This window comes from Balaenoptera ricei, chromosome 11, assembly GCF_028023285.1.
Source record: "Balaenoptera ricei isolate mBalRic1 chromosome 11, mBalRic1.hap2, whole genome shotgun sequence".
Taxonomy (NCBI): Eukaryota; Metazoa; Chordata; class Mammalia; order Artiodactyla; family Balaenopteridae; genus Balaenoptera; species Balaenoptera ricei.
The window spans coordinates 14,611,750-14,900,107 of NC_082649.1; the positions used below are offsets into that span (position 1 = coordinate 14,611,750).

The following is a 288,358-nucleotide window of genomic DNA, read 5'->3' on the forward strand; positions in this document are numbered from 1 at the left end:
GATTTCTCTAGTTGCAGCGAGCGGGGGCTACTCTTCGTTGTGGTGCGTGGGCTTCTCATTGCTGTGGCTTCTCTTGTTGCGGAGCATGGGTTCTAGGCGTGCGGACTTCAGTAGTCGTGGCACGTGGGCTCAGTAGTTGTGGCTCGCGGGCTCTAGAGCACAGGCTCAGTAGTTGTGGCACACGGGTTTAGTTGCTCCACGGCATGTGGGATCTTCCTGGACCAGGGCTCAAACCCGTGTTGCCTGCGTTGGCAGGCAGATTCTTAACCACTGTGCCACCAGGGAAGTCCCGGGAGTTTGGTTCTTAAGACGGGAGATATTACTGTATGTTTATGTGATGATGGGAATGACTCAGTAGGGAGGGGGAAATTGGCAATGAAAGAGAAGGAGGGGACAATAGCTGGAGCTGACCTAAAGTTGGTATGTCAAGTTGGGCTCTGTAAGCAGATGCTGAAACAGAATTTGGGGTGTCAGATATTGATTAGGAATCAGTACCTGTGAAAGGAAGGGGGAGAAAACAAGAGTGGGCAGAGGAAGATGTCAAACTGTAAAGCAGAACTGGCCAAGCCTCAGCCAACCCCATGGGGAGTTCTGGAGTGAGTACAGCTCTTCAGAGTGTCCTGCGTGGCTGGGCTTTTATACCACCCCCCCCTTGCCCAGTCACTGCATGCAAGCTGCCCCAGGAAGGGCATGACCTGGGATGAAGTTGACCACAGATGGGGCAGCCACTGAAGAAGCTGACCATAGAGGCTCTCTGCTGACTGCAGGCTCTGCAGCTGGGCAACAGGTCCTTCCTTGAAGGGGGATCTATGTGACACAACTTCATGTCTACATGGGAGATGAGAGGCAATGGAACCTAGTACACAAGTGGAGGAGCTGTCCTTAGGACAATTTCTACCTAGTAGCAGAAGGGAAGACAGAAGATACAGCTATAGACAGTGGGTGGGGTTGGCAGATTTGTGGGAACTTCAGAAGTTCTTATTCCTTTGAACTTCTCAGTGAAATCAGGAGCAAAATCATTGACTGTCAGTGTGGGAGAGGACAGTTGGAGGTTTCAGGAGAGAGGAATGTGTGCTAGTCATATAGGAGAATGGGAGACGAGTGGACAAGAGAATGTAGTAGAGTTGCCAGGCAGCGGCAAGGAGGACCAATTGAGGTTAGTGGCCATGAAGTCAAAGTGAGAACAGTCAGGATTATTGTTTTTCTGCAGCCATATTCAGCTACTAGGATTAAGTATAAAGGTGGCAAATAATTGGATTTAACCAGGTTGGCCTTTTTTCAGACAAGTATGAAGAGAGGAGAGAAGGGTGAGTTGAAGATATGGGTGGGACAATGAACCTAATGATGGAGCATAGAATAGGAGTTGAGTAGGGAGGAAAGTAACAATGTGAGAGGGATGAGACATAGTGAAAATAGGGCAAGATTAAGAAGTAACGTCTTAGACTTCCCTGGTGTCACAGTGGTTAAGAATCCACCTGCCAAGGCAGGGGATGTGGGTTTGAGCCCTGGTCCGGGAAGATCCCACATGCCCCGGAGCAACTAAGCCCGTGCGCCACAACTACTGAGCCTGCACTCTAGAGTCTGTGAGCCACAACTACTGAGCCCTCGTGCCACAACTACTGAAGCCTGTGTGCATAGAGCCTGTGCTCTGCAACAAGAGAAGCCACCGCAATGAGAAGCCCGTGCACCGCAACGAAGAGTAGCCCTTGCCTGCCACAACTAGAGAAAGCCTGCGCACAGCAGCAAAGACCCAACGCAGCCAAAAATAAAAAATAAAAATAAATAAATAAATTTATAACAACAACAAAAAAAGAAGTAAGGTCTTTGTTTCTTTTGTTGCATTTATCACTACCTGAAAATTTTAGTTGCTTATTGTCTGTCTTCCCCACTAAAATGTAAACTCCTTGTAGCTGCAGGGACTTTGTCTTGTTCATCAAAGTATTCTTGGCACCTAAAGCAGGGCCTGACGCATAAGTAAGTGGTCAATAGGGATTTGCCAAATGCATGCAAACCAAAATAAACTCTTATTATGAAGATTCAGAGCATTTTTTGTTTATTGCCTTGCGATGGTATATTAGCATGAGACAGGTTCTTTCGGCAAAAGTTTAATTAACAGCAGTTAAACAATTTTGTTTAACAGAAGTTTATTTCTCACTCTATAAAACTCTTGGTCAGTTCAGGCAGCTCTGCAGGGCTTCGTTTCCTGTGATTTACTCATTGCCCTAGGCTCCTTTTGGTCTTGTGATCCACCATCACGATATGAGCCCTTAGTGTTCACAGTGTTAGGGGAATAGAGCAAGACAAGAACTCAGACCTGCTCTTCTAGGGTTCTGCTCATTGGCTAGTGGCCAGATGGGTCATGCTACCCCACCTCACTGCAAAGAATCTAGGCAACATGGGGGCACATATAGAACAGTTGGTGAGCTTTGCTGTCTCTGCATAGAGGGGATGATAATTACAACCAAATAAGGTACAGTTGGGATCAACAGGGGACCGTGCTTAAAAATATTTGTTGGTTTAATTTTGGAAATGTTAAAACCCTGATTCTTAAATTTGTTTCATTTCTGCCTTAAGAAGTTTTTACATCCACTGCACACAGATATCTTATCTTTCTTACACACATATCTATCTTTCCCAGACTGCAAGCTTCATGGGCAGGGACCACATCCATGCTTATTATTCTCTCCCAGTCCTTGGCACAGTGCCTAACACAAATACTTCTAAAATATGTGTTTAATTGAAATGCATCCCCTTTTGGTTCTAAGACAGTGGCATGAGTCTGTTGTCTGGATGCCATTTAAAGACCTTCCAGCAATATCAGCTCCGTAAATTAACATGGTTTCAATAAGCTGATGACCAGATTCTCTTTTAAACCCGGTCATAAATATAAATATAGTGACACATTTGGTTCTTCTAAAAACAAGATATCATACTCTATTCTGGTAGAGTTAGCCAAAGTATTATACACAGGTTAGTAATTTGAGATTAGGTTTGAAAATATGTGAATGCATTGATATCCAGTTGGTTGATAAATGGGATATTCTAGCTCAGACAATGGCCAGAGAAGACTATTCAAAGTAAGCAGTAGGAGAAGGTGAGGGATATGGTGGTAAGACAATAAAAGTTGGAGAACAAAGGATAAGTGGTTACCAAATTTTCGCCCTAGAATCTAATTTTGCTCTAAATTTAGCAAATATCATTTGTAACACATTTTGTTAATATATCCTTATCAACTGTTTCATGGAATGAGGCCAAAAAAATAGAGACGATAGAGCTTTGGTATTACTTCCCTTGTTTTCTGTAAAATAAAATCATCTCTGTTGAAAGGGGCCTTTCTACTTATGGACTAACATTGTTTAGATTATATTAAATGCCATCACTGTTGGTAGAATCATAACATCAGAGGCAGAAAAGTGTTTTCCACTACAGGTTGGCTAGAAATCCTCAACATTGTCACAAGATTGTCAAAACGGAGTATTATCTTAGAAAATTGACGTGAAACTCTAAAATATTCCTATGGGGGATTCCCTGGTGGTCCAGTGGTTAGGACTATGTTCTCTCACTGCTGAGAGCCTGGGTTCAATCCCTGGTTGGGGAACTAAGATCCCACAAGCCAAATGGCCAAAAATAAATAAATAAAAATAAATAAATAAATAAATAATTCCTATTTTGAATCTATAGACTTTTATAAATAAAATATTTCTTTTTTAAACTTATTCTTCATTTAAAGGAACTAGAGAAGGTTTGGGTGGGTATCTTCCCCATAGGCAGCTTGGGTTTAAAAAATTAAATTTAGAATAAACAGATGTTTGCAAGTTAGGAAAAGAAAAAGGTTTTTCAAAGATGGTTCTGGGCTTCCCTGGTGGCGCAGTGGTTAAGAATCCACCTGCCAGTGCAGGCGACACGGGTTCGAACGCTGGTCCGGAAGATGCCACGTGCTGCGGAGCAGCTGGGCACGTGCACCACAACTGCTAAGCCTGCGCTCTAGAGCCCGTGAGCCACAACTACTGAGCCCGTGAGCCACAACTACTGAAGCCCGAGAGCCTAGAACCCATGCTCCGCAATAAGAGAAGCCACCACAATAAGAAGCCCGCGCACCACAACGAAGAGCAGGCCCCGCTCGATGCAACTAGAGAAAGCCCGCGCTCAGCAACAAAGACCCAACACAGCCAAAAATAAATAAATAAAATAAATAAATTTTTTAAAAAAGATGATGCTGCCTCCTAATAATATTTTTTGGAAAAATACATTTGTTTGTCTCCCATCCACATCTCGATCTAATGCAGTGAGTCTCAAGTGGGGGAGGGGGCATTATGCCCCCAGGGGACATTTGGCAATGTCTGGAGACATTTTTGGTCGTCCCAAGTAGGGAGAGGTGCTACTGGCATCTAGTGGGTAGAGGCTTGTGATGCTGCTTAAACATCCTTTAACGCACAAGACAGCCTACACAGCAAAGAATTATTTGGTTCAAAACATCAGTGGTGCTCAGATTAAGAAACCTTAATCTCATGCAATGTACAGTACTTTCTTTTCCTAGCACTCCACTAAAACTGGTCTCATAAAGACCAGTAATGATCTCCAAATAGGCAATTGAAAGGCTTCTTTTGAATACTCCTATACTTTTACTTCATTTCTATGAAGCATTAGATACTGTTTAGCATTCCCTTCTTTCAAAACCTTTTTCTCTTGACTTGCATGACATTGCTTTCTCTAGGGTCTCCTCCTTTGCTGGCTATCTTGCATCTGTTATCCTCTTAAATGTTGGTGTTCTTCAGGGATCCCCATAGGCCCTTGCTTCTTTCCTTACACGTGATTTTCTTGGGTGATCTCGTCCACACCCCTGGTATCAATGACCTCTAGATGAATAAAGTCCAAATCAGTATATTTAACAACTTACTTTCTCTTCGAGCATCATACTCTTATAATTGCCTATCAGATTTCCTCACTTAATATCCTATTAATATCTGAAATTCAACATATTAAGGCTAAACCCATTCTCTAACAAATCTCTCCTCTTTTTATTTTTATTAGTTAACTGATTTATTTATTTTTGGCCATGCCGCGTGGCTTGCAGGATCTTAGTTTCCTGACCAGGGATTGAACCCGGGCCATGGCAGTGAAAGCACCAAGTCCTAACCACTGGACTGCCAGGATATTCCCTTTTATTTATTTATTTATTTATTTATTTATTTATTTATTTATTTATTTATTTATTGGTGAAGTAGAAAAGAATAGCTTTATTGCTTTGCCAGGCAAAGGGGGCCACAGCAGGCTAATGCCCTCCAAACTGTGTGTCCCGACCAGGAAGGGGTAGTGAGGAGTTTTATAGTAACGGTTCAAGGAGGAGGGCAGGATCAGCTTGTGGACATTCTTCTGATTGGTTGGTGGTGAGGCAGTTGGGAGTCAGCATCATCAACCTGGTTCCAACCAGCCTGGGGTCTGTCTACGTGCTTGTGGGCAGCACACAGGTAACTTCTCCCACCTGTGGGGCTTTTGGTATCTGTCAAAGTTCAGGGGGAGATGCGAAGGTGCTGCAGAGGGGTTAAAGGCACAGCACTGCAGAGGCTTCCTGCCACATGGCCACACGGAACTTTAGAAATTGCTCCTCTGGGAGATCCGAGGTGTGCGCAGGCGGTCAAGTTCAACTCTCAGACGTGCCCGCTGGGTCCTGCCTCAGGCCTTGGCTCAGTGTTCTGTGTGAAGCACCCCTCTAAGCACCGTCTCCACTGAGAAGTGCTGCCACGACCACTGACAGCCTGGGCAGCTGGTGTCAGGACTTAAACTCAGGTTCTTTATGTCGTTTTGCAGGCATGTTTTTACATCATGATCCTGACACCTTGTCCTCCTTGACTGGGCATCTGACCAAGTAAGGCCAGTTAGTCTCCTCCCTGGGAATTAGGAATTGAGAGAGAGAATGAAGATAAAAGAGAATCAAGAGAAGGGAAGCAAAGTCAGGTTTGTATTCAATTCCCATTTCAGATTGCTGACTGTATCCATATGTTTGGCTTCCAGGTGACAGCCCTGTTACCTCTTAAACACTTCCCCTCCCCCCCACCCCCAAGTTATCTTGACTGCATTTCTATTACCTGCAACCATAGAGTCCTGATTCATACATCGACTGTATGAATTCAAGGGTTAGCCCCTTGCCTTGGTCTTCTCTGTAGATCCAGCACTTGCGCCAGTAACAGAGTAGATTGTACTATATAGATACAAAATAGATACTGGATACAAAAATATCTGTGAATCAATTAATGAAGAAAGGAGGAAAGGGAGAAAGAAAAGAAGGAAAAAGAGAAGTTAAGAGAGAGCTAAAAAGAAAAGAAGAGGGACTTCCCTGGTGGTGCAGTGGTTAAAAATCCGCCTGCCTATGCAGGGGATACAGGTTCCAGCCCTGGTCTGGGAAGATCCCACATGCCATGGAGCAACTAAGCCTGTCCGCCACAATTACTGAGCCTGCGCTCTAGGGCCCGTGAGCCACAACTACTGAGCCCGCGCACCACAACTTGCGAGCCTGCGTGCCTAGAGCCCGTGCTCTGCAACGAGAAGCCACCGCAATAAGAAGCCCGTGCACCGCAACGAAGACCAAAATAAATAAATAAATAAATAAATAAATAAATTTAAAACAAAAAACTTAAAAAGATTAAAAGAGGAGAGGAGAAATAGAAAAGGAAAAATATGAAGGAAAATTGAGGATAGTAGAACTGAAATAAGAGAGAGAGAGAGAGAGAGAGAGAGAATGCAGCAAATGATCTCAAAACAATAACAAGCAAATCTAGGGGTAAAATGTTTGGCTGTCCTCCTCTGGCTCTGGTCAGCCAGCTTTCCCCCTGGATTTTACCTCTGCCCCTGTGCTCTCAGAGTAGACGAGAAGGTCTAGCAGGGAGCCCTGGTACCTCCAAACACCTTAACGCTAGCACTTAAGCTTTCCTTTAGATCTTCTGATTACAGCCCACCATGCTTACACCATAAGGTGATTCAGCTCCCGGGGCAGCCACAGGTGTCTAAGACCTAAACTAATCTAGAGAGCGTGGCCTAGTACAAGTAGCATGAACTTTGATTTCCAACAGATGGATTGAAATCGAGGCAGGTCATAAGATGATTAGATGGCAGGAGTGAAAGATAATAGGAATAAAACAACTCTCTCAGAAGCAGAGGTGAGCTCCTTCTTTATTGGGGTAGGAGCATACTGGTTTGCTGTCACAAAGCAGGAAATTTGGAATATGTATATATCAGTGATTCCTGTGCTTCCAATTTTCCTTTAATTTATTCCACTACTCAGTTACAAATCAACACTCTTTTTATCCTTGAACTGTATGAGCTAGAGTTATGTATAAACAAAATATCTTGTAAAAAAACCCAACAAAACCCAACCCCCCAAACATACCATTCTCTCTCTATCTCTAATTTCTATTTACCTCTATTGTTTCTCACCACTGACTCTCCTCCCTCCCCACGTCCCTTCAGGAAAAGTTCCTCTCTCCAAGGACTTGTGGTGGGGCGGATTTCACAAAGGCATGAGGATCTACATGCTGATATTCATTGACCGTGTCTCCCTTCTAAAGCTCTTCTCTCCATTCCCTCTCATCCCTACCCCCCATCCTCATTTTTTTCCTGTCTGTAGGCAGTAGTCTTTCTCAAGCAAAAATCTGATCTCGTCATTACCTTGCCTTAACGTTTCAATGCCTCCCCACTGTCTGTGGAATAAAGCGCAATTTTATTTTTATTTTTGTATTATTTTTTTATAAGATGAAGCCATTATTTTGTTTTGTTTTGTTTTTTTGGCCATGCCATGCGGCTTGCAGGATCTTAGTTCCCCAACCAGAGATTAAACCCGGGCCCCCTGCAGTGGGAGCGCGGAGTTCTAACCACTGGACCGCCAGGGAATTCCCTAAGGTGCAACTTTAAAACAGGGCCTAGAAGACTCTACATGATCTGGCCTCTGCTTACCTCTCTAGCCTGTCTCTCCATTCTTCCTCCCAAACACTCCCACTCCCACTCTTTGGAAACAATCTTCCAGCCACAATCAATGAGCTTCTTTAAATTCTCTGAATTACCATGCTTTTCTTACCTTCCGGTTTTTCCCTGCATGCTTACCCCCTCCTCCAACTCTTTCTCCTCCTCCTCTGGGCTTCATGTGTACTGCCCTCTGTGAGTGCCATCCTCTATCAGAGCATCTACTTTCAAAAGCCTGTTTACTTGCCTATCCCCTATTCAGCTTGCTGAGGTTAGGGATGTTACCTTTCTGGTTACCTCTTCTATCCCTAGCCCTGAGCAGTGTCTCGAACTAGTAAGCATTCAATAAATATTGGCTGAACGACTAAGAAGGCCAGAGCCTTTGTGCTAACCTCCCCCTCCCGCTCTTCCTCTGTCACCTAAGGGGGTCCTTTCATTTGCAATAACTTGTTTAATGAGTTTATCTTGCAACACTAGCCTCCTGCCCAATAGAGAACCGTGACAATTCTAGTAAGCACCAATTTTTTTTTTTTTTTGTCCAGCCCTTAGATTAAAAAGTTATCTGATAAGTTTAGGAAAGATAGTGGATTAACATGGAGTTAAAACGTATTTTAACGTATTTAAAACCTATTTGCATTTCCCAGCACTCTGTTATAAACTGGTTGCTTCTCAATTCCTAGTACCCTTAAATTATAACATGACTATGAATAATGTTACACTCTAACCTACTCTGTAAACATATATTGATAAGTAAATGAATGAACAAATGAATGATAAATGAATGAACAAAGTATATTGATAAGTAAATGAATGAACAAACATATATTGATAAGTAAGTTGCCATTTAACAACTCACCTTCCACATTCCCAGTAGGGATATGCCACTCCCAGTTCCTGCCTGTTAGTGATACAGCGCTGTTTTCACATATCGCTTCCCATCGCTCTCATCTTTTATATTATTCAGCATGCTCTGCCTTTTGCTAGCTCCTTTGCCGTTAGAACTCTCTTTGAATACATCCACCTGCTCCTCCCCAGAACTTTGGCTTCAAAACTGCAGCTCTCCTAACCCGGAACGGAGGCACGCTCAGTACTCCAAGCCAGGTGAAATTAACTGCCCTTGCCCTGACTTGGGGCCCTGACAGGTGGCAGGTATCGACAACGCTAGCAAAAGAGACTTGTCCTGTCTTCTACAGCTGAACATATCCTTCCCGGGGCCAATCGAAAGTCCTTGCCACCTAAGGGTAACTAGTGGGGACGTCTACATTTTTAAAACAATAAAATGGAAGGAGCAATTTTGGAAAAATTAGAATGACTGGCAGGAGATTCTCAGAGCACAATCTACATGAATATCAACTGTCGAGTGATGCTGTGATTAAAACAAATGAGGATGGAGGCAGGGGATGAATGGAAGAGGTGTCTGCCTTGAACCTCAGTGGGCAGGTCAAAGATTTTAAAAGGGTTTTTCTGAAATTGCCCAGCCCCAGAGTTTCCAGGACCCCGTTCGCTGCCAGCTTCCTAAAGAGAGCGCGTTTCTCGGGGTGCGTGCGTGCGCGCGCTGGGGGAGGGAAGGCGCGGGAGAGGGGCCACCGCTCTCCGGAATAAACAGCAGGGGGAGAAGGGGAGCGCGCGAAGGGCGGCGGGAGGGGATGAGGCAGCAGCGGGGGCGAGGGCCGGGGGAGGGGCCGCAGACGCGCGCAGGGGCTGGTAGCCAGGAGACCCGAATGCCTCCGATACCTGAAGCCGCTGCCTGGAGAGGCTGACAGCTGACGCCAGCGGGCGCACGCGCTCGCCGGAACCCTGCCCCTCGCGGTCTCCCTGCCGCGGGCTCCGACCTCGCGCGCACGGTAAGGAGCGGCGCGGGGTGCTGCCCTCGCCCCGGCGCGGCAGGCCCGCGGTGCCAGCTGCCGGCTCGGCCTCCCCAGGCTGTCACCTCCTGCTCCCTCCCTCGCCCCCTCCCCGGGCCCCTCGGCGCCCGGCCGAGCCCCGGGCGGGCGGCCCTCAGGGACTCCGACGCTCGCGGACCCCCGCCTCCTCTCCGCCCTCACCCCTCACTTTTCCCCCTTCCCCCCGGCAGCTCCGAAACCCCGCAGCCCCGGCCCCGGGCGAGAGGGCGAAGGAGGAGGCAGGAGGTCGTCCAGCGTGTCCAGGTGTGTGGCGCAAACACCGGCGCACCGTTTTCCCCCTCGAGTCTGCAATAATTTCCAAGCTGGGAAATCACAACTCCTCTCCTTCCAAAACATACCTCTTTCGCCTTTTGTTACTATCCTAACTTTGGGAGGATATTAAACCGTGGTCAAGGTAGGTGTCTTATCTTTTGTATCTGCACCAAACAGTGATGGAGGTTCTTTGGTTTTGGTTTTTGGTTTTTGTTTTCCTGAAAATTAAATACTGTGATAAGTTTACAAGGTTTTCTGGGTGACTGCGGTGCGAGAACTTGGTCACAGCTTAAAGCAATAGCTCCTACGCGGGCGCTGAGATCCTGATTAAGAAATTGGGATGTGTGTGCGTGTGCGCGCAGGCTTCTGTGAATTTAAAAAGCACTCCAGGTGATTGCGATGCGCTCTCTCCTCATAATTACTTGAAAATATCTGTAAGGTCCTTATGAGGAGAGGGGGCACCCAACTGCTGGTAAACATCCCCTGAAAATAGTAGCGTGAGTAGGGAATTAAAACGGAGTGAAAGCTGGTTCTCTTCAAGTTGGTGAATTTGGTGCAGTGTCATTGGTTTTAAGATGGCAATTTTGGGACGGGAGGGTTAACGTTCTTTTGAAACTCAGATACAGGATGGAGAGAAATACCCCACTTCTAACCGCCCTTGTTAAAGAGTTAGTTTTTAAACATAAGCTTTTAAGATCTAAGAATTCCTTCACAAGGACTCTGGCAGTTAGAAAGGACGGGGGCCTATTCTCCTGGGAATCAGAAAAGCTTCCTTCACTGTGCTTGCATTGGCTGACTTTCTGTCAGTGACCACTGGCATTTTTACATGTTGGTTATTTTAAGGCTAAAGACCCTAATGGACTATATCTCTAGGAACCCAAAGAGGAATTATATAAGTTGATTTAGTTCCTGTTTACATTCCTAATTATTTGAACCAAGCTCTTCTACCCTGAATTGGTTAAGAGTGTAAATTATATTGCATTTGAGTTTGCACCAGTACTGTTTCTCCATCCTGAACTTTGTCATAGATGTACATCTGCTGCTTTTCATGTATATCTATACCTGAACCGTTCTAAGCACCTAACAAACTCTGAGTGTAACTACCAGGGAAAATAAAGATTTTTGTTTATCTGTCTTTTGGAAATTTGAGGTGAAGGACTAATTTTTTAAACATACCATGAAGTAGGTATGATAGTAAATCATACAACATTTTATGAAATGAGATGCTTGTTATGAAATAGGGATAATATTTGATATTTGCTTTCAAGGATATTAAGGACAAGTAGGAGACTGTCTATAAAGCATTTTGAACTTTTAGAGTCACTGTCTAGGTATTGAGCCAATGGGATTGTTTTCCTGGCAAACTTTTTCACCTTTCTAAAATTAACTTTCCTCTAGGAAAAATAGTGCAGATACACACGATTCAGCCAACCAAGTCCAGAAACTACTGTGTTTGAATTTTAAAAGTAACCTTAATTCATTCTTATACATCTAGTGTTTGCAGCTTATGACACAAAATAGGCAGAAATATTCACTAATTGCTGACATCTTCAAAGCATTGGCTTAATGAGGGGAGTTATGAACAGAGTACAACATTATGTTATACATTTTGTTGGCTTAGGGAAAACTATTATTTTCCTAAGGTTTTTGTGTATATATGTGTACACTGGGTCTGGGACTTACATAATTATGTACATATATGTAACACATGTTTTTAATAGAAATGAAAACCTGCAATATTTTTCTTTGTGACAGGACACTGTAAGCATTAGGTTTTGATTACTTCTTCATGGAAATTTTAATATGACAGAACTAAAAACTTCAAGGAAATAATTCCACCAAGAGCTATTTGGAACTGAAGGCCTTTTTAAATGAAAGATGTTTGAAGCCCGTAGTCTGTGTGCTTAGCATCGCCGAGCGATTCTTTGTGAGCGAGTTAAGGGTGGTAGATCCAACTCTGGCAGCCTCAGTGGATGATTAGACCCTGCCACTCTTCTCCAGACCTTTAATTTGGTCTGTAACTTGATGCTTCACTGACCCCACACTCCCCCTGCCGCGCTAGGTCACAGAGGAATTGCTGGCACTCTGGATTGAATTTTTTCCACTCCCATCAATTAGGACATTTGCATTGGTTGCAGAATTCAGTTACATTTTTAGCTCAGTATTCTAAGAAATACCTTTAGCCACAAAGAGAGTAGGCATAGGGCAGCCTAGATCACAAATTGCCTTACTTAATGGTGCTGTGTTAATTTCCCAATGATTCACCTATGTAGAAAGAATCGAGTCATACAGTATTAAAGTTGGAAGGCACTTTACAAGTCATCTAGATTCTAATGACTTTTTTCTACAGATGAATGTTGATGCAATCGTAGCCATAATCCAAACTTTGAGAAGAGACATTACATTTCATATTCTTTTCATAGACATGAAATTTTATATTCTTTCCAGTTCTTGTAGTAATGAGGACTTTGCTCATTTGAAATGAATTTCTATACGAGTTCAGTGATGTGGGAATGGCAGTAAAGTAAGTTGCAAACCTCTGATTTCCAATGAAATTCAAAGTGTGATCTTAAGGGCAATGTAAGTCATTTACAAAGGTGGTGAACTACTATAAACTAGCATCCTGTGTTTTTCATTATTTTGGATGGGGACTATTTCAACCAACTGACAGAAGAGGAGTACCCTAAGAAAGATGAGGGTAAAGAGAGAAGAGGAAGGTGGTGGGATGTGTGAAGAGCATGACTTACTGAATCAGCAAATCATTCAGAAATGGTTTGCCTTCAGACCCCTCCCCAGAGATTTTAATCTGAAATAATGGAGACAATCACTGGAGTTTCTAGCCCTCAAAATCCTACTTAGATGAGGCTTGGTTTTTGGAAGTTCCACTTCTTGATGTTTCTGCCTTTCAAGACCTATCTTAAAGATCTATCTTCCCAAGTTCCTAGGGTTGAGGATTTACAAAAGAATTTATCCTGATATATAGGCACTAAAAGGATTGGATCCAATCTTAAGAGACCATATAGAATCTAGGGGAGTACTCTTGCTAGTGCGGCAGCTCACCACCATTTATATTTTTAGGTACTTTACATACATTAAAAAGTATCTTCATAGTCCTAACAGATAGACATTATGGTCCCCTTTATATAGATCTGTGATTCAGAGAAGTTGAGCATCTTGACTACACACACATACCCCTTTCAACACCCCACACTTCTTCCCTAGAGTCAAGCTGTTGATTGAATCTGTAGATGATAGTATGCTAATTTTGGGATATCTGGCAAATTTCCTAATTCTGCAAAGACCTTATAAAGTCTTCATATGTTTCTGTATTTCAGTGTAGCTGTGTTCAATGTGTGGAGCTCAACATTCTTACATAGATTTAAAGACTAAAGACAATTACTACATTTAAACTCTGTGTTCCAAAGTAGAATTAATCCTCAACAATCAAGATGAGTTTTTTAAAAAAAATTATTTATTTTTTATTTTTGGCTGCTTTGGGTCTTCGTTGCTGCGCGTGGGCTTTCTCTAGTTGCGGCGAGCTGGGGCTACTCTTTGTTGCAGTGCACGGGCTTCTCATTGCTGTGCTTCTCTTGTTGCAGAGCACGGGCTCTAGGCGCGTGGGCTTCAGTAGCTGTGGCACATGGGCTCTAGAGCACAGGCTCAGTAGTTGTGGCACACTGGCTTAGTTGCTCCACGGAATGTGGGATCTTCCTGGACCAGGGCTTGAACCTGTGTCCCCTGCGTTGGCAGGTGGATTCTTAACCACTGAGCCACCAGGGAAGCCCAAGATGCCTTTAAAAATATATTTTCTTTATAATTTCATGACATTTTGGTGATTTACATGTATAATATGACTAATTGCTGCACCCTCCATTGCTCCCTACAAGTGATTCTCTATTATGGTACCACTTCCTTCAAGGCTTTTTAGAAATTCTGTTTTCTAGTGTCATCCTGCCAGAGCAGTTATAAATTAAAATGTGTATTACTTAATTAAATTTACTTTCTTTTATGTCTCCTATATATTACAGTAGGATGTTATATTTGTTTGGTTTTGAAAATATGTATGTAATTAGACTATATTTTCTATGAATTTCATTTCAAGACAGTGAAGGAGTAACTTACAGAATATTTGTTATAAAAATGAGCTTTAGTTTGAGAAGGTTGAGAGTCATTGCCCTATAAGGAATATTTCTACTGAATCCGACACAAATAGAACTATTTAGCAGTAAAAGTTTTACCATTAGTTTCATAAATTTATGTTTTAATCAACTTCCTTTGGCTTTTTTTATTTTCTTTTTAATAAATTTATTTATTTCTTTATTTATTTTTGGCTGTGTTGGGTCTTCGTTCCTGTGCGAGGGCTTTCTCTAGTTGTGGCAAGCGGGGGCCACCCTTCATCGCGGTGCGCGGGCCTCTCACTGTCGTGGCCTCTCGCGTTGCGGAGCACAGGTTCCAGACACGCAGGCTCAGTAATTGTGGCTCACGGGCTTAGTTGCTCCGCGGCGTGTGGGATTCTCCCAGACCAGGGCTCGAACCTGTGTCCCCTGCATTGGCAGGCAGATTCTCAACCACTGCACCACCAGGGAAGCCCTGTTATCCTATCTGATCAACATTAAACCTTACGTAAAGAGGTGAAGAGTTGTCTCCTTAAAGTTTAACCTTGAAGCTTCTACCCCAGGAGAGAGTCTTTGCACCTGTGGAATGCGTCCTTCCTTCGCCGTTTCTTCCATATCCTCAAAGGCAGATGTTATTCTCTGCATTAGTTGGTTCGTAGAAAATCTTTTTTGTAAACAGTTTAAAAGGTTCCGCTGCTAGGTCTAGTACAAACAGCAACTGTCTTGGCCATAATGTTCATATAACCCAGCTTCTGGGTCTCCAAATTGTGACTGTTTTTGCCAGCAACTCAGGCAGCATTTGCCCTGGTCCTCACCTCTGCCCCCTCTTGGAAAGTGCAGAAGTGCCTCAGGAAATTTCGCTTTAAATCTTCAAGCAAGTTCTTGTAACTTCATACCTCTTTCCTATAGTATTTAATTAGTCCAGACATTTTTCCTTTTTAAAATAATACTCTCCTTTAGCATATTTTAGTGCCTTATCACTATTGAAATGTTTTTTGGGAAACCATGTGAGCAGAAAGAGGTAAGAGTGTTTAGAGTATCACATGTAAATTTGTATACAAATACATTTAAGTTTATAAGTAGGCTTATAGAAAAGGTTAAGGAGCATGTCAGACTGTTGGCTAATTTTACGTCTTGGTTTTGGAAAATACAGAAGAGTATAAGGATGACTGTCAGAACCACCTCTAATCCTACCATCCAGAGATAAGCACATCTAACATTTTGGCATCATTTTTCCAGTTTTATTGATAAAAGTATCTACGTGAACATATATGTGTATGAATGTTGTTACAGACTTTAGATTTTTTTCTATGCATTCTTATTATTTACTTAAAAAATTTAACAATAGGTCATAAGAATTGCCCATGCTATTCAACAGTTTTCTCTAGCTATCTGGACTGTATTTTATTTGCTCACTTTGCTTCTGATAGATTAAAAGGTATAGATCATATTTTAAAAATCCAACTATAGCTGCTTTTAAGGTTTTTGTTTGTTTTTTTAAAGTATATATATATATATATATATATATATATATATATATATATATATATATATATATATATGAGCTTGTCTTCCCTAATCAGTGCCAGGGAGAAATGGTATTAATAAACTTTCTTTTGTAAGATGAGAAATTTAACACATTTACTACCTTTCTTTCTCCAGCTCTGCCATTTCCTAGTTTTTTTGTTGATATCATCTAGGGTTATTAAAATCAAATTTATTATCATTAATAAATGCTGAAATCATTTATTTTCTATTTAAGGACTTTGGACATTTTCTTTAAGGTTTGTGCCCATATTGACCAAGTTTATTTAGACTTAACTCTGTTTAAGTTGTTCTACTGCTTATGCCAGCTTAATAGAATTACAGTTCCTCCATCCTTAAGTTAATAGCATGACAAATTTAAGTATATATTCGAGTAATTTTTTAGGCGGTCATATATAGCTGAGAAGTTTTTAAGAAATTGTTTTCAGGAATCCTTGTATAGACGGGAATACTTTTCTGTTTTTCTTGCTTTATATGAAATTCTTGGGTCACAGTCTACCTCAGTGCTCTCTAGATGTTGCTCTATTGAATTCTAGTGGTTAGGATTGCAGAAGAGAAGTCTGAGGTCTGCCTGATTGCTGTTCTTTTGTAGATAATCTGTTTTTCTGTCTTGACGCTTAAAGCATCATTTTTAAAAAAATTGAAGTATAGTTAATTTTCAATGTTGTGTTAGTTTCAAGTGTACAGCAAAGTGATTCAGTTATATATATCCTTTTTCAGATTCTTTTCCATTATAAAAGCATTGTGTTTTTTTTCCTCTGATACTATAAAAATTTTTACCATATCATATCATGGTGCTAATCTGTTATATTAATTTTTCTTGGTACTCTTTGAGTAGTTTTTGATTTGAAGACTAAAATTTCTTTTCATCTCGGAATTCAGTTTTTTCCTGATTATTTCTTTTTGTAATTACGTATACATTTATGTATTCATCTCCTGTATCTCATTTTTTATTTAATACATTTAATCTTTTGCCTTTTCTCTGAATATGGGCAGAATTTCTCAAGCTTAATCTAATCAATCTACTTTGATTAGATTTTCAGTCATTTCCAATCTGTTACTCACCACCTCCATTGCAACTTTTATTGGGTCATGATATTTTTGGTATCCAAGTTGTCTTACCTAATCTCAGATTCTTTCTGCTTTATGACTACCTGCTTTGGTTTCATAGCTATGATGTCCTTTTTCTTCTTACTGAGTCCACTAAAGAGAAAATCTATGAAAGTTTCTACTGTGCAGCCACTTTCTTTCAGTAGACACCATTTATGGTAATTCCTTAGAAGACTCATCTTTTGAAATAGTCTTTTCATATACCTAGTCCTTTTTCCCTGATTGCTCTACCTTGGAGAAATAATGCCTAATTAGTCTAGAATCAGGGGTAAGGTAGGTCCTGTACCTATGGTGTGAATCCCTGGCTGACTCCACAGTCAGAGAAAGGAGAAGGAGAAAGTTGGAATGTACTGTGATTTACTTTACCACCTCAGAGAGAAGGGAGACGGCAAGGGGCAGATGGCATTATAGAAGGGAACTTTGGCTCTTTACAAAATTTTCTTGATTCTACAATGCCCAAACTTGATTAAAATAGAAACCTTTGTCTGTTTTCACTTTTATACATTATCTTATTTTATCCTCAAAATAGTTGTCTTATTAGAGTCAGAGGACTATGGCCTTTGGATTCGGAAGATTGTGGTTTAAACACATTCCTTAATATTATACTAATAATGGAACTTTGGCAAATTAGTTTTCTTAGCCTCATTTCCCTCATCTGGAAAAGGTGATAGTCACGTCCTAGAGTGGTACAGATAACACAAGGTAATTATAGAGGAGTTGTCAGGTGGTGGTAGAAGGCATGGATGAGATGAACCTAGAGTGTGCAGCAAAAAGAACCTTCAACAGTGAAACTCTGAGAACATAGGAAACAAGTCAACAAGAGGAGCCTGAGAAGGAGTAGCCAGAGCAGAGTGAAATCAGAGAATCGAAGGGAATTTAGAAATTTAAGATGAAAAGAACTCTCATTAGCATCATGAGGACAAAGAAGTTACCATTGGGTTTGGCAATTGGGTCGGTGTGACCTCAGCCAGGGGCAGTTTCAGTGGCGAGATGCAGGTAGAAGGAAGGCTGCAGTGGAATGATGAATGAGCATCAGGAAGACAGGAAAGTGCAGACAGCAAATAGAAAAATGTTTCTCCCTTAAGAGAAAGGGGCAAGATAGGGAAAGATAGAGAGAGGTCAGTAGCCACGTAGATACTCAAGATTGGAGAATTGGATTTGGATTTGAAGGAATAGAAAAATCTCCCCCCCACCCCAAATTTTAGGGACTGAATGTTTGCCAAGTTTAAATGTTTTTCAAGTAAGGACATTAAAAATACCACCATCTAATCTTATTTCAGAAAAGAAAATATTAACATTAAAAAGCTGAATAAATTTAGCATTATGAGAAAGTCAGTATCTCAGATAGTGAAGTTTTTCTTTTCCTGTCCAAGATTTCCTTTTCCCCCTGGGTTCAGGGTTCTTTCTCTCCTTCTCCTTTATGGAACTGGCCTCGCCAATTGTCTTTTTTCTCAAATATTTTCGATCTCTTCTTGTTTGACTCTTTTTCATTAACATATAAGCATACTCCACTCTCCTCTCTTAAAAAAACATAGGTCCTCATTAACTCTTACTGAAATGAAACAGTGGCAGAGGGAATGGGTGGAGAGGCTGGGTAGGAGGGATGCTTTATATGTAGCAGTAATAAAACTTGGTGACTGATTGGATCTTGCAGGTGAGAGAAAGGGAGGGATCTAAGATAACTCCCAGGTGACTCTGCTACATGGTGTCATAGAGGAGAAGCAGGACTGGGAGAATAGAAGATCGCGGGTTCAGTCCAGCGTGCAGGAGGCTATATAGGTTGGGAGCTCTGACTGTGTGTTTGACTCTTGCTACTCTGTGCTTCTGACTAGGTCCCCACCTCACCCCATCACCCTGCCTCAGCCATTGTCATTTCATCCTTCATGGTTAAACCTCAGTTTATAGAATTATTTAACTCTTGAGAGTTCAAACTCTGCTTGTAGGAGTTTGTGAGCCAACAGAATACGTGTATTTCCTATTGGAAAAAAAATAGAAATGGACCACTTGATAGAAATATGAGTACACACGGAACAGGATGTTAAAACGGAACTTTTTAGTTTTCAGTTTTAGCTGTGGCTTAAGACAATAGAGGCCACATTCCAAAGTAAGACCACGATGCAGACTTGGAAAAGGAAGCACAGGAGAACCAGTTTAAACTGTTCATGGTTAGCTTATTGGCCACTCCCAGGTGATAAAACAAGTTGGAGAGGCCAAGAAAAGAATGATTAGAAGATGATTTTCAGAGAGTTGGTGGTGAATTCGAGTCCCAGATCCTGGCCACCAACAAAGGGGTGTGAGGTATCTGCCCCTCAACTCATGTCTAGAGAAAGGTGTTTTATGCAGATCATTTGGAATGTTTAATGTGTATCCCTGAAGATGGGGAGGTGTAGAGATTCAGGCCTGAGAAATCTACAGGACAAGAGACTGGCTGGCTAGCTCCTCTGATGATGGAGTGAAAGAGATGTAGCTGCAATGTTCCGTAGTTTGGTAGAGCACAGAGTGCATGGGTTGTTCCCGATAGAACAAGGATAGATCACCAGGATGGAGAGTGAGCTAGCAGGGGATCACCTCAGGTCATGTCTAAGAGGGCCACCTGGACCCCAGCAGAGTAAACTGAGGAGGGAGCCCTAAGTAACCATCTGCAAAAAAGGATCCGTAGGTTAGAGATCCCCAGTGTTGGGGGTGGAGTTGAGATTTCCCACCTCTCTACCTTCCATTATCTTCATCACCATCCCACCCCTGGCTCAAAAGAAAAAGTAAGCTATTAAAGTGTCCATCAGTAAATGAATGGATAAAGAATTTGTGGTATGTATATATGTGTGTATATATACATATATATGTATATATACACACATATACACACACACTATATATGCATGTACACACACACACACAATGGAATATTAGCCATAAAAAAGAATGAAATAATGCCATTTGCAGCAACATGGATGGACTTAGGGATTATCATTCTAAGTGAAGTAAGTCAGACAGAGAAGGACAAGTATATGATATCACTGATATGTGGAAGCTAAAAAATAGTACAAGTGAACTTATTTACAAAACAGAAACGGACTCACAGACATAGAAAATAAACTTATGGTTACCAAAGGGGAAAGGCAGTGGAGACGGATAAATTAGGAGTATGGGATTAACAGATACATACTACTGTATGTAAAATAAATAAGCAACAAAGATTTATTGTATAGCACAGGGAACTATATTCAATATCATGTAATAGCCTACAATGGAAAAGAATAAAAAAATATATATATATATCTGAATCACTTTGCTCTACACCTGAAACTAAAACAATATTGTAAATCAACTATATTTCAATTTTAAAAAAGTAACCTTTAAACACCCACCACGCTCACAGATCACCAGCATTAGATCTAATGATCTAAGTAGTCTGTATTAGTCAAGGAAGAATGTTCCTGCTGCCTCTTTTTCCCTCTACCTCATCTCCACTTTTGTATCAGAAAGTGGGGGCAACCTAAATTAGCAATCTGGCTGGAGAGAGAAGAATCTTTGTTCACCTTTCCCAGAACGTGTGGGAAAGTGTTCACTAGGCCATACCCAGCTGCAGGAGGGAGCCATTTAACTTTGCATGAAGTTGGAAGAGTTTGAGTGCTATATTAAATTAGACACATTAATTACAGAACTGTGATTGATTTTTTGGACTTAGAGTGAATTGAAAAGTCTTCATTATTTGAGTGATTGCAAAAGACATGACAACTGTCCTGAATTTCATACAAGGACAAGGGAAAGACCAGCCCCACATAATAAACTTACAGACGCAATGGAAGAAATAGTCATTTTCTGATTATATCCCATGGGTCCTGCTTGTTCATTGTAAGGGTCACACATACAAAACCAGGTATAGTTTTTCAATAATACATAATTGGCAAGAGGGTAGAAGGGAAGGGCAGAGATGGTTATTATAGGAATCAAATTTATTCACAGAAATGTCACAATAACTATTTTTGTTTCTTAAAATGATGCTAGGAGAATTTTAATTAATCAATTAAGATATACATTTGGTAATTTTAAGATGAAGTTTGCAATCTGTTCCACAGCTGGGGAAATGATCTGAGATAGTGCTTTTGTGTTATAAGCACATAAGACATTTTCCCCCTTCTGTTTCCAGAGAATCATAGAAGCAATAAACAGCTAAGATTAATTGTTCACTGTTTGTATTCTGCCATTGATCAATTTAAAAAAAGTATGCATTCCTGTGAAACAATAAAGCTGATACCCATAAGCCAATAAACTCTAGAATAAACAAGCATGCTAATGGATGTCTCTTTTCAGCTCTGGGGAATTTTAAAAGGGCTTTAAACTATTAGCTTTCATATTATCTTTGCAGCGTTTGTAATGTTATTCAATCAATCAAAGTCTTTTATGGTAAAGGAGTGACAAGGAGACAATCTAAATAATGTTTTTATTAATGTGTTCCTAGAAGTTGAAAAGACAACTTGAAAAATACATGTGAGCCACACACAGAGTATTTACATTGACAACAAGTGTCGTTTATTCCATAGAAGTGGAATTTTGGATCCAGAAGTAGGATATTAGATTGACCTGCAAAGATGGAAGAAAGGTGATGACTTGGCCTGGGGGGGTGAGTCAGTCTTCAGTGGCTCTAGAGGAAATCCTGCCGTACCCTTAAGATCCTGAGCCCAATTCCGTGCTGTTCTAGTATTTGATGTGCAATTCCCTTAGCGCAGTGGTTAAGAGCAAAGGTGCTAAATGTGGTGTGACCTGGGACATATCTTCAAATATTGCGTTTTCCCTGTAGTAGGCAAAAACTCTAAGATGTCTCCCAAGATTCCGCCCCCTGGTGTACACCTCTGTAAATCCTTTCCCCTTGAGTGTGGCTATATTAAAATGGTCTACATTTTTTTCATTAAAGATATTTTCAGTTCTAGATCTCTGTGTGGTTCCTCTTGAAATCTTGATTTGTACTGCTTTCCTTCGGAGCACATGGAGTTTTTCTAGTTCTTCCACCCTCCTGATTTTATGTAAGGTGCTTAATTCCAGCCTCACTTGGTAGGTAAACTCTACACTTGAAGGTAAATATCCTATTCTCATATTCCTACTAGGTCTTCGATTCCTAAAAACTATTGTGAGTTTTGAGTTTCATTTTTGTTTCTGGGAGACTTCCCTTTCTTGCTTTCTGCCCAGCTATGCATTTAAAAGAATTTGTTATACTTATCCAGAGCTTATATGTGTTAGCAAAGAAGGGTATGGGATGGGATGGCAAGGGGTGGGGATGGAGTGCGCTTCCCACATCAGCTCAGCATGCCTTATTGACTAGAAGTCCTTAACTTCACTTTGTGATCTACCCTCCCAATTCCATTTTACTTTTTATTGGAATTATATTGAATCTATAAATTAAGTTGGAGAATATTTATAATACTGAGTCCTCCCATCTATGAATCTGGTATATATCCCACCCTTCATTTGAAACTTCTCTTTAATGTCCTACTGAAACTGTGCAATTAAAAATAGGTACTGTGTACTTATTGTTAAATTTAGTTCTAGGTTTTATACTTTATTCCTAGGTATTATTCCTGGCTTGTTGAATAACCATGAGGAAATTATCTAATCATTATAGTGTTAATTTGGTTGAACTAATTACTATTTTACTCAAAATGCATAAAGTAGAGCTTTATGAAACATGAGTAAAAATAGAAACTAACAGAGTAGTAAACAAAATTACTATGTATGCTTTTTTTCTTTGTTGTTTAATATTATGTATGATTTTTTTTTTACTTGATGCATGACAGAATCAGGATTTGAAATTATTAGCTGATAGAAGGAAATTGTGGAACCTAGGTCTGTGGCTAGACTGGGGAGCTCAGATTTAGGCAACAGACATTGAGTGAGCTGCATGATCTTCATCGCTAGGATATGGTAAAAGTCAACTCAGAACAGAAATGTTATGTTCCCAAAGAGGCCTTGTAGAGGTGTCCGTGGAAACTCTGTGATCACACCCTCTGTTGGCAGCGTAATAACTGTCTACCCTGGTTTCATGTACCCACAGTTTTGAAGGATTTTGCAAAATTTATCATTTCTTTTAATTAAAAAATAGATGTCTGGCACCATATGTCAGGTGAGATAAGAATCTAAGGGGGCATCCCCAAATCAACCAAGCCTAAATGGGCAAATCTTATAACATGTTAGGAATTTCTGGGCTACAATATTCTCTGTTATCTTTAGTTATTCTGGTATGCTTAGCTAGCACCCTATATTAAAATTGTTTCATTTTAGAGACTTCCCTGGTGGTCCAGGGGTTAGGACTATGCACTTCTACTGCAGGGGGCACGGGTTTGATCCCTGGTTGGGGAACTAAGATCCCGCATGCTGTGTGGTGCAGCCAAAAGAAAAAAATTTGCTCATTTTAGAAAATTGTACCTTTGTTATTTATTTTCATTATTTTTTCATATTATTGGAAAAATAAAAATATAAAGTCTGTCTATGCATATTTAACTATGATTCCACCAGAACTATTCTGAGAATATATTAGGAAGGTTGTGGGAAATAAAAATGCTTCATTATGTGATTTACTAAAGTGAAATACATATATGAAAACAAATGGGATAGGCATTACTGTAGTTGGAACTCGTATATGATACTATGATTACAAATCAATTTATTCCTCAGGTATGTATACCTTCTTCACATGTAGCTGGTTGGTTTTGTTTTTACCATCTCCCTTATAATATGGGAATGAAGAAAGAAAATGAGAGTGTAAGCAAGTCAAATTTGTTGTGTCTGAGAAACCTGGTGAAAGGCTGTTAAGAGTTGCCATCTAATAGCCTTCTTTTATATTTGTGTAATATTAAATGCATATTAAATAACTTTGTCATACATTATCTCATTTGGATCTCACACAAGCCTGCGAAGTAGATGGTGAAGATATTAACATTCATACTTTACAGAGCGAAGACCCAAAGATAAAGTGACTTGCCCAAGGCCTTCTACTTAGAAAATTGGAGGATTTGACCTGAAAATAGAAATGACTAAGGTGAGGTGTGTGGTTTAGGAAATAGTAATAAATAAACTGAAGTTTGGGATGATTAGGTATAATGTTTCGTCTATCTGTCATATATCTTTCTATCACTGGCATGAATAATTAAGACTACAGTTTTCTCTTTAAACCAAAATGTCTTACTAGTTTTATAGTGAGAAAAGGCTTATCTTTAGAGAAGTGAGGAGACAGAAGCAGAAGGGAGTATGACGGGTTTGGAAGTAACATTTACCCAGCACCTGTTATATGTTAAGCTCTGCGTGAGGCACTGTGCACAAGTGAGAGAGGAATTCTTATTCCCACCAGATACATGGCAAAACTGAGGCTCAAAAAGGTTTAAGTTCAGTAACTAGTGCAGGTTTACTTACCCAGCTACTAATGAAGAAGCAAGAATTTGAACTTGGGCCAAAGCCCATTCCTTTCCTCTATGCAAGACTGTCTGTGAAATGCAAATCTAATAGTAAACAACAACAACTTTTCGACAACTTTTTCAACAACTGAACTGTAAGATGGAAACCAGGTGCCTCTCTTCTTTCACTGCAATCCCACCATGTAATTAACAAATCATTATTGCTTGCAGAACCTTATTGATTCAACTCTGTAGAGCTCTTTTCCGATTGGCTCCATTGATTAACGTAGCGCTTAGAGCTGGAAAGGACTTCAGAGATTTAGAATTTACAAACTGAAGATATAGATCAGAATCCTTTTGTGGAACATTTTCAAAATGTACATGCCACCTTCTGAATAAGTATGTCTGAGGTGTGGATGGGTGTGTGTGTGTTTGGAAAAGTTTCCCAGGTAATCTGATGTACTTTTCTGGTGAAGAATCATTTCTCTTGTCTAACCCCTTAATTGTGTAGATGAAAGAGTTTCCTTGGAAGAAAGAAAAATACTTCTAATTTAAGATTGCCTTGGTTAACATAGGCAGTTAGAAAATGTAAGCCTTAATGAGTCTGTTTCTTCAGTTCTGAGCTCATATTTCACTACCATCAACTTGCAATTTAGTTTCTGACTTAATGACTGGGGGCTTTAGGTAGACCTTTATTTTCAAAACAAATCTCTGTTTTTCTGTAATGTAGATGAATGAACAATGCTCTGTACTGTGTTTTGGGTTCAGAAATTGGGAGAAGCTCTTTAATGATAATAATTCAAGTTAGTTGCAAACAGCTGCAGCAGAGAGAGAGCAGACAGAGCTGCTGGGTCCAGTGCTGGAAGCCACACTGAAGTTTGTATAGTGTCAACGGGACCAAGACTTAGTTCTAGGCAGGAAAATAATTTTTTAACCCACTAAGTTGATTTTACATGCATATATATCTGAACTGATTAACAGCATGTATAGTTCAGGACTTGACTTCACCTCCCACTCTGGTCGTCTTTAATGACTTTGAAACATGATTTCCCAAATCCTGAGGTTTATGCAAATATAAAAATTTCCTTTTTTTATATGGGTAAAGCAGGCTCCTGGAGACAACTGGAAAGCAAGAGGGTCTTTTCCTTACTTTGGATAGTTGGGAAAAATCCCATGGAGGAACCTGTTATTTGTGGAAGAGAATAGTCCGCAGTTAATTTTAAGCTTAGGTGAGAGCCTCCACCTTAGTTGATCAAAAGCTAACTGGGGCTCTCTTTTCATTCATTAGACCCCAAATTCAGCTTCTGTAACAACACCGATCAAGATGTTTAGTAACATAGGATCCAAATAAAGTATTTTGGGTTCAAGTGACTTGCTTTATATTCTACCTTTTATTAAAACAGCTTCACTTTTTTCTTTCATTTTTTAAAAACATTTTATTGACGTATAGTTGATTTACAATGTTGTGTTTAATTTCTGCTGTATAGCAAAGTGACTCAGTTATACATATATATTCTTTTTCATATTCTTTTCCATTATGTTTTGTCACAGGATATTGAATATAATTCTCTGTGCTATGCAGTAGGACCTTGTTGTTTATCCATCCTATATATAATAGTTTGCAAAAACAGATTCAGTTTTTAAAGGGAGTCCCATGTCTAATTTCACATTTTCCTTTCTCAAAGAGGAGCTTCTACTGCTCTTTCCATATTATGTAAAATTAATTTTTTTCCTGTTAAGATTATTCTTAATGATTAGGAGTAAATATGAGTGTCCATATCTGCTCAACTGGTTGAAGAGAATGACCTTAATTCAGGTAAAATGTCACGAACTGATCCCTGTAGGGAAAAAGTATAATGCTACATATTGCCTTGCAGAACTTAGAATTCTTTCATCACTATAAGAAAAGGGACAAATATAAGCAGAGAGAAACAGATAACAAAAAGATTGTGCATGTAAGCATAGTAAAGTGTAGTCAGGTGCAGAATGAACAGAAAACTTTTGCTTTGGTTAGGGAAACTACTGCTAGATATAGTATACCGTTCTTCGGAGCAAGCGCTATGCAAGCTACATGCCATAATTCCTTGAACAGAGTGAGATTTTCTACTTCTGTGATGACTTGGAAAAAGCAAAACAAAACTAAAAAACACCCAAACCCAACAGCCAAGTATTCACCATTTTTGTATGAAAGTAAGGCTTCTATATTTGAATATTACATTTTTAAGAGAACATATCTTGATTTTCGCATGGCCAATGCAACCAGTGAAATGTCCTCTTGTTTATTTTTATAAACTCAGTAAGTTAGGATTGTAGGCTTTATAAAGCTAGATGGAACCTTAGAAATCATCCTTTGTCAATTGTTATTTTACAAATGAGGAAAGTGATGTAGCTTGCCAGGGTCATTAATTATCTGGCAGTTGAACAAAGGCTGGTGCTGAAGGTTCTTGATTCTTAGTGACATTCTTCTTAGCTACTTTCTGCGTATGATGGAAAAAATAACTAGATACGTAATAAACTCGTGTATTCAATCAGAGAAGGTCAATATCCAGTTATTCATGTTTCAAAAATATAGCGTGTGGTAGTAACGCTGTTCTCTAAATATTTCTGTTTTCCTGCCTTCAATATTGCATTTTCTGACCCCCATGTGGTTGGATGGGATCATGTGACCAGTTTGACCAATGATTTGCTAGCAGGATTCTGTGTCACTTCTGAGGGAGAGTGTTTAATCCACGGTATGAGACCCGCTGGGAATCTAGCTGCTCCATTGGCCTGAATAAGAATGATGTGCAGCGCCCCCTGCTGAGCCAGAACGGACATTTAGCGTGAGTGAGAAAACCCTTTTTGTTTTTTCTTTGTTTTTTTTTAACATTTTTATTGGAGTATAATTGCTTTACAATGGTGTGTTAGTTTCTGCTTTATAACAAAGTGAATCAGTTATACATATACATATATCCCCATATCTCTTCCCTCTTGCGTCTCCCTCCCTCCCACCCTCCTTATCCCACCCTTCTAGCTGGTCACAAAGCACCGAGCTGATCTCCCTGTGCTATGCGACTGCTTCCCACACCTATCTGTTTTACATTTGGTACTGTATATATGTCCATATATACACTACCACTCTCTCACTTTGTCCCAGCTTACTCGTCCCCCTCCCCCGTGTCAAGTCCATTCTCTAGTAGGTCTGTGTCTTTATTCCCGTCTTGCCCCTAGGTTCTTCATGACCTTTTTTTTAGATTCCATATGTATGTTAGCATACAGTATTTGTTTTTCTCTTCTGACTTACTTCACTCTGTATGACAGACTCTAGGTCCATCCACCTCACTACAAATAACTCAATTTCGTTGCTTTTTATGGCTGAGTAATATTCCATTGTGTATGTGTGCCACATCTTCTTTATCCATTTATCTGTGTATGGACACTTAGGTTGCTTCCATGTCCTGGCTATTGTAAATAGAGCTGCAATGAACATTGTAGTACATGACTCTTTTTGAATTATGGTTTTCTCAGGGTATATGCCCAGTAGTGGGATTGCTGGGTCATATGGTAGGTCTATTTTTAGTTTTCTAAGGAACCTCCATACTGTTCTCCATAGTGGCTGTATCAATTTACATTCTCACCAACAGTGCAAGAGGGTTCCCTTTTCTCCATACCCTCTCCAGCATTTATTGTTTGTAGATTTTTTGATGATGGCCATTCTGACCAGTGTGAGATGATATCTCATTGTAGTTTTGATTTGCATTTCTCTAATGATTAATGATGTTGAGCATTCTTTCATGTGTTTGCTGGCAATCTGTATATCTTCTTTGGAGAAATGTCTATTTAGGTCTTCTGCCCATTTTTGGATTGGGTTGTTTCTTTTTTTGATATTGAGCTGCATGAGCTGCTTGTAAATTTTGGAGATTAATCCTTTGTCAGTTGCTTCATTGCAAATGTTTTCTCCCATTCTGAGGGTTGTCTTTTCGTCTTGTTTATGGTTTCCTTTGCTGTGCAAAAGCTTTTAAGTTTCATTAGGTCCCATTTGTTTATTTGTGTTTTTATTTCCGTTTCTCTAGGAGGTGGGTCAAAAAGGATCTTGCTGTGATTTATGTCATACAGTGTTCTGCCTATGTTTTCCTCTAAGAGTTTGATAGTGTCTGGCCTTACATTTAGGTCTTTAATCCATTTTGAGTTTATTTTTGTGTATGGTGTTAGGGAGTGTTCTAATTTCATTCTTTTACATGTAGCTGTCCAGTTTTCCCAGCACCACTTATTGAAGAGGCTGTCTTTGCTCCATTGTATATTCTTGCCTCCTTTGTCAAAGATAAGGTGACCATATGTGTGTGGGTTTATATCTGGGCTTCCTATCCTGTTCCATTGATCTATATTTCTGTTTTTGTGCCAGTACCAGACTGTCTTGATTACTGTAGCTTTGTAGTATAGTCTGAAGTCAGGGAGCCTGATTCCTCCAGCTCTGTTTTTCTTTCTCAAGATTGCTTTGGCTAATCGGGGTCTTTTGTGTTTCCATATAAATTGTGAAATTTTTTTGTTCTAGTTCTGTGAAAAATGCCAGTGGTAGTTTGATAGGGATTGCATTGAATCTGTAGATTGCTTTGGGTAGTATAGTTATTTTCACAATGTTGATTCTTCCAATCCAAGAACATGGTATATCTCTCCATCTATTTGTATCATCTTTAATTTCTTTCATCAGTGTCTTATAATTTTATGCACACAGGTCTTTTGTCTCCTTAGGTAGGTTTATTCCTAGGTTTTTATTCTTTTTGTTGCAATGGTAAATGGGAGTGTTTTCTTAATTTCACTTTCAGATTTTTCATCATTAGTGTATAGGAATGCAAGAGATTTCTGTGCATTAATTTTGTATCCTGCTACTTTACCAAATTCATTGATTAGCTCTAGTAGTTTTCTGGTGGCATCTTTACGATTCTCTATGTATAGTATCATGTCATCTGCAAACAGTGACAGTTTTACTTCTTCTTTTCCAATTTGGATTCCTTTTATTTCTTTTTCTTCTCTGATTGCTGTGGCTAAAACTTCCAAAACTATGTTGAATAATAGTGGTGAGAGTGGGCAACCTTGTCTTGTTCCTGATCTTAGTGGAAATGGTTTCAGTTTTTCAGCATTGAGGACTATGTTGGCTGTGGGTTTGTCATATATGGCCTTTATTATGTTGAGGAAAGTTCCCTCTATACCTACTTTCTGGAGGGTTTTTATCATAAATGGGTGTTGAATTTTGTTGAAATCTTTCTCTGCATCTATTGAGATGATCATATGGTTTTTCTCCTTCAATTTGTTAATATGGTGTATCACATTGATTGATTTGCATATATTGAAGAATCCTTGCATTCCTGGGATAAACCCCACTTGGTCATGGTGTTTGATCCTTTTAATGTGCTGTTGGATTCTGTCTGCTAGTATTTTGTTGAGGATTTTTGCATCTATGTTCATCAGTGATATTGGTCTGTAGTTTTCTTTTTTTGTGACATCCTTGTCTGGTTTTGGTATCAGGGTGATGGTGGCCTCGTAGAATGAGTTTGGGAGTTTTCCTCCCTCTGCTATATTTAGGAAGAGTTTGAGAAGGATAGGTGTTAGCTCTTCTCTAAATGTTTGATAGAATTCACCTGTGAAGCCATTTGGTCCTGGCTTTTGTTTGTTGGAAGATTTTTAATCACAGTTTCAATTTCAGTGCTTGTGATTGGTCTGTTCATATTTTCTATTTCTTCCTGTTTCAGTCTCAGAAGGTTGTGCATTTCTAAGAATTTGTCCATTTCTTCCAAGTTGTCCATTTTATTGGCATAGAGTTGCTTGTAGTAATCTCTCATGATCCTTTGTATTTCTTCAGTGCCAGTTGTTACTTCTGCTTTTTCATTTCTAATTCTATTGATTTGAGTCTTCTCCCTTTTTCTCTTGATGAGTCTGGCTAATGGTTTATCAATTTTGTTTATCTTCTCAAAGAACCAGCTTTTAGTTTTATTGATCTTTGCTATTGTTTCCTTCATTTGTTTTTCATTTATTTCTGATCTGATCTTTATGATTTCTTTCCTTCTGCTAACTTTGGGATTTTTTTGTTCTTCTTTCTCTAATTGCTTTAAGTGTAAGGTTAGGTTGTTTATTTCAGATGTTTCTTGTTTCTTAAGGTAGGATTATATTGCTATAAACTTCCCTCTTGGAACTGCTTTTGCTGCATCCCATAGGTTTTGGGTCATTGTGTTTTCATTGTCATTTGTTTCTACGTGTTTTTTGATTTCCTCTTTGATTTCTTCAGTGATCTCTTGGTTAGTAAGTAGTGTATTGTTTAGCCTCCATGTCTTTGTATTTTTTACAGATTCTTTCCTGTAATTGATATCTAGTCTCACAGCGTTGTGGTCAGAAAAGATACTTGATACGATTTCATTTTTCTTAAACTTACCAAGGCTTGATTTGTGACCCAAGATATGATCTATCCTGGGGAATGTTCCATGAGCACTTGAGAAGAAAGTGTATTCTGTTGTTTTTGGATGGAATGTCCTATAAATATCAATTAAGTCCATCTTGTTTAATGTATCATTTAAACCCTTTTTGTTTTAAGTCATTAAGATTTAGGGCTTACTTTAATCTCAGGTTATAAACTTGCTAAGGGGTGTTTTCTTTCAAGGAAGAAAATGCTTCTAATTTAAGCTATAGCATTAAAGGGAAATGAAGAATTTAGGCAACACATTTGACAATTTAGGCCAAAAAGAATGATATGTTTTTTTTTTTTTTCTTTTTTTTCGTTTTAAGGGTATTTTTTTTTTTTTTTTTGGTGGGGGCAGGGAATGTTTCTGTATCATTATCTTGATTCTCCCCTTTGGTTATTTATTATCACCTATGGTAGCGAACTATGCCTGGAGTGACTGCTGCAACCAATCTCAAAATTTTTTGAACTATTATTATTTTAATTCACAACTAAGACTCAGTAAATTAAAGTAAGAGTCAAGGAATCTGGGTCCTAGTTTTCATATTGCTGCTGCATGACTTTCATCCTGTCTGGGTTTTAGGATGCACATCTATAAATAGGTGTTGAAACAAATCATCTTGAATATTTTTCTAGCACTGTTGATCTGTAATTCCAGGAAATCAGAGTAACATGTCGCTAGCTATTTTGGGTTAGGGATCTTAAGCACAATTTTAAAATATAAAAACCAGGTCTAAGAATATCTTGGTTTAACAATTCAAGTTATAAAGAATGCTTAAATCATCCCAAACTGTGTCCCAAAACATGATATACTATTTTCAGAGTGCTCTCCATGTTTTTAAAAGTATATATTTTCCAGGTTTTTCTAATATGTAAGTCTATTTCCCATATATTTAAGAGCATTCTTCTTCTTTGGCATTCAGAAAAAGTTTCCCAAGGATGTAGTGGAACTGTTTGTCTATTTTGTTTAACTTCCTTTTTTTATCTCTACATTTTTAAAAAAGAGATGTGGATGCCAAGATCTTTAACTTTTTCAAGAGATTTGTCAACTTTATCTAAATTTACTTCTGCTGAGTTCTAAGACCCTGGGAAAGTAGTGGCAGGCTCCCTTTTTGATGGAAGTGCAACAGCGGCTGCACTTAAAATTCAGCTATCAAATCTTCAGAACGTTTTGTTTGTAGTCAGTTTGGATGGAAGGATCAAGTGACAAAGCTTTAGGATCAATTGCCATGTGCCTTAATGGTGGAAGTGGTGTCACAGGTTTCTTGCTCTGGCTATTGACTGACTTTTCTCAGAGCCAGAAGTAAGCTGGCTACAGAACCATCAAGCCATAGCCCCTGGCCAGGAGGGGCAAATCTAAGTTATATTAATGTCAATCCTCATGGATTGGTAAAGGGACAAAGTGATCTATGAAAGCCAGTTCAGTTGTTTGCTTTTATGTAGACAATGTAATGGATTGTTCATTTTGTACTTTTTTTTTTGTGTTGCAGTTTCATATAGTTGGTATTGGAGCATGACATTCTTTTACCTTAGGGAGCTATTAATGATGGAGAAAGTTACTCATAATGATTGTCATTCTTGTTGTTTGTAAAATACACTTCTAAGAGTCAGAAACTGCCTGAAAATATAAGCCTACTGAATTGCACTGATTTAATGGCAAATAAAATGCTCTTTATGTAATAAAACTCAATTTTTAGGAAAGCAGAGTGTGACATTTGGACAACTGTTACTTATTTTGTATTCCTAAAACATTATTTTCATTTTCTGCTTTCTTCTGAATCTTAAATATAAACACAGTTTTGGTGCATTTACCTAAAGAAAGAAAAATAACTAAACATGGATGCAAACATTACTCAGTCACAAGAATTTTTATTGAGCTTAAAGTCCCATGTACAAAAGCACCATTCAGTGCTTTAAAGAGCTTGAAAAGAGTGATCTTAACGTACAATCTTATCATCTTCAACTTGTCATCTTACCTGGTCTTAAACGTTGGCTACTTACAATGGAGTGCAGTGTTAGAAAAAGTGATTCAGTGCCTCCAGATTTCACTTAATTCTGAGGAATGCATAAGCCCCCAAGGCCAAGGTAATGCACTGTAGGCTTTCTGTATATTTGTGAACCACAGTCGTGGGGTCTCTTGATAGGTATGAGAGGTATGTGGAGTGAGGTATTTACTAACTCCTTTATGCCCCAGCACTCAACTGAGCTAAGCCAGAGTCCACATGTCACAACTTGGGTGGCTTAATTGGTAAGGACTGTAAACTGGATGGAATGCAGTAACACAGAGGATGTCCTGAATGTGTTCAGATTTGATGGTGTGAGAGAGAGGTGAATTTTGTATGATTATTTTCAGTGGAACACTTGCTATTTTAGACATTCTATCTTAGCCTTCTAAAAACAAGCAGTGCCGTTTGCTTGATTTGTTATCATAACCATTTCTCCAAGTCCAATGGATGATATTAAGCAAACCCTAATAAATACGTTACTCTGGGCTTTCAGTTAATAGACCCATAAGATTTCTCTTAGCTCAGCAAGTATTCACAGAGGGGATGAGCTATATTCTTAGGGTACTTAGCGTTTGAGGTAAGTGCAGATTTTTTTCATTCACACTTGAGAGGTTTTACAACACACTCAAATAACTGTACCTACGTACCCTAAGGGGACGTTGACAATAGTAGGTTTGATATTAGGGGAAAAAAAGTTTGAGCTCATCAAAGGAAAAGCAAATTAAAGAGTAGGCAAGCAATAATTCTTGCATAAATGTTCTGTTAACGGATCTCTGTTGGGCTGTGAGGGCAAGAGTGAGCCGTTTCTCCTGGGCGAGTGTTAGATGCCCAGTTTGCATCAGCTGCTGTTGCTAAGTGTCAGTTATGCAGGGCCTCGACCCCTTTCCACTTTCAGAACAAGAATAGAACTAATTGAAGCATGAGGATGCAATGCATTCCAAAATATATTTACTCCAAAGCAGTCATCTCTTCCACATCCTGCAAAGCAACCAAGAAGGACTTTTTTTTGTCACTTAGAGTTTGACATTGGATTTGAAACTCTAAGGCTCAAATATGCCGAAAAAATATAATACAAATAATCCAGTTTGTATATAGTTCAAATCTCTTCATAATGATCTCTATGAAACCATTCACGTTCTTTCACTATGTTGGAATTGTGCTATGTTAACTTTTACCTAAGACAACCAGTTTTAGAGAGGGTCTTCTGACAGTGGTTATTTGCCATGTCGATTGGGTCTGCATCCACATGCACCTTTAGGCCAAATCATAAACTTGGTAAAGTTTTCATCTTTCTTCTTCATTTTCTTTGTCCATTAAGTTTTCTCTCCTGCTCAGAAGCCCTCACCCTCATTCCAATAAAATCCCAGTATTGGACAAAATCCCTCCCTAACCACAGTAAAAGAAATCTGATCTTTAGAAGGTATATACAACTAAAACACAAAGGTATTATTAATCAAAAATAATGAGCAGAAATAGGAAACCTCTAACTTTAATGCCCTTGGACTAGCTTCATCTAACAAGAGGGATGTCTTCATAGTTCGAGACCCAGAAGACCTGGGTCCAAGCCTGGCTTAGTCCTGCTCTCAGCTCCATCATTCTCAGCTTCAATTTATATCTCGTACTTGGGGGCTGCAGTGATTCTGCAAGGTGGTGTGGGTAGAAGTGTTTGTAAAACATGAAGCACTATGCAAGCCTTCTTTTTTTAAAAAATTGCTTTAAAACCATGCAAGGAACTCTAAGTAGGAAGTCAGAAGTCCTAACCTTTGGGACTTGGAAAAGTCTTCTAACCATGCCAGGTCTGTTTCCTCATCATGAAAACCTGGAGGTTGAACCAGAATATAAAGTCCTTTTCAACCCCAGACATTTTACAGTTCCATGAAATAAAACACTGACACCTAGTACCGGGAACACAGAAGGTGGCATGAGTTTGAACCAAGAGGTGAATTAGAGGAGTAAAGGAGATGGCAATTATGGGGGAATTGTCCTTAGTCCTCCCAGAGGTCTACACAAGCTGCAGAGCGAGGGGTAGATGGGGTCTGTGTGGCAGGAGCCCTAGGAAGTGGGGGCATGAGTTTGGAAGGGTTCGCAGGTTTGGGGTGAAGATTGCAGTGTGTCTGAGAGCTGAGTGATTAGGATGATTAGACATTTGGGGGCAATGTTGCCAGGTGGGTTGGATCTAAGGCTGCAGAGATTTTGGTAGCGGCAAGTGCAGGGGTGAAAGAGGCAAGATATTCCTATTACAACACCACCACCGCCAACTTCTGAACCTGTTTCCCCTCTCCAATCCCCTGGGCAGTGAGAATGATCAACTCAGATTACTTCTCTTCCCTGCTTAAGATCCTTTAATGGCTTTCATTGTATTGAGATTAAAATATGAATTCCTTAAGTGGGCTTTCAGGTGCCTGAAGGAATCCACCTCCCTTCCACTCTGCCTCTTTCTTTCTGAATTCCAGCCATGCTGGCTAGTTTGAAGTCACCAAGGTTTTCCTGCACCAGGGCATTATCGTGTGCTGTTCCCCACCATTCTTCGGAAGGTTAGCTTTGATTCTTTGGGAGCTGAGCTGGAGTATTCAGACAGGCTTTCTCTGACCTCTCTACGCATAGTAATCTCTGCCCCTTTCTAAGCCCTATATTTGTTTTTTCAACAAACACAGCTATAATCTATAGTCATTATGCTCTTGAACGGTGTCTGACTAAAGAATTCTTTTGTCAAATGATTGAATGAATGAGAAGCTCACATTCTTTTCTTGCCTTTTCTTTCTTCTCTTCCTATAGCTTTATTTATTTTGTCTTTCCCTCATAGTTTGAAAGTCTTTATAGCTTTTATAAATTTTTTGATTATAAAAGTAGTTTATATCCATGTCAAAAAAAATTCAATAATGCTTAAGTATGTAAGGAAGAAAATAAAAGTCACTGAAATTCCATCACCCAGAGAAAATCAGAACTAACGTTTTGTTGTATATACTTAAAATCTACTTCTAGGGACTTCCTTGGTGATGCAGTGGTTAAGAATCCGCCTGCCAATGCAGGGGACACGGGTTCGAGCCCTGGTCCGGGAAGATCCCACATGCCGCAGAGCAGCTAAGCCCGTGTGCCACAACTACTGAGCCTGCACTATAGAGCCCGCGAGCCATAACTACTGAGCCCGCGTGCCACAACTACAGAAGCCTGCGCGCTTAGAGCCCGTGCTCCGCAACAAGAGAAGCCACCGCAATGAGAAGCGCGCGCTCCGCAGTGAAGAGTAGCCCCCGATCAACGCAACTAGAGAAAAGCCCACGCACAGCAACGAAGACCCAATGCAGCCAAAAATAAATAAAATAAATAAATTTTTTAAAAAGAGGTAAATTTATTTATTTATGTCTTCCTTGTGGTGTGCAGGCTTCTCCTGTTGCAGAGCACGGAATCTAGGCACGTGGGTTTCAGTAGTTGTGGCTCGCGGGCTCTAGAGCGCAGGCTCAGTAGTTGTGGCGTATGGGCTTAGTTGCTCCGCAGCATGTGGGATCTTCCCGGACCAGGGTTCGAACCCATGTCCCCTGCATGGCAGGTGGATTCTTAACCACTGTGCCACCAGGCAAGTCCAAAAAAAATCTACTTCTTAATTTTGGAAAGCAGTTGAGATCAATATTTTTCTTTTCAAAATTTAAAACCAAGTTGCTTTCCTCTTAAAAGTCCTTCAATTAGTTGGGTCTGTGCATCCTTCCCAGGAGCCTTTTCTCCCGTTGACATTGGTACTGTTCTTTTCTGCCTAGGAGTTAGGCTGATCCTGCCTTTTTCAGGCGTAATCAGGTGGCATTTATCTTTGGTTAAAAAAAAGTAACTGTTATTCTTGTCTTTAGCTTCCAGCATTGCAGACTGGGCATTTAAATGCCTTGGATTGTGTATCTGGAGAAGCTAACAGCTGCATGTGCTATTTCCAATACTTTTTAAGATCCACCCAGGATATGACCATAGGAATGTCGTTTTTTTTGGAGTTGGGGGGGGTATAGATGTAAAATTGGTGAGTGATAAGCAGAGGTGAAAACTAGGTGAGAAATTCTTCAACAGATTGTAGGCTTGCCATCGGATATCTGGAGAAAACTGCATTCCTTTGAGCAGCTCTCAGAATGCTCATCTGCCTGAACTTGTGTCAGCCACAGATGGGGAGTGCTTTGGAGACTCAAGGAACATCAGTACGTTTCCAAAACAAACAGAGCAAACAAATTCCACTCTCTCCTGCCATGTATATATGGCAAAACCAGCGCTCTATGCGCTATGCAATACTGCTGTTCTCTTCACATTCATGTATACCTAGCACTGTTGCAACATATATATGTTGGAGAAAGCACTGTTGCATAGTCTGTAAATTATTAGCCAACCAACCAACCAAGAAAGAAAAACAAGTGAGAAACCTTGATTTTTCTCTTTAAAAAGGAGAACATTTGGATCAATTAGGGGACCATGGGCAAGTCCTTCCCTTCTTTGAAGTATTGGAATACACAGTTGAATTGTGTTTCTAGTTCTTTATATTCACCTCCAGCTCAATCCATAAACGACTCATTGACATTGTTTTGGGATCTGATTGGACTGAGAAATCCCCGTTATATTTTAGTAGGGCCAATTTCATGGATTTTCTCAAAATATTTTGCAAGCCAAAACCAAATAGAAGTTTAAATTGAATCTTTATTTCTGTCCTTTTCCGTATAACATTAAATTGTGTGATATTCTAGGAAGTTTTTGTTTGGGAAAGGATGTTTAAAGTTAGAACTATTTTTCTTGGCTATAATTACTTAAAAAAACTATCACTGCTAGGTTTTGACTATTTGTGTTGGTGAGGGGAGGGGGCAGGCAGTTAGCATTTGCATAGTTACTTGATGTAAGAATGTATCTTGCCCTTGGAAGTGGGTGGCAGGTACTGTGGGTGGCCGGCTCACTTCCTTTGTCACTTCATTGGTTTCAGACTTCCAACTGTGAATTAACACCAACCCCCAGAAGCTCTTCATCCGTGGCCGATGGGAGTTAGGGTGTACTTACTCCAGCTCCTTCACCCCTTGGGTGGGATGGTTCTAAGGCCTATTTGTCTCAGAGTTTCCTGGTGGAGTTAAGTCCCAGGTATGGCTTAGCCTTCGTTAGCTCTCCTTCCTTTCTTGCTGCTCCCCTACCAGTAATTCCTATACCTCCTTAGTAAACTATTTGCAATCAAATCTTTGTCTCAAATCAAATCAAATCAAATCCCCGCTTTGGGAGGGTACCTAATCTAAAGCAAACCTCTTACCTTCAGGCAACATTTTCATCTATATTATCCCACGTAGATAAAACACTCCTGGCTTAATCCACTTAACAGGTACTTTATATATTTTCATTATCTGGTAGCACATATTGTTAATTGTTTAACATTAAAGACATAACTAAATAATGTCTTTGTTGTTATTTTCCTTTTTAAAGGGAAAGCTTTTGAACATCTAAAACATGATTGAAATAATGAAAATACAGAAAAAGCATCAGAAAACTAAGTACCTAGGTTAAGCACCATCATATTTTAAGAGTTCCCAGTCTCAATAGTGACACTTTAAGACAGAACAGAATACATACCGAGTGCTACATTTAGTGACTAAATTTATTATACTTTTATTGTTGCTTTTCGTAGCATCTTCTATATTATAGGATAGCCAGGGACTTATAAATAATTTATAATTTTTTTTGTGAAGGTAAGGTTTGAGGTCAAATACCACTTAAGTCACATTAACATAAGAGCTCTACATTATGGTCTGCCCCTTAAGTGTCTAGGGTACCACTGAATGAAAAATAAAAGATTTTGCAGAATTGGAGATTAAACATGCAAAAGTCACCTGCTCCTTGAAAGATAGGGGGTAAGTATAACTTGGGGCAGTTAATTGCTTGGCTTTGCAGCTATAGTTTGGCCTCCTAAATGTGCCAGCTATCATGGAAGTGCACAGCCTTGGCCACGTGGGTAGTGGAGTCAGAGGTCATGATGGAACCAGATTCAAGATCACTAACTGTAAGATTCAGTCTGTGTTGGGTCAGAAGTGCATCTGCAACGTAGGGAGAGAGGCAGCAGAATGTGGTGACTGGGGAGTGCAGGCCAAGGGGTGGGGGGGACAGCCTGGGTGCAGATCCTGACTCTGCCACTTAACTGTCCCCAGTAAAATAAAGATAATTCCAACCCTTCGAGGTGTTTGTAAAGATTAGATTGATAAAGTGATTCAGGCGCAGTGCCTGATAAATAGTAAGCTCTTGGAAAATGGTAGCTGCTATTAGGGTGGTTTATTGTCCAAACCAGTACACTTTCAAAAATGAAAAAGGGTACTAAGATGAGACATATTATATAATATATATAAATGCATTTTAATAATTATATATTGACTGCAAAATTAGTTTTATTATATGGATAGGCCCACAGAATAGTTCTATTTAAAAACGTTTGAAAATGAAATTCTTTCCAAAAAATAAAAATAAATAGCCATGTACATTAAAGCAAAATTTAAAAAACTTTATAATGTTTTATTCGAACAATAAAAGTAAGTGGAGTGATGATTTTTGATACATATTCACATACTTAATCAGTTTTTTGGTCATAGCTGACTCTAATACCACATCACTGGCATTTTTTGAAGAAGACTTTTTTTTCTAATATGGACATATTCTTTTGTTTGGTTTTTTTTTAAATTGAAATATGGTTGATTTACGATGCTGTGTTGTTTTCAGGTGTATAGCAAAGTGATTCAGTTATACATATATATATATGTCTCTCTCTGTATATAGCTATTCTTTTTCAGTTTCTTTTCCGTTATAGGTTATTACAGTATACTGAATATACAGTGCTATACAGTGATCTACTGTGCTATACAGTAGATCCTTATTGTTTTTCTATTTTATATATTGTAGTGTGTATCTGTTAATCCCAAACTCTTGATTTATCCCTCTCTCCTCCCCCTTTCCCCTTTGATAACTGTAAGTTTGTTTTCTGTAAGTTTGTTTTTTATGTCTGTGAGTCTCTTTCTGCTTTGTAAATAAGTTCATTTGTATCATTTTTTTTAGATTCCATATGTAAATGATATCATACAGTATTTGCTTTTCTATGTCTCATTTCACTAAGTATGATACCCTCCAGGTCCATTTGCATTGTTGCAAATGGCAAAATTTCATTGATCTTTTTATGGCTGAGTAATATTCCATTGTATATATATACCACATCTTCTTTATCCATTCATCTGTTGATGGACACTTAGGTTGTTTGCATATATTGGCTACTGTAAATAATGCTTCTATAAACATTGGGGTGCGTGTACCTTTTTGAATTGTTTTTTTTTTTTTTGTTTTCTTTGAATATATGCTCAGAAGTGGGATTGCTGGATCATATGGTAGTTGTATTTTTAGTTTTTTGAGGAACCTCCGTGCTGTTCTCCATAGTGGCTGCACCAATTTACATTCCCACCAGCAGCGTACCAGGGTTCCCTTTTCTCCACATCCTTGCCAGTGTTTGTTCTTTGTGATCTTTTTGATAATGGCCGTTCTGACAAGTGTGAGGTGGTATGTCATTGTGGTTTTGATTTGCATTTATCTGATGATTATTGATGTTGAGCATCTTTTCATGTGCCTGTTAGCCATCTGGATGTCTTCTTTGGAAAAATGTCTATTCAGGTCTTCTGCCCATTTTTAAATAGGTTGCTTGTTTTTTTGGTATTGAGTTGTATGAGCTGTTTATATAGTTTGTATATTAACCTCTTAAAGGTCATATCCTTTGCAAATATCTTCCCCCATTCAGTAGGCTGTCTGTTCGTTTTGTTGATGATTTCCTTTGCTGTGCAAAAGCTTTTAATTAGGTCCCATTTGTTTCCTTTTTGCAAGTTTGTTTTTCAATAATTGTAATTCTCCAAAAGCTTAAAAATCTGAAGGTTTTTGGTGCTCCTTGAATTCTTAATTAAAATTTCTAACTGATATTGAACAAAATGCACCCCAAATCTAGAGGACTCGTTTACAAAAATGTTCAGTATCTTAGTCAGGACACAGATTAATTTATTAAGTAGTTTCAACTGATGATGGGCAGCAAAGAGAAAAGTCTGGTACTGCCATGCTGATGTGTGTGTGTGTGTGTGTTTTTAATTCCACATCAGCTTCATCGCAGTTTTGTAATTTAATTACTTGACATATTCAAAATTTGTAAAATTTGATGAGTTAGAGCTTCCATTTCAGTTAGTAAAATAACGCAACTTCTTTGGATGAAATTATTACTTATATATACACTCTAACCAATTCCAATTATTTTTCTGTTCCATATCTTAATTAAGATATCTAACTTAAAATTTAGTAAAATATTGTTTTTACCACGGACACCATGGTCCACCAAAATTATATTATCAAAATATAATATGTTTTGATTCAAAACCAAATACTTTACTTTTAATGTTGAACTTTTAAACTAAATCTGCAGGAAGATTCCCAGTAACTTCAGATGTTTCCTCTTAAACAGACTAAATTTCCAAAAGCTTTGATTCCATGAAGTGGATTAAAAAAATTAAACCCTTATTGGAATTAGTTGATCTAAGTGAAGCCTTGATAACACTGAGATAAAATTAGCAAAATTGAATTGTTTATGAAATTCTTCTGCTTTCACTACCAACACATTGTAGCTTTTGCTTTACTTTTTGTGCATGAACACAAAAACTTGAAATAAAAAATTGGCAAAGTCAATTTCGAAGAGCATTGACTGGATCTAAATGTTATGTAAGCACCTTCTACAGCTGCATGTGATAAACCGAACTATAAGTACAAGGTTCTCAAAACAGCTACTAATTTTTGACTTCTATGATAATATAATGCTTCTTCAGCCAGTTGGTGTTTTTGGGTTTTCACTCGGTTATTGATATCACTTTCCTCATGGTTCCCCGTGACTCTAGGAGGTGGCAAATAATGACATTTTTTGCAGTTTTACGCTCATCGTTCACGTACTTGAGAATTGAAAATTCAGCACTTTTAGTATGTTGCTAAACATAAACTTCCGTTTTTTGAGCTCATTGCTGTTGAAGGGCCTATTATGAAATAAAAAGGCAAAGCCAAACAGTAACATAATTAATAGTTGTAGATATACATCATACATCATACAAGAAACGACCAATTCCAAGTGTCCAGATTGGTCTCTACATGCTCAAAGGCAGCACACTTGACCTCTTTTCCCTGCAAGTATTTCACCTTCCCCCTCCCCATAATTTCCCACCTTTCCCATTGACCCTACTAGCTGTGCCTTGGCAGTTTTGTGAGCCCGACCGTGGGTCTGGCACACCTAGCTGGTAAATCCAAAGGGTACAGCACAGCAGTTATCAGAGAGTTCTCTCACCACCACCAGAGGCTGGAGGGTTTAGCTCTCCCTGGCAGCTCCTGTTTGAGTACATTTTCTTCTGTGAGCAGATGCCCTGCTGTCCTGAAAGGGAGGTGTTAGTTCCAAGTGTTTGGAAAGGGCTGGGGAAATTGGGTCATTGCTGGTCATCTTGGAGATTTAACCACTGTCGTTAGAGCGACAGCTCTGTTCACTGCTTGTCTTAGCTTGAGCTGCTATAACAAAGTACAGTAAACTGGGTGGCTTAAACAACAGAAATTTATTTCTCACAGTTGTGGAGGCTGGCAAGTCCATCAGGGTGCCAGCAGATTCAGTGTCCGGTGAAGGCCTGCTTCTTGGTTTGCAGATGGTCATCTTCTCGTTAGGTCCTCAGTGTTTGCAGTGAGAGAGACACACACACAGAGATCCCTTCCTTTTCTTATAAGACCACTACTTCCATTGTAAGGGCCCCACCCTCGTGACTCCATCTAAACCTAATTACCTCACACTGGGAATTGGGGCTTCAACCTGTGACTTTTGTGGGTGCACACCATTCAGCTCTTGGCACTGCTCATGTGCCTCATGCACTACTACTGGACAAGACAATAGAAGGAGCATGGAAACACAAAGTGGAGGGCTACTAAATCAATCCCAGCTTATTTTAATGAGGCTATTCATAATAATTCTATTACGATTACTAATAGTAATTCATTAAAGTGAAAATACCCAGGCAAATGTTAAGCTAAACAGGATGGCAGGACAACTGGCCAAATGCAGGACTGTCTAAGGCAAAAAGTCCTAGCCATTATCACTAGGAAGGATGGCACCTTATCTTAAAAGAAGTCTTTAACACTAGGAACACTAGAACACTAGAGGGCGCTTTAGACTGTAATTAAGTAACACTAGAGGGCGCTTTAGACTGTAATTAAGAATCTTGCTTTATTTACGCAAGGATACATTGTACCAGATTGATGTTACAAACTTCAGTAGTGAATGGTTTATAAAAATTTAGGTAAGTCCATATAAGTTGATTTTACTATTCCAAGAACATGATCAAATTCAACACAAATGTTTTGGAGTGTGTGTGTCCCCATGCTGGAGGTTATGATAATCCTATTTATTTTATTATTTGTTAATTGAAGTATAGTTGATTTACAATGATAATCCTATTTTTGTTTTATTTCAGAATGTCTTTTTTTTCTTAAATCTTCAGGAGTGCCTTAAGGTTAGATAAAGATTAGGCTGCAATCTGTCCTCATTAGTTGGGGTTTTGTTTTTTCTTGAAGGAGGGGCAGGGCAAGGGAGGGCTGTACAGCCAATTAAAACAACTATAACATTGTCCTTCTCTAGAGATAACCCTGATGATACTGTTTTACATACGTGTGGCACCCATTATTCTTATGATATGTGTTAAGTATGGGTGGATTATTAGGCAAGGACTCCAGTCTTCAGGACAGCTGTACAAACAGTGGGGAAAAACATTGTTTGACTATTCGTCTGGTCTTGGAACCCCTGGTTCTGTCCCTGTCTCTGTGACTTTGGGAGATCTTAGGCTCTTTCTGGGCCTGTTTCTTAGTAAAGTGGTGGGGTCAACCTAAATGACTCAGTCTTTTTCAAGTCTAAAATTCTCTTATCCTGACTTTTACACCTAATGTCGATTAGTCTTAAATTGACATTCGCATATAGGTGCCCTGTCTAGAAGTTACCTTCAGTTCAAATCATAAAGTCTATGACACTGTGAAAACTTGATTCAGGAGAATGTGGGGAGGTAGTGGCTCCCTGTTTTGGGGCCCTGATCAAGTTCTTTATAATGGCTTATTTTAACATTAGAAACAGATAGCTCTTTGTCACCTGGTAGAAAATACTCATACAAGCACTGCTCCCCAACCTCAAACTTCCCTTGAAGTAAAAATGATGGTCAAATGCTTATATTCATTGACTTTGCTGCTAGGATTCAGGCTAGATAAACAGTGAGAGGCCAAAAATCACTTGAGATTTTCATTTAAGTCTAATTCGTCTATTTCTGATGCTATGAAAACACCAGAGATGACCCTTTGCCAGGTAGATGTAAGCCCCCTCTGCCCTCAGATAATTGAGGCCAGACTGTTTAGGGATCTGAATATTGTTGCTACATTGTTTTTTTAACTTCCGAGGAATTCTCAGACATTCCTGACTGAGTTCTACTTCTAAAATAAACAAGCTGAATGGTGTACCCTTTACATGGAAAAATGAAATGTTAGCGACATTCATCTCTATTGGAAGAAAAATAATTTGGTCGGTGGAGTTGTAAAACTCCTGTCTTATATAGAGATAAAAAAGTGACTTTTAACACATTTCTCAATTGGTAGCATTTTCAGTAGTCTTCTTCTGCATGTCTCTCTGTGGGTCTGTGTCTGTGTGTGCATCTGTGTGCTTGAGTTTGCGTGCCTTGTGTCTGCAGGTGTCTCTGTGCGCTCATGCTTCAAGTAGACAGTCACTTACAATTAGTAACTCCCGCACGATAACTTGTTTTAGATCTTGAAAGTTTCTTCACACTTCGTAGTTTCACCATCTGTGAAACTGATCTGTGGTGGTGAAATCAAAATGAAGGAGATCCCAAAGGAAACTTCCATCTCTTGGCAATTTCTTCATGACTCATAACATCTGAACTGAGCTTTGGGAGCAGAGGCAGAGTAGCGGAGGGAAGGACACCGAGGCTGAACTGGGGCAGGTGGGCAGGTAGACCACCCCAGAAGGCTGCAGAGGTCAGTGTCAGGAAGATGCTTCCCATCCATTCATGAACCCTGTACTGAGTACTTAGTTTGTTGCCAGGTGTGTGGTTGGTGAAATGAATGTGGAAGTGTCTTCCTTCAAGCATTTTAAGGACCAGTTGGTGAAACAAACATAGAAATAAACCCTGATAAAATCACAAATGCTAAGAGGAGAGCCATGTGAGCTCCAGGGGTTCAGGCTATGGGGAGATGACCTCACTAATATGCTAGTGTCCCGTGTCTTTCAAGGAAAGACACGGGTTCCAGGTGGACAGCAGGCTTTCCAAGGTGTGAATGGAGGGACCATGAACCCCAGTCCCTTGTGCAGTGTGGTCCAGGGGAGGATGTGAGTTGGGGGATGGCAGAAGTGCCTTCAAGAGGTGGAGCTCTCAGTTCTTTCAACACATCATAAAGTCTTTGATGGGCATGCCGGCTTGAGTTCAAGATGGTGCTTTCTAAACCCATTTTTTCTATTCCTTAGAGAACCTTCTTTTGCTTAAGGAGTGCAACCATTTCCTCAGGCATTTATCCAAAAACTCATTTTATTACTTGTCCTTAAAAATAACACTGGGGCAAGAGACAAATCAAATGGATAACAATATTTCTACTGTCATTTTTAACAAGATCGTTTTTGAGCTTATCAGTCAAGACTCTCTTAGTTGCAAGTGACTGAAACTCCACTCAAACTAGCAGACGCAAAAGGAATTTGTGGGCTCACATAATTGGGAAGTCTGAGGGGTAGGGGAGGAATTACTGGATCAGAGATTCAAATATGGCCATGGAACTCTCCACCTCCCTCAGCTCTATTCACCTCTGCTTACAGTTTTGTATCCTACAGTTTAAAAAAAAAAAAAAAAATCTTTCTTGAGACTTTTAGTGAGGTGGAGAACTTTGGTTGGATTAGCATGTGCCAGATGGCTGGCTGGTATTTTGACCACTATAGTACAAGTGATGAAAAAACTGTAGAGAAAATAATAAAATGTAAAGTCATCTTCTTGCACCCCATTCCTCTACGTTTGTAGGACAAAAGTGTCAAACACTGGGAATAAAAAATGTCCCATGTTGGCAATGAGCAAGGGAAATTGAGGGTGATAAACTGATTCAGATAAAACGAGAACAGCAACTTACTCTGAATGCTAATATGTGCTAGGTATTTTTCCTAAACCTTTTGTGTGTAGCACATTCAAATTTTATCACAACCCTATGAGATGGGCGTGACTGTTATCCCCACTTTATGGATGAGGAAACTGAGGTGCACTGGGAGTTGGGGGGGACTGCCCAGGGTCACACACTAGTGCCTGGAAGTTTGTCTTCAGACATGTGCTCTAAACTATTAAGTTAAACACAGTTGCATGGCATAATAATTAGTGATTAAAGTCTAATGAATGAAGACACGAAGATATGAAACACATGGTAAAGAAGGGAAGAGGGAAAATACCACTTCACATTTTTTTTTTCCCCCATATTTTATTCAGTGAATCTCACCCCAGCTCCCAAGGGTCTAGTGGAGTCCCTCAGGGTTGGGAAAGGATTTGCCTGCGTCACGTCAAGGCTTGCCTGAAAATAGTGGATTCAGATTCAAGGCTACCCACTAATTCAACCCTTGGGAGTTTGGCTCAGGGATGGAATAAAGGGAGCATGGGAGCAAGAATGGGGTCCACTTCTGGAAAGAACAGGCAAAATTCGAGGAGGAGACGCTGCTTGAACTCCCTTGGCAGCTCTGACCTGACTCAGGAGAAAGTCGAGTCCCTCTGTGACCCTCCACGGGCTGCCCCAGGAGCCAGGCCTCGTTGGGTGGACAGATGTGTCCACCCCTCGTGGAACCAGAGCGGATGGACAGACGCTGAACTTCAGAACTAAAACTGGCTTCAGTGAGCAGTGGGGGAGGTGGGAGTGGGGGAGGTATGTGTGAGGTTGTCTCCCTTTGCAAAATTTTTTGTTTTATAATTTAAAAAGTGTGGTTAAATATGCATAACATAAAATCGACTGTTTTTACATGTACAATTCAGTGGCATTAAGTACATTCCCCACAGTGTGTAACCATCACCGCTCCCTATTTCTAAAACTTTTTCATTTTCCCAAATAGAAACTCCCCATTCCCCTCTCCCCGCTGCCAGCCCCTGGTCACCTCTATTCTACTTTCAGTCTCTGTGAATTTGCCTATTTCAGGTTCCTCATATCAGTGGAATTATACGATATTTGTGCCTTTGTGTCTGGCTTCTTTCATTTAGCATAATGTGCTGAAGGCTCATCCATGTAGCCTGTGTCAGAACTTTATTTCTGTGTTAAAATTGGAAGACGGGAGAGGAGATGGCATGAGGGGGTCTGGGCTTGTCCTCTTCTGGTGGCCGGGGGAGAAAGCAGAACAGGGGTGCCGTCCTCCTGCCCTTGAAGAAGTTCCAAGTTGTCGCTTGGCTGTTCCTTGCCACGTCCCACGACCAGTGAGTGGTGTGATTCATCACCCCTCACCCCAACCTATCCCCCAATTCCTTCTCTCTCAAATACAGGAACTAGGAGATTGGCTTGATTTCACAGTGAGAGAGTCGGGGGGGCGGTGGTGTTGAGGTAGGGAAAAGACCTGTTACTTATTCACTCTTGAATGTGAATTTGTGTCACCAGATCATTCTCCAGCACCCTCAGCAGAAGTAAGCAAATAAGAATGATGGAGTTGGAGTGGAGGGTAGGGTAAGGCTTTTGTTCTGGAGCACAGGTACGGCAGCCTTATTCAGACACCACCAAAGCCCCAGGCATGTGGGGAGATGGAAGGAGAGAAGAGGAAGCTGGGATTGTGAGGAGGGGGCCGGAGGAGCCAGCCCTGCCCTGGTGTGTCCTCACCAACACCAGACAGGACACTGCCCTTGCCCACCCAGCAGCTGTCACTTAAAGCATCTAAGGTGGCTAGCCCCCCTGGAGTCTTGCAAGGGTGTGGGGAGAGCTGGATTTTGCAGCCTCCTTCCTCCCTCCTTTGCAGATTCTCTGGTGATAGAGACATGGAAGAAGTTTCCAAGGCTGACTCTGGGTCAAGCAGTGCAAAAGAGAAGCTCTTTGTGGAGACAGTTTCTGTTCTGTTCATCTGTCCTCACACGTTCACTTCCAGGTCTGAGCTCCCCTGGCCGTGACTCTGAAGAGCCTTCCACGTAGGTTTCCATGCTCGCTGCCACTCTCGAAGCAGGAGGGACCTCCTTCCACCTCACTGCTGTTCTCTCTTGACTTTTTCCCATTGGATGGGTTGGTGGAAAGGCAGCCAGACTTGGCTGTAGTACGCATGGGGTGGGGAGACAGGAAGGAGGTTTCTGGGTCTGTGTTGCTGACCTAATTCTACATTCTGTTTTCATTGAATGAGTTGATTATTTTTATATCACTTACAGGTAAAGTGAATGACCTGCACTCCTTTCAGTTTTTCCATGTCCAGACTTCCTGTTCCTGACCACATTTTACATGCGCTTGAAAATTCCCTTCTTACGCTCTTTCTTGTCCTTTTAAGTCCATGGGAACAATATTGCCTGCTTATTATTGGAACAGCAGCTTTGCTGCTGGCGTTATAAAACCCTGGTCTTACACGTAAATTGTATGAGGAATAAGTTAATATTTATTGTCAAGACTTTAAAGGAGCTGTGTTCATCATGTCGCATTTTAATATTTAAGGTACCAATAGAATCTTTTCACTTGAATCACCTTCCTTGAAGTGATTAAATCTGCATCACTTGATCTGGCTTTCCTTCACCAACTCTGAAAACTGGTTCCTTGTTAAACAAGTTAGTTATTTGTTCCCTAAAGTTATACTCACTGTGTACTTTTTGTGTTTGACTTTGCTTTTTATGTTTCAATTTCAATGAAAAACATTAAAAAAAAAAACACTTGAAGAATATATGTTCACTTTGTATTTTGAAACTGTGATACTCCTGTTATTTTGATGTTAGGTTGAGCATTGGAGAGACTTTCTAAGTTTAAGTTCAAACTCACCAGCATCATGGCTTTCTTATTTCTAAAACTTGCTCAGTTACGCCTCATTTCTGCTGGTATGACATAATAAAAAAGACTCTTTTGTCTTGTGTAACTTTGATTTTTGTATGTCCTCCCTGCTTTTCAGTAAACTTTGAGATTCTTTTCAGTCCTAAAAATTAAGTGGGAATAGTAATTCCATTAAGTATGGTTTTTTAAAATGTTTAATAAGCAAGACGTCATTGCTTAAAAATTAATTTAAAAAATCGGGACATTAAAAAAATTATTATGGCAGCATTAATTCCCTCCAGTTACATATATTGTGAGTGTGATCGGTTTATTTATGTGTGTGAGACCTATGTTAAAGGTAAATAAATACATTTAGTACCCCTTTAAAGAACAAGTCCCCCTCCTGCATAAAAAAGATACATTTATTTTACAAGAAGTGATAAACCGTATATTTTGTAAGAAATAGAATTTCAAAATTATTTAATATCAGGTATTTTTTGCATATTAAATATGCAGTGTAGTATTTGTGTTTCCTTTTCCTGTTACAAAAGAAAATAATGACTTTAGTGGGGAAAGCAGAAAAAAAGCTTTTGGGTCTCTGTCCTTCACTCTGACTGTATTCCTTTATTGTAGATATATTAACTGAGTAGACTGCTCTAATTACATAGCTCATTTTTGTAGCAGGCTCAACTAATTCAGTTTAAAATCAGATTAAAACAAAACTTTCTTCTTCTTGTGTGTCCAAACCCATAGTTTAGACTGTTCTGAACTTTTAAAAGAATGTTTGGCCAGTGTTTTCCTCCAACCACAATTTATTATAATTTCCTTAAAAAGCAAGAAAATTGTGCCACATTCAAAGATCCTAGCAGTTGTTTAGGGGCTGTTTCTGTTGATGGGGAGAAATTAAGTGGACCACCATGTACTATAAATAATAGCGAGAATGAGGGCTGGGAAACCAGGGGTGAGTCTTAATCAACTCAGAGGAAGAGCTGGCAAAGTTGAATTCTCCATCTTTGACCTTAGCGTTTCAGTGGGTCTTTGGTTTTATATGGACTTTCTCAAGTTCCTTCTTGAGTCATTTCAGCTGTAGAGTTTCTCTTCCTTTTACTACTTCGAGAATTGGGGCTTTGGAAGCAGGGACTCCCCTAGCCACAAAAACTCCACGATAGCTCAGTGTCCTGCAAAGCAAACATCTTCCCACTTCCCCGTGTAACTTCTACATTTGCTTTGTGATTTGTTCAATTCGGAAAGGACGGCCTCTGGCTTAAGCAACTGTGAGAAGGAGACTGTTAGCTCTAGTTCATAGCATAGCAGGAGGAGAACATAGCTATGTCAACTTGGAGATCTTTACTAAATAGAGAAACAAGGGACTGGTTTAAATATGTAGAGAAGTTATAAAGAGGAAATTTGGAATGGTGATTAAGACCAGAACCATTGGCCTTAGATAAACCTGGTTCAAAATTTGCCTTAGCCATTGACTAGCCAGGTGACCTTGGTCTTTCTAAAGGATTTTCATCTGTAAAGACAAGAATATATAACGTTTAGAGGATATTGTAGGGCTAACATATCTATTGTGACATCTAGCACAAAGTAAGTTCTGTAAATGGGTCATTTGTTCATAAATATTGTCATGTGTGTACAGAGAAAAACAGACATTACAAATTTTTTTGCAGCTGTCTAGTTGAAATAAGAAGGATAGATATTGTTTTCAGTGTTAAGGGTACTCATGGATAAGATAATTTGACATGACGTTCACTGGTACTGATACACCGGAGGGAATTTCCCTGTCTCTTGCCTGTGAACTACTGCTGTCCTTTAAGTTCAGCTCTATCACCTTCCGATCCTCCAGATGGAGATCCCTCTTTCCTCTGTTTCCTTTGTACCAGGGCCACTATTTATTGTTACCTTTATCTCAGAGTTTCTGTACTCTCCCCTTTTGGACTGTGAACGTTTTGAAACAGGGATTCTTTTATTTATATTTAATCCCACCCGCCTCCCGAAACACTGTGTAGCACAGGACCTGGCACAGAGGTAACTATTATTTGGGTTGAAATGGATTGAATTTAATTAAATCAAATGCCTGTATAGAAAATAGGGCCATTCAAAATATTTGGGGCTCACAAGACTGCTGGCTAAGTCTGCTAAGTGTCTCATTTTTACAGCCTTGTTTTGGGTTCCAGGCCCCCGGTCTTGGTTTAACACCAAGACTGCACACCAAACTTGATGCCACTTAGGACTGCAGTTGTCACTGCGGACAGACAACGTGATGTGATGCAGCTGTCAGCAGATGTCAGGTTTCTAGAGGCTTGACAAGTGGATCGGCTCTTCTTTGGGATAGGAATAGCCATGTAGTTCAGTCTATTGGAATTAAGAAAAGATTGCCCATGTGACAACTGGGAATAAGGGCTCAGGTACAAGCTGAGGAATTGTGCTCAGAGGTCATGGTTTTCCTGGTGAGACTGCTGGAAGGGGTTTAATACTTGTTTTTAACCTGCACATAGGGGTGTCTCTTTATTTGTAGCCTCTGTGGAGGCCCAGGTTTACTCTTGTCCTTCAGTATCCTTGTCAAGAAAATGGGAATAAGTTATTCCACTTATGGTGGCAGTCAAAAATAACACTGAGAGTTATATCTTTAAATTTGAAAAATACCTATGTTTGAGCCATTTGGATGTATAACCTTTTTTATTTAATTGCCACATCTGTTATTTAGATCGTAGTTTACGTATAGATTCCTTTGTGATATTGTACTTTGGTATTCTTGAGAGGCATCAATACAATTTAAATAGATGTTCTTCTACCTGCTATAATTCTTCACTCTCTATTCAGTGAGTCTACATTTCTTATCTTATTCAGGAATTGACTTAAAATGCCTTTTTTTTCCCCTGACCATGACCCAGCAAGTATGGGAAAGTAGGAGTGGCCTGCCATGAGGGGACACAATGAGGGGTGTGTTTTCTGTGTATAATTGTAAAACAGTAATGAAACTAATAGTTGGTCTGCTTTTTAATATCACCGTGTGAGACCAATCCTAAACAAATGTTAGTGATAAAATACTCTTCCCTGAAAAAACTCTTTCATTGGCCTAAGTTCTAAACAATTTCTGTGTTTATTGTTGTTTTAATAACACATTCGTAAGCTATGAACTTAGCACATTTGTGTTACTTACTCTTTAATACACATTGTTTCTATGTGGAAGTTAATTTTGAGAAGACCTACTTAAACACTGAACTACATACTTTAAAAAAAAAATAATATTATCTTGCATGGTTTCTGAGGGTCAGTATCCAGGAGTGTCTTAGGTTCATGGTTCTGGCTCAGCACCTTTCATGAGGATGCAATGAAGATTTTCGCTGCGCCTGCATCATTTGAATGCTTACTTGGGAGTAAGATCTGCTTCCAGCTCGGTCTTCAGTTCCTCACTGGCTGTTGGTCGGAGGTCTCAGTTCCTCACCGGTTGGGCCTCTCCAACAGGGCTGTTCATTGTGGCATCTGGCTTCTCCCTATGTGAGCCATCCATACACATTCACTTTGACAGTAAGTTCCTAAAAGTTGGTCAGAGGTCTCAGTTCCTCACCAGTTGGGCCTCTCCAACAGGGCTGTTCATTGTGGCATCTGGCTTCTCCCTATGTGAGCCATCCATACACATTCACTTTGACAGTAAGTTCCTAAAAGTTCAGAACTGTTTGAGCTCACCTCAGGTGTAGTTCAAGTCTCTGGTCCCTCTGGTGCCACATATGTCTGTGCTGAAATCATAGATTTGAAGTCAACAGTGGTAACTACAATGATGGCACAGAGGAAGAAATCTACTTCAATTCTGTCACTCTTTGTGACCATTTGGAGATTCTATTTGTGTTTAAAATTTGAAACAGTGCAAATCACAAGGGGTACAATTTTTATTTGTAAGTGTGAATTTTAACTTACACATGACATATTTTATTGAATTTGAATAGCAATTTTTAAATTAAAATTTATTTTAAAAAATTCTTGTTTTAAAACTAAAGAAGGAACAAAAAGATACAATATCTCATCAATATGATTTAGTAGTTTACCAAAATTGTACCTTTTTCAGACATTTCATTTTTATTGAAATTTGCTTATTCTGTTATTGTAATATTATTCATTATATATAAGGTAAATTCATGTTCATTAATCATGTATAAAGATAGACTAATATGTAGTAAGTTTTTCCCTGTTTATTCTAAAAAAATATATTAAAGTCATTAAAGGGTATTTGATTCATCTTTTCCCCCTTTTTTGAATGGCAATTTCTTTTCTTTTTTATTCTTTATTTTTTATTGGCATGATTACATATACATATTGAGTTCAATAAAATAAAAGTGTCCCTGCCTATGCCCCTCTTCTGGCCACTGTTTCCTTTTATAATTCTAACTAATAAGATAATTTTGTTGTGTAGAGAAGGGTGGTATTAGATTTACTGCAGGTTGAATTTGCTAGGTATGATGTTGCTTCTGGGATAATTTTGCACATAGTTTTTCACCATCTCTGATAACTTTCCTTGTACGCCATTCTTAGTCAAAAATAGCATATCCTGCTTTTCTATCATGATATAGCCCTGAAAAAACTGTATGTAATCGGAATCTGTGGAAAACAGACATTTAAAACATATTCTTTGGAACATACAAGTCATCCATTTTCTTTTCAGCAGTCTTACACCCCACTTGCCTTTTTACTCTTAAAAGAGAAGTTAGGAAACACCCGTAAAGGAATATTCTGTGTTCTGAGCAGAGAAGATTAGATGCTTTTCCCACCCACCCTTCTCCTTGCCCTACTTAAGGGAGGCATAGCTTCTTGTAGCCCCGAAGCAACTTTGTTCCATCCTCGCAGGTCCTCCTTGGTCCTAAAAACTCTATTTCTACAACTCTGAAGTCACAGGCCAACTTCCTACCCACCTAGAACCAGAACAGCAAAAAGCTCCGTGCCAAAGACAGTCCATGAACTATTCAGGCCAAAGATGACATTTCTGGTTTCCGTGATATAGCCTGGGGATGTGGTAGATGGAAACCATATCTGGGAACAGGCGTGTAACATGTGCTTGATAATATTGGCTCAATGAATGAGCTCTACAGAATCAATGTTAATCAACCAGGAATTCCTGAATATTCCTTAACTCTTCCTAAGGAATAGCATCATCAAGTTCTTTGAGTCTCTTCCTATCCACAGGCTTCTGTATATTCATTTGTGAGTTTTCCCAAATGTGTTTTTAGAAGAGCTCTTTTAATAGAATGGTTTGGGTAGAACTTATTTGTAACTTATTCTATTAGTTCAAAATATGAAAAATACATATGATGGGGTGGGGGTGGCTTGCTATCTGGATATCACTGTCATACTGTCAGAGCCCAGCCAGCCCCCCAATCCTTTCATTTTCCCTTTGTTGGGCACAGGTGAACCCTCCCTATTCTTTGACATCTTCCCACAGAGTCTACTTTCTATTAGATGACAGTAATTGTTAATCAGAGATGCTCATCTGAGTGAATATATTAGCTACAGAGTGTGTCATTGTCTCAGATAAAACAGCCATTTCCTGAAAATGTTTAAGGAGAACGAACAATGGTCCCAGTTTCAGGCTAGAAGGGGAAAAGTCACACTGTGTCTCTGGAGAAGGAATTCTGGCTTCAGTGTTAGAAAGATCAGGGTATAAATTTTGGCTCCTTGACCTCTTAGCTTGGTGATCTTGGGCAAATGACTGACCTCTCTGATTCTCATCTCAAAAATGAGGGTGATATTTCCAATTGGCAGGGTTGTTGTTTGAATTAGGTGGGCTAACAGATGGTAGAATGCTTAGCACATGGTAAGCTGTTAATTAGCAGGTGCAATTGTGATATTTAGGGCCATCTTAGGCTTCTCTGAAGCCTCATCCTATATGTGAGCGTCTGCCTGGGTAGCTGATATAAAGCTCTGGTTTTCCTTAGCATTATTAGGAAAACTCTTTTAATAGTAAATGGTATCCAAACACTTGGGAATTATGAGTCTGGATGTTAGTTTTATTATTTGCTTCGTGTAGGTTGTTTTATTATTCTTAAATCATCTCCCTTTGAATTTATTGGTGTCTTTTCCAGCATATGTGATGCTGATCACTGAATAATTTGAAAGTTAAAAGGATGGTGGGGCTTCCCTGGTGGCGCAGTGGTTGAGAGTTTGCCTGCCAATGCAGGAGACACGGGTTCGAGCCCTGGTCTGGGAGGATCCCACATGCCGCGGAGCAACTAGGTCCGTGAGCCACAATTACTGAGCCTGCGCGTCTGGAGCCTGTGCTCTGCAACAAGAGAGGCCGCGATAATGAGAGGCCCGCGCGCCGCGATGAAGAGTGGCCCCCACTTGCCGCAACTAGAGAAAGCCCTCGCACAGAAATTAAGACCCAACACAGCCATAAATAAATAAATAAAAATAAAACCCAAAAAAAGTTAAAAAAAAAAAAAGATGGTGAATTCAGGTGGAGGCAAGAGCTTCTCTCCAAAAGAAGGTCAAAGTTTGCCACTTAAAGATGAGGGTTGTTTTACGTATAGTCACAATAAAGGTAAGAAAATATTTTTCGGGGTGGGTCTCATATATATATTTACAGATACAGGGTCTTTGGACTGCCCCAAGAGAGGCACATAATTATAACTTGTATCTGTGCTAAAATGATGAGCCTCAGAATTTTCAGCCTGAAAGGGAGAAAAAGGCTGTTACTCTCCCTTACATGAAAACCCCTACTGAAATATGAAGGAGCTTTAGAAGCCTCTGATAAAAGATCCTGAGAAGGCGATCTGGTCTGTTTATTTAGCTCATTAATCCAGTGGATTTAATTCCTTTGGGCTAGGGAGGAAAATGATTTTTTCCTTAAAAAAGTAATTTCCATATTACATGAAACACACTCTGGTGTCTGTTTTTAATGAATGAATATGAGAGCTGGGAAAGCCATTTAATTTGCCGATGTGTCAGTTTCTTTCTCTATAAAATGAGGGAGTTCGACTGGGTGCTCAGGCCTCTTCTGTTCTCACAGGCTCTGATTTGTAATGCAAATTATAAGGATTGAATGACTGTTGAACATCTCTCCGTCATTCCCTACCCTTTAAATGAAGGTTGACTGGCCCCTAGAAGATTGTATACTTTTAATAGTCCAAGGAAAGAAGTCATTTAAACTTACATAAATGAGAAAAAAAGGCAGCAAGAGAATTTTGACTCTGCACTGTTTTGTTTTTCTTTTCTTATCAACCAGCAAGTCATTGCTGCTTCTTTGAAGTTAAATAAATGCTTGTTTCCACTGAATTTTCTGGGCGGCTTGTCAGGATTGTTGGGCTTTGCTCTTTTAGAACATGTGATGTTAAAAACTTTTTCCCTCCTCTGGAAATTCTTAATATGTGCCCACTGGCAGTCATACCACATTATTTTCTATAGATTTTGTTACAAATTTGCTTCATAAAGCTTAAAAATGAAAAGCTCAAGGAAACTGGCATTAATTTAAGTGACATTTTAAGTCCATGCTTTCTATTAAATTTGATTTTCTCTTCTGTTCTTTAAATTTCACTTAACTTTTACTATTTTGGTGATAACTTTGAAAGAAACATCTGTTATGTTACTCCTTCTTAGACTTCACATTTAGTTAGAATATGTATTACGTTTTACCAAGTGCTTCACTCATAAACTCATTTGCTCCTCAAACCAATGTAAGTCACATAACAAGTTTATACAGTTAAGCAACTGTTATAATTATCAACCTTTTATAGATTAGGGAACTTAGGGAGGTTAAATATCTTGCTGGCCACATTGGCATGGATATCTATAGTCTGATGTCAACCTCCATGCTTTTTCCACTTCACCAGCTCAGTTCAAATCAGCAAGACTGCTGTAACACACGTTCAAAACGTTTTCAGAAGAACCCCAGAGAATGAATTTGTAAAGGTAGACTTTACTTACTGTGACACTTGGGACTAATGGATTTTCTTTCTTTCTTAAAATATACTATGTTGGTCACTCCTCATTCTTTCCTAAAGCTGGCCCTGTAAAATAGATACATTTTTCAATTTAAAAGTTTCAAAATGTTCACCTTAGGAGGATTCCATAGGCCACACTCAATTCATTTCATTCAACAATTAAATGAGGTTCCACTCTTCTAGGGGCTGAGGAAGCAGCAATGACTTGAAGAGGTAAAAATTCCAGCCCTCATGGAGCTGACATTCTAAGGGCCTGGGGTAGGGAGAAAGACAACAACAAATAAGTAAAAACATAGGTGTCATCGGATGGGTATATGTGATATGGAGAAAAATAAAGGGATTGCAGTTTTTAAAAGAGTGTGATTGAGGCCTCGTAGAATGATTTTGGGAGTGTTCCTCTCTCTGCTATATTTTGGAAGAGTTTGAGAAAGATAGGTGTTAGCTCTTCTCTAAATGTTTGATAGAATTTGCCTGTGAAGCCATCTGGTCCTGGGCTTTTGTTTGTTGGAAGGTTTTTAATCACAGTCTCAATTTCAGTGCTTGTGATTGGTCTGTTTATATTTTCTATTTCTTCCTGGTTCAGTCTTGGAAGGTTGTGCTTTTCTAAGAATTTGTCCATTTCTTCCAGGTTGTCCATTTTATTGACATATAGTTGCTTGTAGTAATCTCTCATGATCCTTTGTATTTCTTCAGTGTCAGTTGTTACTTCTTTTTCATTTCTAATTCTATTGATTTGAGTCTTCTCCCTTTTTTTCTTGATGAGTCTGGCTACTGGTTTATCAATTTTGTTTATCTTCTCAAAGAACCAGCTTTTAGTTTTATTGATCTTTGCTATTGTTTCCTTCATTTTTTTTTAAATGTTGTGTTTCTTTAGGAGTTTTTGTTTAAATTCCTCTACTTTTTAAAAAAAAATTATTTATTTATTATTTATGGGTGTGTTGGGTCTTTGTTTCTGTGTGAGGGCTTTCTCTAGTTGCGGCGAGTGGGGGGCACTCTTCATCGCGGTGCGCCGGCCTCTCACTATCGCCGCCTCTCTTGTTGGGGAGCACAGTCTCCAGATGCTCAGGCTCAGTAATTGTGGCTCACAGGCCTAGGTGCTCCACGGCATATGGGATCTTCCCAGACCGGGGCTGGAACCCGTGTCCCCTGCATTGGCAGGCAGATTCTCAACCACTGCACCACCAGGGAAGCCCTTTCATTTGTTTTTCATTTATTTCTGATCTGATCTTTATGATTTCTTTCCTTCTGCTAACTTTGGGTTTTTTTTGTTCTTCTTTCTATAATTGCTTTAGGTATAAGGTTAGGTTGTTTACTTGAGATGTTTCTTGTTTCTTAAGGTAGGATTGTATTGCTATAAACTTCCCTCTTAGAAATGCTTTTGCTGCATCCCATAGGTCTTGGGTCATCATGTTTTCATTGTCATTTGTTTCTAGGTATTTTTTGATTTCCTCTTTGATTTCTTCAGTGATCTCTTGGTTATTAAGTAGTGTATTGTTTAGCCTCCAAATCAGAAAAGAAGAAGTAAAGCTGTCACTGTTTGCAGATGACATGATACTATACATAGAGAATCCTAAAGACGCTACCAGAAAACTGCTAGAGGTAATCAATGAATTTGGTAAAGTAGCAGGATACAAAATTAATGCACAGAAATCTCTTGCATTCCTATACACTAATGATGAGAAATCTGAAAGAGAAATTAAGGAAACACTCCCATTTACCATTGCAACAAAAAGAATAAAATACCTAGGAATAAACCTACCTATGGAGACAAAAGACCTGTATGCAGAAAACTATAAGACACTGATGAAAGAAATTAAAGATGATACAAACAGATGGAGAGATATACCATGTTCTTGGATTGGAAGAATCAACAATGTGAAAATGACTCTATTACCCAAAGCAATCTACAGATTCAATGCAATCCCTATCAAACTACCATTGGCATTTTTCACAGAACTAGAACAAAAAATTTCACAGTTTGTGTGGAAACAGAAGACCCCAATTAGCCAAAGCAATCTTGAGAAAGAAAAACAGAGCTGGAGGAATCAGGCTCCCTGACTTCAGACTATACTACAAAGCTACAGTAATCAAGACAGTCTGGTACTGGCACAAAAACAGAAATATAGATCAATGGAACAGGATAGAAAGCCCAGAGATAAACCCACACACATATGGTCACCTTATTTTTGATAAAGGAGGCAAGAATATACAATGGAGAAAAGACAGCCTCTTCAGTAAGTGGTGCTGGGAAAACTGGACAGCTACATGTAAAAGAATGAAATTAGAATACTCCCTAACACCATACACAAAAATAAACTCAAAATGGATTAAAGACCTAAGTGTAAGGCCAGACACTATCAAACTCTTAGAGGAAAACATAGGCGGAACACTCTATGACATCAATCACAGCAAGATCCTTTTTGACCCACCTCCTAGAGTAATGGAAATAAAAACAAAAATCAACAAATGGGACCTAATGAAACTTAAAAGCTTTTGCACAGCAAAGGAAACCATAAACAAGATGAAAAGACAACCCTCAGAATGGGAGAAAATATTTGCAAATGAATCAACAGACAAAGGATTAATCTCCAAAATACATAAACAGCTCATGCGGCTCAATATTAAAGAAACAAACAACCCAATCCAAAAATGGGCAGAAGACCTAAATAGACATTTCTCCAAAGAAGACATACAGATTGCCAACAGACACATGAAAAGATGCTCAGTATCACTGATCATTGAAGAAATGCAAATCAAAACTACAATGAGGTATCACCTCATACCGGTCAGAATGGCCATCAGCAAAAAATCTACAAACAGTAAATGCTGGTGAGGGTATGGAAAAGAGGGAACCCTCTTGCACTGTTGGTGGGAATGTAAATTGATACAGCCACTATGGGGAACAGTATGGCGCTTTCTTAAAAAAGTAAAAATAGAACTACCATACGACCCAGCAATCCCACTACTGGGCCTATACCCTGAGAAAACCATAATTCAAAAAGAGTCATGGGGGGGCTTCCCTGGTGGCGCAGTGGTTGAGAATCTGCCTGCTAATGCAGGGGACATGGGTTTGCGCCCTGGTCTGGGAAGATCCCACACGTCGCGGAGCAACTAGGCCCGTGAGCCACAACTACTGAGCCTGTGCGTCTGGAGCCTGTGCTCCGCAACAAGAGAGGCCACGATAGTGAGAGGCCCGCGCACCGCGATGAAGAGTGGCCCCCGCTTGCCGCAACTAGAGAAAGCCCTAGCACAGAAACGAAGACCCAACATAGCAATCAATCAATAAAAAAAAAAATCTAAGAAAAAAAAAAAAAAGAGTCATGTACCACAATGTTCATTGCAGCCCTATTTACAATAGACAGGACATGGAAGCAACCTAAGTGTCCATTGACAGATGAATGGATAAGAAATATGTGGCACATATATACAATGGAATATTACTCAGCCATAAAAAGAAATGAAATTGAGTTATTTGTAGTGAGGTGGATGGACCTAGAGTCTGTCATACAGAGTGAAGTAAGTCAGAAAGAGAAAAACAAATACTGTATGCTAACACATATATATGGAATCTAAAAAAAAAATGGTTATGAAGAACTTAGGGGCAGGATGGGAATAAAGATGCAGACCTACTAGAGAATGGACTTGAGGACACGGGGAGGGGGAAGGGTAAGCTGGGATGAAGTGAGAGAGTGGCATGGACTTACATATACTACCAAATGTAAAACAGAGAGCTAGTGGGAAGCAGCCACATAGCACAGGGAGATCAGTTCGGTGCTTTGTGAACACCTAGAGGGGTAGGATAAGGAGAGTGGGAGGGAGGGAGTTGCAAGAGGGAAGAGATATGGGGATATATGTATATGTATAGCTGATTCACTTTGTTATAAAGCTGAAACTAACACACCATTGTAAAGCAATTATACTCCAATAAAGATTTTTTTTAAAAAAAGTGTGATTGAGAAGATGACATTTAAGCATGGACCTGAAGGAGGCAGGTGAGGGTGGAGCCTCTGGATAAATGGGAGAGGAAGGCTCCTGGTGGGGGAAACAGCAAGTGCAAAAGCCCTGAGGTGGACACGCTCCTTCACAATCAGCGAAACCCTTACAATTGGAGCAAAAGAACTAATACAGTGATTATGTTAGGAACTTCAGCATGTAGTAAACAGGCACCTGGATGGGCCTTTGCATGAGTATAAGATTTTATGATGCTTTTAGTGTTAAATGGTGAGAATGATACCTGCCCCCCAACTCTTTACATAAAGGGAAGCATCATTACTGAGTTTGTGAACTCATATAGCAATTTCAGCCTTCAAAAAATCTTTTTGGAGTATAATATTTTTCTGAATAGGGAATACATTCCTAAAGCATAAAATTCCAAGGATACATAAGGGTGTGTAAGTTAAAACTATCCCTTCTGTATCCCAGACACCCAGCTCTTCTCCTGGGAGGCAGGATTATTACCACTTTTTTCTGTGCCTAGAGACAATCTAAGCCCATAGATAACAACCACAGCAGAGATTGCGGGTACCAGCTTTGGAGCCAGACTACATGCATTTTGGTCCTGGTGTTGGTACTCGCTACCTCTTTTGACGTGGGCCCACAGCTAAAAGTCCAGATGCCTCCGTTCCCTCATCTGTAGAATGGAGAGAACAGTCATAGGGTTGTTGTGAGAATTAAATGAGATTATATATTTATATAACATATAAATATAGGAAATATTATATACATATAAAGAATTTAGCACAGTTTCTACCAAAGAGTAAATACTCAGTAAATGTTAGTTATCATCAGATATTCTTATAGGAAGCTTTTAAAGCTTCCACCATTATACAGATGTGGAAAATGAGTCTTAGAAAGGTGAAGAAATTTCCTAGGAAACTGGGCTAGTAGGTGAAGGCATAGTGATGCTCAGTCAGAATTCTAATACCACACTCCAGGGTTTCCCAGATGAGGGTCAATGAGATGGCTCTCTTATGGGTCTTCCTTTCAACCAAATAAGGTGTTAAATGCCAGATGAACGTCGATGTAGAAAGACATGTAGGTGTTTGCCTGAGAGCCTAATTATATCCATTTCTTTAATTTTTTTGTGGTTTTAGCCAAGGATATTTCACAAATGCATAATGTTTTGGTTTTTTACTTTGAGCAACTTCCATTTTTCCAACCAATGTTTATTCAGCATGTGTTATGTTCCGTGCAGTGTATTAGGTACAGTGAGTGAAAAAACTAGACAAAGTCCCTGCCCTGTGATGGTTACAGCTAAGTGGGCGACATTGACAAGGGGATATGTAAAATACAAGGTCATTTGCTCTTGTAGGGATTTGTCCAGTTTGGGCAAAGGTTGATTTCCTTAAGCCAATAGGTGTTTCCCAAAAAACTTTTTTTTTTTTGGAGAATTCATCCAGTTTGCTGTTCATGGATGTACATCAAATAATTCCTAGAAGCAATAGGCTTGTTTTTTATTTGTTATGCCTAGAACGTACTAAATATTCGGTGAGGTTGCTTGCTTTGAAGGTTCAGTGAGTTGCAAGCAAGTATTGCATTGTTTACCAATGGGGAAGGCACTACCAGTGTAGCACATAAGGGAGATGATGACTTTATAATGTACAAAGGGAAAACAATAAGTATGGATTTGAAACAGAACGTATTAAACATGGGACATGGAAGTGCTGTCTGCCTTGAAACAATGTTCAATTCTAAACACTGTCAGCTATTTTTTCTTGGATGGAGGAAGTAAAAAAGTCTTGAATCATGAATTCTGGTTTGCCTGATTTATATGATCTACTCAGCCCTACATGCCCAGGAGGAATAAAACACATAGTGGAAGGTTTGAAAAACAATAAACTCTTCAACCAACCTTTTTTTCTTTTTTCTTTCTCCCTCCTCCCCCTCCTCCCCCTTCCCCCTTTTTTGGGGTAATGCTTGTTTTGCAAATTTGTTAATAAATCATGGTAGGAGCTCAATAAAAAAGGAATGAAGTATAGAATGATTTTAAATATTTACTTATTATTATTTATTGCCTTCAGTGAAAAATGATTGCATATGTTTCCTTTTGATCGCTGGCCCTTCTTTTAGGCTTGTTACACTTTGCTTCCTTTTCTATTCTCCTCACTCCTGTGGTTCTGTTGGTTTCACATACCTAACTCACCTGCTTTTCGTCTTGAATGGGAACACAACTCTCATGGAAATCTTAACATTTACTTCCCTGCTTCAGTTAAGAGCGAGGTTGACCTGCGGAACTTTGCCTACCTTTCAGTTCCAGTTAATGCCTTTGGGCCCAGAGTGGTCCACAGCCCACATGAAAAGACCAAACAGCTCATATTCTAGGATCAGAGCTATTACTCTTGAATGATTATCCTGAAATCAAGTTTTTTTTTCTTTAGCCAGCCAGCCTCGACCTCCCCTTTCCAACTGCTCTGGAACTCATCCGTGTATCTAATCCCTGCTTTCTTTTAGACCCTTTCTGGTCAGCTGTTCAGTGGAAAGTTCCAGTTCTGCTAGGGCTTCCACGTGTGCTCTGTGACCTAGCAAATAGCATCGACCTCCAGAACCCTGGAGGCCCTGTGGATTTCTTTGTGGCTCTTCTTTTTTTTTTTTTAGATTTTTTTTTTTTTTGATGTGGACCATTTTTAAAGTCTTTATTGAATTTGTTACAATATTGCTTCTGTTTTATGTTTTGGTTTTTTGGCCAGGAGGCATGTGGGATCTTATATCTCCCACCAGGGATTGAACCTGCACCCCCTGCATTGGAAGGCGAAGTCCCAACCACTGGACCACCAGGGAAGCCCCTTGTGGCTCTTCTTAGACAGCTGTGTTACTCGGGATTGGCAGGGTGTGGCGTCCCTAAACAGAGGTAGGAGAAAGGTGGCCACTCATCGCTGTTTTCCATAAAGACACAGTCTCTCTTGGCCTCTTGCCAAAGGCTTTTGAAATGCCTTGGAGTTCAGGGCATTGGGTTTGCAGCCCCTTTCTCCCTCCTGTACCACTGCTCAGGAAGAAACCAGAAGCAGGACAAAAGGTATTGCTCTTGTGTTGCCCTGCAGGAATTGGAAACATCACTTTATCTTTCAAGGCAGCTTGTGTAATGTCATCCGCCAAAGTGGGTGGACCTCCGCCATTTGTCCCAACTTGTTAAGATTCACTGTGAGAAGCAGTACATCTGAGTGAAGGGCCGTCTCTTCCCGAGACCTCAGGAAGCCCTATCCTATCTTGGAATCAGAGATCTCCACAGCTCTACCTTGTTGAAGAATGCTTCCAGAGCCAGTCCCAGTGCCTCCCTACTCAGCCCCCTCTTGCCTCAACTTACTAAACCCACAACTGGCTAATTCTCCAGTATCTTGCCTGCCAAGTCTACTTGGAAGTTCTCTTTGGCTGCTTTCTTTGTTTTTTTGCATAATGCTCTACAACTGTTAACTCTTCCCATCGCTGAGTAAGGCAGGAGATTGTGTCCATGACAATAGGCATATCTGACTCTTGGATTAGATGAAATAATAAGGCTTCTAGCCCAGTACTTGGAACACGGGGTAGGGATTCCAGAATCCTTTCTGTGTTCTTTTTCTGGTAGCAAGCGATGCATAGGCAGGCTCTTCAGCTTTTGTTTGGTGAGCCCTGTTACAGTGTGGATGTTGGGTCCCCCACGTTTGGGTTCAAATTTATCCTCTACCTGTGACTTTGGCTAACAGGCAGTTTGTTTAACCTCTCTGCCAAAGTTTCCTTATCAGTAGAGTTAGCACTAAGAAGAGTTCCTATTCCTAATGGTGTTGTGAAAATTAAATTAGTTAATATATTAGGTGCTGATAAGACCATGTACATAGTGCTAAGTGAGTGGGAGAAATAATTTGTTATATTAGTAATAGAAGTGAGGCTGTGGCAGTCACTGCCACATAAAGCAGTGGCTTTCATCACCATGTAGCATAAAGTAAGGTGAGTTCCCTTTCTCTACTTGGGAAAACCCAGGTTAGATTGGAGTTGAGTGCATGGAATAGGGGTTCCAAAACTGAGGTCAAAACGTCCGTTGGAGCAGTCTTGCTGGGGATGGGAGTTTCTGACTCAGCTGAGCAAGATAGGCACATTTCTCAAACCCTATTGTTAAGAATCACCCGGGGCACTTGTGTGACATGTAGAATCTAGAGCTGTGCCCTAGACAGACCTAGTGGATTAGAATCTTCAGGGAGCGTCTTGGAATCTGATGTGTAACAACCCAGGCAAATAGTACCACCTGGAAACACCAAACAATCACATGGGAGGCTTGAAAGAACACTGATGCCTGGGTCTCATGCACTGGACATTCTGATTTGGTTGTTTTGGGGTCTTGGTGGACAGTGTACAGGCAATGAGGACTTTTTTTTTTTTTTTTAAGCTTATCACAGAAATCTAATGTGAGCCAGAGTTGAAAGCCACTGTAATAGAGAGTGAAAATCAGACTTAAGTCAGTATTTCTCAGAATCAATTGGGGTGTGTGTTAAAAATATAGATTTAAAAGCTCCAGCCTGCTGAATCTGACTCTCTGGTACTAGGGAGTGAGCTGGGCTGAGGGTGGGGTAGGGAGAGTGAGACCCTGGAAACAGTCTTTCCCGATGATTCTTCTGCATGCTAGAGTTTGAGAACTACCCACCACATGGCATTTTCCCTTAGTAGGCATGAATGGAAACAGCTGAATGAATGAAATGGAATCACAATTTCCTTTCTTGCTAAACCAATCTCTTAGAAACATGCTTCTTCGTGTACTGTTTGTAAATTCATTACTTACTCTCCATTGATTGGTACAGGGTTTCTAGAGAGTTGTCTCATTTTTAATATGCTTTGACTTGACCTGGCAGAACTTTATGGGAGTTATTTTTGGGTTTTTGCACGGTCACAGGAACATAACAGGTCAGATGATGAAACCAGGGAAAAGTGCTGTAGAGCAGTCACCTGGCTGAGCAGGTTGTAGTTCAACGTGGGTGCCTGTGTTCCCAAGGCTATTAAACCAAAGGTCTGAAAGAGCTGGAGCTGACAAAAAGGAGAAAGTGGAAGTTTGCAAGATTAGAAGTTTTATGTAGCTGTTCTAAAGACAGAAACCCTGTCACTTCTCTCAGATGGCAACCTTGCATGTAGGCTGGAGTCCTGTGTACTTTTGCTCAGCACTGCATCCCCAGGACTTAACATGTGTGGTACTCAACCGGGGCTCCATAAATAGTTTAGAAATGAGAATCCTTCCTACTGTGGCAACAGTGTTAAGTGCAGTGTTTCGCCTTTTCCATTAAGACTAAGGGAAACAACAGTTTCTTTAGAGAGCTAATCTAGGAAGTTTATATGCACTAGGTCAGTACAGAGATTGATCGGGTCCCCTTGGAGGGAATGGCTCCTCAGTCTGCAAAACCAGCTCATAAACTAATTGAAAGTGTCTTATTTGCATATATAAAGAATCTGTTCCTCCCACTGGAGGTGGGAGGAGATTAAGTGTGGAAGCGTAGGTAAGAAGAATCTCTGGAACTGCGTATTGGCAGTACCTATATGAGCCCCGTCCAGAGGAAAGAGTGAACTGCCAAGGGTAATGCAACCACCGAGTGATAGTAGTGGGTTTCTCTCTCTTCTGGAGATGGATACGTCAGGCATCCAAAGCCTGATGGCATTAACAGTTAAGTGGTTGACCTCTCTCGTGATCTAACTGATACTCAGCTCATCAGTAAACTTGACACTTGGCTTTCTCATGTAGCTTGTTCAGACCCTTGCTATTCAAAGTGTGGTCCATAGACCAGCAGCATTGGCATCACCTGGGAGCTTGTTAGAAATGCAGACTCTCATGCCCCACCCCACCAAGCCCAGTGTGCTGGGTTTGCCTGACGGCGTGGCATTCTCTTTCTCTGTATCATGCCCGCGGATGTTTAGTTAGTATGAGTCAGCATCCATGGGATTGATTAACTTCAAGATACCAGCAAGTAGTTGCTGAGCCTGTCAGGCTGAGGGCCGACCCTGGGCAGAGATGAATTCACCAAGGCAGTGTCACTGAATGGGTGGCCAGTTGGCCCTCTTCAGGTGTCCTCCCTCTGTGTCGTGCGCTGCCTTTTAATTTCAGCACTGACGCCTGCTACGTGTTGCCTTCAGTAACTGTATGGGGCTCATTTCCTTTCTGGCACGTACACTACGGTGAACTTGCCTCCTTTTCAGCTGCGGGAACAGACTTCCTGCAGCTGCTCTGCGGCCACCTACGACTTCAGCAGTTTCTGAGGGTCTTTGCAGTGGTGAAGAAGGGAGCCTTACTTGTTGAAATTCTATAGGGCACATTTGTCTATAGATTATTATTATCATGTTTTAAATTAACCAACATTCATACTTTATCCAGACTTCCTTAATGTCTACCTGATGCCCTTTTTCTGTCCCAGGATCTCATCTAAGTTACCATATTACATTTAATCATCGTCTCTTCTTAGGCTCCTCTTGGCTAACTTTCTCAGACTTTCCTTGTTTTTGGTCACCTTGACAGTTTTGAGGAGTACCGTGAGGTATTTTTAGACTCTCCCTCAATTGGGATTTAGGATTTGTCTGATGCTTTTCTTAGTGATTAGACTGGGATTATGGGTTTTCAGGAGGAACGACCACAGAAATAAAGTGTCATTCTTAACATATCAAAGGTATCTACTATCAACATGACTTGTCGCTGTTGATGTTGGCCTTGATCACCTGACTGAGGTGGTGTTGGCAGGTTTATGCACTTTAAAGGTATTCTTTCTCCCTCTTTCCCTACAGTACACTTCAGAAGGAAGTCTCTGTGTCATTCACACTTAAGAATCGGGGAGTTACGTGCCACTTCCTTGAGGGTGGAGTATTTACATCAATTATTTGGAGTTCTGTATGAGATATTGGTCAGTTCTCCAGTATTTATTTATATCAGTATGGACTCATGAATGCCTATTTTATGCTTTGTATTTATAATCCAATAGTACTTTCCTTTGTTGCTCAAATTATAGATTTTTTTATGTCCATTAGAAACGTAGGATTGTTGCCGTTGACTGGGTCTAGGCCTACCTGCAGGCAAAGGAGATAACTGCTTACCTGGAATGATTTCAGTGGGGCTTACCACCGGTCCTAAAGTTGGTGCTGTTTGAAATACTTTGTTACTCCTTGTATTAGTTTGCTAGAGCTGCCGTGACAAAGTACCACAGTCTGGGTGGCTTAAACAATAAAAATTTATTATCTCACAGTCCTGGAGGCTAGGAGTCCAGCATCAAGGTGTTGGCAAGGTTGATTTCTTTTGAGGCCTCTCTCCTTGGCTTGTCAATGGCCATGTTCTCCCTGTGCTGTTACCTGGTTTTCCCTCTGTCTGTGTCCTAATCGCCTCTTCTTATAAGGACACCGGTATCATTGGAGTAGGACCTACCCTAATGACCTCATTTTAACTTAATTACCTCTTTAAAGACTCTATCTTCAAATCACATTCTGAGGTACCAGGGGTTAGGACTTCAACATGTGAATTTTGGGAGGACACACTTGAGCTCATAACACTTCCTGAGCGAGTCTTGGATACACATTTTCACCAGGTATTAACTAGAAGGGACACTCATTGGTTATGTTTTTAGTTTATTTTATTAACACTACCATTGTTGCCATGAGGCAATAGTGTATACCTCCTCTAAGATGGTCTGAGACATCAACAGTTGGGGGCAGGGGAATTGGAATTGGCTGCTTTGCAGAGGGAATGCTATGATTAGAACCCTAAACTGTGGGTACCTAAATGGGTATGAAAGGAGAGAGAGGATTTGCATGGCAAGCTGCGTAAGGGGGGTGGTGGGACACTAAAATAGGAAGTTGGTAGTAATGTACTTTCTGTGCAAGATGGCCCTGACCATTATTGGTTTAGCTGTTTGATCGCGCGCAGAGTCTATAAGAATGGCCTCAGGGTCAAATATATGCAAGCAAGTTGGGTGACTTATATTGCAGTGGTGACTGCCTCTTCGTATGCATGCCACTCAGTGTGATGTCGAAGAATCTCTGTCTCTATTCGTAGCTTAGGGTTATGCTGAAAAAGACCTGGCTTCGTGCACACTTTGCCCAGAAGGGGTATGAATATTGTGTATTGAGTGCATATCCCTAAATTCTAAGTCTAGTCTTTGAAGCTGAGTCCACCGTGACGTTATAGACAACTGATCCTGCTACTGCATGTGGTTTGGTGTCTTTGGCGTGTTCAACTGTAGCAGAAGATAATGGTGTCAAACTTTAGAACTTCATGTTTCTAAGGCCAGTAATAATTCAGCACACCATACAACAATGAGGTGTTTTTTTTTTTTTTTATAAATTTATTTATTTTTGGCTGCGTTGGGTCTTTGTTGCTGCGCACGGGCTTTCTCTAGTTGCGGCGAGCGGGGACTACTCTTCGTTGCGTTGCGTGGGCTTCTCATTGCGGTGGCTTCTCTTGTTGCGGAGCATGGGCTCTAGGTGCGTGGACTTCAGCAGTTGTGGCACATGGGCTCTAGAGCCCAGGCTCAGTAGTTGTGGTGCATGGGCTTAGTTGCTTCACGGCACGTGGGATCTTCCTGGACCAGGGCTTGAACCCATGTCTCCTGCATTGGCAGGTGAATTCTTAACCACTGCGCCACCAGGGAAGTCCCAACAATGAGGTTGATTCAAGCAAAAAAGAGCAAGATGGAATTGAGAGAGCCTGAGTTATGTTGCTTATGTTATGATTTCTTTATCTGTGGCAGAGACTACTATAATAGTTGCCTTCCCGAATTCCATTTTCAGCTTCTCCTTTAGGCATAGAACTTTATCTCAGTTAAGGAGTGGACTTCCCAGCCTCCACTGCAGCCAAGTGTGTCCACATAATTATGGTTCAGCCAATCAGATGTAAGTGTTTGGGAAATTTCAGAAAGGCTATTGAAAAGGAGGGGCACACATTCTTTTCCTTTCTCCTTTCCTCCTTCTTATAGACCTGAATATGATGGCTGGAGTTCCAGCAGCCATCTTGGACCATGAAGGGATGTTAAAATCAGAAACCCAACACAGGATTGTAGAACAGAAAGTTAGAATGAACTCAGGCCCTGGATGACTCAAAGAGCTGCAATACATGCACTATTATGTGCAGACTTTCAAAAAATAATTTTTAATATGAAAGAGAAAAAGAAAACTTCTATCTTGATATATTTTTTTTTTTTTCTGTTATATGCAGCCAAACCTAATTCTTACTTAATGAACCTTGGGTACACATTGAGCTCATCTGGGGAATCTATTTAAAAATACTGTGCCTGGGCCCCACCCCAGAGATTCTGATTTCATTGGTTTGGCAAAGGAGCCAGGCAAGTGTCCGTAAAAAGCACACTTAGGTGATTCTAGTGTGTGACCTGAGTTGAGAACCATGGTCTAATCTTATGCACTGTCTCCTCCAAATAACTATTCTGTTTAAGAATTGTGGTTTCTGATATCACTGGGGTACTTATTCTATTTCTGTAGCTGTATTAGAGAAGGGAACAGTACTAGGGATATCCTAAATGAGAACTAATTTGAAATAATTTGTGATTTAGCTATTGAAAACAATTTTGGGGATTTGAATGATAATGCGGATATCAACATATCCTAAGAACTCAGAAAGCATCAAAATAATGACAATATTCATGAAGGCTGCACAAGATGGCTTTATTTCTGAGGAAACAGCAAAACTCTAGCCTTCCATGCTTCTTTTCCCTCTACCAAATTCAACCATACTTCTGAGGATTACAAAGAGTTTGGCAACAGGGTACTGGGAGGTAAATACGTCTTTAAAGCTAACCTGTAACTGAGCTACGCTGAGGGAGAACACGGAGAGCTTTACGTTTTTATTTTCCATTAACATAGTAACGTTGGGTATCTGAGGAGGATTGATGGTGCATAAAAACCCAATGTAATTTCTGAGGCTATCAATCATACCTATTTAACAATGCTTTCCCCCTTCTGTATGATATTCTTTTAGTTCTAGTCCTTTTTTTTCCCCAAAGTGTTAGACTGCTAACCCCTAATTTTATTTTAGAACGTATACTGTAAAGATGGTGTTTTATTGATCAATGTCTAATATTTATGACTTTGTGTTTGTCAATAGCAGGATCAGTTTTTGTCATATGTGGGTAAGAGAAATTTCAGATATGATGTCAAAACTCCCCTTTCTCCAGTTTCTTCTGAGTTATTTGCTATAAAATTTTCAGTGGGAATTCAAGAGTGAGAAGTAAATAACCAAGGAGTATATAGTCAATTCGCGAATGATCAAGAAAGTTAACGTACTGTGTTTCATTCTTTTAAAAGCAGTTTCCATCTAAGCATCTTAGCATTTTAGAAATAATGAGTATTCATGGACACAGATGTATTATTACATTAGAAATAGTATGTTAGAAATATACTAACAGACAGAAGTGCCTTCGTGGGAGCAGTGGGACTCAGGATGAGTCTTGCCCATCTGTGTGTCAGCTAACAGACATACAGACCTTGGTTGCAGCTGTGGACCCTGTGGACCCTGCAGTGGTCCAAGAACCAGGTCCAGTCCCCCTCAGCCATGGTCTAGGAGCCATGGGAAACACTGGAAGACACTGTCTTAGACAATCACGCAAGGATGAGAGCCTTTGTGGAAGTCCAGGTTCCTAGAGGAGAACTTCTAGCACACTGTTGAAACAGAAACATGTGCATTTGGACACAGTGGAGAGGGTAAGAGGAATGATGTGACTTTACCCGCGCAAACCCTCCCGCAGGGTGGCACAACTTAGGGCCAGGAGAAGACTTCTCAGCCCACAATTTTTTTCTCTCTCTCTTTTTTTTGTTTGGGCTGTGCCATGCGGCTTGTGGGATCTTAGTTCCCCTGACCAGGGATAGATCCCAGGCCCTGGCAGTGGGAGCACCGAGTCCTAACCACTGGACCGTCAGGGAAGTCCTCCACAATTTCTCTTGTAAGGGGAAAAATGAGGGCAGGTGAGTGAGCATCTGGTTTCCTCCACTGTGTGGGTGCTGCCAAAGAGGCTCGCTCTTCTATCTCCCCATCTAGAGTTCTGCACCACGAGCTGCATGACTTGGACATGGAAAGAGGCTGGCCATTTCTTTATCCTTTGCTATTGCTTTCTCTATTATTTCTTTCTCCTCTCTTCATTAGTGTTCCTAAGGGGTTAGTTTCTAAGCTCTCTTTACCTCCAACTTGAGTTACTCAGTGGTTATGTCATTCACATTCATGGCTTCAATAATTGTAAATAAGCAGGCTGCTCCTAAATCAGTATTTTACTTCTCTCCAACCCCCTGCTACCACCAGCATCATTTCTCACCTGGACTACTGAAACATATTCTTACCTAGAAGCACCTGCATTGAATTTTGCTTCCGTTCAGTCTATTTCTACACTGCAGCCAGGGTGATTTTTTTTTTTTTAATAGATTTATTTATTTATTTATTTATTTTTGGCTGTGTTGGGTCTTCGTTTCTGTGCGAGGGCTTTCTCCAGTTGCGGTGAGCGGGGGGCCGCTCTTCATCGCGGTGCGCGGGCCTTGCACTGTCGCATTCTCTCCCATTGTGGAGCACAGGCTCCAGATGCGCAGGCTCAGTAGTTGTGGCTCATGGGCCCAGCCGCTCCGCTGCATGTGGGATCTTCCCGGACCAGGAGTCGAACCCGTGTCCCCTGCATTGGCAGGCAGATTCTTAACCACTGCGCCACCAGGGAAGCCCCAGGTTGATATTTAAAACAAAGATCTGCTAATGTCAAGTTGCTTAAAAAGCCTTCCCATGGTCTTCTAGTTTAGCTCTTAAGCTTGCAAATTGCTTCCCCATCGTCTGGTCTACCTCTTCATCCTAAATTCAAAGTACTCTTCTTCAACCTCTCTGTAATCCAGCCCTACTGAATTCTGTAAATCCCTCAAATGCACCATGCTTTTCTGCCGCCTGCTCTTTGAACATGCAGTTTTCTCTACTTTGAAATTCCTCTTTTCCTATTTATTTCCTGACTCCTGTTCTTCCAGGTCTCAGCTTAAATGTCACCTCCATAGGGAGTGGGCCAGTAGTCCTCAACCCTTGGTTCTACATTAGAATCAGCTGGGGATGTTTTAAAATAGCAGTGATTCAATTTATTGATAACGGCGCTGGGATGGGCTATGAATCAGAATCACCTGGAGGGCTTTTGTTACAATCACCAGGTGACACTGCTGCTGCTGCTATGGGGACCATACTTGGAAACGATTGTTCTAGATTAAGCTAAGTTTGGGCTCCAGCTGAGTGCTTCCATAGCACCTGTGCATCTCCTAGCATAACACTCCTCGCACTTTATTATCATCACTGAAAAATAACTAAAAAATTATTATCCTTTCTTTGTGAGGTCAGACACTCTGGCTTTCTTGTTTACCTTTGTATCCCTAGGGTCTAGCACTGTGCCTAGCACATAATAAGGATTTATCTAAAACTCACTGAATGAATGAATGAATACAAGGCTACGTTTGAGTAAGAAGGCTGTATCTAGATTATTTATGAGTCAGTTAAGGCAGTAATAATACGGAGATAAGACTAGGGTTTGCCCTATGTATCGAACTTTACCTTGTTTCAAGTTTGTTTGGTTTTGGTTAACTACACATTCAAAATGTAATTGAGGGCAGTATATGTGCCTTGAAATGTCACTATAATTCTTGTCATCTCTACCACTACCTTCAACATCTGTAAGAAGCAACAAGTGAATATATTTTGGCTGATTGTGGTACATGACAATTCCATGAAAATCTGACGCTTACTTGTGGGATGTACATGTGTGAGCTCACATGTTTCTGTGTATGGGGGTGTATATTTTAGAAATGTCTTTGAGTAGAAGAGAATCGAAGAAGACCAGAAGTTGTGCAATGTATGGAGCTCCATTGCCAAAAAATGTAATTCTTTAGAATTGACCAAGCAGAGACTTCCTTCAGCCCTGATAAGGTTGTTGTAGATTGAATTTTGGAGGATGTTCTGAAGTGGATCAAAATTCTTTTATTGCCTGCACACTATCTTGAGTTTTTTATTTCTTGAGTGAAAAATGAGGACAAGTCGTAATTTATATTTACAAAATAGTGTAAGTTTATTTATCATTTATTGAATATTTACTATATGAATCATAATCCTAGAAATGAAAGACACGCTTTCTGTGCTCATTCACAGTTTAGTGTGACAGACATGCAAGTAAATGCTTAAAATATAGTAGGGTAAGTGCTATAGAAGAGTATGTACAGACTACCTGGGGAATATCCAAGTACCCCTCCCGGACAAGTGAGGATCTGTTGCATTGCATAGTAAGGATATTAACCTGGGTGTGTGGGGTGCTTAATGCAGGTTATCTCTTATATGTGAGACGATAGAATATGGCTACTGTACAGCTTCAGCCAAATGCAGAGATTATTTGTCCCTAAATCCAAATTCCAAATTCCTGATAGAGAAAATCTGATTGGCTCTACTTTAGAGAGACATCCATTCTGGGTCCAATCAGCTTTAGCTGAAGGAGACAGAATTACATCGTCCAAACATGGCTGCCATGGGATTTGGAGGCACCATCCTTTACTGGTAGGAGTGTCTGACTCTTGTCTTTTCTCACTCATCTAGTTTGACTACAGCTGATTCTGGCTACTCTACTTGTTACATGGAGATGTCTAAGAGTTCCCCTCCAGGTTCGACCCATGACTGTAGCTCTTTGAAGAGAAAACAGGACTAGGATAGGCTTGGCTAGTATGTTGTTATGTCAGTGATCATCCCGTCTTGAGGTACACCATTGTTGTCCCCTCAATCTTATTCTTCATAGCTCAGTTGGTTCTACACAGACACTCATGGACACACACACAGACACACACTTAGACATAGGAGTATGTTTACAGTTTCTGCTCAGAAGAAACCACTTGCCTCCTTGGAACTCAGCTTTTGTTTTAAGTTGCAATGGTAACAATTCTACTGACTCTTTGCCAATACAAAGCGAATAAAACCCTCCCCCAACCTGTTGTCGTTACTGTCTTTTTTTTTCTTAACATTTTTATTGGAGTATAATTGCTTTACAATGGTGTGTTAGCTTCTGCTTTATAACAAAGTGAATCAGCTGTACATATACATATATCCCCATATCTCCTCCCTCTTACTTTACTGTCTCTTTATGATAGTGTTGAGAGTCCTTTCCCCAGTGGTCACTGCTTATCAAGAAGTGAGTCCAGTTTCTCTCATTGAGCTCAGTGAGAAGAACAAATTCACCTGGGGCTCTTAGGAACCAGTGGTGGTCACCAACTCCTTTCTCATTTGAAGCAGCTTCTAAGGAAGGAGGTCAAGTCTTAGCACCCAGTTATACACGTGTATACTTTCTATATATTCTTCTGCAGCTGTAAAGAGAAACTCAAGGGGAAATATTTATTGTTACATTTTTTGTAGGTGGCCCAAACTTATGAATATTAAGTGTTCCAAAAGTTTATTTGTGGGTCAGTGGTTTAAAACTTGGAACTCATTTCACTATGGAAACAATATTACACTTGATAGTTTAGGTTCCTAGCCAAATTGTAAATGATCATTTGATGTACAACACAGCTGAAATGGTTTCCTGGCCCTTAAAATGAGCGTCTGGACTCTTCTATGTCAAGAGCCCTGAATTCACTAGCTTTCTTAATACTAACTCCCCTGTATTTCTCTACAGTTTGATAATCTCTGGACCTCCCTTTTTTTTGTCACTCTAAAGAAGGTAGGGAGAAACCATGGAGGTGTGCAGATGGATGATAGGTGTGGGCTCCAAGTGCTGAAGGATGCAGGGGTACTAGATGGCACAAAAGGAAGGGTAGGGTGGAGAGTAGTGAGTTTGATGTCCTTAGTGACTCTCATAGGAAAGATAGGGAAGTCTTGTGGGGGGAAGAGTAGAAGGGGGAGAATAACTGGCTGCCACATTTGATAAATAGGTACTGTCATTAGTTAGTCAATGCCTGCGTGTAAATATTTTTTCTTGTATGCAGTTGAGTCGTTCTTTGCCTTCGATCAGCCTGTAGTAAATTAATAATGAATTTTACAGTGTTCCCCATTGGTTTAGCTGAATTCCTGAACTCCCCTCCCTGGGCTGAGGCAACATGACTGGATAGAAGTCCAGCCAGATAACGGAAGGTGTGCCCTGGCCTCTAATTGCACGGCCGTGTTAGGTAATCACTGTGTGCCTTCGTGGGGCTCCTGCATATGTGGCTTTAGCAGATGATTTCATCCCCTTTTTTGACTTGGACCCAGACAACTTTACATTCTCAGCAAAACAGATGGACAAGGGTGAAACAGGATCTTGTACTAAAATAGTCTTTGAGTCATACTCTGACTGCTCACTCTTCCAGGAAACTTGCCCCTTCCTTCTTGCAGAAGGCTACTGCTGAGACGTAATGCACTCAAGAGTTGCAAAACTCTCAATGTATGTTTTCTGTTTTTCTTCTTGGTCGAGATTGGGCTTTTGCTAAGATAGGAGTATTGTCTAATTTGTTTTGGTACAACACCTGGCTTTTTGCCCTAAGTAGAGGTTTAAAAATAGGAATAAACGTTTTACATCAACCTTCTATTTTTGTCCTCCTTCCAGAAAAGATCCTGATATGAGAACAAGGGGAGCTTGATTTCACCTATAAGTTTATTTTGGGAAGCAAGTGATGCTGTAGCAGAAGATCACGTGACTTGGTTATTAGGTTCTAGTCCCTGTTGTGCAAGTAACTGCCTCTTTAACCCCAGGAGGGTCAGTTCATTTTTCAGTGCTCAGTTTCCTCATCTGTAAAAGGGCAATGATACAACTTCAACTGAGAGGCGGCTGTGTGTATTCAGTGAGAGGATGTTTGTGAAAGCACTCAGATGAAGTCACATTGCTATAGTAACCTAGGTTTTGATTAGTTTTTAGAGATTAGAACTATCCTTCCTCTCTAACAAAATAGTTTATATTATATCGTAACAATTAATTTGCTTAAAGGTTTATTTGTTTTAAACCTAGGGTATTGTGCTCAATGCCTTTTACTCAGTCCTTGCAGAAAAGAGGTAATAATGTTCACTCCTTTGTCATTTCATCTTCCATTTGATTTTTTAAATTTATTTATTTATTTATACATACTGTAGTATAATTGACATAGAGCATTATATTGGTTTCAGGTGTACAACATAATGATTTTTTAAAAAATTTTTATTGGAGTATAGTTGACCATTTGATTTTCTTGAATGCAGTATAAAATAAACATAGCATAATTCAGGGCATGATGCGGATCAGTGCCTCTGCTTATTTGGGGCATTGATTGTTACCATGCTTTCTGATAAGAGACATAAGCTGACGTGATGGCAAAGGAACATCTGGAGCAATCTGTACTGTTCAACTAAAACAATCAGCATGAACGGGGCAGGCGGCCACCCGAGTTTACCACATTCTTTTGGGGATGATGTTACCTGATTTCTGCTTCCTTATTTCTAATTTTGATAGCTGTAGGTAAGTACTGCAACATCTATGTTGTCCAAGGTAGGTCCTTGACAAGCCCCCCCCTCCCCATGACGCCAATCCCAACAGAATGGTCTAGGAGCCTTGCACCCAAGTTTCTACCATTTGTCTTGATTTGTTCTCATCCTTACATAGGAAGGTGAGTGACTCTCTCCTGTTTAGCCCGTTTCTCAGTTTGCTATGTTAATATCTCACATGACTGAACGATTTATCTTTATTCACTAATGCCTATAAGAGCAGTCATAAAATACCCTTTTTTTGACATATATACACTACTGTGTATAAAATAGATAACTAGAGACTTCCCTGGTGGCACAGTGGTTAAGAATCCACCTGCCAATGCAGGGGACATGGGTTCGATTGCTGTTCTGGGAAGGTCCCACATGCTGTAGAGCAGCTAAGCCCGTGCGCCACAACTACTGAGCCTGCGCTCTAGAGCCCATGAACCACAACTACTGAGCCCGCATACCACAACTAGTGAAGCCTGCACGCCTAGAACCTCTGCTCCACAACAAGAGAAGCCACTGCAGTGAGAAGCCTGCACACTGCAACGAAGAGTAGCCCCCGCTCACTGCAACTGGAGAAAGACCGTGCACAGCAACGAAGACCTAAGGCAGCCAAAAATAAAATTAATTAATTAATTTAAAAAAAAACAGATAACTAATGACAACCTACTGTATAGCACAGGGAACTCAGTGCTCTGTAGTGACCTAAATGGGAAGGAAATCTAAAAAAGAGGGGATATATGTATACACATAGCTGACTCACTTTGCTGTACAGCAGAAACTAACACAACATTGTAAATCAACTATACTCCAATAAAAAAAAATAACCTTAGGAGGAGCTTCAAGATGGCGGAAGAGTAAGACGTGGAGATCACCTTCCTCCCCACAAATACATCCGAAATACATCTACATGTGGAACAACTCCTACAGGACACCTACTGAACGCTGGCAGAAGACCTCAGACCTCCCAAAAGGCAAGAAACTCCCCACGTACCTGGGTAGGGCAAAAAAAAAAAAGAAAAAACAGAGACAAAAGAATAGGGACGGGACCTGCACCAGTGGGAGGGAGCTGTGAAGGAGGAAAGGTTTCCACACACTAGGAGCCCCTTCGCGGGTGGAGACTGCAGGTGGCGGAGGGGGGGAGCTTCGGAGCCACGGAGGAGAGAGCAGCAACAGGGGTGCGGAGGGCAAAGCGGAGAGATTCCCGCGTGGAGGAGTGGCGCCGAGCAGCACTCACCAGCCCGAGAGGCTTGTCTGCTCACCCGCCGGGGCGGGCGGGGCTGGGAGCTGAGGCTCGGGCTTCGGTCGGATCCCAGGGAGAGGACTGGGGTTGGCGGCGTGAACACAGCCTGAAGGGGCTAGTGCACCACAGCTAGCCGGGAGGGAGTCCGGGAAAAGTCTGTAGCTGCCGAAGAGGCAAGAGACTTTTTCTTCCCTCTTTGTTTCCTGGTGCGCGAGGAGAGGGGATTCAGAGCGCCGCCTAAACAAGCTCCAGAGACGGGCGCGAGCTGTGGCTATCAGCGCGGACCCCAGAGACGGGCATGAGATGCTAAGGCTGCTGCTGCCGCCACCAAGAAGCCTGTGTGCGAGCACAGGTCACTCTCCACACCGCCCTTCCCGGGAGCCTGTGCAGCCCGCCACTGCCAGGCTCCCGCGATCCAGGGACAACTTCCCTGGGAGAACGCACGGCGCGCCTCAGGCTGCTGCAACGTCACGCCAGCCTCTGCCGCCGCAGGCTCGCCCCGCATCCGTACCCCTCCCTCCCCCCAGCCTGAGTGAACCAGTGCCCCCGAATCAGCTGCTTCTTTAACCCCGTCCTGTGTGCGCGAAGAACAGATGCCCTCAGGCGACCTACACAAAGAGGCGGGGCCAAATCCAAAGGTGAACCCCAGGAGCTGTGCGAACAAAGAAGAGAAAGGGAAATCTCCCCCAGCAGCCTCAGGAGCAGCAGATTAAAGCTCCACAAACAACTTGATGTAACTGCATCTGTGGAATACCTGAAGAGACAAGGAACCATCCCAAATTGAGGTGGACTTTGGGAACAATGATAAATATATTTTTTCCCCTCTTTCTCTTTTTGTGAGTGTGTATGCATATGCTTCTGTGTGTGATTTTGTCTGTATAGCTTTGCTTTTACCATTTGTCCTAGGGTTCTGTCTGTCTGTTTGTTTGTTTTTTTTTTTAATATAGTTTTTAGCACTTGTTATCATTGGTGGATTTGTTTTTTGGTTTGGTTGCTCTCTTCTTTCTTTCTTTCTTTTTCTTTTACTGAAAAAAAATTTTTTAATAATTATTTTTTATTTTAATAACTTTTACTTTATTTTACTTTAATTTTATTTTATCTTCTTCTTTCTTTCTTTCTTTTTTTTCTCCCTTTTATTCTGAGGCGTGTGGATGACAGGCTCTTGGTGCTCCAGCCAGGCGTCAGGGCTGTGCCTCTGAGGTGGGAGAGCCAAGTTCAGGACACTGGTCCACAAGAGACCTTCCAGCTCCACATAATATCAAACGGCGAAAATCTCCCAGAGATCTCCATCTCAACGCCAAGATCCAGCTCCACTACACGACCAGCAAGCTACAGTGCTGGACACCCTATGCCAAACAACTAGCAAGACAGAAACACAACCCCATCCATTAGCAGAGAAGCTGCCTAAAATCATAATAAGGCCATAGACACCCCAAAATACACCACCAGATGTGGACCTGCCCACCAGAAAGACAAGATCCAACCTCATCCACCAGAATACAGTCACAAGTCCCCTCCACCAGGAAGCCTACACAACCCACTGAACCAACCTTAGCCACTGGGGACAGACACCAAAAACAATGGGAACTACGAACGTGCAGCCTGAGAAAAAGAGACCCCAAACACAATAAGTTAAGCAACAGGAGAAGACAGAGAAACACACAGCAGATGAAGGAGCAAGGCAAAAACCCACCAGACCTAACAAATGAAGAGGAAATAGGCAGTCTACCTGAAAAAGAATTCAGAATAATGATAGTAAAGATGATCCAAAATCTTGGAAATACAATGGAGAAAATACAAGAAACGTTTAACAAGGACCTAGAAGAACTAAAGAGCAAACAAACAGTGATGAACAACACAACAAATGAAATTAAAATTCTTTACAAGAGGTCAATAGCAGAATAACTGAGGCAGAAGAATGGATAAGTGACCTGGAAGATAAAATAGTGGAAATAACTACTGCAGAGCAGAATAAAGAAAAAAGAATGAAAAGAATTGAGGACAGTCTCAGAGACCTCTGGGACATTAAACGCACCAACATTCGAATTATAGGCGTCCCAGAAGAAGAAGAGAAAAAGAAAGGGACTGAGAAAATATTTGAAGAGATTTTAGTTGAAAACTTCCCTAATATGGGAAAGGAAATAGTTAAGTCCAGGAAGCACAGAGAGTCCCATAGAGGTTAAATCCAAGGAGAAACACACCAAGACACATATTAATCAAACTATCAAAAATTAAATACACAGAACAAATATTAAAAGCAGCAAGGGAAAAACAACAAATACCACACAAGGGAATCCCCATAAGGTTAACAGCTGATCTTTCAGCAGAAACTCTGCAAGCCAGAAGGGAGTGGCAGGACATATTTAAAGTGATGAAGGAGAAAAACTCACAACCAAGATTATTCTACCCAGTAAGGATCTCATTCAGATTTGACAGAAAAATTAAAAACTTTACAGACAAGCAAAAGCTAAAAGAATTCAGCACCACCAAACCAGCTTTACAACAAATGCTAAAAGAACTTCTCTAGGCAGGAAACACAAGAGAAGGAAAAGACCTACAAAACAATTAAGAAAGTGGTAACAGGGATATACATATTGATAATTACCTTAAATGTAAATGGATGAAATGCTGCAACCAAAAGACATAGACTGGCTGAATGGATACAAAAACAAGACCCATATATATGCTGTCTACAAGAGACACACTTCAGACCTAGGGACACATACAGACTGAAAGTGAGGGGATGGAAAAAGATATTCCATGCAAATGGAAATGAAAAGAAAGCTGGAGTAGCAACTCTCATATCAGACAAAATAGACTTTAAAATAAAGACTATTACAAGAGACAAAGAAAGACTCTACATGATGATCAAGGGATCAATCCAAGAAGAAGATATAACAATTGTAAATATTTATGCACCCAACATAGGAGCACCTCAATACATAAGGCAGATACTAACAGCCATAAAAGGGGAAATTGACAGTAACACAATCATAGTAGGGGACTTTAACACCCCACCTTCACCAATGGACAGATCATCCAAAATGAAAATAAATAAGGAAACACAAGCTTTAAATGATACATTAAACAAGATGGATTTAATTGATATTTATAGGACATTCCATCCAAAAACAGCAGAATACACATTCTTCCCAAGTGCTCATGGAACATTCCCCAGGATAGATCATATCTTGGGTCACAAATCAAGCCTTGGTAAATTTAAGAAAATTGAAATCGTATCAAGTATCTTTTCCGACCACAACGCTATGAGACTAGATATCAATTACCAGAAAAAAATCTGTAAAAATTACAACCACATGGAGGCTAAACAATACAGTACTTAATAACCAAGAGATCACTGAAGAAATCAAAGAGGAAATCAAAAAATACCTAGAAACAAATGACAATGAAAGCACAATGACCCAAAACCTATGGGATGCAGGAAAAGCAGTTCTAAGAGGGAAGTTTATAACAATACAATCCTACCTTAAGAAACAAGAAACATCTGAAATAAACAACATAACCTTACACCTTAAGCAATTATGGAAAGAAGAACAAAAAAAACCCAGAGTTAGCAGAAGGAAAGAAATCATAAAGATCAGATCAGAAATAAATGAAAGAGAAATGAAGGAAATGATAGCAAAGATCAGTAAAACTAAAATCTGGTTCTTTGAGAAGATAAACAAAATTGATAAACCATTAACCAGACTCATCAAGAAAAAAAGGGAGAAGACTCAAATCAATAGAATTAGAAATGAAAAAGGAGAAGTAACAACTGACACTGAAGAAATACAAAGGATCATGAGAGATTACTGCAAGCAACTCTATGCCAATAAAATGGACAACTGGGAAGAAATGGACAAATTCTTAGAAATGCACAACCTTCCAAGACTGAAACAGGAAGAAATAGAAAATATGAACAGACCAATCACAAGCACTGAAATTGAAACTGTGATTAAAAATCTTCCAACAAACAAAAGCCCAGGACCAGATGGCTTCACAGGCAAATTCTATCAAACATTTAGAGAAGAGCTAACACCTATCCTTCTCAAACTCTTCCCAAATATAGCAGAGGGAGAAACACTCCCAAACTCATTCTATGAGGCCACCATCACCCTGATACCAAAACCAGACAAAGATGTCACAAGGGAAGAAAACTACAGGCCAATATCACTGATGAACATAGATGCAAAAATCCTCAACAAAATGCTAGCAAACAGAATCCAGGAGCACATTAAAAGGATCATACACCATGATCAAGTGGGGTTTATCCCAGGAATGCAAGGATTCTTCAATATAGGTAAATCAATCAATGTGATACACCATATTAACAAATTGAAGGATAAAAACCATATGATCATCTTAATAGATGCAGAGAAAGCTTTTGACAAAATTCAACACCCATTTATGATAAAAAACCCTCCAGAAAGTAGGCATAGAGGGAACGTACCTCAACATAATAAAGGCCATATATGGCAAACCCACAGCCAACATCATCCTCAGTGGTGAAAAACTGAAACCATTTCCACTAAGATCAGGAACAAGACAAGGTTGCCCACTCTCACCACTATTATTCAACATAGTTTTGGAAGTGTTAGCCACAGCAATCAGAGAAGAAAAAGAAATAAAAGGAATGCAAATCAGAAAAGAAGAAGTAAAGCTGTCACTGTTTGCAGATGACATGATACTATACATAGATAATCCTAAAGATGCTACCAGAAAATTACTAGAGCTAATCAATGAATTTGGTAAAGTAGCAGGGTACAAAATTAATGCACAGAAATCTCTTGCATTCCTATACACTAATGATGAAAAATCTGAAAGTGAAATTAAGAAAACACTCCCATTTACCATTGCAACAAAAAGAATAAAATATCTAGGGTTAAACCAACCTAAGGAGACAAAGACCTGTATGCAGAAAATTATAAGACACTGATAAAAGAAATTAAAGATGATACAAGCAGATGGAGAGATATACCATATTCTTGGATTGGAAGAATCAACATTGTGAAAATGACTATACTACCCAAAGCAATCTACAGATTCAATGCAATCCCTATCAAACTACCACTGCCATTTTTCACAGAACTAGAACAAAAAATTTCACAATTTGTATGGAAACACAAAAGACCCCAAATAGCCAAAGCAATCTTGAGAAAGAAAAACGGAGCTTGAGGAATCAGGCTCCCTGACTTCAGACTATACTAGAAAGCTACAGTAATCAAGACAGTCTGGTGGCACAGAAACAGAAATATAGATCAGTGGAACAGGATCAAAAGCCAAGAGATAAACCCATGCACATATGGTCACCTTATCTGTGATAAAGGAGGCAAGAATATACAGTGGAGAAAAGACAGCCTCTTCAATAAGTGGTGCTGGGAAAACTGGACAGCTACATGTAAAAGAATGAAATTAGAACACTCCCTAACACCATACACATAAATAAACTCAAAATGGATTAAAGACCTAAATGAAGGCCAGACACTATAAAACTCTTAGAGGAAAACATAGACAGAACACTCTATGACATAAATCACAGCAAGATCCTTTTTGACCCACTTCCTAGAGAAATGGAAATAAAAACAAAAATCAACAAATGAGACCTAATGAAACTTAAAAGCTTTTGCACAGCAAAGGAAATCATAAACAAGACGAAAAGACAACCCTCAGAATGGGAGAAAATATTTACAAATGAAGCAACTGACAAAGGATTAATCTCCAAACTTTACAAGCAGCTCAGGCAGCTCAATATCAAAAAAAAACCCTATCCAAAAATGGGCAGAAGACCTAAATAGACATTTCTCCAAAGAAGATATACAGATTGCCAACAAACACATGAAAGCATGCTCACCATGATTAATCATTAGAGAAATGCAAATCAAAACTACAATTCGATATCATCTCACACCGTTCAGAAAGGCCATCATCAAAAAGTGTACAAACAATCTGCTGGAGAGGGTGTGGAGAAAAGGGAACCCTCTTGCACTGTTGGTGGAATGTAAATTGATACAGCCACTGTGGAGAACAGTATGGAGGTTCCTTAAAAACTAAAAATAGACCTATCATATGACCTTGCAATCCCAGTACTGGGCCTATACCCTGAGAAAACCATAATTCAAAGAGTCATGTACCACAATGTTCATTGCAGCTCTATTTACAATAGCCAGGACATGGAAGCAACCTAAGTGTCCATCAACAGATGAATGGATAAAGAAGATGTGGCACATATATACAATGGAATATTACTCAGCCATATAAATAAACGAAATTGAGTTATTTGTAGTTAGGTGGATTGACCTAGAGTCTGTCATACAGAGTGAAGTAAGTCAGAAAGAGCAAAACAAATACTGTATACTGACACATATATATGGAATCTAAAAAATAAATAACCTTTTTGTCTTTAGATAAAAGTTGAAAGTTTTAACATATCACTGATAAGCCTCTTTGGGTTTAAGAAAGCCCTGGATATTAACAACATTTAGGAATAAAGTTAGGATTGACTTTCTCTGATTTTCTTTTGCTTTTATAACAGGTTGAACAAAGTTTTATGAGTCATTTTAGTTTTTTTTTTATAATCAAATGCCTTGTCTAGCTATTTTTTTCTGCCATTAACAAAGCTTATCTGTTATCCATCTGTATACCATTACTCATGCAATTTCTTTTTCCCAGTCTCTTACACTTCTACCCATCCAACTCTTCCTGTCCTACAGGGTGGGGCTCACAAAACTGCCTTCCTGGATCCCGTGGCACTGCTCTGACTCGTATAGGTGTTGTCTTTTCCTACACCGCTTGAAGTCTGATGTTTTATTTATTTTTATAGTCCCAGTACTTAATAAAGAACCTGGTCCATAATAGGAGCTTAATGAATGTTTACTGAAGAAAGTAATGTGTGCTCTAATAGGGTGAGAGCATTGTACTAACCGAGGAAGACCAGAGGAGGCCATCTAACTGGATGTGGGAGGAGTTAGGTAGAGGGAGGTGGTCCCAGAAAAGATACACCGTGAGTGACATTTTGAGAAATGAGGAGCTCTTCATTCGGTGAAAAAGTGGGGAAGAATGGCCTGGGCTAATGAAGGACCAGAGGAACTTCTGAGTGGGAAATTCAGAGTGCCTGAAAATAGATTAGTATGGCTGGAATTTAGATGCAAAATGAAAAGGGCAGAAGATGAATCTAAAAGGGTAGGCAGGTTATATGTTACTTTGAATTTTGTGCCAATTAAAATTATTTAGGGTATTAGCCAGAGTTACCTCTGTAATGTGCTGGGTCAATTGGATAATACCAGATGGGATTAGGTCTCCTGAGGTCATTTGATTAGATGACTTATTATTTAATTAATTTTTTTGTAACAGTTATTTCAAAGGAAATGGATGGGCATATCGGTCCGTGTTTGAAACAAAAGTTTGCTGAAATCACAAACTGAAATCTTAGAAGTTTTAAGGGGTTCTTCTCAACTTAGAGGTAAAAATATTGGAGTCTTAATTTAATTCTAAATGGACTATATCATGAGAGAAATTTATAGCCGAATTTATGTTTTATTTATTTATTTTTATATTTATTTTTGGCTGTGTTGGGTCTTAGTGCGAGGACTTTCTCTAGTTGCGGCAAGCGGGGGCCACTCTTCATCGCAGTGCGCCGGCCTCTCACTATCGCGGCCTCTCTTGTTGCGGAGCACAGGCTCCAGACGCGCAGGCTCAGTAGTTGTGGCTCACGGGCTTAGTTGCTCCGCGGCATGTAGGATCTTCCCAGACCAGGGCTCGAACCCGTGTCCCCTGCATTGGCAGGCAGATTCTCAACGACTGCGCCACCAGGGAAGCCCTGAATTTATGTTTTAATGAGCCTTTCCTATATATCCATTACTAACCATTTAAAAATGCATGCACATAAATGTAGATTATTTTCTGTAATCATGACTTTTGTGTAGATTAAAAGAGATAATGTATGCAAAATGCTTAGTACCAAGTACCTTGCCTGGCACACAGTAGATACTCAAGAATATAATCTATTTATTCCTCAAACACACCAGGCCTGGGGGAGTTTCCACTTTACCTTTATGAACTTTCAGGAAAAACTTGAAAAAAAAATTCCTTGCCTCCAAGTATATCTATGCTAAAATATCTGCTAATTCTTTTGTAAGAGTTTGGAATTTCCTTGGTGTTTTTAAACAAGATTTCCTCTCTTAAATGTGCTCATTGTCTGCATCTTAGATCACCAAGGCTGATCTGATTTGAGTACAGAGTCTTCAAAGTTTTGGTGGGACTAAATATTTTAGCAGTTACTTGCATTTAAAATAGTACTAGCCCCTTTCAACTCCAGGTTTCAGTGAATCATGCTGAGGCACTCTTGACATGCAAGACAAATGTGTTTCTCTTGGATTTGTAGATGGACAGCAGGTTTGCCTGAAGCTTATTCAATGTCTACTAATGCTGTGGAAGAATTGAGATGCCAGGTTGGAAAATGAAAACTTGAACCAGGTGTTTGCTGGGCACCATTCAGGAGTATTGCATGTCTTTGGTTTGTTTTGATTAAATTCCCAGGTGAAACAATCATCTGCTGTTAAAAATAATTAATTGCCTTGTTTTCTACTTAGAGATGTAATGGTTCCAGATTTGCAAGTGAGAATTCTTTTTGCAACATGAGCCGTTGTTACTTCTGGGAGTTAGCCTTTAGGTGAGCAGGGCAGGTTACCTGGTCACATCACCTTTCAAGGAGTATTTCTTTGGAGATGTGCAATTTTCCAAACACCAATGACTAGAAATAGAATTATTAACCTACTTGGCAAAAACAAAGCAAAACTATAACAAATATAAAAAGTAGAGTTTTTTTTGGATCATGTTCCCTCAACATAATCCAATTAAATTAGAAATTAATAGTAAAAATATGACCCCCTCAAAACCACTTGGAAACTAAGAAACTCTCCCAGGTAAACCTTTGATAAAAGAATGAAAAAGAAAGCAATAAAAAATTGGAAATACCCAAATCTTTAGGGCATAGCATATACCCTAAACTTTACTCAAAGGAGAACTTATAAAGGAAAACTTATAAAGGAACCGATAAAGTTTTAAAAGTTGGAATTAATGGAATGGAGAAAAAATAGATAAAACGGCTAAAGACAAAAAACTGGAAAAAGCAAAATCATACAACATTAGGAACGAGGAAACAGACACGATCACGGAAGCAGGAGAGTTGGAAAAATTATAAGAATTATACGTGAAGACTATGTGCAAAACTCTGTAGAAACAAGTTTGAAAATATTGAAGAAATGGACTATTTTATAAGTAAAACATAAATGACCAATGTTGACTCATGTAGAAAATTCAAACAGATCAATTACTATAGAAGTCCCAGTTTGTGCCAGTTGTTGTGTCCCATTTGGCATTGGTTCTGGACTTTATTTTTAAGGAAGTATTATTATCTTAAAATGAACTAAAATAAGATGAGATAGTAAGCCTCCACCTTATAACATCAGGTTTTACTGTATGGTCTCCTCTAATAGCATGTGAGATGTATCTGTTGAAAAGAGTGCTTTTACTTTAGCACATGCTTAAATGTGAAAGATGGTAGTATAACCCTGTTTTTACCCCCAATTCTGTCCAAGTGCAAGTTAACTTATACCTCCCTTTGAAGAACAGCATGCAAAGCACTTACTGAGAAAATGAAATGCATTCTAACACTGGTGGCTGAGAACAACTAACTCATTCCAGTCTTCATGGTGGTGGGAGAAGTTCTTGATGTTGCTAACCCTCTCAGCTACTTGGTAGACCAGTTATGCCACGCTCCCCACTGTGACCTGTGAAAAGCAGGAAGCTGCCACGCTGACCACTGGTGAGGTCAGTGGGAAGTGTAGAAAGTCTGACTGCTCCTGGTACAGCAGTTTTGTCATTTTTGTAGGGTACAAATCGATAGCTATTTATTTTATTGTTTAAAACTTTAAAATTTATTTTGGGATAATCCCCTTTGGCAGAAAATGAGCTAAAGAAGTACAAAGTTTAATGAAAAATTAAGTACTGAATTTCTGTTTCTTAACAACGATGGTGATGAATGTATAATTCACACATCTACTGGAGCAGCATCCATATCTACTTCGAAAATTTGTAATTATTTTAAGAATACTTTGCCCAACCATCGTAAAGCAATTATACTCTAATAAAGATGTTAAAAAAAAAAAACAATACTTTGCCCAGAGACCATGATTTAACACATGCAGTCACAGAAGGTGTCTCATTATATTTCATTCTGTGAAGCATGGCTTTTCATTTAGATCAAATGACTCTTCTAAAACTATTCCACCCATTTTCAATGTTAAGTTTTCTTATGCATGTAGAAAAGTGAAGTAATAGCTGTTAATCTGTTGGCCCCATTAGCAAAAGAGGAATTTTCACAGATTATGTAAGATTTATATAAATATTATCAGATTCTTCAAATAGAAATTCAGTTAAACTTTTTACCTGAATGGTTTAATTATTTTCATATAATTCATGGAATCAAAGTAAAGCTTTAGAACAGTTATTCTACTGAAATTTAAGTATTCAATATTATTGTGAATTCTATTGTAAATTTGTTTTAAAACTATCATCAAAAATAAAATTACTTTTAAAACAGCTTTATTGAGGTAGACTTTATATACCAAAATTTCACCCATTTTAAGTTTGCAATTGGAAGACTTTTAGCAAATTTATACAGTTGTACAACCATCACTACCATCCAGCTTTAGAACACTTCTGTCACCCCAAAACTGCAAAGGGTGCTCCCTTTGCAGCCAATCCACACTTTAACATTCAGCCCCAGGCAGCCTCTGAAAATGATTTATTTTTTAAAATACAAATAAGGATTTTGGTGGCACACAATGTCAGAATACATACAGTGGAATTACTAAAATAAGAAATCCACGGAGAGAAATTTACACAAATAACTGCACATATAACTCAATATTTCTTTCAAGCAAACTGCAATAGAAATAGAAATCATTGCCAAATTTTACAAATATTTTTCTACATTCACTAAGTAGTTGAACTACAACATTTTTGTGGTGAAGCTGATGTTGAATATAAAAAAATCCTTCAGTGTACAGTATGTGTTTTCTCTTTTTTGCCGTCCACTGTCAATCAGATTTTAGAAATGTTTTGTGTCTTTGAAGAACTACTTCAAAATAGCTTTGGCCTTGGAATCAGCAAATCGATTATTGGAAGAGAATAGGTTCAGGAACAGATCATTCAAAATATGGAAAACTGAATATTTGATACATGTTGCAGCCCAATTCAGTGGGAAAATCCTGGTTACCTAATAAATTGTTCTGCTTATAGGTAATTCTCTATCTGGTTAAAATATAACAGTAATCATCATATACTATTTAAAGATAATTCCTTGATTGATTAAAGACATTAAAAAACCCCAAAATCTCACAAGAATCTGGGGAAGCCCACATGTACAATCTAAACCTTGGGAGACCTCTTTAATCAAGACTGGAAACGCCAGAAGCTCTATGAGAAAAGGAAGGTATATCAGAATATATACCATCCAAAACCATTTCCTGGAAATAGTAACATAAAATAAATCAATAGAAATCAGCTATGTCTGGAAAAAAGTATTTTAAAAGTATATTGCAGGGCTTCCCTGGTGGCGCAGTGGTTGAGAGTCTGCCTGCTAATGCAGGGGACACGGGTTCGGGCCCTGGTCTGGGAAGATCCCACGTGCCGCGGAGCGGCTGGGCCCGTGAGCCACAATAGCTGAGCTTGCGCGTCTGGAGCCTGTGCTCCGCAACTAGAGAGGCCGCGATAGTGAGAGGCCCGTGCACCGCGATGAAGAGTGGCCCCTGCTTGCCACAACTGGAGAAGGCCCTCGCACAGAAACGAGGACCCAACACAGCCATAAATAAATAAATTAAAAAAAAAAAAAAAAAAACTATATTGCAGGCAAAGTGTTAATGTCTATAATTTACAAAGAGCGCTTGTAAATAGGAAAAATATGAACTACCCTAAAGCAAAATGAAGACTATGAATAGACAATTCACAGAGCTAAGATAAATTGTGTGTGTGTGTGTGTGTATGTGTGTGTGTGTGTTTAGCAAACATCAGTGTGATGGAATGAGCACAGAGGAAACGTTTAGAAGACACCATAGGCTGTTAACTTTGGTACATGATGTGAGTAGAAAGTGGGAAAAACTGCTCTCACAGACTACTCAGGGAGATAGACACATCAATAATTTGAGTGCTGTGTAAGTTCCATGGTTGGGGAATAAAGGGACCTGAGTTAGAGGAGGAAGGAAAGACTCATGATCTGAATAGAGACACTCTGGGCAGAAGATTATTTTCTATATTACTGGCCTTATGAGATCATTAACTATTTGAAACTAGTAACAGTGACTTTCATGAGATAAGTATAGTTTTGTGGGTCAGGAATATATTAAAATGATTGTGGGACTCGTGGAAAAAGGCACTTTGTAACACCGTGGAGCATGATTGCAATTATTGCTTATTTAAACTGATCTTTGTATATTTAATCTGAGTATGATTCCTCTCCAGAAGCCAAGGGGAATGAGAAGGATCCACTAAAGGAACACTGATTTGTAAGAAGGCTCTCTGAGATTTCATTTTGTTTGGGATGCAGGCATTGTTGCACAGAGTCTGGTTTTTGCTGCAATTGATAATATCTACAAAAGTCCCTGAGGTGCTCTGTGAGGGCTGGACTGTGGCATGTGCTGTGAGGGCACTATACTGAAACAACAGCCGACCCTCCGATGACCCTCTGAGGAGGTTATGGAGGACTTTAGGTGGAGCGTGGTAGATATGGAAGGGAAATCGACTTTCCCAGGAGGGGATTTTTTTTTTTTTTTCTCTCCTGGGATTCAGAATAGGATGCCTGCCTTTCAAGGTATGTGCATTTCTTCAACCAGCATTCACGGAGCCCTCGCTTCCATGCCCTTAACTTTGGTTTCTTTGATCTGTTGCAGATGATAGAATTTGTTAGCTCTCTTTGGCTCCTGGTTTCACTGGGGACTTTATGATTCACTGTTTTTCAGGAAGAGGGAGGAGATGAAGGAAAGGGAGAAGGCAGGAAAAGAAGGGAATCAGCCAACTACATCATAGAGAAGACTTAACTTTTTAAGGTGCCTTTCAAAATAAAGTCCCACTGGAAAACTCAGCATTTATAATATTCCCATGTATGGGTAATTTGATCCTTGTAGATTGGAATCTTAATTCCAAGAATGAAGTTCCTCATGATTTAAGGCAAGAAATAGTTGGACTTTTATTTCCGCTGAGTCCTTTTATCTATAGGATATGGGTACACAGCACTGAGTCCTTCATTTTCTACAAACCAATTGGTACATTGGCTGGGCTGATGATTTATGGGAACATTGGGGAATTTTTTCATTGATTTTCTGATATGCAAGAATTTGGAGGAGATGGTAATTTTAATAGAAGGATTAACGTAAACTTTGCAAACATAAGGATTCTCAAGATGATTTCATCTGACTTTCTAGTGGAGAATTTAAATTCACGGCTAACACAGTCATTTTTTTCTAGAGTTAGGTGATGAACGAGAGTGCTGAATTCCATTTTCTCATTGGTCCATAACCCCAGCTTGCTAGTGGTGTTATATGTAGGATGTTAGGAGTCTTGTTGTTCAGCCCTCCACCTCGGCTCATGATGGGCTCTTGTGTGGAATGATGGCAATGGCAGTTTGAGATTATTCTGGTCAGGTTTTTCTTTTAAAAAAATTTTTTTAATTTAATTTTTATTTTATATTGGGGTATAGTTGATTTACAATGTTGTGTTAGTTTCAGGTGTACAGCAAAGTGTTTCAGTTATACATATATCCATTCATTTTCAGATTCTTTTCCCATATAGGTTCTTACAGAATATTGAGTAGAGTTCCCTGTGCTATTACAGTAGGTCCTTGTTGATTATCTATCTTATATACAGTAGTGTGTATATGTTAATCCCAACCTCCTAATTTATCCCCTCTCCCCCACCTTTCCCTTTTGGTAACCAGAAGTTTGTTTTTGAAGTCTGTGAGTCTGTTTCTATTTTGTAAATAAGTTCACTTACATCATCTTTTTTAGATTCCACCACGTATAAATGATATTTGTATTTCTCTGTCTGACTTACTTAGTATGCTAATCTCTAGGTCCATCCATGTTGCTGCAAATGGCATTATTTCATTCTTTTTTATATTCCATTCTATATATGTACCACATCTTCTTTATCCATTCACCTATCAATGGACATTTAGGTTGCTTCCATGTCCTGGCTATTGTAAATAGTGCTGCAGTGAACACTGGGGTGCATGTATCTTTTTGAATTATAGTTTTCTCTGGGTATATGCCCAGTAGTGGGATTGCTGGATCATATGGTAGTTCTACTTTTAGTTTTTTAAGGAACCTCCATACTGTTCTCCGTAGTGGTTGTACTAATTTACATTCCCACCAACAGTGTAGAAGGGTTCCTTTTTCTCCACACCCTCTCCAGCATTTATTGTTTGTAGACTTTTTGATGATGACCATTCTGGTCAGGTTTTTCTTATTGGGTCCCAGCTGGTTTTGACTTGCTCTGTGAGACGTTGAGATGCTCTTGTATGCATGAAATAAACCAAAATGATATGTTTCCAGCTTTTTGAAAACTTTTGTTATCAAGTCAGATGTAGCTGGGTGATCATTTCTGGGTCATATTTTGACTTTCCATGTAGTTTGACTGTCATGCCGCCCTGAACGAATCTCTGGCATAGTTTCTTTTATATTATTTTGTGATGTTCTTAGTCTTATTTTTGTATTGTGTCTTAGTCTTAGTTCTATACTGAATACCCTCAATAAATGTTGAATGTATGTATAAGATGAGTCCCATTAGATCCAACAGAAAAACGTGAATGAAATGGTAGCTCTTTGGAAATGAGAAATGACCAAATTGTCACTGGCAGAATACCATGACCTTTGCCTTAAATCTTTTCCCGTGGAGAGAGAACTGCACCTACTGCAGAAGCTGGTTTCCCAATACTTATGTTCTTTCACCTGATTTCTTGAAACTCAACAAATCATTAAAAAAAATTTTTTTAATGTTTTATCGCAGGATGTAATTAAGATGTCAAGTCTAAGATGTGTGTTACTAACATATACTAAGGTAGATGAGAAGAGTAATTTCAGTGGCATCAGAATGAATCTTGATATTTCTTTATATTAATTAATGAGAGTAATTTTCCAAAAAGAAATTCCATTGTTGATTTCCTTCTTATGTAGGACTACAGTGTATGTTGTATATATATATATAATCTGTTACATGTTACATATTATATAATATGGCATATATTACATAAGTATCTTACATATACATATCTAGTAACCTAGTAATTATATTTCTATATTTGCTTTTTGGCTATATAAGTATGCATTAGATTCATCTTGATCTTGCTTTTACATGACTTTAGGTATGTTACAAGTTAATACAATTCCTATGGTTTGGATTATTTACCATTAATGCCAAGATTTTGTTTGCCTTTTCTTTAGGAAGGTCTGTGATTCAGATTAGGAAATTCTCTATTGTGATGAAGTCAACATGACTGCAATCTCTGGTGAACAATTTGTTATATTATGTCTATCATTGCTCAGAAAGATAAAAAAATATTTTTGTAGATTGAGGTGACTGGATTTTACTTCTCAGTCTGAGATATCAAATGTTACATCTACTTTTGTAGTCTGAGAGAAGCAGTTCCTTCTTAGGCTTATATGAGGGCTCCTCTTTTACCTACATTTTAAATAAATACTGGTGTTCCTTTGGGTTCTCTTTTCTGATCCCTTTCTTTTCTTTTTTTCTCTCCTTTTCCCTTCCTTCTAAGGTGAACAACGCTGATTGAGTTTCTTTTATGTATCAGGCCAGGGCCATGCTGTACAGCTGAGCAGGTTGTGTACTGCACAATTCTAGGAGGTGACATTCACTTCCCTACCTTCACAACTCATATAGTGCCATCAGACACTGTGCTAGCTACTTTACAAACGTCTCATTGAGCCTCACAACAACCTATGAGATGAATATCATCATTCCTATTTTATGCATGAACAAACTGAGTTTTGGGTATGTGAAATAACTTGTTTAAGGTTACGTAATAATTGGTGGGTGATAGAGTGTGTATGGGTCGAAAGCCCCTTTGTCCCTCTACAGCTTGCTACCTTTTGTGGGTGACCTCAGCTCTTGGTAATCTCATCCGTGGTCACCACCTAAATGGCGGTAATTCCTAAAAGACCCTCCACTCCAGATCTCTCTCTGTTGACAGCCTACTAGACAAGTCTTCTATATGTCCCAGAGACACCTCAGATTCTGCAGGATTTAATGGAATCATTTTGCTTATGCTGCTCCTCCTTTATTCTCACTCTCAATTAGTGGTACCAGCAGCCTGGGCTCTTCTTTCTCCCTCATTCCCTACATCCAATCAGGTATCAGGTCCCATTAATTCTGTTTCTGAGATCTCTCTCCATTTGTTCATTTCCTTTTCATGCCAGTTGCCACTATGTTAGTTCAAGCCCTCATTCTTTAATTCTGAATGCATCTGCTCTGTCTGAATTATGAAAAGTGTCACCTAAAGTCTGACATCTCTAGGCATTTGCAGTGGCTCTTGCCTCTGACTGGTTCACCTTTTTCCACCTTCCCCGCTTGGCTCCTCGAAGTATCAGCTTTAAGTCACTTTCTCAGGGAAGCCTTCCTTGATTCTTTTTACCAACCCCTTTCCTTTAGTTAAATTCTTCTCTGTGCTCCCAAAGCACATCATGTTTCAGTCTATTGTATCACATACATACGCACCATAGTATCCTGATAATTGATTTGCTTGTCTGACTCCTTCCCTGGACTGAGAGCTCTTTGAGGACAGGGGCCGTGTCCAACTTATGTCTGTCTTCCTAACATCAAGTAGCTTGTCTGGGAGGAGATCAATACATGCTTGAGAGGATGATGCACGCTGTGGATTCGTTAGGCAGATCTGAAAGAGTTTTGATTACCATAGCTTTGTAATATAGTTTGAAATCAGGAAGTGTGATTCCTCCAGCTTTGTTCTTTGCAAGATTGCTTTGGCTATCTGGGGTCTTTTGTGGTTCCATACAAATTTTGGGATTGTTTGTCCTATTTCTGTGAAAAATGCCATTGAAATTTTGATAGGATTGCATTGAATTTGTAGATTGCTTTGGGTAGGGTGGACATCTTTACAATATTAATTCTTCCAGTCCATGCGCATGGAATGTCTTTCTACTTATTTCTGTCTTCAATTTCTTTCATCAGTGTCTTATGGTTTCAGTATACAGATCTTTCACCTCCTTGGTTAAATTTTTTCTTACATATTTTATTCCAGATCTGAAAGAGTTGTTCACGTAATACTATAGTGTTCTACATGTTTATTTAGTCCTATTAAAATTTGCATGCAGATTTTATAAACTTGAAAATAATCAGTGCTGATATTATTTAATTATACAATATGTTTTTCTTCCTATCTGCCATTTGCAGCAACAGGCAGCATGATTATTGCTTAACCCATGTTTTCATTCATATTAGCAGTAGCTTCTTCCCTTATCCTGTTGACAAGAGATTATAACTTCATTGCATGGTAATTGAAAAAGTGGACTCTGTTGAACTTTGGTTTAAGGCACCAAAGTTTTGTATTGACACTAATGAATAAAGTAACCTCTTAGAACGTGCTTTGTTTATCTTTCCTGATTCCTGTCCATCCACAATGGTCACTACACCAAGAAAATATCTTGAGATTGTTTATCCCAGAACCTAAGCTACTGTTAAATTTGAAGTTAGACATCCGTGGGGTGGTTTTCATTAATAAATACCTTTCTCATCTAACACAGCTTTAGGTGTCGTTCCAGCTCTGCCCCTGTCTGGTTCAAGCCGACCACTTAAATCTCCCTGGACATAAGTTTCCTCATCTTTAAAGTTAGGTGTCTGGACTAAACTAGCTAGAAGGACTTGTCGAGCTCAAATATCCTTCAGTTCTATTATTTTGGGTCCCCACTGTATGTTCTCTTACCATCTTATCTCCCTTGTCCTCCTTCCCTTCCTCCCCCACTAGTGGACTGGTCCTCCTGCCCGTCCTACCATCATACACAGAGATACACTGTGTGCTTCGGCACTTGGCTTTGACCTCGAGGTTTTCTTCAACATGGAGAGCCAAGAAGCAGTTTGCTTGTGTCCTTTGGCACTGTGCCTACTGCTGATACTTCACTGGCATGCTCAGATTCCTTCCACAAAGGGCTGCGAGTCCCTTCCTTTTAGGAAGCACGTTCCTGACTGTGGTTGCAAAAGTAGAGTGAGGGTGCAGAGTGAGCACAGAAAGATTCCCGATCGGAAGAGCCACGTTTCTAAATGGGAATGTTCAACAGAGTTGGGGCTGTGATTGTGACCTTTGGGGGGTGTAGGGCGTGAGTAGGTATGTAATGTGTTATAAACATCACACAGACTAAGTGTCTGAGGTTTTGGAGTGAGGAAGGCGCATCCTACTACCCCACAGTTTCTGAATTACTTTGTTACATTTTCTTTAGCTGGAGTACAACCCATTAGGTTACTGAGCAGTTCCCCACATACTTTGTCGACAAAGCACTTCCAGCAAAATCATTGTTTCATAAAAGTGTGCCTGTATTATATGAGGTAAACTGAGACTGTCCTGATTTGATTTGCCTGCGATCTAATTTTATCATTAGACGCAAAAGGACAAATCAAGTACATGGTGTTTTCGATAAGACGTGCATGGGAAGTGTTTCTACAGAAACAGTTTTCTGGCAAGGTGGGAAGGCAGGTCTGGGTTGTTAGAAATAGAAGCAAGAGACTTAAAGAGCTGGGAAGGAGGGAGGCAGGCGTCCTGGGAGGACGCGTGCAGAGAAGCGGCAAGTTCTGAGAGCCAGTAGGTGAAGTGCCCCTGTCTGGGCAGAAGGAAGGACACTAGGGGCTGCCGCTGGCCACCCTGCTCGGCGTTTCTGCAGCAGCCGTCCAAGAAGGACAAGAGAGAGGTCCTGCTAAGTGGAGCGAGTGCAGGAGGGCGGGACTGCTCGGGCGCGCTGGCAGCCGGGTTCAGACAGGGTTAAGACCATCACCTGCAGTTGAAGAGCGACCCAGATGGGAAGTAGGAAGTGCCGCGCCTGAGCTTCCTGTATAAATAAACGCGCGGCTCCCGGGGCCGCTGCTGGCGTGCGGCGCCCCACGCTCTGCAACGTTCCCGGGCATCGCAGCTGTGCCCCGAGGCAGGAGGCGGTTACAGGTACTCCTCCTCCTCCGGCCCAGTAGGTCTGGGAGCCCGAGCCCCGGTGCAGTCCTGCAGAGCACGAAGCTGTCAGCGGCAGAGCTCGGCGGCGGCAGAGGGAGAGAATGGACCAACTCCTCCTCCCCGGGGTGCGAGCAGCCCAGGCAGGCGGTGAGCGCGAGGGAGTCTGCTGAGAAGCCCGGCGGCCGGGAGGAACGTAGCTCTCCTGCCAGGTGGGTTTAGCGAGCTTTTTAAACGCTGCAGGCATTGCAAGACAGCAGTGGGGTTGGACTAAGAAAAGAAGAAAGGACGGGAGACTAACTCTGATACCACGGTTTTTAGCTTTATTTTCTGCCTCCAGTGCTTAAAACGTACAGAACTGAATTCGTTCTGAATGCCTGAAACACCTGTTAACCTTAAAAAATAGACATCTTTGTAAAGGTAAAAAGAAACGAGTTTAATTTCTAATAAAACAGTCTCTGCAGAATGTATTGCAAAATTCCGGATTAGATCAAACCTCGCAGTGTCTTCAGCGGAGACCAAACTTGGCATAATCTCAGATGTTTGCCTTCTGCCATTTGGAAATGCACAGCAATACGTTGACATACCTAGATATGGATAAGATGTTTTATTATCTGTGGGATCTTGGTCGTATATTATGCTGTTTATTTTGTCGTGTAACTGCTGATAGAACAGGGTGAAACTCTGATCTTATACTGCTGTTCTCAAGTTTTAAGTTAAAATGAAACCGATTCCTGTATCAGCAGACTAAAGGTATCTTTAGCTTACCCCTTCCAGGGTACCTTTTGTTTTTCTTACTAGTTTCAGGGATTCTGCTGGAAGTCTACTCCTGAAGCATATACTTCTCACATTTGGATTTCTCAGAAATGATTTCCCCCTTCTGGAAAAATGTTCTCTGTCTTCACGCTTGCACTACAGCCTCGCTTGCTTATTTCTGTCTGCAGCACATATCTTTTCAAAACATTAGCTGGGGCTCACAATAGGACTAGCAGTGTTCTTCTGAATTGGCATTTCTGGAGGTTTATTTGAACGTTGCCAGGTATGAATTAAAGAACAATGTATCTAACGTTTCTGAAGCAGCCGATTGCGGGTGTCTAGTCCCAGAAGCAAAATAAATGAACTTTGAAATGACTCAGTTTTTAGGGTGTGGGTAAGAGGCAAAAGGAACCCAACCAGTCTTCAATGAGTTGCTGGCTAATTAAAGTTTCTGGCTGCTGTAGCTTTCACTGAGATGAGCCTCTTGGTCGCCAGTCCCTTTCACGTCTCCTTCCTCTGTCCTCCCTTTTCGACCCTAGTCCTTTTCATGGGTAACAGTCCCTTCAGTATTTCTGAAGCTATCTTGAAGAGGAGAGAGAGGGAGAAAAAGAAAGACATCTATAGCAGATCCACAAGGCCACGTGGAGAGAATTGTATTAGGAAGTCCAAGGCCACATTTTCATAAAACTCCTGCCTTCCCTTTTGCACACCTGTGACTGGGATTTTATTCTTTGTGCTGCGCGTAAAGTTAGGAAAGTGGGAAAGAAAATAAATTGGAACTGTCTTGATGAGTAAACAAATTCAAGGTATAGAAAATGTAAAAAGATGTCAAGTAGCCGAATTGAATTGCTTGGCTTTTTATTTAAAACAGAGAGAAAAAAAACCCCTCAACCAACCGCCACCCCCTCCCTGCCCCGCCCCCAAACCAATCACCCTAGATAACTTACTCCTTCAGTACTGAGCTGGACGTGAGTTCTGAGTGTGGTCAAACACTGTCCATTTACCCAGAGTTTTACAAATATTTACAGTCATCTATGCCAAATATCTTTGTGCTGAGCCCCAAAGAACATTCTCAGCATTCAAAAGCCCCATTCTCATGAATGGTTTCAGTTCATTGGCAATTTAAAGGCATCCAGGCTTCCAAACTAGGTCAGTTTAAGACGTGTCTTTTTTTAAACATAATAATTAGTTTTTGGGTCTCCCAGATTATGATCCAGGTTTTCAGAGCCAAACCCTACAGCAGAGAGGAAAGTATGCTCTATCAGAAAGAGAAAAGCTCATTTTATTTAAATGGTAAGACCATTTAGCTTTCTGGAAACTATCTTTCTCTTGAATAATACAAATATTTTAATCTGAGAAATTTATATTTAAGTTTTCCTTTTTGAAAAGTTGTTTCAATATTTTAGATGTTTAGGAACATTTTTAAGGACCTCAGAATCATTGCTCTGTACTGTTTCTGCTGGTCCTGGCTTCTGTGTTTCCCCTGGCCTTGACTTATGATATTACTTTCCTGTTGAGTGAGGTTCTTAGTGTTTGAAATCTCTAGTTTGAGGTAGAGGTCAGGAATCATGTTGAACCCAGATGTTGGTGGAGGAACAAAGTCCAGACAGTTTGGGGACTAAACCTACTTTGTGCAACTGATTATTTCCGAGATGGGAATTGGGCCAAGCTGAGCTTTGGGGAGCAGGTATCTGCAGCCACTGCTCTTGAGTACTTAGACTTTTTTTCAGGGATGCCTGCCTTAATTTATTGAAATGCCTTAGCTATAACAGATTATCAATATTTTCAGCTTTTGAATTGCTGGAAACGAATCCAGATGAGAATCAGGCCCTGAATATTTCTTCTCCTCCATGTACATTAGAGAAGTTATCTACTGTGGTATTGAGAGATTAGAGGCTGAGGATATAAAGATGTATAAGATGTAGACTCTGTCCTGAAAGTATTTGAATAAGCTTGGAAGTGAAAGTGACTTTGGACTAGAATAGTAATGTTTAATTCATGTTGTTTTACCTGAGAATGAAAAATACTTTGATGTTTGTCCTTTCAATTATGTTTTTGTTTTTTGGGCTTTTTTTTTTTTGATAATGTTTCCCTGATGTCACCTGAGTGTTAAGTAATTTAAAGAGGCATAAGAGCATCTAAGTTAATTTATTTAATTATTTTAATTTTAAATTTGTTTTTTCACCTTTAGGCATATGTGGGAGGTCTTGCACTAACATTTTATTTTTATTAACATTGGCATTTGCTATTTACTTGGTGGATGAATAGTCCTAAACCCAATGTGTTATACCGTAATAGTTCTTAAAAAATGGAAAACTGTACATTAAAGAGCGTGAAAGTGATCAATGCTTTCGCAACATGAAATGAGAAACTTCTCATCTGTGATTGGCTCCCTTCCTTGAATTGAAAACAAAACAATATAAGTGAAATACACTTCTCTTATTCATAGCTGGGGATACTTCTGATCACATGGCTTGTGGTATCTATTAAAGAACATGCTTTGAAAGCTATGTCTCAGTGGTTTCTAATTCTTCTGCAGTCATGAGTTTGAGTCTCAGACCTTAAGTCAACTGGTTCTTTGTCTTTCTTGGGAAGATAGAGCAAGACCATCTCATTTCTCTTTTTTGTTGGACTTGTGGCTGAAGCTATAAACCCACAAATTGTCCTGTGTATGATTATATGAACCTGTCTGTTGACAACCTCCTCAACCAGTTTACGCTTTATAAGTGGGGACTATGTTTAATCACCTTTACATCCATAGCACCTAACGTATGGAATTCAATTCTTTGGGGGTTGACCTTATTTTCTGCGTTTTGCATTTTTCTGTATTTGATTCGTTGAGAAACTCATTTGGCAAAGATGTACAAAAATACACACCCTGCACCTTGCTTAGTGTGGAATGGAGGAGTTCTTTTCCCAAACCGGTTTTAAATTTGTGTCTATAAAATGTCTGTATACAACTTTTAACTTTCACAGGAGAGGGTAATATTTACACATACTTTTATTCATTTGGAGAAAACGTTTTGGTTTAGATATTCGTTCTTTAGCCACTGTAGTTTCTTGGTAGTGTCATGACCCAGGAAATCAGCCTGTCTCTTGCTCTATGGGGCTTTCTGAAATAACACTTCTCCTTGATCTGTTAATTACATCATTGTCTGACCTGCCTGTAAGTGGCGTTCCTTCCTGCCTCTGAGCTTTGTTGTTATGCCAGGCAGGGGGAAGGCAATTATTCAGCAGGGCTGTATGAATAATTGTGAGAGGCAAGGGACCCACTGATTAAATAAGAGGTGGGCAGGGCACAGCGGTGGTGTTGAGCAGGGACCTACAATGATGAATGTAAAATTACAATGCCCAAAATATCATTGAGCTGTTATTCTCATATTCACTCCTACCTTCTTTGATAAGTTTTTATTGTTAGGAAAGCTGGGAATGGTTTTCCGCCTCCTGGGCCTTAACTCACAGTGGTAATGAGAATACAGAAAGAAGGCAAGAAAAAAGAAATGAGCTTTTTAGAAGAAGGATAGGCGTTTTGTAAATGTTAAAACTTGACATCCCAGATGCCCTGTACTCTGTAAGGTTTAGAGTTAGCTTATCACAATATCATGTACTTTGTTGGTCATGATCTCATATATCTTTCCATATATTTCTCCTATGTACTTTGTAGGAAAAAATATAAAAATTAGATCTGATTGTTCTCATCTTAAAAAAATGGTAACTGAGGTGATGGAAGTGTTAACTAACCTTATTATGGTAATCATTTCACAAAATATATCTATATCAAATCATTACATTGTATACATTAAACTTACACAATTTTTTGTATTAATTATATCTCAATAAAGCTAGAAAAAATAGATCTTATTAAAATAATGGGCTTTATTCATTACATAATTTCAAATAGCAAAGAGACTGCCTAGAAAACAGTTTTTGGTAATGTTTAAGATTCCCCTCCTAAGGGAGTGTCTGTCCTTTTCACCCACAAAAAAATTAGTAGCGATATATTTGCATATCAGTTCCATTTTTAGAAGAAACCAGGTCTTCAAGTTACAGAGATATAATCTTATTGACATCCTGGAACCTGTTGAGATGAAGATGTTAAAACTAAAAGAATTTTAGACTGAATATTTTTTCATCTCTTGATTTCCCCTGAATGAAGCTGTGAAACAGTGGGGAAGAAAACCAAAGTTCCCTTTCCTATCACAGTGATAAACAGTGTTTTGCAGCAATGCTACCACCTCACAAAGCCTGAGTAGGTGAATATTTACCTCCATTATTGCTAAGAATTAAGCATTTCTTGGGTTTGTTTTTGCAGTCAGCCCTTCATATTGGTGGGTCCTGCATCGTGGTTGGTGAAACCTGCGGATGCAGAAGCCGCGGGTGCGGAGGGCCAACTGTATTAGGCCATTTTATAAAAGGAATTTGAGCATCTGAGGATTTCGGTATCTGCCAGGGGTTCTGAAACCAATCCCCCATGGATATTTAGGGACGACTGTACTAGAAAATAGTGTCTAATATATTTTATTGTTTTCAAATAATGATGAAGTATCTTATGTGTGATGCCATGCATCTACTCATTCTTTTACAAAGCAATTAAATAGACATAAAATATACTTGAGTCATTCCATGTCTGTGATTACTAGTGAGGCTGCCTGTGTTTCCATTTGTTCTTGCCCTCTCAAGGCATGGATTAGAACTGTTTTTCTGATATTACTGGTTGTGCACTGGTTCATCTTGTCCCTGAATGGCCAGATGAATGGCCAGAGAGTGGGTCAAAGATGTAATAAGGGAGTAGAACCACAACACTGGCCAGTATGGAGGTCTGCATAAGCCCTTGCCTCACTTACCACCAATGTCCATAGCCCTTGGTACTCTACCAGCCAGCTGGTCTACCTTCCATTCCAAACTGTATTAGGGTAGAACTTCAGCAAGTGGCTAATGGCTGATGATGGTCAGCACTTTATTAGGTTCAGTCAGTACCATTTGAGTCACTAATAGCTTTTGTCAAGAACATGAACCAGCAGTGAAATAAATCATTGCATTGGGTAGAAATGCCAAGGTCAACAAAATATTAATTTTTGGATTGTGTTGAGCTGGTTGCCTGACATGTCAGTCTTAGTTGATATTGGGAGGGCTTTCCTAACAAGGCAGAGATGGGACCTTTGGATTACTGTTTCTTTCTGCTCTGCTAGAGTATCTCTGCTCTGCTTCCTGAGAATCTCTCTCCATTATACAGGCAGCACTTCAGCCCTACCTTCCCCACCACCTACCCTTCCTGAAAACGCTTCCCTTTGTTAGCTCCCTGTCACTGTGAAGCATTCATACCTTTTATGAATACTTTGCAGGGATGACTCAGTGTCTTGCATGGGCATGTAAACATTTTGAGAACATTCATGTGTCTCCTCTTCTGTTTTGTCCCTTGTTCTTGAGTAACTCTTAGACTTTCATATCATGGCCTGGAATTAAGACCCCTCACCACAGATCAACTGGATTTTTACATAAATTAATATTTCTATTACATAAGTAACATCCAGCTGTTTCATTGTATTAACTTTCTTTTTCTCTTAGTCCCTTTAATTGTGCTTTACCAATTTATCTAAATCTTAAAGTTTTTACAGATGGTGTAAAAATTCCTAAATAACTAGACAAGTATCCTAGTAAAACATTATCCTCTCCAATCACGTTATCTTTGTGCAGTGGAATAACAGCTATGATTTTGGGTAGTGAAACGGATATAAACTACATTAGTTAAAAATACTTTGAAAAAAAAAAAAAAATACTTTGAATGTTGGCTCTCTCACCCACTGCGTTTTTGGAGCAGATTGTTTTTTCAGGCCGCCAGCAGAATATGAAAATTCCTTGTACATCCTGAGCTTTCCAGCACCGTTTCTGAAGTATTCCTTTCTTTGGCAATTCTAATGAAAACACAAGAGGGAAAAAGTGTCCTGTTCTTTCCTATCAGAAGGTGATTGCTTCTCATATAATGAATACTTTGTAGGGTAAGAGACACTCAGAGAGTAGGCAGAACTGCTGATTCCCCTTTCCTGGTAATTTAGTGTAAGAGCAGATGTTTTAGAGTGGCTTTCCTTCCTTGCATGCCCCAGCCAATCTGTCCTCTTATGTGGTTACTTATAGTTAAGCAAGTGAGACTTCTATAATCTGGGTGAAGCCTGCCATCACCACTCCACCCTCAACCCTGCCACCAACTTTAGAACATTTGAACTTGAAGTCAGCTTGTCACGTTTTTCTTCTTTCCAACATGGCTGTTACATTCTCTACCGAAATTCTTTTCTCATTGGGTTCTTGACATCCAAAAAGAGGCTCAGTCGCACTTGTAATAACTGTAAAAGTAATTATAATTGTTACCATTTTAACTCAAGCAGGAGGATGGAATATTCAAGTCACTTTCTTATTTTAGGTAAAATGTGAAGTATGAGGCAAAACAAGTTGAGCAAGCCAGTAAGAATGAGTTACTGGCTTTCTGGAAGGAAGACTTTTCTGGAAACCTGGAGGGGAGTGTGTGTATTGTCAGTGTACCTACGAGGATGTTGGTTCCGTGAGCAGGTCAGGAGGAACTGCGAGTGTGTGGTTGGTCTTCTGGCCAGCCCTCTATGCTTCATTACATTTAGTTTAGTAGTTTGGGCCGGGGGATAGTTCTGCCAGTGGTGGTTTCATGTTGTAGAGAGGAGTGAATTTTTTTTTTTTAATTAATTTATTATTTATTTATTTATGGCTGTGTTGGGTCTCTGTTGCTGCACGCGAGCTTTCTCTAGTTGCGGCGAGTGGGGGCTGCTCTTCATTGTGGTGTGCGAGCTTCTCATTGTGGTGGCTTCTCTTGTTGCAGAGCACGGGCTCTAGGCGCGCGGGCTTCAGTAGTTGTGGCTTGTGGGCTCTAGAGTGCGGGCTCAGTAGTTGTAGCTCATGGGCTTAGTTGCCCCGTGGCATGTGGGATCTTCCTGGATCAGGGCTTGAACCCATGTCCCCTGCATTGGCAGGTGGGTTCTTAACCACTGCGCCACCAGGGAAGCCCGAGACCAGTGAATCTTAATAAGACATAAATGAAGAAACACTAGGACACCTTTGAGCCATTCACAAACATCTCAAGTGTGGGGGAGATTCATTTAGAAGAATTCGGGATTCCCCTGACTACTGCTTGAAGAGCTCAATTTCTAATGAATCAATGGTGAACAGATTTCTTGTTTGATACTCTTTTTCTATGAAGTGCTACTGTGTGTCATTTATTTCTAAAACATTCATTACTGATTTTGCCGAGTGAAAACCAAAGGGCTGGTTTTCGAACTGTGCGTGGTGAAGCCTTCAGCTTCCATGATGGTGCCTGGGAGGCTGCTGAAGGAAAGGTCAAGGGTACCTGGACGGGGTCTCCCAGTGTTGTTTCAACTGGCTCTAGTCTACCTTATCTCTTTTATCCAATGGCAGGGTGCTTAAGATTTTGTTTTTATAAAATTCCACTGCTTTAAAAATATTCAAAAGCCATCACTTTGGGGAACTAGGGTTCTGGTAGACAGAAAGATAAATCACTTCTTTTTGAAGAATTATTTTGGATTGTTCACCTCTCAAAGAGATGAAATATGTGACTTCTTTCCTCTGTCTCAGTCACAAGTTCTGCCTTGATTGGAATGCTTGGAATTTTTTTTTAAACAAAATTGGTCTCTGCTTTGTAAAAAGTTTGTATGTTCTAAGAATATATTTATATATATAATATATATAGTTTACATTTATATGTATAAATTTTAAGCCACTTTATTGAGGTATGATTGACAGACCAAGAAGTGTACATATTTAATGTATAGAATTTGACGAGTTGAGAAGTAAGTATACACCTATGGAATAGCTTGGTGCCTGTGGTTAACAATACTGTATTGTATACTTAAAAATTTGCCAAGGGTAGATCTTTTTTTTTTTTTAATTTTATTTATTTTTGACTGTGTTGGGTCTTCGTTGTGCGTGGGCTTTCACTAGTTGGCGTCAAGTGGGGACTGCTCTTCGTCCCGGTGCACAGGCTTCTCACTAAGGTGGCTTCTCTTGTTGTGGAGCACGGGCTCTAGGCCCGCGGGCTTCAGTAGTTGCGGCTCGTGGGCTCTAGAGCGCAGGCTCAGTAGTTGTGGCGCACGGGGCCTTAGTTGCTCCGAGGCACGTGGGATCTTCCTGGACCAGGGTTCGAACCTGTGTCCCCTGCATTGGCAGGCGGATTCTTAACCGCTGCACCACCGGGGAAGTCCCGCCAAGGGTAGATCTTATGTTACGTGCTCTTAATCACGCACACACAAAACAATGATAAATAAAGGGGGCAGGAGGAAACTTTTGGAGGTGATAGATATTTTTATATTTTTACAACTTTGATTTCATAGCCTATAGGCATGTAACTCACAAACTGAGTAAAACCTTATGTATATGGCAAGGGACAAGATTACGTTTCAGATGGCCTTGATTCACACAACTTCTCCCCCTGCCTTCAAAAGAATACTATTTCAAAAAGATAACCTTTTAAGAAGTATCCCATTATGTCTTTGTTTTTCAAGTACATCGGCCTGTTAAATGTCCCCTTCTAAAAAACAGATTGAGACTGTGAGAAAAAAATGACTTTCTTGAAGAACACCTTGCTCTCTTGCCTAGGCTGGGACAACAGGATTTATCTATTCTCGACAGCTTCCTCCAAATGGGCTGTTAGTGTAATTGACATTTGTGGTGTGGGATGTTTCTGGCCTGTGTCATTTCCCATCTTCCCTACACAGGAAGCATTTACTGGCTACATTTCTTCTTCTTGTGTGACTCGGGATTTCTCTTTTTGAGGGGGAAAATAACTCAGAATATGTTGTATGAGCAGTGTTGGGAAAATAGAGATGAAAAGACAGGTGAAAAGACATTTTCGATAAGGTGATGTGTGTTATCAACGGGGGAGTCTTGGAGAAGAAAACAGGCGATAGTTGTGTTAAGTATAAACTGGGAATAGGGGAGAAGTAAAATCATTCACTTTTACCCCTAATTGACCCTAAAGGGATTTTTTTTCTTTAAACTTTAAAATCCTGGATTTGATGTGCAGGTTGATTTGAATTTAATTTGCTCTTGGATGATAGATCGTCAATAGTTAATTGAATAAGAACACTGTGTCTTGAACCATATTGGTCTTTTCCCGAGAAATATCTATCATATTGGAAGCCAGTCATTGGTTAGCTTCCTATTTAATTTATTTTTGATCAAGTCTTTTACTACTACTTAAGGAGTAGGTGATAAACCGTAAACACTTCAGGTCACTAGAGTTAGAAACTGTTTACTCTTTCTGATGTGACACTAAGAAAGTTAGTGCAGTTAGATCTCATAGATTTTTTTCTTTCTAATCTAATCTGTTTTTTTCTCCCGTATTTTAGTACTTTTGTACTAATATATGGAGACTTAAGTCGCTGTGGGGCTGTATAACCAATTATGAATATGTAAAATAATTTCTTTTGCCCAAAAATTGGGAGGAAGAGAGTCTGGTTCTTCTGGGGGAAGAGGATACAATTATTTCTATGGCCAAATTTATTAGAATTGGCCATACTCTGTTAAAATAGTAAGAACTTAAGGATTTTGCTTTTATTTCATCAGAACATGAAATTTCTTGATGTGATATAAACTATGGATATGTAGGGAAATTATTTTCACAATTATCTTACCTCTTTTAAAGATATTCTGAATAAAAACAATCTAGTGGAAGGGCTTCACTTATAATTTTTATTTTTCGGTGTAGAAATATCCTTTCCTATAGTCATGCTATGTGTAGAGACAAATTTTATTCTTCAGTGATCTTATGATAGCCATAGTCATGGAATTCACCTCTCTCTCTTTCTCTCTTTCCCTTCCTCTTCCTATATCTCTCTCTCCCTGCTACATCCCTCCACATAGTATCCATTTGTGAGGCAGTTCTTGTGTAATGGACCAGGCACTGGACTTGGCCTCAGAAGATGGAGGTTTGAGTTTAGCTGTGCCGTGTATAAGCTCTGAGAACTTTGGCAGATTACTTAACTTCTCAGGACCTCAATTCATCTATAAAATGAAGGAAATAATCATTGTGGTTGCAAAACATTAAATGAAATAATGCATGTGAAGGAACACAATTAAAATTGATACCTTATTGAAATTTTTTTTTAATTAATTTATTTATTTTTAATTGTGTTGGGTCTTCATTGCTGTGTGCAGACTTTCTCTAGTTGTGGCGAGCGGGGGCTACTCTTCATTGCGGTGTGCGGGCTTCTCATTGACGTGGCTTCTCTTGTTGTGGAGCACAGACACTAGGTGTGCGGTCTTCAGTAGCTGTGGCGTGCGGGCTCAGTAGCTGTGGCACACGGGTCAGTAGTTGTGGCTTGTGGGCTCTAGAGTGCAGACTCAGTAGTAGTGGCGCATGGGCTTAGTTGCTCTGCGGCACGTGGGATCTTCCCAGACCAGGGCTCAAACCCGTGTCCCCTGCATTGGCAGGTGGATTCTTAATCACTGAGCCACGAGGGAAGCCCTGAAATTTTTTTTATTGGAGTAAAATATACATAACAAAATTTATCATTTCAACCATTTTAACTGTAATTCAGTGGTATTAAGTACGTTCACAATGTTGTCCAACCATCACACTATCCATTTCTAGAACTTTTTCATCGTGCCAGAAACTCTGTATTCATTAGGTGATAACTCTCCATTTGCCCTTCCTCCAGCTCTTGGTAATCACCTTTCTACTTTCTGTCTTTGTGAATTTGACTGTTCTAGGTACCTCATATAAATGGAATCATACAATATTTGCCCTTTTGTGTCTGGCTTATTTCACTTAGCATAATGTCTTCAAGGTTCATCCGTGTTGTAGCATGTGTCAGAATTTCATTCCTTCGTAAGGCTGAATAGTATTCCATTGTACATTTATATCACATTTTGTTTATCCATTCATCCGTTGATGGACGTTTGGATTGTTCCCACCTTTTGACTGTTGTGAATGATGCTACTATGAACATTGGTGTGCAAGTATCTGTTTGAGTCCCTGCTTTGAATTCTTTTGGGTGTACACCCAGAAGTGAAATTTCTGGATCATATGGTAATTCTATGTTTAACTTTTTGAGTGACATTATCTTTTTAAGTATTTTTTGAATCTGTCGAATTGGTCATAGCAATGCGATTCCTAAATGGTGTGTTTGTTCATAGTAGTCTTTTAATTTCCATAGTTGACTTGATATGAGTCAGGACAATGAGGTCACCTTACATTTCAGGACTCTAGGAATAGGTTGCCAAGGTGATAAGCTCTCTAATCCATGGTTCCAGAAATGCATTTGCTGTACACTTAGATCATTGAGGGTGAGGATTTGCCCTGCTGGTGCCCAGATGTGTTGGTTAAACAATAGCTGTATCAATGGATATAATATTTTCTGCTTTGGGCCTTTCTGTAGGGATTGAGGAGACTGAAGAACGCTGAAGACAGGCTGATGGGCTCAGTTGGTAGGCTCCACTATCTCACCATGACCACTGCCGAAAATCCCACACCTGGAGACCTAGCTCTGGCCCCCCTCGTCACTTGCAAACTCTGCCTGTGTGAACAGTCTCTGGACAAGATGACCACGCTCCAGGAATGCCGGTGCATCTTTTGCACAGCTGTAAGTTTACCCTGATGCTTTCATCATGAGAAAATACAAAGGGAAGAATTGTAAAAATACAGGATATACTTCTGTGACTTACCGAGAAGCCAAAGTTTGCTATAATATGATTCTGCTTGGGAGAGCAATTCCACATTTGGATATGATTCCAAATACGATCTTGAATAGTAAACCCGATATTTACTGGGGTTTAGGCAAAGTGTAATACGTATATGAAGTTTAATTATTGGTTGAATAAGCAGCATCTTTCTGTTCTTAAAGCTCTAGCTAAGGAACAAAATAGACATTTTAAACATGCCTTAGTTAACTACCATCTCTAAGAAGCTCATCAAGTGTTTTGAATGATGGAGAAATCAGGTAGCAATTTGTTGAATTTTCCTTCATGTACTTGCTCATCTCCTACAAAGCACATGGTATAAAACTGTTTTACTTTGTCGAATTTCCTTTTTAAATTTTTTTTCCTATTTTCACAATATGCCGAATGCTGCTTATTCCTCATAACAAATATAACCCTATAGATCTTCAGATGTGGGCTTGTCTCTTTTAGTTTGGCACTTGGTATCAAGGCCTGTGACCTTGATTGCATGTATCCCTGAAGGTTGGTTGGTTAAAGAATAAAGATAGGAAATGGACTCATGGGTTCATGGGGACTCCTAGAAGCGTGAACCAGGTGGTCTTGTTCAAATTTTCATTTATTAAAGCATTTTTTGAGCTCCTACTCTGTGCTAGGTACTTGATGTTGGGAATATAAAGATAAGTAAAATACTCCCCACAGAAAAGATGGACACATTGCAGGAACTATACAAGAGTTTGGTGAAATCAGGGATGGCTAGACGTAATATACCATAGGAGTGCCTCACCCACTTTAGGAGTGGGAGGGGCATTCCTGGTGGCAGTGCTCTCTGACCTGAGGCCTTAAACAAGAGATTGTAAACTGATGCCTGTGGGCCACATCGGGCCTCAACACATTTTTGTTTGCATCCCCAATTGAGAAATTTCAAATAACAAATTGGTAAATTTTTCATGAAAAAATGAAAAAGTAGTAAGATATAGCTACTCTGGGCCTGTATCCATAGGCCCAGAAATAAATGATCTTTCCTCTATTTATGGTACCTACCTCTCTCCTGTGTGTTTGAATTAGCTACACTTTTAAACTAAGGATGGATTAAGAGTCAGCTAGGAAGAGTGCTGGGCATTTCAGCATGGTAGAGGGGAGGGCCTTATGCCTAAATTACAGTAGTCACTGTTTATCTTTGCTTTGGTAGGCCTTGTATGGGCAGACTGTTAATATTTATTATACAATAAGTATAATAATCACCAGCCAAATGTGGGTTTAATACCCCTGACTTGTGAAGGAAATTGACCAGTTTAGATACAGTGATCAGTGCTTAAATCAACGGGAGTAAGGAGAAAGAAATCATTTAGGAAATACTGGAATAATTTATAAAAAGACATTTTACTAAGCATACTTTTTTAAAAAAAACAGTTAAGGTGAAATAAATTTTACTCCATCTCTTTTTTTCTAAGTTAATTTAACTAACATGACACATTTTCTAGCTAGTTTATATCAATTTTCTTAAATTCTTTTGGATTGAGGATTAGGGTAGAGAGAAGGGTGGGAATAATTTTTAGGTAAAAAGGAAAGTGACTAAAATCCTTTCCTTATGTTTTCAACTGTAGGATCCAAAGATGGCAAAGAATAGTATCATTTATCCCTTTATTCAACAGATATCTAGTGAGCAGCATTTGTGTGTCCCAGGAATTGTTCTAGGCACTGCGATTTATCAGTTAAAGAAACAAAACCCAGCATAGATCCTTGCTCTTAGGAACTTATATGCTATCAAAGGAGTTACATAATAAATAATTAACATACTAAATAGGTAAGTTACATACTAGTGGGTAATAGGGGCTTAGAAAAAAAGCAGAGCAGGAGGTTAGGAGTGTGGGGACCAGGATGTTACACTGATAGTTGGGTGGACAGAAGGAGGCTTCAGTAAGTGATGTTTATGCTGGTTCTTTCTCATCTTGTCAGCGTGTGTTACTTGGCAGGAAGTAAGGAAATGGCCTTGTCATCACGGGGCAGCTTCAGTTTCCTTTGGTCTTACTTTGTTTCTGAATGCTGTGCTTCAAAACTGTTTTCTTTGACTTTCTCACATCGCTTTCGGACCTTTGCTAATCCTTGAAACAAATGAGTCAGAAGCAACATTTGGTTAAAGCCAGAGTGGAAATTTTTGTCTGAGGGTTAATGATGTTTCAAAGCAGGATATGGAATTCACTTTTTGCAATGAGATCTCAAAGAGCAGAATTCAAATTTGTGCGTCAACGTTGGATAAAGAATACACAAACAAGCAAAGACTGTGTTTCATAGTCACAGATTGCTGCCACTGCCATATTACTGTTTCCATAGATCTTAGTTTCCAGTTAAAGACAGCACAACTGCTTCTTAGTTCTCCTTCAACAGTGTGGGGGTAGGAGTTAATACAATTAGATTATTCTTTTTTTTTTTTTAATTTCCTCTTTTTTTTTTAACATCTTTATTGGGGTATAATTGCTTTACAATGGTGTGTTAGTTTCTGCTTTATAACAAAGTAACTCAGTTATACATATACATATGTTCCCATATCTCTTCCCTCTTGCATCTCCCTCCCTCCCACCCTCCCTATCTCACCCCTCTAGGTGGTCACAAAGCACAGAGCTGATCTCCCTGTGCTATGCGGTTGCTTCCCACTAGCTATCTATTTTACATTTGGTAATGTATATATGTCCATGCCACTCTCTCACTTTGTCCCAGCTTACCCTTCCCCCTCCCCATATCCTCAAGTCCATTCTCTAGTAGATCTGCAATTAGATTATTCTGTCATTTAGATTCATACTTCCTCATTGTTGGGGAGTACTCAAAAGCAGAAAGACAAATGGCTTGGTATTTTTGGTATCCCTCCAACTTGGGAACTTTTCATTGCTGTAAACATTAACCTTCCCTGGCTTCCCAATACCCCATTTTCTATGATCTGCCAAAATAGTAAGCTGTATGTGTTTGATTACATTAGTGTCTATAAATTTGCAGTTGATACCAGACTCACCTGAAATACTATTCTAACGTTTCTGTTAGAGCTCTTATTTCTTCTTTTTAAAAACCAGTTTAAAAATGTATCTGAGGGTTACTGATGTTAAAAACCAGTTAAAAATACCAGTTAAAAATGTGTCTGATCCCCCCAGATTTTGATTTGCGTTCGAATTAAAGATATTAAATGTGTTTTGTGTTTTCAAGGCTGAAAAGAAACCTGTGACATTTTTTAATAGGCTATATACTACTAATTCCCAATTTTAAGTATGATTGGATGACATCTTCCAATTATTGGCTGGGAAAGCCTTCTTGTGCATGCCATATATTTAAAATGGTTTTGCTAAGATAGTTCCCTCTTCCCCCTCCCATGAGGAGAATGTCCAAATGTAATGGTTCTCCTGCTAGAAATGGTGCTATACTTGTATATTTTCATCAGTTCAATAAAGCTCTTTATACATTCTGTCCTTGTCCTGTTTTCCCTAAGAAACAGTGTGATCAGTGTGCTTGGAGAGTACAGGATGGACAGTGTCTGACTGGACCACTGGCTGTTGGCCAGCTCAGACCTGGCGCTTAAGCAGGTGTTCCCTAACCCAAGGGTGTTCCATGACCCTCCAGCTCTGTTTCCAAGTCAAATTAGCTTAGAAACGTGTATGTTTTCTAGTCCTCTCTTGGAGGCATGTAAAGCATAATTGCATTTTAGAGACTCTGTGAAATCTTGTGGTTAGAAAGAAAGCAAAGGGACCCTGTTGACCTCCTCCTGATGAAGCATTTCCGTTTGACCAATGCCACCTTTTTTCTTGAGTGGAATACCTATTAATTTCCCCACAACCAGTGCATGGAAGAAAGCCGCTTTGACTTACCCCATGGATGTAATTCTTGATTTAAATGACATCCAGAGAAAGGAAGGGGACAGATGTTGCTTCAAATAATCCATCGATGTATCTAGTTTCTTGTTAAAAGAAGCTTTACTGGGCTTCCCTGGTAGCGCAGTGGTTGAGAATCTGCCTGCCAATGCAGGGGACACGGGTTCGAGCCCTGGTCTGGGAGGATCCCACATGCCGTGGAGCAACTAGGCCCGTGAGCCACAACTACTGAGCCTGCGCGTCTGGAGCCTGTGCTCCGCAACAAGAGAGGCCGCGATAGTGAGAGGCCCGCGCACTGCGATGAAGAGTGGCCCCTGCTTGCCACAACTAGAGAAAGCCCTCGCACAGAAACGAAGACCCAACACAGCCATAAATAATAATAAAAAAAAAAAAAAAGAAGAAGAAGCTTTACCATGTTCTATTTGAGAAGATGGTTTCTGTTAGACTGTTTGCTCAGATTTAACATAGAGAAGAAAGTATAGTATGAAGCAAAGGAAGCTAAATATACGGACAGAAATGGGTGGAGCTCTCACTAGCATGACTTAAGTCATGAATCATTAGGTGCATCACGGAGCCAAAGAAGTTGATATTGTGGGGTTACAGAGAGAGGTGTTGTAAAATTACTTGTTGTACTTGAAAGTTAAATATCTCAGGGACATTAGTCTACTAATTAATAATATGGAAAAAGTCTCTCTCTCTCTCCCCACCCTCCCCCATGGATTTAAATAATGCAAATATGAAAATTCAAATTCCCCCTTTCTAGCTTTTGCAACACACTCTTTAAGATAATACCACACAATTATAATTCAAGGGAAAGAAAAAAATTTCACAAAAATCCATTATCAAAGGAGGGAAAATTTGTGGGTTTCTCCCTTGTGAGCGATATTTGCCTCTCTGATTTATTTTGGAAGCTATTTCTGTCAGCCACGAATTAAAGAATAATGAAAACACAGTTGTTGCTTGTTTTCATAACCTAGATAATTTCACCTAAAAAGAGTTAGTATGTTGGCATGGCCTATTTACCATTCAGATTAAAGACAGGATGTGCTGAGCAAAAAGAAAATAAAGTCCAGCCATATTCTTGCCTTTTTTCCATTACGTTTTGTTGGCTCTAAGTAGTTAGAACTCCTTTTACTATTCATTTCTCTGAGCCAAATGGATTTTCCAGTGTTTGAAAAAGTGAGAGGAAATATAAAGCTTTTTAGACCAAGCCCTTCTTTTCCTTGGGGCCTGTTGGGTGACCTTTAAGCAAGGCCCACATATAGCCTGGGAGACATTTACAGTGTGGGAAGATTTTCAGTGGGTGTGCGTGCATACGTCGTGTATGTTTCTGAGTACATCCAAACATACATGTGCACCCACATGGATTGGTAACTTTCAGATGAAGCAAAGAACCTGCAGTGGTTCTTTCCTGGATTCTAACCGATATCTACATAAGGAGGAAGGAATGTCATTTTTCTATTCCCACCTCCATTCTTCCCTTCCAGTGTCGCACTCATAGTGGTTAAAAGTGCAGATGCAGAGCTAGGAAGACCCAGGCTCGTTTTCAGGCTTTGCTGTTTACTGGTGTATAACTTTAGGCAAGTTCTTTGGCTTCTGTGAAACTTAGTTTCTCACCTGTAGGATGAAGGGGGGGTAGTGGATAGTAGTATCTATCTTAGAGTGTTGTAGGAAGCATCAAATGAGAATCCCCGTACAGCAACTAGCACAGTCCCAAACCCCTAGTAAGTTAACATTATTATTCCCTCTTTCCTAAGTTCTGTCAGTATGCTGGGCTGTTCTGTTTTTCAAAAATGTTTTAGAGGAAGGAAGTCCTGTAAAGACTTGACTTGCTTCTTCATTAGCCTTTTATAAAAATGTGGTTATACAATCCAAAAATGGAAAGAAGACCTACATAGACATTTCTCCAAAGAAGATATACAGATTGCCAACAAACACATGAAAGGATGCTCAACATCACTAATCATTAGAGAAATGCACATCAAAACTACAGTGAGGTATCACCTCACACCGGTCAGAATGGCCATCATCAAAAAATCTACAAACAATACATGCTGGAGAGGGTGTGGTGAAAAGGGAACCCTCTTGCACTGCTGGTGGGAATGTAGATTGATACAGCCACTATGGAGAACAGTATAGAGGTTCCTTAAAAAACTAAAAATAGAACTACCGTACGACCCAGCAATCCCACTACTGGGCATATACCCTGAGAAAACCATAATTCAAAAAGAGTCATGGACCACAATGTTCATTGCAGCTCTATTTACAATAGCCAGGACATGGAAGCAACCTAAGTGTCCATTGACAGATGAATGGATAAAGAAGATGCGGCACATATATACAGTGGAATATTAGTCCGCCATAAAAAGAAATGAAACTGAGTTATTTGTAGTGAGGTGGAAAGACCTAGAGACTGTCATACAGAGCGAAGTAAGTCAGAAAGAGAAAAACAAATACCGTATGCTAACACATATTTATGGAATCTAAAAAAAAAAATAAAATGGTTCTGAAGAACCTAGGGGCAGGACGGGAATAAATATGCAGACGTAGAGAATGGAATTGACATGGGGAGGGGGAAGGGTAAGCTGGGACAAAGTGAGAGAGTGGCATGGACATATATACACTACCAAATGTAAAATAGATAGCTAGTGGGAAGCAGCCGCATAGCACAGGGAGATCAGCTTGGTGCTTTGTGACCACCTAGAGGGGTGGGATAGGGAGGGTGGGACGGAGACACAAGAGGGAGGAGATATGGGGATATATGTATACATATCGCTGATTCACTTTGTAATACAGCAGAAACTAACACAACATTGTAAAGCAATTATACTCCAATAAAGATGTTAAAAAAAAAAAAAAGGTGGTTATATGGGTGATTTCAACTCACTAGTATTCTGAGACACCCACAGATTAGCAGTTAGGGTTGAGAAAGAGAAATTTCTCTGATGGATTTGTCCAAAGAGTGGCTAATGGCTGTGTGTTTCAACTGAAGACCTAGCAGTAGGACTTACAGGAAAAACCAAAAACCAACACAACTTGGAAAGTCAATAGATGAGCACATTTCTGGTGGATGTAAAAGATTCAGATGGAAGTGTCTCAAGCTAACGTTTAAGAGCTGCTGACCCCCAATAAGAATATAGTAATATAATTACTTACTGGCTTGATATGTTTAATCTAGTATCATTTTAAGTATCTTTTACTGAGAACTCTGTGGAACTGCAGGAAATAATGAGGCATCTTACTCCAGCAATGTTATGGAAAAATTTTCCGTCCCCTCTTCTGGTCATGTGACCTGCCAGCCTTTCCTGAAGTTTTAAAATCTCCAGCTCCCTGGATTCCCATGTCTTCTAGTAGTACTAAATAGACAGAAGTAAATTCTGCCAGTTCAGAGCCCTCTCTTGCTCTGTTGGTTTCTGGTACTAAAATATACTGGCTTGCAAGGTTGGTTTTATGCTTTCCTTTAACTTTATCTTGGATGATCAATGGTGAGTTGGTAAATTTATCTTTGTCTTTGTTTATTTGTAAATGACCCCAATATTCTTGCTACTTATGCTTGATTGGAGTTTTAATGATAAAACTATGATGACTTGTATATTTGGCAGTCAAGCCACTGGTTTAAAAACACAAATTTTGATACTCTATTTTTCCACTGACAACTGAGTGGCTGCAGGTCAGATAGCATCTGAGAAATAAGAGCAAACTGTAGTAGCGTGAGAAATGGGTTAGAGATGACTTAAGGAGGAGCTGGCTTCCTGGACCTATGATCTCATCCATTGCCTAATGCTTACCACTTACTTATTCAAGGAAAGTGGTAAAATGTGGTCAAAGGAAAGAGCAGCAGAGAGAACCATGCTCTTAAGGCCCTAATGATGGTGTCATGGCATCATAGTCCTAGAATTGGAAGGGACCTTAGATCTAATGCCCCTGCCTTCCTAGTGAAAGAAGTTCCTTTCCTGGATGCCAGAATGGCTTGACATTTAAGAGAATAGATTTCAAATCTGGTTGTCTAGGCTTCATTTATTCAGCAGAGATTTATTGTGCCATGCACAGTTCTGATGGTGAAGGTACAGTCATAAATAATCAGATCAAGGTCTGGTTTTCAAATAGGTCACAGGTTAGTGCAAGACACAGACACTAACAAGTAAATACAGAAGTCAGATGATGATATGAGCTCTGAAGAAAAACAAAGCAGGCGGAAGGGGATAGGGAAAGCTAAAGGAGAGGGGGTTTCTATTTTGCTTTAGATGGTCAGGGAAGTATCACTGACAAGGTGTTATAGTTAGCCCTCTGTATCTGCGGATGCAGAACTGAGGAATGTGGAAGGCCGACTGTACTATGCTGTATTATATAAGGGACTCGAGCATCAGTGGATTTTGTTATCTGGCGGGGGTGCTGGAACCAACCAACCCGCCCACCCCATGGATACAGAGGGTTGACTGTATTTAAGCAGAGACCTGAAGAACATGGGGGACAAACTGTATAGATGCCTGGGAGAAGAGAGTTTTAGGTAGAGAGAAGCAAAGGTCCTAAGCTGGAAGTGTGCTTGATATGTTCAGATACAGCAAGGAGGCCAGTGTGCGTGTGCATGCATGTGTATGTGTGTGCGTGTGTGTGTGTGTGTGTGTGTGTGTGTGTGTGTGTATGTAGGGAGATCAGACATGAGGTCAGAGAGATAGTGGTGTTTGTGGGTAGGACCTTGCAGGCTATGGTAAGAATTTCGACATTAGGTTGATGTGAGAACAGAAACCTTTGGAGGGTTTTAACCCACAGTGTAACATGATGTAATTTTTTTTCCCCTTTTTATTTTAGTTTTTATGGTTTTTTTTTGGCTCTAATGTTGTTTTAAATGGATCACTGTATTAATAAGTGTTCTCCAGAGAAACAACCAATAAAAATATGTATGTATGTGTGTATACACATGCTCTTACATATATGTATATATATGCATATGTATGTATGTGTATATATGTAAGATCATATATATATATATATACATACATATATATATACACATACATATCTTTTATTGGTTCTGTTTATTATTAGGATTCTGTTTTCTCTTAGATTTATTATAAGGAATTGGCTCATGCAGTTATGGAGGTGAAGTCTCGTGACCCACTGTCTGTAAGCTAGAGACTCATCAGAACCAGTGGTGTGGTTCCACTCTGAGTCTGAAGGCCTGAGAATGAGGGGAGCCAGTGATGTAAGTTCCAGTCTGAGGGCAGGAGAAGACCAATGTTCCAGCTCATACAGTCAACCAGAGAGAGTGAATTCTCCCTTCCTCCAGCTTTTTGTTCTATTCAGGCCCTCAACTGATTAGATGAGGCCCATCTACATGGTGGGTTGAGGGGCAGGTGGATCTGCTCTACTCAGTCTATCAACTTGGATGCTAATCTCATCTGGAAACACCCTCACAGACACACCTAGAAATAATGTTTAACCAAATACCCAGGTATCCCATGGCCTAGTCAAGTTAACACATAAAATTAACCATCACAGTCACCCTGCCAGCTGTGTAGAGGATGTACTACAGGGGCAGGGGTGAAAGCATGGAGACTAGTTAGAAGGTAAATTTGATAATCCAGGCCAGAAATGATAGTGGCTTGGACCAGCAGGTGGTAGCCATTTATGTCTTTGGATAGTCTGAGTCTTCATTTTCTTTTATATAATTTAGGGATAATAATAAATCATTCTTTAAGGTTAGAGAGAAGATCTAGATAAAGCATGTAGTACAGTGCCTGGAATACAGCTAGCATGTGTAGCTCTACTGGTTTTGGTGTGATCATCTAGATTTTGCTTGAAAGCATCCAGGATTGGGACATAACATAACACTAGCTATTCAGTTATTGGAAATTCTAATTCTAAATTATCTTTTTCTTCTGCATTGATTTGAAACCTGTTTCTATATAAATTCTGCTTATTAGTATGAGTTCTATTCTCTAGAATAAAATTGGTTGAAATCAAATTTTTATTCTACTCACTAGCCCTATATTATTTGAATGAAGGTTATCTTTCTGTTAGAGGGCAAGGACAAGGTTACTCATTAAAAATTCACCCACAGGGCTCTGTCCAATGTGGGAATGTTGATAAATTTGTTCCCCCTTCCCGTGGTTCGGTTGACACAATTCTTTTGGAACAAGCTTCATTTGCACAACATTCTTGACTTTGATCATTGGTTGAACAAGTACTTCAGGCTTTTCTACTTTCTTTTAGAAAAGCATATGGTACCAGGGTAGCAGGGTGGTTCTAGAAAATGGACCAAGATTTAATTTCTTTTTCACAAAGAAGGTTATAAACAGATAGTATGTTGGTAATCTGCACTTATATGTCTTTTTTTTAAAAGCATACCTTGCCAGTGCTTAATTCTTTGAACCACATAGCAGAATGTGATAGGCTGGCCAAACATGCAAATCATGACCAGAGAGTGGGCAAAAGTGGGTGTCCAATGAGAGAACTTTCCCTTCCATCCACTGAGTCACCAAAGTTTATTCTTTTGAAGTATCACCTTTATTCCAATTTCCTCTAAGTCTATTCCCATCTAAGTCCTGATTCTTCTCTTCCATTTGGTACTACTGTGTACCAGCCACTGTGCTAATTGTCTGCATAAGGTATAATCAGTCCAGCTCTCATGTGGGAAGCAGATCCACTGATAGAGGAAGTACAGTGTGCTGTGGGTTCATATGGGAACCCACTTAAACTAGACTTGAGGAGGTCAGGGAAGGTCTCCTGAGGGGATAAGGCCAAACGATGAATAGGAGATTGATTGATGGACGTGCTACAGGGAGGAGGGGCAGTCATGTGTGAGGCACGGAACCAAGGAGGAGAGGTCTACTGAGGAACCCCACTGAAAGACATCCCTGGAACATGTTGTTGGAAGTATGGGTGTTCTTGGGCAGGAGGCTGGAAAGGCAAGCAGGGTCTTGTATGCCATGTTAAAGAGCATTATGGAGGCCCTGGAAGGCTTTGTTTGGGTGTGGGGTGGGGAGGATGGCTTTGGCATATGGTTGAGAATGGTCTGAAAGTGCACAAAACTGGAGTAGGATGAAGGAGGGGGGGTGGGTAGAGCTCAGAGAACACCCTGGTCAACATATGCTATATTTATCATGGTAGACTGTACTTTTGAGGTATGGAGTATTTAAATTATTTTCATGTCCCCAATTTCTCCTCCTTCCTATCCATTTGGATACTACTGTCAGATTTCTTTAAATGTTGCTATCATAATGCCACTGCCATTATTAGGGATTCACGTGATCCTATTTGAATCATATTCCTTAGTGCTAACATTCAAGTTCCTCTAGGAACCATTGCACAGTGTTTACCCAAATCACCTTCTGCTACTTCTTGTGTGTGAGGTATCTCATACCTCCAGGTCTTTACTTCTTCCTAGAATTGTCCTCTTTTCTTTCTTTTTTATTCCCCCTGCTCAATTTCTAATGATGTCTCATTGCTTGGTCAGGGCATACCTCTGCTCATTATTCAACAAATACTTATTTTGACAAGCAGAACACTAGATTGGGGAGGATTTGTTGATGAAAAGCTCAAACATGGTTCTTACCCTGGTAACATTTGAGTTATGTTACCTGAGTGTAAAATGATCATCTTCTCTCTGAAAGCATTTAGCATTTAAAATCTGATTTAAAAGATTTCATACAAATATCTATATTGTCTTGTACTCTAGCTGTTTGGCATAGATCCATTTTATTTTTCCACCTAGACTTGAAGTTCACTGAGGGCAGAAAGCCAGGAAGGTAATTAGGTATCATTAATGATCATTGTTGTTGTCATAATAATAGCAGCAAGCACTTATCCAACTTAGTGCAAGGCATCATTCTAAGTACTTTAGCTTATTTCGTCCATATCATGACCCAAATCAGTCATTAAAAAATATCTCTATTTTTGAAGATCATGAAGTAGATATACAGTAGTTGCCTGTTTACTAGTATAACAGTTTTTTGGATTTGTGTGCTCATGTTTTGAGGCCCAATCAGCCATCCCAAGCAAATCATTCACCTAATTGCCAGTTTCCAAAAGTACTGGGACAGGCAGGGGCAACTATGCCAGGACCAGATGGCTACTCCAGTTAACTTCAAGTACTTCTTCAAAGTTTGCAGTAATTTCAGTGTGACATGTGGAAGATTTTTGTTCCTCTTTTATCTCTTTGTAGAAATAGGAAGCCAACAGGCAAATGAAGGCCCCCAACAGAAGAGTGAGAAGAAAAAGCTACTTTGCTGAATTCTCTCTTCCCTTCAGTTGTCAACTCAGAATGGCTTTCAGTCTTAGACCTCAGCTAAATGCAAAGGTTTTGGTGACCAGTTTCATATATGCTGATGGGGGTAGAGAATTTAATTAGAAATATAGTGAAATCTCAGTTATTTATTGTCTTCTATTCCATTTTTCCTTGTTCTCTCCTTTTTAAATTAAAAATTAATTTTTAATCTTAAATGTGACATGTGCTGGTTTTAAAACAAAGTTAAAAACCTTTCAAAGTATTGATTATATGAACAGTTCACCTGTACCCCCTTCTAGACTCTTTTTCTGTGTTAATATATAGAAACACATGGATGGATACATATTCATACACATCACGTAATAGAGAAATGGGATCTGTAACTTGAGTTTTACAAATTGAACCTAGTGTTTTGTGGACATGTTTCTATATAATAATATACAGACCTACCTTCCTTTTTAAGTGCTACATAATGTTCTATGGTATGGCCGTATCAAAATTTATTGAACTAGGTCCCTCCTAATGATGGGCCAGTTTTTGCTATTATAAATAAACATTTTTGTACTTACATAAATATGAAAATATATCTGAGATAAATTTCTAGAAGTGGAATTGCCTAATTAAAAGGTGTGTACATTTTAAATCATCACGTGTTGCCATGTTGCCTTTCCAAACTGTTGTGTCAGTTTACATTCCCACCAATGGTGTAGAAAAAAACCCCTTCTTTGACACTCTGGGTATTCTCCAAATTTTCACCTTGTCTAATCTGATATGTGAAAAGAACATACTATCTCATTGTTTAATCCATGCTTCCTCTTTTAAAGGAGGAAGTTAATTGCAGCAAAACAAACTCATTTCATGAATCTATCTTTAAAAAATATGTGGCTCATCCAGTGCCAGTACAGTTTCAGCTGATTTTATACCTTGGTATTCACAGTGCTGTCAAATTAGAAAAATGGGCCCTGTCTGGAAAAGTATACACATAGGAGACATGAATGAATGAAAAAATAATGCTCATAGCGGTGGGCCTAAGGTGGTGGGAGATGCGTTATCACACACACACAAAAACTCTATGTTCAGCGACAAGATGTTACTAAGTAGGAAAAGAAACTTAAAAATTTAGACAAGTGGCAGCCGAAAAGGTTATGAGTTAACTAGAAAATTCAATTAACTCTAAAACACCATTTTCTGAACATTTAAGTTAATCAAAGTTTGGTTAGGATATGGATTTCAGATATGCATGGAACCTCTTGGAATCAGGCTGGACACAGTCAGTGCCCCGTTTCTATGGAAGTAAATAGCTCTGTGTTAACCGAAAGCCTCAGTGGTTTTGAATCATTTCCCACCCCCAGTAAGGGGGTCCTTTTGGTTTGCCTCTTCTGGAAAGTGGTTGTGAGTTATTAGCCAAGTGAATGTAGGGTTTTAATTCAATCTTTTTGACCCTCTCTTTATTTACCTTAAAAAAAAAGAAATCAAGGAAGGACAAGCAAAAGCATTTGAGTACCTACTATGTAATATTTATATTGTAAGAGAATTATTTTTTCCCCCATTTACTCTTACCCTGCAGTTTTACAGATCAAGAAACCAGTGCAGAGTTAAGTTGCTTGCCCAAGATCCATACTCTTAATTCCTGAATCATAGGGTAGTTTGGATGAAATAAGAACAATCTCTGTGAAAATACATAATGTACTGCCTAGCACGTCGTAGTATGTGCTCCCTAAATTTCATTTGTTAGCATGAACAATGGATGAGGCCCATATTAGGTTTTTGTAATCCTAAAAGTTTCTAAAGCTGGACAATGGCCTTTCTAATGCAAAATTGACAACTGGTTTTTATGTACATAAAAGGTGAGTCAGTACAAAGAAGATGTAAGTAGCAAATGATTTTAAAAAATCCAAGGAATTCCGGAGATCAGAGAGTATATGTATAATCTGAATACACTGGTGGCCATAGCCCCAGGTTGAAGGGATTGAGGGGTGTGCTATGAACTTTCAACTGTGTGACCTCAGTCAAGTTATTTGAGGAAAACAAGGGCTGAGAGATTAAGAGGTCTGTTTTACACACCTGGAAGCTTCCAGTACACTTAGTGTATATTTAGATGTTGAAACTGAAGTCAGGGTTCAAACCCAGCCTTCCTAATTCAAAAATGAGTGTTCTTTCACCCCCTCATGCATCATGCTTGTGGAGTTACTGGCGTTCCCTAGAGGACGTCAGTCTTCTAATTGTTTCCAAGTGCTTCCTGTGTGCTGAGGGTAATTAATGAATGAGGGACTCGAAAGCAAAGAGATCTTTACTGCAACTGGAAAAAAATATTTTATAGCTGTAAAAATTTCCTGGGTATGGTCTGAAATGCAGATCATTTTAATATGGAATGGTGTCTAGTTTTTGAATAATTCTGTGGTTTATGGGGTCAATAACTTCAGAAGGAACAAAAGTAGTGTTTTCAAGTTATAAAGATTCCAGTATTTTCTCCTGCTTTCGTTCTAATGACACAGAAATCATGGTGAGGTAGGGGGGAAGTAAGCAAAGGCTGTGTCTCCATTAGACCTTGGTTTAAATCTCAATTCCTATATTTACCAGTCATAGGAACTTAGGGTAAGTTACCAAACTGCTTTGTGTGAGGTGGGAATAATTCCGTCTCAGAGTTGCTATGAAGATTAAACGAGATAATTTTAAGACGCGTACCATAGCTATCATAGGAGCTCGACAAATGTTCTTATTCCCATCACCTCCTCCTTTCTCCTGCCTCTCATGTAATGAGTATTTTAGTTCTAGGCCAGTGGTCCTCAAACCAGCAGCATCAGGAGCAGCTGTGAACCTGTTAGAATTATAACTTCTTGAGCCCCACCCTAGACTTACTGAATTAGAAACTCTGGGGATGGGGTCCTGTGATCTGTGTTTCAGTTCCTCCTCCAGGGGTTTCCGATGCACTGGTCCAGAGTATTTGCAGAGCACTCTGTGACTGAAGTACATATGAGTTGCTCACTATCATGTGCTTTGAAGAACCTAGGGGCAGGACAGGAATAAAGACGCAGACACATAGAATGGACTTGAGGACACGGGGAGGGGGAAGGGTAAGCTGAGACGAAGTGAGAGAGTGGCATGGACATATCTACACTACCAAATGTAAAATAGATAGCTAGTGGGAAGCAGCCGCATAGCACAGGGAGATCAGCTCCGTGCTTTGTGACCACCTAGAGGGGTGGGATAGGGAGGGTGGGAGGGAGATGCAAGAGGGAGGAGATATGGGGATATATGTATATGTATAGCTGATTCACTTTGTTATAAAGCAGAAACTAACACACCATTGTAAAGCAGTTATACTCCAGTAAAGATGTTAAAAAAAAAATCCTTTAAAAAAAAAACAAAAAAAAAAAGAAATTTAAAAAAAACACAAATTTATTTATTTATTTATTTTTGGCTGTGTTGGGTCTTTAGTTGTGGCACACGGGCTTAGTTGCTCCGTGGCATGTGGGATCTTCCTGGCCCAGGGCTCGAACTCTTGTCCCCTGCATTGGCAGGTGGATTCTTAAACACTGCACCACCAGGGAAGCCCAAGACAAAAGAATTTTAACAATGAATATCTATATTCCCACCACCTCATAGATTCTAACATTAACTTTTTACTGTTCTTGCTTCGTCACACATCTGTTGTCCATCCCTTTAATTTATCCTTCTGTGCTTTGTATTGTGTAGTTTTGTTTTGTTTTGTTTTGTTTTGCTTTTTGGCCACACTGTGCAGCATGAGGGATCTTAGTTCCCTGACCAGGGATCGAACCCGTGCCCCCCGCAGTGGAAGCGCAGAGTCCTAACCACTGGACCGCCAGGGAATTTCCTATATGGTATAGTTTTAATACTCACTGTGAATTCTCTTGTAGAATGCAAGTACTGCATTCTCCAGTTGTTTGCTTAGATTGGTTGAATGGTTGTATTTTATGCAGATAACTTGCTTAGTCTTACGTCATGGCTAAAAGAGTTTCTTGACCCTTTATTATTTTGGGATTTGTTCCTTTCTGTGTTGCTGAGACCTTGTGTGCATTCTGAGAGAGTCAGAAGGGCTGCTTGAGAGTTCAAATAGGGACTCTTTAGGGACACAGGAGGAGGAGGAGGAAAGTGATAAATGAGTTCAGTGGAATCTACTGATGTTTAATCTGGGATGTGCTTATTCTCACTGCCTGTCCTGGGCCTGTTGGCTGGGACACTGGGGCCAGCTGAGGGCTGGCAGTTCTGAGGTCTAATGTTTCTTTGGAGGAAATGGAAGGATGTAAACTTGGCAAGCCTTCTTGTTGTTTTTTTTTTCTCCTGGAACCATTGGTTGCTTTTCTGGGTGTACTGTGTCGTTAAGATAGCACGGAGGGATCTGGCACAGAGGGATCCCTTTGGAACTAGTATCAGAATTGGGGCCTGCCTCTGTTAAGAAAGGCAGCACAGGTGAGACAAAAGGGAAAACCTCAGAATGGTCAACTGAAGAGTTATTGAATTACTCATGTTGGAAGCAGGTCTTTGCTCTCCTAGTGCCTGCTCCCTGCTCTGATTGAAATGTTCTTCCAGGTTAGCAGATTTAATTGGCTTCGTTGTGAGGACTGACGGGACTGCAGCATTTCCAGTGGGTTTATCTTCAGAGCTATTACTTTCTGCAAGTTTCTTAACTTAAATGTTTCATGATCACTTGAGATCAGGATAGAAGCTTTTGATCATTCTTGCTTGGTGGGAACTGGAGGTACTTTTAACTGGGGCCCAGATTTAATCTACCATATTGAATGACTGTTCTCAAACTTACGGGGTGGATCTGAGTACCCTTTTCCAGAAAAAGTAACAACACTATTTTAGGGTAAAGTGTTTCAAGATACTTTAAATTTTTATATATATTTAAAATTTGCATATATAATTTCCCCTTTAGACTTCCTTTACTATTTCTTCTGGAACTAGTTGATGCACGTATTCCCTATGAAGATGAATTTTCCAAAATGATATAAAGGCAGTGATGATGGACATATTTTCCTTCATTAGACCTGAGGGCATGGATGGTATTGAACCTAGTGGTTCTGACTTGGTTGCACGTTGGAATCACTTTGAGAGCTTAAAAATACTGATGCCAGTTCAGCAAGGTTTCAGAATACAAAATACAAAAACCAATTGTATTTCTATGCACTAGCAAAGAATAATATGATAATGGCATTAAGACAACAATTCTATTTATAATAATATCAAAAGGAATAAAATACTTGGGAATAAATTTAAAAAAAGAAGTACAAAGCTTATACTCTGAAAACTACAAAACATTGTTGAAAGAAAGTCAAGAAGACTAAATACCCCATTTCATGGATTAGAAGACTTACTATTATTAAAAATGACAGTATTCCCCAAAACGGATCTACAGATTCAACACAATTCCTATCAAAATCCCAACCATCTTCTTTGCAGACATTGACGAGCTGATCTTAAATTCATATGGAAATTTGATGGACCTAGAATAGCCAAAACAATTTTTAAAAAGAAGCACAAAGTTGGAGAACTCACTTCCTACTTTCAAACTTACTACAGTGCAATAGTAATCAAAACTGTGCGATACCATCAAAAGGATAGACAGATAGATGAATAGAATAGAATTGAGAGTTCAGAAGTAAATTCTCATGTTGTCACTTGGTTTTCATCAAGGGTGCCAAGGCAATTCAAAGGGGACAGAATAGTTTTTCAACAAATGGTGCTTAGACAACTGGATATCCATTTGCAAAAGAATGAAGTTGGACTGCTTCCTCACATCATCGACAAACGTTAACTCAAAAATGGATTATAGACCTAACTATAAGAGCTAAAGCCAAAAAAATCTTAGAAGAAAATATAGGAAATAGAAAAAATTTAATGACCTTGGGTTAGGCAAAGCGTGAACAAAAGGAAAAAAATTAGACTCTATCAAAACTAAATACCTTTATACTTCAGTGGATGCCATCAAGAAAGTAAAAAGATAACCTACAGAATGGGAGAAAGTATTTGCAAATCATGTCTGATAAGGGGCATATGTAGAATAAAGAATTCTTAAAACTCAATAATAAAAACACAATTAAAAATGGGCAAAGGATCTGAATAGACATTTCGCCAAAGAAGGTATACAGATTATCAATAAGCACATGAAAAAGTGCTCAAAATCATTCATTAGCCATCAGAGAAATGCAAATCAAAACCACAGTGAGATACCACTTTACACACATTAGGATAGCTAGAATAAAAAAGACAGTAACAAGTTCTGGTGAGGATTTGAAGAAAATTGGAACCCTCATTCTGCTGGTGGGAATGTAAAATGACACAGTTGCTTTGGAAGATAGCCTAGCAGTTCTTCAAAAGACAAACACAGAGTTATCGTATACCACATCCACTCCTAAGTATATACCTAAAAGAAATGAAAACATGTATATACTATTGAAAGAAGCCAGTCACAAAGGACCACATATTGTATGATTCAGTTTATGTGAAATATCCAGAATAGGCAAATCCATAGGGACAGAAAGTAGACTGGTGGTTGCCTAAACCTGGGGTGGGAGGATTTGGGGGGAAATGGGGAGTGACTACTAGTTGGCATGGGGTTTCTTTTGGGATTATGAAATGTTCTAAAATCGATGTGTGATAGTTGTACAACTCTGCAATTATGTTAAAAGCCATTGAATAAAAGCAATAAAACATATATACATATATAAAATACATATATGTATATATATGTATAATATACACATGTACATATATCAGTACATATACATGCATATATAACATACTGATGCCTGGTCCTTCCCTCTGAAATTTCTGAGTTGATCGGTCTGTGGTGTGGCCTGGGCGTTGGACTTTTGGAAAGCTCCCCAGGTGATTCTATAAAGCACCCAATGTAGAGAGTCTTTGTTACTAGACCTTGTTCCTCAAGAGTGTATTCTGTGTGCCAGCAGCATCAGTAAGACCTGGGAGCTTATGAGGAGGGCAGAATCTCAGACCCCACCCCAGATCTACTGAATCAGAATCTGCATTTTTAATAGGATCCTTGAGTGATTCAAATGGACATTAACGTTTAAGAAACATTTTCAGTAACGTATTTGAATAGTAAGGCTGGTGAGTGTTATCTTTGAAATTCACTACCTTCCTGTTGAAACACCCTTCTTCCTTCTGCCCAGGGCTTCTCCTTAAGGCTACTCTTTGGGGTTCCTGTACCCTGTTCCAGTGTGTGTGTATGTGGGGGCCTTCCCCACGCACTACCAACCAATTCTCGGATACCAGCAGAGTCTGGAGATGGTGTTAGATTCCGAAGGTTAAGGGTTCAGTTGTGCAAGACTCTCCCGACCCCGACAGCACACACACCTGCCCAATTCAGACACCAGTCATAAGCCCAGATTGTTACTTGGGCTTCTGACCACTGGCTCAGTTATAGATTCCTACGACTCCCTCCATAGACTTCGGACGCCAGTCTCAAGCCCAGGTTGTTAACTGTTCTGCTGACTGATTGGCTGTAAATCAGAGGTTCCCACGATCTCCTCCTTGAATTTGATTAATTTGCTAGAGAAGCTCATAGAACTCAGAGAAACATTTTACTTACTAGATTACTGGCTTATTATAAAAAAGTATAACTCAGGAATAGCCAGATGGAAGAGATACATAGGGCAAAGTATGGGAAAGGGCATGGAGCTTCCAAGCCCTACCCAGCTCACCACTCTCCCCAAATCTCCACGTATTTACCAACCAGGAAACTTTCTGAACCCCATTATTTTGGGTTTTTATGGAGGCTTCATTACATAGGCACAACTGATTAAATCATTGACCATTGGTGATCAATTAAACTTCCAGCCCTTTTCCCCTTCTTGGAAGTTGAGGGTTGAGAGTTGAAAGTTCTAATCCTTTAGTCATAGCATTGGTTCCCCTGGCAACCAGCCCCCCATCCTTAGGTGACCTGGGGGCATTCCAAAAGTCATTTCATTACTCTCCAAAGTATACAAACAGCTCATGAAGCTCAATATCAAAAAAACAAACAACCCAATCAAAAAATGGGCGGAAGACCTAAATAGACATTTCTCCCAAGAAGACATACAGATGGCCAAGAAACACATGAAAAGATGCACAACATCACTAATTATTAGAGAAATGCAAATGAAAACTACAATGAGGTATCACCTCACACTGGTCAGAATGGCCATCATCAAAAAAATCTACAAACAATAAATGCTGGAGAGGGTGTGGAGAAAAGGGAACCTTCATGAATTATTGGTGGGGATGTAAATGGATACAGCCACTATGGAAAACAGTATGGAGGTTCCTTAAAAAACTAAAAATAGAACTACCATATGACCTGACAATCCCACTACTGGGCATATATCCAGAGAAAACCATAATTCAAGAAGACATATGCACCCCAGTGTTCATTGTAGCACTATTTACAATAGCCAGGACATGGAAGTAAGCTAAATGTCCATCAACAGAGGAATGGATAAAGAAGATGTGGTACATCTATACAATGGAATATTACTCAGCCATAAAAGGGAATGAAACTGGGTCATTTGTAGAGACATGGATGGACCTAGAGACTGTCATACAGAGTGAAGTAAATCAGAAAGAGAAAAACAAATATCATATATTAACGCATATCGGTTAATATCTGAAAAAATTTGTATAGTTGATCTTATTTACAAAGGAGAAATAGAGACACAGACTTAGAGAACAAACGTGTGGATACCAGACTTCCCTGAGATAGTGGCGCAGTGGTTAAGAATCCGCCTGCCAATGCAGGGGACACGGGTTTGAGCCCTGGTCCGGGAAGATCCCACATGCTGCGGAACAACTAAGCCCGTGTGCCACAACTACTGAGCCTCTGCTCTAGAGCCCATGAGCCACAACTACTGAGCCCGTGTGCCGCAACTACTGAAGCCCGTGTGCCTAGAGCCCGTGCTCCACAACAAGAGAAGCCACTGCAATGAGAAGCCTGTGCACCACAACAAAGAGTAGCCCCCGCTCGCCGCAACTAGAGAAAGCCCGCACGCAGCAACAAAGACCCAACACAGCCAAAACTCAATGAATAAAATAAATAAATAAGTAAATAATAAAAATAAATTTCTATTAAAATAAACAAACAAACAAAACGTATGGATACCAAGGGGGAAGGTGGGGTGAATGAATTGAGAGATTAGGATTGACATATATACACTGTTGATACTATGTATAAAATAGGTAACTAACGAGAACCTACAGTATAGCACAGGGAACTCTACACAGTGCTCTCTGGTGACCTAAATGAGAAGGAAATCCAAAAAAGAGGGGATATATGTATACGTATAGCTGATTCACTTTGCTGTACATTATAAACTAACACAATATTGTAAAGAAACTATACTCCAATAAAAAAAAGTAAAAAAAAAAAAAAAGTCATTTCATTAACATAACAAAAGACACAATTCTCTTACCACTTAGGAAATTCCAAGGGTTTTAGAAGCTCTGTGCTAGAAAAAGGATGACGACCAAGTATGTTTTTCTGAATATAAATCACAATATCACAGCTGCCCTTCCCAATGGGGGTCTCATAGTTTCCAGTGTTTCTTGTCTATAAAAACATATTTGTCTTATATCCTTTTCTTTGGGGTTCTGTGCTCTGCAGAGCCCTGAATGAAGTGAGAGTGAGCCATCTGGGGGAAGAGCATCCCAGGGAGAGGAAATGCAAATATCAAGAAAGGCCTTAGGACAGGAACAAGTTGGGCACGTTGGAGAAATAGAAGGCTCGTGTTCCCAGAATAAGGGAGGAATGCGGTAGGAATGAGGTCGGGGCAGTAGCTTGGAGTTGGAACGTGTAGGACCTTGTGAGGCATGGTAGCGAGTTTAAGAGGCAATCTAAGTGAGGTGCACATTCATTGGAGGGTTTGGGGCAGGAAAATAATATATGATTTTTATTTTAAAAATGTATAAAGAGCACTCTGGCTGCCCTATAGAGTAGAAGCCAAGAGACCCCTGAGAAAGCTCTTGCAGGGGTCTTTGAAAGAGTGATGGTGACTTGAATTGCAGTGGGTGTGGTAGGAGGTGGTTAGATTTGGGACCTGTTTTGGTTGTGGAGTTTGAGGAAGAGAGGAATCAGGGATGTTTTTGTTTTTGTTCCGCAAGTAGGTAATTGGTTCCAGTTACTGGGATAGGAAGCCTGGGGATGTGGGGAAACATGTGTGTTGATATAATGGGGCAAGCAGATTCCAAAGCTCTGCTAAGTCAAGTTTGAGGCTGTAATAAGACAACCAGGTGAAGATGTGTAGTAGGCATTTATCGGATATAGGGGTAAGAGAGAAAGAGGTGTCATAGGTGATTCCTAGGTTTCTGGGTTGTACAACAGCGTGGATGGAAATGCCATTCCTAGAGATAGAAGACACAGGACAAGGATTGGATTTGGGGGAGGGGATCATGAATTCAGCTTTGCATTTGAGTGTGAGGTCCCTATGAGCCATTCAGGGCCCAGTATGCTAAGTACCCGGTTTGATGTGCAGCTTTGGAACACATGTGGAGAGACCTGGCCTGGAAGGGTAAATTTGGGATTCATTGATTTATTGGTTGAGATTCGACCAGGAGAATGGAAATCACTCCTGGTCTTTCAAAACAGGAAGTTTCATTCAGGTGATTGGTTATAAAGGTGATGGAGGACTGAGAACCCAAATAGGGCAGTGAAGCACCTAGATATTAGCAACAACAGAAAGCAGCACTCCCCTGGAAGCTAGGGGACAAGAGGAAGAAAAGGTATTACTAGAATAGGAGTTAGGGTATCTGGTGAGAGCTAGAGCCATTGTGGGAGGTAGAGCCATGGAGAAGGGTCCTGTCCAGGAGGAGCAGGAGATGCAGCCACTGTCGGAGGTCAGTACAGAAAGCAAAGGGGTGGAGGTGGAAATGCCCAGGCTCCTTCCCTCCTTCCACCCTCTGGTTTTTCAGTAATGCCTCCCATTGGCCAAGTCTCCCTGGTACCCGGGAAATACATTCTCTGCGTTATGGAGCAGAGCAGGAAGTGGGGAATGGACCTGAGAACAAATAGGCCGTGGACCAAATAAATAACTAGTTATATCTAGTTAATGAGGTGACCAAAAAGAAAGTGTGAAAAGAAAAGAGTTTTGATCCCATCCTGAAATTCCAGCATTTAAAAATTGAGTAGAGGAAGTAAAAGGGATTGAGGAGGAATGGCCAGAGAGGAAGAATGAAACTCAGAGAAGTGTGGAATTCTGAAGGCAAGGGAGGAGAAAGTTCCAAGAAAGTAGGGGTGGTTCATTGGGTCTTAGACCGCCGAGAGGTCAGGAAGAAAGAAAATGTGTATGGATGTAGTGACATGGAGGTGGCTGCTGGCTTTGGCACCCACTTCAGTGAAACTGTAGGGGAGGAATGGGGATGGGGCTGGTGAAGGAGGTGAGGGCAGACAGCTCTTTCACACACTTGACTGAAGAGAGGAGTGAAGAAGGCAGTGTACAGCCAGCAAGAGGAGTAAGGGAGGGCTATTTTTCTTTGCTGCTTTATTATTGTTTTTCTTTAAGTAGGATATTTTTAGGCATGTTTAACTGCTGGAGAAGAACCCAATACATGGGGAAATATTCAAGACATAGGAAAGAAAATAGATGATCAATAGGGTAAATTTCCTGAAAGTCAGCAGGGTATGGGAACTAGAAAACAGTGGAGTTGGCCCTGGAAGGTGGTATCGGCTCATATGTGTCAAAGGAGAAGAGAAGAGAGGAATGCTGCAGGTGGGGTGGGTTTATGTTTCAGTGATTGGGGCAGAAGGAGTTTTTGCCGCAAAGCTGGTAGGTGGTAGATTCATGCTTCCAGCTCCCACAGATGTCTGAGTGTCTACCATGTACCAGCTCCTGTGATGGGTGTTTCCAGAGGATATGAAGAGGAGTAAGACAGGATCCAGACCTTGAAGGGTGCCTGGGCTACTGGAGAGTCATGCAAGTTCACAGTCTCCTGCAATGTAGGATGATAATCGCTGCATGATTTCCATGTACAACGTGCTTCAATTGTTAACATCTAGAGTTACCTAAGGTGTTGATGGGAATATTGGCAAGTAGGGAGGAAAATCCGAGTCTTCTGGAGAATTGGAGGAGAGGAGGTGGTTGTATAGTTTATAAAATTCTCTTTGGAGGGCTTGATATTCTAATACATCCTCAAGGGAAAATGCCATACTACCAGCCCCACTGCCGTTGAGAATCACACTGTTCTCCTCCTTTTGATGGATTTGTAGGGATTCCTTTTGAAGGGGAAAATAATTTGAACCCCAATATTGAGATAGGCTAAAATAAAAATAATTTTAAACTCAAACTGATAAAACATAATACAAGGGATAAGCACATTAAACTTCTATCTCAAACAACAAGAACATCAGAATAAATGCATAAGCTGAATATTAACTAAAATTATAGACCAACAAAATTTAAGTTAACATTAATGTGATGGGCGATGTTTAGTTTCCACTAAACGACTTTTAACAGTTAAGCTCTCAGTTTGGTGTGTTCCAGTGAACAAGTGGTAATTCAGTGATCTTGCCACTTTTCTGTGTTGAAATCACTAAAAATCTTGATTTTTACAGCTTTCACTTGGCCCAGATACTTCCATTGTTTTTTCATCAGCCTGTGACAGTGAAAGCATTCCTGCTTGGCAAAACAGGCCTGCCCCACCAGCACAAGTGTGAGCGTTGACATTGAGTGGAAATGGGTGTTCTCTGCTTTTATTAATACCATTAAATAAACATAAAATGGGGGCTTCCCTGGTGGCGCAGTGGTTGGGAGTCTGCCTGCCAGTGCAGCGGACGCGGGTTCGAGCCCTGGTTTGGGAGGATCCCACATGCCGCGGAGCGGCTGGGCCCGTGAGCCACAACTACTGAGCCTGCGCGTCTGGAGCCTGTGCTCCGCAACAAGAGAGGCCACGATAGTGAGAGGCCCGCGCACCGCGATGAAGAGTGGCCCCTGCTCTCTGCAACTAGAGAAAGCCCTCACACAGAAATGAAGACCCAACACAGCCATAAGTGAATAAATAAATAAATAAAAAAAAAAAAAAAAAAAAAAAAAAATAAATAAACATAAAATGGAGGGGGAAACCTAGCCATGGAGAACTTGGGAGCTCCCAAGAATGCACCTTTGCACCCAGTTTGAAAAGTACTGTGCTAGCTGGTCATCAAGGTGCTGTGAGAGCAGACAGTCTGGGCATTGCATCAGACTGGGATCCAAGGCAAGGAAGGCTTTCTTGAATAAGAGAAGCTTAAGGATGAGAAATGTAAAACTAAGGTCTCTTTTTAACATTAGTTATGGTTTATTGTTTGATTTGGGGCTTCTTTGTAGTCATCTGGTACCAGGTTTTCCTATCAGTCCTCTGATGTCCTGTGTAGTTGGCAAAGGGGTATGAAGGTGATCCCCGTCACTAGGAATATCGTATTTGTGAAAAGTTAAGGTTTCTGAAAGGGGTTTTGTGAGAAAAAAGTTTTAGGATCATGCTATACCAGGAAACAACTTACTGCTTAGCTATGGGTTGTTGATTTATTTGAATTTTTTTGAACCCATTATATGTTTCCAAGCCAGGATACTTTGGGTGTGTTAAAAGGCTTTTTGAATTGGAAGAGATACCATCTTGAGTTGTACTAATAATTTAGCTCAACGGCATCCAACAAAGAAGGCATTATTCTTGGATCATGTACACACATCATAGTCTGAACTGGAGTAAACAGAATATTGGCTTCAATAAGAGATGTTATTTAGAACACACTTGAGACATTGTGATGTAATTGTGTACCAAGGCCGAGAAGTGTTAGTCTGCATTTTATTAAATATCCATTTTAGTGTACAGCATTGTACTAGCAATGATAAAAAGCAAAACAGACACTTACTCAAGGCCTGTCTAGATTTTGGCCTCAAGTACTTCCCCCTCATCACCTTCTTTCCCACCCATGGCTGAGCTAGGGATGAGAAACCCTAGGTCAATAGGTCCACCAACTCAGCTTCAAGCCATGTGGGCTGCCAGTTTTTATCTGACCTCAGAACCCCAGCACCGGCACCTAGAAGCGTCCACGATCCTGGGACTCAATTTAAACTTTCAGTTAATGGCACTCATTACCTCTCTTCTCCCAACAATGCCTATTGTCCTCTTACCTCCCCTCCCCACCCTCTTGGGGTCACGTCTCTTTTGGGGCTTTCATTTCTGTGTGCCTGCCTGAAGTTCAGAGACTTCTATTTCATCCTCTTCTTCTCTAAATTTGCATGCCTCTTTCACTTTTCAGAGTATTTTCATGTATTTATCCTCATGGAGGACTCTCCATTTCCCTGAGAGTAGGCTAGGCAGGTGGTATTGTCCCATCTTATAATTGTGAGTGCTGCAGCGAGAGAGGTTAATGACTTGCCCAAGATGCAGAGGAGACTTTTAGAGCTTGTACTTCAATCTTGATCATTAGAATCCAGTTCCATCAACTGTTCATTGTGATGCTTTTTTTTTCTTAGAAAAAACCTTTAAGAAAGCTATAATCTAGTAACAGAGAATGAGCAATTGTGTAGTAAATATACTGGTGTGTGTGTGTGTGTGTGTGTGTGTGTAATTCTTGTGGTGGATACATAGGAGCTTTGTCTGAATGTTGTAGCCCTTTTTGCCTTGTCCACCTAATAGATGAGAATACCTAATGAAGAATGCCCTTTGGTCAACTGGAAGATAACATCCCTGAAAGGGGCCTAGAAGAAACCCCTTTCTGGGAAGACTCCACTGTACATAATTCATAGGCTCTCAGGGTTGGAAGAGACACGTCATCTGGTTCACCAAGTGTTTGATGGTTAAATCCTTGGTTAGATCCCATCTGAATCCTTGAGGGCTGTGGAATGATTCTGAGGAACAATCATTATTATACATGACCCTTAATGACCTAAAGATGTTTCTATGTTCTGTCAAACTAAATGGAATATTGGCGATTTAAAAGAAAAAATTGTTTCATTATTTTTTGGGTCATCGGGGCAGGAATAAAGACGCAGGAAGGGGAAGCTGGGATGAAGTGAGAGACTAGCATTGACATATATACACTACCAAATGTAAAATGGATGGCTAGTGGGAAGCTGCTGCATAGCACAGGGAGATCAGCTCGGTGCTTTGTGATGACCTAGAGGGGTGGGATAGGGAGGGTGGGAGGGAGGGGTTATGGGGATATATGTATACATATAGCTGATTCTCTTTGTTGTACAGCAGAAATTAACACAACATTGTAAACCATTTATACTCCAATAAAGATGTGAAAAAAAAAGTTTTCTGAAAAGTTCAATTTTTGAAACATTTCCCTTAGAATTTGTTAGCTGTTATGAAAACTGCATAGTTAGACATTTGTTTAATGCTGTTGTTTAATGGAATGTGATTTTTTTAAATGTGACTAAATGACGGTAGTTTTCTTTTTTCTCTTTCTGTGTTTCTCTTTCTTTATTTACAAGCTAGATGCCATTTCTCCCAGAATTGTTAACCATTGTACGTAGGTTTAGTTTGTGTAATGTGCACAGGGGTTCGTGTGAATGCTTATGGTTCTTTTGTGCTTTAGCCAGAGGTACTAAAGAAGAGAGGGAGGGTTTGAGATTAAATTTTTGTGAAAGCTAATAGAAGACATATAATGAACCTAAGTTACTTGAAAATTCAGTAAGAGGCGGTAACATGGGCTGGTTGTTTTCCCTCTTTGCCTTTGAATAGAAATGCATGCCCGTAGTGAGGGAGTGTCAAGTGCCTGTGCTGTAGCATCACTTAGCAACGTGCACTTACAAATCTCTATTTTGAACCAGTGTTTTTCAGAATTTAAAAAAAAAAAAAAAGGTCATATACTTAGACCCTGTAGTCAGTGTATGCACCTCTAACTTCTCTCCTAAAAGCACAGGTCAGATAATATTGTGGTCAGGAGAGTCTTTGTGGGAAGCTTCAAAATTCACTGGGTTTATGTATCCTGGTTGCAGTGTATCTAAGAGCATTACATTAGCAAATAGGACATACATTATAAACTCTTGGGAAAGCTTAGATTTCAGCTTTACAAATTTGCAGTATAAGTTGAGATGAATTTTTTTGCCTATAAAGACTCACATAGTCTCTTTAGTTCCTATTTAACTCTAAGCCTTTTCTATAGATGCAAATAAATAGTTCTACAGAGAGGCTTGAATAGAGGTGTGTGTGATGTTCTCTTATAAATATCTGCTCTGTTTATGGAGCTTCTCTACCACAAGTGGTTTAACGGGTTTCCTGAAGGGAGTGGAGAAAGAATAATCTTAGAAGGCTAAAGGATTAACATTTCTCCACAAAGTTTTTGGAAGTCTGAGACCAGGTGAAATGCAGTAGAAATATGACTAAATATTCTGCATTTTGCACACTTCCGAAGGGCTTCCATGTACAAAATTTTAGCTTTGTGTTTGTGCATATGAGTGTTTTAAACCCTGTGAAGTAGCCGTAACAGGTATTATTGTCCCCATTTTAAAAATTAAGGGAGGCAAGTCGGGGTCATGGTTTAGGTAATGTTCCCATTGTCACCTGATAGGGTGGCACTGAGGCTAGAGCCCAGATATTGGGATTTGACACTCATTATACTGTTCACTTTGTTCTTCTCAGATATCTTCCCTTTGAGCCTAGAGACCATACATTTTCACTCTTTCTGCATCAGTTTCAAGTGGCAGCTGGGAGAGATCAAGGCAGGAACGCTGGAATCTGTGTGGCAGTTGGAAGGCCGAGAGGTCCTCAGGGGCAGAGCTGGCTGGACAAGGCTTCACATCATTTACTCATTTATTTGTCCCTTAGTGTGACACTATTTTTCTTGAGCCACTTTTGCAGTTCCTCTCGAGTTTTGCCTGTACATTGAAGTTCTTCCCCACATTTCCTTGCTACTGCTTTCTTATCATTCTTCCTTGTACTGGAGACCTTGTCTGGCGTAGTAACTCCTAGAGCAAGTGATTGTTCACTCTTCTCTTGAGCAAAAAAGTGAAAGTTAAAATATATCTATACGTGGTCAATTGTAGGGGCAGAGTGACTTAAGAGGGCTCTGTTCTCAGATATTGTTTATTCTCCAATTCACACTAAATCATCTTTTATTCCCCAATTCACACTAAATCATCTTTCATTCCCCAATTCACACTAAATCATCCTTCATTCCCCAATTCACACTAAATCATCCTTCATTCCCCAGTTCACACTAAATCATCCTTCATTCCCCAGTTCACACTAAATCATCCTTCATTCGCCAATTCACACTAAATCATCCTTCATTCCCCAATTCACACTAAATCATCCTTCATTCCCCAATTCACACTAAATCATCCTTCATTCCCCAATTCACACTAAATCATCCTTCATTCCCCAATTCACACTAAATCATCCTTCATTCCCCAGTTCACACTAAATCATCCTTCATTCCCCAATTCACACTAAATCATCCTTCATTCCCCAATTCACACTAAATCATCCTTCATTCCCCAATTCACACTAAATCATTTTTTATTCCCCAATTCACACTAAATCATCTTTTATTCCCCAATTCACACTAAATCATCTTTTATTCCCCAATTCATACTAAATCTTAAGCATTTTCCCATGTCTTTAAACATCATTTGAAAATATTTTTCTTGATTCTTCAGCATTCTATTGCATGAATTTTGTATAATTTATTGACGCATTTTTCTATTTTGGATATTTAGGTTATTTTCTAGTTTTTTCTGTGATAAAAAACTGACTCCTTGGAAAAGGGAATTTTTAAGTACTTACAGAGTTAAAAATATGGTCTAAATGGTTTGCCTTAGTCATTAATTCATTAGTACATTGTAACAGTAACTTCAATCAGATAAATACATGATTGTTTTTCTGAAATAATACAATTGTGATAGTTTTATTTTCAGACAGGGAAAATGCATAAAGATGGTCAATGAAAGGAAAAGATTTCACAATTATGTCATTAGGATTTATTTACTAGTTAAGCTTTTATAAAAGGTGTGACAGCAGTATTTTTAATGTAGCAGGTTGATACATAAATGTATAGAGTTGTAAAAATTGGAACCAAATTATGGCTAATCATTACTTTGTAAGAGTCATTAATTTATTGACGCTTATGTATTTTGGGGGGTGTCCTCCTCAAACATTTGAGCTTGACTTTTTTTCATCATGCATATAGAAAAGAGCTCACCAATTATAAGCAAATTAGTAGAAATTGAGGAGCCAGGTTTTGAATTTCTTAAGAGTTTGAACTCCCGGAACTATGCCTTTTAATTCCCTGTGGGCCTGTGGGGATGGGTTGGAAGGAAGAAGGGAGGGGTCAGAGGTCTTCATAATGCTCTCAGTTCCTTTTCAATCTGACTCACTTCTCCACCCAGTGCCCAAGATCCACATGCAACAGGCAATGAGTAGACCAAGTTTGTCTACGGTGTTCTACTTCTTCTCTCTGGATTTCTTATCTCCTATCTAATTTTTTCTCTCCCCGGGTTCTCCTCAAACTTCCTCATCATAGCATCTACCAAGGCCTATAGTTCTGGGAAGGTCTCATTCTCCCAAATTGTCTTTGACACTTCTTCTTCCAGGTGTATTTGCTATTGAGAGTATTCATAGGTGAGCCAGTGCCTTAATCTTATTTTGATACTGATGGGCAAGCTCAGCACGAGGGTCACAGAGTTCTACTTCCCTGCAAATTTTGAGGGAGAGGACCACTGGGTAAAAAATGGAACCGGGAAGTCATGTAACTTAAAAAAAAAAAAAAAGTACAAAGAAGGCTTTTGCCATTAGTGCGAAAGAACATTTCTCCTTTTCCCAATCTATGGTGGATAAAATGTGTGAGCATACAGGCATTGACTTGTTGCCTCGGATAAACTCAGTATTCTTAGGATGAAGTCATACATAATTAATTACCTGTCTCTGCATTCTTTCCAGAGTGATGGCTCTTAGTATTCACACTCATGATAACTTATGTTTCCTGAGTACAAGAGCCCCAGGTCTGCCAATTAAGGAAGAAGAGGCAGTGGCGGTTATATAACCTTGGTGCTTCTGTAATGTGGTGGGTAATTATCTGTCTTTTTTCTTCTGAACTCCTAGTGTCTGAAACAGTACATGCAGCTGGCAATCCGAGAAGGATGTGGGTCTCCCATCACTTGCCCAGACATGGTGTGCCTAAACCACGGGACCCTACAGGAAGCTGAGGTATGGATGACTGCACTGATTTTTCCCTCTTTCCTGTTGACATGATTTCCTAGGATCTTGACTCTTTATGTACTTCTCTGCCAGGGAGTCTAGAAACAAAATACAGAGGTTAACTTTTTAAAAGAGTACTTTATTGCTACATACCTTGGATTCTTTATAGAAACTGTTAAAGCTGTTATTTACTTTGGTTCTATTTCTAAATGCCCTCTGAGTGTTGAAGAAGCTCTAGAATAGGCTAAGGTGCTAGAAATTTACCAAATGTGAGGTTTGGAGGCTGAATAGTCAGTGGCCTTATCTGAATAGTCAGATAAACAGGTGACAGATTAGCCACAGTTACAGATAATATAAATTATTGTGATTCTGCAAAGGTAGCCTGAGTTGAACCATTTCCAAAGAGCAGAGAAAGGCCTTTCATTCAATATTTATCAGGCATAGAAATGTCTTTTTTGAGTGAGTTCTTCTCCCACTGTATTAAGACTGTGATGTATCTCTTTCCTTTGTTTTTTCAATCCCTGATTAGTAGCTTGCCCTTAAATCTGCTTTTAACCTTCAGGCCCTGCTCACTTTAAATCTTGTCTGTGTTCATGTAGTTGCTTTCTTAGCCAGTATACCATCTAATCCTTTCAACAAACTTATAAAACTGAAGCCCAGAGTGTCTAAGTAATTTGCCCAAGAGTGCATATCTAAAAAGCAGAAGAGCTAGAATTCCAATCCAGTTCTTTCTGACAAATTACATGGCTTTAAGAGTAGAACTAGGTAGATAAATAGAATGCATGATAAAGGACTTGACAATTGAAAGCCCAATAGAGTGCATATATGTGTGTAGATATATAGGTGTGTGGATATGTATGTTTGTGTATATGTGCCTGTGTGTGTATGAATATGTGTATGTAAACATGATACATACACACACATATGCTTTGTATACAAATATATATGCTTTACATATATATCCTTTGCTTTGTAAGCAAAGCAGCTAGAAAGATGTTATAGACCATTTTTAACCAATCTGCATCTGGGCGCCCTGTGTTTAGCTTATGAAATATCGGGTAAGTGGTACAATTGAGCTTGAAGTGTTTTGGGGGGAAGAATAAAAGGAATACATAATGGTTTAGAAGTTGTTCATTTTAGGAAAATCATGAAATAAATTGAATTTTTAAAATAAAAAGGCAATATTGAATATGTACATCCTGTGGTGAGAAATGTTTACTTTTGTGTGAGTAATGGGTAGAGGAAATTAAAATGGGGAAAAATTAGGTTATCTACCAAGAACACTATTGATCTGTGCAACTTGGAAGTGGTTTTTAAAATGAGACCTAGATTTGCAGGAACATCTTTCTATACATAAGCCTTCCAGGGAGTATGCTTCCTTTTTTTACTGAGTGTACAATGTGCCAGGCCCTGTTCCGGGCCAGGACAGAGAGGTGAATAAGACAGTCCCAGTGCTGTCCTCCTGGAGCTTCTGATCTAGCAGGGAGACATTAAACTGATAAAGAGCCAGATAATTATAAGAGCAAAAAGTGTGAGATGGAACAGCCAGCAAGAGCCATGTCTGCCATGGAATCTTATTTAATTCATGTATGCAAAATCTATTAAACATAAATGAAGTGACGTTTCTAAACAAGCCTTTGAAATTAATCCCAGTCTCTCTTCTAGATAAGCCTACAGGTGTCTATTTACATCTAACTAAAATTAAAATTAGAAATTCATTCCTTTGTTTGCACTGATCGCATTTTAAGTACTCAGTAGCTACATGTGGCTAGTGGCTAGCAGGTTAGACAGCACAGAACAGAACATTTCCATCTTTGCAGAAAGCTCATTACATAGTGGCGTTCTAGACTTTGAATGAATGGTAACCATTAGCCATTGACACTTTGGATATCAAATGTTAGGGCTAATGTTGTACAAATGAATGAAGACAGGCCATGGTTTGTCTGAGAGATCTCTAGAACAGAGTCTAACTTTTCTGGTTTTCTTAGTATAGACATTCCCTGGTCATCTTCCCCCATAGTTCTCTTCTTCTTAATCCTTTCTTTTCCCTCTGTTCACATGCTCATTCACACTTCCCTAGTGCTGATTCCATTTACCCAGCTTTACTCTAAAAACAATTTTACTTTTAGGCTGCATTAAAAGCAAATAAACCCATAATGGCTCTTAAAAATGACAAAAGGATATTTGAAAAACAGAACGAAAACATACTCCAAACTAAACTATGGTACTTCTTACATTCTCCAAAGTCTGTTTCCCATTAGGTAAGTAAGAGACACTCCAGGACATTAAAGGACCATTTCTGTACTCATAGGTCTGGCTAAGAGCCTGACTGAAGATGGGCGTGAATTACAGTAATCAAATGTTCTTAATTAACTTGCCCTATTTTTTTTTTCAGAGTAAAAAAATGTGGTGGTGGTGATTGTCTCTCATTTTTGAACTGAGAAATGAGTAGGTTATAATGGAGCTATTGGTGGCTTTGACAGCTACCAATGGGGCTTATCCACATTGTGCTTGACTGGATTCTGTCTCTATGACTGCTTCTTCCATCATTTAAAAAAGTGTTTATTTTTATAGGTAACACATAAATATACTTTGCTTGTTAAGAATAATTCTGGTTAAGGCTGAGGTTCCCTTTGTGCTGCAGCTATTTATAGTACAATATACGGTTCTTCACCGTTCATTGTCTTACAAAATGCATGTAAGTATAAAATTTTTCATCTTCAGAGGACACCAGGAATTTAAGCTCTTTCCTCTGAATGCTTTCCTATGTAGGTCTAGCTCACAAAGTTGACTGTGCTTCATATGTGTGTCTCCTGCAAGCTGTAATGCTTCCAAATTGGCTCAGTTGTGGCTCTGCCCCTTCACTTCTATTTATCAGGGGTAGCTTCATCAGCTTCATTCAACCCAAATACTGTTTACGTTAAGAAACAGCAGAAAAGGCAGCTTCCCTTCAATGTCATGGAAGCTGGCGGGAGTCACTGACTGGAGGACTTGTGTCCTAGAGGCGCAATTACTGGGACCCGGGGAAAAGGAAAACCTTTCTTGCATCATCTGGTACTTTCAGCTGTTGCTCAGCAGCGTTTCGAATGCACTTGATCCAGGAATCTTGTCCAACATGGAATTATGAAAGGCAGGACACAGATGGTTGGGTCTGATAGCATTTCTTCAGGCAAGGCCTTTGCTTGAAGTTAGTAGCCCTGTTAAAAAGGTGATGACTCATTTAAGCAGTTTCCTTACTGTGGGAAAGTAACATACCACCACAGGGAGAACCTGACCCATTTGTCTGGGCCATGTCAAATTTGAGTGGCGAGGGACTTCCCTGGTGGTGCAGTGGTTAAGAATCCGCCTGCCAGTGCAGGCGACATGGGTTCAATCCCTGGCCCGGCAAGATCCCACATGCCGCAGAGCAACTAAGCCTGTGCGCCACAACTACTGAGCCTGCACTCTAGAGCCCGAGAGCTACAACTACTGAGCCCACGCGCCACAACTACTGAAGCCCGCGCACCCTAGAGCCCGTGCGCTGCAACGAAGAGTAGCTCCCACTCACTGCAACTAGAGAAAACCCGCACGCAGCAACGAAAACCCAACGCAGCCAAAAATAAATTTTAAAAATACATATTTTAAAAAAAAATTTTAAGTGGAGCACATACCTACCATTACACGGCCTGAGAAGTTGAACTTCTACCCCTTGCCAGCTGGCAGTGGATGGCAGGGAACAGCTTCTCACCCACCAATCCTCCTTCCAAGTCCTGGGGCACTGACACGACCTGCCTTTACTGCTGGTGCCACAGCGCGCACCCAGAGGATGAATGGGTGCAGCTGTTCTTGTCAAGAACGGCTCCAGAATTGCTATAGGAAGGGATTTAGGGTGGGGCACTGTGGAAGGACTGGGATGGGGGGATGGAGGAGTGGAGTGCCAAGAAATCTGAAGTTATATTTGCAAAATAAACACAGTTTTTACTCATATCACGTGTTTGTTTAGGGTGGCTTACGTAAAGGCCGCTGGAATTATAAGAGATCCAGTTGTTCCCCCCAAATCACCCTTTAGCACTGTCTCCACTTGCCATCTTTTCATTTAACTCCTTTTTCTCCCCATTATCTGAGTATGAAGCTGGGGCAGAGGAAAAATGAGGATGCCCAGGCAAGTGGCCATATCGATGTTCCTGTAGTTTAAGGACCTGAATGGGAAGGGACTGAGCATGTCTATAAACAACCTTTGGCTGTGATCCCTGTTGGCTGGAGAAGAATAAAACTTTGGGGTGGCACAGGATAAAGGAATCTGCCATGCTGGAGTTAATAGACGTTTTTGAGATTCCAAGCTGAATTTTGTCTTAGAACATATTTAAAACATATTTAAAACGTTGTTTGAGGGCCTGCACGCAGCAGCGAGGACCCAATGCAGCCAAAAATAAATTAATTAATTAATTTTAAAAAAAAAGGTATGGCTATATAAATTTTTTTAAAACTGCATATAAGTGGAGAGTAATGTTTCTAAGCTTGTCCTTTAAGTGAAGGCAAATATAAGAAGACTCAGCAGCGGTGGGATGAATGTGTCACGTGGATGTGCACATGGGCATATCCTTTTTACTCATTGATGGGCTGAGGGAGAGAGGCGGGGGATGATGTGGGAAGATGTACTGAGGCCTCTGCAGAACAGGTGGAAAAAGAAGAGCAAAAGCAGCCCTTTCTGAAAGATTCCTGGCCCTGGAATTCCAGGTCTCCTCCATCTTTTGCTTCCCCAATGAGCCCTACCTTCCGGCTCTCAGACAATGATGCCCTCTTGTTTTTTCAGCTAGGATTTGATAGCTAGTGTGAGCTTGGTTTATTACAGTCAGATGAATGGGTGGATGGGCCAGTTCTTATTTTCTGGGTTGTGATAGGAAACATTCTTAGTTTCTGTGTTAGTGTGATAGGGCACTTATCCATAAGGCCAGTACTATTTCTCTTACCAGTATTTTTGCAAGTCGCAGCCCTTCAAAAATTGCCAAAACCTTGACGTGCTGTAATGATCAATTTCTGTGGTCAACTTCATCTCCAGATCTACTGATCTTTTGTATTCTATGTTCAGCCTGTTCCTTTAATTTTTAAGAGCAACCATAGCAGAAGTATGACTTAAAGGGTCAGACCTAAGTAAAGTCCAGCCTATTTTTTCCCTCTTCTGTCCTGGCTTTCCAGACCTTGATGGGTAGTACGTACATGAAAGCCAATCCCTAGCTTTTGTGTTTTAACCATTTTATTTTTCTAACTAAAAGACAGCATATATTGTATTTATCAATATAATGAGAACACACTGTACTCTTAGCATTAATGCTTCTCTGGCAAGCAGGCTTCCCTGTCTGCTCTTTCTTTTCCTTTGGTTTTTGTAGGGTTAGTGTCAATGTAGGTGGTGAAGTCTGCTCAAATATTATGGTCATAGTTAGTAATGGTCCACAAGGGTGTGCCTTTTTGTTTCTTCTCATTTGTGGATTTTAGCTATATCCAATTAACTGTTATATATAATAGTTCCAGCACCCCACATATACATATATTCTGAATTCCCTGCCTATGCTCTGCTATAGGCGGAGGGGGGTGAAAAAGTGAAGACTTTCATCAGAGTAGGAACTGGGTATTGAATAAATACCCCCAGGTTCATTTTTAACAACAACAACAAAAAAGACAGTGATTGCAGGTAATTAGTAGCCTTTTGTTGTTATTATTCTGATATTATTGTTTTTGTTCTATTAAAATGAAACTGAATTTGCCTTCTCTTTGAATGAAAAATTTTTTTATTTTTGGAAAGTTTCAGTAGTGATGAGGAGAAAACGTGGTCTTTGGATAGGAGGAGAGGAAAATTTTTGTTTAACAGGTAGATTAGTACAAATTTCGAAGGAGAAATAACGAAAAATCACTTTAAATCAAGTTCAGGATTTTTTAGTAGTTGATTTGAGGGGGGGGTGTTCTCTCAGTAGTTGAGAAAATACTTAGAAATTTTTGTTTCTGTTGTTTGAATATGAGTCTGGTTAGTAATGCATTAGAACTCACTGAATAAAATAAGTCTTGTTAGTCTATATCGACCTAAATAAATAAATGAATAAACAAATACATGAGGGATAAGGGACAACTCTTACTTATAATAGAATTCTAATTAGTAAATGCGGAAATGAATGATGGAAATAGAAAATCATTATTAAGCAAATAACAGTGATAATTATTATAGGCAAGAATTATTGATAGATAAACAAAAATTAGTGGGAAAACATATGATGAAAAACAGTGTATTTGCAGAATCTCAAAATATCTCACTACAAGATACTTGCTGGTTACAAAGGGTAGAGAAATCTGGCAGATATCACCTCAATCAAGTTAAAAAGTTAACATCGACAGTAATGAGACAGGTTGTCCTCATGTATCTCCTGATGACGCAACATCACTTCTGTGATATTCTTGCTAAAAATGCACAACCTCAACCTAATCATGAGAAGGCATCAGACAAACCCACATTGGAGAACATTGTACAAAATAAGTGGCCTGGACTCTTCAAACATGTCAAGGTCATAAGAGCCAAAAACAGACTGAGGAACTTCCATAGACTGGAGAAGGCTAAGGAGACATGGCAACTAAATGCAAGGTGGTATCCTGAATTGGATCTTGGACTGAAAAAAAAAAAAAAAAAGACATTAGTGGGACAATTTGTGAAGTTTGAATATGGCCTACAGATTAATTATTTTGTATCAATGTAAATTTTATTATTTTAATAATTAACTATGGTTATGTAAGGTGTTCCCATTAGAAGAAGTTGGGGGAATGGCATTTAGGAACTTTATACAATTTTTTGCAACTTTTTGTAAGTCTAAAATTATTTCAAAATAGAAAGGTTTAAAAGGAATGTCTTGGTGTGGTTTTGAATGATTTGGAATTTGTTTGTTGGCAGGAAGAGGATAATTGAATACATAAGACACCTCATTATATATAATCTCTTTTATTATTCTCTAGGATTTTCAGTTTTGCAATCAATCTTAGTGTCCTTTTGATTTGTTTCTTTTTTCTAAGCAGTAGCCCCTTAACCTGTGGCCTGATTGAACCTCCAGTAATCATCCTAACACATTTATTTCAATTTTATAATTGTAAAGACCTTGAGCAATAGTGACTTAGCTCTAAATAGCAACTGAACCAGGAATTTAATACTCTGGATCAGCTTTTTTTTTTTTTTTTTTAAACTGGGTTCAGCTTTCTCTCATCTAAAGTCAAAGTATGTAAAAATATTTCAGAAAATTACCTCTAATGTATGAAATCTAAAAAATGATAAGATCAAGGAATAGATCTTTTTCTAAACTTATGTGTACATATTCCCTCCTGAGTAACTTGAGTTTCTTGAAGGCAGCTTTGGTATCTCCTTCCTCTTTTGTATCCCAAGCTTCCAGCCAATGCTTTGCCCGTAATAGACTCTCAATGAGTATATGGAAAAGAAGTCCAGGAGGTAGGGGCTGGAGAATAGACTGGTGTGTTTTGTGTTAACTTTATTCCAAAAGGATCAAACAGAGTGAGAAGTGATGGAACTAACTTTTTGTGATCACACATTTCAATAGAAAAATTGCTATACCATATTAAGACCTAATTCCATACAAACCTTTGAGCTATAAAATAATAAATAGGAGATACAAGGTAGAGTAAGAGACAAAAAAGTTAGAGACCTCTGACTTCCCTGTTGGCAGTAATGTGTCCTCAGATGAAATTTATCTTTCTAATTTAAAATTAACTTTCATCACTATCATTGTTGACTTTTTACTGCATTCATTTCTGTCATTTTTCTCATTAGAATTTCATCTGTGTCTAAAATATCTCCTGTTTGCTTTGTCTTCCATCAACTCTGTTGGACTTAGCTGTTATATAAATTGCTTGTCATTGAAAAAAATCATAGTTTTTAGGGGTTGCCTTTCAGGGGTTTGAAGAGGTCTTCATCAGTCCAGAAACTATTTTAGGTGGTGGCAGTTAGAGTACAAGACTGTCCCATAGAATCAAAGACCTCAAGTAGCTTCTTTTGGGGGGGGTGGCGTGTTGTTAAAAATAGATTTCTAGAATATCACTGAGGTCTCTCGGGCCCAGATGACATCATTCCCCAAGTACTTTTGGCCCAAAAGTTAATGTAATATTAGATTATTTGTCCTCCACCTGCAGTGAATCAGTGACTAAGTCAAGAATTATACTCTGATTCTTAATGCCTCCGATCTCTTCACGAGCCTGTACCTTCTGTCTCCAACTCTGCATTTTATTGAGATAACTTTGTCTTTCAGGAAAGATGTCCAGATAGTATTATAACAGATGAAACAAAACTGGCTTTCAGTATGAGAAAAGCCTAACCATACTTTTAAAAAAATTATGGTAAAATACACATCATGTAAAATTAACCATCATTTTTTTTTCCAGTGATTGCTAAGGAGCTTTTATTTAAGGTGCCAGATGAAAATGCAACATTTTCCCCCCAACTGGAAAAAATGTTATAATTAAATTTACGTTTTAGGAGATTTTACTTGGCACATAGAAGACTGAACTTGCCCGTTTTGTGGTTCTTCATGCATTTTAGCTAACTTAGTTTAATTCATTTGCAAAATAAACAAGTTGAATTTTTTTGTGAGGAGGAGAATTAGGTTTTCATTCCCTTTTAAAATATATTTGTTAAATACCATTTTAGATGCCTCATTTTTAAGGGTTTTCTCAAAGCAGACTTCCTTCCATTAGTTGCAAGAACTTTCATCTAGATATATTTTATGCCAAAAATATGTCATGTTTTACAGCTGGAATTGCCAAGGCTAAGACTGTGTCCTTTATCAACTTGCTGAATGTCTGAAAACCTAATCTAAAGCCCTTTGATTTTCTCAATTATAGGTCTTTTAAGCAATGTCAATATATTTATATGTTGACGTCAGTGGAATTATTTTTAGAATGCCAGTTTAAGAGCAGTTAGCTTTTCCTGCATCTGCCTTTGAAATGCAATTTAAAAATTATTAATTTGAAATGTCATTTAGTTAGATGTGAATCAGTGTTTTTTCCTAGTGGCATCTGCAATGGAAGTGGGAGTCTAGCCACAAGAAATATGTCAGGCATTTCTTTTCTACCAGGGCATGGATGGCAATGAATGATCACCAAAGGCCCCGTGAGGTGATTTTGGTCAGAAGAAATGATTTTTCTGTTGCTTAGAAAGTACTCTTTCCTAGGTGATTAATGAAGTTCTCATTATTCCTGAGACAGTATCTACCTGATCTTAGTCTTAGCTTTTCTTAGCTTAGTCTTAGTTCTTAGATTAGAACTATAATCTTTTTTTGTTGTTAGTCACCCCAGCCACTCCCTGCACTTGAATCTTCAGGCTTTGTTTAAAGAATGATGCCCAGTAGAACTATAATCTTTTAAAAATGTCTTAAAAGAGAAGAGGAGCATCATTTGTATATGTGCACAGATAATTTGGGAAGTCCAAAAATTTGGTTGTCTGATCTTGTTAGATGCTGATAAAAGAACAGGAGGTGGTCACTGAGTTCTGTAACTGATGCCTTGAGCAGTGAATCCTAGCCATAGCAGAGGACTGGGGATGATTTGGGAATTGCTGCTTCTGTTACTGCATGAACAGTATAAGGAAAAAGAAGTTTGTGGGCAGCTGGTATAGAGAGGATACAGTAAGCCAAACAAGAAAAAGGGATCATAAAAAGACTGGTAACTCAGGGCTCTGTGATGACTGAAATCTCATCTTTTAAATGTCTCTGGTTTCAGATTGCCTGTTTGGTATCTGTGGATCAGTTTCAGCTTTATCAGCGGTTAAAATCTGAACGAGGTATGTACACACTCTTCTTTTTATCCTGATGGTGAATGTGGTTTTACATGTGTCCTCTTTACACTAACCTGTGTGGAAGATTAAGGCAGCTGTGAGCTGTCAGAAAAGCCACCAGGGTACTCAGAAAAAGACAAACGGTAATTGCAACATAAAATTTCAACTTTCTCAGCCACAGCCAGGAAAAAAAACAAAAGCAGACTGGCAGGAAACAGAACTTTCCTTATGTTGGTTGTTTTGTATTTTTAATTGGGCTCACGTGAGAGAAGTTCTGCAAAAGTTGGGTAGTTTCACAATAACAGTACGACAAAGAAAGTGACCCTCAAAATGGGTTTTACCACCAATTTCCCTGCTCTTGAAGATCACTTCAAAACATTCATCCACCCAAACATTTTCACTGCTTATTGTAGTAGTCACCGTTTGTTCTTGTTCAATCACAGTGACGGCTGAGTAATCATTCTAATGCTATTTCCAATGTATTGGACTAATTTTCTTTCTGACTTTAGACTTGGGGTAATTTATATAGCTTTTCTATTTGTACTGCCTTTTTATCTGTAGGAATTATTTTTTGGTGTACTTTTCCATATCTGAGAAGTAGAAGAAAATTGTTTCCCCTGGAACTCATAGGCCTCGTTTAGTATATAAAATAAACTCTAATCTAGCATGAATGTACAGTTTTCTGATTGCTAGCTTTTTAATCTGGATTAATAAAGTCTAGAGGTAAGAGGGTAGGGGAAGAAATGAACTTTTTTTTTAATGTGCCAGTAAATTTGGTAAACAATTTATCTCATTTAGTTTTTGCAATTACCCTGACAGATAATTCTTACATGAAAAAAGAAAGAAGAGCATGTGGCGCATAAAGGGGGTAAGAATAGGAATATTTGCAGGAGAATCACAGGATGGCATTCACTACCTTTGACCAAAGTTTGGTTCAGTCTCATAGGCTTATTTTTTTTCAGCAAGCCAAAAGCAGATTCATCTCTCATGGGTATATCATTTAACTAAATTTATAAGACTGATATATGGAATTTATTTAAAAATTCTTGGACTACATTACTCGAATTACATTTTTGCCCTATAGGAAGATGCAAAAAGGATGTTGTCGAACATAGAATCAGAACCAGAAAAGTCAAATGAATTTTAGGTTTAATGGATGAAGACATAGCCTGATACACCATCTACACTGTCCTGTGTAGATTCTGAGCTAACTAGAGGAATTAATGATGGGTAGTTTATATTGGCCCTCCCTAATCCATCCACATGGGCTGATTAGGTTGAGCATCATAACATCAGATGCTGATGAAGGGTATCAAACATCTGCCCTGCCATTTTCCCACTTTATCATCCCTATATCCTCCATTATAAAAATAAATTACTGCTGGAACATAGGCATTAACCCCGTGGATGGGTGTGGCTGGTAGCAGTGCCATGATTTGAGGGATCTTACCTGGAGAAAGTCAAAGGAGTTAGGCTGGATTTTCAGACTTCTTAAATAGTGAGACCTGTCAATCTCACCAGTCCCACTCAGTAACCAGGGCTCAGCCCATTTATAGGGTTCCCTTGCCCCAGATGCATCTCTCCTCCAGACCATCGACCTCCTCCCCACCCACCCATTGCCCCATCTTGTCAGTAGCAGGCCTTATTCCTCATTGTTTACAAACATTTTGTTAAATAAAATGTCTTTTGCAATTAATTAGATTCTAATAGTACCAGGAATTAAAACTTTCTGTGAGTTGGTTCTCACTGATGAATATAAATTTTTAGTATATTCTAAAAATAGTGGCTAAGAGCCTGTGTGGGAATGCAGGCTCCACCCCTTACTAGCTGTGTGACCTTAATTTCTGTACCTCAATTTTTCACCTGTAAAATGTGGATATTAATAGTCCCTATACCACGGGGTTCAGATGAGGATTAAATGAATTAATACATGTAAAACACTTCCTTGAGTACTTCCTGTGTCTCAGTGTTCAAAATATTAAGTTGTTGGTAATAAAAATGCTAATAAAGTATATTCAATGTTCTGCTTCTATTCCCTTTTTTCTAAGATGAGATAATCATAACATTCTCTAGGAGATATCCTCATATTGAAATAGATGTTATGATTGTCTTGTTGTCAATGGGATTAGAACACTTGAAATTAATTGGCCACATCCATTTTTTTTTTGGTATTGTACATTCTGTGAGTTTGGAAAAATTTATGATGATATGTATCTACCAATACAGTATCATACAGAGTAGTTTCACTGCCCTGAAAATCCTCTGTGCTCTGCCTGTTTGTCCCTTCCTCCCCTTTAACCCCTGACAACCACTGATCTTTTTACTGTCTTCATAATTTTGCCCTTTCCAGAATGTTATATAATTGCAATCAAACACTATGTAGCCGTCTCAGATTGGCTTCTTTGGCTTAGTAATATGCAGGTAAGTGCCATATCCATCTTTACAATAGGAATAGCCTTGTCATATGCAAGATGCACATGGAAGATTATTGGCCAGGACTCTTACTCTGCCCCGGATAGTGCTTGGATAGATGCTACCACACTTTGCCTTGTGACTTGGACTTTTCGAGGTTCTTGTTTTCAACCCTACTTCTGACTGGCTTATTTCTTCATTAGATGTGATAATATATTCAGTCTGGTTACAAGTTAAGCAGGTTTTGGAGTCAGTCTTTTTTATAGGTGGTCTTCCATATCTCTGATGCATTATAGATCAAATAGTTTTACTCATACATGGAATTTATTTTTTCTCGCAAGTTCTAGGCAGATGCCCCATACAGATCCCATGAATTGACAACTGATTTTATTATTCATATTTTATAGATGAAGAGACTGAAAATTGGAGAGATTGAGACTTGCCTAGGACCACATAGGTGTGTCCAAGCTTCCTCATCTATAAAATTTTTTGAATTCTGTAATTTTTTATTTTTTATTGTAAAATAAATACAACATAAAATTTACCACTTCACCATCTTAGGTGTACAATTCAGTGGCATTAAGAACATTCACAATGTTGTGCAGCCATCACCACCATACACTTGCTAAACTTTTATCACCCCAAGCAGAAACCCTGTAACAATTAAACAATAATTTTCCATTCCCCTCTTCTCCCAGTCCCTGATAACCTCTAATCTACTTTCTGTTCTGTGAATTTGCACAGTCTAGACATTTCATATAAGTGGAATCATACAGTATTTTCCTTTTGTGTCTGGCTTATTTCACTTAGTATAATGTTTTGAAGGTTCATCCACGTTGTAGCATGTATCAGAACTTCTTTTTATGGCTAAATAATATTCCATTGTGTACATATACCACATTTTGTTTATCCATTCATCTGTTGATGGACACTTGGCTTGTTTCCACCTTTTGGTTATTGCGAATAATGCTACAATGAACATCGGGGTACAATCCCTGCTTTCAATTCTTTTGGGTATGTAGCTAGCAGTGGAATTACTGGGTCATACGGCAATTCTATGTTTAGTTTTTGAGGAACTGCCAAACTGTAAAACTCTGTAATTTAATTAGACATTTATACTATTGTAAAGGATGGAAGTATTTTTTAATTTTTTATTTAAAAAAATTTTTTGGCTGCATTGGGTCTTTGTTGCTGCATGTGGGCTTTCTCTAGTTGCGGCGAGTGGAGGCTACTCTTTGTTGTGGTGTGCAGGCTTCTCATTGTGGTGGCTTCTCTTGTTGCAGAGCACGGGCTCTAGGCGCGCAGACTTCAGTAGTTGCAGCACGCGGGCTCTAGGCACGGCACGTGGGCCCTAGAGCGCACAGGCATCAGTAGTTGCGGCGCGTGGGCTCAGTCGCTGTGGCTCGCGGGCTCTAGAGCGCAGGCTCAGTAGTTGTGGCACATGGGCTTTGTTGCCCTGTGGCATGTGGGATCTTCCTGGACCAGGGCTCGAACCCGTGTCCCCTGCATTGGCAGGCGGATTCTTAACCACTGCACCACCAGGGTAGTCCCGTATGGGAATATTTTAAATTTGGAAGTTTGTTAAATCTGATGACGATTTGGTTCAACTTCCTCATTTTATAAAAAAGGAAACTGAGACCCAGAGATGTTTTGATCTTAGGTGATTTTGGAAGGCAATTTGTACTCATGTAATTCTTCCTCAGCATCCATTATAAATAATTATTATTAGAAAATAGACATTCCAAGTAAGAATAAGTTTAATAACATTCCAAGTAAGAATAATTCTTAATTCCAAGTAAGAATTAAGTAAATGCAGTTTACTTGATAGGGATAATCTTTATCTAAATTGTATACCTCCGTTTTACATAATAGACTTCATATTCACCTCTAACTCAACACTTAGCAGCTAGGTGACTTTGAGGTCTATGTCATGAAAATATTTTATGTGGAACTCTTTAAGAGGGGATCTTGAGATGTATTAAATACTAATATTATGAATGGGTTAAATGACTAACTGGTGGAAACTAAAACTCAGACTGGACTGGACTCAGATAGAATTGGAGAGATTGTTTTTACTCTGAAAAAAATGTAGAATCAGATTAGTGGCAGCTCTATATCTTAGTAAGAAACATTATCATTAGTTTTGTCCAATTCTTATTGCCTACCAAGTTCTTTTTTAGTTTTTAGTTTGTCATCCAGTGTTTTAATTTTCTTCTACATTATGTTACATATATGATTAGCTTGTCTTCTGTGTCTTTGTTTTCATCTGCATCTTTGTGGGGAAAATCTTTTGAACAGAAATGGCCCCAAATCACCATTCTGTATACACAAAGCAGAGAAGTGTCACTTGGCATTGATTGGTTATTCTGTGAATCCACTTTTCATCCATCTGCAATTTTTCCATTGGCTACTGCTGTGTTTGTGGGTTTTCTGTGTCTGTCTTCCAATATTAACAAAGAAAAGGGAATACTGAGTTTGGCATGTGTTAGTGATTATTGCTTTACTTTCTTCTGGTTCTCAAAGCACATGTCTGATTATTAAGGCTAGAATTTTGTTTGTCTCTTGTTTCCAGAACCTACTTTTTCAAATTAGTTTTTTGGAAAGCTGGGTTAAGATTATGCATCTCTAGTCCTTAAGAGTTTTTTCTAATTTTCGTGATCCTTTTTACTTACTGTAACTGCAAGTTGCTTCAGTTCCTTGGTAGGTGAATGTGTCTGTTCTTGGATATTTGTATAATTACCAAGTGGTTAGAGACTCTTACAAATGGTTTAAGTGCCATTATTGTTCTTCTTCATAAAAAAAGTGAATACAATAGGAATTTATTTTCCTGTTATCATCCGTTAATCCTACTGTATTCACTCATGTATTCAATATGTACTTATTTATGTACTGAGTATCTGTGTGTGCCAGGTGCATTTCCAGATGTGGCTTCAAGCTATGGTTCCATTTTTCTTTGAAAGCTCTTTTGTTCTCAGCATTTTTCACAAAAGCCTCCTTTCTTTTTTTTTTTTAATTAATTAATTAATTTATTTATTTTTGGCTGTGTTGGGTCTTCGCTGCTGTGCGCAGGCAAGGGGGGCTACTCTTCATTGCGGTGCGTGGGCTTCTCACTGCAGTGGCTTCTCTTGTTGTGGAGCACGAGCTCTAGGTGCGCAGGCTCCGTAGTTGTGGCGCACGGGCTTAGTTGCTCCGTGGCATGTGGGATCTTCCCGGACCAGCGATCGAACCCATGTCCCCTGCATTGGCAGGCAGATTCTTAACCACTGCGCCACCAGGGAAGTCCCTACAAAAGCCTCCTTTCATTTTGAGCCTTAACATTTATGAGACGGCTCTTCAAATTTCATCTTGCTCTTGCATTTGCCCTTGGTGAAATGCTCCCACTCCATCATTTCTATCTAATTATTACGGTCTTATCTCACCAGAGCTCCCTGTGTAGCTATTTGGTTTCTTTTAGTGTTTTTACTTTTTAAGACAGAGTGATACTAAATGACTTTATCATCAGTTCAGTTTTATTTTTTAACACCTCCCATCTCTCATTAGTCACCTTCCTTTTCATAGTTTCTGATCACAAGCTCATTCTTATCATCTGTGTGTGTGTGTTTTCTTTTTAAGCCTGATTTTCTGGTGTTTTGTGATAAATGTATGACTAAGTCTAGGGTTTCCTTCCCAAGCTATTCTGTGCTTTCAGATGGTAACACTTTCTCCTTGGCTTCACACTTCTTCAACTTTACCATCCCGTTCTTTTTTGTTGATCAGTTTTAAACCTAACACAGCACCCTCTAGATGTTACAGCTCTCCTCTGAAAAACTGAAGTGTCTGCAAGAAAAGACATTTATTAGCAGGTTGGGTGAGATTTCTAAAGGGACCTGAATAAGAGGCACAGTGTTCATAAGTGTTTTCCTCTTCCTCTCTGCAAGTCCATTTCCTCATCTATAAAATGGGGATAGTAATGGAATGATGGTCCCAGAGCTGCTGTAGAGAATAAATGAGTTAATATTGTGTATGTCACAGTGTGCATTCAATAAATTATTACTGCCATTATTGTTATTCTTCTTGTTGTTATTCATCACTACCACCCCCAAATCTTGTCCCCAGTTTTCTAAACTAAACTAAGAAAGAATCTTCCAGAATCCAGATCATGTCTTGGAGTGAGTGCACAACAATATCACTCTGATTTCTTTTCCTCTTAATTCAAATCTTTTTCAGTGTGTTTCCTTCCTTATTGTCCTAGCTTCTAGAGAGTTGTATAGAAACTTGATAATCAAGGCAAATTCCTTACCCCACCTATCATATCAGTTTCCTTCATACAGTATATTCTTACTCAAAGCATCAATCCACCTTCTCTGAACACCTCCAAGGAGATTGTGACTTGCTGAGATGGAGCATTCAAAGTTGCTGCTTCAAAGGGAAAAGATTCCCATGGTGATGGGGGGATTAAAATCTATTTAATAACATGATTATGTTTTTACATAAATAATGGTATTCTAGGAGTAAGAAGGCCTGATCCCGTCACGTACTCACTAATCATGTGTTATGCAGACTCCTAACTTCTGTTGGTCTCAGTATAACAGTGTTAGACGAGATAACCTCAAAAGTTGTTTCCGGGCTTCCCTGGTGGCGCAGTGGTTGAGAATCTGCCTGCCAATGCAGGGGACACGGGTTCGAGCCCTGGTCTGGGAAGATCCCACATGCCGCGGAGCAACTAGGCCCGTGAGCCACAACTACTGAGCCTGCGCGTCTGGAGCCTGTGCTCCGCAACAAGAGAGGCAGCGATAGTGAGAGGCCCGCGCACCGCGATGAAGAGTGGCCCCCGCTTGCCGCAACTAGAGAAAGCCCTCGCACAGAAACGAAGACCCAACACAGCCATAAATAAATAAGTAAATAAATAAATAAAATTAAAAAAAAAAAAAAGTTGTTTCCAAGTTTGAAATGCTGTGGTTCTCATCAACTATCTTGAGAGCAACCCCTCTGCTGATGGCCACCTCTGTTTGGGTATATTTACTGTAGCAGATGTTAATTCCAATCAGTTTAGTTTAATTGCATTTTAACTATCTGCAGAAGACCTTTGTTCTTTGAGATAGTAGAAAGCAAATTAATTTTGGCATAATTAAAAATGCAGTGGGTCGTAAAAGTTAAAACAGTTTGATTTAACTCAGCTGATAATTAAATTAGCTTGAGTGCATGGCATTTCCCACAATAATAAACATGCCTTCAATGTCTTTTTTGGTATAGCCTCACAATGGTAGAAGATGGCAGAAAAACAACTTGTGTTAGCTGAGAAAATATCTAGCTGAATAAAAAGTAAGCTTCACATATCTAGTTCCAGGTGGGAAAACCAAGGGTCTGGAGTTTAGTTTTTTAAAGCTGAAAACAGTTATTGGGGTCAGATGTGGTTTGTAGGTTTCATGACAATTTTATTTTCTTGGAATGTGTCTATGTCCTAATAATTGTCAGAGTATAGAAGTAGAAAATAGTTTTAAATAGCATTTCCTGCCTTATGTAATTTACATGAAGAAGCAGAATCTGAAGATCAAATAGTCATGGGGCTTTACTTCAGTAATCAATTCTAATTTTCATAAGTAGATTCCAGTTCAAGTCTGTGACTTCATCTATCTCTGATGTAAGTATGTTACAATTAATCACTTCTCAATCATGTCCATATTAAAGTGTTGAGGGTACTGTTCTCTTTTTCTAGGTTTCTGAGCTTTGCCCCATCTCAAAGCTGCAGAAAGCTTTCATTACTGCTGATAGAGAAGAAATTATTTGAATATGCATCAGTTCATTTTTTTTTTTCATCTTTGGAATAGAAATTGGAAGGAGGAAGAAACTGAACCTTAAATGTTTTGGATAATGTGCGTTTTGTTTATCTACATAATAACTGTGTTTCCTGAGCCCAAAGCCAGGAGGTAGAATTGAATTCACAGTAATAGTAGTAAAAAGTGTTTTAGAAAGTCCTCCATTCACCCCAGGGGCTCTCCTGCGCTTCAAACTCCTCTCAGATAATTGGTGTGGAGGAGAAGACAGCTCTTGCTCATGTGATAGCGATTTGTCTACCACCTGGTATCCATTAATCTGTTCCTTTTTGGCTTGGCTTCTGGGAAGTCCTGTTAGCTGCCGAGGCTGCCAGTTTCTGATGGCTCTTCAGCTTTTTTCACCTTTTTACCACTCTGGCTTCTAGGCCCCGCTTGTGGTATACTCTGTTACCTGAGGTATATGAAGCAAAATGGTGCTCTTAATGGCACATTGGAATGTTAATAATTTTAAAAAAGCAAGACAATTCTTTTAGCTTCTTTGGACTTTTACTTGTAGCTGCTTTTCTGGGAGCCAGGCTGAAGGATAATGTGAAGGACAGATGCCATATTGTATTCAGATCCCTTTTCAGTGTAACCCTGGCCAGACTTGTATGTCTAAATCCCTGTTCTGTTGTGAGGAGCTCTTCTCCAAGAGACTCCAAGATGCCCTATACAAATATCTCTCTGAAGAGTTGTGTCTGTTCTCTGAAAATGTCTAGACGCAGGGCTGAACAATATAGAACCTTGCCATAGATGCTTTTGTTATCTTTTATTACCATAGGGAATTAATCTACAGATACTATTTCTTACACTTCTGTTATGTTGCTTCACTCATTTATTCAATGAATGCTATGTTCTAGGTACGTGTCTAGGTCAGTAGTTGTCAACTGGATGACTACATCCAACTGCATCTCTACCAGGAAATCTTGACAGTTTCACCTTCAAACTATGCCCCGCATTTTTAGTACTTCCACTTCTAACATATATCATCTTGGATTAGATGTATCATCTTGGATTAGATAACTACAATAGCGTCTTACTAGATCTCTGTGCTGCCACTTTGTTCTGCTACCACATATTTTTCCTACAGTAGCCAGAATAATCTTCTGAAAGTGGAAGTCATATCACAGCACTCCCCTGATCAAAATGGCCTTCTCCTCCAATGGCTTCTCATCACGTTTAGGCCTTATCATCATAATCTGCGATCAGACCCTTGATGACTATCCCCAGATTATTTCCTGTGACTCTCCCCTCTGCTTACTTAGCTCCTTGTAAGACTGGACTGCCTTATTACATGTGTAAGTCCCTTCTTTTGCATTATTTGGATAAAAGTTGGAAATCTTTCAGACCAAAAACCATGTGTAGGTTGGCTGCTTATTCACGGTTCTCACTTATAGACTTAAATGTGATTTTTTAAAATGCACAGCTATAAAAAACCCTCAAAAACAGAAGTGATGTTTGCTCGGTATCATCTGGTTCTTACAAATGTAACAGTCCCAAAGGCTTATCTTTCCCAATTCTAACCAAATTAATACTGTAGTCACCCAGTTGAAAGAGTAGAAAGTGTGCATTTGAGCTGAGTGGTCTCTGTCATGAATCAAAAACAGAGAAGGCAGAGAGAAAAACAAATTAAGTATTCTTCGTGTCTTCAGGCCCAGAGACACCAATGTACCTTTTCTTTTCATTCAGAAATGTCCATCATGAATTTCTGCAGCGTGTGGCTATTTGACTAAGGGAGAAATCTCTGCAGTCCCGTCTGTACATCCAGTAAGAGAAATTGAGTCACTACTCCTTTGAATACTCATTCCCTAACTCCTTGCTAACTTACTTCTCTCCTTACTTTAACATAGAAATATAAACTGAGAGGACTTTAATGAATCTGGCTAGATTGCCCCCACCCCATCCCCTACCCTCCTACCCACCAGAATAGTCATTTACTCTGCCTTTAATGGTTTATCAAGAAGGCAATAATAACACACCTTTTTTGGCAAGTATCTTTTACATAAGCAGAGCAGTATTTAAAAGTTGTAGGACAAGCTCAAGTACCTGTGTAAAAAAAAAAAATCTGTGCCCCAAAACAAATGTTCCATAAACAAAAGATATTGTATTGCTACTGTGGGTACCTCCTGTATGGACAGACATTTCTCCAGGCTTTAATCATGTGATTCTAACTAGCAGGGCTTTCTTTTTATTGAAATTATTTAAAAGGGAGGCTGATGGGAGAAGGGGGCCCTGTTTGAGAGAAGTCATTGGTTTAAATTAGTAGATATCTGGTCTTCGTTTTCTCCCCAAGACCCCTGCATTTATAAAGGGAAATTTTTTGATCCGCTGGGAAGGAGGGGAATATACTGAATGCATCCCATCTGATGGTGCTGATTGGCCTAGTGAGGGGGCTTGGAAGCCTGCTAGGGAGACCCAGAAACACCTCCTTGTGACGTGCTGTGTTTCTAAGTGGAACCTAAGCCTGTCCTCTAGGGTAGCTCTCCCTGGAGTTGAAGATCCCAGACAGATATGCAAGAAGCAGTTAATGAATAGTAAACTAGAATATATAACCAAATACTAAGTACTCTTTAGAAGGAGATGTAGACATTTGTGAATGTGACTTTCGGGATAAATACCTGTCTGTATATAGGATGTTCAGGAAGTGGGAAAAGTTGATCAGCAAATCTGGTTGAAAGAACCATCCCTTCTATTATAGTTTTGACTTCTTTTTGTGCTGTGTGAGTTCTGTCCTTCACGTTCCCACACGGTGCTCCATACTTGTCTGTGCTGGAGTTGGTTTTATATATTTATGTGTTCATTCTCAGTTTGGCTTGCTTTCAGTGATGTATTGTAAACAGATCTTAGGGGGGTGGGGAAGGCTTTGATTTATAGTGCTTACCAATTTCTGTGGTGTAAATACTTCCACTGTGGCTGATTTCCAGCAGCCAATGTGATGTTGCTGAACATGGCGTTGGAAAGAGATGCAGTGGGTTCTTGTGAACTGGCAAGAACCCACTTCTGGAGGTGACTGCCAGTATCCTTGCTCAGTGTTTCCTTTAAGTGCAGAATCTTTATTCTAATATCTGGAAGGAGACTCTTCTTTCACTTTTACACCTTGTAAACTCTGGCTGCCTACAGAATTGCTATTCCAGGGATTTCTTTTTTTTAAATCTCTGTTTCTGTGATGCTTTAGCTCTTTCTAACTTAATCTCGTTGTGTTTCATCTCAGCATGTGTCACCTGCTTTGTATTGTGATTAGGAGGGACTAGTTTTACCTTCTGATTTTAGAGCTGATTAAAAGGGGAAACTTTAATTGTGGATGCTTGGACAAAAAAGCATAAAAAACATTCTGTATATAAGAATGTTTCTATATTTTAAAAACTTTCTTACTTCCGTCCCCTAAGATCTGTTCACAGATATTTGTTAATAGTTTTATTTTTGTTATCTTGTGAGATATTTTGTCAGTTATTACATAGCGTATTATTATTACTTTTTACATTGTATTTAAACATCTCTTTCCCTTTTCATACTGTGAGATTTCTCAGGAGCAAAGCCTCTATACACAGGGTGTCCAGTAAGTAGTTGAAATTGATCATTTGTTGAATGAACAATGAATAATAGACATTTGTCTAATTTTCAGTCTTAATCATGACAAGGGGTCAGACCTGAGGAAGAAATTTGGAATAGTCCAAATTAAAATGAGAGTTGAGGCTTAGTCATGGCGTGAGCTCTATAAATAAGTAAAATCTAGGACTAAGTCTTAGATACCATCCGTCGTTGGAGCAAAGGAAGCAGTATTGATGATAAAGGGGAAAGGAAGATTGTGGGAAGAAAACAGAGAGGCCAGTGCCTTAGATAGAGTTACAAGAAGAGTATCAGATAAAAGATGGATTGAGAAACATTTGTTAGATGTGACTAGAGGGATGTCAGTTGTACCTTTCAGAGAGCAGTTTATTTAATGTGTTGGGAGTAAAATCTTTGTTTTAAAGACTTAAGGGGGATATGAGGGGATAAGAATGGGAATCAGAGAATGTGGATCACTCACCCAAGGATTAAGATGAGATAGGAAGTGAATGAATGTTAGGTATAGAGAGGAAGTAGGATTCTAGAAGGGGTAATTATTATTCATTTTAATGTTAGAAACATTTTTCATCATTGCCCTTATAAGTGACACTTCATAAAAGAGGTTTAGTTTTGAAAGTGCTATATGTAAAAGTCCATGTTTTGCCAAGTCGACATCTTTTCAGATGTAGAGAGCCCTGATTGAGGTGGATGGAGATCTGTGGTCTAATATAGATCATCACATACTTTCAACACCAGGACTGATATTAGTGTGATTTTAGTGTGCACATCTATTGATGAGAGTCCCAGAAGAGAATTTTGGTGCAAGGCAATTCAAGATGGTATTATTACTGTATGTATTATAAATCAGTTATTTGCAGAGCAGTCTGTCTATGCTTTTGAAAAACCCAGGAATTACTACTTTTAATCAATAGGTAACATCCCATCACTGTGTCAGGTATATTGGAGCACACAAATAGAATAAGAAATAGCTCTTGCCTACAGTCTGAAGAGAGAAAGGCCATCTTTACGAAAGGAATAGAGAACAGCAGTGAACAAGATGCATGTTCTGTGACTCCAAAAATTAAGACAAGCACGTGAAAGTAGGTCCTTTAGGAATGGATAGGCTACGACTTGGTAGAGAAGAGAGGGGGTTTTTAGGGGGAAGGAAAAGCACAGAATGAGAACTGTATATTTGGAAAAGAAGGTGAAACAAAGGGGAAATTTGAATATATTTCAGTGTTATAAAAAGTAAATCATTTTCCAGGGGACAGCTTAGTTCCAAAATTATTTTATTAGTCTGTTGTTCATATGCCAGATTGCAAGTAGCCTTTCAGTCAGCTTTGAACAGCTGTGTTCAAAGGCAGAAAGACCAAAGGACGATTCCTCCCCCTGTATCAGGGAGGAGATCTTGTCCCAGCAGGCCCTTGGTGGACCTCCCCTGACCTCCCGTTGGCAGGACTCGTGTCACATACCCAAGTCTTAGCTGCAGGGAAGGGGGAGAAAGCAAGTCTCTGGAATATTCCACCTCTACAGAGATAGATAAGAGTTCTCAGCAAGGAGGGTTGACAGGGGTAAGGATAGATATTGAGTAGAGAACACTAGAATTGGCTGGAGTAGCCAATTTCATTTCTGAATAGAGTCACATCCACCTCCTAGACTCCACTTTTGGTGTTTGTTAAGCTCTATAGGTTATTCCTACAGAACAAGACTTCTAATGAAAGAAATGAGTAGAAGCCTGTAATGTCTCGCTTCTGCCTCTCCTTCCACACTCCTTTTCATTGTCACTTATGTACTGTCATAGTGGGGAAAACTACAGACGATCTCTGTTTTCTGTGTCTCCGACTCTTCCCTAGCATTTGCATTGGACTGTGTGTCATAGCTGCACTGCATACGAAGGCCCTTTTGTTAATAGGAGTTCATCAGAATCTTTCATTGCTCCCCTATTTATTGTTTCTGTTTCTATTGTGCCACCCAGATACCTGAAATAATAAGGGGGTAGAAACAAGTCAGAACATCCACCAAATAATTTTAATTGATTAGAGATATGAAGACAGGTTGCATACTTGAATCTTTTTAAGGTGATCAGTAGGGATGCTATAAATTTTATAATATCTCTTAATTTTCCTTTCCTTTCCCTCCTTTATCATCAAACTATTAAAAGACCTGTGATTTAGAATGGCAAGTAGATATTTAAGGTGGGAATCCTTAGTGCTAAGTTACATGCCAGACTTCATTTCTTTGGGCTTAGTATTTGCAAAGCAGTTTAAAGAGTTTGGAGAAAACATAAATGGTGTGGAAATCAAAGGTCAAGATCTTGGAGCATACGTGTGTCAGTGTTCCCTTAACTTTTTAATCATCCTGTCCCAAAATTTTGGGTATCTTAGAGGGGTTCACCTCTCGGAGTCTGAGGACCTGTGAATCATAAGCTTCCCTTTTCTGATTATATTTGGCCCATCATTCTCTAATTCCTGCCCCCCAGAATTATTAGATAAGAAAATATGTTTAAGGATGCTCTTTTTGAATGAAAACTTATAATAAGCATAGGTCCAATTGTTGCATTTTCTAGATGAAACATTATTGGAGACAGTGTTTCCTGGAAGATTTCAGACTTTTTTCCCCCCCGATACTGAATTTGTAAAATTATTACCTTTAAAATTAAGCTCATACTTAATACTTTCATTTTGTTTTTGCACCACTCTTTGGGTTTTTTTTTTTGCTTTCGGCATGGAAATTTCCAAGAATCGCAAGCCTTAAGAGATTTGAAACTAGAATCTCATCAGTTCAAAATTTGCAAAATACGTTGGTTCAGAGAAAAAAGGGCTACTCTACCTCTTAAATAACATCATTTTCCACATGATATTTTCCACTAAAGGTTATGTTATATGGCAAGAATATGGAGTCTGTTATTGACTCAAAAATGGAAAACTGAACAAGATTTGTAAACACTCGCATAGAAAGACAGTTGCACACCTCCCAAACCATATCTTCTTTTCTGCATGCCACGTGGATCTAGCCAGTGTGGTGTATGATGATCATTTTATGGCCTGTGAAGGTCCCTACCTTTTGTTTTTAGAGCATGTGGGTCTTTTACAAATCGTCCCTCACTAGCACATTGGCAGGGCAACAGAATATCCAAATTGACAGCTAATCTGACTTCTTGGCTGAGCCACACCAGACACTGTTTGGTCCTAAAACTATTTGATTCTTCTTCTTTAATTTCTCTCTAAACAACAGAAGAAACCTCACTACCTATTTCTCAGTGCCTGAAAGGACAAAATCTTTTGTGGACATTTTCTCTTTTGTTTTGGTTGGTTCTTCATGTCCAATTTTTCTCCAAGATGGTATCCAAAATAATTGTAGAAGGGACTTGAGCTTTTTGCCTGTTTCGAATGCTGAAAGGTGAGAAATATTCCAAAACAGTTGTGCATTTTGATTAGTAAGAAGCCTCCTTATCTGTTCATAAGGGCAGTGGTGGCCTATTCCATGAGTACGTACTTTGGGAAGTGTGTCAGGGCTGGGTGACCTTGTAGGTCTGGATCCACTGTGAAGACCAATAGTAGAAATCATCGCCATTGGTTGTACTAAGCTTCCATAAGTGTCGGCCTATAAAAGAGAATAAATGTAGGAGAGAAAGCAAAGCCTCAAGCTTGAATGAAAGATAGATAGACCACCACATTTTCTTTCTTTACGCTTTAGAAGTTCACCTGGACCCCTACAGAACGTGGTGTCCTGTCGCAGACTGTCAGACAGTATGCCCCATCGCATCAAGTGAGCCAGGACAGCCCGTGCTCGTGGAGTGCCCTTCTTGCCACCTGAAGTTCTGCTCGTGCTGTAAGGATGTTTGGCATGCAGAGGTCTCCTGCAGAGACAGTCAGCCTAGCGTCCTGCCAACAGAGCACGGGTAAGAAAGGAAACTTCGTCTTGGGATTTTTCACTAGTGTTCTTAGAGATATGTTGCTTGGAGAAGGAGTTATATTGTGATGAAATTTCAAGGTAAGTTATTTCCCTGCAGAGCTTTCCTGAGAAGTGTCTCAGAATTGGTAAGTTATTAACAAAGAATAACCAAATAAGCATGTCTAAAGGGATTTTAGTTATTTACTGCCAGAGAATCTTCCAGATACGGCTGAAGTTAGAGTCTATATGAGTTTTGATTTCTTTTTAGGTAGGAGGCATGTGGTCCCTTGGTTCTCCATAGGAAGTCATGACTTTTGTCCACAGCCGTTTGCTTAGGTACCGTGACCACCTACAATTGATACACCTCATTCTTCCTGCTTGCGAAGAGGTGCAGAAATGATTTTCTTCCCTGACTCAACTGCCAGCTTGTGAGGTGTGCCAATCATATCAAAAGGAACACAGAAGTAGAAACAACAGCCGTTCAGTGTAGTACGGTGCTAAAATTCGTGTGTACTAGAGAAAGAGAGCTTATCTTTCAATACGTTGTGCTCTGAAAAAACAGTGCTGAGGTTGAGGTTTTGTTATGATGAGAAGCAATGCACTCTGTCCCTTCTAGGACGGAGGGTTTTTATGGCAGCAGCAGGGCCCAGAGTGAGAGACCATTGTGTTTGATCCCTTGCTTTGCTTGAGGCTGTGGCTGTTTTGCATCAGCAAGATCAGAAATACCAGTGTTACCGTCCAATTGGCTTGATCACCCAGCACCCTCGGAGTGTGGAGGGCCATTCTCCAGGAGCAGAAACGCTACCTGGCTGTGATGCTGTGCTTGAACTGCAGACCAAACACATCAAGAGGAGAAAAAGAGCTAACACACGTGGCAGGCATGTGCCCGCTTAGCCAGTACCTGCTACATTTTCACTGCCACGCAGCAAGGTCCCCGGGGAATCACAGGACAATGTAAAGATCCTAGAGGAGAGATGGATTGAGTTCTGACATTGTCACTTGGTATCTGTGACTTCATGCAAGTCATTCAGCCTCTATGAGTCTATTTCTCTATTTGAAAAAAAAAAAAAAAAAAAGGAGGAATGAAAATGGTGGCTGTCCCCCTGCTGTGTAGGGTGATTATGAGCACCAAATCCAGTCATAGGTTTGAGCACACTTTGTGAAACTGACGTTTCCATGTGCTCGGTGGTGGTTTTGATGAACAGTAGCTAAAATGCCACCCAGTACTCTGGCTCACGCAGGCCTCCCTCCACCTCAGTTTGTTCTACTGATTTTCTATGCCCCTTGAGCCTGTGAGCCTTGCTGGCCTATTCATCTATTTGGAGCAGGTCTTTTCAATGATATTGGGCATTTATTGGAAAGAATTGATGATTGACTCCCTTCAATCCCCTCCGTTTGTTTATTTGCACAGATCATTAGATAGATGATCTCTACCCCTCCCCACCCCCACCCCACCCCCCACCCCGTTCGATCCTGAGCTGTTTTTTCCACTGTGTGGCAGACTTCTTGTACTTTTTATTCAGACAGGGTGTGCTCAGAGAATGAAAGACTAATTTGGCAAAACAATGAATTCAGTCAGCTGTGGAAAATACAATTATGTAATTCACTCAAAGCCAAAGATAAATAAATTAAGGTTCTTCTTTGTTTTGACTTATCTGAACAACAAATAAGCGGCATCTCTCCTACTGTTACCCGCACCCTTCCCCTGGGATGGGGAATCAAGCACTGATAGAAAAGAGTTCACTCCCTACCCAATAGGAGCCCTGGGAATTCAGTTGATGACCATAAAGTTGAGTCTAGAAGAGCATATTTAGCTAATTAATTAATTATATTCAGCCCACTTTTCCCATAGCTCTGGTTAGTGCACACCTTGCGGTCCTTGCTTTTTAAAAAATCAGGCAGCGTCCTCCATCCCTCCCCTATAATTTCTCATTCATTTTGTTTCTAGGACCCTCTTCATGACGGAGGCAGAAGCCCCCATTAAGCAATGCCCAGTGTGCCGGGTTTATATTGAACGCAACGAAGGCTGTGCTCAGATGATGTGTAAGAACTGCAAGCACACGTTTTGCTGGTACTGCCTCCAGAACTTGGACGTAAGTTCCACCTGGAAGAGTCTCCCCGTGTGGTCCTTCTCCATCCTGTATCTGTGCGACAGCCAGTATCTGATGGGCTTTCCTTTTAAAATATTGAGCCTGTTCTTGTTCGCCAAAGAAATTTATGTTTCTTAATGAGACATCCTGAGCCTGCTACTTGAGATACGTCTCTTTGATTACCTTAGGTGTGTCACCTTAACTTTAAAGGCAAGCTTTTGTTTTAGGGACATTTCCTTCTTTGGGGGCATTGTCTCATTTTATTATGTAAAGGACTATTAGTGTAGTAGTTTTATATTGCTTTTGTAACCAACTATCACAAACTTGTGGCTTAAAGCAACACAAATTTATTATCATTAGTTCTGTCCATTGGAAGTCTGATATGGATCTCACTGGATGAAAATCAAGGTGTCCTCAGGACTGCATTCTTTCTGGTGGCTCTAGGAGAGGATGCATTTCTTTGCCTATTTTAGCTTCTAGAGGCTGCCTGCATTCCTTGGCTTATGGCTCCTTTTTCCACCTTCAAAGGCAGCATCATCACATCTCGCTGACCCTTCTTCCGTGGTCTTAACTTCCAGAGTGATTCCCTCCAACAAGCTGGGAAAACTTCTCTGCCTTTAAGGATCCATGTGATTAGGTTGGGCCCATCTGGATAATGCAGGATAATCTCCCCCATCTCAGGGTCATTAATCACACTTGCAAAATCCCTTCTGCCATGTAAGGTAACATATTCACAAGTTATGGGGAATAGGCCATTGGCATCTTTAGAGGAGCAGTTATTCTGCCTACCACGATTAGATTGTTTTTTTTCTTTTTGAATTTAAGGAAAAAAGCCATTTAAATCAATGGTATCTCTTAATTACTATCTCATTCATTGGCGTGATAGTGGGATCGTTACTGCTTTCTCAGAGTTCCCTTCCCACATAAAGGGGTCTCATCTAATTCTTTTCCCCCGCCATTCATGAAGTGTGTCTTCTCAAATTTAGGTGCAGCTCCATTCAGTCCAGTGCTGAGGCTAATGGTAACCTCACAGTTAAAAGGTGATGTGAAGGATTGGTGAGAGTTTTTTCAATTCTAGTGTTTTACAGTTTGGGGTGGCATAAGTTGTTTATAGATATTCCCTATTTTGGCAATTTGGACCTATAAGATATGTTCATATCAGTGTAAGCCCTCAGTCATGGTTGGATGGGTGGCCGTTCTTTTCTCAGCTTTTCATTTTAATTGCTTAGTTTGCTTTAATTTCGTGGGCCATTTGTGTGGTGCTTTAGTATTATGCACACTCAGTGAGTGAGTGCAGTTAACATGGCATGCTGGCCACCACATGCCTGATGTTTAACTGAAAATTAGATAAGTTGTTTAGGCTGACATCTGTGAGTAAGAATCTTAATCAGCTTGATGTCAGGATTTCAGGAAGAGGTATGCACTGGGGAGGAGAGAGTTGACATTTCAGACTCTAGAAGCCTAGCAGGTCAGGTTGAAAGACATGTTTTCATTCTTTAAAAAAAATCCTATTTATGATAACCCCTTGAATTACAATTATGTTTGATATTTGAGACCTCTCCTAATTCCGAATGAATGATGCTCTGGATGAGGGTATGACTCATGATTGTACACCCCTCATGCTTTATAAATGAAAGAAATCTTTTTTGATTTCCTTCAGGTTTAACCAAAACAGTAATTGGATTCATATCCACTAGGAGGCTGAACCCATGAGGTTCTCTTTAGGAGGCAAGAGAGTAAGGGAATAAACATGTGTGCCAGATCCTTTGGCTGAAATATGTTTTGGGTATGTTGTTGCAAAGAACACAGTGTTCTGTCACGTGTGCTGTTCTGGTACACGAGTAAAATGCTACAGATGTGAAATTGCTAGATACACAGCATCTTCTTCTGGTCATTGTGTTTTGAGGTTTCATTTTTCTCAGTTTTAGCCAGGGGGCATTGGCTTGTGGATAATGATGTTTTCCTGTAGACAAGTGTTCCACGTCAGATGGTGGTGTTGATCTTTGTTTATAGGAAAGTTTTAGAGCATGGGTCTAGGAGAAGGGTGATTATCCAAAAGCCAAGCCTGAGACAGACACCAAAAAGAGTGATTTTGAGTTTTGCTGTGGGGAGTTGGGTTTGTTTCTGCCTTGATTCTCATCTCTGCTGTTTCAGAGGATGAGATAGTCTTCATCCTCTGCTTTGGGAACCTCAGAGACTTGTCCCCTTCATTTATATCTTCTCTCTCCTGTGACTTCAACTTCCATTCTCTGCTCTCTAACCTACCCATACATTCAACCGTATCCCATTTAAAAACGAGTAACACTTTTCTCAAGCCTACATCTTTCCCTTACTGCCATTCTATTCCTCTCCTTCCTTTAGAAGCCAAGACTCAAAAAAGCATAATTGCCTCTAGCCGTTGACACCGCAGTCATTGCAGTGACTCAGATTGCCGCCTAGACACACCCTGACTGTATTCTTCCAAGACTGTGAGAGATTCCTTTTGGGTAAAATCCAATGGATACTTCATTCCTCATCTTACCTGGATTCTCCGCTGCCTTTGACATCTCAACCACCTCCGTTCCAGTGACACCATCTCCTCTGATTTCCCTTCTTTGTTTCTGGCCACTGCTCAGTTTCCTTTCCAGGTTTTTCCTTGGCCCTCTCTTAAATGTTTGTGTTCAATAACCTCTTCACTTCTCAGTCTACGCCCTCTGGGTAATCTCATCTACTTCTGTGGTTTCTTCAACCCAAGGACATTGCTTCCCAAGTCTTTTTCCCCAAATCCAGATCTACGTAATCAGCTGTCTTTTGAACAGTACTGCTTAAATGTCTCAAGTATCTCTCAAGTTCAACACGTCCAAACTGTGGTCATCATCTTCCCAACAAAATACATCTCTATGTTGTCACTTCCCTCAGTAAAGTCTTCTACCCAGTGCTTCTCCCTCATCTGTGATTTCTTCTCCCTGTTTCCCCGTCTAGTTAGTTACCTTCTTAATTCTTCATGGCTGTATTTACCTCTTCTCCATCTCAGCCACTGGCATTTTATCTCAGCTGGTTGACTACGAAGCCTTTTAGCTGCCTCATTCGTGGTCCTCTCATTCCATACTGCACCTCTGCTAGAGCTACCTTTCAAAGATAATTGGTCTGGTCGTTCATCTTGTTTAGAATCAATGGAGTCTCAAGGACTATCATCTGTTTTCACTCGATGATTTGTAAAATTACTAAGATACTGTCTAAGGATTGTCAGCTTGGAGTTCCTACAGGCCGTCGTTAATATCACCAGAAAGAGCCTTTGCTTCCAGTGAGGTGATCTGATGGGGTTAGTATCCGTTTCTCAACTCAAAAGTGCATGTTTACCGAAACCTGTCTTTGCTTTTCAGAATGACATTTTCCTCAGACATTATGACAAAGGGCCGTGTCGGAATAAGCTCGGCCACTCGAGAGCCTCAGTGATGTGGAACCGAACACAGGTACCCTGACCTTAAAAGGAGCGTGAGAGAAGCCAGACTTAGGAGGGGTTAAAAAGCCCACCTACTCATCCTCCCCACTCCATTCCCTACTTACCCAGCCCAGCCTGAGAGGTTCTGGGGAACTTCTGGTGCCTGAAGTTAATTCATGAGCACAGTCTCCTAGAGGAGAGGTGGAGGGGCAGGGCGACAGAACAGCCAAGTAATTAACAGTGACCAGCAGAACGAAGACAAAGGCTCGTTCTTCCTGAAAAAATGGAGAGAATGACCTTCCCAAAGCCCTTTGAGGCATATTTGCTATGAAAGGCAGGGCTCTAAAATCCCATGAGCCGGACTTCCCTGGTGGCACACATTGTCCGCCTGCCAATGCAGGGGACACGGGTTCGAACCCTGGTCCAGGAAGATCCCACATGCCGCGGAGCAACTAAGCCCGCGTGCCACAACTACTGAGCCTGTGCTCTAGAGCCCGCAAGCCACAACTACTGAAGCCCGCGCGCCTAGAGCCTGTGCTCTGCAACAAGAGAAGCCACCGCGGTGAGAAGCCCACGCACTGCAAAGAAGAGTAGCCTCCGCTTGACACAACTAGAGAAAGCCCGCGTGCAACAATGAAGACCAAATGCAGCCAAAAATAAATAAAATAAATAAATTTATTAAAATAAAATAAAATCCCATGAGCCCCTGCTGGGGCTTAGATCCCTCTGTACATATCATTGTGTGTTTATGTGGCAGGTTCAGAGGGAGTCCTGGTTTATTTTTAATAGTGTTTTATTTATTTATTTATTTAAGGCTGTGTTCCTTTTGAGGGAGTCAGTGTTCATAGCCTAGTAACCATTATTAACATCCCTCTAAGACTGTTGAAGAAACAGGTAGAGAGGGAGCCAACACCAACAATTCATGATCCCACTGGGCTTGCGCCAGAGCCTGAGTTAGCATTTGCTTTGTCCTTCTCACCTTCACTTTAGTCCTTGGTATCTCCCTGATTTATATCCAGTTCAGACCATTGCTGGGCACTGGCTAGAAGGCCCCATAATTGTAACTGCTTTATGTGCCTGAGATGGTGTCTTAGTTCAAGCTGCTATAACAAAATACCCTAGACTGGGCGGCTCAAACCACAAATTTATTTCTCACGGTTCTGAAGATTGGAAGTCTGAGATCAGGGTGCCAGTGTGGTTGGGTTCTGGTGAGGACCCTCTTCATGGTTTACAGATGGCCATCTTCTCACTGTGTCCTCACATGGCAGAGAATGGAGAGAGAAGAAGTAAGCTCTCTGCTGTCTCTTTTTATAAGGGCACTAATCCCATCATGAGGACACCACCCTCATGTCCTAATTACCTACCAAAGGCCCCCATTTCCAAACATCATCATATTGGGGATTAGGGTTTCAACCTATGAATTTGCAGGGGGGGGGACACAAACAGTCCACAGCTGATGGTAGAGTGTACACATAGGAAGATTGAACTGCTGAAATAGTCTTTTCTTCTACATTTCCAGGTGGTCGGGATTCTTGTGGGGTTGGGCATCATTGCCTTGGTGACTTCACCCTTGCTGCTCCTGGCTTCCCCATGTATAATCTGTTGCGTCTGCAAGTCCTGTCGGGGCAAGAAGAAAAAGCATGACCCATCCACAACCTAAAGATCTCCGTTCGTATCCATGTGCCACAGATGTCTGGGTTATACGAGACAGCACAGTGATAAAGCCCCACTTAGTGAACTCACCTCCCCTTCCTTGCCAAACTTTGGAAGTGCCTCTGTGTCCAGACTTTGAACTTGCCTGCCCACCTTTGGCATCCAAAAAGGCCAAGCGCTGGTGCGTGTGTTCCTGTGTGAAGAGAACCAAGTTCAGCAGTCCAGGCCATTGTCTGTGGAGCGTGTTGGGAAGCTTTGGGGTTGATGGGGAGGAACTAACACATCATCATGCTATCGTCTGAAGGATCCTGCTGGACCGTTCAACTTCCAGCCACATTCAAGGAGCCTGAATGAACACTTGGTGTAATAAATGTGCTGCCAGTTATGACAACACACATGCTAACTGAGAAGCCAGAGTCTGTTGTGTTGATTTGACCATCATGAGAAGCATGAGGAAAACCTCCTGTAGGAGGGGAAGAATCAGGCTGTTTAAGGGGAAATTCTTGTAAGAATTGTAATTCTTGTAAGAATTATAAGAGAGCTGCCTATCTTAGGAGCTGGTATGGCGGTTCTGCCTCTGCCAGTTACAGGGTGTGCTGATTCCCCAGGAACTTGGTGGAAACACAATAGGTTTCTCCTGTGTGGTCTCAGTGTCAAGCAGGAGAAACTGCTATGCAGAGGGAGTTGTCCCTTCCCAGGAAAAGGGCTGCAGCAGGTAAAACAATCTGGTCTAATTTAGTATCTCTCCCCTGGATGATAAACTTTTCTTACAGCTGGTAGCTGTGGTCTACAGGATTGTTTTATATGAAGTATGGGTAAAGTGGCAGAGATTCAAAATCATCATCATAGGTATCAGGGACCTTTCTTGAGCTCTCTGTTCATGCACCCAACAGATTTAGAATTGGACCTGCAAGTACACACCGAGAGTGAATATTAAAGTCCATAGGTATATCTAGAATCTGTATAACTTGCTGCCTACCTTGAGTTTCTATTCATTGGGCATGAATGGATTTACCCAGTAGTACACACAAAATAAATGTTTACTTAAAAGCTATTCTTCTGGGACTAATATGGTTTATTATAAATCAACCTAAATATTTTTTGCATATTATATATGTAAATTTTGGTTACAAGTTCATAAGTTACCTGAAGGTTTTGACTCATAAATATAACTCTTTTAAAATAGTACAATGTGCCATCCCAGTTTGTAAAAATGCTAATTGATAATCAAGTTGTTTATGTATTTTCAAACACAATTCAGAGCAGCTCTCTTCCCAGCAGCAAAGTTTTGCTCTTTCAGCATCTGTTAGGGCAATCAGAGTACTTTTTGTATGTACAGGGCACTGATAAAACAACAAAAATATCTGAGAAACAAAATATAAATGCTTTATATATCTTAAATAGTTTGGGTTTGTATCACCTCATTGTGGCTTATTTTTCCCATTATACTATTAGTCAGATTTTGAATAAATGAGTTTTGAAAAGACAGTAACTTTTACTATAGTTGCCATTAGCAAAGTAACCTGGTGCTTCGTGAGAACCATATTAAATGTTAGTGGACTGCTCTCCTTGAAGCTAGGGGTACCACATCAGGACCTATCAGGACCTATTTTCTGAGGTAACTGGGTAACTAGACTATTAAAATTGCTGCTATCCTGGACCTGTTATTAAAGAACGATGCTTTGCTTATGTAATGGATTGTATTCTAAGTGGGCATGTGTATATTTAAGAAACTAATTCACATGTACATATTGATATCTGATATATGTATAGTACATCTATTGGTTGTGTACATTTTAATTTACTGTTTGTATAGAACATAGATGAGAACTCTGGGAAAACTTTTGAATGGCCACCAACCCCAAAATATTTTAAATTATTCATTAGAAATTTCTCAATATTAAGTGTCTTTATTTTCCTTTGAAACTCTAAACACTTCAGGAAAAAAAATCAATCTCTTCTTCTAGCACTGTATTTCATATTAGTACAAATATAAATGGATATATATTTGAGTAACTTGCTTTTTCTTACACTGCCTTATTATAGTACAGGGCATTTATAACTGCTCAGGGGATCACAGGAACTCAACTGAAATTGAATTTTTGTACCAAGAATGTCAGTCATGGCAATGTACTCCCCCATATTAATAGTCTTCAAGCTGGGTTCCACAAAGAATCTTTAAACAGGGGCTGATTTCAAGTAACCTAAAATTCTATGTTATCTGAGGCAGAGCTCCTGAATTTGGAGTAAAAGTGGAAGAAAGCATCTATGCTATTTCCTTGACAAATTGAAGGACTATGTCTTCTCATAGAGATACTATAAAAGAATTAGCTTACTTTTTTGTGGGGAGTGGGAAGTGTTTGTCAAATAGATTTAAAATAACTGGATTTAGAGGGACTTCCCTGGTGGTCCAGTGGTTAAGACTACGTGTTTCCACTGCAAGGGACACGGGTTTGATCCCTAGTCAGGGAACTAAGATCCCGCAAGCCATGCAGTACAGCCAAAAAATATATATAACATAAAATAATTTTAAAAAAGAACTGAAGTAGAGAATAGCTGAAAATAACTGGATTTAAGTTTTTAAATGTTGAAAAGTGCCTGAAAACTGGTGACTTCTTCCTTAAAGCTCTCAACGATTTGGCCTGTGTGAGATTGTCGGAATCAACAGGAGCAGGTTGGTTGGTTAAAACCCACATATATTTCCAGTGCATCAAAGGGTGAGATGCAAGCCAGTCTAGAGATTGTGTTTATAATGGGGAAAGCTGGCAACTTTGATAACAGAGACTGATGTTTTCATTTTGTATAACTGGCCAGAGAAAGGGTTTACCCTTGTCACCTTCCTCTCTTTGTCAGCTCTGTCCTTCCCTAGTGATTCTCTGTCCGTCCTAGGAAGAAATATGGGTCTATGTAATTATCTTTGGATGTTGTGGCAGAAGATCGTTTTGTTTGAAGTAGTGTAGTCCATTTGAAATAGAAATTAAATAAATCCTTCGCCACATTGTAATCTGGATGGGATAACTCACCATCCAGAAAAGCTATTGGATGTAATTCCATAACGTTTAGCTGTTGCCCCTTCTAGGGATTTTTCCCATTGTTATTAGGCAGGGAGGTGAAGAGGAAAACCACATGGAAACAAGTTTTAGAATCTTAGGCATCCTATTTGTTCATGCCATGGATGTTTGTTCCTGACTTGAAATCTCTAGTTTGAAAGAGGCCTTTGAAAAACCAACAATTCACAGTGTGGATTTTCTTGTCGCTGGCATCACAAAAATCTCACCTATTCAGGTTTGAAAATCTACATGTTTATTTGAATGTAAATCACCATTTCTTAGAACCCCAATTGTCTCTTAAAAACTATACAGAATCTAGATATGTATTACTTTAGCCTTCCCTACGCAGTGCTTCTAAAAGACTTTCTGTTCATGAATGGATGCCTTTATGTGTATAGAATTTGTGTATATGTGTAGCTTTAAAGATAGTTTCAGAATGCCTTCGATGAATGACATTTTATAAAGCTGTTACTGTTGATATCTATAGGCTGTTACATCTCATGTTGATTCATGATCCAGAAAGTTTTGTTATGTATTTAAGAAATTGCTGTAGTATTATATTTTTCCAAGTATTTGAGAGGAAAATAGCTGTTTTCGTCTCTCTGGCCCCAATAAATGTGGAGCAGGAAATCAAGTGTGTTATTTTTTGTTATGCTGCATGTTTTTAGACACGTTCAATTTTATCATCCAGGAGCCAACCAAGTCATTATTAAATCTTAGGTTCGGAACTGATAAAAAAGTAACCTAATCTGCAATACCATATACGGAAGTAACTCTTGCTACCTTGTTTCTTAGAAGAAATAGGAGGAAGTGTGATGCCTTCACTTGTTGCAGACTTTCTGTTGTGTGTGTGATACTTCACACTGCCCATGCACAGGCATTGATCATTGTCCAGAAAAATAACCAATAATTTAGGTCTGTGGTCATCCTAGGAAAAAATGCTGCCAGGCATTAGAGCTATCAGTTCTGTAAAATACGTGTTGAGCTCCGTGCGCTCTAAGGTCAGTTTTCACCTCCCAAAAGTGTGTTAGAGGAATGTGTTTCCTTGTTATGATTTTTAAAGAAAGGATTTACAGGTAGAGGGTTAACTTCAGGTCATTTCCATTTGATTAGTATTCAAGGCAGGACTCGCCTGAAGTTGAGTGCCAGAAGTTGGTTAACAACTAGGACTTGTGTCTCTGCAAAACTGGAAACTCACATTCCTATACTGGTGTTGATGCCTTTTTGCTGAATGTTATTTGCTTCTAATATGATACCTGAGCACAAAGGTTTACAATTGACTTATAATTCAAATTTCATTTTCTAAGCATTCAGTTTGGAGGAAATCAATAAGATCATTTAAAAACATTTTTGGGTTATCATTTCTTAATTTGCTTAATCGTCTCCTAGAATGTCAACATTATTTCATTTTTAAAGTGTGCTTATTATTTGCTGAACTTGAATTTGCATTTCCAAAGAATTATTGAATGAACCATTTTATACAGCAGTGATTTTAATTAATCCCCTAACCAACAAACTCATTGCAATGTAAATTATGAATCTAGTGAGTTTGGAGGGAATTATAATTAGGTTTTCCTGTAATTCAATTATTTTCATTTGTTAGATAATAAATCTAGGTTTTTTTTAGACCCTAAAGATAGTATCCAGCTCTACATTATGAGAAAGAAATGAATTTCTTTGAATAATTTAATAGTAACTATAGTATGTTTTATTTATATATTTTTGTGTATGCTTTTTAAAGAACTTTTGAGAACAATATTATGAAATAAGTGGGGCAGATATTGGATCTACTTCATAGAGAAAGCAATAGTTTTGTGTACATGTCCTGCCAGGGGTCATACTATTTATAAGTGACAGATAGAAAAAGAATGCCACAGGAGTTCCCTGGTGACCTAGTGGTTAGGATTGTGGGCTTTTTACTGCTGTGGCTCGGGTTTAATCCCTGGTCAGGCAACTGAGATCCTACAAGCAGCGTGGCCAAAAAAAAAACACCAGCTAGTAATTCTGAGCTTGCCTTTACTCTCAGGTCTGTGAGTCCCAAGAAAATGTCCTCCTCTTCCAATTGCCTGCATCAATGAAGGTATGTATAAGAGAATGTGTTATTTCAAATAATCATTTAGAGTCTGTGTTTTGGTGTGTCTGACAACATGCCTAGGGCAAAGGGCCACCCCCTGAGATCGACCCCAGTCACTCCTTGGGGTTCATCTAGAGAAGGGCAGGAGACAGGAGACGGTGATTCCTTAGAGAAGTAATGCAGGGGTGTGTATCTGATTTGCTAATATTGGAACTAGAATTATAGCTGCGTCCATGTACTTACTCCAAAAGCCAAAGTGTTTACCTCTTCCCCACAAATACGAGGTCCATTGTCATCAGTTCCTTTTAATGTTTACAATCAAGACTCAATGTGATTAACTCAGATCCAAATTCTTCCCTATTAACATTACTAACTTGTACTCTAAAGTGTATTTGTGGCCTAGAATTAAATAAATCAGTCGATTGGCAGTTTCAAAAGCAAGAAAAGAGGCTCTAAATAATGAAATTAATGAATTTCTGATCTGTATAAAGACGTGCTTTGAATTCCATTTTCTGCATAAACTTTGTCTTTCAGTTTTATGAGCTTTCCTTTTTCTGTGTGTTAAAACTAGGATTCAGGCTTTTGATGAGAAGCAGATTAAATCTAATGTTAGCCATTGTATCCTGTGGTTCCTTACTGACCTGTCATGATTTGAGGGGGTATATTTTCTTTTGGGGGGAGTGGATGGGTGGTTGACATTAATGCTATTGAACATATTTAGATAAAACAAACATGAAGATTTTCTCGAGGTGAGTTGTGAGACATCTAATTATTCATCAGCCTGGACTGATTTTTTTTGAAGTCAAGCCAGTTTGCTTCACTAAAAGCAAACAAGTCCAGAAATCCACACACTGCCCTGCATGGTGTGTCCCAGATTCCAGCCTGGCCCTAGGACTTTGGCACCACAAGGGCACGTGAGCAAAGTTGGGAGAGTGTTGGTAAATCTGTGTCACCCCAGGCACAGAACCAGCAGGCGACGTCCTCTGTTCTCCCTGCCTTCTGCTAATCCAGGTGGTGTGGGGTTGGGGGGACAGACAGCCAGCTTGTAATAAATGGCTTCAGTTCCAGGCCTGGCTTTGCTTGTGACTGCTGGTGTGGTTTGGGGCCAGCCATTTATCACATGGTGTCATTTTGTCCATTTTAACTCAGGCTTAGGAGGATAGGATGAGATCATGAATGTCAAAGTGCTTCTAAGTGTTCTTTGTTAGGAGGGGAGAGGAGGGGGAGCCATTGTACTGTGTGTGCTGTGGCTGTGAGTGTGGGTGATGAGTTTGTAGTCAGACACTCTTTCCAAAGGAGAAAAGAGAACTAACGGGGGGGGGGTCCCCAAAATATATTTCAAGCTTGTGAATGTGTGTGAGGTAGGAATGACCTCCTCAGTAAATATGTTGACTTTTTAGATTTAAAATATTCCTTCATGTCACTTTTTCACAAATATTTCACAAGCAGTAGCTAATTTTATGCTCCATTAAAATGGAGGATATGTGGAGAAAGAAATGCGTTCATAAAAGCACAAAAAGTTTTTCTTGGGGGAGGTTTATGGTAAAAACTTGCATTTACAAGATTTCTTATGGTGTGCAAAGTACTTTGAATCACATTTCCATTGGCTCTTCATACTATTCTGTGAAGTAGCTATTAATATGCCCTTCCCCCGATTTACAGATGGGAGCTGAGACTCAGGGGCTAGGTGACATGGCACAAGTTCATAAAGCGGGTTGGTGGCAAAGCTAGAATTTGAACCCACATCTTGCATGAGCCAGCTAAGGGCCTCTTAGCATTATTTTAATTTTTAAAATAGTGGCTTAAAGCAACACATTCATTAATCTCAGTTTCTGTACATCGGAAGTTTGGCATGATGTAGTTGGGTTCTCAGCTCAGGCTCTCACTGGGCTGAAGATCAAGGTGTTGGCCCAAGTGTATTTTAATTTGGGGCTCAGGGTTCTCTTCCAGGCTCACTGGTTGTTGGCAGAATTCAGTTTGTTCTCATGCCTTCTGTGTGGTGCCCTCCATCTTCAAGCCACATCGAGTCCTTCTTATAATTCAGATTTCTTTGACATCCTCTACGGCTGCATCTTTCTGACTTCCACAATTTTAAATTATAAAGTGGCCAATGGGAACATGTTTGTCATTTTCAATAGGAAATTTAACTTTTTGCCGTTCTGTTTCCCTGCCCCTTGAAGCCAAGCAGTTTGCAGACGTGATAGTATCAACTAGAAGAAATCACAAACTCAGGGAAGAGTTGAAAGCAATATCTAGCTTTCTACAAGGGAACTGCTGATCTGAATTTTCAGTTAAGCCTAGCATGGCCAAGGTTTTAACAGTAACCCTGCTTCTGGCTGGCGTCCTTGAGAGGTCTGCTTGGTCTTTACGTGAGACAGATTTTTCCACATGGACTTAGAAGAAAACCTGATCTCATCTTTCTGAAAAACCTTCAGAAGATTCAGGATTGGACTGAATCTTGTGTTGGATTCAGGAAGGACAACTCCTTTCAAGAGTTGACTTAAAGTACAGGATGGTGTTTCCACCCAGGTCAGACCAATAAAGCACTGGATTTCAGTTAACCAGTTGCTGCATGTTGTTGAAGGACCTGCCCTGAAAGTCAAGGTCATCACCTCTTCCATTTTCCTGCCCCAATGCAGGAATACAGACCCTGACTAGACACTTTAGATGTTTTAAAGTAGAATGGCCATTTTTCTGACTAGAAATGGAAGACTAGAGGGAGGTGTGAGACCTCTACTAGTTCCTTTTGGCTTTGGACATTTTACAATTTATCTTGGCCTCAGTTTCCTCATCTTGAAAATTGGAAGTGATTATTTTCTAGGTCCACTTCAAATCTAACCTTTTGTGTAAGATGGAAAAGATTACTAGCACCCATTGTGAGCCTCATATACATGAGAATAGTACACAAAAGGGAAATTCTCCTTATTAGACAAGGAACTGGTAATTACTGGAAGAAGCTTCCAGGCACAAAATTATAGATAATTCCAGAAGCATGTGAAATACACTACAAGTTTATTTAAAATAAGAAAATTCAAAGAACGATGGTTGAACTTTGGTTTGTTTACAGCTCTTGATGGCTGAAAAGACAGCAAAAGTTGTTTGGGGAATTTTCAGGGATGTGTTTCCTCTAGTACTTATATTAAAAACATCAGAACCTCAGTATCCTTATTTTAAACACACAATGGACTATTTATTCTGAGTGCATCAGTCTGAGGAGTCTTTTTAACATTCAGTTGCTTGGTATTGATTAATTTATCTCTATGTTTCCTGTACACATGGCATGTTCTGTGAATTGAATTAAATTTACGGCACATATGTACATGTGTTAATGGATGTGTTATAGGATAGTATATATGATAGTATATTTACCTATCTATATATCTAGTGTGTGTGTGTGTGTGTGTGTGTGCGTGTAGTAGACAGATAGGTGGATGGATGGGCACATCTACTTAGGAACAAAGAAATTTTTATTCAGACTTAATAAATTTTATTTTCAAAAGTAGAACACAAAACTACTTCTGGATTTCAAAAACAGTAAACTAAAAATCAAAAGCTAAATCAATATTCAAAAAATGCTTTAAAATTTTGACTTTTAAACATTTGAGATTTAATTTTAAGAATGGTCACACTAAAACTCATTTCTAATATTTAAATCTGATGTCACAAATATATCATAACCAAGCAAGTAAAATAAAGACTTAAACAAATCTTCAGGTTTAATTTCTATTACCCATTTTAATGAAAACAAAAATGTGTGTTGATTGCATCTTAAAATAAAAATGGGGAAATAAAGGGAAATGATTGTATTCTTTCCTTACTGCTCATTTATAATCTACAGGGTATTTCTCGAATGTTTCCACATAAACATCCTCAACTGATATAAGAACACGAACTCACCCTTGGAAGGAAGAGAATGACCTGAAAGCATTGCCCAAAGTGAACTGCTGAGGACTAGAAACTTTTTGACATCTCCTGTTTTATTTTTTAATTTTGTCTTTAACATTCATCTAAAATTATAATCTGGTCCTTATTATTTTGATTTCATTTTAAAGATAACATTGTAAATTACCTAAGTAAAATTCACTTCTTAAAGATGCTTCACCTTTGCCTTGTTTCCTCCAGGACATGGCCCATCTGTAGCTGAACACACTGAAGAAGGCAAGTCTATTAAGTTACCATTCTCATTATGAAGCATGTATTCAGTGCCGTCTTTGTACAAACACATGTGTGGCAATTAGTTGCCTAAAGTGACTTAGTCTGGTTTAGGAGAAAGAACACATCGGGCTATAGAAAGATGAATAACCATATCAGGTCATGCCTGATAGATGCCAGGTAAGTGGCTGAGGTATGTGTTAGGAGCATGTGGAGGAGGATAGATATTGCTGAAACTTTTTGGTTAGAGCTTTACAGATACAGTACTGGATCAGGGCTTTGAAAGGTTGTTAGGATTGTGATTGCAAAGAAGGAGACAAGGGCATTACGGAGAGGGGGCATGATGAGAACAAGGTGGCTTGAGGATTGATAACTAGCCTAATTAAGCTGAAACAAAGCACTTGTAGAACAGAGGAAAGCCAGAAAATGACGAGGAAAAAGGGACTCTTGGGTGCCAGGCTCAGGAGTTGGTGGGTTCTTATCACATTGGGGAGCTGAGTAACAGTTCTGAGCTTGAAGGGTGATATGTGCAAAGGTACACTTTAGCAGGTTAATCTAACAGCACTGTGCTGGTTGAATTCCAAGGGGGAAAGCTGGAAGTAGCATGATTAGTTAGGGGGACCCTGCACTAGTCTAGAGGTATCATTTAATGAAGACCTGGTTCAGAGAAAGGAAAAAAAAACAAATGAGAAAAATGTTTATGCACACACATATATGGCAGTTTGTTTTATATATATATATACATATATATATATATATATATGTTTATATATATATATAAATATAACGGTAGCATTTTGGTGGTTATATCACCTACAAAATAAGTACTTTTAAAAAGTATTACACTATCATTTTCTTAGTTGAACATTATTACTACATTGAATCTTAAAGCCTCCGTACAATTGCTATCAGTTTTTACCTAGAGCCAGTTTAGAAAAGGTTATATTAATGTGAGGCTTACTCATAGGATTTTCCCTTAAATCGTTTTTGAAACAAAACGGAGAATAAATAAAATTACTCATAGGGCATGATGAGAGAGCCAGACCGAATGTAGAAAAATTGTATGGGGGATATGTTTCTACTTGGTTTTATAACTTTAGGTAATTCATTAGAAAGTAGAGAGCACAGGAGAGTTTCTTACATTAATGAATTCATTAGGGTTTAAGAAATGCTTTCAACCAAACTACCTTCTCCTTTTTTAGGGAAAGCTGGAAACACAAAGTACACAACCAGCTTGACAAAGACCGGAAATGGAGCTGAGTTCTGAAAGTCCTTTGAGGAAGTTAATTGACCATGTTGTTTTCATTTACTTGGAAAGGAATTCCCTTTGAAAGTGCAGTGAGGTGTGTCTTTCCCCTTTCTTAGCTGCCACTCTGTCTGATAATAAGATAAACTGATGTAATCTTATGTTATATACTTTAGTATTTATTGTATGTGAAGGACTAAAGCTTGTAGCAATATCACTTAGCTCAGTGATTCTATTTTACAAAGGATGATTAACCCATTCTCATTAGAATATTCTTTTGCCCTTTGCCCATGGAAATCTTTTGCTCTCTGTACATCGAACACAGTAGCTGTTGGAGCTCTGCTTACTACAGCTGAACACAGACGCCAGGGAGGAGAGGGGAAGAACACTGAAATCTGGCCAGTTTGGTGGTTTGTTCATCAATACCCATTATTTCAGGAGGAAAAAAAGGAACAGCTGCGTATAATGATCAGAGACCAACATGGCCATCCCTATAACAAATAGCAGGAGAGCTCAGCCTCCGCCACCCACCCCCACCCCCACCCCCACCCCCATCGTTCTTTTTTTTTTTTTTTATAAATTTATTTATTTATTTTTGGCTGCATTGGGTCTTCGTTGCTGTGCGTGGGCTTTCTCTAGTTGCAGCTAGCGGGGTCTACTCTTCGCTGCGGTGCACAGGCTTCTCATTGCGGTGGCTTCTCTTGTTGTGGAGCACAGGCTCTAGGCGCCCAGGCTTCAGTAGTTGTGGCACGTGGGCTCAGTAGTTGTGGCTCGCGGGCTCTAGAGCGCAGGCTCAGCAGTCCCCCCATAGTTCTTGCATGCTGATCAACTGATGCTCGGGAAGGAAAAGTAAAACTTGGAGGTATGCTTGGACAGTTTTCCTAATTTCTTCCATAGACATTGGTATATGTAAATCAATTGTTAATAGTTTTGTTGTATTGAGAGGGTGAAGAATTGAGTGATATAGAGACATCTTTTATAATTAAAAACAATCTCTGATTCTCAGAATGATGCTTTTATCTGGTTTCCTCTCAGTTGTTTCTTTTTGTTTGTTTGTTTTTGTTTTTTGGGGGTTTTTTTGTTTGTTTGCTTTTTCTTAATAGCCAGATATTTGTCTGTTTTCTTAGTTTTTTCAAACAGCTATTGGATTTATTAATTTTATTTTGCTTTCTAATTCATCAATTTATTTTAAATATTTATTATATTTTCTCTACTTAATTTTTTAATTTTATTTACTTCTTGTGTTAAATGCTTCACTTATTTTCGTTCTTTCTTGTTTAGCTATAAAAGCATTTAAAGGTATGATTTTTCCTTTCAATACAACTTTGATAGCATCCAAAATATTTTAATAAATGCCACTTAAGAACTATTTCTTTGGGGACTTCCCTGGTGGTCCAGTGGTTAAGACTCTGCGCTTCCAATGCAGGGGGTGCAGGTCCAATCCGTGATTGGGGAACTAAGATCCCACATGCCTCATGGCGCAGCCAAAAACAAAAGCAAAAAAACCTATTTCTTTGTTTACTATAGTCTTGTGGGTCTTGTGGACACAAACCTCACTGGCTCTCAGAGCTAGGTATTTTGGGGGTCATCCTTCAGGTGGAAGTCCTAGTTCTAAAAGTTGAGGTGCTAGATGTTTGGTCCAAACTCTGATTCCTCAGAGAGAAGCTGAGAGTTGTGCATTCCTCCTCAATTGTATGTCACTATGCCAGGGGTGGGGTTTACGGTGAGAATATATCTCAGCCTTTCCTACCCATTTCCGTGTGGGTGTTTTCTTGTTTGCCTGGTGCACAGGAGTTGATCAGCTCATTTCTAGATTTCTTTCAGAGGGAATTGCTCTGTGTGTAGTTGTACATTTGCTGTGTCTGTGAAAGGAAGTAGGTTCAGGAACCTCCTATGTCATCATCTTCTTCTTCTGAAGGGTACAAAGTTTGATATATAAATATCAAATCTTGCTTATTAATGCTGTTATACAATTCTGTTTTATCTTTGTTTGCTATTAGTCTACTTTATCTACATGCGAGGAAGGTATTCGTTTCCCTCTCCCCCATGCTCTCATTTTTATCAATTCCCTTGTATTTCTGGTGGCTTTTGCTTATGTGTTTTTAAAACTATTTTATTTAAGTCAAAATAAGATTCATATTTTAATACATGTTAGCATATATTATTAACATAAAATTTAAAAATACAATAGCGTAATAACAACAGAGCCTCTGACCTCTTTCCATCTTTAGTCCACTCCCCAGGCAACCTTTAATCAGTTTGGTTCTGTGTTCATCTAGTGGTGCCTCTATAAGTCTAAATAGTATGTATACACCACAAATTCTTGTTTGGGAAGTTCCTTTTAATATAACCACAATATGAATTGATTTCTTGCTACTAGTTATGAGGATTTAGCTCACTTACACAAACTCCCTCCTATCCTTCCTACCTCCTCCCAATATTGTTACATCATTACTTTTAATTCCTTTCTTGGTTACCTTTACAAGCTTAAGAATTAAAACCTCCATGTCCTTTCCCATCCACTAGACTGTATCTTGACTCCCTACTTTGTAAAAAAGGCTGTTAACATCCTTAATCCTTCCTTCCTCCTTTTCTCCTCACCCTCTCCCACTTTTAATTTGTAAAATCTATCAGTGGTACTTTTAATGTTTTTAGTAAAAACAAAGGAGAAAGGATAGTATAGCGGGAAGAACTCTGCCTCTAAAGGCAGAGTATCTGGAGGTTTGACCCACACGTTACTATCTGCATGACCTTGGGCAAGTGATACAACCTCACTATGCCTTACTTTTTCTACCTAAAAGATAGGAATAGAGGCTGATTCTAAGTTCAGTATCTGATACATAGTAAATTCTCATTAAATATTTGTTGTCACTGTTATTTTTATTATTATCAATACATTTCAAGACATATTTATTTTTTATTTTGTCTTTTATGTTTACACTTTCAAGAGATTGTTTCTAAAAATTGAAACCTAGTAAATATTTTCATTTTTATAAATACTTATTTTCTTTATAGAGTCAAGCTGTGTGGTATGATTATATTTCCTTAATAAAAGAACCACTTAAAGGAGAATGCTCAAATGGATTGTTCTTTCCTATACTTCACTAATTGTTAAAAATGCTACATTTTCCATACCTTTTTTGCATAGTTTTTGTTTATCCTGGAGTTTCTGATTGCCTTTTCTTTCTCTAATTGATAAAAGAAACATGTATCTATCATTAGATCATTATCACTTTTAAGAGTCATTAAGAGTCATTTAAATCATTCTGTATTTTACTTGAGACTTATTCTGTTCTTTGTTACAGAATCCATCAAGGTACTATTCTAACTGGTTAATTCATTCATTTAAGAGTCATTCATTTAAATCATTCATTTAAGAGTCATTTAAATCATTCTGTATTTTACTTGAGACTTATTCTGTTCTTTGTTACAGAATCCATCAAGGTACTGTTCTAACTGGTTAATTTCCTTTCTATTGGTACATGACTTTGTTATATAACTTTCTGCTTTTCCCTGAGTATATTTTGTATGTTTTTTATTGCACTTGTGAACTTTATCGTATATTCAGGTACTTCCTCTTCTCAAATCCTGTCTATTCTATGGTGTGTACTCTTCCCTCAGTGACTTCCCTCCCAGATCACCACTTCTTCCTGCCTCAACTTATACTTTTAGGCCAGCTCCATAGCTGTCATGCTGAGACATCTTTTCTTATTCCTGGTTCTGATCTACTATTTCCGGGGTCTCTTGTCTTCTTTTTCTTGGTTAATCCCCTTGTTTTGCTGGAGTAAATCTTCAACTAAAATGTGTGGGAGGCAAACTTTCTTCGTCCTTCCTTGTCTGAAATTTTTTTAGTCTTCCCTCACAATAGAGAGTTTGGCTGAGTATTGAATTTTAGATTGTAAATGCTTTTCCCTCAGAATTCTAAAGATATTAATTCCATATCTTAATCTGTAGGGGATTTATCTTTCGCTGTTCTTAACTTTCACAGTAATGTTTAGAGTTATGAGTCCTTTTCCTTCCTCCTTCTTAGTTGGTAAATCTTTTCAATGTGAAGACATGTTTTCTTCTTAAGCCCTAGGAAATTTCCTTCTGTTATTTCTTTGCCTCCATTTTCTCTTATTAAACTCCTATTATATATTAAATCCTCTGTTTTAATCCTGCATGTTTTACCTTTCCTCTCATGTTTTCCATCTTTTTGTTCTCCTTTATGGGAGACTTCCTTTCAACTGTTCTATTCAACTGTTCTATTTTATTGTGTATCTTAGCAATCATACTTTTAATCTCCAGTAATTGTTCTATTTTATTGTGTATCTTAGCAATCATATTTTTAATCTCCAGTAATTATTTTTTATGTTCATATTCTCCTTTTGCAGAACATCCTGTTATAGGTGTAATATCTATTCTAATCTCTCTAAGGATACTAGTCAGAACTGTACTTTTAAACAAGTTTACCATAGTTTACTTCTTTTGTGCTGCAGACTTCTCTCAAATGTTTGATGTTTCTTAGTAGTCTGTTCATATTTAGATGAGTGAATTAAATGATCAGATATTCCTATGAGTTCTCACAGTGGATGATATTAGATAGGCAGTAATTTTTGATTGGTGAGCTGGAGATCCTTGTAGGAATGGGCAATTGGCTATGACTGTCATAAATTAGAAGTAATGACAGACCTATAGTGGTAAACTATCATTTGGCAAATGGTTTTGTTCTTCTGTTTAATAGATTTAATACAGTAATCTTTAATCTAGGAAGTATAGAGCCCAAGAGGGTTCCTGGGAGGTCCTCAGGAAGTCTGTCAGTACTGAAATTGTGTGTAAAATTGTGTTGCATATATATTTTTCTGGAAAGAGGTTTCCATAATTTTTAGGAGGCTATGACACTAAAAAGATTAACAATATTCAATGGGAGCATTTATCATTTAAATTCTGGTGGATAGGTATTTCTGCATAATGCTGGAATTAGAAAAAAGCATTCTTTTTGTTGGTTTTTAGTAAAAGGAGAAATTTTGTTTTCTCCTACAAATAATGGATTTGAGTGTTTTTAGGTATAGTTGACATTTCTGAGCTTGAGACTGGGGCATATTTCTTACTGAAAAGCCTAAGTCACTCATTACATGGAAGCCCAGAAGAGAATATTAATTTCCAACGTACGTGGTGGCAGGATGAACATAAGCTGGTCTCTCCTTCTGACCACCCAAGTGGCCAGCTACTCTGAATACTTTTTCTTGTACCTTCATGTTTTGGGTCCAAACTAGCTAAATCAGGGTCTTCTAGAGGTTTTCTCTAAATAAGCTAGTGAGCATTTACCTGTCCCTAAACAAAACCCACAGATCTGCCTACCTAATTTTGGCAATCAAAGCCCCGTGGCCACTAGCAAGTTTGCCTCTACTTTGATCTGTGATGTGTATGACACACACAGATGTGTATATTCTTTGGCTACTCTAAAGCAGACTGCCAATTAGATCCAAACCTGTCAGCCTTGGAGTGGGTACTAGTGACCAAGTTTCCATTAGTGGTTACTACTGATTGATGCCTGCAGCATTCTGTTCATTTAGAAATAGAAACCTATTCTCATGTTTAATCTTGGGGTTGGGAGAGGAGGTAATGGTGGGGTTAGGGCGAGAAAATCCCAGAACACAATTAAATCTCTTTATATCTCTCAACTTTTAACTTCTGTTTTTCCTTTAACACAGGAAAGACTCAAAATAGTAGGAGGTTGTGATTCTGTTGTTCAAATTAGGGTACGCTTTTTATTTTCTGAGGTATAGAAGTTTGAAAGGAAGAAGAAAGAAAGCCACATTTATTGGAAAACAGCTCTGTGCCTGCAACTGTGTTAGATACTTTCATGTGTGACCACACACGTGTTCTCTAACAGTTCTACGAGTTAGTGTCTGCATACTGTTGAGGCAATCACGGTTCAGAGAAGAGGAATATATTCTTCTATATTGCATACATTATAAGTGCCAAAACAAATTCATACAGGTATTTGTTGGATTCAGTAGTCTGCTATTTCTATTCCACTGTATAACAATGTTAGTGATTATGTGGTTAATCCCTCTAGCATCTGAAAAGAGCTTGGAAAAAGCCTCTATTGCATAATGAAAAGGGGGATATTTAGGCTAGAAGCTTACCTGTGGGTCACCATAGACCAATACAGAAAAAATTAAACCAGGGGCCTAATTTCTAGATTTCAGCTTTTGCATTCATACTCAGAAATGGACTGGGGTTTACTTTTCTTTTCTAGTCTTGGGCTAGTTCCTTGAAATCAAATCATTGTTCTGAGAAGTAAACTACACCAGGGGAAAGGATGGAGGAGAAACAAACCAACCTCTCTTCTTTGTTAATGAGTCATATTTTCTACACTTGGTTTTTCATTGACACCAGCTGGGGTGGTTTTTGCCCATCTCTCAAGGAGGATCCTAATGATGATTCACGGGGTCTGCATCTCATTTGCGGTACCAATTAATTCTGGAAACTCAAAATGCATTCAACTGAATGTATGTTTAAAAACATTTTTTTCTTTCTCCCCCATGCTTTTTTTGGGAGGAGTGTAATTTGATATTTGGGACTGTGTTACACAAAAGTTGGTGGAGTATACTTCACTATGGCTCTTCAGAAAAGGGAGGTTTATTGTAACCAGAGTTTTAGCAGTGGTGAATAGCCTGGAGCAGAGGTTGGCAAACTTTTTCTGTCAAGAGCCAGATAGTAAATATTTTAGGCTTTGCAGGTCTATGTTCTCTGTGGCAACTTCTCGACTCTGCTGTTGCAGTGTGAAAGTAGCCACAGACATTATGTAAACACATAGGTGCAGCTGTGTTCCAATAAAACTTTATTTACAAAAACAGCAAGTGGGGCCAGATTTAGCCTGTGAGCTGGAGTTTGCCAAACCCTAGCCTAGAGGATGTCTCAGGTTTTTCTACGTATATAAATACCTACTGCCAAGCAAATAGTAAGTACCCACTAAAAGATTTTTTTGTCTTTTTTTTTTAATGACTAAATGTATATACAAAGGAACAGAAGAACTCTTTCACTATGGTCTGAATTCATGTATTGAAATTCATATGTTGGAAACCTAACGCCCAAGGTGAAGGTATTTGGAGGTGGGGCCTTTGGAAAGTGATTAGGTCATGAGGGTGGAGCCCTCATGAATGGGATTAGTGCCCTTATAAAAGGGACCTCAGAGAGTTAGCCTGATTCCCCCCCCCCCCCACACTACCATGTGAAGTCACAGCTAGAAGTTGGCAGTCTGCAACATGGAAGAGAGCTTTCACCAGAACCCTACCATGTTGGTACCCTGATCTAGGACCTCCAGCCTGAGGAATGTTGAGAAATAAATTTCTGTTGTTTTTAAGTCACCCAATCTATGGTATTTTGTTATAGCAGCCAGAACAGACTAAAACATCTTCCAAGGCTTCATTAGTATCAACTGTGTTATAAAATAAGGAAGGAGTTGGTAGGAATAGACTCAATTTATAGATAGAAGAATAAAGCATAAGAAATTAGGGCCCCTAGAAGTTGTGGACAAATTTTTATTTAGAATTCAAGCTTTTTTTTTTTTTGGCCGCACCATGCAGCATGCTGGATCTTAGTTCCCAGACCAGGGATCAAACCCCTGCCCCCTGCATTGGGAGCGTGGAGTCTTAACTGAACCACCAGGGAAGTCCAGAATTCAAGCTTCTTGACTCTATTCAATGCTGCATTTGCTGAACTCCCTTGGTTTCATATTATTTTATCATTTATTCTAAGGAAAGCTGCTTCTTTCAAAGATAATACTCTTCATTTCTGCTGTATCAGATAAGGTTCTCTGCATTGTAATAGATGGAACAGCCTTCAAACAGGCTTAAACAATACAGGGAATTTACTGGCTGATGAACTTGAAAAGTCCAGATATGAAGTAGGCTCCAGACAGGCTTTACTCAGTCACTCAAAGTTACCAAGGACCCAGTTCCTCTTTGCCTCTGTTCTGCCTGCCACCTGGTCATCTTTACTCTTAGATTCCACCCTGTGGGATATCCCTTAAGGTTTTCTTGTTTGGGGATGGTGGAGTGGGCAAAATGAACTTCTCAAACTTCTGCTAACCTTGACCGATTAAGGAAACAACATAGATAAGAATGGACTAACATGTGTCCTGGTTTGGTCATGGGGAGCAGAATGAAATTAGGTAAGTTAATGGAATATTTGGCGGTCTTGAGCACTGGGAACAAACCAGAGAGTAGATGCATTCTAAGGAAAAGAGCACCTTTGGAGGTATGTAAGAGCCTAGCAGGGATGCTGAGCCCAAAGCCATTTAGAGTCACTGGAGTCTAGGGAGAAGTTGGGATATAAGGGTGGATGAACAAGTAAGGAAGAACCAAATCCTGAAGCCACCTGAAGCAGTCAGCTTTTATCTCCAAGACAAATGGGCATTACTGAAGAATTTTGAGCAAGGGAGTGATGGAATTGGACTTGAACGTTAGAAAAATTATTCTGACAGCTTTGTGGAAGGAGGTTCAGGGAGAGGCAGGAAGAAAAGCAACGAACTTAATACAACCAGCTGCATAGAGCTTAGCAACAACAGGATGGAGAAGAGAGGAAGAGGAAGAGAGCCATTTAGATAGAGTTAACCCACTAGATATGGGGAAAAGTGAAGCAGCCAGAATGACTTCTGGGCTTCTATTTCAGTAGCTGGGCCCAAGGTGGTGCCATAAACCATGATGGATATGAATAAACATATCCCTGTGCCTTGGTTTTTGAGGACGTGTATGTGGGGGTCTGGGCTGTATTGTGTATTTTTCCAGATATATTAAACCTAATAGAGGTGACAATCCCCAGATATTATCCTAGCTGCGCAAGCCAGGGTGGGATCTCTGCAAAGGTCTATAACTAGTTTAAAGCCTTGGTTCCTACCTCCTTTGAGAAGTGCAGAGTGCTGGCCAGATTGAAACCGGATGTAGCCACAGAGCCCCTGGGCTACTGAGCCTCTTCAAATAAGCACTGGGTGAAATCATTGTGGAGGGAAACTGGCCTTTCTGTCTAATCTCCTCAGGCTGCTCTTGTTAGTGGAACGAACTAATCGTCAAAGCCACCTGGCCCTGAAAGGAAAACAATGCCTTTCTTTTGCTTTTGTAAAGAGCCTGGCAGGAGGATTCACCATATGCAAATGCCTTAGGCATCCTGGTGGGGAGGGATGGGAGGGGGGCAGTCCTGAGCCCTGTGTCCATCTGTGACTCAGCCAGGCCTCACAAAGAGCATTCTCCAAACCTGCAAGGGAAGAAAGCGAGTTGAAAGGAGGCTTGTCATTGTTCTGGCCATGGGAACATATGTCAGAAACATTGTTCCAGCCGCTGCAAAAAGGTTCCCAGCATTGCTTCCCGGGCAACATCATGCATTACATTGGTGACAGTAGCAGCTGCAAGGCCAGCCTGTGAGTGACCAGAGGAAGGGTAGATGCACGGAGAGAGCCGAGTGGGCAGTCATGATTTTGCAGGACACCCTCTCCTTCTTCAGGGTCTCAGCTTAGCCTGCCTCCAAAGACCTGAATGTTAGGAATGTGGCTGGGAGGCAAATTGAACGTGTGATTTAATCAAGTTTGGTTCTTTCGCTAGAAAATGCTTTGAGATTATGGTAAAAAGGACCCTAAATTGAAATGCAGTGTCATTCTCATTAGCAATCCAGGAAGCCTTTGAAAGCTCCAGTGTGAGGGAGCTGATTTTCAGGTAAAGCCAGTCTCTCAAGCATAGTTGAGGAGGTGGTGAATGGGCAAATGGGCAGATGTGGCAGACAGAGCCGTGAAGTACAGCTATGAATGTTACAGAAGGAAGTTTTTTTGGTTTTGTCTCTAGCTTCCTTTCTTCTCTGGCCCTTCTGTTTCTTTCCTGTCTTAAAATGTTCTCTCCTGATATTACGGAGAAGAAAGAAGTCCCCGGGACTTGGTTTTAGGCACAAATGAGCAACTGAAGCGGTACAGAGAACTGTGGTCAAGCCAGTTCAACAACCTGCGATGAATGTGCATGATGGGTCAGGCACTGTGTTATGAATGGAGCTCAGGGGAGGGGTGATAACAGTTGAGACACAGTCCACGTTCTGAAGGTGCTCAGTGTCTATGGGGGAGGATGGGCATCTTTTCAAGTCATTGTAACACACATCCCAATGTAGTAAGGGATCTGGGGAAGGTATAAACAAACTAGCAAAGCGATGCAAAGACAAGTAGAAGTATTCTGACAAGAGACCTGGGGAAGGTTTCAGGAAAGAACTGACATGGGGAGAGAGAGCCAGGGAAAGACAGCGACGGTGAGAACAGACAGTATTCTTGCTGAGGAGCAACTAGAAGGTTCTGAGAAGAAATACAGCTGGGAAAACTCTGTTGGGATGGGTGACACAGCAGGAGGCCACCTATGATTAACTTGCTTCCCTCAAGGTATTGGAATTTGGGACAGTTAATCTTTCATAGTTAGGAAAAGTTAACATCTCACTGAGTGTTGGAAAGAGGCTAAATCGGGTTGGATTCTCACGGGGGGTTTCCATAGGAACAGATGAGGCCTCTGACCTTTCAGAGTGAAATGGCTAAGCCAGAAAAGGAGAAGAGTAGAGTTTTTCCTGGTCTGTTCTTCCCTAGTTAATATTTATTGAGAGTCCTTCCTGGGTGCTGTGGAAACCACCTGATTACAAGGAATGTGGAGTCAGTTGGAGGAGATACAGAAGTCGTTTTTATTGCTTAGAATATGAAACTGATGTTTTTCAGAGCCCCTGAAGGCACTGAAACCATTCATCTAACAAAACATTTCTCTTAGACCTTTACTCTGTGCAAGCCAAGACAAATAACAGTCCTTCTGGAGGTCTTGTTTCACATATTCTTTGAGACATGTGTTTCCGAACACTTTGAGTGAATTATGTGTTCGCCTCATTTTGAGTCAGTGACTGCTTCTGGAGATGACTCAGTTGGATTGTTTGGTAGCACTTTTCAGGATCAACAGAGCCCCGCCTAAGAAAAGTGGGAAAATGCAGAGGCCATCCCTACAGCACTACAGAAGGGGTGGTGTGGAGTGGGAAGTGTGGACAGGGCAGGAAGTCACATTTATTGAATATCTTTGTAGGTACTTTGCTAGGTACTTTGTAGGCAATATATTTATTACTTTTTGAGACTCTTGAAGGAAATAGCAGGTATCCCTATAGAATGATGAAGAAAGACTCTGAGAGGTGAAGTAACTTGCCTAAGGCCTATCTACTGGGCAATGATGCAGCCACGATTCATAGGCCAGAATCGAGGGCTTACACCACCCTACCCCGGCTGCTCCCAGGGCAAGTGCTCCTCTATCAGAAAACAAACAATACTGTTCTTTTATTGGGCTAATACCAGGAAAAAAGAGAGCGCAAACAGTACTACTCCACCAGCAACCTTGCTACAGCTAGGGCAAAACTTTCAAACATTTTTTTGTTCAGCACTGTAGTAAGAAATATATTTGACAAGAAGATCTAGTGCAGTTTTACATATAAAATTTCAAAAGTTTTATGAAGCAATTCTTACTTTCTGACTGTGAGGTGCTCTGTTTTCTGTTGAAGTAATCTGTTCTATTCGTTTAGTTAAAAAAAAAAAATGCTGATCCTGAATCTCCAATTTGGGGGTGGCCTGCTTAGTGAAAGCACTCATTGGGGGTAACAAATTGGAGATTTGTTTGTAACATTGGACAAAGGAATTTTGGCAAGTCTTTCCTCTTTTGCATACACCCCTCTGGCTAAAAATACAATGTTACCCTTTTATGATTTATTTTTCCCCTAAAGGCTGTCTGGTTCTATTGTTCATAAAAGAAATAGGTAAACCATTTACCTATCTCCAAGAACCTTTCACTCATGTGTAGGGTTCCACGGCAGAGTAGATTCTGCTTCTTCTACCTTCCTAGGGACAAAGGGCTCCAGTCAGCCCTCAATCAAGAGGGAGTTTTGAATGTGAGGAAGCTGATTATGTCTGCTTTTAAATTATTTGCCTTGTCCAGGTCATGTATAGAGGTCTTCTCTCATGACTCCTATCTGTGAGTAAATAGAACTTTTAAAGCCTCACGCTTTTACTTTAATCATGGAAATATTGCTGGATTTGGTTGAGAGGATTGGAGAGAGATAGGTGGTATTTAATGAGGTGGATTTTACAATTCCATTCACCCTGACAGGAGAGGCTCTGATATGAGGATCATGTTTGCCAGGTTTGTGGGGAGAAACCTGTAGGAATCAATCTTTTTGAAGGCACTTTGTATGCTATGAAGTGCCAGGCAAATATGAGCAATTATTGCTATTAGGTGCGATGCTGAGTAAGAGCAAAGCTCTGTATCTTGTCTGTAAACGATGGCAGGTCTTTTCTTTTTTTGTTGTTATAAATTTGTTTATTTATTTAATTAATTTATTTCTGGCTGCGTTGGGTCTTCGTTGCTGCACGCGGGCTTTCTCTACTTGTGGTAAGCGGGAGCTACTCTTTGTTGCGGTGTGTGGGCTTCTCATTGCTTTGGCTTCTCTTGTTGAGGAGCATAGGCTCCAGGCACGTGGGCTTCAGTAGTTGTGGCGTGTGGGCTCAGTAGTTGTGGCTTGCGGGCTCTAGAGCACAGGCTCAGTAGTTGTGGCGCACAGGCTTAGTTGTTCTGCGGCATGTGGGATCTTCCCAGACCAGGGCTTGAACCCATGTCCCCTGCATTGGCAGGTGGATTCTTAACCACTGCGCCACCAGGGAAGCCCTGGCAGGGCTTTTCTTGACACAGGTGAGACCTGTAGCAAATTTTTGCTCTTTGCCTGACCACAAAAATTGTTACTCTTTATTTGACCAATAAATCCAAGATATACTGATTCCCTATTACATACTAAGTATTGTGCTGGACTTTGTGGAGGCTGAAACCAAATGAGATGTGGTCTCTGCACTTTAGGTGCTTATAATTGATCTTCAGGGAGAAGAGACATTTAAGGCACAAAACAAAAACATGAAAAGTCCATGATGGTGTGTAACTCAGTGCTGAATGGAATGCTACAGAAAAGCCAAATGGTCAGATTCGTCAGAGGAATCCAGATCTGCCTCATGGTCTGTGAAGGAAACTCCACGTTGGAAATTAGACAGAGGAATGAGGAGGCAGCAGAGGTCTGTTTATCTGGAAAACTCTACTCAGTAACCTGCAACCCTTGGGATTTATTTGACCTGATTTGTGGTGTTGATTAAACTCAGGCTTCAAGACATCCCATGCACTATGTCATGCACCAAAGCCTTGGTAAAGAATTTAATTGAAGGACTGTGACTTCTGGGTCTTGGTGTATTTGTCAGCTTGGGCTTCCATAAAAAAATACCACAGACTGGGGGGGGGGTCAAACAATAGAAATGTATTTCTCATAGTTCTGGAGGCTGGGAAGTCCAAGACCAAGGTCCTGGCAAAGTAAGTTTCATTCTGTGGCCTCTTCTCTTGGCTTGTAGGCTGCTGTCACTCACATGACCTCTTTGAGAGAGTGCTGATCTCTTTTCCCTTTCTTATAAGGACATTAATCCCATCATGGGAGCCCCATCCTCGTGCCCTCATCTAAACCTAAGTATCTCCCAAATACCCCACCTCCAAATAACATCACATTGGGAGTTATGGCTTCAACATATAAATTTGCGGGGCGGGGAACACAAACATTCTGTCCACAACACTCTGTATGCTCAAATTCTGAGACGAAAGGGAGAAAGGGAAAAGCACAACAGAACTTCGGCCTCCTCTGCCACCTTTGAGCTTTGTTATAGCAAGAATGCATCCTAAATATTCTACTATCAGTAATGTGGTCACTTCTTTAAGGCCTCACTGATTTCAACATTTTTGTCATATCTGAAGTTGAGGCATGTTGGAAGGCTGCCAGAATGCCATGCACCAAATTATGTGTTGAGTATTAGGGCCTCTTGAATGCATGCACTTGAGAAGTGTATACTCTATTAGGCAAATCATACAACTTACCCATCAGCTTCCATAATTAATCTGACATATAAATAGTAGAGAGGCCACTGCTTGGTTCCTTCCCAATTGACTACCTATTCCTGACTTAGGAATAGCCAAAAGTTATGAGTACTTTTTTCCCCCTTTGGTTCTTCCATTATTTCCAATGCCATCTTCCTATTTGAGTCTTCTCTTCTGCTGCTTCTTCCTTGCTCAGAAAGACATAAAGTAGCCATGAATTGTTTGTCTCCTTATTTTTCTGGCTATGGACCAAGAGGAGCCATGCCTGGTACATTCATTTAAGATAAGCAGGGGTGGGATGTAGTTAAATGTTTATAAAGAAAATTTTAAGGAAAACAGAGTGTAGGGGGTTAGTGCCCTCTGAGCCAGTATTAGAAGAGGCCCCTGATGTGCTGGGCAAGGCAACACTTGGGTTGTGAGGAAAGAATCCCACAGCCTCCATAATGACCCACGGCCACTGAGCTTCTGAGGTTTTCCTTTCAAGCAAAGCAGACTCCTAGGCAAGTAGGGTGACCCTAATTTTCAACATTAATTTTTCTTATCAACATTCAGTTTCTTAATATGCTTTGCCAAGGTAACCCAGGGAGGCATGTCCATCCTTTTTGATGACCCAACCTAAGTCACATCACTCAGGATATCACAGAGGATATCTGTATAATTATATGGAGTCAAAGAAACTTGTGGATGGAGGAACTTTAGGGATTCTTGGTCTGGTTCTTGATCTCAAGTAAGGAAAGCAAGGCCCCCTGGGATGGTGTCTTATGTCAGTCAGCAAAAGAGCTGACACTATATCTAGGCCTCCTGACTCCCACTCAATTCACTGTCATTTTTCACTGTGCCCAGCTTGGAAAGTTTATACTTTTGTGTGTGCGTGTGTGTGTGTGTGTGTGTTTGAGATAAACTTCATTGGAGGATGGCCTAGTATTTTATCAAAATGCTGGAAATTTTATGTTTATGGTTTAATAGGTAAGGTTGGCACTTATTTACCTTTTTTCACATTTTTAGCAGAGCAAGTAGCAGATCTAGAGGTGATAAAGTTTAGAAAATATGCTGGGATAAAATCTCTTAAGTCAACAAAACTAAGGCCATGTTTTGTTCAGGGCTCTGTGTTTTGTTATTAATTCATCCTGGGGTCAGACTGAATCATTGCCTTTTTCTAGGCGGTTTTCATGGGCAGTTGTCAGAAGAGAGGCTCTGTTTTCAGGCATTGCGATATATATTGGGTAGGGTGGGGGTGGGTAGATGGATGTGGTATCAGGGAGAAAGAGAGAAGAAGATGGCAGTGTAGCCAGAAAGGAAACGGCACTTGTGTCAGGAAACATACTTCTTTTCCATCATGATTTTGTTATTGAAATATAGTTCATTTCACATCTTAAGTCTTCTTCTACTGTCACGGAGAATAAAGATTAATTGAAGGTACACTTTATGACAGCTTGTTTGTTCACAAAACATCCCACAGCAGGAAACCAGGAGACAAGTTGCCTCAACTCTACAACTAAGAATCCAAGAGCATCCAAAAGACCCCAGTTCCTTTATGTCGTGAAGAGGTGAATTAGATGACTTTTTTAGTTCTCTTGTAGTTCCCCAATTCTAGGTCATCCCTCATGGCAAGATACCCCATTTCTGAAATCGTCCTGATTTGGTTATGTACTCTGCCAAACAGTGCAATAGATACTACTACATACAGTCCAGAATTGCCAGGTTTGCTAGTTAATACCCTGAAGGTCATGAGTAGGAGGCTGCCTTCCTCCGTTACCAAAAACCGATGAGGAAGATTTTGTAATTTGGAGATAGATGGGATGTCTGGAAGGCATCTTGGCCAAAGAATTCCATCATACCCTATCTTGAAGGCTTGTGATAAAAGTACCCAGCTCAGTGTCTGGCACTGCACAGCTTCCCTGGGAGTGTAGATCCCCTCCTGGTAAATATTTTTGATTGCTTGAGGAAAGATCTTAGGTTGCCTTAAATGAAATTGGCCTTGGGACATTCTCTGATGGTTCAGCGCTCAAGCACTTCACCTTTGGCCCACCAATTAGCCTTTTCTGGCTGCTCCTTGAAATTGCCTAATTCTCTCAAGATGTCTCCACATGTTTTAGAGTTGTCTCTTCCCTATGGACTCTCCAAAACTTGCCTGTCATGTCCCTTGTTTCCTAAGGTTCTAACCAGTCTTCCACATGACAGCCAATGATTGCCTGCCACATATATATATATATATACACACACACACATATACACATATATATACATATACATACATATATACACATATATATACCCATATATACGTATATATATGCATATACATACACACATACATACGCATATACATATATATACATATACACACATACATATATATGCATATATATACCCATATATATGTGTATATATATATATATGCATATATATATACACACACACACCTATAAATTACATATATAAATATATACATAAGAAAGTGGTGAGGGAAGGGATCACAGTCTACAAACTCAGTCTGTGACAAATCAAAGAAAAACAGTAACTTCAAAGCTTCTACCAGGTGTTAAAGGTAATGAATTTTTTTTTTTTAAAGATTTTTAAAAATAATTAATTAATTAATTAATTTTTTATTTACTTATTTTTTGGCTGTGTTAGGTCTTCGTTTCTGTGCGAGGGCTTTCTCTAGTTGCGGCGAGCGGGGGCCACTCTTCATGGCAGTGCGCGGGCCTCTCACTGTCGCTGCCTCTCCCGTTGCAGAGCACAGGCTCCAGACGCGCAGGCTCAGTAATTGTGGCTCACGGGCTTAGTTGCTCCGCGGCATGTGGGATCTTCCCAAACCAGGGGTCGAACCCGTGTGCCCTGCATTGGCAGGCAGATTCTTAACCACTGCGCCGCCAGGGAAGCCCTGTAATGAATTTTTTGTTTAGGAAAATACTGGATAGGGCTTCCCTCGTGGCGCAGTGGTTGGGAGTCCGCCTGCCAATGCGGGAGACCTGGGTTTGAACCCTGATCCGGGAGGATCCCGCATGCCGCGGAGCGGCTAGGCCCGTGTGCCACAACTACTGAGCCTGCGCTCTAGAGCCCGCGAGCCACAACTACTGAGGCCCGTGCGCCTGGAGCCCGTGCTCTGCAGCAAGAAAGGCTACCGCAATGGGAGGCCCGTGCACCGCGGCGAGGAGTGGCCCCTGCTCGCTGCAACTAGAGAAGAGACCACGCGCAGTGGCGAAGACCCAATGCAGCCAAGAATAAATAAATAAAATAAATAAATTAAAAAAAAATACTGGATGGATCATTTCGGTTAAAATTTAAAAAAAATTAAGTGAATGTGAGCTTGCTTGGGTGGTAGCTTGGTAGAAAAATGGTGAGAACCCCTGGGACTGAGAGAAGACAAAGGATGATAGAAAAGTCTGGTTGAATATGGTAACATAATAAATTGTTGTTGGCTAAGGGAAAAAATCCAGCCAGCAGGAATCCCCTGTGACAGGATGGAGAAACTTCAAGGACTGTAATGCCTAATACCCGGTGATAAGTTTTTCTTTAGGATTGGTAGTGTTCTTCTATTAAACCTAAGCTTTTAGTAAAGGCTTGTTCCATGAAGTAGTAGCGATACAGTTGCTTTGGGTGTTGAAAGGAGGTAGGAAGGTGGTGGCCAAAGGTGAGGGGATAGAACGAGGAAAAAGGTCAGCATTTTCAGAAAGCAAGATGGTAAGTAGGACTGAGAAACCAGCAACAGCAGGAATTTGGAGTGATATGAACCAAGAGAACATGGTTCCTAGATTCCTGAAAAATATCAGGGAGGTGATTGGATTTCTCAGCCTATGTTAGATGGTAGCTCGAGTCATTTTATTTGAGTATTGATGAAAAGGGTGACTCTGAATAGCCGGTAAACCTGGGGACATTTGGATTATAGACCTGGGACATGTACATGCACAAAATGTACAAAATGATCTGGCGTTGGTTGCCATTGTGTACTCCTGTGCCAACTAAGTTTGTGGTTGCATATTAACTTCCAACAAGGAGCTTTAAAAACTTGCTTTGCTCTGTCCATCCCCAGATAGTCTACTTCAAATGCTCAGTGTTGTGAAGCCCAGGCACTGATATTTTTAAAAAGATCCTTAGTTGATTCCTAATATGCAGGTAGGGTTAAGAGTAATAGATCAAATGGCTCTTTTAGGATAGGTAGTATCCAAATAATTTTTGCTCACTTCTACTCCAATTTTAATTCTAGAGATAAAAAGTGATCTGCAGGGGGTATTATCAGCAACAATAATTCTTAAAATGGGTTTATATCAATAAAACATGGAATTTTATATCTCAAACTGCACCATATTTAATTGTACAGTTACTAAGCAATATCTGTTTGGTGCAGGATGACATGGATGTCATTCAACCTGGATTCTAGTTATGACTCAAACCAACATACTGTATTTGAAGTTTAATCTTCTTATCTGTGAAATACGGCTCCTAATAACATCTGTCCAATCTACCTCATGAGTTAGGAATGAAACAATACCGTAATAGGTGTAAAAGTTTTTGATAAAGGTAGAAAGTTTAACAGAAGTATGGTGTATTGTTATTTTTCTTTTCCTTTGTAGTCCCATTTAGTCACACACTTGAAGGATTACGCGTCAATTTCGGATCAGTGGGAGGCGGAACCCGCAGGGGCGGAACCCTCGGGGGCGGAACCGGGAGACGGTACGGTCATTTTATGTAAGGGACTTGTGCGTCCACGGTCATTTTATGTAAGGGACTTGTGCGTCCACGAGTTCGTATTCGTGTGTGTCCTGGAACCAGTCCCCAGAGGATACCGAGAGCCGACGCTGTATGTATATATGTGAATATATACACAGAAATGTATATAAATATATGTATACCGGTGTACATGGGTACATATATGTCTATCCGGTGCCTATACGGGCCTTTGGAAGCAAGGTTATGCCAAGGCAGCGGCAGGCCATAAAGAAAGAAACCGCTAAAGCGCAGCTGTTGTCCCAGGGCAGCAGCGACCACAACCTCACCTTTGTGCTGACAAGGCTTCTGGATATGATCTTAATTGAATAAGCTTCGGGCCTGCTTCTTTTTCTGCCTTTGGATGCCTGTGTGGAAGTTATCTCTAGGTATGCAGTATAACAGGGGAGGGTAGTGTGGGCACTGGGGTTCCCTAGAGAGCTGGGGCCACTTGCCCAGCTGTCAGATGAAAGCATTTCACATGGATGTGGAAGAGTTTTTTTTTTTTTTTTCTTTAATATTTTGGAGATTGATTTTACTTTTTTTTTTTTTTAATTTTTATTTATTTTTGGCTGTGTTGGGTCTTAATTTCTGTGCGAGGGCTTTCTCTAATTGTGGCAAGTGGGGGCCACTCTTCATCGCGGTGCGCGGGCCTCTCACTGTCGCGGCCTCTCCTGTTGCGGAGCACAGGCTCCAGATGGCGCAGGCTCAGTAGTTGTGGCTCACGGGCCTAGTTGCTTCGCGGCATGTGGGATCTTCCCAGATCAGGGCTTGAACCCGTGTCCCTTGCATTAGCAGGTATCTCAACCACTGCGCCACCAGGGAAGCCCCTGGAAAAGAGTTTTAAGAGGAGCCACTGACAGGACTGCACTCTCAGAAATGGGTGGCCCTTCTCAATAACTCTTTCCAATTCTCCTATTCCCCTTTACCACCTCCTCCTCCATGGTGAAGCACTCAGGGCTGAAAGGTGTTCAGGTGTTTCCTTCCTGGTTTAGGGCAGAGAATCTCTTCCCAGGTCTTGGGCTCTCCCCAGCCGGGAAGGAGTGCCAGCTCTTACAAAGGCTTTACTGTGTGGTGTGAGGAGGGGCTGGCCCAGGACGGGCAAGGCAGCTCTGTTGTGTGCCAAAGAGGAAGCCCTAGTAGGGATGGTCTAATGGGAGGAATGGATGTTGGTGGGTGTATGGTTAAATCATAGTAGGGGATTTCAGTGAAAAACCCAAAAATTATGTGGTGGTTCCCCTTCTTTCACAACAGCCTAGAATGCTCTTTTGCGTGAGCTGTCCTCAGGGAGGATTAAGAAATCTGGAATCAAGAACATGGTTTTACTGCCCCAATTTTTTGCTTTCTAGAGCTCTTCTTTCTTCCCCTATCTCATGGGTTTTCAAGGTTGAATCTGGATGTGGAAATGGTACTCTGGGTCCTGTTCTGCTCAGGGTGGGATTTGTCTTAAGTATTTAAGGTCCCCTTAAATCAGGGGCTATCTCGGGGCCTGACATAGTACAGTACTTCTATCTTCCATCTCCTTCCCCCAACCCCAGTGAAAGTGAGGGCACCAGTGCTGGCTGTAGATATGATTTGCCTTTGGTCCCCATGGGAGGTCTGTGGGCCTGGAGGTGTAGGTGTGGGGCCTTAGGGCATTTCCATGGCAGTGTCATTCTGGTCTTCAGGTTCTTCTTCCGTAGTTTTCAGAACAGTCCTTGGGTTGCTGGGAACCAGGGGTCTGTATTTGGGTCTGAATCCTGCTGCCAGTTAGTCCTGTGACCTCAGGTAATTTACTGCGTCTCATTTGCCTCCCGTTACCTGTTGGATGGGAACACTTTGTCAATTATAAATTAGTGTAAAGAGCTATAATTCTGGTACTTACATGGTGGCTAGCTTGATTTTTGTTAAGCATGTATGTATAGGGATGGAGGAGAACGTCATAATTGAGTTTAGGGTCAGAAAGAAAGATCCTCTAAACTTAAAAGCGTGGTTGCTGAGGGGCATAGAGGAAAGGAAAGCACAGTAGGTGCATTTCAGAGTGTGGTCAGTTGCATAGACCAGAAAGAAAAAGTTGGGGTGGGGGAGCAGAAGGAGAAAAAGCTGGCTGGGCCTTCTGTTAAAAGCTATGAGAGATGACTTTTTTGGTGCAAAGAGATAACAAAATCTCTCCACAGTGCCTCACATTCAACCATTAGAGATTTATTCCTTTGGATGAAACACTGTCTTTTTGGTTACCATTCTCATTTAAAATATAGATGTTTCTAGGGGTAACATGTTAATCTATATGTACCTTTTTCTGTTCATTTCCCAACCTGACAGGGGCAGCCTGGGTAAAAGTGATGGTACAGGATTAACTGTGAAGGATAAGTTAAATCAGGCTATGGATGAAGAGGAAAACTTTAGAGACTTCTTTTCACTTACTTCACCATTTTGCTTAGAACTCAGTTTCATGTGGAGTTTGCTGAGAGGACAGGGAATGAGTGTGCTTTTCCCTTCACGGCCTGTGTTGCCTCAAGACAAGCTCTGATCTCAGGGGGAAATTGTGTGCTAATGGCAATTAATAAATAACCCGTCACAGTTCACAAAAGCCTTTCAAATCCATTATGGCATTTTGTTCTCACACATTCCTCTCAGGGAGGTAGACGAGACTCTGGATCTAATTAGTATATGAGAAAATGAGAACTCTTGAGTTGCTGGGAAAATCATGAAGTTGCCTTGAAGCCACATTGCTGGCCCCTAGCAATTGAATCAGAGTGTTGACGATGATAATAGTAGGTGCTTTTCTGTTAGAATATCAATTTATTTTTGTTTCTTTAGCTCCTCTCTGATGAAGATGATACCTACAAGGGCAAATTTGAGGCACCATATGTGAAGTGCTGGGACCCTTGTTGAGAAAGGAGACATTGAAAGCCAAGGATGCTTGTGCAGTTACTCTGATGCGGCAGTTTTCTGGTGCCATCTAGTGCTTCACGGAAGCAATGGCAGATGAATGGCTCAGTCGTAAAAGGACACAGGTTGCAGCAAAGTGAGTCTTTAAGGTGACAGAGTTGAGTTTTTCTTAAACTGGGTCTGTGAGTCATTGTATTTATTTTCAGAGGTTTGAGAAAATTGTTTTCTTTAAAAGTTGTCTTCTCCCACAGGTACTTTAGGATTGGGAGGAAAGACCTGATGAACAAATTCATAGCATGTTATATTATTCATTTTACCCATGGGTAGTTGCATATTAAAAGGGCTACAGAGAAAGAAACAATAATTAACCCTAAAAAAGGGATCCCTTTAATTGACTCTGAGTCCTTTGAGGGTAGGGACTAAGTTGGTTATCTTCATACCACTAGCCTAGCAAACACTGGCCACATGTAGGTAACAGTGAATACACGTTCTATGTCTCATTGATGGTATGATTTCACCCCAGTGGCATCTGGATGAGGAAGCTGTGCACCCTGTTGGCCGGTGGCCTTCTCAGATAGTGAGTGAGTCATGGGATTCTTCGCTTATTTTCACAGAGGCAGGTAGCCTGAGAATGGGAGGCATATATCTTTGAGACAAATACCAACCTGGTCCTTTTCTAGAGGCAGGGCTGAATTTTTATTTTAAAGGATAGTTAAGGAATATGAAAATGTAAGAGCATTTAAGGCATAAAGCAGAGAGAATGTTAAAAATCCATTTATAGGCCCCATCCTTAAAACTGGAATTAGGATTAGAGTCAGGGACCCTAGCTGAACGATAGAACAGGCATGGGCCTTAATTTTAGAATGGTTTCCCCTGAGGCAGAGCTCTCGGAGACACAACTCTTGCCTTTAAGGGTGAGCTTCAGAAAAGATACTTGGAAACAAATACGGTTGACCCTCGAACACTGGTTTGAATGGCGCAGGTTCACTTTTACTCAGAGTTTTTCGATCGTAAATACTCTAATACTACAGGGCCCGAGGTTGGTTTAATCTGTGCATGTGGAACCATGGATACAGAGGAACTGAGTATACAGAGGGCCAAGTATAAGTTATACTCACGTTTTCTACTGTGTGGAGGGTCGGTGCCTCTAACCTCCTTGCATGTTCAGGGAGGGTCAACTGTAGTTTGCTCTTTAGACATTTTAATTCTTGCTCTTGGTGACCCTATGCATAGGGCATCACTAAACATCCCTAGCCCTAGGTTTCACCTGGCTACTTCTTGTTGCGCTATGGTGAGGGCATGTAGCTATGTCTGCTAATGTTCAATCTAACATCCACATGGAAAGGTACATGCTTTGAGCCTTTCTGTTAGGAACTGGGAGTCAATCTAAGGAGGCAGAGTCTACAGGCCTAAAATAAGTGTGATGATACTTACCCTTCATTTCTGTTTCATTTTTACATTTGCTTTTAGCAACAGCTGTGTGCATGAAAATGTGTGTGGGTCAAACATGGGACTAAGTAAAGGAAACTGGTTAGTTCTTTTGAAAAGCAAAGAATCTTTTTGCAAAGTAAATAATCACACAGTTCAACTTGATAATCTATGTGTTGGCCAAGATATGTTCATTTAGGGTCTCTCTTGTTAAGTACATGTTCCATGTTTAAGCGATTACAGAAATTCATTTAGTCCTTGAACAAGAAATGGATTGGCTTGTAGATATTTGTTGAGGCAAAAATGCATATGTCCCTTTATTACAAAAATTATAAATCATGAATAGGTTTTCAGATCAACCCTCCAAAAGCTCTTAAACCCATGAGGTAGGTTATTAAGTCCATGAAAAAAAAAAAAAAAAAAAAAACCCATGAGGTAGGTTAAATAATGCAGTTTGTAACTGAAGCAATTACAATCAAAAAAAGAATACAGCTAGAATAGTCAAAACTATGAAGGAGATGCCAGATTCAGTAGAAATATATTTTTAGTTATCAAGATGTTTCAGTAAACGTAGTGTTAGAGAAACATGAAGAGGAAAAATACCTTTGTATTGAGATGTTGGTGGCACAGATTCTTGTGTCTAAGTTAGTCTAAAAATGGGTAGCCTTCTTGTGTTTGTTCAGAGTTGGCCATTTTCCCCCTCAGAATTGAAACAGAGTAAGAAGAGGAGAGATTTTTTTTCTGGACTTAGTGCATAAGATCTAGAAAATAAAGATGGAAGAAGAGAGTTGAAAAAAAATATGTGTGGGTGTGAAAAAGAGATATCTTGAAGTTAGCAAGTGGCCTATACGTAGAGAAATTAGGAAAATCAACTCCCGAGAGTTTGTACAACCTCCTGATTCCCAAAGGAAGTGAATCTATGTCTGCTAGTTTCCATGTTGGCTGACAGTTATTACGTTAAAAGGAAAATAGTATTTTGCATGTTTAATGACTTTTGAAGATCATTTGCAAAGTTTTTTTTTTTCACATAGCAACATGGTTTGTGAAAGAAATTTCAATTCAGGAATTTTCTTTAAAATCAAAATCTAACCCCCCTCCCTAATCCCCATTAGTATTGCTGTTTTGATTCCTATACCAGTAAAGAGCCTAGCTTGGGCTTTTCAGGGTGACATCCCATCCAAAATCCCATGGCAAGCAAGCTTTTCACAAGTATCCAGCTGTCTTTCTGTCTCTCTATGTGTCAGACAGGCAGGCAGCTGTGAATCATCAAATACACATTGGGGTCATTTGGGAGATAGTCTTTATGAAAATAAAAAATGGGTTTGAGTGCTTATTGATTTTTTTCTCTTCAGTGTGGAATGAGAAAGCTCCGTCAAGTAAAGCAGTGGATCCTTAAAGTGTGGTTCAGGACTAGCACCGTCTAAGTGATGCACTTGGGAACTTGTCAGAAATGCAGTTCTCAGGCTTGATCCCAGACCTACTGAATCAGAAACTATGGGTGTAGGACTCGTTTTAATATGTTCCCCAGGTGACTGTGATCCACACTCAAGTTTGAGAACTTCCGAGTAAGTTCTGCGTGGATGAGGTGGGGAGAACTAAGGGAAGTAGGTTAGGGAGTGAAACCAGTTCAGGCCAACTCCTTCCAAAATACAGTCATTATTATATGGCTGAAAGAAGTTTGAAAGGAACATTAAAGGTGGTCTCCTGAAGGGTTAGGAAATAAACCAAACACAGCTCGAGGGAGAGTGGAAAGGGATGGCGAGAGTACTACTGATTTTCTCTTGGGGTTGAAGCTGAAAGGTTAATCAGGTCTACAATCCCTTATCCAAATTTCTAACTCACAAAGCTCTGAAAACCAAGAGTTTTAATGTAAGTTTGGCACCAAAATTCACTGGTGGCAAAACCTGTCTGGAATTCATATGAGATTATTTATGATCATTATATTTATCCCACTTAGAGTGAATATTTGTGTTTTGTTTTGATAATTTTTGATAAAATATTAGTACATTTGATTATGGGGTAAGGCCCCAGATTCTACTGGAGGTCTTAGTAATTCATTATATTTGCTTTCTAAATTCTGAAAAATTCTCAATTCTGAAGCATATCTGCCTCAAAGATTTCAGAAAAGGGATTGTGGATCTGGATAGGTTTAAGAGCCTCTGGTCATTTCTCAGAGCCAGCCAACTGAGCCAACTCCTTTTTCTCCCTTCCTCCTGTCTCCTCTAATGACCCAACTGTCTGAAGTAAAGGGGTCCTCCAAGCCAAGGACGGAAAGCTCCAAGCCAAGCCCCAAGGATAGATCTCCTGGGGAGGCAGTGGGTCTAAGAGCCACTGTTGGATCCAAGAGACCCACCCTTTCTGTCCAGTGCTACTCAGACTGGAAATTCCTTGAGAGTGGGCCCATAGCTTGCACATCTTTGAGCCTCAGTAACTTGCACAGAGCGTGCTGTGCTAAATGAGTGGGAGAGGCCTTGTGATGAAGAGGTATAATCCAGGAAGATGGAAGCAGCTGCCATTGCTAGAGTTGAGGCCGTTCTGCTTTGCCATCATCTGCCTAGGCCACGCAGCTGTCAGAGCAAAGACTAACTGGTAGTAAATGCAGAGGTTATTCCCTCCCCCACCCCCGTGCCCCCCTTTTTAAAAATGAGCTAAACTCCATATTTTATTCATATTTTGTTAATTTCTGCATAATGTCCTTTTTCTGTTCCTGGATCTCATCTAGGCTACCACATTTACATTACATTTAGTCATCATGTTTCCTTAGGCTCCTCTTCCTGTGACAGTTTCTCAGACTTTCCTTGTTTTTGAAGATCTTCATGGTTTTGAAGAGTATTGGTCAGGTACTTTGTAGAATTCCTCTCTACTGGAATTTGTCTCATGTTTTTCTTATGATTAGCCTGGGGTTATGGGTTTGTGGGAGGAAGACCAGAGAGGTGAAGTGCCATTCTCATCACATCCATATCACGGATTGTAGTTCCTTTTGACGGGGCTCTCCTAGGCTGTGGTTGTTGATTGCTTACTGTCGCCGCATTCTCTTTATATTGGGATTTCAGGTAACTCTCCAGGGTTAGGCTCACTTCCACAGAATTCAGAGTTGAGTCCTAGCTGGCTCAGCTGTGCTGACCTAGGCAAGTGTTTCCAGTGGAAAAACCCAACTTAAAAAAGGAATTTCTTAATTCATGTTTTTACAAAACCCCAAATTTTGGTTTCAGGCATTCCAGGATCCAGGAACTCAAGCACCGTCATTAAGAATCTGTCTCTTATATATTGGCTTTGTTTCCTTTGGGTTGGCTTCATTTTTAGGCTGGCTCTCTCCAAAATTTAGAAAAGAGGATTCCTAGAAATTCAGAATCTTTATATTATCCTTAGAACTAGGATTTTCAGGAGAAAGAGCATGCTTTCATGAAAGTCCAGCAAAAGCACTTAGGGGAGGAAATTCTTGTCTCAGTTTAGGTGAATGCTTGTTTCAGAATCTGCAGCAGGCTCTGCACTGCTCTGATTGGCCAGGCTCAAGTCATGTGCCCATTCCCAGAGCTTGAGGTGTGGGGCCAGCCCCGTCTAAACCACATGGGCTGCAAAGCAAAGAAGGGAAAGAAAGGTTGAATGAGTTTTCTAAGCTTGTTTGTTAAAATGGAAATAGTAATATGTACAGGAGATGTTCTGAGAGCAGAAAGAGAAAATTGGTATCCTAACTAACATTTATTTGATGCTTACCATGGTATGCCAGGTGCTTTTCTAAGCATTTTACATATACCAACTCATCTAATCTTCTGAGCCACCCTAGGAAGTAGAAATCATTATTACCTTAATTTTACAGACAAGGGAACGCAGGCACAGTCATACTACTGGCAAATGGTGGAGACAGGATTTATGCAGGCGCTCTGACCCAACATGTTCTTAAGGATCTCATGATGCTGCCTACTGAGAAAACATTTGGCACAGGTAGTGCTGTGGTGCGTCACGGAGACTTCCCTCCAGGACCACGGTGTTAATTCACTCATCTCTGCACTTGTTGGGAGTGTTGGCTGCTGTTGGATTGAAGTCCCTCACTTTCAGTTGCCCTCTGCAGAGGGGAACAGTCTAGCCAGAGTTCACTTTGTCCTTAGGGACAGCCTGCATCCAGTGACTGGTTCATGCAAAAGTTCAAACGCCTGTCTGCCTGGCCTCTGTAGGGCCATCCCAGCTCTAGAGCTCCCTATAAGACTAGTCAATATGTCCTTCTGCCCAATGCTGCTTCCCTCACTGTCTTACAGTGTTGTCCCTGGAGCACTCCCCATAAACTCCTTTCTGCACACAAATCTCAGTCTCAGAGTATATTACCCAGGAACCAACTGAAGACAGCTAGTTGTTATTCTTCATCTTTGTGTCTTCCACAGAGTCTAGCATAAAGAAATCTTTGTCTAAGATACTCCAAGATGAATGAATGAATGAAGATATGTAGACATTACTTTGGGGATATAATATTGACCCCATCCCTTCTCTGATATGAGGACCCAAAAGTACATGAAATAAAGTCTCTGCTTATAGGTCACTCTGTTAGGAAAGCCTTTCCTTACCATCTAATATAAAATCCCATCTTCCTCCCTATACTCTGTCACTCTCAATCTCTCTTACTCTGCTTTACTTTCTTATCATAACACTTAACACCAAAGCTTTCTCTCTTTCTCTCTGCATCTATCCATCTATTTGATGGATATATCAGATATATATCAGAAAGATAGATATAGATATCTTTTATAGAAGATGTCTATAGATAGATATGTCTATAGATAGATATCTATAGTAAATATATATAGATAATAGAGATATTTAGATATCTCTGACTATATATTTCACACACACACACACACACACACACACACACACACACTTCTCCTGCCCCCAACAGTATACAAACTCCAAGAGAAAGGATTTCTGTTTCGTTCACTGGTTTATCCTCAGTGCCTATGTCAGTCTCATTAAATGACTGCTGATGCGTAAAAGATAAAACAGATCAAATAAAGAGAGGGGGCAAAAAAGGCAGCTAGCAGAAAGAATACAGTGATGGCACAGAGAACAACCACAGCGACAACCCTACTGAGCACATGTGCCATACCAGGGGGCTCAGACGACAGCTGTGCCCTGCACAGTGTACTGCTGCCCCTCCCTGGCAAGGGCTTGCACCCTGATCTTGACTCCTAGACCCCTTTCCAATAGGCAATCTTGAGTTTGCTAGTAACAAAGTATGAGATCCTTTCACACTTAAATTTTTTATCTGAAAATGGCAATTCTGTGCTTCTTATCTGATAGGGACTAAATGTGATACCTTACATGAAGCATTTAGGAGAGTCTTGTACAGAGTGTATGTTTAATAAATACTACCTCTTATGGTTGTGATATTTGTGGCATACTAGGAGAAATAAGATCTGTCAGGAGGTTTATAGAAAGGATTTATGCTCTGGACTGGGGATTGGACAAGGTAATGGCTCAGCCTCTTATTAATTCTAAGTCTGTGGCTCTGGGTGACAATCTGAGTGGAGGCTAATTTTCTTTTTCTAACCAGAGCAAAGCTCACTCTTTCTTTTTGATCTTAGTAGGGCATATTTCCTTAGAAACATATATAGGTAGTTTTGCAACACAGCACAGTGCACTGGTTGAGTATGAACTCTGGAGATAGATCACTCGGGTTCAATTTTTTGGCCCTACAACATGCTAGCTGTGATTTTGGACAGTTATGTAACCACCCTCTGTCTTAAATTCTTCATCTTTAAAATGGGGATAATATAAAAGGGGCTAGGTCTGCTGTGCTCAGTTTTTCTTAGATACCTGTTTGGGCAAGCATATGGCCTGGTCATGTCACAATTGTCATGTGACTGCCCATCTATTACTGTAATGTCTTGGACAAGAAAGCAAGATGGTGCCAATGGGGTTGTAAATAAGTACACTTAGAACTGGATGGTAGAGCCAGCTGATGTAGCTAACTAATGTTAGTTTTTGCAGCCATATAAAGCAGTTGTTCAGAACTTCATAGTGATAGGTCTTCATGCAACCTGGCAGGATCTCTCGCTGGACAGGTAGAATACCGTTGTCACCAGCCTGAGCCCATCTGCTATCAGAAACTGAGGAGACCTGAGAATTTTCCCTCCCCTCGGATCACCCCACCTTGATGTTCACTCTTAACATTTGCTGAAAATGTATTCTTTGAGCTTTGTAGTAAACTGGGTCTTTAAGATTTAAGTCTCAGGATACTCTGTTCTGCCAGGCCTCCAATCCATTCATTTGTAGTTCCACCTTAGCCCTAGGCAGTTGGAGTAAACATTTCTCGTTTCTCTGACCACCTTTTGCTCACCCTGAAAGGAAGATAAATAGCTAATTGGGGAGTGTAAATCCAGGGTCATGTACAACACAGTGGGTAGTTAATATGCCTCCAAAGTGAGAATCTGACTTTACTCTTTTTCTGCTTGTCTTATAATTCTGCAAGAAAGGCAGAAGGGATTAGCACTGCCTTTCCTCATGAGGTAAGCAGACTGAACAGGACCTGTTTCAGCAGATTCGCCGTTGGGCCCAGCTTCTTCGCCAGTACCTGACAGGATGTATGAGGGTGATCTTGCATTTCAAGGAGAAGGTTGCATTTCAGAAAGGAAGTCCAGTCTTGGCCTTAGAGATCTGCCTTTATTTTGTGTTTTTAAAGATTAAATATCAGCCATTAATGAAGCTGATACTCTGATTGCCATATGGTCTAGTGAACTTTGTGAGTATTCTGGTAGATTAGATTTGTGAGGAGTGGGAGTGAGGTAGGAGGGGATATTGATTTCCTAGCAGTGTGAGGTGCAAATTTTTTTTTCCGTTTTGGAAGACACAAGACAAACTCAGGATGGTGAAACTATTTGTTGAGAGGTGAGTTTTTTTTTTTTTTTAAATAAATAAATTTATTTATTTATTTATTTTTGGCTGTGTTGGGTCTTCGTTTCTGTGCGAGGGCTTTCTCTAGTTGCGGCAAGTGGGGGCCACTCTTCATCGAGGTGCGCGGGCCTTTCACTGTCGCGGCCTCTCTCGTTGCGGGGCACAGGCTCCAGACGCGCAGGCTCAGTAGTTGTGGCTCATGGGCCCAGTTGCTCCGCGGCATGTGGGATCTTCCCAGACCAGGGCTCGAACCCGTGTCCCCTGCATTGGCAGGTAGATTCTCAACCACTGTGCCACCAGGGAAGCCCGAGGCTAACTTTTAACGTGGATGTTTCTTTGAAGGAGAAAAGAATTCTGTGTCTTCAAAATTCCAATTGGCCTTGTTACCTTGAGGCCAGTGGTGTTGCTCTCACCTCTCCCACATATCTCTGGAGAGGGATGTTAGCTCAGAATACATGGATATAAATGACAGCACTCTCCGGAGCCAAGAGGCTGTGACTCGATCCCAGCCCCCTTCTGTGGTTCAGGATCTGAAACTCTATGTGTCGGGGCATGCGGAAGTGGGAAGCACACATTTCCCTTTCTGTAAGGTGTCTCTTTTCCCCTTGATATGTCTGTGGCATCTTGTGGAGCCAGAGCTCTCTTCAAAGGCAAATTGATGTAGAGCCATTAAGTTTGTGCTGTGTCTGCAGGCGACATTTGGGTAGTGAACGTATTTAAAAAAAAAAAAAAAAAAAAAGCAGCGATGTCTCCAAAGGGTGATATTCCAAGAGGTTAACAAAGATTTCTCACGCATCACAGAGCTGTGGAGCAGCAGTACGCTGCTGCTTGCTTTTAGAGCCTGCCTGTCATGGCTCTCAAGGTCACACTGTCCTTGCCATCCCTCAGTGCGCATCAAAAAGGTACACAGGTGACAAAGACTGCAGCTGCTTCATTAACGCCTCCCGTACCCTGGACTTTTTGGCTAAACTGCAAGAGGCTGCTTTGATTTTCTCTGGTGCACAGAATAACCTCCATTCCCTGCTTATTAGGAGAAGGCAAGGATTTGTGGTAGATGATATCAAAGCTGAATTGAGAGCATTATTACAGAAAATTAATTATTCTCTAAGCTCTCCTTCATTCCCTTTTCTCTGGACTAGCATGGTTTCTTCTGAAATCTTTCTGTAGAGCCATGTCAATGTGCATGCACAAATTTCCTCTTGGTATTCAGCTCTCATCAAACATTTGATACTTAACAGGGTTTGTAGTATTTATAAGATCTTTTAAATTAGTCTTTTCATTAAACATTTATTTTTAAAATAATTTTTATTATGAAAGGATTATATGATCACTATAGAAACCTTGGAACATAACTAAAATATGAGAAAGAAAATAAAAGCATCCAGAATCCCAACATCCATAGATACCTGTGAGGGAGTGAAAATTAGGATCTAAATAACTGGAGAGATATACCATGTTCATAAGAAAATTGGTCTCTCTCTTTGGTTTATTTTCTTCCTTTAGCGTTTTGCTTAGAAAGTCATTCTAAGTCTTAGATCATAAATTCACATGTATTTCTGCTAGGTCTCCTGAGTATAGTTTTTACACTTAGCATTTTAATCCATCCAAAATATGTATTGTACATTGTGAGGTAGTGATTTATCTTCCTCCTAAAATAGTTAACTTGCTATTTTTAGCACCATTTATTAAATAATATTTTCTCTTATCCTATGATTAGTAATGCCACCTTTACCATATACTAAGTTCTTTTTAAATAGATGTGTATGAGATTCCATTTCTAGAGTATTTGGTTCCACTGTCTATTCTTACGTGTGTACCACATTACGTTATTGTAGTGTCATCATGTTTTATTATCTGGTAGTGCAAGTTCACTTAATTACTGCGAGAATCACAGAACTTGTGTTAGTAGCTGCTGAAGTTCTGGCTGACTCATGGGATTGTATGGTTTTGTGATGTCATATCAAGATATTAATGATAAATAGTTTACTTTTTTCAAAATGAACTTTTTTTCATCTGACTATAATGTATCACAAGTTTGTTGTAAAAATTTGGATGCTTCAGGCAAAGGAGACAAAGGAGAAAATAAAAATCACCCCAATTCTATCACCAGAGAGAGCCATTTAAAGTATTTGAATCACAGCTATTTGGCTATTAAAACAATCACATTTAGGTGACTCACTCCTGTTCATTTTTTTAAAAATAAATTTACTTATTTATTTATTTTTGGCTGCATTGGGCCTTTGTTGCTGTGCACCGGCTTCCTCTAGTTGCGGCGAGCGGAGGCTACTCTTTGTTGCGGTGTGCGGGCTTCTCACTGTGGTGGCTTTTCTTGTTGTAGAGCACGGGCTCTAGGCACGTGGGCTTCAGTAGTTGTGGTGCACGGGCTCAGTTGTTCCGCAGCATGTGGGATCTTCCGGGACCACGGATCGAATCTGTATTCCCTGCGTTGGCAGGCAGATTTTTAACCACTGCGCCACCAGGGAAGTCCCACGCCTGTTCATTTTTAAGCTTCACATTCTGTTCAAGCTCTCCTCCTTTATCATCCAGCCCCAATCCCGATCCCCCAACTTCAACCTTCTCCCACCAGTCTAGACTCTTCCTTCTCACTCACCTTCCTCTCCTTCCTGGCACTCATGCTATGCTGAGAATCCTCTACTTAAGGACTTTTTCCTGGCAGCACAGGCCCTTCCTTTGGCTTGGGAGTGGGCGGAACATACCCTTTCCTTTTTTTTTTTTTTTTTTTAAATGGAGGAAGTAGTTTTTTTTTTTAAAAACCAAATATTGAATTCTCTCAAAAGGTGATCTCCAGCTCCCTTGCAGTCTTCCTATTATATTGACCAGGATAGGAGCAGTTTTTTTTTTTTTCTAACATCTTTACTGGAGTATAATTGCTTTACAATGTTGTGTTAGTTTCTGCTGTATCACAAAGTGAATCAGCTACATGTATGCATATATCCCCATTTCCCCTCCCTTGCATCTCCATCCCACCCCTCTAGGTGGTCACAAAGTACCAAGCTGATCTCCCTGTGCTATGCAGCTGCTTCCCACTAGCTATTTTACATTTGATAGTGTATATATGTCAATGCTACTCTCTCACTTCATCCCAGCTTACCCTTCCCCCTCCCCATGTCCTCAAGTCCATTTTCTATGTCTACCTCTTTATTCCTGTCCTGCCCCTAGTTCATCAGAACCTTTTTTTTTTTTTTTTTTTTTTTTAGATTCCATATATATGTGTTAGCATACGGTATTTGTTTTTCTCTTTCTGACTTACTTCATTCTGTATGACAGACTCTGTTCATCCACCTCACTACAAATAGTTCAATTTCGTTTCTTTTTATGGCTGAGTAATATTCCATTGTATATATGTGCCACATCTTCTTTATCCATTCATCTGTCGATGGACACTTAGGTGGCTTCCATGTCCTGGCTATTGTAAATAGTGCTGCAATAAACATTGTGGTACATGACTCTTTGAATTATGGTTTTCTCAGGGTATATGCCCAGTAGTGGGATTGCTGGGTCATATGGTAGTTCTAGTTTTAGTTTTTTAAGGAACCTCCATACTGTTCTCCATAGTGGCTGTATCAATTTACATTCCCACCAAAAGTGCAAGAGGGTTCCCTTTTCTCCACACCCTCTCCAGCATTTATTGTTTGTAGATTTTTTGATGATGGCCATTCTGACTGGTGTGACGTGATACCTCATTGTAGTTTTGATTTGCATTTCTCTAATAATGAGTGATGTTGAGCAGCTTTTCATGTGCTTCTTGGCCATCTGTATGTCTTCTTTGGAGAAATGTCTATTTAGGTCTTCTGCCCATTTTTGGATTGGGGTGTTTGTTTCTTTAATATTGAGCTGCATGAGCTGTATATATATTTTGGAGATTAATCCTTTGTCCATTGGTTCGTTTGCAAATATTTTCTCCCATTCTGAGGGTTGTCTTTTGGTCTTGTTTATGGTTTCCTTTGCTGTGCAAAAGCTTTTAAGTTTCATTAGGTCCCATTTGTTGATTTTTGTTTTTATTTCCATTTCTCTAGGAGGTGGGTCAAAAAGGATCTTGCTGTGATTCATGTCAGAGAGTGTTCTGCCTATGTTTTCCTCTAAGAGTTTTATAGTGTTGGGCCTACCATTTAGGCCGTTAACCCATTTTGAGTTTATTTTTGTATACGGTGTTAGGGCATGTTCTGATTTCATTCTTTTACATGTAGCTGTCCAGTTTTCCCAGCACAACTTATTGAAGAGGCTGTCTTTTCTACATTGTATATTCTTGCCTCCTTTATCAAAGATAAGGTGACCATATGTACATGGGTTTATCTCTGGGCTTTTTATCCTGTTCCATTGATCTGTATTTCTATTTTTGTGTCTTGATTACTGTAGCTTTGTAGTATAGTCTGAAGTCAGGAAGCATGATTCCTCCAGCTCCGTTTTTCTTTCTCAAGATTGCTTTGGCTATTTGGGGTGTTTTGTGTTCCATACAAATTGTGAAATTTTTTGTTCTAGTTTTGTGAAAAATGCCATTGGTAGTTTGATAGGGATTGCATTGAATATGTAGATTGCTTTGGGTAGTATAGTCATTTTCACAATGTTGATTCTTCCAATCCAAGAACATGGTATATATCTTTCCATCTATTTGTATCGTCTTCAATTTCTTTCATCAGTGTCTTATAGTTTTCTGCATACAGGTCTTTTGTCTCCTTAAGTAGGTTTATTCCTAGGTATTTTATTCTTTTTGTTGCAATGGTACATGGGAGTGTTTCCTTAATTTCTCTTTCAGATTTTTCATTATTAGTGTGTAGGAATGCAAGAGATTTCTGTGCATTAATTTTGTATCCTGCTACTTTACCAAATTCATTGATTAGCTCTAGTAGTTTTCTGGTAGCGTCTTTAGGACTCTCTATGTATAGTATCATGTCATCTGCAAACAGTGACAGCTTTACTTCTTCTTTTCCGATTTGGATTCCTTTTATTTCTTTTTCTTCTCTGATTGCTGTGGCTAAAACTTCCAAAACTATGTTGAATAATAGTGGTGAGAGTGGGCAACCTTGTCTTGTTCCTGATATTAGAGGAAATGTTTTCAGTTTTTCACCACTGGGAACAATGTTGGCTGTGGATTTGTCATATATGGCCTTTATATGTTGACGTAGATTCCCTCTATGCCTACTTTCTGGAGAGTTTTTATCATAAATGGGTGTTGAACTTTGTTAAAAGCTTTTTCTACATCTACTGAGATTATCATATGGTTTTTATCCTTCAGTTTGTTAATATGGTGTATCACATTGACTGATTTGTGTATATTGAAGAATCCTTGCATTTCGGGGATAAACCCCACTTGATCATGGTGTATGATCCTTTTAATGTGCTGCTGGATTCTGTTTGTTAGTATTTTGTTGAGGATTTTTGCATCTATGTTCATCAGTGATGTTGGCCTGTAGTTCTTTTTTTGTGACATCTTTGTCTGGTTTTGGTATCAGGGTGATGGTGGCCTCGTAGAATGAGTTTGGGAGTGTTCCTCCCTCTGCTATGTTTTGGAAGAGTTTGAGAAGGATAGGTGTTAGCTCTTCTCTAAATGTTTGATAGAATTCACCTGTGAAGCCATCTGGTCCTGGGCTTTTGTTGGAAGATTTTTAATCACAGTTTCAATTTCAGTGCTTGTGATTGGTCTGTTTATATTTTCTATTTCTTCCTGTTTCAGTCTCAGAAGGTTGTGCTTTTCTAAGAATTTGTCCATTTCTTCCACGTTGTCCATCTTATTGACATATAGTTGCTTGTAGTAATCTCTCATGATCCTTTGTACTTCTGCCGTGTCAGCTGTTACTTCTTTTTCATTTCTAATTCTGTTGTTTTGAGTCTTCTCCCTTTTTTTCTTGATGAGTCTGGCTAATGGTTTATCAATTTTGTTTATCTTTTCAAAGAACGAGCTTTTAGTTTTATTGATCTTTGCTATTGTTTCCTTCATTTATTTTTCATTTATTTCTGATCTGATCTTTATGATTTCTTTCCTTCTGCTAACTCTGGGTTTTTTTTGGTTCTTCTTTCTCTAACTGCTTTAGGTGTAAAGTTAGGTTGTTTATTTGAGCTTTTTTCTTGTTTTTTTGAGGTAGGATTGTATTGCTATAAACTTCCATCTTAGAACTGCTTTGCCTGCATCTCATAGGTTTTGGGTCGTCGTGTTTTCATTGTCATTTGTTTCTAGGTATTTTTCAATTTCCTCTTTGATTTCTTCAGTAATCTCATGGGTATTTAGTAGCATACTGTTTAGCCTTCATGTGTTTGTATTTTTTACAGTTTTTTTTCCTGTAATTGATATCTAGTCTCATAGCGTTGTGGTCGGAAAAGATACTTGATACGATTCAATTGTCTTAAATTTACCAAGGCTTGATTTGTGACCCAAGATATGATCTCTCCTGGAGAATGTTCCATGAGCACTTGAGAAGAAAGTGTATTCTGTTGTTTTGGATGGGATGTCCTATAAATATCAATTAAGTCCATCTTGTTTAATGTTTCATTTAAAGCTTATGTTTCCTTATTTATTTTCATTTTGGATGATCTGTCCATTGGTGAAATGGGGTGTTAAAGTCCCCTACTATTATTGTGTTACTATCGATTTCCCCTCTTATGGCTGTTAGCATTGCCTATGTATTGAGGTACTCCTATGTTGGGTGCATAAATATTTACAATTGTTATATTTTCTTCTTGGATTGATCCCTTGATCATTATGTAGTGTCCTTCTTTGTGTCTTGTAATAGTCTTTGTTTTAAAGTCTATTTTGTCTGATATGAGAATTGCTACTCCAGCTTTCTTTTGATTTCCATTTGCATGGAACATCTTTTTCCATCCCCTTACTTTCAGTCTGTATGTGTCCCTAGGTCTGAAGCGGGTCTCTTGTAGACAGCATATATATATATGGGTCTTGTTTTTGTATCCATTCAGCCAGTCTGTGTCTTTTGGTGGGAGCATTTAATCCTTTTACATTTAAGGTAATTATTGATATGTATGTTCCTATTCCCATTTTCTTAATTGTTTTGGGTTTGTTATTGTAGGTCTTTTCCTTCTCTTGTGTTTCCTGCCTAGAGAAGTTCCTTCAGCATTTGTTGTAAAGCTGGTTTCATGGTGCTGAATTCTTTTAACTTTTGCTTGTCTGTAAAGGTTTTAATTTCTCCATCGAATCTGAATGAGATCCTTGCTGGGTAGAGTAATCTTGGTTGTAGGTTTTCCCCTTTCATCACTTTAAATATGCCCTGCCACTCCCTCTGTCTTGCAGAGTTTCTGCTGAAAGATCAGCTGTTAACCTTATGGGGATTCCCTTGTATGTTATTTGTTGCTTTTCCCTTGCTGCTTTTAATATTTTTTCTTTGTATTTAATTTTTAATAGTTTGATTAATATGTATCTTGGCGTGTTTCTCCTTGGAGTATGGGACTCTCTGCACTTCGTGGACTTGATTATTTGCTTTCCCATGTTAGGGAAGTTTTTGACTATAATCTCTTCAAATGTTTTCTCAGACCGTTTCTTTTTCTCTCCTCTTGTGGGACCCCTATAATTTGAATGTTGGTGAGTTTAATGTTGTCCCAGAGGTCTCTGAGACTGTCCTCAATTCTTTTCATTCTTTTTTCTTTATTCTGCTCTGTGGTAGTTATTTCACTATCTTATCTTCCAGGTCACTTATCCGTTCTTCTGCCTCAGTTATTCTGCTACTGGTTCCTCCTAGAGAATGTTTAATTTCATTTATTTTGTTGTTCATCATTGTTTGTTTGCTCTTTAGTTCTTCTAGGTCCTTGTTAAACGTTTCTTGTATTTTCTCCATTCTATTTCCAAGATTTTGGATCATCTTTACTATTATTACTCTGAATTCTTTTTCAGGTAGACTGCCTATTTCCTCTTCACTTGTTTGGTCTTGTGAGTTTGTACCTTGCTCCTTCATCTGCTGCATATTTTTCTGTCTTCTCATTTTGCTTAACTTACTGTGTTTGGGGTCTCCTTTTTGCAGGCTGCAGGTTCGTAGTTCCCGTTGTTTTGGTGTTTCCCCCCAGTGGGTGAGGTTGGTTCAGTGGCTTGTGTAGGCTTCCTGGTGGAGGGGACTGGTGCCTGTGTTCTGGGTTGGATCTTGTCTTTTTGGTGGGCAGGACCGCATCCGGTGGTGTGTTTTGGGGTGCCTGTGAACTTAGTATGATTTTAGACCACCTCTCTGCTACTGGGTGGGGTTGTGTTCCTGTCTTGCTGGTTGATTGGCATGGGGTGTCCAGCACTGGAGCTTGCTGGCCATAGGGTGGAGTGGGTCTTTGCGTTGAGATGGAGATCTCTGCGAGAGCTCTCGCCCATTGATGTTATGTGGGGCTGGGAGGTCTCTGGTGGTCCAGTGTCCTGAACTCGGCTCTCCCACGTCAGAGGCTCAGGCCTGACACCAGGCCAGAACATCAAGACCCTGTCAGCCACATGGCAGGTAGGAGACAGCTAAGTATGCACGTATCTCGACGGCTTCTTAAGTAATGGGGAAGATGTGAAGCATGAAGGACACCAACTCAAGTCTCACAGCTTAGTTCTGTGATCTTGGACCAGGCAGTTAACTTCTCTGTGCGTCGGATTTCCTTTCGTGCAGCACCTCCTCACCCCAGAGGCCCAGTCAGGTGTTAGGGAAGGGCTGTTGTTCACAGGCTGTGCAGGGAGGAAGCCCTGGAGGCTGGAGCAGGACGGTGGCACAGGAGCAAACTGTAGGAGCAGTTTTGAAAGTTGAGGTGGGGGTGTCAGTGCTGCTTCTGCTAAGCTGGTCCCTTTCAGGAAGCTCTTCATGGAAGTGGCTGGCTGCAAGACCTAGTGAGCTTCTGAACTTAGAATGTGCTCTGCTTAGAGACTTGTTCTCAGCTGTGGATCTAGTCACCAGTTCTGTCAGTTCTAGCACCTAACACCATTGGGAAATTCAAGCTAATGAAGAAGATTAGAAAAAATACAATAAAAACTAGGGACAGGTGAGTACACAAAATATGTACTATTCTTTGAAATTCTTGGAGATAACTCAATTCACAAAAATTGGCTCTGTGATTTCTTGACACAGTAGGAAAATACCATCACTCATAGAAATTTTATTGGTAATTAGCAATTAGCAATTCCTTAGGAGAAGTAAAACTTTTCCTGGTACTGAGATGAACTGCTCCCTTGGCCCTTATAGAGAGAACCCTGTGTTCTTCAGTGAACAGTGTCCTCACCAATGTTCTCAAAGTTAACATGTCACTTTTTACTTTCAATAATGTGAGCCAATGGGGTAAATGTAAAATGAGTTTGGTGAAAGCAGTACTGTGAGGGAGGGGAACCAAACAACTGTGTCCAGACTAGGTAAATTGCATTTTGACAAAATAGTTTAATGTGAGCTTACAGTTTTTAAAAAACAGCTTTATTGAGGTATAATTGACAAATAGGAATTGTATATATTTAAGGTGAACAACTTGATGTTTTGCTATATGTATACATTGTGAAATGATCACCACAATCAAGCTAATTAACATATCCATCACCTTACATAGTTACCATTTTCTTCATCTTTTTCTCTTTTTCTTTCTTTCTTTTTTTTTTAAGTGGGTATGTGTGTTAAGAATACTTAAAATCTACTGCCTTAGCAAATTTCAAGTATACAATATGGTATTGTTAACTTTAGTCACCATGCTGTACGTTAGATTTCCAGAACTTTCTCATCTTGCATAACTGAAACTCTGTGCCCTTTGATCAACATCTCCCCATCCCCTTCCCTGCCCTGCCCCCAACTCCTGGCAACTACCATTCTACGCTATGCTTTTAAGAGTTTGACTATTTCAGATTTTACATATAAGTGAGATCAATGATCTGAGCATAAATCTTATATCTAGAGGAAAATAGAGACTGCCTGACAGTCCTTTATAAATTAAATCTCTTAACTAGGTTTTGATAAAATTAAGTGGCAGTGACTTCAGTGTTATCCTTTCAGTAATTGCTGAAGAACAGGTAAGTCATGTTGCTGGCTGAGTGCAGACCAATGTGCTTAACAGCTAAGCAGGGAGTAAGTTTGACAGTTTGTGTAAGTTGAGGAGCCTAGTAGGATACATGCCACATGGAAAGCTCCACAGTTTCCATTGGTAATTGGGTGGAGCCCAGGCAAGGTCAAGACTCTTTTTGATTAATAGCTTCAGTTTTGCTCTAACGCAGAGACAAATGGGCAAAGGAGGCCATCAATTTTCACTCCAAGGAAAATAGTCTAATCTGGAGATCAGGAGCCAATCCCCACAAGCACTGTCTGTAGATGAAATATTGTATCTGTGTGCTGCTAGTTTTCATTCATTCAGTTATATTTATTAAGTACCATCTATGCATTTGGCATCATTCTCTTAAAGTGTGTCAAATATTTTTAAATAAATGGACATTCAGAGCAAAATTCTTACATGTGGGAGATCTGCAAAACTGTATTTTGATGTTTAGGAAGTTCTCACACTTTAAAAATTTGGGAACCATTGCCAAAGGCCATATTTCTATAATTTCAGCCTGCAAAACCTTAGATGTTACAAAGCATTTGCTTTGACCATTAAAAAATCTTAATAAAATTCCCCTGATAATACAGCATGTACTGAAACTTCTCAGTCAAATCAGTTGCCTTCATAGGACCTGAAAGCTTAGTGATGGGCACCACTTCTTTGTCCCAGCTTCTGTAGGGCTCTACTGAATGCTTTCTTTTTTAATAAATTTATTTAATTAATTAATTAATTTATTTTTGGCTGTGTTGGGTCTGTTGATGCGCACGGGCTTTCTTTAGTTGTGGCGAGCGGGGTCTACTCTTGATTGCAGTGTGTGGGCTTCTCATTGTGGTGACTTCTCTTGTTGTGGAGCATGGGCTCTAGGCGCGCGGGCTTCATTAATTGTGGCATGCAGGCTCAGTAGTTGTGGCTTGCAGCCTCTAGAGCACAGGCTCAGTAGTTGTGGCTTAGTTGCTCCGCAGCATGTGGGATCTTCCTGGACCAGGGCTCGAACCCGTGTCCCCTGCATTGGCAGGCGGATTCTTAACCACTGCGCCACCAGGGAAGCCCTGAATGCTTTCTTTAGTGGACTTTTATGCTAATGTTTTGCTCTGTTAACAAGGCACTTAAATTTGAAAATGGGTAGGAAGACCTTCTGGGATTTGTCCTACAAACTGCCAGCTAGCTTTTCTTCTGCTCTCTGCCCTTGACTTTTTAAAAAAAATTATTTATTTATTTATTTATTTATTTTTGGCTCTTTTGGGTCTTAGTTGCCGTGCGTGGGCTTTCTCTAGTTGCGGCGAGCGGGGGCTACTCTTTGTTGTGGTGCGAGGGCTTCTCATTGTGGTGGCTTCTCTTGTTGCGGAGCACAGGCTCTAGGTGCGTGGGCTTCAGTAGCTGTGGCACGTGGGCTCAGTAGTTGTGGCTCACGGGCTCTAGAGCGCAGGCTCAGTAGTTGTGGTGTACGGACTTAGTTGCTCTGTGGCATGTGGGATCTTCCCGGACCAGGGCTTGAACCTCTGTCCCCTGCATTGGCAGGCAGATTCTTAACCACTGAGCCACCAGGGAAGCCCTGCCCTTGACTTCTTGGCTTCTCTTTATCTCTTTTCCTGGAAGGAAAAGAAAGAATTTCTCGATTGCAGGTGTGTCGACAGATGTCCTTAACTTTGCTTGCCCTCAGCAATGGACCCAGGGAATTTTGCTGTAATACTCTGGGTTACCCAAGTATTCCAGCTAGTATTTCCCAGCACTGGAGAAGAGTTATATCAAGTTGGTGGATACCATCAATTTTTCTGTTTTTTTAAAAAATGATATTTTGCAACCTTAAAGCATTTGTTTGGTCTCTGTATGCAGGGAGAAAGCATGTCTAGCAGTGCTGTTTTTGCCTGAAGGTGTCCCTGACTTTTAGAGCCTCCTCCTTCCCTCCCTCCCCCTTCTGCTCTCCTCTGCCCTTCCTCCCCCTTTTACTCGTCCCCCCCTCCTCCATGCCCTTCTCCTTTCCTTCCTCGTCCCTTTCCCCACTCTTACTTCTCTTTTTCTCCTCCTCCTCCTTATTATTATTATACTTTCACAAAAGCTGCAGCCAAGGTCCAGTTGTTACTATTTTGGTAGGTTCCCTGTGCTTCGCAAGGGCTGCAGGATTACTTCTGAATTGCAAAGTGACATAAGTCCTGCTATTTTTAACATCCTAAATAGTTCTACAATTCATCCACCTTTCTCATGTTCACAGTCATCTATCTAGCCCAAGACACACTTGTCTCTGGCCTAGAGAAGTTCACCTTTCATGAAAGAATGGTTGAGTGAGAACAAGTTAGTATTTTTGCCCTACTGCTAAAATGACTCCTAAGCAGAAGAGTGGCAGACATCCTAGGAAAATAAATTAATTGCCTTTCACAACATTCCTCTGAGTTCTACCATTTCTTGGGTAAGGCATAGGTGTGCAAAAACCTTAATCCTTGGGTGATGTTTCTACTGTAAAGATAAGCTGAAAACAATAATTTTGGATTTCTAGCAAGATTCAAAATGGTTATACAAAAGAAGCAGTCTTCTACTCAAAGAAATATGAGAGCTAATGAAACTTACATTTTTTCATTTTTGTTTTTAGTACAAGCGTAATATTGTTATATATTTTTACATTATTTTATTTTTGTTTTATTTAATAAACCTTATGTAGCACTTACTATGTTTAATCTGTTCTAATAATTTACAAACATTAACTTATTTAATAAACAACATAGAAAGTGAAAGTCCTTCCTACTATCATTCTGCAAAGATCATCATGCTCAATCATTTGAGAGATTTTTCTATACCTTCTTCTCTTTTCCTTGAACATATAATAATGTTTTATGTTGTTGTTGCTATGATTGCTGTCCTTATTTGTATTACAGTGGAATAACACTCTTTTGCAATTTGCTTTTTCACTTAGCCCTATCTCTTGGGGATCTTTTTATATGAGCACATCTAATTATATATCATTGTGTTCAATGGTTGTATAGTTTTCCATTGTGTGAATAAACCATGGTTTGTTTAGCCATCTTTGTATTGAAGGAAATTTGTGCTGTTGACACCTTTTTACTCATAAACTTTGCATAGTATGGGAGTGCTTTTGAAGGCTAAATTCCTAAGAGTAGAAATGCTGGCTCAACATATTTTGAAACTGTTCTCTACTACACATCTCCTCCAGCAACATATTAGTATACCTGCAACCTCGCACCCTTGTTAACACTAGATATTATAAATTAAAAAACCCCAAATATATAAGCAAAGAATAATAAAGTGCATGTGACTAAGGTATTAAAGATGAAGAAAGAAAAGAAGAATTAAAAGGTAATAATGACAACTAATAGAGAAAAAAATCCACATTGAACCCTGAGTGATTGAAGGAATAGAGAATTTTAAATCTCAGTATTTAGAGTACTTGAAGTTCAATTGCTCTTTGCAACAATACACATGAAAGTCTGGATTTTTTTTTTTTTTTAATGCTACCTTTACTATATAAGCTCTGCCCAGCACAATGCTGATATATAGTGGTCGTCGGAGAATATATATTTCTCTTTTTATTTTCTGGGAGTGCCCCTGGTAAAGGGAGAGAATGGATGACAGGCCTGCTGCAAACCATCTGCTTTTCAGCATCATAGAGTTTCAAAAATGAAAGATTAATCATGGTAATTTATGTTGTTATTCATATAGGAAAGTGCCTTGTGTGCAAGTTATCAATTTATTGACTCTCAGTAGCAGAGCCTTGTTTGTGTGCCTGAGTGATGTACATATAAACAGATAATTATGACATGCCACAATAATGCTGTAATAGAACATAAACATTTTGCTTGGTCTGTAACTGATCAAACCCCCCAAATCTCAGTCCAAAGGTTTTACCCACTCTTACATGCTCCTAATAAAAATAACATTGAAAAATATCAGTAGGGATATTGAAATAGGTAAGTATTCATGTTCTGTAGTATACTGTGTAGCCTATATATTCATAGTCAATTTTTTTACCTCCCATATTTATGTGTCATGGTTCTAGATGCCTCCCTTTTTAACTGATTGCAAGCCAGAGATCCTTGGCAACTGAAGTCATTTGAAAATGTGACATCTGGTAGAGGTACTGGTTAGCTATGAACTGCTGTCTCTTAAGGCGTTTAGAAAGATGAGAGTCCTCATCATGTCTGTCTTTCATTTTAGACAGTTGATGTCATTTTAGACTGTTGATGTCCTTGACTGCTTCAATCAATCAATCAGTGGTCCATGTGGAAGGTGGCTGTTATCTGTTCTACCTTGTGAGGGAGCTTAGCTAATCAACCCTTATTAATTAGTCACTAATCTGTGCTGTGTAGCAACAACTGTTTTCACTAAGTGGTGGCAGCATTAACTGATGGAGGATAATGAACCCCTCCCTAATTACAAAGAAACACTGCTCCTTACCTGTGTAGATGATCCCTTATAGATGAAGGGCCACTGAGGGATGGCTGGGACAGGCACACGATGGCAGGGTCTAATTTGTTTTTAACCTGCTTTTAAGGAGTTGTTTAATTAATATGAGATCACCACATTTAAAGGCTTGAACAGATGCAAACACACACTTGTAGCCAGCTGTGTAATTGACCGCAGTGGAACAGGCCAAGGCTGAGGATACAGACTTCGCTAATCACCTGCTCACCTCTTACCTGTGGCTGTTAAAAGGCCTGTTCTTTTTAGTGCAGGATTCTCTGAATCTATCTAGAAGGCCGTACTGTGTTGGGAGGAGTTTAAATTATGTCTTTGATCAAAAACTTGTAAATTGGTTCATCTCTGTTCATTATTCACCATAAATGTTGCTGTTCTTTTTTCTTGTTTGTATTTGTAGCCTTCCTAAAAATCTGGGGTTTGTGTGGATATTGTGTATGGTTGTGGGTAAATAGGTCGCCGGGTTCAAACCTCAGAGCCAAAGAATTCTAGCGTTCTAGGAGTCTTGAGGAGCAGCTCTCTAGTCTGGGGATTAGCAAACTACAGGACAGAGCCAGTCCAGCCTGTGACCTGTTTTTGTAAATAAAGTTTTATTGGAACACAGGCATGCTCATCTGTGCATGTATTGTCCATGCTGCTTTATTGCTACAATGGCAGAGTTGAGGAGTTGTGTCAGAGGCCATATGATGTACAAAGCTGAAGTTATTTACTACTTGTCTCTTTATAGAAAAAGTTTGCTGACTTTTGAGATCAAGGGTTCAATCTACATTATGTTTTCCAGCTTTTGTTGTAAAGTTCAAGTTGTTTTTTAAAAAGGTGCTAGATGTCAGGTGGGGTTGGGCAATACTCAGTTGTTTTTTAAAATTAATTTTTATTGGAGTATCGTTGATTTACAATGTTGTGTTAGTTTCTGCTGTACAGCAAAGTGAATCAGTTATACATATACATGTATCCACTCTTTTTTAGATTCTTTTCCCATATAGGTCATTACAGAGTATTGAATAGTCAGTTTCTTTACGAAAGATTTTTGGAGACTTTAATATGTCAACATGCATGATGTACATTGTAAATGTTGAAGAAGAAAATAAAGTATGCAGAATTTTTACAATGTCATTGCATCTCTAAGAACACGTCCAGGAAGAAACTCACTATCTCACAGGGCAGCCAATAGCATTTTAAAATAATCTGATTCTATAATGTGGGAAACTACCTCTTAGTGACTTTCACTTTTTCATTTTTGTTCTACCCTCCAGAGTCACATAAAGTAGATCTGGGTTCTCTCCAATAAGAAAATCCTTCAAATATTTAAAGACAGTCATTATATCTCTTCACTAAGTAGTTTCTTCTTATCCTTCTACTTTTCTCTTACGGTTTGTTCTCAAGATCCTTTGTCAACCTGCTCATTCTTCTTTGGATCCACAGTAGTTTGTCAACATTCTTTTAAAACCTGGTTCTAAATATTTAGAGAATCTGAAAGAAGTTATAGATTCTTCCTTAGAAAATACACATACTCCAAAATAAAATATTACATACAATTTTATGAGGTTCATGGATTCTTTGAAGCGAATCTATGTCAGTTGATTCTTGCTGAAGAACCTCTGTCTGAATTACGTCAGCCAAAACTGAATACAATTTTCACTCCAGATAGATAATAGTGCAAGTAGAATAAGGTGTATTAAACATGGCGTACTTAAAAAATTTAGCTTCAGCACTTTTATCTCATGTAGATTTTGTCAGAAACTAAAATCCTCAAATCTTTTTACGTATAGTGTTCTTTCACCATATATCTCCATACTGTACTTTTGCAGGTGAAAATTTTAATCTGAAAGCAGGACTTTATGGTTATTTTTATTAAGTTAGGTTCACTCCATTGTTTTATTCTGTCATGATCATCTTGAATCTTAGCTCCATCATCTGATGTATTAGTTATCCTTCCAAGATTTATCATCTGCAAATTGGATACGAATGTAATTTCTCTTTTCTCTTTAAAAAAATTTTATTGAGGTATAGTTGATTTATAACATTGTATTTAATTTCGGTTGTACAACAAAGTGATTCAGTTATATATATATTATTTTTCATATTCTTTTTGCATTATGGTTTATCACAGGATATTGAATATAGTTCCCTGTGCTATGCAGTAGGACCTTGTTTTTTATCCATCCTACATATAAGAGTTTGCATCTGCTAATCACAAACTCCCAGTCCTTCCCTCCTCCACCGCTCCTCCCCCTTGACAACCACAAGTCTGTTCTCTATATCTGTAAGTCTGTTTTTGTTTCATAGATATATTCATTTGTGTCATGTTTTAGATTCCACATGTAAGTGATATCATATGGCATTTGTCTTTCTCTTTCTGACTTACTTTGCTTAGTATGATAATCTCTAAGTCCATCCATGTTGCTGCAAATGACATTATTTCATTCTTTTTAATGGCTGAGTAATATTCCATTATATATATAATGTCCACTATATATATGTATATGTATATATCTCCATCTTCCTTATCCATTCATCTGTCGATGGACATTTAGGTTGTTTCCATGTCTTGGCTATTGTAAATAGTGCTGCTATGAACATAGGGGGTGCATGTATCTTTTCAAACTATAGTTTTGTCTGGGTATGTGCCCAGGAGTGGGATTGCTGGATCACATGGCAACTCTATTTTTATTATTTTGAGGAACCTCCATACTGTTTTCTACAGTGGTTGTACCAGTTTACCGAATGTAATTTCTTATTTGCCCAAATCACTGACAAAACTGCTGAATAAGACAAGGCTTTGTAGGGACATATCATAGCTTTGAAGACAGTTGCCAAGTTTGATGTCTTTCCATTAATCAGCTGCTTTGATCATTATATCCAATTCATAACTATTTATATTATAAACCACTTCTCTAATTAAATGCTTTTCAGAAATAAACACCCTGAGATGACAGCATCCCCATATCTGCAACATGATAACTTTTCTTAAAGCAAAACAAATAAAAAAAAGTGAAGTTAGTCTAACATGGAAATTCTGTTGACTTTTATTTATAAGTTCTCCCCTTTCAAAAGTTCACTTATTCAACAGCTATTGATTGAAAGAAGCAAATATAAATGAAGTGCCTATCATAGTACCCAGAGCAAGGCCAACTGCACAATATTATGCTAATTTTCTTCCTTTTCTATTTCCTTCCTTCTTTCCTCTCTTTCCTTCCCCCCTCCCTCCTTTCTTCCCCCCTCCCTCCTTTCTTCCCCCCCTCCCTCCTTTCTTCCCCCTCCCTCTTTCTCTCTCTCACTTTCTTTCACAGTAGTATACATGATGCTGTATGCACAGAGGATTCAAAGATAGATAAAGACAATTCCTGTTTTCAAGAAGCCCATGGTCTAGTGGGGAAGATGAATACTCAAAATATATGTAAATTCCTCCCAAATTATAATTTCCCCTTATGTGAAATCTGATTTTTTAAAATTTGCTTCTGAATACTTTTTCTTTTCTAACACAGTAGATTGGGATCTAGGTTTAAATCTAGTTTCTCCTCTCAGTCTCTGTCACAGTACCTAGCTTCGATGCATCAAATATTTGTTCAGTTGTTTATTATACATCTCCATCACCACAATGCAAGCTCCACAAGAGAGAAACTTTGCATTTGTTGTTCACATATCCCCAAGATCCAGAATAATAGCATGAAATATACTAGATGCTCAATAAATACTGTATTATATGGAATCTAAGAAGCCATCAGTTGTAAGCTATACCATTATTTTACATACGCAAAGAAAGAAAAGCACTACCAATTAATTTATGATACCTACTGAGATAGTGATGAAAAGATGCATCCTTGTTTCAGAGTTGTTAAAATGTGAAATAATATGCACCTTCAATTCAATGAGTAAGGATAATTGTCAAATGGATGGGAGAATTGACGATCTTATAATAATGATTTTCAAGTATCAAATAACAAACATTTATTGAGTAGTTGTCACATGCAGTATTCTGGTTGGGTACTTCCTTCAAGTCATCCCTGACCATACCACCTTGGGGAACTCCTCCTCCTGCATTCCTGAAGCTATAGAAACTCAAGAGTCTGACAACACAGTTTAGGACTTAATTATGTACTGCCTTTTATTGATCACCACGGTTCTAGTGAAGTAGCAGTCTTGTCTCCACAAGTAAATTATAAGCCCTTTGAGCACAGGAACCAGTTTTTTAAAAAATTACATATTCTTCACAGTGCTTCCCCTTTCTATTACCCAGAAAGGAGAACATGGCAATTTAAAAACTTGCAGGATTGAATATTAAGTATAGAGAAAACCTAAGAATGCTTTTAGACAGATGGATAAGAGACTAATAGAGATGAACAGATTGAAGGAATGTGTGAGAAGGTATAACGTAATGAAAAGAATATTTATGACATATCATTCCAGAGGATGCTGGTGAGATTGATTCAAAAGCAAAGGGGCAGGGGGCAGGCTTATTAAGAAGCAAGGAGATGTTGCAGATGAACAGGCAGGCATAAGAAAATCCCTCATCATTTATTTCCCTAGGAAAATCCAAAAGGAAAGAAGGGGACTAAATGGGAAGAAATGGAGAAAACAAGTCTCTTGTAATCTCATTAGCTTCCCTCTCTCTTGCCTTTTCTTCACCACCTTCTCAACGCTCCAGAGAGCTAAAACTCAAATGCAGGCCGTTCCCCCTTTGCTGTCAACACCTACCTCCTTTTCGCCACCTCTTCTTACTACTTTCCTCAGCAATCCAAGGCTTTAAGTAGGTAGGTCTTTCTTAATAAAGCATCTCTCCTTCTAGATTTAGACATATTCTTGGAATTATGGGGAGAAAGAAATGGTAACACAGGGGAATATGGGGAAGAGGAAGAAGTCTATAGTTCATAATCGCTTTTTTTTTTTGCATGTGCTAGGATCTTTACATAAGACCTTTTATTTAATCACAATCACCCTCCTTAAAGATTTTAGATATCTGTCCAAAGTATCAAAGGCATTAACTAGCAAAGCTGTCGTGCAAACTCTGGTCTGTCTCTAGAACCCAGAACTCATGCTGGCTTTTTACAACATCACTTTGCCATTCAATAGATTGTTTCTCCTCCTTCTAATTATGAAAGATTTGTTTTCTTATGTATTCTTGTATTTAATACCTAGGTATCTTTTCGTCACTTAAAGAGATTTTGCTAAGATTTAGTATGTTTTAAATATGTTTAGTTACACAAGTTATACAGTTTGTAGTGAAAACAATTGGAAAGTACTGATAAGCAAAATGAAGAAGATAAAAGGTCACCCACCATCTTATGTGCCATGATTTTTAAAACCACTAAGATGTAAAACAACCCCTCCTCCATTACAAAATATTTTGAATAAGAGTATAAGCTTAAGTGCTCACTCAGAGACAGATACTTGGACATGGACTAATAGATCAGTGGCCTGGAATTTCATCCCTTGACCAAAGTATTAGTTTTAGGCCTTCTTGTTGTGGGGTCTGTGTTTTGTTTTATTTTCTTTCCTAATGAGCAATTGAACCAAAGGATCAGGTTTAATTATAACTAGAGTCCCTTTCTGTGTGTACATCACTGCAGACCTAATTGTAGGCTGGCATCCCTGCTGTGGCCTGAGTGGTCATTAGCTTGCTGATAACGGACTGTTCTTGTCAACAAGGCCTCATTAACCATTGTTTTTTCAGAAAAATAGTTGTAAGGGTTTGAACTTGTGATTGAGGACGCACTGGGCTCATGGTGCTAAGGGAAACTTTACTTGTTACACGGCTAGAACCAAGGACTCTCGACTCGAGTAAGTGATGCTACACAGGGAAGACCTACCTGGCTGTGCCCTGCAGTACCAGGCATGTGATGTAATGGGAGGAACCCTGACCTGAGAGTGATCAGGCCAGCCTTCTAGACCAAGCACTGCAGCTGACTTTGGGCGAATCATTTTGCTTTCTATTCCTCAGCTTCTGCATCTGAAAATGAGAAGGTTTTACTCAATGATTAGTGAGATAACTTTTTGCAAGTAAAAATAATTTTGCGTGGTGCTTATGCAATTTTTTTTTCTTTTCTTTTCTTTCTTTCTTTTTTTTGTGTGTGTGTGTCCATGATTTTATCTTCTTAGGTTACACACTAGAGGGCAGTGGTACATTAATATTATAAACTATGAGTGTGATTGGTACTGCACTCAGCTGAAATTCATAGATGTTTGGGTTAGTAAGGAAATTTATATACTTATATACTCATATAAAATATAGGAAGCTGTTTTGTAGTTTCCCCGGTTGACACTCATCTTGCCCTTTTTGAATATTTGCAGTGTTGGGAATCTTGCTACTTCACAAGCCAGCTTTTTCTCTTGTTAGTTCTAGTTATTAGAGAATTATTTCTTTAATTAAAGAAAAATCTACCTACTTATAGCTTCCACTAACTGGTCCCATGGCAAGACAGAAAACTCTGTTTATTTCTTGTAATGGTACTCCAAATATCAATATTTCCTAGACTCATACTACTGAATAGTTGCAATTACCATTTGTTGGTAATTGAACACCCTAAATTTATGATCTAGTATATATCAGGCACTGTACCTGGCATCTTATTTGCATTATTTTATTTATCTTTAAAGTTAACTCTGAGGGAGATTTCATCTTTATTTATTTTTATTTTATAGAGGCTCAGACCAAAATCCTATAACCAATAAGAAGTGAAAATGGGACTTGAACCTGGGCCTATTTGATTAAAATTCCTGCCACTGGCTATAACACGTCATCTCCTTTTATAGATGTGACGATCAAGACCCAGAGACAGTAAGCAGCTTGTCCCAGATCACACAGCAAAATAGGAAAAGAGTGAGAACTAGATTCTAGATCTTTGGAGTGCACATTCATTTTTTCTTTACATTACAGTATAGTACATTCAAGACCATTGTCATTTAATTCCCAAGTACTCTTCTCTATATATGAATTGTCCCCATTTCCTGTCATTGTTATTCTGATGGTTTCCTTGATATCCTGTCATGTCCTCTGAGCATACTGTTAATTTGCTGCATCCTTTCTAAATTATAAAACTCAGAATTCAAAACAATGCTCTGTCTAAACAGTACAGAAGGCACTGAGCCTGTACTTCCTGTCATTTGGACTTAATTTTCCAATTCACATTGTCTAAGGTTGCATTAGTATTTTAGTATAATTTTGGCTTATTTCAAGCATAAGGTCAATAATACCCTTTGTTCCTTTTAATTTTATTTTAATTTTTATGAAATGTAAGAATAAGACAAAATGATCCTGTCACATTCTTACTAATAGAAAAAATCCTCCTGATCTGATGAGGAGTCCTTTTGAGTTGATAAAAAGCTGTGGAAAAATCTTGGTTTCTTAAGATATTCAAAAGATGTGAATGTGAAGATATTCCAGTTTCTGGGATGATGACTGGATTCATGTTTTATGTCAATGTACATGTTTTTTTTTTTTTTTTTGCTTTCCTGTCAGAAATGCACACTTACTCCATGTGGGGCACATTTGTTTTCCCCTGTCCATTGTCTCTTGCCGTAGCACAACCTTGACATCTTTGTAAGACAGGCTGCCTGAGACGGGCTGTTGTTCAAGGGGCCCTGCCTTTCTCTAGCTAAGAGATGGGCGTGTAAAGCAATACTCTCTGTTCTAGGACTGGGAATCGTGACCTGAGTGGTAGAGGATAGAAAACTTGGAGGCTTGATTCATCCTGATGACAGTAGTGCCCCCTGAGCAGTCTGCCCAGTAGATCCTGTTGTCCTTACTCTTCAAAATTTCCTTTGATCTGTGAGTGACTTCATGTATCATTCCAATAATACAGATGTATATGTACATATATACTACACATATATTATTTTTAAAGTCAGAATCAGTTTCTGATAATTGCAACTAAAACAGTCCTCAGTCATACACTGATCTTTGGAATATATTTACTTTTTAAAAATAGCCTTATCAGAAAGTTCTACTGTTTCATGACATAATAGAATAGCTAATCTACCCAACAGAGTTTGTTCATCTAATATCACATTTATTGTACAAACTGTTTTGTGAAACATTTTTGGTATTGTAGCTTTAAAATATATTTGCCACATCTAATGCAATAGATGCGTTCTTCAAAAACTAGTGATAGGGACTTCCCTGGTGGCACAGTGGTTAAGAATCCGCCTGCCAATGCAGGGGACACGTGTTCGATCCCTGGTCTGGGAAGATCCCACATGTTGCAGAGCAACTAAGCCTGTGTGCCACAGCTACTGAGCCTGTGCACTAGAGTCCATGAGCCACAGCCACAACTACTGAAGCCCTCACGTCTAGAGCCCGTGCTTCACAACAAGAGAAGCCACTGCAATGAGAAGCCCGCACACTGCAACGAAGAGTAGCCCCCACTCACCACAACTAGAGAAAGCCTGCACGCAACAACGAAGACCCAACACAGCCAAAAATAAATAAATAAAAAAACAAAAAAACCAAAAAAAAACTAGTGATAGGGAAACAGATGGTGAGATATACCATGTTCTTGGATTGGAAGAAGCAATATTGTGAAAATGACTATACTACCCAAAGCAATCTACAGATTCAATGCAATCCCTATCAAATTACCAATGGCATTTTTTACAGAACTAGAACAAAAAATCTTAAAATTTGTAGGAGACACAGAAGATCCCGAATAGCCAAAGCAATCTTGAGGGAAAAAAACAGAACTGGAGGAATCAGACTCCCTGACTTCAGACTATACTACAAAACTACAGTAATCAAGCCAACATGGTACAAAAACAGAAATATAGATCAATGGAACAGGATAGAAAGCCCAGAGATAAACCTACACACCTCTGGTCAACTAATCTATGACAAAGGAGGCAAGGATATACAGTGGAGTAAAGACAGTCTCTTCAATAAGTGGTGCTGGGAAAACTGGACAGCTACATGTAAAAGAATGAAATTAGAACACTCCCTAACACCGTACACAAAAATAAACTCAAAATGGATTAAAGACCTAAATGTAACACCGGACACTATAAAACTCTTAGAGGAAAACATAGGAAGAACACTCTTTGACATAAATCACAGCAAGGTCTTTTTTGACCCACCTCCTAGAGTAATGGAAATAAAAACAAAAATAAACAAATGGGACCTAATGAAACTTAAAAGCTTTTGCAAAGCAAAGGAAACTACAAACAAGACAAAAAGACAGCCCTCAGAATGGGAGTAAATATTTGCAAATGAATCAATGGACAAAGGATTAATCTCCAAAATATATAAACAGCTCATGCAGCTCAATATTAAAAAAAACCCCAATCCAAAAATGGGCAGAAGACCTAAATAGACATTTCTCCAAAGAAGACATACAGATTGCCAACAAACACATGAAAAGATGCTCAGTATCACTGATCATTAGAGAAATGCAAATCAAAACTACAATGAGGTATCACCTCACACTGGTCAGAATGGCCACCATCAAAACATCTACAAACAATAAATGCTGGAGAGGGTGTGGAGAAAAGGAAACCCTCTTGCACTGTTGGTGGGAATGTAAATTGATACAGCCACTATGGAGAACAGTATGGAGGTTCCTTAAAAAAGTAAAAATAGAATTACCATATGACCCAGCAATCCCACTACTGGGCATATACCCAGAGAAAACCATAATTTAAAAAGGCACATGCACCCCAATGTTCATTGCAGCACTATTTACAATAGCCATTTCATAGAAGCAACTTAAATGCCCATTGACAGGCAAATGGATAAAGAAGATGTGGTACATATATACAATGGAATATTACTCAGCTATAAAAAGGAACGAAATTGTGTCATTTGTAGAGATGTGGATGGACCTAGAGGCCGTCATACAGAGTGAAGTAAGTCAGAAAGCGAAAAACAAATATCGTATATTAATGCATATATGTGGAATCTAGAAAAATGGTACAGATGAACCAGTTTGCAAGGCAGAAATAGAGACACAGATTTGGAGAACAAACGTATGGACACCAAGGGGGGAAAGTGGGGGGAGGGTGGCGATGGTGGGATGAATTGGGAGATTGGGATTGACATATATACACTAATATGTATAAAATAGCTAACTAATAAGAACCTGCTGTATAAAAAAAATAAAATAAAATGAAAAAGAAAACCACAAAAAACCCCAGAAAAACTAGTGATAGGGAAGTCTCTGGTGGTCTAGTGGTTAGGACTCCATGTTCTCACTGCTGAGGGCCCAGGTTCGATCCCTGGTTGGGGAACTAAAATCCCATAAGCCACATGGCACAGCCAAAACAAAAAAACAAAAAAAATAAAAAGAAAGAAAACCTAGTAATAAATGAAATTTTATCAGTTGACTTCACTCACGGCAATTGCTAGTCAATAAAAATTAATGTTGATAGCTTATGCTGAATCTTTTGGAATGCTTATTACTCATCGGCTTTATAAATTTAAAGTTTGATGAATTTAGGTTTTTTTCCAAGAGGGTAACACTTATATATATATATATATATATATATATATATATATATATATATATATATATATATACACACACACACACACACACACACACACATATATATATACATTTATATAGTTGAAATATAATTGATATATAACACTATGTTAGTTCTAGGTGCACAACATAGTGATTCAATATTTCTGTACATTACAAAATGATCACCAAGATGAGTCTAGTTCTGTCACCATACAAAGTTTTTATAATGTTACTGACTGTATTACCCATACTGTACATTTTATCCCAATGACTCATTTATTTTGTAACTGGGAGTTTGTACCTCTTAATCTCTCTCACATATTTCACCCCCACCCTTCTGGCAACCACCTGTTTGTTTTTTGTATGTATGAGTCTGTTTCTGTTTTGTTATGTTTGTTCATTTGTTTTTTAGATTCGCATATAAGTGAAATTGTACAGTATTTCCCTTTCTCTGTCTCACTTATTTAACTTAACATAATACCCACTAGGTCCATCCATGTTGTCACAAATGGCAACATTTCATTCTTTTTTATGGTAATAGTCTGAGTAATATTCCATTGTATATATATATTTACCATATCTTCTTTATCCATTCATCTATTGATGGGCACTTAGGTTGCTTCCATATTTTGGCTATTGTAAATTATGCTGCAATGAACATAGAGGTGCGTATATCTTTTCTAATTACAGTTTTTGTTTTCTTTGGAAAAATACCAGAAGTGGAATTGCTTGACCATATGGTTGTTTTATTATTAATTTTTAAAAAAATTATTTATTTATTTATCTACTTTTGGCTGCGTTGGGTCTTTGTTGCTGTTCACAGGCTTTCTCTAGTTGCGGCGAGCGGGGGCTACCCTTCGTTGCTGCACGTGGGCTTCTCCTTGTGGTGGCTTCTCTTGTTGCAGAGCACGGGCTCTAGGTGTGTGGGCTTCAGTAGTTGTGGTTGTGTTTCGCGGGGTCTAGAGCGCAGGCTCAGTAGTTGTGGCGCATGGGCTTAGTTGCTCCGCGGCATGTGGGATCTTCCCGGACCAGGGCTTGAACCCGTGTCCCCTGAATTGGCAGGCGGATTCTTAACCACTGTGCCACCAGGGAAGTCCCTATTATTAATTTTTTGAGAAACCTTCATACTGTTTTCCACAGTGGCTGCACCAATTTACATTCCCACCAACAGTGCACAAGTGTTCCCTTTTCTCCAGATTCTTGCCACATCTCTTGTTTTTTCTTGTCTTTTTGATAATAGCCATTCTGACAGGCTTGAGGTGATATCTCATTGTGGTTTTGAGCTTCTTTTCTTATGTCTGTTGGCCATCTGTATGTCTTCTTTGGAAAAATATCTGTTCAGTCCCTCTGCCCATTTTTTTAATTGGGTTGTTTGTTTTTTTGATGTTGAGTTGTATGAGTTCTTTGTATATTTTAGATATTAACTCCTTGTCAGTATATCATTTGCAAATATCTTCTCCCATATCAGATATATTGTTTGCAAATACCTTTTACCAAATATCTTGTCTCATTCAGTAGGTGGCCTTTTTGTTTTATTGATAGTTTCCTTTGCTGTTCATTTTTATATTTTCAATTAAATATTTATTCATGTTTGAAACCTATTGCTATATAATCTTAGTGACAATATTATATCTTATTTAGGTAGTGTTTTCTATACCATAGGCATAAATCCTAATAGCAACAATATTAACTTTATTGTTCTAAGGGCATGCACATATAGTTCCATGTGACAGTCTCAAACCAAATTATTTATCTCCAGGGGCAGTACTGACAACACTGTTCGCTACATTATAAATCCCCCCTTGGATGGTCTAAGGGGGAAATTCCTCCCTGGTTTCAGTACAAAGGAAAAATGGACTTTTCCTAAGTAACTGATTTGCTTTGCTCTAATGAATCCTGTGAGTATTTTGGGGTAATGATTACAAGGAAGCAAAAAGCCATAGTCGTGGCCCTATTCTGGCTCACTTGTGGCTTCATCTTACTTTTCTACCTTTATTTTTCTCCGGCCTCATTTTTTCTTTTTTCTTTTATTTTATGTTAGTTTACCTTACTGTAGAGTATGCATTTTTGTAAGCTTCTGTGAATCCTTTTTTTCACTGGATAGGGTTATAAATAAGTAAAAACTAAACACATGGATTCATTCCATTTTTTCCATCTATAGCTCCTCCTACTTTTCTTAATTGTTTTTGTTAAAGGCATCTTTCAACAACCTATCTCTGAGGCTTAAAACTTGGAGTTATTTTAAATCCTCTGTATCCCTCATTCCTTATATATAGTTAGTCTTCAGAAGTTGTTCAGTTGTGCTTCTACAATATCGCTTACATGCTGGGGAAAAACAAAGGGAACTGTGGTCTTCTGTCCGGGAAATTTGGGATAGCATTTGAAGAGACGTGATGATCTGCATCCTTTAGATCACTGATCTTTTGGTGAAATTAGCTGCTTTTCCTCCATCTGTTCTATCCTTTTCCTTCTTACTATGATTATCTTACCTGGATTAAGATACCAGGTAAGATATCTTCATTACCAGTCATCTAGATGAATAAAATTATCTTGTGGTTGATTTTCTTGCCTTTAGATGAGTGGTTCTGAAACTTGAGCATGTATCAGAATCCCCTGACAGACTTGTTAAAACACAGATTCCTGGGTCCCATTTTCAGAGTTTCTGATTTCTAAGTCTGGGGTGGGGCCCAGGAGTATGCATTCCTGACATGGCCCCAGGCGATGCTGCTGCTGCCCAGGGGACCACACTTTGAGAACCATTGCTCTAGACTGCTCTCCTCATCCATTCCACATGCTGCTCCCAGGTTATAGCTCTTTAAGGGTTGCTTCTTTTCTTAAAAATCTTCATTGGTTCTTTATTGTTTATGTAATTTATTTTCACATTTCAAATGTCCTACCTAGTATTCAAGACCCTGAAAAAAATCTGAATGCAACTTTTCTCTTTCATTTCCTGATATTTCTCTCTGGTCATGCTATAACACTTTTCTCTTCCTTCCTTCATCTCTATTTATTAATGATCAACACATTCTCTAGGGCTCTACTCAAATGACATCCACTTCATGAAGCTTTGCCTGATATTCCCAGCTGTAATTGGGAGCTGGCCCTCTTTTATTCCCTTACAGCATTTACAGTATTATGTCTTTAAGTATTAGCAGAGTTATCGCGCCTCATCTACTGAATTTAACAAGATCCCAAACAAGGAATGAGGACTGTCAGTCTCTATCACATACTTTTCACATGGAAGGTCTTCTTTAAAACTCATCTGATTATACTTACATAGTAATTTTGGGGGTTGAGGGCATAGAGGATGAATGTTATTATGAAACGCTTGTAGAATTTCCCTGAGATCACATTTCTTTGTGGCAAAAATCATAACATTTCCCACTTTCATTAATACAAATGAAATATTTCACAAAACATATAATAGGCAATTAAGAAAGACCGCAAATTAACTTATCCTGCTACAGGATTTCACCTGAACAGTGATTTTTGTCTCATCTTGATTATTGCCAAAGTTTATTAATTAAGTATCATGGCCACTTTATGGACCAAATTATATAGATGACAATCTATTGTAGAAGTACTCCCTACTTTTGCCAATTTGTAAATAATAAAATGTCTGTGTTGGTGTAGACAAATGAATATATTAAAATAGCATGAACATGAAACACTTTTTCTCATGTATTTACAGGTATTGTCTGTATAAAGTAATTTTCCCATCAAAATTCTAGATTAAATTTTATTGAACTTCAGGGCTCCTCCAGAGTCCATTATGTGGTAGTGTATTTTAGGAATCCTTAAAAGGGAGCATAAAATAATCAGCATTTTTTCCAAATTCTTTTTATGTTTTAATTATTTTATTTTAATTTGCAGAGCAGCTCACATTGATAACTCCCCTTGCATCACTATTTGGGAACCAGTCACAAAACTCCTGTTTAAATATTTGGAAAAGGGGCAATTGCCATTCCAATGACCTGAATTAAATGTGAACCTGATACCACTAAACATTAGATATCTCATACTTTCACCCAGTAATGAAAGGAACACTCATGGTGACAAATCTGAGTTCACATTTAGTGGATTTCTTTTGTGATTTCTGATTCCTCCAAGTTACTGAATAAGAGTTTTGTTGTGGCTGGAGCAGGGAGGTTGATGGACAGAAGATCCAGCTGATTACTTCACGTGGCTGTAATTGGCTCTTGGCTGTCTGTGCAGGATTCAGCTCAACCTCATTGCCTGAGCAGGACCTAGACCCTTGACAGAGCTCCAACAGGACGTTTTCTTTTACAGGTCTTTCTGGAATATATTGTGTTCAGATGTGTGATAGCAATTTAAATCCCATTACTAAGATTACTGGTAATTATAAGAGGTCATATCAAGGAGCTGGAAAACCAGAGATTTCTCTGCCATGCAGGTTTGCTTGTGAGGCTAAGAGTATGTTGTGCCTGACATTATATTCCTTTGGAGAACGGGGGTGGTGGGGAGGTGGCTGTGTGAATTGGCATTAAAAGACTAACATGTCCCTAGCTAGCCTTTTCCTACTGGTATTCTGGATGATTATCAATCCTACACCTCATCTCATTCTATCTCTTTTCTGACTGTCAATGAGAAGAGAGATGCTTTTGCATACTTGGCGAACCTTTGATTAAAAGGGCAGCAGCAGAGTCGAATCTCTTTGATGTCTTTGCCTTTGGTCAGTCTCCTTGGCAATATATTCTATATCTCAGTAAAGTCTTTCCCCTTTTCAGTCCGTCAAGACCCTTTTAGATGTTGACTTGCTTCCAGTATGGATCTGGGAAATTTATTTTTTACCACTGTCTTTAAATAAATAAAATGCAGTGTAATAAAATAGTTTTGAAGTATTTGTTGTCTGAATATCCCGGGAGTGATATAATATCTCTTTCTAAGAATGTTGACTCATACTTTTGCTAATTTATTAGCTATATCCCCTTATTATTAGCCTTGTACTTTGCTTGACTCAGAGGTTTCTTTCTGAATCTTACAATCCATGTCCAGATGATTACTATGATGCATCTGTTTCCCTTAATCACTAGGCTAATGGGCATTTACTAAATTCTTCTAATTATTCCTTCTGACTTAGATATGAGGTCCTCTTTCATTTATGTTCTATTTTTATCTATTGCTGGGGCATACTGTCTTCCTGGCAGATTTTTGAAGCCACAGGGATTAAATGTCTAGAGTGGACACTTTGTTCCAGTCTGATGGAAGAAGACCAAACATTCCTGAGCTCTGCTTGTAAATCAATGTTCCAGCCTCAGTCTGGGTTTTAACATTGCCCAAGTGGGAATGATAAGAGTCCATCAGATGCTCATTTTCATATCAGATTTTTGTAAGGTTCAAATGACCTATTTAATGTCAGTATATCTTGGGATCTCATGAAATTTTCTCTCAATGGTCTAGGCTTCACTTGGCCAGCCTTTATTCTTTGGTCCCTTCCTTGAGGTGCCTAACTTCGCAACCTAACCAGTAACTCCAAAGCAGACCTGCCTCTTGCTCTATTTCCTGGCAATGAATGATAAAATCATCACTCTTACTGCTGTGGTAAAGGAGGGTCGAGGAAGCCATGGAGAAAAACTCCCACCCGGGGACACCAGAGGCTCCTTTTTTTCTTCAAAGTTATGGTGTAACATTGCTGTGTAAGAGTAAGAAATGGATGAACTCAGCCTCTGTCTGTAACTTCCCTGAGAACCAAAAAAGCAAGACACAAGTGCTCCAAGGAAGCTACTTGCCATTGTACCCTCAGGTGCTGGTTTTTGATCCTGATCGCTTCTGCATTTTTCCTCTGAAAGCCTTCATCTTGCTTTGTTTTCTTCCAGATTATCACCTGGTTCTCCTGAAAGAGAAGGTGATACAGCCCAGAGCCCTTGCTGAGAAAGATGTGTTCCTCAGAGGGAAAAACACAGGACAGCTGTTGTGGAGAAGCTTTTGGGCAGTTAATGGAACAGGTGAGGTCCTTTAAGGCTTAAATCAGCTGAGGGGTAAGATGCTCTCTAGAAACTTGGGTCATAACCACCCATCTTAAATATTCCCCTCTGCTGATGTCATGGGCAATGGAAGCCCTCCTCTCGTGGCTGAAAACCATCCTAAAGAAAATCAGCATCATGGGGTGGGTGTGGGGAGAATGGGAGGAATGTCCCTGGCCAGGAGGCCGGAGGTGCCCCAGGAAGCTGTTTCCTCTGAATAGTTAAATGGCTGCCTCTCAACTTGCACAATGTCACATTGAATTTGAAACAGGGAACTTTTTATATTTTTCCCCTGATTGTGCTGGCACCTGGCAGATGCCTATTTACCACAGGCATCAATACACATAGTAATCAAAGGAAATCAGAGGCACAGATTAGCAACAGCTGCAAGTCATTAGTGACAGACACGGGAAAGCACAATTCCGCACCCAACTTTGAAATAACCAATATGAGTATTTCAGAGCACGAGGGTTACCGCAGGGCACTCGCTAACATGAGAGCAGCCAAACAATAGTTGGGCTTGTCTCTCAAGAGAGCCCTTCTTCTCAACGGCAGCGCCGCACTCTCCATATTAGAAACCAATCAATCACGCGATATTGGTCCTTTGAGTGTCAGCTCTTTCAGAGTGTGTGTGCCCATCTTCAGATCAAAGGTTGTCTCAACCGAGAAATAACCTCTGGCTGGTGGGAAAACTTATCTTCTATCATAATTTTAGTGGTGGGAGTTTGCATGTATTCCTGAGGAATTAATTATATCACGACCTAGTTGGAAAGGGCCATATAGAGGGGAAAATAAGACATTCCCCTTTCCCATTTAATTTCATTTTTTCCACATTTCTATTTGAAAATCAGCTCTGATTGATAGCCGTTCTCTTGGTAGTTACACATTTTCACTGGCAGCACTAACCTTAGCCTACTCCAGAAAATACTATTCAATTTTTAGCTTTTCCCTAATCAATTCATTCAGTGCCTCGGTGGAATACAAGTTGGTCATTTAAAAATTTCTAGCTGTTGCCTGATATGTCCCAAAACAAATTTAGCCAGCATGGGTTTCTATTTTAGACCATCTCTGGAAATGCAGATTTACTGTACAACTGGGTAATGGCCTAGAGATAAACAGACACAGTGAGCTGCTGTCTGATTAGCAGGACTGGGCGAAATTTAGCATCATATATATTGCAATAATTGGACCATTGGACCATAGGATGTAGATTAAATTGGTCTCTTCACTACATGCGGTCTCTTTTCCCTTTACTCAATATTAAGGTAGGATTATTATTTTTTCTGTTTTAGAAAATTCTCCTTCCCCTGCTCTTCTCCCCAAAAATATCTTCTGAAAGTTTTCCTAACAATTCTTATAATAATAAGTAACTCATTTTGGAGATTAGGATAAGAAAGGGAGAACCGTTCTGCCTTTCATTTAGTTCAGAGCCAACCATTAAGCATCAACTCTTTAACAGCAAGCAATGTGCTATTATTTTAGAAGAAAGCTTCCAGGGAACACGGATTCCATAAGGCCCATGGCACATCATAAGCATTCAGATGAATGTTACAGTCTTATGTGTTGTTTTTTAAACTTTTGGAGGAGAGAAATTATTTTATACTTGATTAAATATCATAATCTGTAGGCCTAAGGAGGAGTGAATTCTCGGGGTCATTTTATAAGGAAGAAAAACATGGTATTAATTCATAATTTTATTTACTCATTAATTCAGCACATATTTATTGAGCATTTCCTATATCTCAGGAAATTTTAGGCATTGCAGATACAGCAGCAAAATTAACAAATGACCTGGTTATAATGTACTTGATTGATGATAAGGATATAGGCAGCTTACATTTGAGGTGGCAGCTTGACTACAGTTCTTTATTGTATACAGCTTCTTTTTCCTTCCTCCCTCCCTCCTTTCTTCCCTTCTCTTTCCTTCCGTCTCCCTTCCCTCCTTTCCCTCCTGCTCAATTCCCTTTCCTTCACTCTCCTATATCCATGCTTTATGATTTAGACATTGAGGGACTAAGCATGGTTTGTTACACAGAATTATTTAATAAAGTACACATTTTGAGAATTAATCTGTATTATTTAGGTTAAAACTACTATAACAAATGAAATCCCAAATTTCAGTAGCTTAACACAATAGAAGTTAATTCCTTGCTCATGTAACAATCTAATGAGGGTGTTCCAGTTGGTGGGAGGCTTTCCTGCACTCAGTGACTCAAGAACTTAGGTACCTTCCATCTTGTGACCCTGCCAGGCCTTGGAATCCTTTGCATCCAGCTGGTGTAAAGGGAAACAGAAGGTTAAGAAGGCACAGCCATTTCTTTTTTTTTTTTTTAATAAACAAAATCTCCTCCCAACTCAGAAAACCTCCTCATAAAGGTAGCAAAGAAACAACTGTATTATTGAACAAGCAATAAATCAGAATGCAATGCACATCACAGGCAATTCGCTAAAGAGATTGCAACAACAGAAAGAAACATTACTTGTTTATATAGCTAAATGGATACAACACATTAAATTCATGTTCATTTCTTTTTAATTTTTATTTATTTATTTATTTTTATTTTTGGCTGCCTTGGGTCTCTGTTGCTGCGTGCGGGCTATTCTTTGTTGTGGTTCCCGGGCTTCTCATTGTGGTGGCTTCTCTTGTTGCAGAGCATGGGCTCTAGGCGCGCGGGCTTCAGTAGTTGTGGCACTCGGGCTCAGTAGTTGTGGCTCGCGGGCTCTAGAGTGCAGGCTCATTGGTTGTGGCGCACGGGCTTACTTGCTCCGCGGCATGTGGGATCTTCCCGGACCAGGGCTCGAACCCGTGTCCCCTGCACTGGCAGGCGGATTCTTAACCACTGCACCACCAGCGAAGTCCAGGCACAGCCATTTCTTAACCAACTTGGCCTGAAACAGGCAAATGTCACTTCTGCTCATATACCATGGGGAGAGCTGACTGGATGGCCCCCCCTCGATGAAAAGGGGATTGTGAGATTCTTAGTCTTGGGCTGCACAGATACTTTGAAGTGACAAGTCTATACCAAGGAAGTGGGGGGACAGTTATGAATAAACACAATTGTATGTCAGGCACCATGCTAATTTCTGAAGATGAAAAATGGGTAAGTCTAGGGTGGTGAGGGCCACACAGATACACAACTAACCAAACATGATATCCAAGTACTAAATAAAGTCATATGTGAGCACAGATGCAGGGACAAATACCTCACTCTGGAATGGATTCAGGAAGCAGAAGCTTGAAGGGCTTCATCTAGCAGAGAAGAGGAGGAGCTGAGAAGATGCCCCACATGTCCAGATGGTGACGAGCTGCTCGATGCGTCAGGTGTTCAGGAATGTGGGGATAACTAGGCCAGAGCAGAGAGGGCATTGTGGGCTGTGCCTTTTGCTCAAATAACTAGAATGTGAATGTGAATGTGTGCTGTGCCTTTGAGGCTTCAGACACAGGTCTTTTGATCCCACTCCTTTCTGAAGCCCTTGTTTCTTGGATATGTCATTACATATGTGAAAGGAAGCTGATTTTTAAAACTTGAGGAGTCCCATGTAACTTTTTAAGATGAAAGGTGTTTGGATTCTGAGAAAGCAAGTTATACCCTTGGCAGCCTTGTTCCTTACTGGGTAGGAATGTGTCACCTTACAAAAGAGGCATGTTAAAATATATGAATTCCCCCATCTGATTTCAAGGTTGATATTTCATCACACATTTAAGGTCCCTTCCCTTTCTCTTAATACTAGTAGTAGTGAGTGTGCTTTATTATAATGCTGGAGAGAGCTTGGAGTTCCAGGTATCAAAAGAGGCTGAGGTTGCCTCAGCTGTTCTAGGTGGAGAGCACCTTGTTCCGTGCTGATTAAACTTAGCCTAGGGGACATGCCGAAGGGTAGGGTCACTATGGGATCAACATGGGAGGCCAGCTGCAAGATACACACATTGCTTTTCCCAAAAGTTTTTATGAACAGAATCAAGCTTTTGATGTCCCTGTATTCCTTATCATATGACACTTATCATATAAGCTTATCTTTATCATATAGCACTGTTAATTTCATAATGAATATTTGCTTTCCTTTTTCGGTAGATAGTGTCAAGCTTGTTAGCAACTATGGTCACCCCCTTTCTATGTCCACTTATATTTGAAGAGAGATTGGCATAGTGAAATATATTTATATGTTTTATTTATTAATTTAATGACTACTCAATGATATCTATTAAAAGTTGAGACTCTGACTGGGCCTTGGAGTACAGAGAAGAGGGAGACAGAAATATGGGTGAACTGAGGTTTCTGCCTACATATGATAGACAAGATGCAGCTGTATATAAATAACTGTAATACAACACAAATGTGAAAAGTTCCATAAGGAAGGAGTGGACAGTAGGGAGAAAGAATTTGTTACTAGAGGAAATCAGGGAAGGCTGAATAGAACTTGAAGCTCAGAGAAGTTACCAGACATTGGTCCAGGATTACATAGCCAGCTGCTGTCTGAGATAGAAGAGGCTCAGCTCTCTCGAGGCAGGGCTCCTGGCTTTCTGCGCGATGCCAAGTCTGAAGGAAGATCTGAGGACGAAGGCAGAGGACACGAGCTCTCAGTTTTGCATGTAGGACAGCACATTTCTCCCAGTGGAGACTCAGCCAGTTGTGAACACATTTAGGGTTCCTTCAGAAAAAAGGTGGCCCCACAGCCCAACTACCAACACAACCTGAAGCTTTGACTTCTGTTTTTATTTTTTCTCCTGCAAGAGTAAGTCCAATTACCCTCATTGCTTTGGGTGTCAGAAAAAAAAAAAAGAGTTCCATGGGTTAGCAGGACTGTTTATAAGATATAAAGATAAATGATGACTACCAGAAAAAAAGTTTTTGAGAGGATGAAGAGACAGAATTTACTATAGATTGAAATGGGTAAGTGTTGTCCAATTGCCATTTTATTCTTTTACAGTAAAATACATAATAGTGAATGCTAGATTTCCTTTTTAGAACTTGGTAAAAATTATAGCAGATGAACATTAGGCAAAATCAAAGGGGAATTTTGCTCACATATGGAAGTTTATAAGGAATCTGGTTGAGTCTGGTTCCAGTATTTGCTGAAGTTTGTGGTTGTGTCAACAAAGATGGGTAAAGTAAGCATATTTTAGACCCTAAAGAGAGCAGCCTCATAGTCTGGAATAGAGAGTAGCTTTCAAATGGTTTAAAATGGGTATGCTTTTCTTTCCTTCCAGCTGTGCCTAGTGCTGGGGAAGATAAACTGGCATGTTCTTTGTTACATAGCAACATACCCACCCAGGGGAGCGAGGCACATTAGATTTTCTAAATCTTAAGTCCTTTCAATCAGTTGATAGTGGAGTTGGGGAAAATAAACTGGGAGAAGCTGCGTAACCATTCAGTATGGCACTCTATAGCATCTGAAACATTTTAGCCGCCGTCTTCCAAACAGAGCTGCCCGTCTCATTGGTAAACGTGGCCCAACGACATGGGGCAGCAGTCCAGACTCCCTTCCTGGCCTGCGCGTCTGCATCTCTGACCTGTCTTGACTGCTGCTGTTTCCCTCATACTCCAGTGGCTATAATTTGAATCACGTGGAGAAGGACTTTAATACCCAGGTGAATTTCTTAGTTTTACTTTTGTACCTCCTTGGTTTTACTTACTCTCTATTCTGATCAGAACTGTCTTTATTTTATGTATTTGATTAGCCTCCTGAGCACCTAGGGCCAAATGACCCTTTGGTAACCCAGTTCTCCTTTGCTGTACCTCTATTTTCTCCTTGATGTGAATTCAGTTTTCTAAAGACTGGTGGGAATTTTGATCTTCTCTTTGTAAAATGCTCTGTAAATTTTGTGCTTAATAGCTATTGTAATATAAAGTTTTTATAATCCCAAACCTAATACTAAATTTTTCTTGAAATGTTTCACGTTTGTTTTCTTTCTTCACTTCTATGGCTTAAATTAGGGGAATTTTGTGAAGACATTAATTTTCCAAATCCACTTCTGGCCCTAAAAGAACAAAGCCTACATTTTGAAGACAAAGAATTTTTAAATAGCCTTAATATTAGGAAAACATTAACAAAAATGTTAACGTAACATATTGTTTAAAGCTTCTTCTAAGTGTTCGCCTAAATCTCCTCTGTGAGTCAAGGACTCTGAGTCGTGTATCTCAGTCCACAGTGTCTACACAGAGCCTGGGGTGTGACAGGTATTCAGAAATAATTGTTATATGTTGCTAAAAAATATACTTTCTTGAGGTTATCGCTTCACACCAGTCAGAATGGCCATCATTAAGAAGTCTACAAATAACAAATGCTGGAGAGAGTGTGGAGAAAAGGGAACCCTCCTGCACTGTTGGGGGGAATGTAAATTGGTGCAGCCACTATGGAAAACAGTATGGAGGTTCCTCAAAAAACTAAAAACAGAGTTGCCCTATGATCCAGCAATCCCATTCCTGGGCATATATCTGGAGAAAACTATAATTTGAAAAGATACATGCACCCCAGTGTTCATAGAAGCACTATTTACAGTAGTCAAGACATGGAAACAACCTAAATGTCCATCAGCAGATAAATGGATAATGAAGATATGGTATGTATACAATGGGATACTACTCAGCCATAAAAAAGAATGAAATAATGCCATTTGCAGCAACATGGATGGACCTAGAGATTATCCTACTAAGTGAAGTAAGTCAGAAAGAGAAAGACAAATACCATATGATATCACTTATATGTGGAATCTAAAATATGCCACAAATGAACTTATTTATGAGATAGGAACAGACTCACAGACATAGAAAACAAACTTACGGTTACCAAAGGGGAAAGGGGGTGGGGGAGAGATAAAGTAAGAGTTTGAGATTAGTAGACACAAACTACTGTACATAAAATAGATAATCAACAAGGACCTACTGTATAGGACAGGGAACTATACTCAATATTTTGTAATAACCTATAAGGGAAAAGAATCTGAAAAAAATAGATATATATGCATGTATAACTGAATCACTGTGCTGTACACCGGAAACTAACACAACATTGCGAATCAACTATGCTTCAATAAAAAATAAATATATATTTTCTCATTTATGCATCAAAGCTACTTTATGAGGCTGAGATATCTAGTTGATTCTTACTACTTATGGTGCTTATGTTCTATAAAGTCATCAGAAACACTGAATTAGTGAATACTGAACCACTGCTCCTCAGTCAAATGCATGGTTAAGTCCCTGTGAGCCTCTGTCACAACATTGTCATTAACCGATCAGTACCTAACCTTGCTTTATGTGTGTTTCTGCTTAAAGACCCCTTATTTAATATATACTGTGTATTCATTTACATTGAACTCATGGCCAACACCACTATAACTCATGCCTGAACGAAGCTTATCCAACACGTATTTAAGTCACATCACAGCCTTCTGTGCCTAAGAACACTAGACAGCACTTCATTACTACACTTGGGGACTATTTTAAAGAGTGAAATCACCAAAAAAAAAAAAAAGCACAAAAAAGTGTGCAAATATTGCACTAAACAGATCACGAAAGGGATATTTGTCTGCAGTATGGGAGTTGACACCAGAAGCCTGAGTGTTGCCTTGTCCCATCTCAGCTGGGAACATGCATGTTCGGTGACTCAAATTTTTTGCCACTCTGCATGTGCGTGAATGACTGAAAGCACCATGGGTTTTGATTTGGGGGTTATAAATAAATATTAGCAAGTAGGTAAATTTGCAAATATGGAATCTTTGAGTAGTAAGGATTGGCAGTATTAGTATGTCCTTTTTGCGTATTTGGAAACTCCAGAAAGAAACTCCAATTTCAGAAAGATTTGTCTGTGGTCATCCAAGTGGAACTGAAACCTGTCTCTTCTGACTTCTGGGTCAGCGTCCATTCCACCATCCGCAGCTCAGGAAGTGGAGAGGGAACCTACAGTCAGGCTCATTAGCACACAGATAGTGCCCGTTTTTTGACCAATGTGTGGTGTCTGTGCTTAAAGTTATCAAGTTCTATAATTTGAAATGACTCACGGAAAACTTTCTTGCAAATTATCTATCTTGTAACTCATAGTGTTTCTCATTATATTAAAAACAAATAGTCACTGAAATATTGTTCTACTGTGCCTGTGAAAGGAAAAATAATTAGGGCTTATTCTCACATATAGATTACATTAGTGCAAGAGGGAGCATTATAAATCACTACTTTGTTCTTAGAGAGCAGTCAGTGCTTGTCACATACAAGGTACTGCTATTAGGAGGAGGCTGGAGAGAGAAGATGAAGAGGAGGTGGGTCACTGCCTTCAAAAATATCTTGAGGGTTATTCTGTGCTGGTTTTGTTCCTTCATCCTCTACAGATGCCAGATAATTCAGGGTGCTCAGCTCTATGTAGAAAAACCAAAATTAGATTAAGACTTTAATTTTAGACCTATAATACCAAGGTGACTTAAAACACAGCTTTATATCCTAATGTTGGGAATGAGAAGACAATAACTGTTGCTCATGTAATATTAATTTTATGACACTTCTCATTTTTCAAATTTTCAAAAAAATTTCCCATATGTATTCTGTAGGACATTAGCATTCTTATGAGATCGCAAAAGATACTCTAAAAATAAAGGTCTTTGAAGTCAAGAGAGTTTGGGTTAAATGTGGTTAACCAGGTTTCTTTAGTAAAATATTAAAGCCTACTTACTTTACTGGCGGCTTCTCAGAGCTGCTAATAAGCTTGTGTGCGTGCTCACTCTTCTCAGAGCATCTAGTTGCGGAACACTCAGCAACATCTCCTGTTCTGCAGATCATGGTTTGGAAAATGTTGTCATGTGATATTAGGTACAAATTCCAGGGAAGTTGAAAGAAGAGAAAGTTAAAATTTCCATTCTGCTAAGGGAGGTGGAAAAGTCAAGTGAGACTGATTACATTCCCCACCTTATACTACTGTAGAATCCTCCCATGTGAAATTAGATCTCTGGCAGCAATTCTCTATGCATAGAGACAGTATCCACCTGCCCTCAGGTAAAGGGAACAGAGTTCCCTTGAGCCCATGCGGTGCACAGTGGACAAACCTAGTGAATCTCTTTCCTGGTTCTTGGGGCTCTGGGGAGTCTGCAGGAAGGATGTTCTTCACAGGCAAGTGTCAGGCCAAGGGTTTTAGAAGTGTGGAGCTTGTAGTGGGCTGGATGGTGGTCTTCCTCCCCAACAAGAGCCGTGTCTATACTGAACCTTTGAAGGTGGCCTTATTTGGAAATAGGATTTTTGCAGGTATAATTAAATTAAGGATCTTGAGATGAGATCATCTTGGGTTATTTGGGTGGGCGCTACATCCAATGATAAGCATCCTTATAAGAGAAAAGGCAGAGGGAGGCTTGAGATGGAAAACCACGTGAGGATGGAGGCAGAGATTGGAATTATGTTGCTATAAACCAAGGAACTCCTGAAGCCTTCAGAAGCTGGAAGAGGCAAGAAGCCTCTTCCCCTAGAGGCTTTGGTGGGACTGCGGTCCTGCTGACACCTTGATTTTGATCCTCTTGCCTGCAGAACTGTGAGAGAATAAATTCCTGTTGTTTGAAGCCACCAAGTTTGTGGTGATTTGTTGTGGCAGTCCTAGGAAACAAATACAGGGCTCTAGGTAAGGAAAGATGGAAACTGACGGAGAGGTGGACAAGGCTAGAAAATGAAGACGGATAAATTCAGATGTCGAGGGTCATCTCATTCCAGAGGGTCTTCTGGAAAGTATAGATACAAAAATCTTTCCAAGCTTTCACATGGTAAATAAGGGTCACACTGGTATAAATAGCAAGCTCATGGCCAGGTACTGGGGGAGGACTGAAAGAAAGATGTGTGTGGATTGTTTGGAGAGCAAGGTCACCACAGGATGTGGGGAAGGATGTTCTACTGCCTGGCAAAGAGTTAGAAAGGGGTACCTCTGGGAGAATAATAAAAGATGGCTTGGTGGAAAAAAAATATTTCCCTTGCCTTGGAGAAATCAGTGGTATTAGTGGTCTTGTGAATGGGTTTCAGAGTGAGGTCAGCCCATAGCTAGCGGGGTCCTTGACTACTGCTGGGATCCACATCTTTCAGAATGCAGGAGAGCATACAGTGCAGGACACTGTAGTGTGAGTTTCAGGAAAATGTGCCCTAAATAAAAGACTTCCCACATATTCAGCTGTTGCAAATGAAGCAGGAAAAAATTATTAACAAAGCAAAAATTTGAAAAATTTGTTACTGTTTCTGCCTTCTAGGGGAATGGCATGATACGTTATTCCCAAGGGCATGATTCTGTTGCTTTGGAAAAAGCCCTGATAGACTTTTTGACTGAGAAAAACAAGGCTTCTGGAGCATATGGAGGAGTAATATAGATTGAGGGGACTATGAATGGAGAGGGAAGAGGGGTGTATGAGGAGGACAGAGTAGGAGCAGGAGCTCCCAGGAACATGAAGGGAGGTGGTGTGTGGCCTATGAAGGAATATGGCTTCTGAAAATTTCTTGTAGTTAAGAATGGGCAATACATGTCTACCATTGTCTGATGCTGAGAGGAAGTTGTTTCCTGCTCTGTGCTGCTCTGTATTACCCTCTCACCACCAGTAAAATTCTACTATATGCAAGTCTTGTGTTAGGGATGCTTTAGGAAATGTAGAAAAACCATGGTGTCCAGTGTGTGTGGTGGGCAAGTAGAGATGGAGGAGCAGGTGGTGGCAGGTTGTGGAGTGACTAATTCAGCAGAGGCAGAGGCAGATCCTGAGGGAGGCTCTAGGCTTCCTGCCAGGTATGGCTTGGGAGTTTTGTCTAGTTATTAAAAGGAGGATTTATCCCAGAAGAATGGTGGGAGGGGGGGATCATTCAGACTGGAAGTATCTGGGCACCTGAGTAAAATCAGATATGCTCAGGAGTCAGTGGGTGGGTAGGGTTTGGGTGTACTTACCTGACTGAGGGGAATTTATCAGCTTATTGTACAAACCACTGAATTATTTTATGTTGTTAAACTCAATTAACTCTTTGCTGAAACATCTGCCCTCTATATTCAGAATATTACTAAAAGGCTGTGTATGCATAAGGGTATGTTTGGAGGGGGAGAGTGGATATTAAAGATTGGGGAAAGTGGAGGAAAACTATGCCAGTTAGATAATGCCATAAAGCCATTGATTGGTGATGCATTGAACAGGGAGCAGAGAGGAGTGGGGAAGGCGCTCTGACAAAAGGTGTCGGTGGGACCCGTTGTGGATGATTGCAGAAAAAGCAGAAAGTTGTCATCTGGGAATATCCCATTGAACACTGATACGTGAAATCATTTTGAGAATGGAGAACTGGTTGGTTTGAATCTACTTGGTAAAAACTAATGAAAGTGGGAACTGATGCTAAATGTGTTCATTCTGCCGGATTATGCTTACTCTTGTTAGATATATAAAGGTTTTAAATGTTCAGTGATGGGTAGGAGTATCATATCATTCAAGATTAAGGTTCCATTTCACCCAAGGCTGTCAGATTTGTGTTAGTGTAAGTTAATAGGACATAAAATATTATTACTTTAGAGATTATAATGACCCACTGAACAAGGGCTAATTTGGGGAAAAAATCCCCTATTGGTATTGGGGACCCTTTACTTTCCTATCATGTCTTCTCACGTGATTAGATGTACTGAATATGTCTTGTTTCCAGCTCCGTCTGACACTTGAAAGAGGATGAGATCACTCACTCCCAACTGGTCATTTCTCTCTGTAGATGGGAGAATCAGTGCTAATTGATACTTTTTATATTTAATTACACTCAATTTCTTCTGTCTGGCTGCCCTGAAACCAAGAAGAGGAAAACAGTGTTCTACACGCAAATCTTCTAACATAAACATTTCTTAACCTCATTTGCTGCAGAATTGGTTCAAATAAAGAATCCTTAAGATAAAAGCTGTTCAAAATGGTTTCTTATCTGTATTTGATCCTGTCTCTTGAGTCCCTCTTTCTGGAATATATCCTTGTGATTTCTGTGATGGGAATTTTCTCAGTCTCTTCTTCCCTAACATTTAACTCTTCTGTATTCACTAGTATTATAATCATTTTCCAGTCCTTTTGTTAGTTTGCTTAAATTAATTCCATAACTGTAGGTCCTTCTCTCTTCCTTTGAACCATCACCTATAGGGCTCTGGTCACAGTGCTCTTCCCAATGGCTTTGATGGCATCACCCCTCCTTCAAAACCCTAGTACTTTCCACTTCCTTCTGCATAAAGTTTCAACTTGGTCCCAACTTACTGTTCCCTATTTTCTACTATTCCCCATACCTGTCAAGCTGTTTTATTTGCTCTCTCCCCAGTGTCCTGTGTTTTCCCCATCTGGAACGTCCAACTCCTCCTCCCTATCTCTCTGAACTCCGCCCATCATTCAAGAAGCAGAGCCCATCTCTCCTGCTCTGGAATGCCTTCTCTGACGGCTTCATTCAAATGAGATCTTTCCCTCCTTTAACATCCTATGAATTTATTGTCAGTTGCATTGATTTGACAATCTAGGGAGTCAACCTAGGGGATTGAAAGGATAGAAAGTAGGGTTTGGGCAAAAAAAAAGAAAAAAAAAAAAAGGATTCCAGTATGAACTTTTCTTCTTGAAGGTAATGGTAGTTCAGATAAATATGCTACTCTCCACTGGCTTCCATTTTCTTTATACCTAAGATGGAGACAAACTATTCTGAATCTTCCTGATTGTCATGGGGATTAACAAATGTAATATATGTAACAGTCCTTGTAATCTGTAAAGTCCTATACAGGTATAAGTTATCATTTCTGCTGTTAGAGATCTCTGTTATTGATTGACTCTGTCAAAACTCTCTGTTGTTATTTAGCCCTCCTATATCTATAGTTAATCAGTATAACTCACTTCACCAGCCAAGGTATCAATACAAATATAATGACATCACATGTTATTTTTCTAATTCATTGCTTGATCTACTCCCTACCCCATACCTACTGTTATTAGCAGGAAGTCTGTTAACTCCCTCTTGGAATTTCCCAACAGCCCCCTTCTCTAATTTTTTTAAAGATCGAGGGGTTTATTCCATCCAAAATGGACAAATCTTGTTTCTAAAAGAAAGGCAGAGAGAAAGGACTGAAAATTCCAGTTTGTCCACTGTTGAACATTGGTTTTGTCCAGGCTGGTGGACACTTCTGCATTCAGAAAAAAACCTTCTTGCAGGTCCAGATGCCTAGATAGGAGGGAGGATACTAGAACTGGGACATTTCTGCCCAACACAGATGCTTCTAATAGGCAGCCTTGCATCAGGGTACCCCATTGGCTTGGCTGAGACTTCCTCAGAACATAATCCTACTTGCTTTCTTCTCTCCCTTCACAAGTGTCAGTCTGATCCGAAGACTCTCTTAATCTTCTCTTCTTCCTTTCCCCTTTAGTCTTGAGGAGAATTTCCCTCAAGAAATCTCTTGTATATCTAATCCTATCTTGATACATGTTTTTAGCAAGATCCAAAATGACACTGAAGGGTTTCCAGCCTCCCCCATACTTACTAGAACTCTTAGACCCTTGTTTTGACCTTATGCTCCTTCTTTCCTGGCGAGCTCCACTTTGGGACTTCCCTTTCTTGCCAGTGGACCTTGGGTAAAAGCCTTTCTGGTCCTTCCTGACAGATGTCCTAATTGTGAATTTCAGGGAGTTTGAGGTGAGTTTTCCCCTCCTCAGAAGACTCATAGTTTCTTCAGATTTTCTCACCCTATCCATAGAGCTCAGTAGTCAAGGGGAGAGACATCTTCTGTGTCTGCCTGTGATACCTATGTCCTGTTATATCCTTTTCTCAGACCACATGGGTGCCTGTTACCCTTAGGCACCTTGAATTTACCCTTTGAAATTCAAGGCAGAAGCATTTAAGTTGTTTTTTAGGTTATTTTTTTCTAAAAACATTCTTTTTTTTTTTGCTCCAGGTGACTTGCTATTTACACCCCTGGACTTAATAGAGGCTTACATGACTTTAGGTATCCCATCAGTGCATGCCCTTTTCATACATTTTGTCTCACTTCACTATATTGTAAGCTTCATGAAAGCTGCTTCTTGTGTTTCAGATTGCTCATCTGTGAAATTGAGGGCTAGATTAATTATTTTAAAGTATCCTTTCAGTTGTGTGATTTCTGTGGAAGATATAATATTAGAAATGGGCTAGAAAATGATTTTCTTCCTTTAAATTTTGTGTCCATTATGTTTGGTAATCTACCTTTTATTTATACATAACATTTTTCACTTTGCTCACATGCATTACATAATTTGATCCTCAAATCCACCTTGTAAAGTGTCAGTAAATACTAGCTGCCTTTTACAGGTTAGAACTTGAGACTTATTGAAGGTAAATGACAAGTCTTTAAGTTCCTGGAGCAGTCACTGGGTCTGGTGTCCCTTGGCCTACTAATCCCCTAATCAAGATGCCGCATGATATTTTCTTTTCACTCCCTGCCCTGCAACTACTAACTCATCCTTCGTGAAGCACCTTTATGTTTCTCTTATTCTCAGCCATCTACACTTTGGGGCAGAGGGTTAGAGAAGATATCACAGATTCAAATGCCTAAAAAGGCCAGGCAGGATAAGAGACTGGGAAGGGGTTGGGGGAGGCGAGGACTGACAAACTGAAGAGCACACATCCTATCTGAGACGGGTAATCCCTGTTCAGCCTTAGCGCTTTGTTGCCATCCAGGAATGCTGGCCTCGGGTTGCTCAACTTTCAGTTTTTCAAGCACAGCTGGAAATATATATTTTAATGGGAAATCTGCATTTTAAAATGCTCAAAATAAATGAAAAAAAAAATTAAAACCCTATGAAGCCAAAACACACATGTATAAGTGGTGTTTGGTCCCACAGATCCTCTGATTTGGAGGTATGAGCCATGTTTAACTAGCTGTGTTAACCTTCTCCCCCCGTAGCCCACCCCCCCAAATCCTATGAAGTGATTTGGTGAATTTTGGTGAATTTTGCTACTTTTATTAAAAGTTTGGTATAAATAACATAAATAAGAATAGCAACCAATTGTTGGATGCCTGCTGTGTTCCAGGGAGTATGCTAGGTGCTTGACACACCTCGTCACAAACTCTCTTAGCAACCTTATGAGAGATCTATTATTAACCTATTTTATAGATTAGGGAGCTGAGGCCCAGAGCTGACCTAATTTGCTAAGACCACACAGTCAGTAAGTAGTGGAACCAGGATCAAACCCAGGTTTCTGGCCTCAAAGTGTGTTCTTGCTCTTTATTTATTATACCATATTAGCAACATTCTCAGAGAAGAGAGAGAAAGGGTGAAATGAAAAATGTGGTACTTTCCCTCTTATGAAACAAGTCAAAAGTGGTCTCTTTGTATGGAGAACTTAGACAAGCATAATCTTTTTTTTTTTTTTTTTGAGTGTAAGAGATATGCTTTTCTTTGTGAACATGGGTAGGAAGGGAAGAGAAAAGGAGATTGCTCACAGTAGGAAAATATCCTCCTTTCTTTTAAAAACTCTAAACCAGAAATAGACTCCCAACCTACTAGTGTTTGGGTTTTGTTTTCAGATTGTCTGCTTTGACCATGATGTCCTGTGAGATGGCCACTAGCTTACTACAGCTATCTTTTACTCCTACTTCAAAAAAGCAAAGTTCTGGGAAAAAAAAGATCTTTTGTTTAGGGTCTGAAGTCAAGTCCAAATATAACAAGATCCCAATAACTTCCTCCACCCCCTAGGGTTTAAAACCAAATTCCCTCTGCCCAGATGGCTTCTACAGAAAGAGCATTCCCCCACTGCTTCCTCTTTTTGTTGGCTGCCCACTGATTACAGCTAATGACTCCCAGCTGTACTGCCTCCGAAGACTAGGGGAAGATGAATCTTTGAAAAATAATTTAATAACAAGACTCCTCCAGGGATAGGTAGGGCTGATGCCAATCCTGTTGGAGCACTCCCTCATTCAGAATCTAGCTGGATGGTGTGATTCCAAGAGAGGAGAGTTGCTATGTGCGTTTTGAAGCCCCCTTGGTGTTCCTTACAGGAATCTGATTGACTCTATTTCCTAATATTGGTTGAAAAAAATTCATCTCCAAATACTAAAAAAAAGTTAGATATCTGTAATATATACTTCTTTAGCTCCAATTCAGAGAATTTGAGGAAATATCTTTTAGGGCTGTGACTTTATCCGAGTAAGACATACTTTAGGATCAGTTTCCTTGGAGGATTTTCTAACATGCTTATTATATCATACTAATAATTTGATGTCTACAAATTTTAAAACTTGGCATGCTGGAGTTTCCCTTTTGTCTTTGAAATATCAGGTTCTTTGAAAGATTGACTTCAAATACTATGACCCATCAGAGGGAAAAAAAATGATCAAAGGTTACCAGTCATGAAAACTATTGATAACAGACTTGTTCAGATTGGTTGGTCTTGTCTTCTCCCCGCCCTCTTCCTCCTCCTTTTCTTCTTCCCTTTCCTCCTTCGCTTCCTCTTTCTTATTTTTCTTCCTTTTCTTTACTAACAAAAATAACAGTCTGAATTGCTGGGTAGGCGGATGGGGGGAATCAGTAAAAATTTTACTGACCTAAAATTTGATGGTTTTCTAAAAGTGTTTGATGGTATTTGGAATCCCTCCTCCTCCGTGGAGTCTTCTCCCAAAGCTGCAGACAAGATTTTTCCCATATGCCCATATAGAACTAAGTGGGGTGCTGAAGTTAGAAACATTAAACCACTCAGTGGTTACTTCATGTTGTTTCAGAACATTGGCTGAAGAAATCACATTCTTGAGCAGTTGATTACCGCGCTGTCTAGTTCTATAGTGATTTCTTTATGGATCACTGTATCTTCCGAGGAGATAATGTAGCTTAGTGGAAAGAGCATGAACTCTTGAGTCAGAGATAAGTTTGAACTTTGACATGCCCCTTGCTTAAACTTTCTGAGCTTTACTTTCTTCATCTGTAAAATGGAACTTTCAGGATTGCGATGAAGAGTAATATCATGTTTGGATACTGGTAAGATGTTTTATAGGCCTCTTGTTAAATACTTTAATTATGGTCTTTATTATTATACTCCCTATTCATTATATATTATATGCTTATATATTTATATATAAATATATATGTGTATAAAATCAGGCAACGAAAGTTTTCATAGTGCTTTCAGTTGGCTCAAAGGAAAAAGAGATAGTGGAATGTGGATTTCTATTATAAGGTGCTTATAATTTTAATCTTATTTTCATCTTGTTTTAATTTTCAGAGTAATCATGAGAGGTAGATACCATTAAACCCATTTTAAAGACAGGAAATTAAGTCCTGGAAAGGTTAAGTCCATTCCAAGGATAATATTTTTGGAGAATTTTCCATCATGGCTATTTTATATAAATTTGAAAACTTGATATTCTGGCATTTCTATTTTGGCTTTGAAATATTGGATCTTCTGAAAGGTTGTGTTCAGGTACTTGTTCCATTCAGGATTCTGTTCTATTCAAGAGTACAATTGAACATGCATAGTGTATCCTAGGGAATCAGAGTCAACAGAAAAGGCCTGCTGCTTCTTTACAGTTACTACTAAGCATTAAGCCCTTAGAGTGCTGAGAAGATTTTCAGTTTGATTCAAGGGCTGGCTCTCTTGGGAATAAGCTCAATAAGAGCAAAAGATAACTTACCATGAGAAACTTATTTAAGATTCTGGTTTCAATGGAATCTCATTTTTCTAAATATGTATAAAATCCAGAGAAAAATATTGCATAGTATACTGTTTTTGCCAGTTTACTAAAGGGGCAGATAAGGAGCTTAGCACTTTAAGGGGAGTAGCTTGCCTCTCTCCCTTCCCCCTCCTTCCCTCCCTTCTTTCTGTCTTTCTTGTCCCTTCCTCTCCCCTTCCCTGTCCCCCTCATTCTCTCCTCTTCCTTCCTCCCTTCCCTTCCTCCCCTCTTTTTTGTTATTTGGCTGGGGCTGCATGCTTCACACACTTACCACCTCTTCTTTCTGTAATCAAGCCCCATTTCCTGATTATAGAGGGAGGCATATAATCTAGATTAGGAAAGTCATATTCTCTCAACCAGGAATTTGGATATTGAATGTAGACACCAGGGACAAAGAGCAACTAGAGCTGGGTCATGTGACGGCTGGACCTTAGCAGGGCAGTCCATGGAAGGGCTCTTGCTGCTGATACCTGGGGCTGCCTGTGGTTTTTTCCATTCCTAAGGCCTGATTGTTTACCTCTTCCATAATTTGGTGAGCTATCTCAGTATCTTCCCAGTACATTATTTTGATTAAATTAATCAGTTAATGTTGCTTAAAACCAGTCCTGTATAGTAGGTATTATACTTCACATTTTCCAGATGAGAAACTGAAGCTTTTTGAGGATAAATAATTTGCTCAAAATCATACTGTTAGGAAGAAGCAAAGCTGGTATTCAAATTCAGTTCTTCCTGTCTGAAAAGCTGATATTATATATACTATGCTTCAATGGCTTAAAATGGAAAAAAAAAAAAAACAGTAGGAGAAAATATTTACGATGTTTGAGATACTCCACAAAACTTAATGGCCTTTAGATAAAAGGAGTTCTTAAGAATCAAAGAGGAAAAACTTAACATACTAATAGAAAAACTGGGCAAAGAACATGAATACCTATTTCTCAAAGAATTAATAACAATGTGTTATTCATGTAGAAAAAGTTTAACCTTATCAACAGTGCAGAGGATGCAAATTAAAACAATGGCATACCATTTTAAATCTTATTGATTAAAAATTATAAAACTAAGGTTTGCAAAATTTTGATGAAAACCTTTCTCTTGTTACAGGTCAAAGTAAAAATCTATGCAAACTTAAGAAAGAAAAATTTGTTCAAATACATTTAGAATCCCAAATTTGTTCAAAACCTTTTAACTTAGACATTTATAATATGGAAATAATCAGTGATATACTGAAAGATTTAGGAACTAGGATATTTATCCTAATGTTATTTATAATAGCAAAAGTAAGAAGTAAATTAAATGTCTAAAACTAGATGGCTAGGATATGATACTAAGTTTAAAAAAAAGCAGGAGGTCCAAATATTCATTCACTCAAGAATTATTTATTGAGTATGTACAATGTTCATGGCACATTCTAGGCATGGCAGAGACTGCAGTAAACAATATAAAGTGTCTATTCTCATAAGCTTACATTCTAGTGGGGAGACAACAAGCAAACAAATACATATTATGATCAATATCATGGATAAATATAAAGCAGAGTCAAGGGGATAAAAAGTGGTTTAAAGAAGGGGACACATGAATCAAGATTTAAATGAAGTGCAAGAATAAGTTATGCAAAGATACAGGATATATCCATGAACTATTGCCATAATAATCTTGGGTACAAACCACCACAAAACTCCGTGGTTTAAGATAAGCTAAAATAATTCTCTCCACATAATTTATTCTCTCTGAGGTAGGTAGACAGGGCTTAGCTGATTCAGTGTGAGGTTGGCATGACTTGGCACCAAGTTGAAAATTATGCCCAGGCCTGCATCATGTGAGTCTCATCCTTCGTGGACTAACAGGTCAGCTGGGGTGCGTTCCTCTCGTGGTGATGACAGAGGCACAAGAGGGCAAACCTCGCCATCCCAGCATATTGCAAACTGTTATTTGAGTCATGTTTGCTAACATTCCATTGCACATTCCAAAGCACATCACCCCAACAAGCCTGTCGATGGGACAGGGTAGCATATTCCATCTAGAGTGGGAGAGGTAGGTGAATATTTGATGAACAATAATCCAAACAATTCCATGAGAGAAGAACATCCTAGGAAGAAAGAAGAACATGTGCAAAAGTGCTGTGTTGGTAGCAAGCTTAGTCCAATTAGAAGGCTAACGAGGTTTAAATAGAATAGGTGGGGAGGAGAGTGAGAGAAGACCAGGCAAGCAGGCCTACATCCTATAGGGTCTCTGAGGCAAAGGTTAGGTAAAGAGTTTAGATTTTATACGAGGGTATTAGGAAGGCATTGGAAGTTTTCAGCAGACAAATGAGAGTCTAATTTACATGTGAATAACATGACCCTAATTTTATATAAAAAGATATATGTCTGCCATAAGAAAAAGACTGAAAGTACCCAGACAGATATAAATAGTGGCTATCTCTCAGCAGTATGATTATGTATATAATTTTATATTGAATAATTTATACTTTATCATAGTTTCCAAATATTGAGAATAATCATGAATTGATTTTTCAAACAGTAAAAAAAATTATCTTAAGATTAAAAGGAGATCTCTATAGAGATCTCTTAGAAAATTAATTAACAAAATACATCAGTAGACTAGTAAGCCACTTTAAGTTCTAATTTCTCTGGTCTCTACACTTGGAAGAACTGGTGAGTTAAAGTCAAATTATATTTGATTATGTTTTGGTTATATCTATATCCATTGATATATAAAATAAATGTATATTTAAATAGTAGCATATCTTTCATTTTATTATAAAATATTTCACACACATAGAAAAGTATAGACACTAATATAACAAAAAATCATGTATTTACCACTCAGCTCATTCCTATAATGATTTTAAAAATTTGCTTCAGATCTATCTTTCTCCCTACCTCCCTTCTCCTTTCCAAGTTGAAATCTTACAGATATAGTTGAAGCCCATGTAGCTAACCTGATTCCATTTTTTTCCTGCCATCTGCAGAGGTAACAAGTATCCTGAACATGGAGTTTTACTTCTTGTGAATATTTTATACCTGTACTATATGTGTACCCATAAATAATTTATAACATTGCTTTGCCTGTTTTCCATCCTTATTAAATGATATGTTCTGGGCTTCTTTAACTTCTCACTCATACGTTAATACACATGCTTTAGTGCATTTAAACTGCTGTATTCAACTGTATAAAAAAATCACAATTTATCCATTCTTTTGTTGATGGATCTTTAATTTGTTTCTATTTTTTCTCAGACAATGCAGGAATAAATATTCTTGTACATGTCTCCTTGTGAGGTTTCTCCATAGAATATATACCTAAGTGTGGCATTACTGAGGGGCATAAGTCCCTTTTAAATTTTTGTATTGAAATATAATTCACATACCATAATATGCATGCACTTAAAGCATACAGTTCAGTGGTTTTCAGTATATTCAGCATGTGCAGCCATTGATACAATCTAATTTTAGAGTATTTTTATATTAAGAAATCCAGTACCCACTGGAAGGCACTCTCCATTCTCCCTTCTCCACAACCTCTAGCACGTGCTAACTAATCTTTCTGTCTCTATGGATTTACCTTAGAGTACCTTGGACACTTCATATAAATGGAACAATACAATATGTGGCCTTTCGTGTTTGGCTGCTTCTTAGCATCATGTTTTCAAGGTTCATCCATATTTTATCATATAGCAGTACTTAATTTCTTTTATGGCTGAATAATAAGTTATAAGAGTTTTTATATATTCTGGATATTAGTCCCTTATCCGATATATTATTTGCAAATATTTTCTTCTATTCCAGGGGTTGTATTAACATTCTTGATAGTGTCATACGAAGCACAAAAGTTTTTAATTTTGAAGAAGTCTAATTTGTCTATTTTTTATTGTTTTGTCTGGGTTTTTTTGGTGTCATATCTAAGAAATTATTGACTAACCTAAAGGTCATGAAGATTTATGTCTATGTTTTCTTCTAATAGTTTATAGGTTTAGCTCTAGCATTTAGGTCTTTGGTTCATTCTGAGTTAATTTTGGTGTGTGGTGTTAGGTAGGGATCTAACTTTACTCTTTTGCGTGTGACAGCCAGTTGTCCCAGTACTATTGGTGGCAAGACTATTCTTCATTGAATTGTCTTCTCATGCTTGCCAAAAATCAATTGGTCAAAAGCATATGGGTTTATTTCTGAACTCTCTATTTTATTCCATTTTTCTATATCTCTGTCCTTATGCCAGTACCATACAGCCTTGATTAATGTAGTTTTGTAGTGTGTTTTGAAACCAGGAAGTGCGTGTCTTCTAACTTTGTAATTCTTTTTCAGATTGTTTTCGAATATTTTGATTCACTTGCATTTCCATATGAAGTTTAGGATCAGGTTGGCAATATGTGCAAAAAAGGCAACTTGGATTTTGATGGACATTGTATTGAATCTGTAGATTGATTTGGGGAGTATTTTTGGGTTAAAATATTTAATTCTTCAATACATGAACTCAGGATATCTTTCCATTTTACAGATACTCTTTAATTTCTTTCAATGATGTTTTATAGTTTTCAGTGTACACATTTTATACTTTTTGGTTAAATTTATTCCTAAGTATTTATTCTTTTTGTTGCTATTATAAATAAAATTGTTTTCTTATTTTCATTTTCAGATTGTTTATTGCTAATGTATAGATATACAGTTGATTTTGTACATTGATCTTATATCTTGCAACCTTGCTAAATGTGTTTGCTGCTTCTAATAGTTTTTTTTTTGGTGGTATCTTATGATTTTCTATATACAAGAAGACTATATCATCTGCAAATAGACATAAATTTGCTTCTTTTAAAAAATGTGGATGTCTTTTTTTTTTTTTTTTTCTTGCCTAATTGGCATGGCTAGAATCTCCAATACAATGTTGAATGGAAGTGGTGAGAGGGACATCTTTGTATTGTTTCTAATCTTTCAAGCTTTCAGTCTTTCACTATTAAATATGTTGTGGTTTTTAAAAAAATAGATGCCCTTTATTAGATTGAAGGAGTTTCCTTCTATTCCTAGTTTGTTGAATGTTTTTGTCATGCAAGGTTTTAGATTTTGTCCATTGCTTTTTCTGTATCTTTTGAGATGATCATGTGGCTTTTAACCCTTTATTTTACTAATACGGTGTTTGTTCTGCATTGATTCATTTTTCTATGTTGAATCAATTTTGTATTTGTAGGATAAATTCCACTTGGTCACATGGTATATATAATCTTTTTTATATGTTGCTGAATTTTGTTTGCTAGTATTTTGTTCAGGATTTTTACATCACTATTCATTAGGAATATTGGTCTGTATTTTTCCTTTTCTCATTGTGAGTGTCTGGTTTTGGTTTCAAGGCAATATTGGACTCATAGAAGGAGTTAGGAAGTGCTCTTCCCTCTTCTAGTTTTTGGAAGAGTTTGTGAAGTATTTGTATGAATTCTTTTTTGAATATTTTGTAGTACTGAGTGGTGGAGCCATCTGATCCTGGGCTTTTCTTTGTGGGAAGTTTTTGGTTACTAATGTCATCATGTTATTTGTTATAGGTCTATTCATATTTTCTATTTCTCTTGAGTTAGTTTTAGTCATATGTATCTTTCTAGGGATTTGTCCATTTTTTGTAGATTATCTGATTTGTTGGCACAAGATGAGGCTTTGATGGAGCTTCTGTTCCGTCCTCCGCCTCCAGTGGCTGCTAGGCTACTGGTTTCCACTGTGATTTCAGGTTGCTGGCTTTCAAAGTTACCATGGAGGTGGGGAGGGGGTGATCGGAATAAAAATGCTACAAAGCTCACTGTTCTTACTGAGAGTCATCTGTTTTTTTTTTGAATAAACACTCCCTGGAATGCTGAAAGCCTCTGGTTAATTTCCAGAGTTCTGAAAAAGTTGATTCTGACAATTTTGCCAGTAGTCTTATTGCATTCACAGAGACAGAATTTTCGATGGTCCTACTCAACTGTTTTCACTGACATCACCCCTTGGTCCATTACCGTTTTACCTGAAAATCGAAATCAAATAATAAGAGATAAGATGAAGTCCTGGAAAAATTTTTATACTTTTCCACACTATGCCAAAATATTAATGTTAGCTCTGCTACTCAGAGGAAAAAAGAGTTTTCCAACATAAAAAAAAATAACACACTTACATATTTGGAATCCCAGCCTATCATGAAAAATAAACCCATAGTAACAGGCCACTTATTGACACAGTGAGAAAAAGCCCAGGGAAATTCAATTAGGAACTCTACCATTTAAAGACTTGGTAGAGGTGAAGTATCCAAGAAAGGGGAATGAAGTGTATTGAGTAGGAAATCAAGTTAGAAGAGTGTTATGTCAGAAAGCAAAGAGGATGTTTTGGTCAGAGGGCGTGAATAACAGTGTTGCATATTTTGAGATGTCAAATAAAATAAAAATCAAGATTCCATTGAATTTGATACCATGGAAGTCACTGATCACCTTATACAATTGTTTGGATGGAATTAAGTGGCACATATGAGAGAGAAGCCAGATTGGAGTGTGTGAAGAATATTGATATGAAGATAGAGGAACTTTGACACTTGACAATCCTTGGAGAAGTTTTCCATGAAGGGAGGAGAGAGTAATAATGTTTAGTGAGAATGGGGAGAAAGTACATGGGAAAGTTTGAAAATCTGGAGATACTTGAGCATGGTTGAATACAATAGAAAGGGATCAATAGGAAAGAAAAGATTAACCATACAAGAGATACACACTTAATAATGCAAGGTTCTTGACAAAATCAGAAAGGATAGAATCTAGAATGCAGAGGGTAGAATTGGCCTCAGCAAGAGGGATGAAAGATAGTATGTATGTGGTGTCTTTGGGCAGCACAGGGAGTTCCTGTCTGATGGTTTCTGTTTTCTGCAAGATTTTTCTCTGGATTATCACAATGTTTAGAGCTAATGCTTAAAGAACTTATCCTCTAGTTTGCATCCAAGCTTACCGATATAAACAATTACAAAACTAATTAAGAGTCCCACTATATGAACCATTGGAATAATTTTCAGAGAAAGGAGAGGTCAATATGGGCTGGAGTAGCTAGAGAAAGATTAGTGGAATCCAAATGCACTGGTATCTGGAGATAAAGTGTTAATAGTTTATTTTCTTATTGAATACATTGCTGGAATAGCTGGAAATTAATGAAATTAAGATTTATGGCATTGCAGGGAGGTTTCTGGTCAAGACTGTATATGCCCTTCAAATCATTTAGCTTCCTGCATGGTGCAGTTTTTGCCTATCAACTGAAGGCTTGCAAACCCAAATTTCTTTCTATTCATGGGGCACTATGCAGAAGCCAAGGTTAAACATGCAGAGGGCTTTGCTCCTAGTGGAGTCTGTATGAGGGTTGATTGAAGATGAAGATGATTCCAATGATGTCATCCTGATCACCTGAGTCTTTGGATGCATCATGTTTGTAATTTGGGAAGGGGCTATAAGCTAACACTTTATAAATGCTTGGAACTTATCTAATTTTAATAGCTTTTCAGGGACATGAAGAGTCAGACTTTCTTTTTGCAAACGCTTTTCCAAGAATTAAACCTGATACTTCTGTTCCCTCTGGTAGACCAGTTAGCCTGCCACTCTCTCTCTTTTTTTAAACTAAATTTGATTTTTGAGAGATTTAATCTCATTCCCTATCACAACATTATTTTTCATAACAGCAGGAAGAAATTTGATAAACTATTCGAGTTTCTTACATTTGTGAATTTAATTCCCACTTCGTCAAAACGGGCTTCTGTCAGGGGATGAAACCAGATGCACCGAGTTGTTCAAGTCTTAAATGTCTCTCTAGCTTGTGGAAGCAATTGCATTAAAAATCCTGATAAATATTGTTGCTGACTTTCTTGCTCCCTCTGTGTTCCTGCTGCAGTTATACTATTTACACTTGAGCTTTTGCCACATCTGGTTAGAACTCAATGACTGCCCTCCCCAGTTCCCTGTTTTAAGTTACTATCTCCCTCAAGGTTTCTCTTCCATGCATTGAACTTCCATTAATTCCTTCCTTTGATTGAAAAGAGGCAGAGTGATGTAGCAAGAAGAGTATGGGCATTGGTCCCAGAGATGCCCAGGTTGAATCCTTGCTTTGGAATTTGCTAGCTGAATGATATTGGTTATTTTAACTTTTCTGACACTCAATTTCATTATGCTTACCTTGAAAAGTTGTTAGGTTTAAATAAAATAACCTATGCCTCTGCATCTGGCACAATGGTTTGCATATAAGAGCACTTATTCTGCCTATTTTTTATACTTGTATTTATGAATTGGCTATAATAAAAAAACAGCAACTTTTTATTCAAAGAGGGCTTATTCAAAACCTGGTTCTGGGGCTTCCCTGGTGGCGCAGTGGTTGAGAATCTGCCTGCCAATGCAGGGGACATGGGTTTGAGCCCTGGTCTGGGAGGATCCCACATGCCGCGGAGCAGCTGGGCCCGTGAGCCACAACTACTGAGCCTGTGCGCCTGGAGCCTGTGCTCTGCAACAAGAGAGGCCGCGATGAGAGGCCCGCGCACCGCAATGAAGAGTGGCCCCCGCTTGCCGCAACTAGAGAAAGTCCTCGCACAGAAACGAAGACCCAACACAGCCATAAATAAATAAATAAATAAATAAATAAATTAAAAAAAAAAAACAAAACCTGGTTCTGTGTTCCACCTACCCTCTATTCAGGCTGTTATTTAACTCCCATTATGATTTCTTAGTTATCAAAGTTTCCCATACTATTTTTATTACTTTTTATCCACATAGCACTTGATGCTTATGCTTTTGTACTTTTTATGTGCCTTGATGTGCTTTTGTGATGTGCAGCATACACAGCCTGAAATTCATCTTGCTGGCTCATCATTTTGTGTGGGGTATTGCTTACATGGTCTGCTTATTCTAAGCATCACAGTCTTAACTGCAGAGTTCTCTTGGTTAAGAAATTCAATTATATTAGAAGTGAGGCTCTTCAACCTGGAACTCTATTAAGACAACAGAAAATATCTTTTGAGCTCCAAGGAAACATGTGAGAGGCTTAGTCTGAATTTTTCCACTTCTCCTCTTCGAAATTATATAGAGCAAGTTGAGTGAAAAAAAATTCACAAACTCCATTTTCAGTAAAACCTGGAGAACCAGAGATCTCTTCAACTATGCATTATGTATACATACTGCCCAAAGCAACTGAAGCCAATAGAAGCAGTCAAGGAGCTGCATGGTAAATGGTGATGGACAATGAGAAGGATGGTGAATAGGGCATTAGCTGTGGTGAATTTCAGGAAATTCACCTGTTTACTTCCAGACGAGGCGGGCCCCATCTGAATGCCAACTGCAGTGAGCAAGGATGAATTCAGAGTGAGCAACTGGTCCAAGTTTGCCTGGACCTTTCCTAGCTTTAGCATTGAATGTCCCAGTCTTAGGAACTTCTTCAATCCTTGGACAAACCGAGATATATTCACCCTAGATGAGATGGAACAGGGTGTGTAATTCTGGAGAGATGGGAAGGGTCTGGGGGACACACAGCTGGCAGACTACAGAAAGTACAAATCAGAACGCACCAGCAAAAAGTGGAGATCCTACCTTGGAAGGTAAGAGATATGTCCTGTATGGCAGTGGCTGATGAAGAAACTGGAAGATCACATCAATGGAAACCATTCTGAACCTTAAGGGCAAAGGGAATGTTGTTGAATAATAACTGACATTATTTTTAAAGGAAATAGTCTGTTGCAACAGACAGGAACAGAGAGAGCCCATGAGCTGTAAAGCTTGGCAGACTGGAACTCCTTAGTCCTTCCTTTCTACCCACTAGTAACCTTTGCAAAAAGCTAGTCCAGGAAAATTAAACTCATTCAAATATGAGTAACAGCAAAAGGAGGTGGAAAAGCAGCTATACAGAGATACTATCAAACTGTGGAAAAGAATAGGAAAATTCTCCTATAGACAATGAAATGCACCAGAAAAGTATTGCTAAGAAGCAGATAAAAATTGTAACTTAGCATTACTTGATTATTTAACAAGTAATAACTGTTATTAATGAAGGGGTAAAAAGCACAAATATAAGAACTCAGGACTGGACAACAGATGATAAAATAATTAAAGGAAGAGGTGCAATGGGATTTGGCAGAAGCCATGGAAGAAACAAAAGAAAAAGGAAAAATTTTTTTCAGAAGTCTAAATTAGAACACAAGAAGAGTAAGCACCATTGAAAGCGCAGAAGGAGACAAAGTATGGGAAAAGTGAATGAAACGAGCAAGAATACAGAGATAAAAAGAATTAGAGGCAAAATTATAGGAGAAAAGCACAAGCAAACTTATACATATGGAGTCTCCCAAGAAGAAAACCAAAACAAAAGAACAGAACGAATATTTAAAAATACAATTCAAGGAAACTTTTCTAAAAACAAAATGAGGCATGAATCTACATATTTAAAGGGCTTACTGTGTACCAGGGAAAATTGATCTAGAAAAGTCAACATCAACACATATCTTAAAGTGATTAGAATAAAGAAAGAAAGTTTTGGGCAAGCAGGTAAAAACATCAACTCACTTATGGGGGAATGAAGTTGGGCAGGCATCAGACTTTTCTAAAGATATAACTTAATCCAAAAAGACAGTGGAACAATTTTGTATATTCAAGAAAAGAAAGAACGGGCCAGAGATCTTATATATGACCAAGATGTCTTTCATCTGTAGTTTAAAGACTACAGGAAAACAGTTTTGAATGTGCAAAAACCCAGGAAATGTTATTTATGTAATGTCATTTTGAGGAAATGATTAGAGGGTGAACTCCTGCCAAATAAACCATGGCTGGGGAAACTTCGGTGAAAAGACTGGCAGTGAACATTAAATGTATTTAATTGCAGATTGAAATGCAAAGCAAAAGAGGAGAAACTCAAGGGGTAAAGTCTAAAAGCAGTGGAGGTGGTTAGGACTCACAGTATATTTGAAGGGGCCGAACCTTGATTGGAAGTGAGATACTCTCTTCATTATACAAAAGGCTGAAGGAAAAGCTAATTAGATGCAGGAAGATGGTTTCTGTGTTCTCTGTGAAGTAAAAGTCAAGTCCATACACTGAAAGTAGAAGCCTAGTACTGGGATAAAGCTTAGTCCTGTAAGAGAAAACAAAAACAAAAACAAAACAAAATTGTATGGAATAGAGTGGGAGATCAAGTTTCCAAAGAATCACAGTAGAAATATGTATAAGAAGAGTTTGCTGTTTAAGGAAAACTTACAATGCATCTGTTAAAGTGAACTATTTATCATGAGGTACTTACATTTATTTTTTCTGTAAATTGAATGTTGAATAGTATACAGAAGTTTAGGACAGACTTTTATATAATTTTGTAGCTGTGGATATACTACTTTGCTTGTTTCTTATGCAAATCCATTCACTTAGTTTCATTGTTCTACTATATATTGACACACTGAGGGTAAGGAGTATCTTCCCTATTGTACTCAGTCCAGTACTCTGCTCTCTTCAGGTGTTCATTCAATAAGATTTGATAAATTAGTAAATGAAACACACTTATATTATTCTGTTCTGCCTAATATTTATTTTCTTACACTCATTCCTAAGGATTCACATGAAATAATTCTTACTTTTAATAGTCACTTAATTTTCAGGCTCTGAGAAAGTAACATACAAACTTGAAATTCCTGGTGAAGCTTAGAATAAAAATTACAATGAAATTTATAAGTGCTAAACTATACATTTCTGACTTAAGCCAAGGTGTAATATGTGTCTTAATAACCCTCATCCAGAAAGTCCAGTGAATTTTTTAATAAAATAAAAAGCCATATATGAAAGTGTGTATGGAAGACTGTTCATAAGTCATGCTCTAGGTGGGCCAGCCAGGTAAGTATTCAATAGCAGGTATGAATTTAAAAGGCAACTTGGCTAGTCATTTTAAGATGGTTAAAAAATCAGGCACCATAGAACTGTAGGACTGTATTAGCCAAGGATGAAATTCTCTGGGAGCTTTAAATGAAATTAGAATTGTTTCCTTATTGATATGGCCAAAATAATATTTCCAAGGCTTCCTTACCAGTTCCCTACTGACTCAAAAAGAATTTTCCAGAGATATTCTCTCAATCTAATTGCAATTCAACCAATATACACTTCACACTGTTTTCCCTACAAAATTTGAGAAGTTTACATTTGCTTTATTGTTAATTTACTGTGAAAATGTCATTATTCAAATATATCACACTGTTCAGACTGTGATTGAAAGAGCACAAACTTTGGAACTGAAGAGCTGGGCCCCAACCTCACTGCAGTATATACTAACCATGGGACCAGAATATAACAATACCTTCTTTCTAAGATTGTTGTTAAATATGAGTAATAGTGTGATAAAGCACTTAGCAGAGTGCTGGGTACTTAGCAAGTGGATGATGAATGGGAGCTATTCTTATTCTTACTATTTCATGGCAAGAAATTTTATTAAGGTTAAAAATCTCAGAGAAACAAAACATCCACAAATCTCAAACAGCCATCTGTTTCAAGCAACATTCATGCTATGAAACTCTAGCTCACTGAAATGATTTGGATTCTCTCTAAAACTCACCATAATGAGATTTGGCTTGCACCAGAGAAAAGCCATTAATGACCTAATTGTCAAATCTAATGGCCTGTTTTCAGTCATGTTCTTATTTATTTCCTCTGTGGCATGTGATGCTATTGACTATTCTTATCTTCATTCATTCATTAGGATTCCTCAACAATGCTTTCTCCTGGTTCTTCTCTTGTTTCAGACTCCTTTCTTGGGGTTAGGGTTTTGAAGGGGCCTTTTCTCTGCTTCCTGGTCTCATCTTCTGTGAACACTTCCCTTACGTTCACCAGGCAGAGTCAATACAGTTCAGCAAGCCTTTATTCAGTATTTGGTATGGACTTGCCCATCTTCCAGGTATTGGGGTCACAAGGACAATGAGATTGGAGAGGTAGAAACTCTCAGCGCTCCCTGTATTGAATTATTTTCCTTTCTGAACGCATAGGAGGTGATGTTTTTCAGCCCTTCGCTGGAGATTGAGCCAGGTAAATAGTTCTGATCCTGAGATGTGAATGCAGTTCATGGGTTGAGGCATTTAAGAGCCAGCACGCTACTTCCTGTTTCTCTTCCCATGCTGCTGTGGCCCAGGAAATGATGTGTTGACCTGGCAGTGTCACACAGTGGAGGGAGCCTGGGCCCATGATTTCCAGGTGGAAAACATTTCTACTAACTTGCATCAGACTTTGTAGGATTGAGAAAAAAAACTTGTACTAAGTTGCTGAAATATCAGAGTTTGTTATTACATCCCATTTTATCCAATCCTATATTAAACCACTATAGTATGATATTCTTAGAGGAAATGGGTATATGTATATAAACAGGTACTACCAATAAAATGTGCAGAGTGCCATGATGGACTAATCACAGGGTGCTTTTAGAAACTTGAGGAGGGGCAGTGAACTCATTCTGAGTGGAGAGTGTTTAGGGAAGATGTGACTTCCTGGTTCTAATCCATTTCTTCCCATCCTTCCTCTCCATCCTTGGGTCCAACCTTAAGGAGATGCCAGGGGAGAGAGGGGTACGCCAAGCAGCAGTTTGCCTGGATTACTGTGATCAAGAAACCAAAGACCAAGCATCCTTTTTTCCCCTCAGCCCAGGTTCATGATGCCTGGGGATTTCTTTCAAGCTGTGATGCCGGAAAAGACCAGATAAGATGTTGAGGACACCCAGCTTCATGACTTTTTTTTACTTAGCTCTGCTCAGACCAAGGTCAGCCAGAGAACTAGCTATGTCTTAAAGCTCTCTTGAATATACACTCTTGAATTAACTCCTTTATTTGTCTTATTATTTTCATTTAGTTCCATATTTTTTATCTGTGTTCCTAACACCTCACAAATTTCTCTCCAGATCTTCCTGTAAGGTAGAGCTAATTGGAAAACATGCTGCCTCTACTCTGTATTCATTTACATTTGATTTTTCTCATTACAATGCTGTTATTACGAGGTTTGTTTCTATTGCCAGAGAAAATGTTAGTTTAGCTCATTCTTTACCTCTACTTGGCCAGAATCCTTCTGGTATTTTGTTAATTTCAGTTTTTTAAAGTTAAAAACATGTGAGTCATTCTACAGTTATAACTTTTTTTGTTTGTTCTCATTTTCTTTCTCTCTTCTCAAGATGGGGCTGTCCTATAGTTTCTCCTGAATTTTATTAATTTAACTTCTTGATGTTCCCCTCTTCTTACATCTTGGATTTCTCCCATATTTCTCCTCTGATCAGCACCTTCCACTAAGCTGCAGGATATATGGGTGAGGGGACACTTGAGATGAATGTGGAGTATCTAGTATTATTTATTCAAGTGAACAAGAGTTAAAATATCATTCCAAACAGAGCATGGGCATGAAACACCATGGAGGTCTTAAGGGAACTGTAAATAATTTGGTACTGAGCAAGCAAATATAAAGACAGAGGTATCTTAATGTCTTATTCCTGGGTGTTGGGGCTAGTCTTGTTAAGTGTTGGTTGAGTTACAACTTAGAATTGGATCCAAAGAGTTTTTAAGTGTTGGTATATGATGTTCATGTCCAAAGCAAACAAAGATTCCAAGAACTGAAACATCAGTCTTAAGTCAAAGACTGTTAGAAGAAAGTCTAGATTCACCAGAAAGATTAAACTATAAATGCCAAACTCAAAAGGCCATAGTGGGATCCAAGTTGAAATCCCAGAGGCAAAAATGTAGAGTCAGGAGAAGATGGCATTGGAGCAAAGTCAGGTATGGGTCAATGAAGGGAGCTGAGGCCCAGACTGAGAGTTCTAAAACCTAGTGGGTATTTATTGTTTGTCTTCATGAACTGGTGGGTTCTAAAGAGGACCATAGTGGCATCAGGTTGTGTTACAGGCCTAGGGCAGGGCAAACATACAGGAGGTAAGGCTGGAAAGAGAGCTATAGATCATATCATGGAGAATTCTTGGCTAAGGGATTTATAACTTATAGGCCATACAGAATCAGTAACGGATTTTAAACAGGGATGATATATGGTGAGATTTGCATGGATGGGAGCCTTCAAGCAACAGTGTGAGGGTTGGACTGGTGGAGCATGAGGTAGGAGGCAACAGGGTCCCTGATTAAGGGGCTCCTGTAGTTGTTCAGGTGAGAGAAGAGGAGGCTGACCAGGGCAGTCAGTAGGGCAGTGAGCACTGGACGTTTCCTTAAGGTGGGCAAATGTAGAAGGTAGATTCAAGAGCATCTTTGTCTTATTGTATGTATGGTGGAGGGAAAGGGGGGTGGTCAGAGTTGGCTTGCAGATTCCTAGGTGGATGGTGGAGTCAGCAGCAGTGATAGGGAGGTTGAGGGAGGAGAAGCTTTCAAAGATGTTGATTTACTTTGGGACATGATGTTTTTGTGGTTCTCACATATCTGGGTGCAGAGGTTGGCGATCCATTGGAACTACAAGTCAAAAACTGCAGGAAGGGAGAGCAGAGAGATAATTTGGAAATCCCATCAAAGAAGGCAGACTCTCACCCTGAGAGACAATAGAGTGAAAAGTGGGCTGAAGACCAATCCTCCGATTTTAGATTAAAGACATGAAAGCAAACACCTGGAGGAAAGAGGGAGGGTGGCAAAAAGGGCCAATGTGAACAGATTTGTCTTGAATAGCTGAGGAGGTACCTTTGTCCACTGAGTCTGGACAGGCCCAGATGGGAATAGGAACAGCTATAGGTGTTGGGTCAGAAGTTGAGAGAATTCACCTTCACATCTTCCTGATGGAGTAAGAGACATTGTTTTCTGCTATGCATCAGAGCAGAGGTCAGCAAACGATTTTTCTGAAAGGACAGATAATCAGTAGTTTAGACTTTGCAGGCTATATGGTCTTTGCCACAGCTACTCAACCCTGCTATTCTAGTGGGAAAGTAGCCATAGACATTACCTTAAATGAATTCTGTGTTCCAACAAAACTTTATTTACAAAAGAGGTGGTGGGCTGAATTTGGTCTGCGAGCCATAGTTTGCTGACCCTTGTATTAGAAGGTTGAGGCTTGAAGTGAATGTTGGAATTTTGGAATAGTCTTTGTGGGAAATGAGAGTAAGTGTCGATCAGTGACAGGGAGAGCATACACGTGGAGCTGAGGGTCCAGCTGACGTGAAAAAGGATGCTGGTCCTGCCTGCATTGCTTTGCGAGCGTCTAGCAATTCTTTGTTACTTCCTCCTTTGTGATCCCAGAGTGTTGCTTATACTTCTGGCTGATCACAGGTGTCTCTCCCCCTAGATTGTGGACACTCTGAGGGCCAGGTTCTTATCTCACTTATTTTTGTAACAGCTTAATTTCCCTCAGTTTTCAGCTAATCATCTTATCCTTTAGTTGTAAGCATTTGCCCATCACCTCCCTGCGACACAGGGAGAAAATTTTCCTGGACCTGAGCCGCAATTGCCAGGCCCGTCTCACTTCATGTTGGGCCCACCCAGCCCCGTCTTATCCTTTGAGGACTGGTGACTAATGCGGTGACTGTTAGCTGGTCAGAGAAGCTGAAGTCATTCAGCAATTATGGCACCACACACACGCATCCACTGTTTTATCTGTTTTTCTCCCCCCCCATCTTCCTGTCTTTGGAACAAAAAATTTCTCTGACTTCACATGGCCAACACAGCTGTCCAACTGGCTGCAAACACAGAAGTGAATGAAGTCAGTGAAAGGATGAGTCACTGCACAACAGTGTCATTTACACTCTCCTCCATCCCCCCGCTTCCCCGCCCCGGACTGGGATGTACTGCTTAGGAAGGAGCCCTTTGCCACATCTCCAAGGGCAATGTGCAAGGAATAGCATTTTAGGGGAGGAAGTCACTCCCTTGGCTGAGTGGCTTAGTGGTGCTTAAATATTTTCTAGAAAAGGACAGACAACATGCAATTCACAACTCAAATCCATACAATTTAGTTATAGCTTAATAGTGTTTCCTGAGTCATGACACTGAGCGAACCTATAACCAAGGAAAGCTCACAGGAACCAATGGTAATCTTATTCCCTGCTGCTGTTGTCCATGTTAATTCATGAAGCATCATGAAAATGAGAATCCTTGCAGGGCACAGGGCACTGCTTGATGATCTAAATTGAGGCTCTTAGTTTTTTATCATGATCAGTTGTTTTATTGGGGGTCAATATTGGCATGGATTTAAAAGCTATGCTGAATAGTAATATCAATGATATTATTAATAAACAGTTTATTTTCTCACTGTGATCTCTGCCTTTCTGTTGTGTATTTCTCCTGTCTTAAGGATGATGCTGTTCAGAATGTGAGACGCTTAGACTGGTTGAAGTTTGTCCTAGTTCTCACATTGACCGTGTTTCCTGGTTTTCATGCCTTCAGTCAACCGGCTGTCATCATCGCCCTTGTATCTCCCTCTTTCAGAGTTCTCTTTCCTCCTCTTTGTAATGGGCCTCCCCGGGGACTGCACTTGGATTCTCAGGCTGAGGAGGAGAGAGAGAGCAAGACTGAAGCTAGAGGGGCAGCTGCCGGTCCGCCCGGCTGCCAAGGCTTGGCAGCAGGTTCCTGGGGAAGCAGGAGGCACCTGGTTCACACAGGACCAGCACAGCTGGTCCAGCTTTTGACTGGCAGAGCGTGGCTTCCTTCGTCACCGAAGTGAGTGGCCCTGTGATCTTGCTACCGCCTGCTGAAACCGAGAGGGGTGCAGTGGAAGCAGTACACCTCAGTGGAGCAGGTGCAAGTCACAGGCCACTAATGAACAATGGGCACTTTGCACACAGGGAGGCTTTGATCTGAGAGCTAAAAAGCCCTTCTGTTGGACAGGATGTTGGCTGAGGCAGGCAGCAGTAAGAAGCATTGGGAAGGATCCTTTATCCAAGAAAGTCAGTGTAAGAGCAATCATCAAATAATACTTGCAGAGTGTTTGACTCCATTCTCCATTCTCAGAGATCTCCTTGGGATAAAGTGATGTGTTTGTGGAATTCTTTTAGTTGATTCTGTATCTGGACCATCCCGAAATGAATAAAACATTTATTCTATATTAAACTTAAGTCTGTCTTCTACCCATCAGTTTCAGTTCTGCCTTATGGGCTTATCTATAAAACAGTTCTATTTGAGGAAGACAGCACCCATGTGAGAGCCTTCCACATATTTGAAGAGCACTCTTAGGTCTTCCAGGAAATGTTAATAGGGCATTTTTAATAAATAAAAATAAATTTATAAATAATACATAAAATAAGATAAATTGCTATCTTCATGTACTAAATGGTGCATTCCTCCTGCACAGTGACCTCAAAGGCTCTATACAAATTTCTTGTCTCTTCCTCTAAACAATCAGCAGAATTGTAGGTTTTTTTATGTTAAAATTTTTATTTAACTCATTAATTAATTAAGTGATTTATTTAACATCTTTATTGGAGTATAATTGCTTTACAATGTTGTGTTAGTTTCTGCTGTATAACAATGTGAATCAGCTATATGCATACATATATCCCCATATCCCCTCCCTCTTGCGTCTCCCTCCCACCCTCCTTATCCCACCCCTCTAGGTGGTTGCAAAGCACAGAGCTGATCTCCCTGTGCTATGCAGCTGCTTCCCACTAGCTATCTATTTTACATTTGGTAGTGTATATATGTCAGGGTTACTCTCTCACTTCGTCCCAGCTTACCCTTCCCCCTTCCCGTGTCCTCAAGTCCATTCTCTATGTCTGCATCTTTATTCCTGTCCTGTCCCTAGGTTCATCAGAACCATTTTTTTAGATTCCATATATATGTGTTAGCATACGGTATTTGTTTTCTCTTTCTGACTTACTTCACTCTGTATGACAGACTCTAGGTCCATCCACCTCACTACAAATAATTTAATTTCGTTTCTTTTTATGGCTGAGTAATATTCCATTGTATATATGTGCCACATCTTCTTTATCCATTCATCTGTTGATGGACACTTAGGTTGCTTCCATGTACTGGCTATTGTAAATAGTGCTGCAATGAACATTGTGGTACATGTCTCTTTTCGAATTATAGTTTTCTCAGGGTATATGCCCAGTAGTGGGATTGCTGGGTCATATGGTAGTCCTATTTTTAGTTTTTTAAGGAACTTCCATACTGTTCTCCATAGTCGCTGTATCAATTTACATTCCCACCAACAGTGCAAGAGGGTTCTCTTTTCTCCACACCCTCTCCAGCATTTATTGTTTGTAGATGTTTTGATGGTGGCCATTCTGACCAGTGTGAGGTGATACCTCATTGTAGTTTTGATTTGGATTTCTCTAATGATCAGTGATACTGAGCATCTTTTCATGTGTTTGTTGGCAATCTGTATGTCTTCTTTGGAGAAATGTCTATTTAGGTCTTCTGCCCATTTTTGGATTGGGTTTTTTTTTGATATTGAGCTGCATGAGCTGCTTGTATATTTTGGAGATTAATCCTTTGTCAGTTGCTTCGTTTGCAAATATTTTCTCCCATTCTGAGGGTTGTCTTTCCGTCTTGTTTATGGTTTCCTTTGCTGTGCAAAAGCTTTTAAGTTTCATTAGGTCCCATTTGTTTATTTTTGTTTTTATTTCCATTTCTCGAGGAGGTGGGTCAAAAAGAATCTTGCTGTGATTCATGTCAGAGAGTGTTCTGCCTATGTTTTCCTCTAAGAGTTTTATAGTGCCTGGCCTTACATTTAGGTCTTTAATCCATTTTGAGTTTATTTTTGTGTATGATGCTAGGAAGTGTTCTATCTTCATTCTTTTAGAATTGTAGGTTTTTTAAGTAATGGAAAAGACGGTAGAGATCATCTTTTCTAAGCTCTCATTTCACAGATTGGGAAATGGAGGCTCATGGATGTGAAGTCGCACAGTAGTTCAGAGCTGAGATGAGAAAACAAGCCAGTCCAGGTCTTGTGGCTTTTTGTCAAGTTGCCTTGGTGATGTCTGCGAGCAAGTGCAGGAGTGACTGTGATTCCGTGGTAGGCAATGTGCAAATTATCTATCCCACTCTTTAAGCACACAGGACTTTCATCGACTTAACTTTCCTTTCCCCACAGCCAGGTCTCAGAGGATGACCTGATCTGAGACTCTGTGTGAATTTCAGCTAATGTATTTCTATTCTTGTGAGTATTTGAATTCTTTCCTCTAACTTTTCATTGAGGAGTGTAGAGTGTTGGGCAAGGGGTTTGAGCTTCATAAAGTAGATGAGGGAAGGGCAGTTAGGCAAAGGAAAATACCTAACTGGGCATGTGCATTTGAGAGAGGGTTATGTAGTACTGAAGCATGCAAGGAGAGGGGTAGGAGCATGGAGTAGGAAGGGATATATGAAAATCCACGGGGGGAGGTAGAGAGACATGGATTCAAAGCCTAATGTGGAAAGACTTTGAGCCACTGTGGCAGCAAGGGTCCGTTGTGTCTGGGAAGGTTTTCTGTATTGCTGTTCTTAGTTAGACTCAGAACAAGTGGGAATACAGTGTTTCATAGAGACAGACATCACTGTTTTCAAATCCTTGCTATTGCTCTTGGGTCAGAAGCTTGTTTAGGTTTATCCTCTACAGCAGATTAACTGATTCTAGTGGTAACCCTGCAGGAGGGATCCCCCACCTAATATGCCTCCTCTCCTTGTCAGAACTGGCTCAGGACCCAAACAAGGTCAAACCTGGGGCAGTCACACCTCTATGAATTCTACTGAACAGGGCTAAGAAAAGCAGGGACTATACTGTAGGTGTTGAAAATACTTCACATTTTCCTCTTTTTCTCCTCCTCTCACAGAACTTATCTGTCCCATGTGTCATACCCTCTGGACCTAGCTGTTTGTTAAGGAACTAATCAAATAATTTTGCAAGAAACATTAGGGTTAGCTAAAATACAATGTCATTATCAGGAAACATTTGGTATAGAAGTGGTAATGGGCAAGACAAGTGAATTTGTTGAAGAAAAAAAAGGGGGAAGATTGAGTATCAGGGTTTATGTGTGTGTGTGTGTGTGTGTGTGTGTGTGTGTGTGTTTGTGTTTGTGAGAGAGAGGGATAGAGAGGGAGAGAGAATATGAATCAACCTGAAAAAACTATCCCCCCATAACAATCATAGTTCTAAGGCTGAGGATATATTACAGATCCCTCTACTCTATGTATGCCCCCTCAAGTACCTGTAATTCTCTTTACCACTATCAGAAAATCATTACCCTCTAATGGCCTGCTATCTGTTTAGTCTTCACTTTTGCTAAGGGGTTTCCAGGGTACTCTACTCCTCAACAACCTTATTTTTACTAATGAATTATATTTGAATCAGCAGATTGTGTTTTCCTTTTTTTGTTGGAATTTGTTATTTTGAATTCAGTTGGCATTTGCTTCCATTTAAAAAAAAAGTTTTTGAGACTATATCCTTCCCCTTGCTATTTTTAACACTTGAAAATATATAGTTGAGTCGATAGTGATGGCCCAGTTTTGCTGCTTACTTCTATTTTTGATTTGAATTCTGCTTTTCAATCAAAGTCTTCATGGTGGATTTGGGCCCTTTAAATCTGAAATGTTCTTGCTTTTTGGCCTATTGGTGGGCCACAAGCATTGCTTTTCTAGACTCTGAGTTGATGAATGTTGATTATTTTTCTTAAGATTTTCTCAGAAAAGTTGCGAGGGATATGAGTTGGTGTTTAGATCTGCCCACAGATTTCACTGTGCATCCTCTTAAAATTTCCATTTCCTATTTCCTCTACCATTTAACATTTACTTTGCCTATGTCTTAAATTCTTTTGTCTCTTCCATAATTCTTGTATTTTTTTTTCTTTGCTATGCTTGGAAAGTTTGCACCGGGGTTTCAACCTTTATCCTGACGTTTTGCAATTTGTATTTTTTAATTGTTTTGCAATTTGTATTTTGACTTTTGTTGCAATCCCAAATTGCATAGATGCCTATTCTTGCCCTCAAGATGTAGCTTTATAAACCATTTAGATTTGCTTGTTTACTCATTTCTTCTTCATTTTCGTCCAAAAATTCTTGGGTTTGGGTGGGTGAGCAGATGGTAGTCCTCAAAAGCCTTTCTCTCCCATTTTTGACTCACTGGTCAGTTTCTCGTTTGTTTTCTCCTTCAGCATGGCTCAGGTCTCCCTGCCACAGAGTGTGGGGACAATTGGAGAAGAACCTTGAAATCCATCACATGGTGAAAACAAAATTCAAGGAAGAGCATATTTCATTTTTGTGGGGAAGTAGAGAGCAGATGGAGGGAGTCAGAGTAGACCAAGGTCTTTTTCGCCCACCCATTGAGGTCTAGTCTCATTTTGCACACGAAATTGTTCTCAGCCTGTGGGCCTTGGAATACTTCCTCAGAAATCCCGAAACTTTTATTGTCTATGTCTCTCCTCTGTTAATTGGGATGGGGTCTGTATTCCATCTCCAATCAGCTTGAAATCCTTTCAGAAATAAAGATTGTCTCCCATCTCCCCAGCCTCTAGCACAGCACAGAGTCTGGATCATAATTGACTGTCAATATACATTTGCTGAACAACTAGGTAAATACGTTTTTTCCCCAATACCCTGTATGGTAGGCATTCAGTAACTTTTGTTAACAGTTACTAATAACATATTTAAAAATCACTGGCCATTTATAGCTCTACACTTTTTTGGCCTGTGTGAAACCTATCCATTTTCCCTTGATTATATCTAATTCTTGATTTTGTCTTTTGGAAATAAATATTAAAAAACTGGGATTGTTCAGTTTTTTTGATCAGTTTTCTCTTTTTATGAGAACAGGACTATAAGGATAGTTAACACATTAATTATGTATTTACTAACACACTTGGCTAGGGTGAGTATTAGCTCTGAGATTGTAAAGGAGAAAGGTAGGGAGTCATCGGTTTATTTTATCTGGGCAGAGAATCATCTTACCTTTCTTTTACGTGGTCCTCTACATTGATCAGTAAACAAAGCAGCTCACTGCTAGATCTCTATTTTACTGCATTCTGTGTAGATGCAAGAAAGGTAGTGCTTTATTTCCTCTCTTGATGGCAGATAATTCAGGCTAACCCAGTATTATCCTTGGCAATATAATGATTACTTGAATATAAAATCATAATTAGATGAGTACTTTAACTGATGCTCACAAGAAATAATTATGTGTTTAAAGCTAAAATCCAGGGGACAAAATTCAGTGCTTTTGAGCAATTCTGTTAAAAAGGTAATACTATCCTTGTGTGTAAAATGGTGGCATAGCCATTCTTCTTATATCTTAGTATACCTGCCTCTCCTTCTCATTCTCCAGCCATTCCTCTTATCAAGTGTTTCTTTGATCAAAATGTGTCATCTTGGATCACCTGAAAATTAAATTGCAAATTATGTCAATAAAAATATCTGCAGAATTTGGGGTTGAAAAATAATAGAGAAATAATAAACAAATAGATTGAGTACCTGGCACATAGTGGATGATCAAAGCTATGAGCTTTATAAATGAATGTGAATGCTGACCACACAGATACAAAAACAAAGGCAGCAGTATGGGAACGTACACGCAGACCAAAGCTGAGTGACTCCGTGGTACAAAGAAATAAAGGTGACAAAATGCCACATGTAGGAAATAATCTCCAGTTGATGCAGTCTGTCCTTCTGAAACTCAGAGAGGATCTTCCAGAACACAGCAGAGCCAACTGGACTTGATGTGAGCTTTAAGTAAGCAGTGGTCATGGTTGGAGCTGTACAAATGACACATTGGCTTCAAATTCTTGTTCATGCATTTTGGTCAAACTTTTACTCTTCTCTATATTAAATGTTTTATACCCTTGAGGTTTGGGAAAGTAGTATTTTCAAGAAAAAATGCTTTGGAATGAAAATGTTAACTAAGGATCCTCAGTTTTCCCATTGTCTCATTGTGCTCACACATTGCACCTAGGCTTTTTGTTTGTTTGTTTGTTTATTTTTTGATGGGGTGGAGGGTGTGTTTCTCTAATTAAGTCATTTAAAAATCCAGTGAAAAGCAAACTTTTCTTTTTTTCTAGGAAAGGAATGAATTCCTCATTCCAATATTGTGGTTATTTATTTAAACATTTTTAATGGGGTATAATTGCTTTACAATGTTGTTTTAGTTTCTTCTGTATAACAAAGTGAATCAGCGATATGTATACATATATCTCCATATCCCCTCCCTCTTGCATTTCCCTCCCACCCTCCCTATCCCACCCCTCTAGGTGGTCACAAAGCACCATGCTGATCTCCCTGTGCTATGCGGCTGCTTCCCACTAGCTATCTATTTTACATTTGGTAGTGTATATATGTCCATGCTACTCTCTCACTTAGTCCCAGCTTACCCTTCCCCCTCCCTGTGTCCTCAAGTCCATTCTCTACATCTGCATGTTTATTCCTGTCCTGCCCCTAGGTTCATCAGAACCATTTTTTTCTTTTTTCTTTTTAGATTCCATATATATGTGTTAGCATACGGTATTTGTTTTTCTCTTTCTGACTTACTTCACTCTGTATGAAAGAATCTAGGTCCATCCACCTCACTACAAATAACTTAATTTTGTTTCTTTTTATGGCTGAGTAATATTCCATTGTATATGTGTGCCACATCTTTATCCATTCATCTGTGGATGGACACTTAAGTTGCTTCTGTGACCTGGCTATTGTAAATAGTGCTGCAATGAACATTGTGGTACATGACTCTGTTTGAATTATGGTTTTCTCAGGGTATATGCCCATATATGCCATATATGCACATATGCCATATGCTGGGTCATATGGTAGTCCTATTTTTAGTTTTTTAAGGAACCTCCATACTGTTCTCCATAGTGGCTGTATCAATTTACATTCCCACCAACAGTGCAAGAGGGTTCCCTTTTCACCACACCCTCTCCAGCATTTGTTGTTTGTAGATTTTCTGATGATGCCCATTCTAACAGGAGTGAGGTGATACCTCATTGTAGTTTTGATTTGCATTTCTCTAACAATGAGTGATGTTGAGCAGCTTTTCATGTGCTTCTTGGCCATCTGTATGTCTTCTTTGGAGAAATGTCTATTTAGGTCTTCTGCCCATTTTTGGATTGGGGTGTTTGTTTCTTTAATATTGAGCTGCATGAGCTGTATATATATTTTGGAGATTAATCCTTTGTCCATTGGTTCGTTTGCAAATATTTTCTCCTATTCTGAGGGTTGTCTTTTCGTCTTGTTTATGGTTTCCTTTGCTGTGCAAAAGCTTTGAAGTTTCATTAGGTCCCATTTGTTTATTTTTGTTTTTATTTCCATTACTCTAGGAGGTGTATCAAAAAAGATCTTGCTGTGATTTATGTCAAAGAGTGTTCTTCCTATGTTTTCCTCTAAGAGTTTTATAGTGTCCGGTCTTACATTTAGATCTTTAACCCATTTTGAGTTTATTTTTGTGTATGGTGTTAGAGAGTGTTCTAATTTCATTCTTTTATATGTAGCTGTCCAGTTTTCCCAGCACCACTTATTGAAGAGACTGTCTTTTCTCCATTGTATATCCTTGCCTCCTTTGTCATAGGTTAGTTGACAATATGTGCGTGGGTTTATCTCTGGGCTTTCTATCTTCTTCCACTGATCTGTGTTTCTGTTTTTGTGTCAGTACCATATTGTCTTGATTACTGTACCTTTGTAGTATAGTCTGAAGTCAGGGTGTCTGATTCCTCCAGCTCTGTTTTTTTCCCTCAAGACTGCTTTGGCTATTCGGGGTCTTTTGTATCTCCATACAAATTTAAAGTTTTTTTTTGTTCTAGTTCCGTAAAAAATGCCATTGGTAATTTGATAAGGGATTGCATTGACTCTGTAGATTGCTTTGGGTAGTATAGTCATTTTCACAATATTGATTCTTCCAATCCAAGAACATGGTATATCTCTCCATCTGTTGGTATCATCTTTAATTTCTTTCATC

The 288,358-nt window shown here is 39.5% G+C and overlaps 1 protein-coding gene across 2 annotated transcripts; it reads left to right on the forward strand.

The window, feature by feature from the left end:
• The first annotated feature begins 9,706 nt into the window (after nucleotides 1-9,706).
• Nucleotides 9,707-177,436, forward strand: RNF144B (ring finger protein 144B). Of its 2 annotated transcripts, XM_059938009.1 has the most exons (9): nucleotides 9,707-9,797; nucleotides 10,028-10,251; nucleotides 109,676-109,879; nucleotides 141,069-141,173; nucleotides 150,903-150,963; nucleotides 166,404-166,608; nucleotides 168,550-168,694; nucleotides 172,054-172,143; nucleotides 173,632-177,436. In XM_059938009.1, exons 3-9 carry the CDS (start codon nucleotides 109,712-109,714, stop codon nucleotides 173,770-173,772), a joined length of 915 nt encoding a protein of 304 aa, XP_059793992.1. In that variant the 5' UTR covers nucleotides 9,707-9,797; nucleotides 10,028-10,251; nucleotides 109,676-109,711; the 3' UTR covers nucleotides 173,773-177,436. The 2 variants fall into 2 exon arrangements, with proteins under 2 accessions (XP_059793992.1, XP_059793991.1); XM_059938008.1 differs by lacking the exons at nucleotides 9,707-9,797; nucleotides 10,028-10,251 and adding an exon at nucleotides 97,134-97,717.
• The last annotated feature ends 110,922 nt before the right edge of the window (nucleotides 177,437-288,358 follow it).

Coding starts and splice junctions, on each gene's coding strand:
- RNF144B (XM_059938009.1), top strand. CDS start 109,712: ATGGGCTCAGTTGGTAGGCTCCACTATCTCACCATGACCACTGCCGAA. Junction 166,609..168,549: donor GTCCTGCCAACAGAGCACGG/GTAAGAAAGGAA, acceptor TTTTGTTTCTAG/GACCCTCTTCATGACGGAGG. Junction 168,695..172,053: donor ACTGCCTCCAGAACTTGGAC/GTAAGTTCCACC, acceptor TTTGCTTTTCAG/AATGACATTTTCCTCAGACA.